At 43.5% G+C, this 284229-nt stretch overlaps 8 protein-coding genes and 1 pseudogene across 25 annotated transcripts; 4 read left to right on the plus strand and 5 right to left on the minus strand.

Moving 5' to 3' along the window:
• The first annotated feature begins 136733 nt into the window (after window positions 1-136733).
• Window positions 136734-136844, plus strand: LOC150062679 (U6atac minor spliceosomal RNA; annotated as a pseudogene).
• Window positions 136845-138260: 1416 nt separating this feature from the next.
• Mrps24 (mitochondrial ribosomal protein S24) lies at window positions 138261-140888 on the minus strand. Its single transcript, XM_090332469.1, has 4 exons — window positions 140828-140888; window positions 140686-140754; window positions 140101-140212; window positions 138261-138691 (listed from the first exon to the last, which is right to left on the minus strand). The coding sequence occupies exons 1-4, from the start codon at window positions 140864-140866 to the stop codon at window positions 138408-138410; spliced, it is 504 nt and encodes a 167-aa protein (XP_090188595.1). The 5' UTR covers window positions 140867-140888; the 3' UTR covers window positions 138261-138407.
• Window positions 140889-145929: 5041 nt separating this feature from the next.
• Window positions 145930-174371, minus strand: Urgcp (upregulator of cell proliferation). Of its 8 annotated transcripts, none has more exons than XM_090332463.1 (6): window positions 174216-174371; window positions 153964-153990; window positions 153351-153421; window positions 151532-151582; window positions 150853-150891; window positions 145930-149191 (listed from the first exon to the last, which is right to left on the minus strand). In XM_090332463.1, the coding sequence occupies exons 4-6, from the start codon at window positions 151563-151565 to the stop codon at window positions 146595-146597; spliced, it is 2670 nt and encodes an 889-aa protein (XP_090188589.1). In that variant the 5' UTR covers window positions 151566-151582; window positions 153351-153421; window positions 153964-153990; window positions 174216-174371; the 3' UTR covers window positions 145930-146594. The 8 variants fall into 8 exon arrangements, with proteins under 8 accessions (XP_090188589.1, XP_090188593.1, XP_090188588.1 ...); XM_090332467.1 differs by lacking the exon at window positions 174216-174371 and adding an exon at window positions 167062-167132; XM_090332462.1 differs by lacking the exon at window positions 174216-174371 and adding an exon at window positions 164968-165041.
• Window positions 174372-174453: 82 nt separating this feature from the next.
• Window positions 174454-195065, plus strand: Ube2d4 (ubiquitin conjugating enzyme E2 D4). Of its 8 annotated transcripts, none has more exons than XM_090332472.1 (9): window positions 178981-179044; window positions 183049-183188; window positions 184214-184245; window positions 184341-184418; window positions 190000-190105; window positions 191957-192073; window positions 192607-192700; window positions 194182-194223; window positions 194672-194782. In XM_090332472.1, the coding sequence occupies exons 2-9, from the start codon at window positions 183053-183055 to the stop codon at window positions 194682-194684; spliced, it is 618 nt and encodes a 205-aa protein (XP_090188598.1). In that variant the 5' UTR covers window positions 178981-179044; window positions 183049-183052; the 3' UTR covers window positions 194685-194782. The 8 variants fall into 8 exon arrangements, with proteins under 8 accessions (XP_090188601.1, XP_090188602.1, XP_090188598.1 ...); XM_090332470.1 differs by having other exon boundaries at window positions 178984-179044; window positions 194627-194782; XM_090332471.1 differs by lacking the exons at window positions 194182-194223; window positions 194672-194782 and adding an exon at window positions 193941-194175.
• Window positions 195066-201029: 5964 nt separating this feature from the next.
• On the plus strand, window positions 201030-216170 carry Dbnl (drebrin like). Of its 3 annotated transcripts, none has more exons than XM_090332478.1 (13): window positions 201030-201201; window positions 205932-205987; window positions 208265-208377; window positions 208999-209073; window positions 210461-210607; window positions 211639-211716; window positions 211924-212075; window positions 212195-212246; window positions 212482-212575; window positions 212902-212997; window positions 213086-213180; window positions 214664-214769; window positions 215300-216170. In XM_090332478.1, exons 1-13 carry the CDS (start codon window positions 201119-201121, stop codon window positions 215437-215439), a joined length of 1287 nt encoding a protein of 428 aa, XP_090188604.1. In that variant the 5' UTR covers window positions 201030-201118; the 3' UTR covers window positions 215440-216170. The 3 variants fall into 3 exon arrangements, with proteins under 3 accessions (XP_090188604.1, XP_090188605.1, XP_090188606.1); XM_090332479.1 differs by having other exon boundaries at window positions 212198-212246; XM_090332480.1 differs by lacking the exon at window positions 201030-201201 and adding an exon at window positions 201502-201547.
• Window positions 216171-216911: 741 nt separating this feature from the next.
• Pgam2 (phosphoglycerate mutase 2) lies at window positions 216912-219327 on the minus strand. The gene is made up of 3 exons (XM_090332481.1): window positions 218792-219327; window positions 218516-218696; window positions 216912-217127 (listed from the first exon to the last, which is right to left on the minus strand). The coding sequence occupies exons 1-3, from the start codon at window positions 219203-219205 to the stop codon at window positions 216961-216963; spliced, it is 762 nt and encodes a 253-aa protein (XP_090188607.1). The 5' UTR covers window positions 219206-219327; the 3' UTR covers window positions 216912-216960.
• A 9554-nt stretch (window positions 219328-228881) lies between these two features.
• Window positions 228882-237153, minus strand: Polm (DNA polymerase mu). Its single transcript, XM_090332482.1, has 12 exons — window positions 236787-237153; window positions 235569-235749; window positions 234697-234795; window positions 234415-234585; window positions 233741-233812; window positions 231028-231148; window positions 230593-230725; window positions 230344-230446; window positions 230002-230247; window positions 229847-229930; window positions 229526-229637; window positions 228882-228964 (listed from the first exon to the last, which is right to left on the minus strand). Exons 1-11 carry the CDS (start codon window positions 236960-236962, stop codon window positions 229551-229553), a joined length of 1473 nt encoding a protein of 490 aa, XP_090188608.1. The 5' UTR covers window positions 236963-237153; the 3' UTR covers window positions 228882-228964; window positions 229526-229550.
• Window positions 237154-256344: 19191 nt separating this feature from the next.
• On the plus strand, window positions 256345-266771 carry Aebp1 (AE binding protein 1). The gene is made up of 21 exons (XM_090332483.1): window positions 256345-256801; window positions 258647-258979; window positions 259281-259352; window positions 259458-259529; window positions 259626-259748; window positions 259823-259891; window positions 260472-260549; window positions 260685-260765; window positions 260852-260905; window positions 261721-261830; window positions 261901-262040; window positions 262988-263072; window positions 263186-263330; window positions 263421-263506; window positions 263952-264075; window positions 264302-264498; window positions 264574-264753; window positions 264931-265282; window positions 265360-265499; window positions 265606-265705; window positions 265931-266771. The coding sequence occupies exons 1-21, from the start codon at window positions 256561-256563 to the stop codon at window positions 266527-266529; spliced, it is 3381 nt and encodes a 1126-aa protein (XP_090188609.1). The 5' UTR covers window positions 256345-256560; the 3' UTR covers window positions 266530-266771.
• A 67-nt stretch (window positions 266772-266838) lies between these two features.
• Window positions 266839-272659, minus strand: Pold2 (DNA polymerase delta 2, accessory subunit). Of its 2 annotated transcripts, none has more exons than XM_090332484.1 (11): window positions 272595-272659; window positions 270729-270968; window positions 269877-269998; window positions 269575-269698; window positions 269199-269313; window positions 268915-269113; window positions 268633-268713; window positions 268333-268490; window positions 268029-268156; window positions 267299-267400; window positions 266839-267064 (listed from the first exon to the last, which is right to left on the minus strand). In XM_090332484.1, exons 2-11 carry the CDS (start codon window positions 270946-270948, stop codon window positions 266904-266906), a joined length of 1410 nt encoding a protein of 469 aa, XP_090188610.1. In that variant the 5' UTR covers window positions 270949-270968; window positions 272595-272659; the 3' UTR covers window positions 266839-266903. The 2 variants fall into 2 exon arrangements, with proteins under 2 accessions (XP_090188610.1, XP_090188611.1); XM_090332485.1 differs by lacking the exon at window positions 272595-272659 and adding an exon at window positions 272170-272545.
• Between the last annotated feature and the right edge of the window lie 11570 nt (window positions 272660-284229).

The following is a 284229-nucleotide window of genomic DNA, read 5'->3' on the forward strand; positions in this document are numbered from 1 at the left end:
TTTTTCAGCCCAAGAAATAAGTGTAGTGTTTTCCTCAGTCAATTTGAATTTCCAAAGAATATGTTGAGAATTATATATGCCTCTACTTTAGAGTTAATTAGTAACTTATTCTTCTCTTACCACTGTAAAACAGAAAAGGTCCAGACTAAAATTTCATATGAGAAACTTCAGTGCTTAAGAGGATAAGAATGAAAAACCCACAGCAGTTATTTTTTAAGACATAAAGAAAATGCAAATGTTTGTGAGCTTAGGAGATATATGAAACCACATAAAGGAGCCATCTGTTAAAATAGTTCAAAAGCAAAAGTGTGGTTAATTATTGACTGGTTTTAATAAGCCTGAATGTTGTTAATTCACTTGCAAAGAATTTCAGTCAAAAGTCAAGTCTTCATTATTTTTCAATAAGCATTTCATGGTCAGTGTTGGATTGCTTGTAGCTTGTGCTCAGCAGCAGGTGGACCAGATGCTGAACGTTAAATTAGCAAAATAACTAGCTAAAATTCTCCTTGCAAGCTTTGATTCCTCCTTGCCTTCCTCCCACACATAAAAATCAGAGATAAGAAAATATATTGGAACAGACAGTTATATAGCCATGGGTTCTTTTTATAAAGTGTATCACCTTGCTTGCTCCATCTATTGACTTCTGTAACGTCCTTGTATATGGCTGGTGGTGGGATCTGTTTCTGTTCCTCCTTCAGAGAATATTTATGTAGATAGATAGCCAGGCAAATACAGTTTATACTCAAATGCTTCAGCTTCTACTTAAATAGAATTTTCTACTTTTTTTTGTTTCCATTATGCCCTCTACCACAGTTCAAAATGGCTGTTGCCCTAGTTACAGAAATGGGGAGGAAAACATTCTTGGTCCTTATGAATGGAAATTAGCTTATATATGCTAATAGTGAGAAATTCAGTATCAGTATTCTTTCATTCCAATTCAGCTTTCCTCTGAGAAATTGATCCTGAAGCTAAATGGTTGGAGCTCAACTACTTTACCATTTTCAATGAGTGTGCTGTCAGAATACCATGAAAAGAGAAAAATATAAGCATCTGATAATTCGCAAAAACTTGTCCTACAGAAAATAAAATTTCTACATGTCCATTGTCACTCAGCTGCACAGGACTGCTGAGTTAGCTAAGTTTGCACTCTAAACAGATTCCACTATATTTCTAGAATAAAAAAATCCATCATCTCAAGGACAGCTATGCATTTATGGACATATTACTTATGATTTATGAAAAATTAAAAATTCATAGTTGCATCTGTGATTGCAGTTCAGTTTCATTGTCATGGCTCTACAAAATAAATAGAAAAAAATTCAACACCTAGAACAATAGTGACACAATTAAATATGTTTTTAGTGTTACATTAAGTGTAAAACAGATTGTTTATGGTGCTTGTTATCAACAATGTGTGTATCATGTTGATTACAATAATAAATTCTAACCGATGCCTGGCCAATTCTGTTTTTATCTTATAATGTAGCACATATTCCTGCAGCAAGTAGCCATCAAAACGGAGAAGACTTAAGCCTGTAGGACATTTGAGAAAAGTACCAGGGTTATTTCTTACATCATTGTTGGCAGCATAACAGATACTCAAGAAGATGAAACTTGAATATGATACAATAAGACAGAGCCATAAAGCATCTAGATCATCTGTAGAATTTTCAAACATCCACAGCTCGAAAGGCATAACCTGAGTACAACTTTACTTGTGATAAGCTATATTGGGCCCAGGGACTCTTCTGGGGTATAGAGCAGTTCCCTTAGTGCCTGAGCAAAGATGATACACATTAACTGTTGACACATATGACAAGAAAAGGGTATAATGGATAGCTTTCTGTTTTGGAAATAAGAATATGAATGTAAGGTACTATGAGACCACTTTCTCAAACAAAATTCTGAAGTCCATATTTGATGAATTTTCTTGAAATCATTGACATCCACAGTGATACTTATAGGAACTACAATAGATAGTTTTCTGTTGCTTTTCCTCTCCATAGCCCACAGGCTAAATGGGGATTGGTGGCCCAGGACATGAGGAAGTACAAGTAAAATCACAGCTCAGATCTAACTGGGAACAATGCAACTCTACCTGGAAAACTGTGAACATAAAAAGCAGCTAGAGACTTGGCTGAAGTGGTAGAGGCTCAGAGTTCAATTCCTAATAGTACGAAAAGAGAAGTCCAGTTGGAATATTAATAGCATTTGAATTTTGGTCACTTCTTTGACCTAACTGGCACTAATTAATATTTTTTTCTCTTGTATTTTTAAATAACTCATTAGTGTTTGCCTTTTCCTTAGTGTAGATGCTAGTTTATCTGATTTTTTGAAATTTTAATGAAAAGCCAGGATATATCTTTAAATTATTAAGTTATTAATACTTACTACTTTTGCTTCTTTTTTTTGTCACTCGTGAGACTTGAATTCTGGGCCTGAGCTCTTCAGCTCAAGGCAAGCACTCTACCACTTGAGCTATAGCATCACTTCCTGTTTTCTGGTGGTTAATTGGAGATAAGAAACTCACAGGCTTTTGTGCTTGGGCTTACTTTGAATCAGGATTCTCAGATTTCAGCCTCTTCAATAGCTGGGATTACAGGCATGAGCCATGGCTCCAGGCTAAAACTTGCTATTGTTTACTGGAAGAAATACCATGTATTTCACTTCTTGTGTTGTTTTGAAGACATGTGTTGCCTTTTTCTTTGAAGTTCAGTTACTAATTTTTGTGACAGAATACTTACATAGGCAATGAATCTTTTGCCTTCATCTTCAATAGCTACTATCTTATTCTAATTAAGGATAAAATTAAAACAATATAAAGGCAGAGATTGTAGTATCTTTTATTCATTTCTGTAGTCCCAGAGCCTGAAATAGTGTCTGATATATATAATAGGCAAATAATACATATATGAATGAAAAAATATGAATCAGAAATATTAAGTAATTTAAAATCTTTTAAATCTTAGAGCTAGTATTTAACATTAACCATTTTATTTTTGTAGAGTTAACTTTTGAAGTTATTCCAGGAACTTCTTATATAAGTCATAAAAGGTTGCCTATAGTTTCTCTTTAATTCACCTACATTGTGTTGTTTGGTGAAGTAGATCAAGGCTCTCTGTGAAGAGTTGTTAGTGATCTCAGTGTTTTTCTGAAGCATTGGTAGATGCATAATGAATAAGAGTTGTGTTCTATGAAATGTTTTTTTAATTGGAGTGTGTCCATAATTTCTTTTTTTATTCTTTAAATATTTTTTATTATATTTTATTGTCTGGATAAGGTACAGAGGGGATACAGTTATATTTGTCAGGTAGTGGGGACATTACTTCTCCAACCTTGATACTCTTTCTCATGTTTTTGCCCCCTTTCCCTTCTCCTACCCCCTCCCAATCATCTTGTTTTCTCCATTCCTTTCCCCGTTTCAAATAAGCAAATAAACATATATACAATACACCAGGTAACCAAGTCAGATACATAATTTCATTTCTGGATCATAAGTTATACTTCAGTGTGTTGATCGGGATGGATTCTGAGCATGTGGGATACATTTTAAATAAGAAGTAATTTTGTTTGCAGTGTAATAGCTAGTACATTGCAAACAGATCCTGTGGACATTGCATTTCCATCCACATACATATTTTAGGTTCAGCAGTTCCAAACAGTAAACATTTGTGTTGATTACCACTTTTGCTGAAGAGGTAAAAAACCGTGACTCCAGTATTCAATATTCTTATTGTTTTCCTCAGATATTCAGTGTTTAAAATTTTGCATTCTTGTAATGTACCTTTTGGTAGACAATTTGGTGACATGCCCCTGAATGAGAGCTAGAGTATAATCAGTCTGCTAATGGGAGCAGAAAGCAACTTCTGAAAATGATCCAGTCCACCTTGTTAATGTCCAGCCTTATTTGAGCTGACTGACTTAATGCAGCTTAATTAATGCCTACGAATGCATGCTTAGTGTATGAAGTGGTTTGCACGTGGAATTTACATCTCTGGAATATCTAGCAGCTTGCTGAAGTCCACAGAGGTGAAATAAAATTCCCACATCTCCCTGGTGGACACCCATGCTTGCATTCTGTAAACTTGTATCCTTCAGAGACTGAAAGGATGTTGAAGATGATGGGAGGTGATGTTACAGGATACCCTTGGAAGGATTTATGTATGAATAAGAGCTCTTTAATTCCATGATACCCCTTTATAATATCTTTTTTCTTCTCTCAGTTTTTATATACCACAATGATCTTTCCCTTCTCTCACTGTACTGTCCCTCTTACTGACCTTTAGGCCTGTGTTTGTTGTGTTTCTTAGCATCCCCTTTCTTCTAGGTAGATACCGTCTGTGAATTACCAGACCAAAAGTTAGTAACCACAACATGTAAAGAACTAATTAGGGCCAGGAGCATGGCCTAGTGATAGAGTGCTTGCTTTGTATGCATGAAGCCTTGGTATGACATACACAGAAAAAGCTGGAAGTAGTGCTGCAGCTCAATTCGTAGAGTGCTAGCCTTGAGAAAGCCCAAGATCAGGGCTCAGGCCCTGAGTTCAAGCTCTAGAACTGGCAAGACAAAAACAAAAACAAAACTTCAATAAACTCAACAAAAATGAAAAATAACGTATAAATGAATAAAATTTAAAACTAGTATTTCAGATGCCATTTTATATCTGTCCTATTCTTTGGACATTTAGTTTGCTGTCTTCCTTTGCTTCTTTATATACACTGAGATACACATCACTCAATCTAACATTATTTTGTTGAAATTTATTACTATTTCTTTTACATTAATTCCTAGGAGAGTGAACCCCTGGAGAAAAGAAAGCATACATTCATATATAATTACTTTTTATTGAGCCCAGGTCCTCCCTGGTAGTTCCTGAGATACTATCCCCAACTTTATCTGAGACAGTTGAATAATTATACATACCCCTAGTGTTCTGCTTCAGTTCTTCCTATATTTCAACCTAAAGTTCATCTCTGTAAAGGTTAACTGAAGTATTTACTCTGTACTCACATTGCATAGTAAGTCTGCTCTTCTTGCCCTTCAGCACCATTCTGCTCTTTATTTGGGAAATTGAGGTAAGTGGCAAGACTCCACTTGTTGGAACTCCTAGAGCTGGGTTTCTGGCCTTGTATATATGTCATTCCAAGTGGAATAAACTTGTCTTGTTGTTTCCTTAGCATTTGTGTTTATAAAATATTTACTATTAAAAGAGGCCCACATTAGGATAGGTCATTTGTCAGCTTGACAAAGGAGGGGAGCAGAAAAGTTTTTGTTCTCATACTTTGCCCGCACGAGTCTTGATTATTATATTAGCTGTCTAATAGTGACAAGTGAGTCCAGCTCCCTGGTCACCTCATTAATTATATTAATGATATCAGACACTTACGGGAAGATAGAGAAATCACTGCCCCATCATTGGGTGTCTTTCTATCAGGGGCCCAAATCAAGAAGTTTTAAAGATATTAACAAGGACAGCAAGCAGGCAGTTGATATTAATTCCCCTGAAAGCAGTAATGAAGCAATCAGCTTCAAAACAAGCCAGCAGTAACCTGGTGGAACCTTAAGACAGTTGGAATCATCTAAAATTAAAGTTACTTTTTCCTCGTATGAAAGTGTGTTTTTGGAGGGTAGTGAAAGCAGGCAGAGGTTAGGCATGAGACAGATTAGGCTTCAATCTGTTATCAGTGTTTAGATTACTTGCAAGAGAAGCTCTTTTCAGGTTGGAAAATGAGCTGTGCAATAGCTGAGTATACCAGACAAATACCAGCTGAGTATAGCAGAACTGGTATTTGTTTGTGTAACAACTAGTGGCACAAGATGGGATTCTTTTTTTTCATATATTTTTTATTGTAATTAATAGAAGGGATACATGATATTTGCCAGATAGATGGTGCATTAATTCCCATACATTGATACCCTTCCACATGCCTTGGTCCCCATTTCCCTCCCCTCACCCCCACCCCTCATCTTGTTTTCCCCCGTTCCCTATCCAATTTCAAATAACCAAATACAAATATATCCGATATATCAGGTAACAAAGTGAGATACTGTAACAATATGAGATAACCAAGGGACAGCAAAAGAGATGAGAGATAACATAGTACCTTAAGAACAACAAACATTCATTATATGGCTTATGTTTCTATATCCTGGAGATCCTTTCATTTAGCGTCCTACTATATGGCCTTTTGTATCAAGGTTTTTTTGCTCTATTGCAAATCTCTGCTAGGGGATTCTTATGTATATTGTTCTACTTAATCAGAGAGGAGAATCACTTACGGAAATAGCAAACAGTTCTATTGTGGAAAAGGATAACAGCTATAGTTGGGTGTTGAACACAGGCTGAGAACATGGTGCAACATAGACTGCCGTCTCAGATACCCCACAAATAATTGGAACTTGAAATCATTGTGCCTTGATGTGTGAATAGCCAAGAGCACTGAATTTCCTTTTTCTTTTGCTGTTGTCTAAAGTACTGCAAAAATTGGTATTGGCAGGATACTCTGAAACATCATCCCTGTATGCAGATTTCAAGTGTTTAAAGCATTTGATAGTATACATAAGTGATTGGCTCTCTCTCTATCTCAGGAAACAGCAGCTGCTTCTAAAATGAAAAGTGCTGCATAATCCCATAGAAATCTCTCTGACTACACTGTATGGAGTCATGAGACCAGTTAATGGAGACTTACATATCCTAACATGACCACCCAAGGCTTTTTAAATCCTCCTCAAGTGTCTATATAGAGAAGGGCAGTAAAGACTTGTACTTCAGTTTCCTCAGTGGCTGAAGACATGAGGACATTGAGTGTTTAAATGTCCAATGATTCCTATGGACCATGGCTGAACAGTGCTTGTGTACAGAGAGGGACTCTGAGGCAATAATGCAGGCGGACCTAAGAGGGGAGAACTCCTGAGATAATTTTTATATAGGAAATAATGCTAGGCTTTATACAAAGACTGGTTTTGCTGGTAAAAGCAAATCTTCTTGCCTAACTTGCATACCTGGACAAATCACCTTAGGCTCTTCACAGGATTTTTAGGTAACTCCTATGTAATTGTATTATGTTTAGCAAACAGAAAAGTCTCCAGTCCACCTCTTTGTCTTCCAAATAGAACACATGCCCTTTAAAGATACGAATTGTGAGATACTGTAACAATATGAGATAACCAAGGGACAGCAAAGGAGATGAGAGACAACATAGTACATTAAGGACAATAATCATTCGTTATATGGCTTTTGCTTCAATATCCTGGAGGTCCTTTCAATTAGCTTCATACTATATGGCCTTATGTATCACGATTTTGAAAAAAATAAAGTAATTTCACTCTTCTATTGGAAAAAAAATATAAAGATACGAATTGTAACTGCAGGCCATTCTATTACTCAGATATCTGAGATGTTATTTCAGGAAAAAAAAACAACCTTAAGAATTAGATCCAAGTAAGTAATGACAATATTCTTTTGCATATCTTTTTCTTGTTCTCTAAAACGAGGAAGTATTACATTTAAAATATAAAAGTGTATTTAAAATCATGTACAGCACTTTCTAGCCATAAGTTGTAAGCTCCTAACTTTTATTTTACTACCTTTCCCAAGGAAAGACTGCACAGGTTCACAGCACCTTCTCCTTTAAAAATGCTTTCTGATATATACAAGTAGCAATTGTTATAAGAATTCCCAGTTCCTTATACACCTAATCCACTGTGACGCATTCCATTTGTTCCTTGTGTGCAAACTGCAGTTTTAGCTATTTCGTGCTATGAGATTGACTTATGTTATTTCATTATTCTGGATTCCTGCCTTTAGATTTGCTTGAAAAAGGAATTTTCCCCCTAGTTTATCATGTTTCTCCTTTCTGAAGTTACTGATCTTCAATGTCTCAGATTACTCTTAGTCTGTTCAATGTCCTCCTTGTCTTTTCCATCGAATCTGACAAACATTTATATTAACAGTGTGTGTGGGTGTATGCTGAGCATTTTTGAAGTATAATAAATTATTTCTACTTTGAGCTCCATCTAATTAGACATCCTGACTGAAATTCTGCCTGTGGTTCACTGTTGCTAAACCATGAAGAGTTTTGGCTTAAACAGTGGTCTTTATTCCATCCATCTAATGAACGTTTGTAACTAAAGGAGTGATTTTTTTTCTGCTCATTTTACTGGTCAAAATTATCACAGCGTTGGAATAACTGGAATTTGAAGGGAATTCAGAGACCATCTGGTCCAATCCTCTCCTTTGTTCAACTACGATAAATGAGCCCCAGAGCTTGAACACGTGGTGTCTGAACTAAAACTGGAATCTAGATCTATGGTCTCCACGTCTGGTACCTCATTGCCTACTATGATTGCTATACTTTTTTCTTAAGTGAAATAGTGTTATTGCCTAATTTTCAAAACAAAGAGATGCAGGGAATGAAATCTTGATTAATCAGGGATCTTTGGTTATCAGCAGCTGAACTTAACTCTGGCCATTTTAGAAAAAAATGTATTTTTCGGAAAGATCATTAGAGGATCACTGTGTTCCTCAACCCAGGTTGGAGTGTAAGGAAGAGAACTCAGGGTTTGGTCAGACCTCAGGAGTCTTCACATTCTAGTAGGCTGTCTGAATATCCTCATGTTTCCTGGGGATGGGAATGCATTACAGTCTCTGCTGTATTCTGTCAGTGTCATGAGCACAGTTGTAGACAAGGGCCACAAAACCTAGCAGGTGAGTTCTGGACCAGTTAAGTCTTCTGTGATTGAGTTCTGCAAGAGTCTTGTGAACACTGTATTGTGTGAATGTTACACCTCTAGTAAAGCCTAAAAGAATCCCACAAACTAATGGTAGTGCTGTAGAAAACAAATGAACATGTCCTTGTAGACAAATTGATTACCAATCCTGGTTTATCAAATAGGTCAATTTATAATAGAAGGTAATTACTAAAAATTCAGAACAGTTGGTTTAAGCCATAAGGACATTTTTGCTGCCATGACCAAGGGATGCCATCAAAAAACCAGACACAGTTCATGCTTGTATATGCCATCCTTGCCTTGTTTGTTTGTCACCCTTAAATTGCTAGCGAATAGCTACAGAATGGCTGCCATGTATTACATTTATATTCTGAAATAGGAAGCAAGACTGTGTCCAAGACATCCAAAGAACTTCTACTTCCCTTTATACCCGAGGCTACATTTTTCAGTCCTGAGGCATCTGGCTTGTTTTCCCATCTATTTTATTGTAGACATGTGGTCGGTGGATGCCAATTAACAAGACAATGGAATTAGAAAAAAATGACAGATTTACTCTCTGATAGTAGATTAAAAAATAACTATTCCCTTTCCCAAGAGGTGATTTTCCACAAGAAAATCACTGGCAGTTTTATACCTAATGAAATACCATCACAATTAGCCAAAAGAGAAAGGTGAGACAAATTTCCTTGCTCATTCGTTAGGGTGGTTTTTTTGTGTGTGAGAGTTGGAGCATGCAGGTCCCATGAAGAACAGATATATAGACTAAAAGACTGGTGAAAATTGACTATACAGGTATCAGAAAAATCCAAGAGAATTAAAAAAAACATTTTTATGTGGTACATATTGAATGAGTGATTGAAATATGTGTTAACAGAAAGTATTCCCAATATATATTAATGCATCGTGTATATATATATGTATATATGCATGTTGACTGTTTCATAAATGACAGTTTAAAAAATATATCCCAGGGAAACATATAGCAATGTATACAAATGTTTACAAGAAATATGTTTATTACTTATAATTATGAAAACTGGCATAATTGCCTGGAAACAAGCAAAGGTTTATGTTTTTGAAGGCAGTATAATGAGTTCAAGAATATTAAATGCTTCTGTGGAATAAATCAGGTTTGCAAATAAACCAGGTTTCCTCAAGAAAAAAATAATTGCATATTACGAACTATTATTTCTGCATTCTGAAATTGCTATATGTTTATACAAAGCTTATAATTCTCTAAAAAATACTCAGATTTTGCCTAGGGTAGACCTTTATTCTAAGACTGATTTCAGATGTAGAATTTTGCAATCAGTCATCACAACCTGTTTAAATTTTGATGTAGAATTTAGATTGAATGTAATGTTATTTGCAACTCATAGTCTTAGAAACTGAGGTCAAATAGGTGCCTTCACCTCTCACTTGGAAAATCATTTACTCAACTACAAAGGTATTCCTGTTCATTCTCCTCTACTTACTATTGGTTTTCTACCCAGCAGTCAGACTGAACTTTTATATGCTCATCCAGATGGTGACACATACACACACACTCAAACTTCCTAGAGCCTTCTATCACACTCAGTGATACCCTCAACCCCCTTTTCAGACTCATCTCTTCCTCTATTGCCTACCTCATCTTCTACAACACGTAATGTGGTCACAGTGGCTTCCTCGTGGGTCTTAGCCTCACCTTGCTTCTATGACTTTTGAGGACCTGTGAATATGTCTCTTCCTCTTCTTGGATAGAGGTATCTAAGATCCTGTCTGAAATCTTCAAATAGCTCATTTGCTAACCTCTCTCAAGTTTGTGTTCTGGTGCGTCTTCCTGGCCAGTAAGCAGAGTTTCATTTCCCTGTATCATTCTTTCTGTGTGGTGTGCCTGTTGTGCTTTGTATTTGGCTGTGAGTTCCACAAATGCGAGGATTTGTCTTCTTCTCTGTCGTATCCATATGAGTCACTGGGTCAGTGTTTAAACCATGTTGAATTTATATATCAATCCATAAGTCCTTTGAATAAGTGGATCACTTACCACTTAGAGCCCATGGTTTCTAACTCCAAATGACAGGCTTTTTTCATTACTGCCCAATAGAACATCTGTAGAGTCATAGATTATATAGATAGACATGTATCAATTAATCTCTGATTAGAACATGCTTATTATGATTCTTCATTATACTGAGAAAATTTTATTTTCTTACATAGCTGTGCATCTGGCAAGCAAGAAATGAAGATTTATTTACCTTAAGCTTATGATAATTCTGTTTTATAAGAATACTTCAAAGGGAAGAACATTTATATTCATTAGAAAGTCTTTTTGACTTGTCCACAAAAATTCATCACAATTTATTTTTGCCTCTTGCTTAAGCATTGTGATGAATTAAAATAGATAATTAGATAAAAAGCTATTTATAATGTATCATAGCTATTGGTAACCTCAAAGTATTCAAAGCATCATTAATAGCAAAGTCCATAAAGATGGAGTAGTTCAGTTTGCCATTTATAGTAAATTATGCAACCCTTTAAAGTAAAGCAAGAACTTGAGTAATGGATGATCCTGAAGATGATGTCAAGGGACTGGTGACAGTCAGTGGCAAGGGAAGCTAGGCTTTGAAAAAAAATAATTCTGTAAAATCTGTGTACCAGTTGCTCTTTTCCATCCTCACAATAACAATGCAGACCTATCCCATCCCTGACCTGTAAATCCCTGCGTGTTACCCCCAGTCTCATGCTTCCATCTTAACCCTCTGCCAACACGGATTCTTTCTAATTACTGTAATCTTATTCCTTAAGCATGCTATAGAAAAGAAATTGTCAGTAATATTTTGGAAAAGGCCTTTTTATCTTTCTTAATTATTTATGAAAACTTGACATCAAGAGATGAGAAAATTCCTGCTAAAAATCATCTAGCCCATAAAAGATGGGTTATGTATATACACATTTCATTATTTCTTTTGCAGTTTTTTTATTGTATTTTATTGTCGGGGCAATGAGGGGTGACATTTACATTCATCAGGTAGTGGGTACATTACTTCTTTTTTTTTTTTGCCAGTCCTGGGCTTGAGCTCAGGGCCTGAGCACTGTCCTTGGACTTTCTCAAGGCTAGAGCTCTACCACTTGAGCCTCAGCACCATTTCTGGCTTTTTTCTATGTATGTGGTACCGAGGAATCGAACCCGGGTCTTCATGCATGCTAGGCAAGCACTCTACCACTAGGCCAAACTCCCGGCCCCGGTACATTACTTCTTGAACATTGATTCCCCTTCTCATCTTTTTGTCCCCTTTCCCTCCTCCCCCAGTTACCTTGTTTTTACCCTTTCCTTTCCTATTTCAAATAAACAGATAAATGTATATACAAATACCAGGTAACAAAGTCAGATATGGTAACTACATGAGATTAACCACGAGGGGGAAAAAAGAAATAACTCACATAGTACATTAAAACAACAATCACTAAGATAAACCTCTTGTATCCATATCCTAGAGTTCGTTAGTCTAATCCTATATGGCCATATATACATAGCTCTTCTTGCAGTTTTTTTTTAAACTGAATTTTTGTACTTGTTGTTCTTTAGGTTGTTTCTATGTCTTGGCTACTGCAAGTAGCACTTTGATTAGTATGAGAATGCTAATCTCTTCAATAATTTATTGCCCCTATTTCATAAAAATACCTAGAAGAGGGATTGTTATACCATATGTTTTTATTTTTTTGAAGCGTCTCCATAGTAATATTCATAGCAACTGCAATATCTTACACTTATCTATTGCTTTCTTAGTGATATATGCCAAGGACATTTGAATATTCTGAAATTAGTTTTTTCTTTCTAGAGCCAAACAGGAGAACTTAGAGAGACCCAGAGGGAAAAGCAAGTCAGGCACAAATGTGATGGTGTTCATACTATCACTGAGAGCACAATTACCAAACATGAGAGGGGAAAATGTCTTTGTTGGGTATTTTAAATCAGATTGCACTCTGTGAGTCAGGGGAGTGAATTTGGCCTACAGGTGTATTTATTTGGTCAGCACAGTGTTCAATAAGCATTTTGGAACCATTTATAAGTATCTAGTTGTATGAAACTTTAACATAAATTCCAAGTTTATTGATTGTTTATTTTTTTTGAAAATCAAATACCTGGCATAACAGTTCTGCCAATGTCATTACTTGACATTGAAGCTGAAACTAGGCCATTATTTTTTTGTGTTGGGTACATGCTTTTCAGTTTATCATTGTCTCCATGTATCTTGACCAATCCATTTATATTACCTGAGAGACATATAGATGAATTTGAGCTGTGGCATCTGATAAAGAGGCTGGTGAGATGTTCTCTTGGGACGGTCTGATGCTACAATTAAAAAATTCTTGAATTTTTACATTTCCATATTCTCTAGACAAGCCTTGTCTATACTCTGCTCTATAGAATAATGTTTTGCTAAGATAATAATACAGTAAGGACTTTGGGATCAAATAGGTTTAGAAGTACTAAGTAGTGTGTTCCAATTTGGAAACTTATTATCATATTCACAAATTAAGGCTCTGAGAAGATAGGCAATTATGTGCCTGTTGAACTCAGATGAAGTCAGTGTTTCCTGTACTTATTTCATGTGCAAGTCTACACTTGTATGTTAGTATGTTGGTAGACAAATACATAGGTATTTAAGTATTACTACATAAAGCATGGTCATGTCCTAGGATAATTATCTTTGTAGAAAAAATTGGGAGAGATACTAATAGAGAAAGCAGAGAAATGTTTATTTTTCAGCCTAGGTAACCAAAGTAATGAGTTTTCTGGAAACAGAAATCCTCACATTTTAATTTTGTTGCTCTGAGATCATGATATCAGTCTCCACTTATGGTGATTTTACTTATATATCAGAATTTAAAACTATATTTTCCTTAAGATATAAAATTAAATGGCTCTGATTTTTGATATTTTTCATGTATAGTTTTAGTTCCAGATGCAGTAAGACTGTCAGTTACTTGTTAACCCCCATGTGGGTATTTCATTAGTGGTAGTCAAATCATCCCTGATAGCTTAAGGCTGATGGACAGATTTACATGTGTACGAGACCTAGGGACCCCAGGTTTTTGTTTTCATCATTTTCTCTTCAGTTCAGTGACTCAGTAAAGTTCAATATTAAGTTCAACATAATACTTCATTTGCTTTAGAATCATGACATTTGGGTGAATCTACTTAATACAAGGGACACTAATTTTAACAGAGGAAATCTCACAGGAAGGTAAAAATGGATGAATGTGGTAAAGTGAAGAGACACACTCTAATCCTGGTCTAAGACACACCATAATCCAAATACCAGACATTATCTTCATTAATTTTTTTTGGATTGGGGGATATCATTTAACTGAGATAGTATTTATCCTCTACCCAATATCACGTGAACCTAAGTCAAGGGAAACAAAGTTTGAAGTAAGAATTTCTCATTTCCATTTATTTTGCTTTTTAGAAACTCTATAAAGAGCATTTAGCCACTGTTTTTTTCCTAGTTGATGTAGTTGCGCAATTCCAGAGATTAAAAACTCATCTGTATATTTATAGTATTGTTAGAGATAAAATATATGCTGTTGTGTTTCTTGTCTTTTTAAAAGGACCCTTAAAAAAGTGGTTTTATTTGCTTTGTGTTATTGACTGATAAGTAAGCAGTTGTTTTGTTTCTACTATTTTATCTACTGGCAACCTTACTGTCTGCTTTCCATTTAATTTTATTTGCTATTATGGCCCACTACATAATTAACTCTGCATTGTAGAAAATTTAAAAGCTAAAGAAAGCCATTTGAGAGCACTGTTGAATAGTTTTCTTATTTATAAAAGCATGATCTACGTCAAGTTTTACCATAGACAATTAAAATGTGAGAACCACTGGTGTGTTTGTGTCTTGATGAAAAGTATTACTGTGAAAAACCCAAAATTGTCTCTTGAGAGTTTGAGAAATCAAGACAGTATAAAACACAAAACAAATAAATAAATAATACCCAAATTGTTGTATTTCTTATTCACTTATATAAAAATATAAAATATATTATGAGGCCTATACACATGAAGAAATGCTCAACATCTTTATGACCAGAGGGTCATAAAAGAAATGCAAATCAAAACAACTCTAAGATTCCACCTCACTCCAGTTAGAATGGCCAGGATCAGGAAAACGAATAATAACAGATGCTGGAGGGGATGTAGCCAGGAGAGATCACTACTACACTGTTGGTGGCAGTGCAAACTCATTCAACCACTATGGAAAGTAATGTGGCAGTGCCTCAAAAGGCTAAACATAGAACTCCCCTATGACCCAGTAATTCCACTACTTGGCATTTACCCAACCATCCAGAAACAAGGACATACTAAATCCACTAGCACAACAATGTTCATTGCAGCAATATTCACCATAGCAAAGATATGGAACCAACCTAGATGTCCCTCAGTGGATGAGTGGATCAACAAGTTGTGGTATTTGTACACAATGGAATTCTATGCCGCTGTCAGAAAGAACGACATCGCCCCATTTGTTAGGAAATGGAAAGACTTAGAAAAAATCCTATTAAGTGAAGTAAGCCAGACTCAAGGGAACTTAGGCTCAATGGTTTCCCTCATTCGTCATAATCAGTAGAAACCTTGGGCTCTACTAGCAGAAATCTGCAATAGAGGAAAATCTTGATACATAAGGCCATATAATGTGAAGCTAATTGAAAAGACCTCCAGGATATTGAAACAAAAGCCGTATAATGAATGATTGTTGCCTTTATGTACTATGTTGTCTCTCATCCCCTTTGCTGTCCCTTGGTTATCTCATATTGTTATAATATCTCACTTTGTTATCTGATATATTGAATTTATTTATATTTGGATATTTGAAATTTGATAGGGAAGGGGGGAAAACCAAGATGGGTGGGGGGTGTGGGGAGGGTGAGGGAAATGGGTACCAAGACATGTGAAAGGGTATCAATGTATGTGAATTAATGCACCTTCTATCTGGCAAATATCATGTAACCCTTTTACTAATTACAATAAGAAATAAAAAATTAATAAAAAATAAAATAATATATATTATGATAAGTTGCATATACATTCCATTCCTAGTAGAGACTGATTTGCAGCTATACATTAGATTTAATTTGTGAACCATTAAGTTCTGCCAGAGTGTCTTCTCATACTAAGTTCTCTTTCCAGGCAATCTCCGGCATGTCCAGCATTTTACTTTCCAAGTCTATGTGAATATTCCCAATTCCTCTCTGCAGACAGTACCCTCCTTGCAGGAATAGACTTACTATTCTGCATGCTTACACATCTTTACCTGGATGTCTCAAACGCATGTCCATAGTGAAAGAATATCCTCTATCTAAGACTCTTTCTAATATTTATCAAAAAAATCCAAATATGTTCTATGATCCTATACTATTACTATGTAGAAATGTAAGTATCTTCATGGAAATCCTCTTTTTTATTTCTAATATATTGCTATATCCTGACAATTTTCTGTGGTGGTGCATGCTTTTGTAATCCCTGTGCTCAGGAGGCTGAGACAGAAATACCTTGGGTTTTAGCAGCCTGGGATACATAGCGTGAACCTGTCACAAACCAACCAACTAACAAGCAAACAACCAAAACACAATTTTATAACAGTTCATCTATGTTTAAATTCTTAAGTGATTATTTAGTATAAACTAGAGTTCTTTGTCCACCTCCCTTATGACTTCTGATGAAGATTTCTTGCTCCTGTATTTCTTTACACCAATCCATGTAAGATGTGTTGTGTATCAGAACACACCACATATTCTTTCTTCTAAATGCCTTCAGGGGTTTTCATTACCCTTCTTTTAAAACTATGGCTTCTAATGTAGCCCCTCAGTGCTGGTGGGGAGGGGGCCAGAAGGGAACATGGAATGTAAATGTTCATTTGTTCTTATGTACATACATACATGTACATAATGTCCCATTATGTATACTAATTATTATATACTTATGGTCCTAATTCTAAAAATAGAAGAAGAAATTTCATTGTCTTATAAACATTAAATCAACTTAAAGAAAAATAAAAACCCTGAGTGTAGAGACCCAGCTTGACCCGGTCATGCTTTCCCCATGGACAAAGCCACGGTGAGCCAAATAGCATTATTACTGCAGAGTAATCCTGACCTGTCTTCCCAGCACAGCTTTCTGGCATACTAGAAACAATCTTATTTGAATGGCACATGAAAGAAGCTGTAGCACTGGACCATGGTGCAATCAGCTCCAGGAATATCCTATCCAACTTGCGACACCCTGGATGCATTCTAGCTTATATAAAGTTAGTTTGTCCTCACTGTTCTAGTAAACCTTCCTTCAGATCCACCTTATGGAAGCCACTGAGTCTGCTCTGTCCATTGACCATGCTTTTATCAACCCAATAATTAGAATGCCTCTCAGTATTGTTGCCAGGTTTCAATTCAACCCTTAATTCTCACAGAGGCAGTTGGAATAGTATTTAATGCTTTAAAAGGTTAACCAACAAGACACAGAATGAAAAGAAAGACCACATGCTAAGCAAGACACTGCATTAAAATTCACGAAGTATTACAAGACAGTCTAGTTGGCTTGTTTCTCTTCTAATGGCAGCAAGCATGATAGGAAATAGATAGAATGGGGTGTGGATAAAGGAGCGGCTTTTCCAAGCAAACAGATCCTGAGTAGATATTAAAATGTGCTTTCAAAAAATAAATAAAATAAAATTCACAAAGTAGTTGATGGTTCCATTAAACAAAGTTACTCTGTATGAAGTCTAGAACCTGACAAGATACTGAGCTGCACATAAAATTTTGGTGCAATTTGTGAGAAACATGATTTTCCCTGTATCACCTTGGTAATAGTCCTTGCCTTGCTTAATGTAAGGGATCAGTCTCTCCCTTTCCAATATTGAGAAAAGGCTTTCAATTACAATCACTCATACATACACACACACACACACACACACACACACACACACACACACACACACACACACACAGAGGGAAACAAAGCTGAAGTGGTATTTGTCCCTAATAGGTGATTATCTACCCTTTTGCCAGAATTTGGTCTTTAATCCATGCTAGGCTCCAAATGACTAACCAAAAGTTCTGCCCGTCATGAGTTTGTGGTTTCCTTTTTAGGGGACCAGAATAATTATAGAAATGTGACTGTTGCTCCTCTCCTCTCCGGGGCAGCAACACGGGAACGGGGAGGGACACACAGGGCCAGCCTGTAGTCCCCCGGGAGCCGAGCGAGATGGTAAGTGTCGAAGACCCAGCCCTCCCCCAATCACCGGGGAAGAAAAAACCACGCTGAGTCAGAAGCAGTGTTAACCATGAAAGCGCATCAGATCTCTCTGCTGATCTCTGCTGATCTCTGATGCTCTCTTGATGCTCTCCTCCTTTATTGCGTCAGACAATTAGTTATATACTGTTAGGGTAGGAGAAGGTGGGCACTGGGAAGCTAGCCAATAGGAAGAGGGCCTCTGTGCTACCACTAAGGGTCTGGGTGGGGCTTTCAGGTAGTGGGCAGGACAGGTGCAGGAAAGCGCGCGAGACTTGAGCTGCTGCGAGACCCGCGAAACTGCGGGGGGTTCAATCGAGTCACGTACACAGAGATGCCTTAGGAGAGGTATGCAAAAGACCGAATGCCTAGACAAAGCCCTTTAATTGCAGCTGAGCCAGAATCAGGCCTCAGAGATGGAGGCTAGGCCCCAACAATGTGACTATACAAACAGAACTTCATGCCCAGCTTCCCATTCTGGAAATATACAGACCATAGATCATTTTTACCTATGTTCTTCCTTTTCCAAATGGAAGACTTCAGTTATAAGACTGTCTTGAACTTTGTTTTTCTTCCCCCCGCCCCCTGAACTAACTGAAAAACTGTTGAGGTACTTGTTGATCAGGATTTCCTGTGACTACAGGAATGGAGATAAACTTTTAAAAAAGTGTACTCAAGGATTGCTTTTTCCTTCTTTCTTTTTCTTTTTGAAAGATAAGAGAGACTCACACAATAAGGGAAACTTGAAATGGTGAAAATAATATTAATTATCAGATGTGATTTAGAGATTGATATTTGTGAAGGCAGATTCTTAAATTGTCATCTTGTAATAGTCTTTAATTTTCTTTCTGTTCAAAAGAGCAAGGAACATTCCAAATTATCCCAAACAAAAATACAGTATGGAATCATTTCCAAAAATATCAGATATGTGTAATGAAACCAACTCATAGAAATAAATTTCAAAGGACATGTCTTGATAGATACATCATTTGAGACATTCTTACACTTAATAGATATTTATATGAAATTTACTTATACTTTATAAATATCTTAACAGATCTTTGAAATTGGGACTAATTTCAGTCCATATAATTTTAAAAGGAGTAGTCAAGTTTGTAAAGAGTTCAAATTAAGCACATGTGAGTAAGCCTTTTCTAGAAATATGTGCAACTTTCCCCTTTGAGGAGTTTAGTAAATGATTATCTCTAAAAATCATGAGATTTCATATCTAAGACTATTACCTTTCAGCTTCTCTTGAAAAGCTGTTGTCCTGACCATGGTATGCATCACACAATGCTAACAACTATAATCAGTATGTACTGATAATTGTTTACTAAGTACTAATAGCATTCTAAGAAATTTACTCTTTGTGTTTTAAGAACATATGCCAAATCCCTAGAAATGCTTCTTTTTATTCACATTTGTCTATGTAGGAAGCTGATCTTCTTAGATTCAGGAAAGTTGCACAGTATCTGATAACTGATGGAATCAAAATAGGAACCCAGATCTTTTCAATACCCGAAGACTGCTCTCTTCGACATATTCAACTATTGGAAGGAGAAAGAATCCAAATTTGCTACAACGATTTCCACTTACTCGTGCAAGATACACCACCTCCGTGTGATTACTTCAAATATTATTTCAATATGTCAGCATTTGTATTCCCTAAAAGAAATCATAAACTTACTCCTAATAAATATTTCCCTTTTCAATAATTGCCATTTAATGTTTGCTGAAATTAATTAGTCAATGATTTACTAATCCAATTTCAATCCAATTTGCTTCAAATTGATGGAATTCATTTATATTTATGCCACTAGAATACCAATTATGATCTTCTCTATGGATACGAAAATACTTCATTAATTTTCTGAAATAGTATTTGTAGATAGATATCGAAAAAACCTGTCAAATAATATGTCCCAGAGCGTTAACTTTGGAAGTAAGGGTCATATAGACATTTTTTCCAGTATGTCTTACCAGAAGTTGTCTTCACTACTTCAGTGGTATTTCTCAGCCCAACAAATGAAAATTGGTAAAGTCTCCAGGATCTCGTATCACCCACTTCCACAGAACTACGCTTCCATTGGTAGACAATCTCTTCCCGTGGGTAGCCATCTACCGTGAGATGGGAAGACTCCCGTTAGAAATGTCTGGAAACCATCCTACATAGCAATCACTCCCCGTGGACAAGGCACTGATGTAAACACACCGGCATCATTATGTGGGGTCACCATCATTAACAGTAGGAGAACAGATGTGATGACATTCTCACCTAGTGCGAAGGTCAAAACTACCCCAAGCACTGCAGGAAAGGTAAACTAAAAATGACTTCCTGTATGCCCCATCCATGCTTCCCATCATCTGAGGGAAGGTATAAAAATTCTCATTGTAAAATAAGCAGTAGACATTTATGGTTTATGGACAAGAATAATCAGCCAGCGAATTGAAGGTTCCTTTCAGAGTTGGCACTTGGAATTGAAAATAGGTGGGGGAAATGTCCTCAACTGTTTGCATTTTTGCATATCTATTTGCATGGAATCCATTTTTCTCATAATGGACATATGTAGATAAATGCGGTAAATAAAATGTTAAGGTGATACCAATGAGCTTCACACCAGGGAAACAGACTTCCCGACAAAGAAAACATATCCAGAAGCAAGACTATGAGCCCAATTTTCCTAGCCATAATACCTTAGGAAAATTTCCTGTAAGTTATCTACCTATGGGGATTAATATAGTACTTATCTCCTAGAATTGCTGCTCAATGTATATTACTTGAGTGGATAAACGTTATCATCAAGCTAACTATGGAATTAACATTATCAAGTAAATTAAAACTAGAAACCAGATCTTGGAATTTAGTTCAGTGGTGGCACAGTTACTTAGCTTGCACAATCCCCTCCAGTATCACAAAAATAAACTTAGCTGTAGCCTCAACCATTTTTCTATTATTAGTTCTATGTAAAGATAGCTCTCAGTGAGGAAATATGATAAAATAAAATTGTGCATATTTCTTCTTTTCTTTTAATTGGTAGTCCAACATTTTATCTATTATATGCTTATTAATGAGAGAAAAGAAATGAAAGATGTTATAGAGAATACCATTGAAGATTGTATCAGGGTTCTTTGAAAACGTAGGGAAATAAAAATAATATTACAGAACTGGGAGTTTGGCCCAGTGGTAAAAGTGCTTGCCAAGCATACATGAAGACCCAAGTTTAATTCCTTGGTATCAAGTACATAGAAAAAGCTGGAAGTGGTGCTGTGGCTCAAGTGATAGAGCTGTAGCCTTAAAAAAGCCCAAGGATAGTGCTCAGGCCCCCTGAGTTCAAACCCGGGACTGGCAAAAAGTTATTACAGAACTTTCTTTAAATAATAGACTGATAATTGACTTCTTTTCTTTTAAATATCAATTAGTTGCAACCTAATGCCCCATACATTACTGTTGTGAGTTTTAGCCAAATCAAGAAAGTAGTCTTACTTGGGAAAGGTTCAAAGACTTCAAGAAGATAGTAGTTCGAAACATCAGAGAAGCATTACGGTTATCATTTGAATGTATTTCTGGATAGGACAACTGTGAAATAAGACATAATGGAAATTTTTCTAAGTATATTTATGTTTTACTTCTGGTTTCCACTTGGGTTGATGCAATGACGAAAAATGACAGCTTTTCTGGGTCCATGATTTCTTATTTAATTCTGTTATTTATGGGATTTGTAGAAGGCAAGTACAATTTTGTAAGTCTCTTCAATGATGTTTAATTAGTTATGGCTGTGATCTGAAGGGTCTCCTGACTCTTTTAGTGGGAAATTATGTTTATAACATATAAACTTAAAACCCATTGTCAGTTATTCTGCCTAATAAAACTGGCAGGCCAAAATGAGGAGTGGCTAACTTACTTAACATGGATGATAAACAGTAAGCAAGCGTTTGGGGAAAGTGAGGCCAGGTTAGTTAGGTTCTGGCATCTGTTACTGGAAGCCCTTCATATTACTAGAGCTCCATTTACATTAGAATTTAATAGTCCCTTAGTATATTCTATTATTTGATAGTGATGAGTTAAAAGTTATGCTTTTATCAAGCATTTATGTCAGGCTTTTTACATATATCAACATAAGAGTATGTCTTTAGGGCAGAGCATTCTCATCAATGAGCTTTAATAGTTTTCTGCAGGTCTGCAGGGATTAGAAAATATAAAATCAGTCTTTTGAGTCCAGTCCTGGCCTGATAAAGGCAATCACTCCAGTTGAATGAATCCTGTTTGTAATATCTGATGAAACACTCCTAGCTCTTTTTCTCTGCTACAAATTAGAATCATGATGAAAGGGACTCAATCTGTAAGGTTAACCGTATAGCCATACACCACTTCCGAATGCTGTTTCTCCCAATTAATTGATTTCAATTATCTGATTTATTGATGCAATAGATCACACATCTGATTGGATAGATAAAATCCAAAAGCTCATAGATGACAGCGACAAAACTGTGGAATATTATTTACAACTGGAGAACTCCAGGGGGCAGGAGTGTTCATCCATTGGGAAGTTGTGTAGCTGCAACTGGCACTCAGCATCAATAGTCAGCCTGATGGGAGAGACATTCAATTTCATATGGAATAATAAAAGACCCCGTATAGCAAAAACACTTCTTAGCAGAAAGACCAGCGCAGAAGGAATTTCAATACCAAACTTTAGACTCTATTACAGAGCAATAATTATCAAAACAGCTTGGTACTGGCACAGGAACAGGCCTGAAGACCAATGGAATAGAACTGAGGACCCAGATATTAAACCACAGACCTATGGCCACCTAATCTTTGACAAGGGAGCCAAAAAAATAGAATGGAAGAAAGACAGCCTCTTCAACAAGTTGTGCTGGCAGAACTGGTTAAGCACCTGCAGAAAAATAAAGTTGGATCCTTCTTTGTCACTCTGCACTAGAATTAACTCCAAATGGATCAAAGACCTGGAGGTAAAAGCTGACACTCTGAAAACTTTACAAGAAGGAATAGGAGATACACTAGGCCTCCTTGGCACAGGTCAAAACTTTCTTAATAAGGACCAAAAATCACAACAAATCAGAGAAAGGCTGGATAAGTGGGACTGCATTAAACTGTGGAGCTTTTGTAATGCAAAGGACATAGCTAGTAAACTAGTTAGGAAGCCTACAGAGTGAGAGAAGATCTTCACCAACCATACAACATACAAAGGCCTCATATCTAAAATATATCAACAACTCAAAAAATTGAATCACTCCAAAGCTAATCTCCAATGTAACAACCATCCCCTTAAAAAATGGGCCAAAGACTTAAAGAGAGACTTCTCTGAAAAAGAAACAAAAATAGAAGAAATGCTCAACATCTCTGGTCATAAAAGAAATGCAAAATAAAACAACTCTGAGATTCCACCTCACTCCAGGTAGAATGTCTAGGATCAGGAAAACGAATAATAACAGATGCTGGAGGGGATGTGGCCAGGAGGGAACACTACTGCACTGTTGGTGGGAGTGCAAACTCATTCAACCACTATGGAAAGCAATATCGCAGTTCCTCAAAAGGCTAAACATAGAACTCCCCTATGACCCAGCAATTCCACTACTTGGCATTTACCCAACCATCCAGAATCAAGGGCATACTAAATCCACTAGCACAACAATGTTCATTGCAGCACTATTCACCATAACAAAGATACAGAACCAACCTAGATGTCCCTCAGTTGATGAGTGGATCAACAAGTTGTGGTATTTGTACACAATGGAATTCTATGCTGCTGTCAGAAAAAAACGACATCGCCCTATTTGTAAGGAAATGGAAAGACTTAGAAAAAATCATATTAAGTGAAGTAAGCCAGACTCAAGGGAACTTAGGCTCAATGGTTTCCCTCATTCGATATAATCAGTAGAAACTTTGGGCTCTACTAGCAGAGATCTGCAATAGAGCAAAACCTTGATACATAATGCCATATAGTATGAAGCTAATTGAAAGACCTCCAGGATATTGAAATAAAAGCCATATAATGAATGATTGTTGTCCTTAATGTACTATCTTATCTCTCATCTCCTTTGCTGTCCCTTGGTTATCTCATATTGTTACACTACCTCACTTTGTTATCTGATATATTGAATTTATTTGTATTTGGTTATTTGAAATTTGATAGGGCAGGGGGGAAAATCAAGACGGGGGGGCCATGGGGGGGAGGGTAATGGGTACCAAGAAATGTGAAAGGGTATCAATGTATGTGAATTAATGCACCTTCTATATGGCAAATATCATATAACCCTTTTATTAATTACAATAAAATATATATATATATATTAAAAGAATGCCTATTGAAAAAAAACAAATCTGTTTTTAGTCCTGAGATTTTACTTCATCTATAATCCAGTCTATATAGTCTAGATTTAATTCAATATTCATCTAATTTTTTAAAAATACTTTATTTTAAAAGTAATGTACAGAGGGGTTATGTTTACATGATTCAGGTAATGATTGTATTTCCTTTTGAACAGTGTCACCCCTGCTCTCATTCTCTCTCTTTTCCCACTCCCAATCCCCTTCCCCCCAAAGCTGTGTAGTTGATTTCCAACACCGGATCTAGTCCTACCATTTCTGTGCTTCCCTTCCTGTCTCCAAATCAAATAAACTTATATAAAAGAGGAAAGATACATGAATCACAAACAATGACAGATGGGAATAAACCAAAGAAAGAAGGAAAGAAGGAGAAGATGGAGGAGGAGGAGGAGGAGGAGGACTGCAAACAGTATAATAAAAACTTTTTGCTTCCATTTTTTGGAGTTCATTTCTATAAGCATCATTTTATATGATCATATGCACAATGGTGTCTTTTATTTTTTGCTAATTCTTTCTCTTTTTGTTAGTTGTGAGGCTTGAATTGAAGGCTTGGACACTGTCCTTGGGCTGTTTTTGCTCAAGGTTAGCACTCTACCACTTTAAGCCACAGTGCAACTTTTAGTTTTTCAGTGGTTAATAGGAGACAAGAGACCAAAAGTAGCATAATGAGATCTGCTAAAATCTGTTTAAAAATCATAGAAATGTAAATCTTCTCAAACTATGCATATATGGAAACATAGCAAGGAAATCTCTCTGTGCAATGATTTACACCGATAATTTTGATTTTTGTTAGTCCTAGGGCTTGAACTCTGGGCCTAGGTGCTATCTCTCAGCTTCTCTCAAGGCTAGTGCTCTGCCACCTGCGCCATGGACCCACATCCAGCTGTCTTGGAGATAAGCGTCTCACAGACTATTTGGGGGGGGGGCTCTGGGCTGGCTTCAAACAGCAATCCTCAGATCTCAGCCTCCTGAGTAGCTAGGTTTACAGGTGTGAGCCACCAGCTCCCAGCTCATGAATTATTTCTAAATAAGTTGCTTTTGTCAATATGAACTGCAGCTCAAGGCTCCTAAGTTTATAGCACTCTTCCCCGTTTTTTATCTCCAGTTTGAAGAGGACTAGGTTGCATAACAAGTTGGAAATAGATCATTTCTTCTGGCTCCCTAAAGACAGAGATCAGGCAAAGATGATCTGTATTGTTCTTATTTCCCCCTTCCCAATTATGGTAGTTGCTGGAAAAGAATTTTTATTTTGCTTTGAAAAGGGAAATAAAAAAAATTCAAAGAAATTCTAAATCTGTCTGGACATTGTAATCAATTATTTGACAAGTTCAACAATCAGAAATTGTTATTGTTCCCATCATGTTATAAATAGTTAAAAAAAATTTTAGCTTATTACCTTTCTGTCTGTGGGCTTACATGTTACATGGATATTGTTATTATTATTAGTGTCATTCTAGGACTTGAACTCAGGGCCTGGTTGCTATCTCTGAGCTATTTTTGCTCAAGGCTAGTCCCCTGCCCTTTTTTTTCTTTTTTGTGTATGGTTAATTAGAAGTAAGGGTCTCATAGACCTTCCTGCTGAGGCTGGCTTCAAACTGCAATCCTCATATCTCAGCCTTCTGAATAGTTAGATTTACAGGTGTGAGCCACCCATACGCCTGGTAGATATTATTATTATTATTTTTGCCAGGTCTGGGCCTTGAGCTCAGGGCCTGAGCACTGTCCTTGGACTTTCTCAAGGCTAGAGCTCTACCACTTGAGCCACAGCACCACTTCTGGCCTTTTTTTCTATGCATGTGGTACCAAGGAATTGAACCCGGGTCTTCGTGCATGCTAGGCAAGCACTCTGCCACTAGGCTAAACTCCCGGCCCCGCTAGATATTATTTTTATATGCAACATTGCACTTTATGAAGAGGTTAAGTCCCCTCTATACAGACATTACAAAAGGTTTGGAGGTCTCCCAGAGCTGGCAAGTGGCAGAATAAGGGTAATAACATAATAGTAGTAATAATAATTATTATCATTTGGATCTGATTTGGTGTTGAATATAAGCGAATGATAGTGCATAGCTATTTTTTTAAATCTATACAAATTCCACTCTTCCTACTCAGCTTGTCTAGATTTGTGATTATTTTTAAATTCTTATTTGGACCTTTTCCCTTCTACCCAAGTGTTCTGAAGGAATTTAACCCTTTTTGTTTTGGTAGGCATAATTATTATCTCCTACAACTCTCTAGATCCCTGGATCCTGTGAATATAAAAATTTTGTACATTGATCATTTTGCATATGCAATTAAGAGATGGTCCTTCTACAGAGAAAACAAGAAGGTCAAAGGAGGGAGATGCATTGATGGAAGAAGAGGATGAAGTTATGAATGGTGCCAGCAGCCGAGGAATGATGCTGCATCCAGAAGCTGGAAGAGCAAGGAACAGAACCTTTAGAAAGAAGCTAGTCCTGCCAAATCCTTGGCTTTGCCCCCTTAAATCTCTATGGCTGATCTCTATAATGTAGGAGAATATATTTGTGCTATTTTAAGCCACTGAAAGCAGTGGGAAATAAATACACTGATTGGAGTTTTATTGAACACACATATTTCCAAGACTGACACAGCTCTGAGTCTACACCCTTATCATCCTATCATCTTCATGCTAAAGGGCTGAAATCATGGAGAGAGTACAATAAACATGGCTACCTCCACTTGGTGCCCAGAGTCGAATAGAGAAGATGGGGGATCCAACCCTTATTCTACTATGGGAAGAAGCTGATGGGCCAAAGAGGACTTCATTTTCCAACCAAGGAGTGGGAGGGGCTTCCTATTTGTGTCTACCATTCTTAGACTTCTTCCAAGTTGGAGCTTACACATCTGTTTTCAAGATGCCCGCCAAATAGAGTCTGTGGAATGATCACCAGGAGATGCTGCCATTTGAGAGATGTGTGCTGACATGCTTTTCATTTTGTTTGCAAGTGATGAATGGTGAGCGTTGCCGACTCTGCTTTTGGATTCTAATATTATGCATTCCTTTAAACTAGCTAATGCATATTCACTTCGGAGCCACTCTGGAATTTGGAGGACAGTGAGTAATGGCGGACTGCGTGAATTTGACAATGACCAACAGATGCCACAGCAGCACTGAGCTTTGCTGGGGAGTGAGCAGACAAAAGCTCTGATGACATCTTTTCAGAATCCATGACTTGAGACCATCTATCAAGGCTACTCCATTCTGTTTCCTCTACAGCTGCTAAGCCACAATCTGACAATGGTAGGCAACCTCAGCAAGTCACCTAGGCACCATTTTAACATCACAATGAAGTGCAAGTTTCTGAGCTTCAAAGGTTCTCTACAACTTGCTGTGCAACCTGGCACCAGGCCCTCATTGAAACAGCTGGGTTTCCCACTTATAATTTAGAGACAATAACAACTTCTTTATATTCATGGAAGTCTCACAGTGTCTGCCATGTAAAGGCAAATCAAAACCTTGTCAACGATTAAGTAGTTGACACACAACTCGAACTATGCTTCATTCATATAATCCCAAATCATAAGATGCCTCTAGATTGGGCATATTCAGATGATTTAATGCCAAAAATGTCATTAGATATTTATTACTAAGGTAGGTGCTTACCTTACAGGGAACCAGGCTAGATATGCATAGCAACCCGGGGAGGAGAAGAACCACTTTTCTCTGAAGAGCACTACCAGGTTCTTTCTTCAAAGAAGGAACACAAAGCAGGTGATCCCAACAGGTACCTTATTTCATTAGGGTCTTTAATCCTGGATATCAGAGACTGTACTTCCACCAACATTGCTCTTTCTGCTAAGATTTGTTCTGTCTAAATGTGGTCATTTATTCTTCCACCAGCACCTTCAATGTATCTCCTTTAACTTACAATTCTAATGGATACCGGATTTTTGCATTGAACTTCCTATGGCATTGTTCTATCTGGTAAGAACTTTTTTTGTCTAAGCATGGTAGTGTATTCTTGTTTTTTATTTTTTTTTTGACTTAAACACATGATATGTTCATTGAAATAGCAATGATATGCATAATTACTGAATTTTAATCTATAAATTGTTAACATTCAAGAAGACAATTACGTTAATCACTTTGGTTTCCTCATGACAATCTATATACATTTACTATATCCTACAGTGTTGTACAATTTAAGTAAGCTATATTAAGTTGTTGAGTGAATAATTCATGTAACAAATTAATGAAGCCAACATTTCATCATAGTCATGACATTTTTGGTGAGAAAATAAAATTAATATTCCATTTGAGATATATATGTCAATGTGCATATATATACATATTAAGAAAGTGTACTATTCAAGTTTATTATTTTTAGGAGTTTAATGTTTTTTCATGTGTTGCACTGCAAAAATATATTATTTAAGCAAGCCAAAATAAACTCTAATAAATTAATTCAGAATTAAATCTGCTTAAGCCAACAAATGCAGTTGGCTAAGTATAGTTAACAAAGTGGAGTTGACTAAGGAAAAAATAAAAGCAAACTTATTTTAAACTTTGTAGTTTAAACGTTTGAAAATAAACAAAAATTTAAAGGAAATAATTCTCTTATAGATTTAGATGTCTATAGATATAAGATTTATTTATGTAAATTCAAACTGTAAAAGATTATAGTGAAAATCACCTAAGTATATGTTACTTCAAAAGAGATTTGAATGATTGTGAGAAAAGACAAGTTTGAAATGGCAGACACATTTGTCCTTTCAGATATGGTTGCAATTATATCTATATTGGTATACTTCCTGTTAGCCAGAGTTATCAATATAGAAAATACAGACTATCTTTTCCAAAAGATTGTTTTTTCCGTAAAGCACAATCTCTATGATCAAAGACATGCCATATCAGTTCGTATGCTTACTTTCCCTGCACTATATTCAGCATATTGCTTACAGAAAAAAACCTTACTATATATAGTTTTGTAAACTCAGTTATAATGAATCCAAACAAATAATGTCAACTCAAACTAGTTTGTATGGCATTTCTAAGTAATTCATCTTTCCAGTTTCAAATAAAACTCTCTAACATGGTAAATATCACTTGCTAGATTTGAACAAAGACCCCGATGGGCCCTATTTCCTCATAACTAAAGGAATCATAAGTGATCTTTGCTGACACTTTATTACTCCGGTCTTCTTCCATCCTAACCACCTGTAAATCTCACTCCATCCAAAGCACCCCCTTCTGAATCCTAGCTGGGGCTCTATCTATTTCTATATTGAATTTATAAAGGATGTGTTGACGTGATCTTAACAAAAACTCTGTTGTAGCAAGGGAGAAACTAGGGGGGAAATGTGTTGCTTTGTTCAAAGCAGAACAAACCAGATGGTTTTATAAGGTACAGTAGCTAAATAATATATCATTGATTCCAACGTGAATAATGAAAGTGTTCAGGGATAGCTTTCCTCATATATGAGGTTTTACTTTCCAATATCTAGCAATCTGGATACTTGCCATGGTAATAATTACTGTATGTAAGCCAGAAAACACTTCAAAGTAAAGAAACAATACAGTGGAAAGTACTTTGAAGAACACATCATGAAACAGAATAAATGGCACATAAATTCCTATCTTATTTTATAACATCAAAGATTATGTTTGTTCTGACCTGTACAATTATAGTAGACTGAGCGGGGTATTGTATTCTTCGTTATGCCACTTCAGTGTATCTGCTATAATTTCATCGTCGTTTTGATACAGTACAACGGAGACTGTACTTCCTCCAACATTGCTCTATCTGCTAAGAATAGTTAAGTGTAAATGAGGTCTAAATTCTTCCACATGCAACTTCAATGTATCTGCTTTTACTTCTAGAGGGTCTTTCATCCAGTATAAGGGAGACTGGAATTTTGCTTTGAACATGCCACTGCAGTGTTCTATCAGCTAAGATTTGTTATTACACATAACAACGTGGGTTTCTTTTTCCACATGCAACTTCATTTTATCAGCTTCTATTTAATCCTGGTCTTTGATCCTGTATAACGCAGACTGCACTTCCACCGACATTACTCTCTCTGCTAAGATTGGTTCTGAGTAAACGTTGTCATTTATTCTTCCACCAGCAACTTCAATGTATCTTCTTCAACTTCTTTAAGGATTTCATCCTGTATAATGGATACTGAACTTTTGTGTTGAACTTCCTTCGGCACTGTTCTATCTGCTAAGAAATTCTTGTCTTAGCGCGGTATTGTATTCTTCCTCATATAACTTCATGGTATATGCTTTTATTTCAGCGCGTTCTTTGATCCTGTATAACGGGGACTGTATTTACACCGACATAGTTCAATCTCCTTAGAATTGTTAAGTGTAAATGAGGTCTAAATTCTTCCACATGCAACTTCAATGTATCTGCTGTTACTTCTTCGTGGTCTTACATCCGGGATAAGGCAGATTGTAATTTTGCTTTGAACATGCCACGGCAGTGCTCTATCTGCTAAGATTTGTTATGTGTAAACGTGGCTTTCTTCTTCCATATGCAACTTCATTTTATTAGCTTTTATTTCATCGAGGTCTTTGATCCTGTATAACGGAGAGTCTACTTCCCCCGACATTGGTGTATCTGCTAAGATTTGTTCTGTGTAAACGTGGTCTTTTATTCTTCCACAAGCAATTTCAATGTATCTACTTTTACTTCTTGGAGGACTTTTCAAGTGTAATAGATACTGGATTTTTGCGATGAACTTCCTACGGCATTCTTTTATCTGGTGAGAACTTTTTTGTCTAAGCGGGGTATTTTATTCTTCCTCATGCCACTTTAGTGTATCTGCTTTTACTTCATCGTGGTTTTTGATCCAGTACAACAGAGACTGTGTTTCCACCGACATTGCTCTATCTGCAAAGATTTCTTCGATCTAAACGTGGTCATTTATTCTTCCACAAGCAACTTCAATGTATCTGCTTTAACATCTTGGAGGATTTCATCCAGTGTAATGGACACTGGCTATTGCATTGAACTTGCTTCGGCATTGTTCTATCTGCTAAGGACTTTTTTATTGTAATTAATGAAATGGTTACATGATATTTGACAGATAGAAGGTGCATTAATTCACATACATTGCTACACTTTCACATGTCTCTGTACCCATTAGCCTCCCCCACACCCCCCCCCCCCCGCTAAGAACTTCTTTGTCTAAGTGAGATATTGTATTCTACCACATGCAACTTCAGTGTATTTGCTTTTATTTCTTCGTGGCCTTTGATACTTACACCAACATTGTTCTGTGTGCTAAGTATTGATAAAAGTGAATGTCTTCATTATTCTTCCTTATGCAACATCAATGCATCTGCTTTTAGTTCTTTGACGTCTTTCATCCAGTGTAATGGATACTGGATTATTGCATTCAACTTCCTTCAGCATTGTTCTATCTGCTAAGAACTTCTTTGTCTAAGCGGGGTATTGTATTCTTCCTCATGCAACTTCAGTGTATTTCCTTTTATTTCACCGTGGTTTCGATCTAGTACAAAGAAGACTGGACTTAAGCGACATTGCTCTATCTGCTAAGAATGAAGTGTAAATGAAGTCTTTATTCTTCCACATGGAACTTCAATGTACCTGCTTTTATTTCTTCGTTGTCCTTCATCTAGTATAAGGGAGACTGAATTTTTGCGTTGAACATCGGTTTGCTAAGATTTGTTATGTGTATTCATGGTTTTCTTCTTACACATGCAACATCATTACATCAGCTTTTATTTCCTCGTGGTCTTTGATCCTGTATAACGGAGAGTGTACTTCCACCGATATTGCTCTATATGTGCTAAGATTTGATCTGTCTAATCATGGTCATTTATTCTTCCACCAGCAATTTCAATGTATCTGCTTCAACTTCTTGAAGGATGTCATGCAGTGTAATGGATACTGGATTTTTGTGTTGAACTTCCTTCAGCACTGTTCTATCTGCTAAGAACTTTTTTGTCTAAGCAGGGTATTGTATACTTCCTCATCCCACTTTAGTATATCTCCTTTTATTTCATCGTGGTCTTTGATCCAGTACAAAGGAGACTGTATTTACACTAGCATTTCTCTCTCTGGTAAGAGATAAGTGTAAATGAGGTCTTTATTCTTCCACATGCAACTTCAATGTATCTCCTTTTACTTCTTGGATGTCTTTCATCTAGTATAAGGGAGACTGGATTTTGCATTGAACATCCCACGGCAGTGTTCTCTCTGCTAAGATTGTTATGTGTAAACATGGTTTTCTTCTTCCACATGCAACTTCATTTTATTAGCTTTTTTTTCATCGTGGTCTTTGATCTTGTATAAGGGAGACTGTACTTCCACCGACATTGCTGTATTTGCCAATATTTGTTCTGTCTAAACGTGGTCATTTATTCTTCCACAAGGAACTTCAATGTATCTGCTTTAAATTATTGGAGGATTTCATCCAATGTAATAGATACTTGATTTTTGCATTGAACTTCCTTCGGAATTGTTACATCTGCTAAGAACTTTTAGTCTAAGCGGGGTATTGTATACTTCCTCATGCACCTTCATGTATCTCCTTTTGTTTCATCGTGTCTTTAATCCTGTATAACAGAGACTGAACTTACATGGACATTGCTCTATCTACTAAGACTTGTTAAGTGTAAATGAGGTCTTCATTCTTCCCCATGCAATTTCAATGTACCTCCTTTTACTTCTTCGTGGTCTATCATCCAGTATAAAGGAGACTGGATTTTTGCTTTGAACGTGCCACGGCAGTGTTCTGTTTGCTAAAATTAGTTGTGTGTAAACGTGATTTTCTTCTTCCACATGCAACTTCATTTTAGTAGCTTTTATTTCATCGTGGTCTTTGATCCTGTATAACGGAGACTGTATTTCCACCGACATTGCTCTCTCTGCTACGATTTGTTCTGTGTAAACGTGGTCATTATTCTTCCACAAGCAACTTCAATGTATCTGCTTTTACTTCTTGGAGGACTTTTCAAGTGTAATGGGTACTGGATTTTTGCGTTGAACTTCCTACGACATTGTTCTTCTATATGGTGAGAACTTCTTTGCCTAGGCGGGGTATTTTATTCATCCTCTTACCACTTCAGTGTATCTGTTTAATTTTGTCGTGGTTTTTGATCCAGTAAAACGGAGACTGTACTTCCACCGACATTGCTCTATCTGCTAAGATTTGTTCTCTCTAAACGTGGTCATTCATTCTTCCACAAGCATCTTCAGTGTATCTGCTTTAACTTCTTGGAGGATTTCATCCAGTGTAATGGACACTGGATTATTCCATTGAACTAACCTCGGCATTGTTCTCTCTGCTAATATCTTTTTGTTTAAGTGGGGTGTTGTATCCTTCCTCATGCAACTTCAGGGTATCTGCTTTTAGTTCATCATAGTCTTTGATCCAGTACAAGGGAGACTGTACTTACACAGACATTGCTCTATCTGCTAAGTATTGATAAATGTGAAGGAGGTCATTATTCTTCCTCATGCAACATCAATGTATCTGCTTTTACTTCTTCGAGATCTTTCTTCCACTTTAAGGAAGATTTTGTGTTGAACTTCCTTCGGCCTTCTTCAACTGCTAAGAACTTTTTGGTCCCAGCGTGGTGTTGTATTCTTCCTTATGCAACTTCAGTGTATCTGCTATTATTTCATCGTGGTTTTTGATCCAGTACAACGGGGACTGAACTTGCTCCGACATTGCTCTATCTGCTAAGAATTGTTAAGTGTAAATTAAGTCTAAATTCTTCCACATGCAACTTCAATTTATCTGCTTTTACTTCTTCGAGGTCTTTCATCCAGTATGAGGGAGACTGGAATTTTGCTTTGAACATGCCACTGCAGTGTTCAATCTGCTAAGATTTGTTATGTGTAAAAGTGGTTTTCTTTTTCCACATGCAACTTCATTTTATTAGCTTTTATATCATCTTGGTCTTTGATCCTGTATAATGGAGACTGGACTTCCACCGACATTGCTCTATCTGCTAAGATATGTTCTGTGTAAACGTGGTCATTTATTCTTCCACAAGCAACTTCAATGTATTTGCTTTTATTCTTGGAGGACTTTTCAGGTGAAATGTATACTGGATCTTTGCTTTGAACTTTTACAGCATTGTTCTCTCTGGTGAGAACTTTTTTGCCTAAGCGGGGTCTTTTATTCTTCCTAATACCACTTCAGTGTATCTGCTTTTATTTCATCGTGGCCTTTGTTCCAGTACATAGGAGACTGTATTTACACTAGCATTTCCCTATTTGCTAAGATTTAAGTGTAAATGAGGTCTTTATTCTTCTACATGCAACTTCAATGTACCTGATTTACTTCTTCATGGTCTTTCATCCAATATAAAGGAGACTGGATTTTTGCAATGAAAAACCCTTGGCATTGTTCTGTATGCTTAGATTTGTTATGTGTAAATGTGGGTTTCTGTTTCCACATGCAATTTCATTTTATCAGCTTTTATTTAATCATGGTGTTTGATCCTTTATAACGAAGACTGTACTTCCACCGACATTACTCTGTCTGCTCAGATTTGTTCTGTCTAAACGTGGTCATTTAGTCTTGCACCAGAAACTTCAATGTATCTTCTTCAACTTCTTGAAGGATTTCATCCAGTGTAATGGATATTGGATTTTTGCGTTCATCTTCCCTCGGCATTGTTCTATCTGCTAAGAACTTTTTGTCTAAGCGGGGTATTGTATTCTACCTCATGCAATGTCATGGTATATGCTTTTATTTCAGCGTGGTCTTTGATCCTGTATAACGGAGACTGTATTTACACCAACAATGCTCTATCTGCTAAGAATTGTTAAGTGTAAATGAGGTCTAAATTCTTCCACATGGAACTTCAATGTATCTGCTTTACTTCTTCGTGGTCTTTCACCCAGTGTATGGAAGACTGGAATTTTGCTTTGAACATGCCATGATAGTGTCCTACCTGCTAAGACATGTTATGTGTAAATGTAGTTTTCTTCTTCCATATGCAACTTCATTTTATTAGCTTTTATTTCATCGTGGTCTTTGATCCTGTGTATCGGAGAGTGTATTCCCCCGACATGGCTGTATTTGCTAAGATTTGTTCTTTGTAAACATGATCATTTATTCTTCTCCAAGCAACTTCAATGTATCTGCTTTTGCTTCTTGGAGGACGTTTCAAGTGTAATGGATACTGGATTTTTGCGTTGAACTTCCTACAGCATTGTTCTATCTGGTGAGAACTTTTTTGTCTAAGGGGGGTATTTTATTCTTCCTCATGACACTTCAGTGTATCTGCTTTTATTTCATCGTGGTTTTTGATCCAGTACAACGGAGACTGTACTTCCATCGACATTGCTCTATCTGCTAAGATTTGTTCTGTCTAAACGTGGTCATTTATTCTTCCTCAAGCAACATTAATTTATCTGCTTTAACTTCTTGGAGGATTTCATCCAGTGTCATGGATACCGGATTTTTGCGTTGAACTTCCCTCGGCATTGCTCTATCTGCTAAGAACTTTTGTGTATAAGCGGGGTACTGTATTCTTCCTCTTGCAACTTCAGTGTATCTGCTTTAATTTCATTGTAGTCTTTAATCTGGTATAACGGAGACTATATTTACACCAGCATTGTTCTGTCTGCTAAGAATTAAGTGTAAATGAGGTCCTTATTCTTCCACATGGAACTTCAATGTACCTGCTTTTACTTCTTCGATGTCTTCCATCTAGTATGAGGGAGACTGGATTTTTGTGTTGACCATTCCATGGCATTGTTCTGTTTGCTAAGATGTGTTATGTGCAATAGTGGTTTTCTTCGTACACATGCAACTTCATTTTATCAGCTTTTATTTCATTGTGGTCTTTGACCCTGTATATCGGAGAGTGTACTTCCACCGATATTGCTCTATATCTGCTCAGATTTGACCTCTCTGAACGTGGTCATTTAGTCTTCCACCAGTAACTTCAATGTAGCTGCTTCAACGTATTGAATGATTTCATACAGTGTAATGGATACTGGATTTTTGCATTGAACTTCATTCAGCATTGTTCTATCTGCTAAGCACTTTTTTGTCTATGCGGGGTATTGTATACATCCTCATGACACTTCAGTGTATCTGCTTTTATTTCATCGTGGTCTTTGATCCAGTACAAAGTAGACCGAATTATGCTAGCATTTCTCTATCTGGTAAGAGATAAGTGTAAATGAGGTCTTTATTCTTCCACATGCAACTTTAATGTACCTGGTTTTACACCTTTGAGGTCTTTCACCCTATATAAAGGATACTGATTTATGGGATGAACATCCCATGGCATTGTTCTGTGTGCTTAGATTTGTTATGCATATATGTGGTTTTCTTCTGCCACATGCAACTTCATTTTATCAGCTTTTATTGCATCGTGGTCTTTGATTCTGTATAATACAACCTGACCTTCCACTGACATTACTCTGTCTGCTAAGATTTGTTCTGTGTAAACGTGGTTATTTATTGTTCCACAAGCAACTTCAACATATCTGCTTTTAATTCTTGGAATACTTTTCAAGTGGAATGGATACTGGATATTTGCTTTGAACTTTCTACGACATTGTTCTATCTTTTGAGAACTTTTTTGCCTAAGCGGGGTATTGTAAAGTTTTCATGCCACTTCACTGTCTGGTTTTATTTCATCGTGGTTTGTGATCTAGTGCAACGGAGACCCTACTTCACCCGACATTGCTCTATCTGCTAAGATTTGTTCTGTCTAAACGTGGTAATTTATTCTTCCACAAGCTACTTCAAAGTATCTGTTTTATCTTCTTGGAGGATTTCATCCAGTGTAATGGATACTGGATTTTTGCGTTGAACTTCCTTCAGCATTGTTCTATCTGATAAGAATTTTTTCCTCCCAACATGTGAAAGGGTATCAATGTACGTGAATTAATGCACCTTCTATCTGGCAATTATCATGTAACCCTTTTACTAATTTCAATTAAAAAAGAACAACAAAAAAGACTTTTTTCCTCCCAGCGGGGTATTGTATTCTTCCTTATTCAACTTCAATGTATCTGCTTTTATTTCATCGTGGTCTTTGATTCAGTACAATGGAGACTGTGCTTCCTCCGACATTGCTCTATCTGCTAAGAATTAAGTGTAAATGAGGTCTAAATTCTTCCACATGCAACTTCAAGTTATCTGCTTTTACTTCTTCCAGGTCTTTCATCCACTATAAGGGAGACTGGAATTTTGCTTTGAACATGCCACGGCAGTGTTCTATCTGCTAAGGTTTGTTATGTGTCAACGTGGTTTTCTTCATCCACATGCAATTTCTTTTTAATAGCTTTTTTTTCAGCGTGGTCTTTGATCCTGTATAATGGAGACTGTACTTCCACCGACACTGCTCTAGCTGCTAAGATTTGTTCTGTGTAAATGGGGTCATTTATTCTTCCACAAGCAACTTCAATGTATTTGCTTTTACTTCTCGAAGGACTTTTCAAGTGTAATGGATACTGGATCTTTGCGTTAAACTTCCTACGGCATTGTTCCATCTGGTGAGAACTTTTTTGCTTAACAGGAGTATTTTATTTTCCTCATGCCACTTTAGTTTATCTGCTTTTATTTCATCTTGCTTTGTGATCCATTGCAACGGAGACTCAACTTCAACAGACGTTACTCTATCTGCTAAGATTTTTCTATCTAAACGTGGTCATTTATTCTTCCACAAGCAACTTCTTTGTATCTGCTTTAACTTCTTGGAAGTTTTCACCTACTGTAATGGATACTGGATTTTTGCGATGAACTTCTTCCGGCATTGCTGTATACACTGAGAACTTTCTTGTCTAATCGGGGTATTGTATTCTTCCTCATGTAACTTCAGTGTATCTCCTTTAATTTCATCGTGGTCTTTGATACAGTACAAAGGAGACTGTACTTACACCAACATTGCTCTATCTGCTAAGAATTGTTAAGTGTAAATGAGTTCTTTATTCTTCCACATGCAACTTCAATATATATGCTTTTACTTCTTTGAGTTCTTTCATCCAGTGTCATGGAGACTGGATTTTTTATTTGAACATGCCACGGCAGTGTTCTACCTCCTAAGATTTGTTATGTGTAAACGCAGTTTTCTTCTTCCACATGCAACTTCATTGTATCAGTTTTTACTTCATTGTGGTCTTTGATCCAGTACAACCGAGACTGTACTTACACCGACATTGATCTATCTGCGAAGATTTGTTCTGTGTAAACGTGGTCATTTATTATTCCACAACCAACTTCAATGTGTCTGGTTTTATTTCTTCGAGTTCTTTCATCCAGTATGAGGGAGACTGGATTTTTGCTTTGAATATCCCATGGCAGTGTTCTATCTCCTAAGATATGTTATGTGTAAACGCGGTTTTCTACTTCCACATACAACTTCATTGAATCAGCTTTTGTTTCATTGTGCTCTTTGATCCAGTACAACGGAGACTGTACTTACAACGGCATTGCTCTGTTACGATATGTTCTGTGTAAATGTGGTCATTCATTGCTCTACAAGCAACTTCAATGTACCTGCTTTTAATTCTTTGAGGACTTCTCAAGTGTAATGGATACTGAATCTTTGCATTGAACTTTCTACAGCATTGTTGTATCTGGTGAGAAATTTTTTGTCTAAGTGGAATATTTTATTCTTCCTCATGCCACTTTAGTGTATCTCCTCTTATTTCCTCGTGGTCTTTGATCCAGTACAAAGGAGACTGTATTTCCACTGACATTGCTGTATCTGCTAAGATTGGTTCTGTGTAAACGTGGTCATTTATTATTCCACATGCAACTTCAATGTATCTGCTTTTACTTCTAAAAGTTCTTTCCTCCAGTATAAAGGAGACTGAATTTTTTTTTGAACATGTCACGGCAGTGTTCTATCTCCTAAGGTTTGTTATGTGTAAATGCGGTTTTCTTCTTCCACATGCAACTTCATTTTATCACCTTTTATTTCATTGTGGTCTTTGATCCAGTACAACGGAGACTGTACTTACAACGACATTGCTCTATCTGCTAAGATTTGTTCGGTGTAAATGTGGTCATTTATTCTTCCACAAGCAACTTCAATGTATCTCCTTTTACTTCTTGGAGGACTTTTCAAGTGTAATGGATACTGGATCTTTGCATTGAACTTTCTACGGCATTGTTCTATGTGGTGACATCTTTTTTGTCTAGGCGGGGTATTTTATCTTCCTCATGCCACTTCAGTGTATCTCCTTTTTTTTTCTTGGAGGACTTTTCAAGTGTAATTGATACTGCATCTGTGCATTGCACCTCCTACAGCACTGTTATATCTGGTGTGAACTTTTTGTCTAAGCGGGGTATTTATTCTTCCTCATGCCACTTCTGTGTATCCGCTTTTATTTCATCGTGGTCTTTGATCCTTTATAACGGAGACTGTACTTCCACCGACATTGCTCTATCTGCCAAGATTTGTTCTGTGTAAACGTGGTCATTTCTTTCACAGGCAACTTCAATGTATCTGCTTTAACTGCTTGGAGGATTTCATCCAGTGTAATGGGGAATGGATTTTTGCCTTGAACATCCCTCGGCATTGTTATATCTGCTAAGAACTTTTTTGTCTAAGCCAGGTATTGTATTCTTCCTCATGTAACTTCAGTGTATCTGCTTTTATTCATCGTGGTCTTTGATCCAGTACTAAGGAGACTGTACTTACACCGTGATTGCTCTGTGTGCTAAGATTTATTCTGTCTAAAAGTGGTCACATTGTTCCACAACAACTTCAATGAATCTGCTTTTACTTCTTGAGGATTTCTTCCATTGTAATGGATACTGGTAGTTTGCGTTGAATTTCCTACGACACTGCTCTATCTGCTAAGAATTTTTTGTCTAAGAGGAGTATTTCATTCTTCCTCATGCCACTTCAAGGTATCTGCTTTTATTTCATCATAGTCTTTGATCAAGTAAAACGAACACTGTACTTCCACAAACATTGTCCTATCTGCTAAGAATTAAGTGTAAATGAGGTCTATATTCCTCCACATACTACTTCAGTGTATCTACTTTTACTTCTTTGTGGTCTTTCATCCAGTATAATGGAGAAAGATTTTTGCATTGAACTTCCTACGACACTGCTCTATCTGCTAAGAATTTTTTGTGTAAGAGGAGTATTGCATTCTTCCTCATGCCACTTCTATGTATCTGCATTTATTTCACCAGGGTCTTTAATCCTGAATATCAGAGACTGTACTTCGACCGACATTGCTCTTTCTGCTAAGATTTGTTCTGTCTAAACGTGGTCATTTTTTCTGCCACCAGCAACTTCAATGTATCTCCTTTAACTTCTTGGAGGACTTCACCAATTCTAATGGATACTGGATTTTTGCATTGAACTTCCTACGGCATTTTTCTATCTGGTAAGAACTTTTTTTGTCTAAGCATGGTAGTGTATTCTTATTTTTTATTTTGTTTTTTATTTTTTTTACTTAAACACATGATGTATTCATTGAAATATCATGTGATATGCATAATTACTGAATTTTAATCTATACATTGTTAACATTCAAGAAGACAATTACGTTAATCACTTTGGTTTCCTCATGACAATCTGTATACATTTACTATACCCTACAGTGTTGTACAATTTAAGTAAGCTATATTAAGTTGTTGAGTGAATAATTCATGTAATAAATTAATGATGCCAACATTTCATCATAGTCATGACATTTTTGGTGAGAAAATAAAATTAATATTCCATTTGAATCATATATGTCAATATGCATATATATACATATTAAGAAAGTGTACTGTTCAAGTTCATTATTTTTAGGAGTTTAATGTTTTTTCATGTGTTGCACTGCAAACATATTATTTAAGCAAGCTAAAATAAACTCTAATAAATTAATTCAGAATTAAATCTGCTTAAGCCAACAAATGCAGTTGGCTAAGTATAGTTAACAAAGTGGAGTTGACTAAGGAAAAAATAAAAGCAAACTTATTTTAAACTTTGTAGTTTAAACATTTGAAAATAAACAAAAATTTAAAGGAAATAATTCTCTTATAGATTTAGATGTCTATAGGTATAAGATTTATTTAAGCAATTTCAAACTGTAAAAGATTATAGTGGAAATCACCTAAGTATATATTTCAAAATACATTTGAATGATTGTGAGAAAAGACAAACTTGAAATGGCAGACACATTCGTCCTTTCACATATGGTTGCAATTATATCTATATTGGTATACTTCCTGTTAGCCAGAGTTATCAATATAGAAAATACAGACTATCTTTTCCAAAAGATTGTTTTTTCCGTAAAGCACAATCTCTATGATCAAAGACATGCCATATCAGTTCGTATGCTTACTTTCCCTGCACTATACTCAGAGTTGTGTTACCAGCATATTGCTTACAGAAGAAAAACCTTACAATATATAGGTTTGTAAACTCAGTTATAATGAATCCAAAGAAATAATATCAACTCAAACCAGTTTGTATTGCATTTCTAAGTAATTCATCTTTCGAGTTTCAAATAAAACTCTCTAACAGGGTAAATATCACTTGCTAGATTTGAACAAAGACCCCGATGGGCCCTATTTCCTCATAACTAAAGGAATCATAAATGATCTTTGCTGACACTTTATTACTCCAGTCTTCTTCCATCCTAACCACCTGTAAATCTCACTCCATCCAAAGCACCCCCTTCTGAATCCTAGCTGGGGCTCTATCTATTTCTACATTGAATTTATAAAGGATGTGTTGATGTGATCTTAACAAAAACTCTGTTGTAGCAAGGGAGAAACTAGGGGAGAAATGAGTTGCTTTGTTCAAACCAGAACAAACCAGATGGTTTTATAAGGTACAGTAGCTAAATAATATGTCATTGATTCCAACGTGAATAATGAAGGTGTTCAGGGATACCTTTCCTCATATATGAGGTTTTACTTTCCAATATCTAGCAATCTGGATACTTGCCATGGTAATAATTACTGTATGTGAGCCACAAAACACTTCAAAGTAAAGAAACAATACAGTGGAAAGTACTTTGAAGAACACATCATGAAACAGAATAAATGGCACATAAATACCTATCTTATTTTATAACGTCAAAGATTATGTTTGTTCTGACCTGTACAATTATAGTAGACTGAGCGGGGTATTGTATTCTTCGTTATGCCACTTCAGTGTATCTGCTATTATTTCATCATCGTTTTTGATACAGTACAACGGAGACTGTACTTCCTCCGACATTGCTCTATCTGCTAAGAATAGTTAAGTGTAAATGAGGTCTAAATTCTTCCACATGCAACTTCAGTGTATTCTAGGAGTTCTTTCATCCAGGATAAGGGGACTGGAATTTTGCTTTGAACATGCCACTGCAGTGTTCTATCTGCTAAGATTTGTTATGTGTAAAAGTGGTTTTCTTTTTCCACATGCAACTTCATTTTAGTAGCTTTTATTTCATTTGGTCTTTGATCCTGTATAATGGAGACTGTACTTCCACCGACATTGCTCTGTCTGCTAAGATTTGTTCCATGTAAACGTGGTCATTTATTCTTCCACAAGCAACTTCAATGTATTTGCTTTTATTCTTGGAGGACTTTTCAGGTGTAATGTATACTGGATCTTTGCGTTGAACTTCCTACAGCATTTTCTATCTGGTGAGAGCTTTTTTGCCTAAGCAGGGTATATTATTCTTCCACATGCCACTTCAGTGTATCAGCTTTTATTTCATCGTGGTCTTTGTTCTAGTACACAGGAGACTGTATTTACACTAGCATTTCCCTATCTGCTACGAATTAAGTGTAAATGAGATCTTTATTCTTCCACATGCAACTTCAATGTACCTGATTTACTTCTTCGAGGTCTTTCATGCAATATAAATGAGACGATTTTTGCGATGAACATCCCATGGCATTGTTCTGTATGCTTAGATTTGTTATGTGTAAACGTGGGTTTCTTTTTCCACATGCAAGTTTATTTTATCTGCTTTTATTTCATCCTGGTCTTTGATACTATATAACGCAGACTGTATTTCCACCGACATTACTCTGTCTGCTAAGATTTGTTCTGAGTAAACGTTGCTATTTATTCTTCCACCAGCAACTTCAATGTATCTTCTTCAACTTCTTTAAGGATTTCATCCCGTATAAGGGATACTGAATTTTTGCGTTGAACTTCCTTCGGCATTGTTCTATCTGCTAAGTACCTTTTGTCTAAGTGGGGTATTGTATTCTTCCTCATGTAAGTTCAGGGTATATGCTTTTATTTCATCGTGTCTTTAATCCTGTATAACGGAGACTGAACTTACACCAACATTGCTCTATCTGCTAAGAATTGTTCAGTGTAAAGGAGGTCTTCATTCTTCCACATGCAATTTCAGTGTACTTCATTTTACTTCTTCGTGGTCTATCATCCAGTATAAAGGAGACTGGATTCTTGCTTTGAACGTGCCACAGCAGTGTTCTGTTTGCTAAGATTAGTTGTGTGTAAACTTGATTTTCTTCTTCCACATGCACTTCATTTTATCACCTATTATTTCATCGCGATTTTTGATCCTGTATAACGGAGATTGTATTTCCACCGACAGTGCTCTCTCTGCTACGATTTGTTCTGTTTAAACGTGATCATTTATTCTTCCACAAGCAACTTCAATGTATCTGCTTTTACTTCTTGGAGGACTTTCAAGTGTAATGGATTGTGGATTTTTGCGTTGAACCTCCTAGGCATTGTTCTATATGGTGAGAACTTCTTTGCCTAGGCGGTGTATTTTATTCATCCTCTTGCCACTTCAGTGTATCTGCTTTATTTCGTCGTGGTTTTTGATCCAGTGCTACGGAGACTGTACTTCCACCGACATTGCTCTATCTGCTAAGATTTTGTTCTCTCTAAACGTGGTCATTTATTCTTCCACAAGCAACTTCTTTGTATCTGCTTTAACTTCTTGGCAGTTTTCACCTACTCTAATGGATACAGGATTTTTGCGATGAACTTCTTCCGGCATTGTTGTATACGCTAAGAACTTTCTTGTCTAATCGGGGTATTGTATTCTTCCTCATGTAACATCAGTGTATCTGCTTTTATTTCATCATGGTCTTTGATACAGTACAAAGGAGACTGTACTTACACCAATATTGCTCTATCTGCTAAGAATTGTTAAGTGTAAATGAGTTCTTTATTCTTCCACATGCAACTTCAATATATATGCTTTTACTTCTTTGAGTTCTTTCATCCAGTGTAATGGTGACTGGATTTTTGATTTGTACATGCCACGGCAGTGTTCTACCTCCTAAGATTTGTTATGTGTAAACACAGTTTTCTTCTTCCACATGCAACTTCATTGTATCAGCTTTTACTTCATTGTGGTTGTTGATCCAGTACAACCGAGACTGTACTTACACCGACATTGATCTATCTGCTAAGATTTGTTCTGTGTAAATGTGGTCATTTATTGTTCTACAAGCAATTTCAATGTACCTGCTTTTAATTCTTTGAGGACTTCTCAAGTGTAATGGATACTGAATCTTTGCATTGAACTTTGTTGGCATTGTTCTATCTGGTGAGAACTTTTTTGTCTAAGTGGAATATTTTATTCTTCCTCATGCCACTTTAGTTTCTCCTTTTATTTCATTGTGGTCTTTGATCCAGTACAAAGGAGACTGTACTTCCACTGACATTGCTCTATCTGCTAACATTTGTTCTGTGTAAACGTGGTCATTTATTATTCCACATGCAACTTCAATGTATGTGCTTCTACTTCTAAAAGTTCTTTCCTCCAGTATAAAGGGGACTGAATTTTTCTTTGAACATGTCACGGCAGTGTTTGTTATGTGTAAATGCGGTTTTCTACTTCCACATGCAACTTCATTTTATCACCTTTTATTTCATTGTGGTCTTTGATCCAGTACAACGGAGACTGTACTTACAATGACATTGCTCTACCTGCTAAGATTTGTTCGGTGTAAATGTGGTCATTTATTCTTCCACAAGCAACTTCAGTGTATCTCCTTTTCTTCTTGGAGGAATTTTCAAGTGTAATGGATACTGGATCTGCTAAGAACTTTTTGTCCTAGCGGGCATTGTATTCTTCCTCATATAACTTGAGGGTATATGGTTTTATTTCAGCGTGGTCTTTGATCCTGTATAACGGGGACTGTATTTACACCGACAGAGTTCAATCTCCTTAGAATTGTTAATGGTAAATGATGTCTAAATTCTTCCACATGCAACTTCAATGTATTTGCTGTAACTTCTTCGTGGTCTTACATCCAGGATAAGGGAGACTGTAATTTTATTTTGAACATGCCACAGCAGTGTTCTGTCTGCTAATATTTATTATGTGTAAACGTGGCTTTCTTCTTCCATACGCAACTTCATTTTATTAGCTTTTACTTCATCGTGGTCTTTGATCCTGTATAATGGAGAGTGTACTTCCCCAGACATTGCTCTCTGTAAACGTGGTCTTTTATTCTTCCATAAGCAATTTCAATGTGTCTCCTTTTACTTCTTGGAGATCTTTTCAAGTGTAATAGATACTGGATTTTTGCGTCGAACTTCCTATGCCATTCTTCTATCTGGTGAGTAATTTTGTCTAAGTGGGGTATTTTATTCTTCCTCATTCCACTTCATTGTATCTGCTTTTATTTCATCGTGGTTTTTTATCCAGTACAAAAGAGACTGTACTTCCTCCGACACTGCTCTATCTGCAAAGATTTCTTCAATCTAAACGTGGTCATTTATTCTTCCACAAGCAACTTCAATGTATTTGCTTTTACTTCTCGAAGGACTTTTCAAGTGTAATGGATACTGGATCTTTGCGTTAAACTTCCTACGGCATTGTTCCATCTGGTGAGAACTTTTTTGTTTAACAGGAGTATTTTATTTTCCTCATGCCACTTTAGTTTATCTGCTTTTATTTCATCTTGCTTTGTGATCCATTGCAACGGAGACTCAACTTCAACAGACGTTACTCTATCTGCTAAGATTTTTCTATCTAAACGTGGTCATTTATTCTTCATGTGTCTATAGGCCATTTTTGTTTCTTCTTCAGAGAAGACTCTCTTGAAGTCTTTGGCCATTTTTAATGGGATGGTTATTACTTTGGAGATTAGTTTTGGAGTGATTTAATTTTTTGAGCTGTTGATTTATTTTAGATATGAGGCCTTTGTCTGTTGTGTGGTTGGTGAAGATGTTCTCCCACTCTGTAGGCTTCCTAACTAATTTGCTATCTATGTCCTTTGCCATAAAAAAGCTCTGCAGTTTGATGCAGTCCCACTTATCCAGCCTTTCTCTGATTTGTTGTGATTCTTGGTCCTTATTAAGAAAGTTTCGACCTGTGCCAAGGAGGACTGGTGCATCTCCTATTCCTTCTTGTAAAATTTTCAGTGTGTCAGCTTTTACCTCCAGGTCTTTGATCCATTTGGAGTTAATTCTAGTGCAGGATGACAAAGAAGGATCCAACTTTAGTTTTCTGCAGGTGCTTAACCAGTTCTGCCAGCACAACTTGCTGAAGAGGGTATCTTGCTTCCATTCTATTTTTTTGGCTCCCTTGTCAAAGATTAGGTGGCCATAGGTCTGTGGTTTAATATCTGGGTCTTCAGTTCTATTCCATTGGTCTTCAGGTCTGTTCTTGTGCCAGTACCAAGCTGTTTTGAGAATTATAGCTCTGTAATAGAGTCTAAAGTTTGGTATTGAAATTCCTCCTGCGCTGGTCTTTCTGATAAGAAGTGTTTTGGCTATACGGGGTCTTTTATTATTCCATATGAAATTTTGGATTGCCTCTTCTATTTCTTTAAAGAATGCCATTGGGATATTGATGGGTATTGGGTTGAATTTGTAGATAGTCCTTGGCAAGGTTGTCATTTTCACGATGTTGATTCTTCTAATCCAGGAGCATGGGAGGTTTTTCCATTTCCTTAGTTCTGCTTTAATTTCCTTTTTCAGGGTTTTAAAGTTTTCATCAAAAAGGACCTTTACATTCTTAGTTGAGCTAATTCCTAGGTACTTTTTTTTCTTTGAGGCTATTGCAAAAGGAGTTGCTTTCCTGATTGTTGCCTCGTTCCTCTCACTGTTGGCATAGAGGAAGGCAGTTGATTTGTGAGGGTTAATTTTACAGCCTGCTACCCTTCCAAAGTTTTGAATCAGCTCAAGGAGCTTAGGAGTACAGTCTATAGAATTCTTTTAAATACAGAATCATGTCATCTGCAGAGGGATAGTTTTACTTCCTCTTTTCCTACTTGGATCCCCTTTATGCTTGCTTATTGCCTTATTGCATTGACTAGGAATTCTAATACTATGTTAAAGAGGAGTGGAGAGAGTGGGCATCCTTGTCTCATTCCTGATTTTAGAGGGAATGGGTGTAGCTTTTCGCCATTAAGTATAATACTAGCTGTGGGTTTGTCATATACAGCCTTTATTATATGGAGGAATGTTCCCTGCATTCCTAGTTTCTCCAGAGCTTTTAACATAAAGGGGTGTTGGATCTTGTCAAATGCCTTTTCCGCATCTATTGAGACAATCATGTGATTTTTGTCCTTGCTCCTGTTGATGTGTTGAATTATATTAATTGATTTGCGTATGTTGAACCAGCTTTGCCTCCCTGTGATGAATCCTGTTTGATCATAGTGTATAATTTTTTGATATGTTGTTGTAGATGGTTGGCCAGTATTTTGTTGAGAAGTTTTGCATCGATGTTCATCAAAGAAATAGGTCTATAGTTCTCTTTCTTTGATGAATCTCTGTCTGGTTTGGGGATGAGGGTTATACTGGCTTCATAGAATGAGTTTGGTAAAGAACCTTCATTTTCAATTTCGTTGAAGAGCTTGAGGAGTATTGGTGTGAGTTCTGCTTTGAAGACCTTATAGAATTCAGCTGTGAATCCATCTGGCCCTGGGCTTTTCTTAGGTGGAAGGTCTCTTATTGCCATTTCTATTTCAGTGCTTGAAATAGGCCTGTTTAGTTGGGTCAGTTCTTCTTTGTTCAGTGTGGGTATGTTAATATTGGCTAGGAATTCATCCATTTCTTCTGGATTCTCAAATTTGTTGGCGTAAAGGTTTGAGAAGTATTCCCTCATGATACTCTGGATCTTGGTAGTTTCTGTCGTGATATTACCATTTTCGTCTGTGCTTTTGTTTATTTCGGTATGCTCTCCTCTTTTTTTGGTAAGGTTTGCTAAGGGATTGTCAATTTTGTTAATTGTTTCAAAAAACCAACTCCTTGTTTTGTTGATTCTTTCTATAGTTTTTTTGGATTCCAAATCATTTAATTCTGCTTTGATTTTAACAGTTTGCTTCCTTCTACTGGGATTAAGGTTGGTTTGTTGCTCTTTTTCCAGGAGCTTAAGGTGACACATTAACTTGTTGGTTTGCGAGTTTTCCAACTTATTGTAGTAGGCACTCAGCGCTATAAATTTTCCTCTGAGTACTGCCTTTGCCGTGTCCCAAAGGAGCTGGTATTTTGTGTGCTCCTTACTGTTAAATTTCATAAACTGTTGGATTTCTGTTCTGATCCCTTCGATGACCCATTGGTGATTCAACAATGTGTTGCTGAGTCTCCATGAGTTACAGGGTTTTCGTTGGTGGAGATGTGTGTTCAGTTCCAATTTGATGCTTTTGTGGTCTGAGAGCGTGCAGGGAATAATTTCAGTGTTTCTGAATCTGTCCAGGTTTGTTTTATGGCCTAAGATGTGGTCTATTTTGGAAAATGTTCCATGTGCTGCTGAGAAAAAAATGTATATTGTGTTGTTGCTGGGTGGAATATTCTGCAGATGTCTGTTAGATCTAGTAGGTCTATATAGTTGTTCAAGTCTAAGGTTTCTCTACTGAGTTTTTGCCTTGTTGACCTGTCCATAGGTGAGAGTGGTGTGTTAAAGTCACCGACAATCACTGTGTTTCGATCTATGTATGGTTTCAGAGAAAGTAAAGTTTGCTTGATGAAGTTTGGAGCTCCAGGATTGGGTGTGTCGATATTTAGGATCGTTATGTCTTCCTGGAGGAAAGATCCCTTTAGTAGTATTAGTAACCTTCTTTGTCTTTTCTTACTAATTTTAGTTTGAAGTCTATTTTATCTGATATGAGGATGGCAACTCCAGCCAGTTTATGGGGGCCGTTAGCTTGATAGAGTTTATTCCCACCTCTCACTTTCAAAAGATGATTGGTTTTTTGGGTAAGATGTGTCTCTTGAAGACAGCAGAATGATGGCTCTTGCTTTCTGATCCAACTAGACAGCCTATGCCATTTAATTGGAGAGTTAAGTCCATTGATATTGAGAGTTAGGATTGAGAGATATTTATTAGTGCCTACCATTTTAAAAGTTTTTATTAGGGCCTTTGTCTGAATACTGGATTTTTGAGTTGAACATCTTTCGACATTGTTCTATCTTGTAAGAATTTTTTGTCTAAGCGGGGTATTTTATTCTTCGTCATGCAACTTCAGTGTATCAGCTTTTATTACATCATGGTGCTTGAATTCTATGAATTCATCCATTTTTCTTTGGAAAATCTTTATTATGGCCTCCTTTATGGCTTCTCCTTTTTCACTTATCACCTTGTTTATGGTTTCCTCTTGTTTAACAATGGCTTGCTCCCTTATCTCTTTCTTTATGATTTCACATTTTTCATTAATGATATTTATCAATTGCATTTGTAAAGCACTTGGAAGACTCTCCTCTAGGTTTGCCAATGACTGTTCCATTGTCTGTTTATATTGGGTGGGGGATGTTATTCCTTGCTTTGACATTTTTCTTGAGTTTCTTGTTGTGCCCCTTTGAAAATGGGAGCACGATTAATACTATACACGATTATAGTTTTTCAGATATAACCAACCTCCACCTCTTTAGCTGGCAGACACTAGATGTTCACAGTTTTTGATTGGTATTATCACTCTTTCTTTTTGTACACTTACAGACCAGTATACTACAACCGCTGGTCACCAAATTATGACCAAAACAATAAGCCTCTCAATCCAATCTCTATTGTATATTAAGCCCCTCTGGACCTAGAGTATTATTGAACATCTAGACATAAAGTATTGCTCAACAGCTATCAAGTGTAGATCCATGCATTATAAGGGTTGAAAGATGAACAGAAGACCAGAGATAGAAAAATAGTATGAGAGAGATCAGGGAAGGTACAAGAGGAATAACGTAGGAGTGTAAGATTATTATAGTAATGAAGAAAAGGTATAGCATAAGGATATCTGACCTAAGTTGATTAGCAGGTAGTGTATTTGATTACAAAGTTTGGAAATTATTAGATAAAACTTATGAAAGTAAGAAGGGTAATAAGAAGAATATATCGAGAAAAGATGGAGGTAGATATAGGAGATTTCAATGATGGAAAAATTTTAAAAAGAAAGAAAAAAGGAGAGTAAGACAACAACAAGCACAAAAAAAAACCCATACAATGCATCTGCTTTTACTTCTTGGAGGACTTCATCCAATGTAATGAATACTGGATTTTTGCGTTGAACTTCTTTCGCATTGTTCTTTTTTTTTGTCTGTCTCACACAGTTTATTTAACAATAGGTAATAAGAAATCAAATTTAACAGTCTATACAGTGATCCAAAGTTCATATTTATAAGTAATCAACTTTAATTCCATGATTTACAACAGTTGAGGGTTTTTGCTTTCTATTTTCAAGTTTTACAGAAAGTGTTTTCTGTGTGTGTGTGTATGTATGTGTGCGGATGTATGTTTGTGTATGTGGGAGGGGAGGGTAAAGAGGAAGAAAGGAAGCAAAGGAGAAACCCTGGGGATATTTTCCATGTTAAAATCATCCCACTGGAATCGTTTCTTACCCTCTTTTTAAATTATTTTTCCTGTTAGATGTAAAAATAACGAAAAAAATTCTTTCAAGAAACAAAAACCACAATATATATAATACATCAATTTGGCAGCTGCCCCTGTATATTCTGAAAAAGTCATTTTTCTTTCTACATGTACAAATTATTTTAATACTTGAAGTTTTACGCTCAGACTGACGAAATAGAAAAATTTCTGGAGCACAAAAGTCGACTTGAGGGGAGGAAAAGGAGTTTTTTTTAATATTTTAAAAAGAATGAACGTCTTTGCACCCAGAGAAAAAAATTGGTATTTTAATATATATTTATATATATTTATTTATATATATATAGAATGTAATTTTAAAGTAACATTAACCCTTTTTTCCTCCCAGCGGGGTATTGTATTCTTCCTTATTCAACTTCAGTGTATCTGCTTTTATTTCATCGTGGTCTTTGATCCAGTACAACGGAGACTGTGCTTCCTCCGACATTGCTCTGTCTGCTAAGAATTAAGTGTAAATGAGGTCTAAATTCTTCCACATGCAACTTCAAGTTATCTGCTTTTACTTCTTCCAGGTCTTTCATCCAGTGTAGGGGAGACTGGAATTTTGCTTTGAACATGCCACGGCAGTGTTCTATCTGCTAAGGTTTGTTATGTGTCAACGTGGTTTTCTTCATCCACATGCAATTTCTTTTTAATAGCTTTTTTTCATTTTGGTCTTTGATCCTGTATAATGGAGACTGTACTTCCACCGACATTGCTCTAGCTGCTAAGATTTGTTCTGTGTAAATGGGGTCATTTATTCTTCCACAAGCAACTTCAATGTATTTGCTTTTACTTCTCGAAGGACTTTTCAAGTGTAATGGATACTGGATCTTTGCGTTAAACTTCCTACGGCATTGTTCCAACTGGTGAGAACTTTTTTGTCTAACAGAAGTATTTTATTTTCCTCATGCCACTTTAGTGTATCTGCTTTTATTTCATCGTGCTTTGTGATCCATTGCAACAGAGACTCTACTTCAACGGATGTTGCTCTATCTGCTAAGATTTTTCTGTCTAAACATGGTCATATATTCTTTCACAAGCAACTTCTTTGTATCTGCTTTAACTTCTTGGAAGTTTTCACCTACTGTAATGGATACTGGATTTTTGCGATGAACTTCTTTTGGCATTGTTGTATACGCTGAGAACTTTCTTGTCTAATCGGGGTATTGTATTCTTCTTCATGTAACTTCAGTGTATCTGCTTTTATTTCATTGTGGTCTTTGATCTAGTACAAAGGAGACTGTACTTACACCAACATTGCTCTATCTCCTAAGAATTGTTCAGTGTAAATGAGTTCTTTATTCTTCCACATGCAACTTCAATGTATATGCTTTTACTTCTTTGAGTTCTTTCATCCAGTGTAATGGAGACTGGATTTTTGATTTGAACATGCCACGGCAGTGTTCTACCTCCTAAGATTTGTTATGTGTAAACGCAGTTTTCTTCTTCCACATGCAACTTCATTTTATCTGCTGTTTTTTCATCATAGTCCTTGAACCAGTCAACGGACACTGTACCTCCACCAACATTGTTTTATCCGCTAAAATTTATTCTATCTTAAAGTGGTCACTTATTCCTCCACAAGCAACTTCAATGAATCTGCTTTTAGTTCTTGAGGATTCCTGCAGTATAATGGATACTGGTATTTTGCATTGAATATCCTACGGCACTGTTCTATGTGCTAAGAGTTTTGTCTATGAGGGGTATTTTATTCTTCGTCATGCCACTTCAGTGTATCTGCTTTTATTTCACCCTAGTCTTTGATCAAGTACAACAGACACTGTACTTCCACGAACATTGTTCCATCTGCTAAGATTTATTCGGTCTAAAAATGGTCACCTATTCTTCAACAAGCAACTTCAATGTATCTGCTTTTACTTCTTGGAGGATTTCATCCTGTGTAATGGATACTATATTTTTGTGTTGAACAACATTATTTTGTCTGCTAAGAACTTTTTTATCTAAGCGTGTATTGTATTGTGCCTCATGCAACTTCATTGTATCTGCTTTTATTTCATCATGGTCTTTGATCTAGTACTAAGGAGACTGTACTTACCTGCACATTACTGTATCTGCTAAGTATTAAGTGTAAATGAAGTCTTTATTCTTCCACATGCAACGTCAATGTATCTGCTTTTACTTCTTGGAGGTTTTCATCCCGTGTAATGGATACTGGATTTTTGCATTAAACATCCCACTGCATTGTTCTATCTGCTAAGAACTTTTTTGTCTAAGCGGGGTTTTTTATTCTTCCTCATGCCACTTCCGTGTATTTGCTTTTATTTCATCCTGGTCATTGATGCAGTACAAAGGAGACTGTACTTACACCGACATTTCTCTCTCTGCTGAGATTTGTTCTGTCTAAAGGTGGTCATTTATTCTTCCACCAGCAACTTCAATGTATCTCCTTTAACTTCTTGGAGGACATCATCAATTCTAATGGATACCGGATTTTTGCGTTGAACTTCCTACAGCATTGTTCTATCTGGTTAGAACTTTATTAGTCTAAGCATGGTAGTTTATTCTTTTTTTATTTGCTTTTTATTTTTTTCACTTAAACACATGATATATTATCATGTGATATGCATAATTACTGAATTTTAGTCTATACATTGTTAACATTCTAGAAGACAATTACGTTAATCACTTTGGTTTCCTCGTGACAACCTATATATATTTACTATATCCTACAGTGTTGTACAATTTAAGTAAGCTATATTAAGCTGTTGAGTGAATAATTCATGTAATAAATTAATGAAGCCAACATTTCATCATAGTCATGACATTTTTGATGAGAAAATAAAATTAATATTCCATTTGAATCATATATGTCAATATGCATATATATATACATATTAAGAAAGTGTACTGTTCAGGTTTATTATTTTTAGGAGTTTAATGTTTTTTCATGTGTTGCACTGCAAAAATATATTATTTAAGCAAGCTAAAATAAACTCTAATAAATTAATTCAGAATTAAATCTGCTTAAGCCAAAAAATACAGTTGGCTAAGTATAGTTAACAAAGTGGAGTTGACTAAGGAAAAAATAAAAGCAAACTTATTTTAAACTTTGTAGTTTAAACATTTGAAAATAAACAAAAATTTAAAGGAAATAATTCTCTTATAGATTTAGATGTCTATAGATATAAGATTTATTTAAGTAAATTCAAACTGTAAAAGATTATAGTGAAAATCACCTAAGTATATATTACTTCAAAATAGATTTGAATGATTGTGAGAAAAGACAAGCTTGAAATGGCAGACACATTCGTCCTTTCAGATATGGTTGCAATTATATCTATACTTCCTGTTAGCCAGAGTTATCAATATAGAAAATACAGACTATCTTTTCCAAAAGATTCTTTTTTCCATAAAGCACAATCTCTATGATCAAAGACATGCCATATCAGTTCATATGCTTACTTTCCCTGCACTATATTCAGAGTTGTGTTACCAGCATATTGCTTACAGAAAAAAAAAACCTTAAAATTTATAGGTTTGTAAACTCAGTTATAATGAATCCAAAGAAATAATGTCAACTCAAACCAGTTTGTACTGCATTTCTAAGTAATTCATCTTTTGAGTTTCAAATAAAACTCTCTAACATGGTAAATATCACTTGCTAGATTTGAACAAAGACCCCGATGGGCCCTATTTCCTCATAACTAAAGGAATCATAAGTGATCTTTGCTGACACTTTATTACCCCGGTCTTCTTCCATCCTAACCACCTATAAATCTCACTCATCCAAAGCACCCCCTTCTGAATCCTAGCTGGGGCTCTATCTGTTTCTATATTGAATTTATAAAGGATGTGTTGACGTGATCTTAACAAAAACTCTGTTATAGCAAGGGAGAAACTAGGGGGGAAATGAGTTGCTTTGTTCAAACCAGAACAAACCAGATGGTTTTATAAGGTACAGTAGCTAAATAATATATCATTGATTCCAACGTGAATAATGAAGGTGTTCGGGGATAGCTTTCCTTATATATGAGGTTTTAGTTTCCAATATCTAGCAATCTGGATACTTGCCATGGTAATAATTACCGTATGTGAGCCACAAAACACTTCAAAGTAAAGAAACAATTCAGTGGAAAGTATTTGAATAACAGTTCATGAAACAGAATAAATGGAACATAAATTCCTATCTTATTTTATAACATCAAAGATTATGTTTGTTCTGAACTGTACAATGACAGTAGACTGAGCACTGCCGTTTTAAACATGTCTATCCAAATTTACAGCAAGAGAAGAATTTTGCATTAGCTTCTATCATAGTCATTTGTGGGGCTATTGTTTGAGTAAGGTTCAAGACTTACATATGAAACACATTTTTGATAGTTTATACAAAAGGCAAATCCTGTTGTTTATTATAGAAAAGTGAAAGCTTTAAAGCATTAATTTAATACATTTCCTTCTGGAAATAATTTCTCACTTTAAAGTATATATTTATTGAAATATTCCAGAGAAAACAATGCATTAATTTTCTTTAAAGATCCCTTTCAATGCCTATTCTGTCAGGAAAACTTAAGCTTTCCTGATATGTAACTAGAATTTAACTAGCTTTCATACATATCCCAGAGTCCATGATGGCAACATAGGTTTCATATCTGAGCAGAGTGGGAAAGCAAGATTCATATGTCCTACCAAAGAAATGTAATTGAAAAATAATAATATCATAAGAATAAATCAGGGTAGGTAAATAGAATGAGTAAAATCAATCAAGGAGCTGAATTGCAGCAAGAGAAGGTCCTTAAATTTGGAGCTCTTATTTATATAAAAAGTGATTTCAAATGTGATAGAGGAGAGAACTGAGTACCTATTCCTTATTCTTTGTATTCTTGAATAGGCTCTAGGCTTTTATTTGCTAATTTTTTGGCCAGTCCTGGGCCTTGAACTCAGGGCCTGATCACTGTCTTTGGGCTTTCTTAAGGCTAGAGCTCTACCACTCGAGCTACAGCACTGTTTCTGCCTTTTTTCTAGGTACGTGGTACCGAGGAATCGAACCCGGGTCTTCGTGTATGCTAGGCAAGCACTCTACCACTAGGCTAAACTCCTGGCCCCACATTTGTTAATGTTTTAATGGAAACATGAGATGCTGTTTATTCCATACATTTCTCAGTGTGGAATATTTCCCTTCCTTCGGGTCTACCTGGAATTTTTCATATTAATGACCATAGTTAGAGATTTGGGAGGATATCTACTGCATAAGCATCAATATTTAAAAAAGTGTTCATGTTCTAATTGTGTCTTGTGTCTTTTCCTCACTTGAAATATGTCAATAAAAGAAAGCATATCAAACTGAATTTAAAGAATGCATTGTAATTATTCTTCTTGGTGTACTATCTCTTGTTCACATGTGTATGCATCATATAAATGGAAGACAGTACTCAATGACTAATTATTTAGCAAAAGGGAAATTATTTGGATAGATATATGTAATTGTGAGATCTACTGCCAAAAAGTGTCCATAACTTGTGACAAAAGAAAAAAATTAGAGTTTTGAAGATGGAGGAAGCAACATGCCAGAGACTGTGATAATAGATTAGACCTCAATTAAATAATAGCCTACCCCTTCCATTTGTTTTCAGCCTAATGAAATCATACATAGAGTCTAGGAGGACTGACCCAGACTATGTTTTTTTGTTGCTTTTTTGTTTTTTTTATTGTAATTAGTAAAAGGGTTACATGATATTTGCCAGATAGAAGGTGCATTAATTCACGTACATTGATACCCTTTCACATGACCTGGTACCCATTTCCCTCCCCCCCACACCCCCCACCCATCATGGTTTTCCCCCCTTCCCTATCAAATTTCAACAGCTCAAAAAAATGAAACACTCCAAAACTGATCTCCAAAGAAACAACCATCGGATTAAAAGATGGGCCAAAGACTTAAAGAGAGTCTTCTCTAAAACTTCCTAAGGCACTGTTCTATCTGCTAAGAATTTTTTGTCTAAGAGGGGTATTTTATTCTTCCTCATGCCACTTCAGTGAACCTGCTTTTATTTCATCGTAGTCTTTGATCGAGTACAATGGACACTTTACTTCCACAAACAGTGTTCTGTCTCCTAAGAGTAATTCTGTCTAAAGTGGTCACTTATTCTTCCACAAGCAACTTCAATGTATCTGCTTTTACTTCTTCGATGTCTTTCATCTAGTATAAGGGAGACTGGATTTTGCATTGAACATCCCACGGTAGTGGTCTATCTGCTAAGATTTGTTATGTGTAAACGTGGTTTTCTTCTTATACATGCAACTTCATTTTATTAGCTTGTTTTTCATCGTGGTTTTGATCTTGTATAACGGAGACTGTACTTCCACCGACATTGCTGTATTTGCCAATATTTGTTCTTGTCTAAACGTGGTTATTTATTCTTCCACAAGGAACTTCAATGTATCTGCTTTAAATTATTGGAGGATTTCATCCGATGTAATAGATACTGGATTTTTGCGTTGAACTTCCTTCGGCATTGTCACATCTGCTAAGAACTTTTAGTCTAAGCGGGGTATTGTATACTTCCTCATGCATTTCCATGTATCTGCTTTTATTTCATCGTGTCTTTAATCCTGTATAACAGAGACTGAACTTACACCGACATTGCTCTATCTGCTAAGAATTGTTAAGTGTAAATGAGGTCTTCATTCTTCTACATGCAACTTCAATGTACCTCCTTTTACTTCTTCGTGGTCTATCATCCAGTATAAAGGAGACTGGATTTTTGCTTTGAACGTGCCACGGCAGTGTTCTGTTTGCTAAAATTAGTTGTGTGTAAACGTGATTTTCTTCTTCTACATGCAACTTCAATTTATCAGCTTTTATTTCATCGTGGTCTTTGATCCTGTATAATGGAGACTGTATTTCCACCGACATTGCTCTCTCTGCTACGATTTGTTCTGTGTAAACGTGGTCATTTATTCTTCTACAAGCAACTTCAATATATCTGCTTTTACTTCTTGGAGGACTTGTCAAGTGTAATGGATACTGGATTTTTGTGTTGAACTTCCTACGGCATTGTTCTATAAGGTGAGAACTTCTTTGTCTAAGCGGGGTATTTTATTCATCCTCTTGCCACTTCAGTGTATCTGCTTTATTTCATCGTGGTTTTTGATCCAGTACAACGGAGACTGTACTTCCACCAACATTGCTCTATCTGCTAAGATTTTTTCTGTCTAAACGTGGTCATTGATTCTTCCTCAAGCAACGTTAATTTATCCGCTTTAACAGCTAGTATAATACTAGCTGTGGGTTTGTCATACATAGCCATTATTATATTGAGGAATGTTCCCTGGATTCCTAGTTTCTCCAGGGCTTTTAACATAAAGGGGTGTTTGATCTTGTCAAATGCCTTTTCCGCATCTATTGAGACAATCATGTGATTTTTGTCCTTGCTCCTGTTTATGTGTTGAATTATATTAATTGACTTGCGTATGTTGAACCAGCTTTGCCTCCCTGTGATGAATCCTGTTTGATCATAGTGTATAATTTTTGATATGTTGTTGTAGACGGTTCGCCAGTATTTTGTTGAGAAGTTTTGCATCGATTTATTATTCCTCATGCCACTTCAGTGAACCTGCTTTTATTTCATTGTAGTCTTCGATCAAGTACAATGGACACTGTACTTCCACAAACAGTGTTCTATCTGCTAAGATTAATTCTATCTAAAGTGGTCACTTATTCTTCCACAAGCAACTTCAATGTATCTGCTTTTCCTTGTTGAAGGATTTCATCCAGTGTAATGGATACCAGATTTTTGTGTTGAACAACATTGTTCTCTCTGCTAAGAACTTTTTTGTAGAAGCGTATATTGTATTTTTCCTCATGCAACTTCAGTGTATCTGCTTTTATTTCATCATGGTCTTTGATCTAGTACAAAGGAGACTGTACTTACACTGACATTTTTCTATCTGCTAAGAATTAAGTGCAAATGAGGTCTTTATTCATCCACATGCAACTTTAAAGTATCTGCTTTTACTTCTTCGAGGTCTTTCATCCAGTAAAAGGGAGACTGGATTTTGGCGTTGAACATCCCACGCCATTGTTCTTTCTGCTAAGAACTTTTAGTCTAAGCGGGGTATTGTATACTTCCTCATGCATCTTCATGCATCTGCTTTTATTTCATCGTGTCTTTAATGCTGTATAACAGAGACTGAACTTACACCGACATTGCTCTATCTGCTAAGAATTGTTAAGTGTAAATGAGGTCTTCATTCTTCCACATGCAATTTCAATGTACTTCCTTTTACTTCTTCATGGTCTATCATCTAGTATAAAGGAGACTGGATTTTTGCTTCGAACATGCCACGGCAGTGTTCTGTTTGCTAAAATTAGTTGTGTGTAAACGTGATTTTCTTCTTCTACATGCAACTTCAGTTTATCAGCTTTTATTTCAGCGCGGTCTTTGATCCTGTATAACGGAGACTGTATTTCCACCGACATTTTTCTCTCTGCTACGATTTGTTCTGTGTAAACGTGGTCATTTATTCTTCCACAAGTAACTTCAATGTATCTGCTTTTACTTCTTGGAGGACTTGTCAAGTGTAATGGATACTGGATTTTTGCGTTGAACTTCCTACGGCATTGTTCTATATGGTGAGAACTTTTTTGTCTAAGCGGGGTATTTTATTCATCCTCTTGCCACTTCAGTGTATCTGCTTTATTTCGTCGTGGTTTTTGATCCAGTACAATGGAGACAGTACTTACAACGACATTGCTCTATCTGCTAAGATTTGTTCTGTCTAAACGTGGTCATTTATTCTTCCACAAGCAACTTCAATGTATCTGCTTTAACTTCTTGGAGGATTTCATCCAGTGGAATGGATACTGGATTTTTGCATTTAACTTCTTCCGGCATTGTTGTATACGCTAAGAACTTTTTGTCTAATTGGGGTCTTGTATTCTTCCTCATGCAACTCAGTGTATCTGCTTTAATTTGATCGTTGTCTTTGATACAGTACAAAGGAGACTGCACTTACACCGACATTGCTCTATCTGCTAAGATTTGTTAAGTTTAAATGAGTTCTTTATTCTTCCACATACAACTTCAATGTATATGCCTTTACTTCTTCGAGTTCTTTCATCCAGTGTAATGGAGACTGGATTTTTGATTTGAACATGCCACGGCAGTGTTCTACCTCCTAAGATTTGTTATGTGTAAACGCAGTTTTCTTCTTCCGCATGCAACTTCATTTTATGAGTTTTTATTTCATTGTGGTCTTTGATCCAGTACAACGGAGACTGTACTTACACCGACATTGCTCTATCTGCTAAGATTTGTTCTGTGTAAACGTGGTCATTTATTATTCCACAAGCAACTTCAATGTGTCTCGTTTTATTTCTTCGAGTTCTTTCATCCAATATAAGGGATACTGGATTTTTGCTTTGACCATGTCACGGCAGTGTTCTATCTCCTAAGGTTTGTTATGTGTAAATGCGGTTTTCTTCTTCCACATGCAACTTCATTTTATCAGCTTTTATTTCATTGTGGTCTTTGATTCAGTACAACGGAGACTGTACTTACACCAACATTGCTCTATCTGCTAAGATTTATTCGGTGTAAACGTGGTCATTTATTCTTCCACAAGCAACTTCAATGTATCTCCTTTTACTTCTTGGAGGACTTTTCAAGTGTAATGGATACTGGATCTTTGCATTGCACTTTCTACGGCATTGTTCTATCTGGTGAGAACTTTTTTGTCTAAGGGGGATATTTTATTCTTCCTCATGCCACTTCAGTGTATCTCCTTTTATTTCATCGTGGTTTATGATCCAGTACAACGGAGACTGTACTTCCACCGACATTGCTCTATCTGCTAAAATTTCTTTTGTCTAAACGTGGTCATTTATTCTTCCACAAGAAACTTCGGTGTATCTGCTTTAACACCTTGGAGGATTTCATCCAGTGGAATGGATACTGGATTTTTGCATTTAAAATCTTACGGCATTGTGTATCTGCTAAGAACCTTTTTTTTTTCTAAGCGGGTATTGTATTCTTTCTCATGCAACTTCAGTGTATCTGCTTTTATTTCATCGTGGTCCTTGATGCAGTACAAAAGAACTGTACTTACACCAACATTGCTCTATCCTCTAAGAATTGTTAAGTGTAAATGTGGTCTTTATTCTTCCACATGCAACTTCAATGTATCTGATTTACTTTTTCGAGTTCTTTCATCCAGTATAAGGGAGACAGGATTTTTGCTTTGAACGTCCCATGGCAGTGTTCTACCTGCTAAGATTTGTTATGTGTAAACGTGGCTTTCTCCTTCCACAAGCAACTTTATTTTATTAGCTTTTATTTCATCATGGTTTTTGATGCTCTATAGCGGAGACTCTACTTCCGCCGACATTGATCTATCTGCAAAGATTTTTTCTGTGTAAACGTGGTCATTTATTTCTCCAGAAGCAACTTCAATGTATCTGCTTTTTCTTCTTGGAGGACTTTTCCACTGTAATTGATACTGGACTTTTGCGTTTCACTTCCTACTGCATTGTTCTATCTGGTTAGAACTTTTTTGTCTAAGCGGGTTATTTCATTCTTCCTCATGCCACTTCAGTGTGTCTGCTTTTATTTCATCGTAGTCTTTGGTCCAGTACAAAGGAGACTGTACTTACACTGACATTGCTCTATCTGTTCAGAATTGTTAAGTGTAAGTGAGGTCTTTATTCTTGCACATGCAACTTCAATATATCTGCTTTTACTTCTTCGAGGTCTTTCATTCAGTATAAGGGAGACGGGATTTGTGCTTTGAACTTGCCACAGCAGTGTTCTATCTTCCTCGTGGCACTTTAGTGTATCTGCTTTTAGTTCATCATGGTTTTTGAGCCAGTACAATGGAGACTCTACTTCCACCGACATTGCTCTATCTGCTTACATTTGTTTTTTCTAAACTTGGTCATTTATTCTTCCCCAAGCAACTTCAATTAATCTGCTTTTACTTCTTGAGGATTTCCTCCAGTGTAATGGATACTTGTATTTTGCGTTGAATTTCCTACGGCACTGTTCTATCTGCTAAGAATTTTTTGTCTAAGAGCTGTGTTTCATTGTTCCTCATGTCACTTCAGTGTATCTGCTTTTATTTCACCATCGACTTTGATCAAGTACATCGGACTTCAACAAACATTGTTCTGTCTCCTAAAAATTAAGTGTAAATGAGGTCTTTATTCATCCACATGCTACTTTAAAATATCTTCTTCAAGGTCTTTCATCCAGTATAAAGGAGACTAGATTTTTGTATTTTATTCTTCCTCATACCACATCAGTGCATCTGCTTTTATTTCATCATGGTCTTTGATCTAGTACAAAGGAGATTGTACTTACACCGACATTGCTCTATCTGGTAAGAATTAAGTGTAAATGAGGTCTTTATTCCTCCACGTGGTGCTTCAGTGTATCTGCTTTTACTTGTTCGAGGTCTTTCATCCAGTCTAAGGGAGACTAGATTTTTGCACTGAATATCCCATGGCATTGTTCTATGTGCTAAGATTTATTCTGTGTAAACATTCTTTTTTTCTTCCACATGCAACTTCATTTTATCAGCTTTTATTTCCTCATTGTCTTTGATCCTGTGTAATGGAGACGCTACTTCCACCGACATTGCTCTATATCCTAAGATTTGTTCTATCTAACGTAGTCAGTTATTCTTCCACAAGCAACTTCAATGTATCTGCTTTAACTTCTTGGAGGTCTTCATCCAGTGTAATGGACACTGGATTTTTGCCTTGAACATCTCACGGGATTGTTCTATCTGCTAAGAATTTTTTCTCTAGCGGGGTATTTTATTCTTCCTCATGCCACTTCAGTGTATCTGCTTTTATTTCATCCTGGTCATTGATGCAGTACAAAGGAGACTGTACTTACACCAACATTGCTCTCTGCTAAGATTTGTTCTGTCTAAACGTGGTCATTTATTCTTTCACTAGCAACTTCAATATATCTCCTTTAAGTTCTTGGAGGACTTCACCAGGTCTAATGGATACCAGATTTTTGCGTTGAACTTCTTATGGCATTGTTTTATCACCTAAGAATTTTTTGTCAATGCGGGAATTGAATTCTTCCTTATGCAACTTCCGTGTATCTGCTTTTATTTCATCATGGTCTTTAATCCTGGATATCAGAGAGTGTACTCCCACCGACATTGCTCTTTCTGCTAAGATTTGTTCCGAATAAACTTGGTCATTTATTCTTCCACAGACAACTTCAATGTATCTCTTTTACCTCTAGGAAGATTTCATCCAGTGTAATGGATAGTGTATTTTTTCATTGAACATCCCACGGCAATAAAACCAGATACATTCAAGTTGCGTGTGGTAGAATAAATGACGACGTTTACACAGAACAAATCTTAGACAAAAAAGATCATGGCAGATAAAACAATACTGTAGGAATTTCAAGGCAAAATCCAGTACCCATTCCACTGCAGGAAATCCTCTAAGAGGTAAAAGCAGATACATTAAAGTTGCGTGTGGAAGAATAAATGACCACGTTAACCAAAGAATTCTTAGCAGATAGAGCAGTGTTGGTGGAAGTAGAGTCTCCATTGTACTTGCTAACATACCACGATGAAATAAAAGCAGGTACACTGAGAAGTAAGCCAGACTCAAAGGAACTTAGGCTCAATGGTTTCCCTCATTCATCATAATCAGTAGAAACCTTGGGCTCTACTAGCAGAGATTTGCAATAGAGCAAAATTGATACATAAGGACATATAATGTGAAGCTAATTAAAAGGACCTCCAGAATAGTGAAACAAAAGCCATATAATGAATGATTGTTGTCCTTAATGTACTATGTTGTCTCTCATCTCCTTTGCTGTCCCTTGTTATCTCATATTGGTATAGTATCTCACTTTGTTATCTAATATATTGAATTTATTTGTATTTGGATATTTGAAATTTGATAGGGAAGGGGGGAAAACTAAGACGGGTGGGGGGTGTGGGGGGGAGGGAAACGGGTACCAAGACATGTGAAAGGGTATCAATGTATGTGAATTAACGCACCTTCTATCTGACAAATATCATGTAACCCTTTTACTAATTACAATAAAAAAGAAAAAAAAGAAAGACAAAAAAAATAAAATAAAAGCAGGTACACTGAATTTGAACGAGGAAGAATAAATTAACCAGCTTAGACAAGAAGGTCCTCAGCAGAAAGAGCAATGTCGTAGGAAGTTGTACGGCAAAATCCAGTATCCATTACACTGCATGAAAAACTCCAAGAGGTAAAACCAGATACGTTTAAGTTGCTTGTGTTAGAATAAATGACCACGTTTACACAGAACAAATCTTAGCAGGTAGAGCAATGTCAGTGGTAGTTCAGTCTCCATTGTACTGGATGAAGCACCACCCTGAAATAAAAGCAGAAACACTGAAGTTGCAGGAGGAAGAATGAAATACCCCGCTTAGACAAAAAAGATCATAGCAGCTAGAACATTGCTGTAGGAATTTCAAGGCAAACTCCAGTACCCATTACTCTGTATGAAATCCTCCAAGAAATAAAAGCAGATGCATTGAAGCTGCTTGTGGAAGAAAAACTGACCACGTTAACAGAACACCTCTTAGCAGATAGAGCAGTGTTGTTGGAAGTACGTTTCCGTTGTACTTGCTCAGAGACCACGACGAAATAAAAGCAGGTACACTGACGTTGAACGAGGAAGAATAAAATACCCCACTTAGCAAGAAGATTCTTAGCAGAAATTGCAATTCCGTAGAAATTTCAATGGCAAAACCCAGTATCCATTACACTGGATGAAATCCTCCAAGAAGTAAAACCAGATACATTGAAGTGGCTTGTGGAAGAATAAATGACCAAATTAACTGAACAAGTCTTAGCAGAGAGAGCAACGTCAGTGGAAGTAGAGTCTCTGTTGTAGTTGCTCAGAGATCAGGACGAAATAAAAGCAGGTACACTGAAGTTGAACGAGGAAGAATAAAATACCCGCTTAGACAAGAAGATCCTCAGCAGAAAGAGAAATGCGGAAGGAAGTTCAATGGCAAAATCCAGTATCCATTACACTCTATGAAAACCTACAAGAAGTAAAACCAGATATTTTGAAGCTGCTTCTGGTAGAAGAAATGACGACGTTTACACAGAACAAATCTTATTAGATAGTGCAATGTCAGTGGTAGTTCAGTCTCCGTTGTACTAGATGAAGCACCACGCTGAAATAAAAGCATGTACACTGAAGTTCCAGGAGGAGGAATAAAATACTCCGCTTGGAGAAAAAAGATCATAACAGATAGAACAATGCTGTAGGAATTTCAGGGCAAAATCCAGTAACCATTAAACTGGATGAAATCCTCCAAAAAGTAAAAGCAGATACATTGAAGTTGCTTGTGGAAACATAAACGACCTCGTTAACCAACCAACTCTTACCAGATACAGCAATGTCGGTGGAAGTAGAGTCTCCATTGTACTTGCTCAGAGACCACAAGGAAATAAAAGCAGGTGCACTGAAGTTGAATGAGGAAGAATAAAATACCCCGCTTAGAAAGAAAGTCTTCAGCAGAAAGAGCAATGCCACAGGAAATTCAACGGCAAATTCCGGTATCCATTACACTGGATGAAATCCACCAAGCAGTAAAACCAGACACATTGAAGTTGCGTGTGTCAGAATAACTGACCACGTTTGCGCAGAACAAATCTTAGTAGATAGAGCAATGTCAGTGGTAGTTCAGTCTCAGTTGTAGTGGATGAAGCACCACCCTATAATAAAAGCAGATACACTGAAGTTGCAGGAGGAAGAATAAAATACCCCTCTTAGACAAAAAAAAAGATCATACCAGACAGAACAATCCTGTAGGAATTTCAAGGCGAAATCCAGTACCAATTACACTGGATGAAATCCTCTAAGAGGTGAAGGCAGACACATTGAAGTTGCTTGTGTAGGAATAAACGACCACGTTAACCGAACAATTCTTAGGAGATAGAGCAATGTCGGCGGAAGTACAGTCTCCGTTTTACTTGCTCAGACACCTCGACGAAATAGAAGCAGGTACGCTGAAGATGAACCCCACTTAGAAAGAAGGTTCTCAGCAGAAAGAGCAATGCCGAGACCAAGCTGCGAAAAGTGGCTTGAGCTGGCACCGGCTCCACGCGGGGAAAGGGGGGGCAGGCACGGGCTCTAATCCACGAAAAGTGGCGGCAGTGGAGGACACCAGACTGGGAACCCAACGGCTGCAGAAACCAGCACAGAACCGGGCCAGCGAACGGCGGAAGCAGCGGAACCCAGACGCGGAACCAGACAGCAAGCAGCGGGACCCAGACGCAGAACACAGGCAGCAGCAGAGACCCGACGGGAGTGAAAGACTCCCCACCACCGTGGAACACCCCCAGACGGACGCAGAGGCGTGAGTAATACAGCGCGTCCCCAAACACATTGGGAAAGCGGAGCGGGTGCCAAGCAATAGAACTTAACTCAGACCCCAACACCCCGCCCCGAGAAAGACTGGCGGGAGCAGGGGGGCAAGGAATTTAGAATCCTGTCCCTCCCCTCAACAGCCCCCTCCCTCAGGCCATTGACTGGAGATTGACAGGCGGGCTACCCGTAAGTCCCAGCACCCCACCAAGGGAGGTGGGGCTGCCCCAACTCCCACCCACCCAACAGGCTCAACCCCCAGCCCTCTGACTGGAGACTGACAAGCGGGCGGACCCTAAGACTCAGCACCCCACCAGGGGATGTGGAGCTGTCCCAGCTCCCACCCGCCCACCAGGCTCCTCACCCAGGCCACTGGATCTGGAGAGTGGAGGGCTTTGAGACCCTGCCTTACAAAAGTGGGTAGGGGGTGCGGGTAAATAGGAGCCAGCATCTGCCCCCCCTCAATTCTCGAGCAGGGCATCCTCCAGCTGGAAACCCTGAGCAAGACACCACCGAGGGCCGCCCCCACAGTCACAGACTCTGACAAAGCAGTGGAAACACAGCAGGGATCTGAAGGGCCGACCAGCAGCCAAGCTCCCCCTCTGAGAACCAAAAAGGCGCGGCTCCGCACTTGGAGCCCATGCCCCCAGCTGGGCCCCGCCCCTGGGAACAGAGGGGCCTCCTGCTGGTCCTGCTGAGAGCTCCTGAAACTCTCAATCCCCAGACCCTTGACTTGGGGCCGCCCCTGGAAGCAGCACAGGAAAATGTCCGCCAACCGCGCTCAGACAGAAGCTCGCAGATCCATCCCATGGTCCACAGTGAGGCCACTGGTTGGGCTAAGAGCTAGTCGCGCAGCAACACATAAGTTTTATTCTAATACTTTCCAAATACTCTACCTACTTACCCCCTGACCTCTCTCATTCTATTTTTCTATCTCTGGACCTCTGCTCCTCTTTCAACCCTTATACTGCATGGATCTACACTTGATGGCTGTTGAGCAACATTGTATATCTAGGTGTTTAATTATCCTCTAGGCTCAGAGGGACTTAAAGACAATAGAGATTGGATTGAGAGGCTTATTGTTTTGAATATAAATTGCTTATCAGTGAAAAATTAGACTAGTCGGTAACTGCACAAAAAGAAAGAGTGATAACACCAATCAAAACTCGTGAACATCTAGAGTCTGCCAGCTACAGAGGTCTAGGTTGGTTATATCTGAAAAACTATAATCGTGTTTAGTATTAATCTTGCTCCCATTTTCAAATGGGCAGAACAAGAAACTCAAGAAAAATGTCAAATCAAGAAACAACACCTCCCACCTCCCCCCCCCCCAATGTAAACAGCCAATGGAACAGTCACTGGCAAGCCTAGAGGAGAGTCTTCCAAGTGCTGTACAAATGCAATTGATAAACATCATTAATGAAAAATGTGAAAATATAAAGAAAGAGATAAGGGAGGAAGCCATAGCTGAACAAGAGGAAACCATAAACAAGGTGATAAGTGAAAAAGAAGGAGCCATAAAGGAAGCCATAATAAAGGCTGTTCAAAGAAAGATGGATGAATTCATAGAATCCACAAATAAAAAGGTGACCGAACTCCAGCAAATGTTCAAAGAAAATAAAGCTACTGAGCTAACCACTCAAATGGAAATCAAGGAGCTAAAGAAATCCATACATGATCTAAAAGAAGAGATGCAAGGCATCAAAAATGAGCAATTAGTAGCAAGGGAGATGAAAAATAAAGTAGATAGCTTTGATAGCAGGTTAGACAATGCAGAGGAGAGAATTTCCGGGGCTGAAGATAATTTAGTTATTATAGAGAAAGAACAGAAAATCAGTCAATCCAAATCTAGGAAAAATGAGAGAGCGCTTCAGGAGGTCCAAGATACAATTAGGAAGCCTAATTTAAGGCTAATTGGTATTGAGGAGGGTCTGGAGAAAGAGGTCAATGGTATTGGAAATATACTTCAGGGAATCATCTCAGAGAATTTCCCAAATATCCAGAAGGGCAGACCCATCCAGATACAAAGAGCTTTTAGAACCCCAAACAGACCTGACCAGAAAAGAACATCTCACTGCCACATCATAATCTGAACTGGATCAGTAGAAACCAAAAAAAGGATCCTAAAGGCAGCCAGGGAAAAGGGTTCAGTAACCTATAAAGGAAAACCAATCAGAATCACCCCAGATTACTCAGCAGAGACCATGCAAGCAAGAAGTGACTGGAAGCATATATGTCATGCCCTTAAGTCAAACAACTACCAACCAAGAATACTGTACCCAGCTAAGCTCTCATTCATAACTGAGGGAACAATAAAAACATTCCATTCCAGGGAAAAGCTGCAACAATATGTCGCAACAAAACCAACACTATAGAGAATTCTGCAAGATGTCCTATACATAGAAAACCAAAATAAAGGCAATATAGGGAAAGAAATGGCACCTAAACAGCATACCACCTAAGGACCACAAGAACTGTCAAGACACCGGCCCAAATAAAAGCTTTTAAAAATGGTAGGACCTAATAAATATCTCTCAATCCTAACTCTCAATATCAATGGACTCAACTCTCCAATTAAACGGCATAGGCTGTCTAGTTGGATCAAAAAGCAAGAGCCATCGTTCTGCTGTCTTCAAGAGACACATCTTACCCAAAAAAACAAGCATCTTTTGAAAGTGAGAGGTTGGAATAAACTCTATCAAGCTAACGGCCCCCACAAACTGGCTGGAGTTGCCATACTCATATCAGATAAAATAGACTTCAAACCAAAATTAGTAAGAAAAGACAAAGAAGGTTACTACATACTACTAAAGGGATCTTTCCTCCAGGAAGACATAACGATCCTAAATATTTACACACCCAATCCCGGAGCTCCAAACTTCATCAAGCAAACTTTACTTACACTGAAACCATACATAGATCGAAATACAGTGATTGTTGGTGACTTTAACACACCACTCTCACCTATGGACAGATCAACAAGGCAAAAACTCAACAGAGAAACCTTAGAACTGAACAGCTATATAGACCAACTAGATCTAACAGACATCTGCAGAATATTCCACCCAGCAACAACACAATATACGTTTTTCTCAGCAGCACATGGAACATTTTCCAAAATAGATCACATCTTAGGCCATAAAACAAACCTGGACAGATTCAGAAACACTGAAATTATTCCATGCACACTCTCAGACCACAAAGGCATCAAACTTGAACTGAACACACACCTCCACCAACGAAAACCCTGTAACTCATGGAGACTGAACAACACATTGTTGAACCACCAATGGGTCATTGAAGAGATCAGAACAGAAATCCAACAGTTTATGAAATTTAACAGTAAGGAGCACACAAAATACCAACTCCTTTGGGACACAGCAAAGGCAGTACTCAGAGGAAAATTTATAGCGCTGAGTGCCTACAACAACAAGTTGGAAAAATTGCAAAACAACAAGTTAATGTCCCACCTTAAGCTCCTGGAAAAAGAGCAACAAACCAACCCTAACCCCAGTAGAAGAAAGCAAATAATTAAAATCAAAGCAGAATTAAATGATTTGGAATCCAAAAAAACTATAGAAAGAATCAACAAAACAAGGAGTTGGTTCTTTGAAAGAATTAACAAACTTGACAAGCCCTTAGCAAATCTTACCAAAAAAAGAAGAGAGCATATCGAAATAAACAAAATCGCAGATGCAAATGGTAATATCACGACAGAAATTACCAAGATCCAGAATATCATGAGGGAATACTTCTCAAACCTTTATGCCAACAAATTTGAGAACCTAGATGAAATGGATGAATTCCTAGCCAATATTAACATACCCACACTGAACCAAGAAGAACTAAGCCAACTCAACAGGCCTATTTCAAGCTCTGAAATAGAAATGGCAATTAGAGAACTTCCACCTAAGAAAAGCCCAGGGCCAGATGGATTCACTGCTGAATTCTATAAGGTCTTCAAAGCAGAGCTCACACCAATACTCCTCAAGCTCTTCAACGAAATTGAAAATGAAGGTTCCTTACCAAACTCATTCTATGAAGCCAGTATAACCCTCATCCCCAAACCAGACAGAGATTCATCAAAGAAAGAGAACTATAGACCTATATCTTTGATGAACATCGATGCAAAACTTCTCAACAAAATACTGGCCAACCGTCTACAACAACTCATCAAAAAAATTATACACTATGATCAAACTGGATTCATCACAGGGAGGCAAAGCTGGTTCAACATACGCAAATCAATTAATATAATTCAACACATCAACAGGAGCAAAGACAAAAATCACATGATTGTCTCAATAGATGCGGAAAAGGCATTTGACAAGATCCAACACCCCTTCATGTTAAAAGCTCTGGAGAAACTAGGAATCCATGGAACATTCCTTAATGTAATAAAGGCTGTGTATGAGAAACCTACTGCTAGTATTACACTTAATGGTGAAAATCTAAAGACATTCCCTCTAAAATCAGGAACGAGACAAGGATGCCCACTCTCTCCACTGCTCTTTAACATAGTACTAGAATTCCTAGCCAGTGCAATAAGGCAAGAAGCAAGCATAAAGGGGATCCAAGTAGGGAAAGAGGAAATAAAACTATCCCTCTTTGCAGATGACATGATTCTGTATTTAAAGAATCCTATAGACTCTACTCCCAAGCTCCTTGAGCTGATCCAAAGCTTTGGAAGAGTAGCAGGCTATAAAATCAACCCTCAAAAATCAACTGCCTTCCTTTATGCCAACAGTGAGAGGAACGAGGCAATAATCAGGAAAGAATCTCCTTTCACAATAGCCTCAAAGAAAATAAAGTACCTAGGAATTAGCTTAACTAAGAATGTAAAGGACCTTTTGACGAAAACTTCAAAACCCTAAAAAAAGGAAATTAAAGCAGAGCTAAGGAAATGGAAAAACCTCCCATGCTCCTGGATTGGAAGAATCAACATTGTGAAAATGACAATCTTGCCAAGCGCTATCTACAAATTCAATGCAATACCCATCAACATACCAATGTCATTCTTTAAAGAAATAGAAGAGGCAATCCAAAATTTCATATGGAATAATAAAAGACCCCGTATAGCAAAAACACTTCTTAGCAGAAAGAACAGCGCTGGAGGAATTTCAATTCCAAACTTTAGACTCTATTACAGAGCTATAATCCTCAAAACAGCTTGGTACTGGCACAAGAACAGGCCTGAAGACCAATGGAATAGAACTGAGGACCCAGATATTAAGCCACAGACCTATGGCCACCTAATCTTTGACAAGGGAGCCAAAAAAATAGAATGAAGCAAGACAGCCTCTTCAACAAGTTGTGCTGGCAGAACTGGTTAAGCACCTGCAGAAAACTAAAGCTGGATCCTTCTTTGTCACCTTGCACTAGAATTAACTCAAAATGGATCAAAGACCTGGAGGTAAAAGCTGACACACTGAAAACTCTACAGGAAGGAATAGGAGATACACTAGGCCTCCTTGGCACAGGTCGAAACTTTCTTAATAAGGACCAAGAATCACAACAAATCAGAGAAAGGCTGGATAAGTGGGACTGCATTAAACTGCAGAGCTTTTGTATGGCAAAGGACATAGCTAGTAAACTAATCAGGAAGCCTACAGAGTGGGAGAAGATCTTCACCAACCAAACAACGGAAAAAGGCCTCATATCTAAAATATATCAACTCAAAAAATTGAATCACTCCAAAACTAACCTCCAAAGTAACAACCATCCCATTAAAAAATGGGCCAAAGACTTAAAGAGAGTCTTCTCTGAAGAAGAAACAAAAATGGCCTGTAGACACATGAAGAAATGCTCCACATCTCTGGTCATAAAAGAAATGCAAATCAAAACAACTCTAAGATTCCACCTACTCCAGCTAGAATGGCCAGGATCAGGACAACAAATGACAACAGATGCTGGAGGGGATGTGGCCAGGAGGGAGCACTACTACACTGCTGGTGGGAGTGCAAACTCGTTCAACCACTATGGAAAGCAGTGTGGCAGTGCCTCAAAAGGCTAAACATAGAACTCCCCTATGACCCAGCAATTCCACTACTTGGCATTTACCCAACCACCCAGAAACAAGGACATACTAAACCCACTAGCACAACCATGTTCATTGCAACACTATTCACCATAGCAAAGATATGGAACCAACCTAGATGTCCCTCAGTTGATGAGTGGATCAACAAGTTGTGGTATTTGTACACAATGGAATTCTATGCTGCTGTCAGAAAGAATGACATCGCCCCATTTGTTAGGAAATGGAAAGACTTAGAAAAAATCATATTAAGTGAAGTAAGCCAGACTCAAAGGAACTTAGGCTCAATGGTTTCCCTCATTCGTCATAATCAGTAGAAACCTTGGGCTCTACTAGTAGAGATTTGCAATAGAGCAAAATCTCGATACATAAGGACATATAATGTGAAGCTGATTAAAGGACCTCCAGGATACTAAAACAAAAGCCATATAATGAATGATTGTTGTCCTTAATGTATTATGTTGTCTCTCATCTCCTTTGCTGTCCCTTGTTATCTCATATTGGTATAGTATCTCACTTTGTTATCTAATATATTGAATTTATTTGTATTTGGATATTTGAAATTTGATAGGGAAGGGGGGAAAACCAAGACGGGTGGGAGGTTTGGGGGGGAGGGAAATGGGTACCAAGACATGTGAAAGGGTATCAATGTATATGAATTAACGCACCTTCTATCTGGCAAATATCATGTACCCTTTTACTAATTACAATAAAAAAAATTAAGCATAAAAAAAATTATACACTATGATCAAACTGGATTCATCACAGTGAGGCAAAGCTGGTTCAACATACGCAAATGAATTAATATAATTCAACACATCAACAGGAGCAAGGACAAAAATCACATGATTGTCTCAATAGATGCGAAAAAGGCATTTGACAAGATCCAACACCCCTTTATGTTAAAAGCTCTGGATAAACTAGGAATGCAGGGAACATTCCTCCATATAATAAAGGCTGTATATGACAAACCCATAGCTAGTATTATACTTAATGGCGAAAATCTAAAGCCATTCCCTCTAAAATCAGGAACGAGACAAGGATGCCCACTCTCTCCACTCCTCTTTAACATAGTACTAGAATTCCTAGCCAGTGCAATAAGGCAAGAAGCAAGCATAAAGGGGATCCAAGTAGGGAAAGAGGAAATAAAACTATCCCTCTTTGCAGATGACATGATTCTGTATTTAAAGAATCCTATAGACTCTACTCCCAAGCTCCTTGAGCTGATCCAAAGCTTTGGAAGAGTAGCAGGCTATAAAATCAACCCTCAAAAATCAACCGCCTTCCTTTATGCCAACAGTGAGAGGAACGAGGCAATAATCAGGAAAGAAACTCCTTTCACAATAGCCTCAAAGAAAATAAAGTACGTAGGTATTAGCTTAACTAAGAATGTAAAGGACCTGTTTGACGAAAACTTTAAAACCCTAAAAAAGGAAATTAAAGCAGAACTAAGGAAATGGAAAAAACTCCCATGCTCCTGGATTGGAAGAATCAACATTGTGAAAATGACAATCTTGCCAAGAGCTATCTACAAATTCAATGCAATACCCATCAACATACCAATGTCATTCTTTAAAGAAATAGAAGAGGCAATCCAAAATTTCATATGGAATAATAAAAGACCCCATATAGCAAAAATACTTCTTAGCAGAAAGAACAGCGCTGGAGGAATTTCAATTCCAAACTTTAGACTCTATTACAGAGCTATAATTCTCAAAACAGATTGGTACTGGCACAAGAACAGGCCTGAAGACCAATGGAATAGAACTGAGGACCCAGATATTAAACCACAGACCTATGGCCACCTAATCTTTGACAAGGGAGGGAAAAAAAATAGAATGGAAGAAAGACAGCCTCTTCAACAATTTGTGCTGGCAGAACTGGTTAAGCACCTGCAGAAAACTAAAGCTGGATCCTTCTTTGTCACCTTGCACTAGAATTAACTCAAAATGGATCAAAGACCTGGAGGTAAAAGCTGACACACTGAAAACTCTACAGGAAGGAATAGGAGATACACTAGGCCTCCTTGGCACAGGTCGAAACTTTCTTAATAAGGACCAAGAATCACAACAAATCAGAGAAAGGCTGGATAAGTGGGACTGCATTAAACTGCAGAGCTTTTGTATGGCAAAGGACATAGCTAGTAAACTAATCAGGAAGCCTACAGAGTGGGAGAAGATCTTCACCAACCAAACAACGGAAAAAGGCCTCATATCTAAAATATATCAACTCAAAAAATTGAATCACTCCAAAACTAACCTCCAAAGTAACAACCATCCCATTAAAAAATGGGCCAAAGACTTAAAGAGAGTCTTCTCTGAAGAAGAAACAAAAATGGCCTGTAGACACATGAAGAAATGCTCCACATCTCTGGTCATAAAAGAAATGCAAATCAAAACAACTCTAAGATTCCACCTACTCCAGCTAGAATGGCCAGGATCAGGACAACAAATGACAACAGATGCTGGAGGGGATGTGGCCAGGAGGGAGCACTACTACACTGCTGGTGGGAGTGCAAACTCGTTCAACCACTATGGAAAGCAGTGTGGCAGTGCCTCAAAAGGCTAAACATAGAACTCCCCTATGACCCAGCAATTCCACTACTTGGCATTTACCCAACCACCCAGAAACAAGGACATACTAAACCCACTAGCACAACCATGTTCATTGCAACACTATTCACCATAGCAAAGATATGGAACCAACCTAGATGTCCCTCAGTTGATGAGTGGATCAACAAGTTGTGGTATTTGTACACAATGGAATTCTATGCTGCTGTCAGAAAGAATGACATCGCCCCATTTGTTAGGAAATGGAAAGACTTAGAAAAAATCATATTAAGTGAAGTAAGCCAGACTCAAAGGAACTTAGGCTCAATGGTTTCCCTCATTCGTCATAATCAGTAGAAACCTTGGGCTCTACTAGTAGAGATTTGCAATAGAGCAAAATCTCGATACATAAGGACATATAATGTGAAGCTGATTAAAGGACCTCCAGGATACTAAAACAAAAGCCATATAATGAATGATTGTTGTCCTTAATGTATTATGTTGTCTCTCATCTCCTTTGCTGTCCCTTGTTATCTCATATTGGTATAGTATCTCACTTTGTTATCTAATATATTGAATTTATTTGTATTTGGATATTTGAAATTTGATAGGGAAGGGGGGAAAACCAAGACGGGTGGGAGGTTTGGGGGGGAGGGAAATGGGTACCAAGACATGTGAAAGGGTATCAATGTATATGAATTAACGCACCTTCTATCTGGCAAATATCATGTACCCTTTTACTAATTACAATAAAAAAAATTAAGCATAAAAAAAATTATACACTATGATCAAACTGGATTCATCACAGTGAGGCAAAGCTGGTTCAACATACGCAAATGAATTAATATAATTCAACACATCAACAGGAGCAAGGACAAAAATCACATGATTGTCTCAATAGATGCGAAAAAGGCATTTGACAAGATCCAACACCCCTTTATGTTAAAAGCTCTGGATAAACTAGGAATGCAGGGAACATTCCTCCATATAATAAAGGCTGTATATGACAAACCCATAGCTAGTATTATACTTAATGGCGAAAATCTAAAGCCATTCCCTCTAAAATCAGGAACGAGACAAGGATGCCCACTCTCTCCACTCCTCTTTAACATAGTACTAGAATTCCTAGCCAGTGCAATAAGGCAAGAAGCAAGCATAAAGGGGATCCAAGTAGGGAAAGAGGAAATAAAACTATCCCTCTTTGCAGATGACATGATTCTGTATTTAAAGAATCCTATAGACTCTACTCCCAAGCTCCTTGAGCTGATCCAAAGCTTTGGAAGAGTAGCAGGCTATAAAATCAACCCTCAAAAATCAACCGCCTTCCTTTATGCCAACAGTGAGAGGAACGAGGCAATAATCAGGAAAGAAACTCCTTTCACAATAGCCTCAAAGAAAATAAAGTACGTAGGTATTAGCTTAACTAAGAATGTAAAGGACCTGTTTGACGAAAACTTTAAAACCCTAAAAAAGGAAATTAAAGCAGAACTAAGGAAATGGAAAAAACTCCCATGCTCCTGGATTGGAAGAATCAACATTGTGAAAATGACAATCTTGCCAAGAGCTATCTACAAATTCAATACAATACCCATCAACATACCAATGTCATTCTTTAAAGAAATAGAAGAGGCAATCCAAAATTTCATATGGAATAATAAAAGACCCCATATAGCAAAAATACTTCTTAGCAGAAAGAACAGCGCTGGAGGAATTTCAATTCCAAACTTTAGACTCTATTACAGAGCTATAATTCTCAAAACAGATTGGTACTGGCACAAGAACAGGCCTGAAGACCAATGGAATAGAACTGAGGACCCAGATATTAAACCACAGACCTATGGCCACCTAATCTTTGACAAGGGAGGGAAAAAAAATAGAATGGAAGAAAGACAGCCTCTTCAACAATTTGTGCTGGCAGAACTGGTTAAGCACCTGCAGAAAACTAAAGCTGGATCCTTCTTTGTCACTTTGGACTAGAATTAACTCAAAATGGATCAAAGACCTGGAGGTAAAAGCTGACACACTGAAAACTCTACAGGAAGGAATAGGAGATACACTAGGCCTCCTTGGCACAGGTCGAAACTTTCTTAATAAGGACCAAGAATCACAACAAATCAGAGAAAGGCTGGATAAGTGGGACTGCATTAAACTGCAGAGCTTTTGTATGGCAAAGGACATAGCTAGTAAACTAATCAGGAAGCCTACAGAGTGGGAGAAGATCTTCACCAACCAAACAACGGAAAAAGGCCTCATATCTAAAATATATCAACTCAAAAAATTGAATCACTCCAAAACTAACCTCCAAAGTAACAACCATCCCATTAAAAAATGGGCCAAAGACTTAAAGAGAGTCTTCTCTGAAGAAGAAACAAAAATGGCCTGTAGACACATGAAGAAATGCTCCACATCTCTGGTCATAAAAGAAATGCAAATCAAAACAACTCTAAGATTCCACCTACTCCAGCTAGAATGGCCAGGATCAGGACAACAAATGACAACAGATGCTGGAGGGGATGTGGCCAGGAGGGAGCACTACTACACTGCTGGTGGGAGTGCAAACTCGTTCAACCACTATGGAAAGCAGTGTGGCAGTGCCTCAAAAGGCTAAACATAGAACTCCCCTATGACCCAGCAATTCCACTACTTGGCATTTACCCAACCACCCAGAAACAAGGACATACTAAACCCACTAGCACAACCATGTTCATTGCAACACTATTCACCATAGCAAAGATATGGAACCAACCTAGATGTCCCTCAGTTGATGAGTGGATCAACAAGTTGTGGTATTTGTACACAATGGAATTCTATGCTGCTGTCAGAAAGAATGACATCGCCCCATTTGTTAGAAAATGGAAAGACTTAGAAAAAATCATATTAAGTGAAGTAAGCCAGACTCAAAGGAACTTAGGCTCAATGGTTTCCCCCATTCGTCATAATCAGTAGAAACCTTGGGCTCTACTAGCAGAGATTTGCAATAGAGCAAAATCTCGATACATAGGGACATATAATGTGAAGCTAATTAAAAGGACCTCCAGGATAGTGAAACAAAAGCCATATAATGAATGATTGTTGTCCTTAATGTATTATGTTGTCTCTCATCTCCTTTGCTGTCCCTTGGTTATCTCATATTGGTATAGTATCTCACTTTGTTATCTGATTTATTGAATTTATTTGTATTTGGATATTTGAAATTTGATAGGGAAGGGGGGAAAACCAAGACGGGTGGGGAGTGTGGGGGGGTAGGGCTACGGGTACGAAGACATGTGAAAGGGTATCAATGTATGTGAATTAATGCACCTTCTATCTGGCAGATATCATATAACCCTTTTACTAATTACAATAAAAAAATTTAAACTTGAAAAAAAAAGAATAAATGACCACGTTTACACAGAACAAATCTTAGCAGATAGAGCAATGTCGGTGGAAGGACAGGCTCCGATGTAATGGATCAAAGACCACGATGAAAGAAAAGCAGGGACACTGAAGTTGCATGAGGAAGTATAAAATACCATGCTTACACAAAAAAAGTTCTTAGCAGATTGAACAAGGCCGAGGGAAGTTCAATGCAGAAATCCAGTATCTATTACACTGGATGAAATCCTCCAAGAAGTAAAACCAGATACACTGAAGTTGCTTGTGGTAGAATAAATGACTACGTTTACACAGAACAAATCTTAGTAGATAGAGCAATGTCAGTTGTTAGTTCAGTCTCTGTTGTGCTGGATGAAGCACCACGCTGAAATAAAAGCAGATACACTTAAGTTGCAGGAGGAAGAATGAAATACCCCGCTTAGATAAAAGAAGATCATAGCAGATAGAACAATACTGTAGGAATTTCAAGGCAAAATCCAGTACCCATTACACTAGATGAAATAATCTAAGACATAAAAGCAGATACATTGAAGTTGCATGTGGAAGAAAATGACCACGTTTAGACAGAACAAATCTCAGCAGTTAGAGCAGTGTCGGAAGTAGTACAGTCTCCGTTGTACTGGATGAGGCACCACAATGAAATAAATATAGATACACTGAAGTTGCAGGAGGAAGAAAAAATACCTCGCTTCGACAAAACCGTTCTTAGCTGTTAGAACAAGGCCGAGGGAAGTTCAAAGCAAAAATTCAGTATCCATTACACTGGATGAAATCCCCCATGAAGTAAAAGGAGATACATTGAAGTTACATGTGGAAGAATAAATGACCACGTTTAGAAAGAACCTATCATAGCTGTTAGAGCAATGTCGGGGGAAGTTCAGTCTCAGTTGCACTGGATAAAGCACCACGATGAAACACAAGCAGGTACACTAAAATACCGCCCTTAGCCAAAAAGGACTTAGCAGATAGAACAAGGCCGAGGGAATTTCAACGCAAAAATCCAGTATCCATTACACTGCATGAAAACCTCCAACAAGTAAAAGCAGATACATTGAGTTGTATGTGGAAGGGTAATTGACCACGTTTAGAAACAACCCATTGTAGCAGTTAGAGTAATGTCAGTGGAAGTACAGTCTTCGTTATACTGTATCAAGGACTATGATGAAAGAAAAGCAGGTACACAAAAATTGTATGATGAAATTTATAATATCCCGATTAGAAAAAAAGATCATAGCAGATAGCACAATGCGGTAGGAATTTCAAAGCAAAATCCAGTACCCATTACACAGGAAGAAATATTGCAAAAAGTAAAAGCAGATACATTGAAGGTGCTTGTCGAAGAATAATTGATCACGTTTGCACAGAACATATCTTAGCAGAGAGCGCAATAAAAGTGGATGGTAAGTCTCTGTTGTACTGGATTAAAGACCACGATGAAAGAAAAGCAGGTACACTAAAGTTGCATGAGGAAAATTTAAATAGATTAAAAGATTTTAGCAGATAGAACAAGGACGAGGGAAGTTCAACGCGAACATCCAGTATCCATTACACTGGATGAAATCCTCCAAGAAGTAAAAACAGATACTTTGAAGTTGCATGTAGAAGAATAAATGACCACGTTTAGAAAATAAAGTACCTAGGAATTAGCTTAACTAAGAATGTAAAGGACCTTTTTGATGAAAACTTTAAAACCCTAAAAAAGGAAATTAAAGCAGATCTAAGGAAATGGAAAAACCTCCCATGCTCCTGGATTGGAAGAATCAACATTGTGAAAATGACAATCTTGCCAAGAGCTATCTACAAATTCAATGCAATACCCATCAATATCCCAATGGCATTCTTTAAAGAAATAGAAGAGGCAATCCAAAATTTCATATGGAATAATAAAAGACCCCGTATAGCAAAAACACTTCTTAGCAAAAAGAACAGTGCTGGAGGAATTTCAATTCCAAACTTTAGACTCTATTACAGAGCTATAATTCTCAAAACAGATTGGTACTGGCACAAGAACAGGCCTGAAGACCAATGGAATAGAACTGAGGACCCAGATATTAAACCACAGACCTATGGCCACCTAATCTTTGACAAGGGAGCCAAAAAAAATAGAATGGAAGAAAGACAGCCTCTTCAACAAGTTGTGTTGGCAGAACTGATTAAGCACCTGCAGAAAACTAAAGTTGGATCCTTCTTTGTCACCTTGCACTAGAATTAACTCCAGGATATTGAAACAAAAGCCATATAACGAATGATTGTTGTCCTTAATGTACTATGTTATCTCTCATCTCCTTTGCTGTCCCTTGGGTATCTCATATTGTTACAGTATCTCACTTTGTTATCTGATATATTGAATTTATTTGTATTTGGTTGTTTGAAATCTGATAGGGAAGGGGGGAAAACCAAGACAGGTGGGGGGGTGGGGGAAGGGTAATGGGTACCAAGACATGTGAAAGGGTATCAGTGTATGGAATTAATGCACCTTCTATCTGGCAATTATCATGTAACCCTTTTATTAATTACAATAAAAAAAGAAAAGCAGGTACCCTAAAGTTGCATGAGGAAATTTAAACTTTCCTCCTCAGACCACAGTGGAGTCAGACTAATTCTGAACAATGCAGTCAAAGTCAAAAAGCATTCAATCACATGGAATCTGAACAACACACTTCTGAATAACCCCTGGGTAACAGATCAGATCAGAAATGAAATAAAAAAAACTTCCTTGAACGTAATGACAATCAAGAAACATCACAAAGGAACTTATGGTACACGGCAAAGGCTGTTCTAAGAGGCAAATTTATCGCACTACGAGCGCATATTAAAAAGACAGAAGAAGAGCATGTACATAACCTTATAAAAAACTGAAACACCTAGAGGAGCAAGAAAAAGTTAATTCTGAAACAGCTAGAAGGACAGAAATAATAAAAAATAAAATCAGAAATTTCAGAGATTGAAATAAGATCTATTATACAAAAAATTGATATATCAATAAGTTGGTTCTTTGAAAGAGTCAACAAAATTGACAGACCCTTGGCAAGATTAATCAAAAAAAGGAAAGGGGAGACTCAAATAAACAAGATTAAAGACCCCACGGGAACAATCACAACTGATTCCAAAGAAATCCAGTCCATAATGAATAGGTACTACCAGGGCCTACATTCAAAGAAACAAGAAAATCTAGTGGAAATGTGCCGGGGCCTACCGGCAGCAAATTGGGGTTCCTGAAATAGGGGGCAGGGACTGGAAAAATTAGAAGAGAGACAAACACATCGGGTCCGGGAGGTCTGCAGCCCAGGGAAAAACTGCAGCGCCTCGTTTATTCTTAACTCAAAGTTTATATCCTTTCTTGAGACCAGGGCACTGCCAGGTGTTACATCCAGATGGTTAATCAGGGAACTGTTGGGGGTTACATTCATATGGTAAGTCTCAGGACTTACAGGAGAAGGCCAAAAAACAATAAGACAATCAAGCAATTATCTGATGCAAATCAAAGTACAGTTTGATTCCACTCTTGCTCCCGACATATCCCCCATCTTTATTTTAAAAGAAACACAAGTGCAATTTCTATTCTTTCCACTACCTCTAATAACTCTAATTATCCTGTCTCACTTTCCAAAAATGACTGGTCCCTTCATCTAAAGGAGATTGATGGGCGGAGATTCAGCTTCTGTGACTTCTTCAAGCTGACTCAGGGGCGTTGTCTCTGTGCTTGACCAGGGACCTTAAGAAGCCTAGCCTGTTTTATCAGGGATTGCAAGGATTAGATATCAGGAATAATAATTTGCTCCAAACTGGAGATCATATTTAACATTTAACAACTGCACAAACCATCTTTGGCTACAATAGTGTAGCTTACATAGCACCCATTTGCAAAGGCCTTTTCTTGATTGTCTGGGGAACTAAATTTCTGCAACCTTAGCAATGCTTCAGTTGTCAGATCTAAACAGATTAATAGAGACGCAAGCCTCAGATCCACAAACTTTTCCTGAATTTGTGGCTGGTGCCAAAAATAAATAAATAAATAAATAAAAATTTCGCTCAATTAGGACTTTAAACTACCCACTATCACAGAAGATTGACAAGTTCCTGCCCAGTTATGAAAGGCACGGGCATTAGTAAGGCATGCTTACAAACTATTCTATGACCTCCCGGCTCTGATTAATTTGATTGGCCAAGCACAAGTGACTAAGATCTGACACCATCTCTGCCATCCAAGCAGAGGCTTTCTGCATCGTGTCCCAGTAGTGTTTCTCCACACAGGGATAAATGTCCCATTGGCATTTCACTTGCTTAGTTGCTGGACTTGAACTCAGGGCCTGGGCACTGTCCCTCAGCTCTCCAGCTCAAGGCTAGCACCCTGCCACTTTTGAGTCCCAAACTCAGGGCCTGAGTGCCGCACCTCAGCTCTGCAGCGCAAGGCTTGCACTCTGCCACTGTGAGTCCTGAGCTTGGTGCTTGAGTGCTGTCCCCCAGCTTGTAGTTCAGAGCTAGCACTCTGCGGCTTCGAGCTCCAAAGCAACTCTGTCCCAGCATTCTGCTGGCAGATTAGACACCACAGTCTCACAGGGACTTTGCTTTGCCCAGGCAGGCTCAAAGCTGCGGCTTTCAGATCAAAGAGTCCTACAAAAGGCCACGTTACTCCAATTAAAGCAACAAGGTGGTCAACACAGAAATAGTCTCTAAGCATGAGCTTACCTAGAACCTGGTAAAAGCCAAAGTTACATCTGAATAAGGATTGCTGTCCTTCTCCATGGGCTAGCTGGAAGTTGCTATAAGGTAACTTACAAGAGCAAGCTGAAATAGCAATAGCAATTAAGCAATTACTTTGGTAGTCCTAATTTTCCTCTTTTCTCTTTCTTTAAACATTTAAGACAACTTCACTTTCAAATATTGTTTAGAAACCCATTTCCAATGTTCTTAATAACTTTTACTGATACTGGCTTAAACAATTAACACCTTAGCCTTTATTTGCAATTGAAAAACCTTTAAGGGCACAAAGAACTCCTTCTGCCCTCAGGCCCCCTAGGGCCCAAGGCACTCCTCTTGCCTTTTAGAAAAAAGGGCTCTTTTGCAGTTTAGATTACTGTCTAGAACTCCAACAACAGTTTAAACTCAAATAACAGTTTTTCCCTAATTCAAGAACTATAGACATCAGTGTACCAAAAGTCTAAGTCTGGACTTAGTTTCCTCTCCTTTTTTAAATACACCCAATAGCATGGAGATAAACCTTTAAACATTCCTTTAAAATACTAATCACATTATCCACATTTTTCCATCAGATTTCTAGTGTCAGTTTGCAAGAAAGGACAGGCAAAGTTTCTGATGTTAATGAACAATTTTACATTTAAATCTCTAATACATGTTTCCAAACTTTAACTTAAAGTAATAAATCCCAAATTCCCTAACACCTCTGTGCTGAACAGGATACAATGTTTACAATGTAAACAGCTGTATGCCCTGCAATAAAATGCAGATTTCAGGATCTAGAAAAATATTTACCAGTTTTTCTTTAAGACAACACAATAATTCTTTGAGACATTGTAAAACATTCAAACCTAATAATTTTTTTTGAAGTTCAGACTTAGATTTACCCAATTCCCTTTGTGTTTCAAATGAGCTCAACCATTGTTTTATACAGCATGCTGACAATTTAACCTTGAACATGTTCACTCACACCCATTCGCACACACATTCATACTCAAAGATCTTAAAGCGCGCAAAATTAATATCGGCCGTTCATTTTCTGGAAAATTTTAGTATCATGAAGGTTTTTTGCTAATCTTATTCTTGTGGGTGACAACCAAGTTTTAAAACAAAGCCCTTTTTAACAAAGCGACTAGCTAAAATTAAAGACTGAAGTTTGTGTCCTGCCACCAACTGTCTCTAGACTGTCACTTCAGCAGGTTGTAGGAAAAAGGAAACTAGACGAAGACTGCAGCTGCTTTGTCTGGCCTCTGCTCACCTCAGCTGCAGCCAATTGGGAGGGGCCATACCAGGCCCGAGTGGAGCGAAAAACTTTTTACTTCCCAGAAATATTCAAAAAGATAACAAGGATGTGCTTGTGTACACGCAGAAAAACCATAAGGATCCATATTTAGAACTGGTACCAATTTTAAAGACAAAACTGGACAAAACAAAACAAAATACCCAAGGAGAACTAACTAACACGAACAAGACAGAGAAGCAGAGACTTTTAAACAGAATCAGACATTGACATATAACAAGAAATTTGGACTCAATCAGATACACTTAACATAAAAAACATGAGCTCAAATGAATGTTTTCACCAAACAGTTATTTTTAGATTTAGACATGTCTTGCTGGTGGGACTCTCAGGTGTGCCTTGTTATCGACAAGAAACTCAGAAGGGGAGGGGGGGTCAGGCGTCCCTTGACCACCCAGGCCTCTGTTTTAGGCCCACAGTGCACCTTTTCAAACAAACAAACAAAAATAAAATAAAATAAAATAAAACACAGACATACAGGGGGTCGGCCGACATCTACTTACCTCTGGAGGCCTTTGCTTTTCACCTGGGCATCTTTTACAAAAAAAGGTTATTAAGAAGAGGGATGGTAAAGACAAAATAATGTCACATATTAAATTGTGTAGAGTCAATGAATATGTTAAAAGGTCCCTACATAATAGTAAAAGGAGGAGAAACATAGCTCATATGAACGTGTGGAACAAGTGGATCAGTAGCAGTCCCAATTGACATGCACAAATAACTCAGGTCCTTCCCACATCGCAGGATGCACCACTGGAGGGTTGGGGGTGTAGGCCCAGTGAGTCGCTGCTTGGATGGCCACTGTCACTCTCCACGATCCGAACGCAGCGTTCAGGCAGCCAGCGGGCATCATTTTCTCCTTGTGAAAAAACACATACATGCCCTCGACCCCAGGTTAGAACAGGATTGGGTCCATGCCAAGCACCAGTTAGGGGATCCTTCCACTTTACTAAGGCAAAAGCACGCTGCTCTCTTTTTTCCCAGAATCGCTGAGCAGCAGATAAATTATTTGAATCCAAATTCAAAAAATTTAACACAAATAAAGCATGATTAAGTATATTCACAGAGGTAGAGGGATACGACTCTCCTTTCTGTATTTTAGCAATTTGATGTTTTAATAATCCATTAGCTCTCTCGACGATGCCTTGACCTTGAGGATTGTAAGGAATGCCTGTAATATGAGTGATATTATAGGAATGGCAGAAGGATTGAACTGCTCGGCCTGCATAGCCAGGGCCATTATCTGTTTTTATTTGCGAGGGAATCCCCATCACAGCAAAGCATCGAATGCAGTGAGAAATACAATGTTTAGTGGCTTCCCCAGCAAGGGGGGTGGCCAAGATAAAATTAGAATAAGTATCTACAGTAACATGAACATATTTTAATCGGCCAAATGATGGAACATGCGTGACATCCATCTGCCAAATGTGATTAAAAAGCAGTCCTCGTGGATTTATACCTAAATGGGGGGCTGGTGAAAAAGGGACACAGTTGGAGCAAGTCTTAACTATTTGTCGTGCTGCTTCTCTACATAATTTAAACTGTCGGCGCAAGGCTCGACTGTTTTGATGGTGGATGGCATGTGACTGCTTAGCAAGTTCAACCTGAGTTAAGTAAACTCTGGAGTCAGTAACCGCATTGCCCTCACTTAAAGGGCCAGGAAGATTAGTGTGAGCTCGAACAAAGCCAAAAAAACAGGGGTGGTTGCGAGAACAAAGCAAAGTTTGTACTTGGCGAAATTGGGTCTGGATATTGGAGTTAGTAGTTCCAATAAAGGGAACAGTTTCTATGACTTGAAGAGCACGAATTACATATTGACTGTCTGAGTATAAGTTAAAGGGCTCGTCTTGTAACAGGACGAGTGCTTGTAAAACAGCCTCCAATTCCACCTCTTGGGCGGAGGAAAAACCTGTAACCCAAGATTGAGTTTTCCCATTAATGGTCAAAGCAGCCGTTCCATTTAAGGATCCATCTGTAAATACCAAAGCGGCAGAAGTTAAAGGCGAGGCCTGTACTATGGAAGGAAATAGAAACGTATGACATGCAGCAAATTGGAGAAGTTTGTTAGACGGGTAGTGATGCAAAATTTTTCCCGTATAATTGGCCCAAGCAATGGCCCAAGGATCGCAATGGGCGAATAGCCAATCTTGTTGTTGTAAATTATATGGGACACAGATAAAATGAGGTTCCTGACCTAAATATTTACGGGAATCCACTCGGCACATATGTATCAGATTAGCTACCAATTCGTAGTAGGGGGTCAGCACTTTGCCGGGTGTTGATGGTAGATAAAGCCATAAAAGTGGGCCATCCTGCCACAATACAGCAGTTGGGGAGTGAGAAGTAGCTAAAATGTAAACTCCCCATGGTTTAGAATAGTCACAATAGTTCACTTGTTGCTGGGAAATTGCCTTTTCTACAATTTGGATGGCCCTCATGGCGTCAGGATTTAATTCGCATAAGGATGTAGGGTTGGTATCTCCTTTTAAGAGATCAAAGAGGGGTTTTAACTCTCCTGTGGAGAGCTTTAGATAAGGCCGAAGCCAATTTATATCTCCTAAGAATTGCTGAAAATCATGAAGAGTTCTGAAGTGTGAAGTTTTTAATTGTATTTTTTGGCTTTTAAAATAGTGTGGGCCTAATATATGGCCTAGATATGTAAAAGGGGGGTGTTCCTGAACCTTTTCAGCTGCTATTATAAGGCCAAACAGGCTCAGATCTTGCTTTAGTTGTCCAAAGGCTTGTCGTACGACGATAGGGTCAGAACAAGCCAACAAGATGTCATACATATAATGAACAATATAAACAGAAGAAAATTTTTCACGAGTGGAAGAAATGGCTCTAGCTACAAAACTTTGACATAAAGTTGGGCTATTTGCCATGCCCTGTGGAAGCACAAGCCAATGATATCGCTTCATGGGTTCTTTAAAATTAACAGAGGGGACGCTGAAGGCAAAGCGCTTACAATCTTGAGGCGCCAGGGGTATAGTATAGAAACAATCCTTCAAATCTATAATAATCTTATAAGTATCCTTTGGGATTGCCATGGGTGAAGGCAAGCCAGGCTGTAGGGCCCCCATCAGTTCCATTGACGCGTTCACTTTTCTCAAATCCTGTAACAGCCTCCATTTACCTGACTTTTTCTTTATAACAAAAATTGGAGAATTCCATGGAGAGTTAGAAGGGGCCACATGTCCCAAGTCCAGCTGTTCCTGTACCAGCTGCTGTACTGCAATGATCTTTTCTAGTGAAAGAGGCCACTGTTCGACCCATACCGGTTCTTCAGAGAGCCAATTTATGGGATCAGCATGAGGGGGAGGACAGACGACAGCTCCTGTTAAGGAATATCCTAATCCTTGTCTCGTAGGGTGAGACTGGGGTTGGAGTGGCTCTAGCTCCCCCTGTGCTGCTCGGCCTAGTCCCCTAAAGGGGAGGAGGCCTTGATCAAGGTAACTGCTTAGTGACCGCAGCACTAGGAATAAACATATACACTCCCATTTTTTCCATGATATCACGACCCCATAAATTAATTGGCAGATGATCCAGGACAAATGGCTGAAAATGACCAGAGTGCCCCTCCTCATCTCTCCAAACAAGGATCGCACTGCTCTGCTGTGGGTCAGTTGCTTGCCCAACCCCCTGTAGGGAAGTCATAGAGGTTGTCAGGGGCCATTGGGCTGGCCAGTGTTTTTTAGATATCACAGACACATCTGCTCCAGTGTCTAATATTCCTTTAAAGGGCTTTTCTTGTATAAATATAGTCATCTCAGGCCTCTCTTGTTTTATGCTTTGTACCCAATAGATATCAGAAGATCTAAATCCTCTGTCCACATGGGGAATTAGCAGTCTCCCCGGGAGGTCAAGGCACAAGTATTAGTTGTGCTAATTTTTGACCGGCTGGGATGGATACCACGTGTTTCGGGGCAGAGGCCATAACTTTGATTTCTCCAGTAAAATCCTGGTCAATTTTGCCAGGTGTAATCTGTATCCCTTTAAGGGCTGAGCTACTTCGCCCTAACAGCAATCCAGCCACTCCCGGGGGAAGGGGGCCGAAGACCCCCGTGGGGAGAGCTTGTGTCCCCATCTCTGGGGTCAATACTGAGCAGGTGGAGGAACAGAGGTCCAATCCTGCACTGCCTGGGGTGGCACGGAGGAGGCTGGAGACTGATCTTGGGGGGTTGTTAGAAGATGCACTTGTGGCCGAGAAGAGGGAGGGACTGCCCCATGGTTTTGCGGGGCCAGGGGCTGGCCCCTTCTCCAGTTTCCCGAAAACGGGCGGCCATTGCGGTTTGTTGCTGACTTGCAATCTTTAGCCCAGTGCTTCCCTTTACCACAGCGTGGACATGTGCCAGGTAATTTTTCTCTCTTTAACCTGGCCTGGCGTGGGCATTGCGTCATCCAATGTCCTATTTGTCCACAAGAAAAGCAACGCCCTGGGGGTCTAGCATCCTGAGAATGCCGCTGACCTCTATATTTTAGAAACTCAGTAGCAGTCTTTCCTTGAGGAGCGGCAGCTAAAGTAAGGCCTTGTACATGGGAGGGTCCAATATCAGCACACAGTGAAATAAAGTCCATGATTCCTCCCTTATTCCTATGGGGTCTGATAGCCGCCTGACAGGCGGCGTTGGCATTTTCATAGGCTATGTGTCTAACTATAATCCTCCTTGCATTCTCATCTTGTACTAGGCGGTCTGCAGTGTCCATTAATCGAGACAAAAATTCTAGATAAGTTTCATTCGGTCCCTGTTTAACTTCTACTAGATTTTTTGTACGATTGGAATTGTGTAACCTTTTCCAAGCCTCTCTCGCTGCAGCATTTATTTGTAAATAGCCCTCCTTTGCATAACCCAATTGATCTTCGGTGTTTTTATAGGTTCCCTCTCCTAACAACTGATCAACAGTGTAAGGCAGGTTCTTAGACCCATTTGTTTCAATTTTAGCCCGACACTGTGCAGTGAACTCTGTCTCCCATAATAAGTACTCTCCTGCACTAAGGCATGCTCTGGCAAGCCGCTTCCAGTCATTTGGGCATGCAATACCAGCACATGCGGCCTCCAATATTACTTGAGTAAAAGGGGCAGTTGGCCCATATTGGGAGCAGGCACTCTTTAAATCCTGTAATAGTTTAACAGGAACAGGTTGATGGTATACTTGTTCATCATGATCAACTAAACCAGGGAAGCATCGAGGCCCTGAAATATCTTCCATCTCTCTAGCAGCCTGAGTCAGGTTTAATTGCGATGCACTGTGCCTGGTTGTGGTGCCTGTTAAAAGGGACTTGTTGCTAGGACCTTTAGGCTTGCCTAAAGGTTGAAAAAGGGATTGAGGCCGTAAGGCTGCAGCCGGTGGCGGTGGGTGTGAGGGGTAAGGTTTAGAATCAGACATCATAGTGGCCTGAGGGTCATCTTTCTTTCCTACTTCTGGGGTGGCTCTCTGCTCCATCCCCATTTTCGATAGAAAATGTAGCATTTCTTCTAACTTCTTCTCTATCGTAGCCACCCAGCCCTCCATTGACTCATCATAACTTTCCTCCTTGATATTCAAACCTGAATTCTGATACTCAATATCTACTGGTTGTTGTTCCCTTTTCAAGATCTCACTTAGACTCTCTTGGGCTGCTGCATATGGCTCAGCCTCAGGTTTTTCAGAAGGGTCCTTTAACTCATAAATTTCCCTTAATTCAAGATTAAGTTCAGCATTCTCATGTTGAGGATCTATGCATTCATTTACTAGATTCCATACATCAGTAGCCTCTACTGGGGTCTTTTCGTGGCCATATACATTATAATATTCTTGAATTCTTTTTCCTATCTGCTGCCAGGTTTTTTGGAATTTCTCCTCTAAAAACCTCGGGCATGCCTCCTCGACAAACTGTAGGAAGCTCTGAAGCACCCCTTTTTCCACCCACGTTCCGTGGGCTTCAAGTAGGTCTGTTAAGGTCGGTACAAATGACCTATGGCTATTAACTTGACCCATAATTTTTACTCCTGACTATACACTCTCTTAAGATCCTCTCTTAATAGTCCTACGATGTGTTACTCAACACAGCGGGGTCCTCCACCGTCGTCCCAGATTTTCAGGGTCCCTGTTCAGGCACCAGATGCCGGGGCCTACCGGCAGCAAATTGGGGTTCCTGAAATAGGGGGCAGGGACTGGAAAAATTAGAAGAGAGACAAACACATCGGGTCCGGGAGGTCTGCAGCCCAGGGAAAAACTGCAGCGCCTCGTTTATTCTTAACTCAAAGTTTATATCCCTTCTTGAGACCAGGGCACTGCCAGGTGTTACATCCAGATGGTTAATCAGGGAACTGTTGGGGGTTACATTCATATGGTAAGTCTCAGATCAATTGAACAGGAGAAGGCCAAAAAACAATAAGACAATCAAGCAATTATCTGATGCAAATCAAAGTACAGTTTGATTCCACTCTTGCTCCCGACAGAAATGGATGATTTCTTAAATAAATATAGGCTACCCACACTGAACAATGATGAGGTAAACAAACTGAACAGACCAATTTCTTACAACGAAATTGTGGAAGCAATCAGGGAAATGCCAACCAAAAAAAGCCCAGGTCCAGATGGTTTCACTGCGGAATTCTACAAGACATTTAAAGATGAAATAACACCTATACCCTTGAAACTCTTCTGAGAAATAGAAACAGAAGGAGCAATACCAAACTCATTTTATGAAGCTAATATTACTCTCATCCCCAAACCAGGGAAAGACCCAACAAAAAAAGAAAACTACAGACCTATCTCTCTAATGAATACAGATGCAAAACTCCTCAATAAAATATTAGCCAACAGAATCCAGAAACAAATTTTAAAAAATCATACACTATGATGAAGTGGGCTTCATCCCACAAATGCAAGGCTGGTTTAACATTCGCAAATCAATCAATGTAATACAGCATACCAATAGAGCTAAGGATAAGAATCATATGATAATTTCTCTGGACGCGAAGAAGGCATTTGACAAAATGCAACATCCATTCATGTTGAAAGCACTAGAAAAAATAGGAATAGTGAAAAATAGTGAAAGCCATACATGAAAAACCTACAGCCAGTTTTATACTAAATGGTGAAAGACTGGAACCATTCACCTTAAAATCAGGAACTAGACAGGGATGCCCACGCTCTCCACTTCTCTTCAATATAGTGCTGGAACCCTTAGCCAGAGCAATAAGGCAAGAAAAGGACATCAAAGGGATCCACATAGGGAAAGAAGAAATTAAACTATCCTTATTTGCAGACGACATGATCCTCTACTTGAGTGACCCAACAAACTCCACTCCCAAACTACTAGAATTAATAAACCATTTTAGCAAAGTGGCAGGATACAAAATCAACCTTCAGAAGTCAGTAGCCTTCTTGTACACCAACAATACACAAACAGAAGGCCAAATCAAGAAAATGATCCCATTCGCAATAGCCCCCCAAAAGAATAAAATACTTAGGAATATACTTAACCAAAGAAGTAAAGGAATTATTCAATGAAAATTATAAAAGCCCAATGAAAGAAATTAAAGAGGACATTAGAAATGGAAAGACATCCCATGCTCATGGCTAGGGAGAATAAACATAGTGAAAATGGCTATACTGCCAAAACTGATATACAAATTCAATGCAATCCCCATTAAAATCCCAAAGACATTCTTTATGGAAATTGAAGATATAATCCAAAGATTCATATGGAACAAGAAAAGACCTAGAATAGCCAAAACAATTCTAGGCAAAAAGAGCAATGCTGGTGGTATTACAATACCAGACTTCAAACTCTACTATAGAGCCATAGTAACAAAAACTGGTTGGTACTGGCACAAAAACAGACCAGAAGATCACTGGAACAGAATAGAAGATCCAGAAATAGAACAATATACCTATAGTCAACTAGTATTTGACAAAAGAGCCAAAGATATACAATGGAACAAACACAGTCTATTCAATTATTGGTGCTGGCAAAACTGGGCAGCCACATGCAGAAAACTAAAAATCGACCCTAGCCTTTCGCCATGCACAAGCATTAACTCAAAGTGAATCAAAGACCTCAACGTCAGACCGGAAACCGTGAAACTGCTACATGACAATGTAGGAGAGACACTGGAACTCATAGGCACAGGCAACAGATTCCTGAACAGAATCCCAGGGTCACAACAGATCGGAGAGAGACTCGATAAATGGGACTACCTAAAAATAAAAAGTTTCTGTACAGATAAAAACATAGTTACAAAAGTAGAGAGATAGCCAACCAACTGGGAAAAGATATTCACCAACAATATATCTGACAAATGCTTGATATCCAGTATCTACAGGGAACTCAAGAAACTAATCTCCCGAAAACCCAACAAACCATTCACTAAATGGGCAAGGGAACTAAAGAGAGACCTATCAGAAGAAGAGATTAAAATGGCAGAAAAGCATATGAGAAAATGTTCATCATCTGTGGTCCTAAAGGAAATGCAAATAAAAACAACCCTAAGATACCACCTTACCCCAACAAGAATGGCCAAGATTTTGAACTCACACAATGACAGTTGCTGGCAGGGTTGTGGAGAAAAAGGAACCCTACTACACTGCTGGTGGGATTGTAAACTAGTTCAGCCACTCTGGAAAGCAGTGTGGAGGTTCCTTAAAGAACTGAAAATAGACCTTCCCTATGATCCCGCCATACCACTTCTGGGCATCTATCTTGAACAGCATGACCCAGGATATTATAAAGACACCTGCTCAGCTATGTTCATCTCTCCACTATTCACAATAGCCAGGCGATGGAAACAATCCAGATGCCTTACTGCAGATGAATGGATACAGAAAATGTGGTATATATGCACAATGAAATTCTAGATAGCCAACAGACAAGATAAAATAATGGCATTCGCAGGGAAGTGGATGAATCTAGAGCAAATCATGCTGAGTGAGACAAGTCAAGACCTAAGGAACAAAAAGTGCATGGTATCCTTAATATGCGGTCATTAAATCCAAAGTGTACAAGAGCAAGGACTCAATAACTGCATACCCAAAGCTATGGACATGGTAATGGAAATATAAACATAATTATATAGACAAAAAACCTAAGATTAGAATCATAATGTTTTATTTCATAAATTGATATGTTTCTATGACATACAAACCATTAGCCTAATTTTGATTAAGTTCTAAATATTAAGTCCCTGAGAATGTAATTAGAGATTCCCTCCTTGAACAATTGTTTGGTAAACTTGTCATTTAAAATATGATGTAAACATAAGCCATATAATTAATGATTGTTGTTCTTAAGGTACTGTGTTATCTCTCATCACTTCTATTGTCCTTTGGTTATCTCATATTGTTACACTATCTCACTTTGTTACCTGATATATCAGATATATTTGTATTTGGTTATCTGAAATTGGATAGGGAACAGGGGAAAACAAGATGAGGGGGGTGGGGGGGGTAAATGGGGACCAAGACATGTGAAAGGGTATCAATGTAGGGGAATTAATGTACCATTTATCTGGCAAATATCATGTAACCTTTCTATTAATTACTATATATATATATATATATATAAAGAAGTAAAAGCAGATACATTGAAGTTGCTTGTGGAAGAATAAACGACCATGTTAACTGAACAAATCTTCCCAGATAGAGCAATGTCGGTGGAAGTACAGTCTCCGTTGTACTTGCTCAGAGACTACGATGAAATAAAAGCAGGTACACTGATGTTGAACGATGAATAAAATACCGCACTTAGACAAAAAGGTTCTTAGCACAAACAGCAATGCCGTAGGAAGTTCAACGGCAAAATCCAGTATCCATTACTCTGGATGAAAACCTCCAAGAAGTAAACCACATACATTGAAATTGCTTGTGGTTGAAGAAATGACCACGTTTACACAGAACAATTCTTAGCAGATAGAGCAATGTCGGTGGAAGTGCAGTCTCCGTTGTACTGTATCAAGGACCACGATGAAAGAAAAGCAGGTACACAAAAGTTGCATGAGGAAATTTATAATACCCCGCTTAGACAAAAAAAGATCATAGCAGATACAACAATGTGGTAGGAATTTCAAAGCAAAATCCAGTACCCAATACACTGGATGAAATATTACAAAAAGTAAAAGCAGATACATTGAATGTGCTTGTGGAAGAATAAATGATCACGTTTACAGAGACCAAATCTTAGCAGAGAGAGCAATGTCAGTTGAAGTACAGTCTCCGTTGTACTGGATCAAAGACCACGATGAAAGAAAAGCAGATAAAGTGAAGTTGTAGGAGGAAGAATAAAATACCCCATTTAGACAAAAAAGATCTCATAAGATAGAACAAAGCTGTAGGAATTTCAAGGCCAAAATCCAGTACCAATTACACTGGATGAAATATTCAAAAAGTAAAAGCAGATACATTGAAGTTGCTTGTGGAAGAATAAATGACCACTTTTATACAGAACAAATCTTAGCAGATAGAGCAATGTCGGTGAAAGGACTGTCTCCGTTGTAATGGATTAAAGACCACGATGAAAGAAAAGCAGGGACACTGAAGTTGCATGAGGAAGTATAAAATACGACGCTTAGACAAAAAAGTTCTTAGCAGATAGAACAAGGCCGAGGGAAGTTTAACGCAGAAATCCAGTATCCATTTCACTGGATGAAATCCTCCAAGAAATAAAAGCAGATACACTGAAGTTGCATGTGGAAGAATAAATGATCACGTTTAGAAAAAAACATATCTTAACAGTTAGAGCAAGTTCGGTGTAAGTACAGTCTGCGTTGTACTGGATCAGGCACCACAATGATATAAAAGGAGATACAGTGATGTTGCAGGAGGAATAAAATACCACGCTTAGACAAAAATGTTCTTAGCAGATAGAACAAGACCGAGGAATGTTCAACAAAAAATCCGGTATCCATTACACAGGAGGAAATCCTCCAAGAAGTAAAAGCAGATACATTGAATTTGCATGTGGAAGAATAAATGACTACGTTTAGACAGAACAAAGCTTAGCAGTTAGAGCAATGTCGGTGGTAGTACAGTCTCCGTTGTACTGGATGAGGCACCACAATGAAATAAAAGCAGATACACTGAAGTTGCAGGAGGAAGAATAAAATACCCCCACTTAGAAAAAACCATTCTTAGCAGATAGAAAAGGCTGAGGGAAGTTCAACACAAAAATCCAGTATCCACTACACTGCTTGAAATCCTCAAAGAAGTAAAATCAGATACATTGAAGTTGCATGTGGAAGAATAAATGACCACGTTTAAACAGAACAAATCTTAGCAGTAAAGGAAAGGTCGGATGAAGTTCATTCTAAGTTGTACTGGATGAAGCACCACGATGAAAGAAAAGCAGGTGCACTAAAATTGAATGAGGAAATTTAAAATACCCCCCCTTAGACAAAAATCTACTTAGCACATAGAACAAGGCCGAGGGAAGTTCAAAGCAAAAATCCAGTATCCATTACACTGGATGAAATACTCCAAGAAGTAAAAGCGGATACATTGAAGTTGCATGTGGAAGAATAATTGACCACATTTACACAGAACAAATCTTCCCAGATAGAGCAATGTCGCTGGAAGTACAGTCTCTGTTGTACTTGCTCAGAGACCACGACGAAATAAAAGCAGGTACACTGAAGTTGAATGAGGAAGAATAAAATACCCCGCTTAGACAAGAAGGTTCTTAGTAGAAAGAGCAATGCCATGGGAAGTTCAATGGCAAAATCCAGTATCCATTACACTGGATGAAAACCTTCAAGAAGTAAAACCAGATATATTGAAGTTGCTTGTGGTAGAAGAAATGACTACGTTTACACAGAAAAAATCTTAGCAGCTAGAGCAATGTCGGTGGAAGTACAGTCTCCGTATTATTGTATCAAGGACCAAGATGGAAAAAAAAGCAGGTACACAAAAGTTGCATGAGGAAATTTATAATACCCCGCTTAGACAAAAAGGATTATAGCAGACAGAACAATTCGGTAGGAATTTCAAAGCAAAATCCAGTACCTATTACAGTGAATGAAATATTACAAAAAGTAAAAGTAGATACATTGAAGGTGCTTGTGGAAGAATAAATGATCAGGGTTGCACAGAACAAATCTTAGCAGAGAGAGCAATGTCAGTGGAAGTACAGTCTCCGTTGTACTGGATCAAAGACCATTATGACAGAAAAGCAGGTACACTAAAGTTGCATGAGGAAATTTAAAATACCCCACTTAGAGAAAAAGTTCTGAGCAGATAGAACAATGCTGTAGGAATTTCAAGGCCAAAATCCAGTACCAATTACACTGGGTGAAATATTCAAAACATAAAAGAAGATACATTGAAGTTGCTTGTGGAAGAATAAATGACCACCTTTACACAGAACAAATCTTAGCAGATAGAGCAATGTTGGTGGAAGTACAGTCTCCATTGTAGAGGATCAAAGACCGTGGTGAAAGCAAAGCAGGTACAGAAAGGTTGCATGAGGAAATTTAAAATTCCCCTATTAGACAAAAAAGATCATAGCAGATAGAACAATGCTATAGGAATTTCAAGGCAAAATCCAGTATCCATTACACTGGATGAAATCCTCCAAGAAGTAAAAGCAGATACACTGAAGTTGCATGTGGAAGAATAAATAACCACGTTTAGACAGAACAAATTTTAGCAGTTAGAGCAATGTCGGTGGAAGTTCAGTCTCCGTTGTACTGCATCAAGCACCAGGATGAAATAAAAGCAGATACACTGAAGTTGCAGGAGGAAGAATAAAATAGCCCGCTTCGACAAAAATGTTCTTAGCAGATAGAACAAGGCCTAGGGAAGTTCAACGCAAAAATCCAGTATCCATTACACTGGATGAAACCCTCCAAGAAGTAAAAGCAGATACACTAAAGTTGCATGTGGAAGAATAAATGACTACATTCAGACATAACAAATCATAGCAGTTAGAGCTATGTAGATGGAAGTACAGTTTTCGTTGTACTGGATCAAAGAGCATGACGAAAGAAAAGCAGGTACACTAAAGTTGCATGAGGAAATTAAAATACGCTGCTTAGACAAAAAAGTTTTTAGCAGATAGAATCAGGACGAGGGAAGTTCAACACAAAAATCCAGAATCCATTAGACTGGATGAAATCCTCCAAGAAGTAAAAGCAGATACATTAAAGTTCCTTGTGGAAGAATAAACGACCAGTTTAACCAAACAAATCTTAGCAGATAGAGCAATGTTGGTGGAAGTACAGTCTCCTTTGTGCTTGCTCAGAGACCACGACAAAATAAAATCACGTACACTGAAGTTGAATGAGGAAGAATAAAATACCCCGCTTAGACAAGAAGGTTTGTAGCAGAAAGAGCAATGCCGTAGGAAGTTCAACATCAACATCCAGTACCCATTACACTGGATGAAACCCTCCAAGAAGTAAAACCACATACATTGAAGTTGCTTGTGGTAGAAGAAATGACCACGTTTACACAGAACAAATCTTGGCAGATAGGTCAATGTCAGTGGAAGTACAGTCTTCGTTGTACTGGATCAAGGACCAGGATGAAAGAAAAGCAGGTACACTGAACCTGCATGAGGAAAAATAAATTACCATGCTTTGACAAAAAGGTTCTTAGCAGATAGAACAAGGCCGAGGGAATTTCAACGCAAAAATCCAGTACCCATTACACTGGATGAAATATTCAAAAAGTAAAAGCAGATACATTAAAGTTGCATGTGGAAGAATAAATTACTACATTCAGACATAAACAAATCTTAGCAGTTAGAGCAATGTCTGTGGAAGTACAGTCTCTGTTGTACTGGATCAAAGACCACGACGAAAGAAAAGCAGGTACACTAAAGATGCATGAGGAAATTTAAAATACCCTCCTTAGACAAAAAAAAATTTTAGCAGATAGAACAAGTACGAGGGAAGTTCAACCCAAAATCCAGTATCCATTATACTGGATTAAATCCTCCAAGAAGTAAAAGCAGATACATTGAAGTTGCTTGAGGAAGAATAAACGACCACTTTTAACAGAACAAATTTTAGCAGGTAGAGCAATGTCGGTGGAAGTACAGTCTCCGTTGTACTTGCTCAGAGACTATGACGAAATAAAAGCAGGTACACTGAAGTTGAATGAGGAAGAATAAAATACCCCGCTTAGACAAGAAGTTTCTTAGCAGAAAGAGCAATGCCGTAGGAAGTTCAGCGGCAAAATCCACTATCCATTACACTGGATGAAAACCTCCAAGAAGTAAAACCAGATACATTGAAGTTGCTTGTGGAAGAATGAACGACCATGTTTAACAGAAAAAATCTTAGCAGCTAGAGCAATGTCGGTGGAAGTACTATCTCCGTTGTACTGGATCAAAGACCAGGACGAAGAAAAGCAGGTACACTAAAGTTGCATGAGGAAATTAAAAGTACCCCACTTAGACAAAAAAGATCATTGTACTGGATCAAAAACAACCATGCCAGTGACTGTTCCATTGTCTGTTTATATTGGGTGGGGGATGTTATTCCTTGATTTGACATTTTTCTTGAGTTTCTTGTTCTGCCCATTTGAAAATGGGAGCACAATTAATACTAAACACGATTATAGTTTTTCAGATATAACCAACCTCAACCTCTTTAGCTGGCAGACACTAGATGTTCAGTTTTTGATTGGTATTATCACTCTTTCTTTTTGTACACTTACAGACCAGTCTAATACAACCACTGGTCACTGATTTATGACCAAAACAATAAGCCTCTCAATCCAATCTCTATTGTATTTAAGTCCCTTTGGACCTAGAGTATCATTGAACACCTAGATATACAGTATTGCTCAACAGCCATCAAGTGTAGATCCATGCATTATAAGGGTTGAAAGATGAACAGAGGACCAGAGCTAGAAAAATAGTATGAGAGAGATCAAGGGAGGTACCAGAGGAATAACGTAGGAGTGTAAGATTATTATAGTAATGAAGAAAAGGTATAGCATAAGGATATCTGACGTAAGTTGATTAGCAGGTAGCGTATTTGAGTACAAAGTTTGGAAAGTATTAGATAAAACTTATGAAAGTAAGAAGGGTAATAAGAAGAATATATCAAGAAAAGAGGGAGGTAGATATTGGAAATTTCAATGATGGAAAATTTTTAAAAAAAGAAAGAAAAAAATAAAGTAAGACAACAGCAAGCACAAAAAAAAACATACAGAACAAAAAATAGAGAAACAAAAAAGAAAAACAAAAAAAGCAAAAAGAACAACAACAAAAAAAAAATCAATAAAAAAAAAAAAGAAAAGAAAAAGAAAATGGTGAGGGGAGGTTCCTCACTATTGTGAGCTCTTACTTAAGAAATACTAGGGTTGAGACCAGGAGATTAAAAAGCAGGTGATTGTATCAATATAGATATCATTTGTATTCAGACTGTACCCAGAGCTGTCACTATGTTTCCAGGAACGAGCACAGTGACAGAGGGATGCGGGAGAGAAAAAAAAAGTGTAGGTAGGATGGTAAAGATAAAATAAGAACACCTATAAATGCAAATGAAAGAAGGAGTGGAAGAAAAAAAAGAAAAAAATCCCAAAAACAGAGAAAAAGAACAAAAAAGAATTTAAAAATTAAAATTAAAAAAAATTTAAAAGAAAGGGTCTTCTTCAGGATTTTTTTTTGGGGGGGGGAGGTCAGGGCAGGATAGGAAACTTGTGTCTCCACTAAATTCGGGATCCAAACAGTTCAGAAAGTCTTTTTCTCTTGTGATCTGGCTATGAGGTTTTTTGGATCCGATTGTTTGGGAAAAGGAAGCTGAAAGATTGGCGGGCGGGTTTTGTTTACCCTCGAGGGGGATGGACTTCAGCAGCTCTGGGGCCGGATTTCCGGCAAAGGGATCTCTGGGAAATCCTTTGCCAGTAAAAAAGACGGCGCCGCCAGCACCACCCCTCAAGTTCCAATTGCTTTGGCCTGGGTCATTGCCAGTAGTCAAGATGGAGCTGTGCTCAGCTTGTGGGGGAGGGGCTCCCTCCCAATGCCGATCTGCGAGTAGAAGTGGAAACTTCTCCTCAGTGGTACTCACAAATTGCTGGATTCTCCGGTTCCATGAAGCTGGCAGGTCCGTGCACAGCCCGGTGTCGGTTCTGGGCTCCCTCCGGCTCTGTGTGGCTCTGTCTGCAGCTGGCGGGTTACAGTGCCAAGAAGCTCTGCTGCTCAGATTTAGAAGAGCCGCTTTGTCTTCATGGCCACTCCGAGCGGCTGGAACCGGTCCCCGCTGTCTTCTTTGTGTCGGATTTCTGCCTTTTTCCTCTGTGACTGAGATCTGTGTGTCGCTAAAGCTTACTGAACTTCCACTGACAAAAAGTAAATGCAGATACATTGAAGTTGCTTGTGGAAGAATAAACGACCACAAAAAAATCTTAGCAGATAGAGCAATGTCGGTGGAAGTACAGTCTCTGTTTTTCTTGCTCAGAGACCACGACAAAATAAAAGCAGATACACTGAAGTTGAATGAGGAAGAATAAAATACTCCGCTTAGAGAAGTTTCTTAGCAGAAAGAGCAATGCCGTAGGAAGTTCAACGGCAAAATCCAGTACCCATTATACCGGATGATATCCTCCAAGAAGTAAAAGCAGATACATTGATGTTGCATGTGGAAGAACAAATGACTGTGCTGTTAGTGTTGTGTTTGACAGGGAAGTTAGGGTTCTTGGGGCTATTAATGTTGTTAGGGTTAGGGTTTGCTTTATTTGATTCAGATTATCTCTCATCTCTTTTGCTGTCCCTTGGTTATCTTATATTGTTACAGTATTTCATCTGGTTATCTGATATACTGTGTATATGCATATTTGGTTATTTGAAGTCGGATAGGGAAGGAAGGAAAACAAGATGAGAGGTGCGGGTGGGGGAAGGGAAATGGGGACCAAGACATGAGAAAGAGTATCAATGTATGTGAAGTAATGCGCCTTCTATCTGGTGAATATAATGTAACCCTTCTATTAATTACAATAAAAATATATGAAAAAATAAAATAAAATAAATACACATAACTTTTAAAAAATAGTGTTTTGTTAATTAACATCACATGTTATTAGAGTTGGGACTGCTAGGGTTCTTAGGGTATGGGTTAGGTTTGTTACAGCAATGAATTCTATTTGTCTTAGTATAATTAAGTTTAGAGTTGTTAGGACTGTAAGGTTGTTTTCCTTATGGTTTGATTTATTAGTGTGAAGTATTTGGGTTTGGGCAGTTGGGGTTGTTAGGATTATTAAGTTTTGAGGGTTTTGGTTGGAGTAATTATGGCTGTTAGAGTTGCTTGGGTTAGGGTTTCCTTTATTAGCTTCAGGTTTGATTAGGGTTAGGATTGTTAGGGCAGTTAGGGCTGTAAGACTTGTTTGTATTGTTTATTTGTCCGGTTAGAGTTGTTAGCGTTAGTTAGCACTTTTGAAATTAGCCTCAGGTGTTATTAGGATTTAAGCAGTTAGGGGTGTTAGGAAGTTGGGGTTTTGATGGTTGGGCCTTTTAGGCATGTTGGGGTTATTATATTCAGGTGTTGCTATGCTTATCGTTGTTAGGTCAATTAGGTCTGTTAGGTTTGTTCACCTTAGGCTTTTTGTTATTATCCATAAGCAGTATTAGTGTTATGGCATTTGGAACTGTTAGAACTGTCATTGCTGTAACAGATTTAGACTTGTTAGGACTTTTAGGGTTGTTAGGTTCAAGGTTTGCTTTATTATTATCAGGTGCTAGTAGGGCTACTGTTATAAGGGAAGATATAAAAATTACAGTTTTCAGGATTAGGGTTTTAGGCCTGTAAGGATTCTTAGGATTAAGGTTTTGGTAATTAGTGTCAGGTGTTAATAGGGTTTGGGCTCTTAGGGACGTAGAGTTGTTAGGGTTAGAGTTAGGTTTGTTACATCACATAGGCTATTAGGGTTGTTAGGAATGGGGATAGAGTTATTAGAACTGTAAGGGTTCATAGGGTTAGGATGCAGTTGTTTTAGTGTTAGGTGTTATTAGGTTTAGGGTAGTTGGGGTAGTTAGAATTGTTAAGATTTGAGGGTTTTGATTGGGGTAGTTATGGTTGTTAAGGTTGTTAGGGTTTTATTAGCCTCTGGTGTTATTAAGGCTAGGATTGTTAGTGCTTTTAGGGCTGTTAGAATTTTTAGGCTTAAGATTGTTAGGCCTGTTAAGATGTTTAGGGGTAGCATTTTTGTAATTAGCATAAGATGTTATTAGAATTAGAGCTGTTAAGACTCTTGTAGTTGTTAGGGTTACTGTTAAATTAGTTACAGCACTTAAGGCTATTGGGATTCTTAGGATTAGCTATGGTTGTTGGAACTTTCAAAGTTGTTAGAATAAGGGTTTGCTTTAGTAGTGTTAGGTGTTATTAGGGTTAGGGCAGTTAAGGCTGTTAGGATTGTAGGGTTAGTGTTTGCTTTATTAGCTTCTTACAGATAAGATTTTTAGTGGAGTTAGGGATTTTAGGGTTGTTGGGATTAGAAATTGTTAGGCCTGTTATGTTTGTTAGAGTTAGGGCTATGGTAATTAGCATCAGGGGTTATTAAGGTTAAGGATGATAGGTCTGTTAGAGTTCTAAGAATTGTTAGGTTTAGGCCAGGAGTCTGGCCTAGTGGTTAAAGTGCTTGCCTAGCGTGCACAAAGACTCTGGTTCGATTCCTTGGTACCACATATATAGAAAAAGCTGGAAGTGGTGCTGAGGCTCAAGTGGTAGAGCTCTAGCCTTGAGAAAGTCCAAGGACAGTGTTCAGGCCCTGAGCTCAAGCCCAGGACTGGCAAAAAAAAAAAAAGAATTGTTAGGTTTAGGGTGAGGATTGTTCTGACAATGAAGGCAATTAGGATTAGTGATAAAGCTGTTAGGTCTGTTAGTCCTTTAAATTAGGGTTTGGATTATTAGTGTCAGGTGTTATTAGGCGTAGGTCATTTACAGCAGTAATGACACTTTGGGTTTTTAGGATTGAGGTGGTTAGGCCTGCTAGGGTTGTTAGGGTTAGGGTTTTGATAATTCACATCAGGTGTTAGTCGGATTAGAACAGTTAGGATTGTGAGGATTAAGGATAGTGTTTTCAGGGCTTTTAGGTTTGTTACAGCCAGGCCTTGCTTTTAGCTTGCATTTTTCTTAAGTTTCGTGTTGTTAGGCAGTTTGGGCTATTAGGATTGTTAGTATTAAACTTGCTAGGTCTGCTATTGTTGATAAGGTTAGAGGTTTGGTAAATAACATCAGTAGTTAATTATTTGTAGGGTTGTTATGGCATTTAGAGATGCTAGGGTTGGTAGGATTAGGGTTGTTATGCTATAATATTTGTTACAGTTAGGGATACGGTAATTAGCATCAGGTGCTCTTAGGGTTTAGGCTGTTAGGGCCATTCAGGCTGTTAGGCTTGTGAGGGTCCAAATAAGGGTTCTTAGTACTGTTAGGGTTGTGAGAGTAAGGGCTAGGTCAATTAAGGAATTGATTAGCTTCAGATATTACTATGTTTAGGATTGTTGTGGCAGATAGAGCTTCTAGGATTGTTAGGATTAAGGCTGGTATTCCTTTTAGTGTTGTTAGGGTTATGGTTATGGTAATTAGCATCAAGTATTATTAGGGCAGTTAGGGCTGTTAGGATTATTAAAGATGTGAGGGTTAGGATTAAGGTTGTTAGTGCATTTAAGGTTAGGGCTTTTAGGATTTTTTCGGGTTGTTAGTGTTTGTAGGGTTGTTACGGATAGGATTGTTGTGAACATTAAGGCTATTAGAGGTGTTAGGATTAGAGGTAGGGTTGTTAGGCCTGTTAGGGTTGTTTGGTTCCGGTTTGGTTTATTATTGTCAGTTGTTGTTAGGATTCGGGAAGTTAGCATTGTTAGGACTCAGGATTGTGAGGATTGGGGTTAAGTTGTTTGTGCGGTTAGGGTTGTTTGGGTCAGGGTTTGCTTTATTAGCTTCAGGTGTTATTACACTTATCCTTAGGTAGTTATAGGGCTCTTATGTTTGTTAAGATTAGGGCTGTTAGGCCTGTTAGGTTTGTTAGGATTAGGGCTTTGGTAATTAGCATCATGTGTCATTAGGGTTATTTATGGCTGTTATGGTTGTTAGTGTTAAGAGTGTTAGACCTGTTACGGTTGTTAGTGTTTGGGTTTTAGTAATTAGCATTAGGCATTTTTAGGATTAGGACAGTAAGGCTTACTAGGGTTACTAGGGATTGTAGGTTTAGGGTTAGGATTGTTATATCCTTTAAGGCTATTTGAGGTGTTAGGATTAGGAGTAAGGTTGTTAGGATTGTTAGGGGTGTTCAGGACAGGGTTTCATTTATTAAGGTCAGGGGCATTTAAGGCTGTTAGGACTCTTATGGTTGTGAGAATTAGCAATAAAATTGTTAGTGCTTGTAGGGTTGTTCGGGTCAGGGTTTGTGTTATTAGCTTCAGGTGTTTTTCTTAGGTAATTTGGACCCTTATGGCTTTCAGGATTAGGACTGTTAGGTCTATTAAGATTGTTAGAGCTAGGGCTTTAGTAATTACCATCAGGGGTTTTAGTGCTGTTATGGTTGTCATGAGGGTTAGGGCTGTCTTGGTTGTCATGAGGGTTAGGGCTCCAGTACTGAGGGGGGCTTTTAGGGCTCATGTTCAGCTGTTGCTTTATTTACTTCAGAGGTTATTAGGGTTAGTGTTGTTAGGGAAGTTAGAGCTGTTGGGTTTGTAAGGACTAGTGTTGTTAGGCTTGTTATAGTGGTTAGGATTAGGATTTTGGTAGTTTCAGGTTTGGTTAGGATTATGGCAGTTAGGGCTGTTACAGTTGTTAAGGTTATGCTTAGGTTTGGTGTGGCAATTAACTCTATTAGGATTGTTAGATTAGGGTTAGGGTTGTTAGGATTTATTAAGGTTTGTTTTATTATTGCCAAATGCTATTAGGGTTAGGGTATTTAGGGCTGTTAGGACTGTTGGGGCTGTAAGGAGTAGGCTTAGGCTTTTTAGGGTTATTAGTGCTTTTAGGGTCAAGGTTTGCATTGTTAGCTTAAAGTGTTATTGGTGTTAGGTTTTCAGGGTGGTTAGGGCTGTTAGGGTTGTTAGAATTAGGGTTGTAAGTCCTGTTAGGGTTTTTAGGGTTTGGGTGTCGGTAACTAACGTCAGGAATGCTGTTATGGCTATTAGGTTTGTTAAAGATAAGGTTATTGTGATGGAAAATAACACAATTTGGAGTGTTGGGATAATGGTTAGAGTTTTGAGCACTGTTAGGGTTGTTAAGGTTAGGCTTACTTTTTCTTAGTGTCAGGTGTTATTAAGTTTATACACTTAGGACTGTTAGGATTGTTAGGATTACGAGGGTTAGGATTAGTGTTGTTAGATTAGCATTCTTAGGGACATGATTTTCTTTGTTAGATTCAGCTTCTATTAGTGTTCAGTTAGGTCTGTTAAGGTTGTTAGGATGAGGGATTGCTTGACTAGCTTCAGATATTATTAGGATGAGAGTTGATATAATTGTTTGAAATAGGGGCTGTTAGAGCTGGTATAGTTGTTTGCTGGGGCTGTTAGGGTTAGGGTTTTAGTTATTAGCATCAGGTGTTATTAAGGATAGGGCTATTAAGGGTGTAAAGGTTTTTAATGTTAGGGTTATGGTTGTTACATCAATTAAGGCTATATTCATGTTGTTAGTTTTAGTGATAAGTTTGTCAGGACTGCTAAACTTGCCCAGGTTGTTAAGGATGTTAGAGTTCTTAGGCTTAGTGTTGTTGTGTCTGTTAAGGGTGTTAAGGATTGGGTTTTGGTAATGAGCATCATGTATAATTTGGTTAAAGCTGTTAGGTCTGTTAGATTTGTGATGGTTAGAGTTAAGTTTATTACTGCAATTAAGGCCTTTAGGGTTGTTAAGATTAGGGTTAGGGTTGTTAGGAGGGTTTATTAAGTTAGGGTTGTTTGTATTATGGATTGGGCTATTAGAGCAGTTAGTGATGTTGTTAGAAGTCGGGTTGTTATGATCATTAAGGCTATTAGGATTGATAGGGGTAGGATTAGGTTTGTCACAGCAATTATGGCTATTAGAGCTTTTAGGATTAGGGTTAGTATTTTTAAAACTACTAGGTTTGTTAAGGTTAGGGTTTGGTTTACTAGTGTCAAGTGTTCAATAGGGTTAGGGCAGTTATGGCTGTTATAACTTTTAGGGTTGTGAAGTTTAGGGTTAGTTTGTTAGGGCTTTTAGGATTGCTAGTGTTAGGGTTTTCTTTATTAACTCCAGGTGTTATTAGTGTTAAAGTGCTATTAGGGCTGTTAATGTTGTTACGATTAGTGTTGTTAGATCTGTTACCTTTGTTAGGGTAGCTTTGATTATGAGCATCAGGTTAGGGCTTTAGGATGTTGTGCTATTAGGGCTTTTAGAGAAGTTAGGGCTAGGGGTGTCAGTTTTATGATTAAGATTATGTTCTTATAAGGAATAGGAATATTTGGGGTTAGTGTTGTTAGTGATTTAGGGTTAGGGTTGTTAGGTCTCCTTGCTTTATTTGCTTTATTAGGCCAACCAGAGGGTTGTTCAGGTTAGGGTTACATTCATTAGAGTTAGGGGTTATTATGTGTAGTATGGATAGAATTTTTAAGGTTAGGGTTGTTAAAGGTGTTAGGATTATGATAACCATTGTTAGGGCTGTTAGGCTTGATAGGATTAGGTTTGTTAGGGCTCATAAGGCTGTTTGTGTTAGGATTTAGGTTATTAGAGACAGTTGTTATCTGGGTTAGGGATAAGAACAGGTTTAGCATTAATAATAGGGTTAGGTAAACTTAACCTGAACTCTAGACCTAACCCTACACCTAACCCTACACCTAACCCTAGACCTGACCCTAACCCTAACCCAAACTCTAATCCTAAACCTAACTCAAGCTCTAACCCTAGCCCGAACCCCAACCAGCACCCTAACACTAACCCTAACTCTAACCATAAACCAAGACTAATCCTAACCCTAACCCTGACCCGAATCCTATCCCTAAACTGAACAATAACCCTAAACATAACCATAGCCCAAGCCTTAAACCTAACCCTCATCCTTGTATAACCCTTAACCAAACCAAACCTAACCCAAACCATAACCTTGACCCTTACTTAAACACTAAGTATAGCATTAATCCTAATCCTAACCCAAACCCAAACCCTAACCCTAACACTAGCCCTAACCCTAACCCTTGCCTTAACGTTAACCCTAATGCTAACCCAGCCCTAACCTAAATGCTAACTTTAACCATTTTCCTAATCCTACCCCTAGCCCAACCTGAACCCTAAATTTAAGCCTAAATTTAGAATTAACCCTAGCCTATACCCTAAACATAACGCTTACCCTCACCCTAACACTAATACTAAGTCTAACCCTAGCCCTAGGCCTATCCCTAAACCTATCACAAAGCCTAACCCTAACCCTAACCCTAACCTAAACACTAAACATAACACTAACCCTAACACTAACCTGAACCATACCCTGAAACATAACCCTAAGGGTAACCGTAACCCTTAACCTAACCCTAGTTGTAATCCTCACCCAAACCTGAACATTAACCCTTACCTGAACCATATCCCTAACCTGAACACTAGCCCTAAACCTAACTCTAGCACTAAACCTAGAATTAATCCTTATGTTCGGGTCCTTCATCCCTGGTCCCTCTCGACTAGTAGGAGGGATGGGGAAAAACACGCCCTGACCAGGATGAGCCACGAGAGGAAAGGGCCCACTGACCTCCCGCACTCAGCCTTCCTTCCCCGGAGCACAAACAGAGATGCCACACAGCTTCATCAAGGCAGGAAAATCTCTCTCCCCCCCAAAAAACCCTCCTGAGCAAGTCCCTCCAGTTAATATACCCTCACTCTAGGTCTCAGCAGAGAGTGGTAAAGCAATTTGTAACCAATGGTAATCAAGTCTTGCGCCCTGCCTCTTGTCTTGTCTTGTCTCAGCAGAAAGTTAATAGACATGGCATTACTCAGCTCCCAGCATCCTTACCCTAACCCTCTCCCTAAACCTAACCCTAGCTGGAACCATAATCCTTACCCTAACCTTATACCGAACCCTAACCCTAAACATAACCATTGCCTTAATCCTAAACCTAACTCTAACCCTAACAATAACCCCAACCCTAAACCTAGAACTCACCCTATACTCAATCCTAAACTTAACCCTAACCCTAATGTTAACACTGAGTCTAATCCTACCCTAGCCATTTCTCATACTCTATCCTGAATCCTAACTCTAACCTGAACACTAGACTTAACCCTAGCCCTGACATTAACCCTAACCCGAAATCAAACTATAACCCTAACCCTAACCCAAACCCTAAACCTAGACCAAATCCTAACGCTAACCTGAACCCGAAACTGAATACTAATCCTAACATGAACCCTATCCCTAACCGAATACCAACCCTAATCCAAACCTAACTCTAATCCTAGCACTAATAGTAGCATTAAACCTTACCTTACCCATAAATCTAGCTGTAAACCTAACCCTAGCACTAACCCTAGCCTTAACTCTACAAATAGCCTTAACTGTAGCAATAGCCCTAAGCCTAACTCTAACACTAAGCCTAACTATAGTCCTGAACCTAACCCTAACCGTAACCCTAACCCTAGACCTGACCCTAAACCCTAACCTGAACTCTAACGCTAACCTTAACCTTACAGCTAATATTAAACCTAGCATTAACCCTAGCCCAAACCCTAACGCGAACCCAAACCCTAGACCTAATCCTAACCCTAGCGCAGATCCGAACATTAACCCTTACCCAAACCCTATATACCTAACCCTAACCCAATCCTAACCCTAACCCTAGAACTAAACCTATAATTAAATGTTACCCTAACCCTAGCCCTAACCCTAGCCCTAACCCTAACCCTAACCCTACCTCTAACCCTACCTCTAACCCTGGTTCTAACTCCAACAATAACACTAAACCTATGCCTAACCCAAACCCTAACCCTAAACCTAACACTAACCCTAATCCAAACATTAATCATAACCCAAACCCTAGCCCAAACCCTAACCCAAACCTAACCCTATCCCTAATCATAACTATAAAACACTAGTCTTAGCCCTAATCATAACCTTAATCCTAACCCTAGCCCTAATGGATAACACTAAGTCTAACCTAAGTCCTAGCCCTAACCCCAATCATAAACGGAACACTAGACCTAACCTTCACCTTAACCCTAGACCTGATCCTAAACCTAACCTGAACCCTAAACCTAACCCTAACCCTAATCCTATCCCTAAAGTGAATGCTAACCCTGACCCTAACCCTGTCCCCAGCCCTAACATTGTCACCATAGCCATAAACCTAACCCTAACATGAACTCATACCCGAAACCTAACCCTGACCCTAAGCCTAGTACAAACATTCCTAAGCCTAACACAACCCTGAACCCAAACCCTCACACTAGTCTAACACTAAACCTAACATTAACGCTGACCCTAACCCTAAACTTAATCATAACCTCAACCCTAACACTAGAACTCACCTTATACTTAATCCTATAACGCTAACCCTAACCCAAACCCTAATGTTAACACTGAGTCTAAACCTAGCCCTAGCCATATCTCATACCCTATCCTGAGTCCTAATGTAACCTGAACACTAGACCTAACCCTAGCCCTGACCATAACCCTAACCCGAAATCTAACTAAAACCCTAACCCAAACACGAACCCTAATCCGAAGCCTAATACTAGACCAATCTTAACGCTAACCCTAAGCCAAAACCCAATTATAATCCAAACTTGAACCCTTTCCCCAACCGAACATCAACCCTAATTCAAACCTAACCCTAATCCTAGCATTAACAGTAGCATTGAACCTTACCCATAACTCTACCTCTAACCCTAACTCTAGTCCTAACCCTAGCCATAACTTTAACCCTCCCTCTAACCCTAGCTCTAACCCTAACCCATACCCGAACCCTGGACCTAACTCCAAAAATAACACTAAACCTAAATCTAACACTAACCCTAATCTGAACACTAACTGTAACCAGAACCCTAACTCTAGCCCAAACCCTAACCTTAGACCTATTCCAAACCCTAACCTCAAACAAACCCTAACCCTAACCCTAATCACAAACATAACTATAAACAAACCCTAGTCTTAAACCTATACATAACCCTAGCCCTAACCATAACACTGTCTAACCTAAGTCCTAGCCCTAACCCTAATCATAAACCAAACACTAGCCCTTATCCTAGCCGAAACATAACCCTAACCCTAACTCTAACCTGAACCCTAGACCTAACCTTAACCCTAACCCTAACCCGAATCCTACCCCTAAAGCAAATGCTAACCCTGGCCGTAACCCTATCCCCAGCCCTAACCCTAACTGTCACCATAGCCATAAATCTAGCCCTAACACAAACCCATACCAGAAACCTAAGCCTAGCACAAACCCTAGCATTAATCCTAACACTAACACAACCCCGAACCCGAACCCTCACACTAGTCTAATGCTAAACCTAGCATTAACAGTGACCCTAAAGCTAAGCTTAACCCCAACCCTAATCATTACACAAATTCTAACCTTAACCTAACCCGAACCCTAATCCTAAACCTAAACCTAACGAGGAAACAAGATGGCATTGAAACAATAGGGACCCAGCCTAGCTCTCTCCCACAAAAAGAGAGAATCAGGGAATGCCATGAGCCAACTATCTTAAGAAACCCACAACTACAAATTCAAGACACAATGGAGAAGTACACAAACTGGAAAAGAAACCCAGATTAAACTTATATCCAATGTTCTGAAAGAATTCGAAACACGAGGACCCTTCCCCCACCCCTCACCACAGGCTCCAAGCCAAGAAAGCTGTGGTGGAGGGCGCCAGGCCTGGGAAGCCCGGAACTCCAGCAAGTCGAGCAAGCAACGGAATCTAGACGCAGGAGTCCCTCATAGACCAGGCACAGGCAGCACAGATGGCAGCGGAGACCAGAGGGGAAGTGAACAACCCTCCAACACCGCAGAGCAGCTCACAGTCAAACCCCAATGAGTAGGTAGTCCAGCGAGTTCCCCCAAACCCATCGGGAAAGCAGAGCTGGTGGCAAGCTACAGAACTTAACCCAGACCCCACCCACCCTATCCAAGAAAGACTGACAAGTACAGGAGGGGGCAAGGAATTCAGAATCCTGTCCCTATCCCCACAACCCTCTCCCCCAGGCCATTGACTGGAGACTGACAGGCAGGCTGGCGCAACCCAACAAAGGGTGTGGAGGTGTCCCTGCTCCCACCTGCCCAACAGCCTCCTCTCCCAGGCCACTGAAACTGGAGACTGAGGGGTGCTAAGACCCTGCCTCCAATAGCGGGTGGGGGGTGTGTGTGAGTCTGTGAGCCAGCACCTGAATGACCAAACCTTAGTGAAGCGCCCTCCTGCTGGGAGCTTCCAGCAAGACAAGACCAAGGGGCCCCCACGGAGTCATAGAAAGACTCTCAGCTAAAGCAGCTGAAACACAGCAGGGAACTGAAGGGCAGACCAGCAGGGGCCAAACTCACACTGGGAGAGCCAGAAAGATGCAGCTCTACTCTCACCCTCGGAGCCCACATCTTTGGCTGGGCTTTGCCCCTGGGAACAGGGCGGCAAGCTACCCGCCGGGCCCCATGGCCGAAACCCCCAATCTGTGGGCCCACAGAGGAGCCACTGGCTGGGCTAGCTGAGAGCTAGCTGTACAGTGGTACACAGCCTTTGGGAACGGGCTGACACCCCTGTAAAAGCTACAATCTCCAACCCAGCCAGCAATGAAACTAATTTGGCTGAGAACCACATATATACAGATTCCCAGAACCACCAGCCCCAAACCAAGTAAAGACCTCCACCTACCGACCACAGAGTGGACAGACAACAACAATCTCCAATGCATCGGAAATCGCAACTCCACCCTATGCCCACTGTAGGGCCACTGGTTGGGCTGAGATCTAGCTGTGCATCGGCACACAGCCTCTGGGAATGGGCCGACACACCTGTAAAAGTTACAAACTCTGACCTAGTCAGCAGTGGAATTAATTTGGCTGAGAATCACATGTATATACAGATTCCCAGAACCACCAGTCCCAAACCAAACAAAGACCGCCACCTACCGACCACAGAGTGAACCTACAACAACAGTCTTAGCTCAAATGCAGCGGAAAACGCAGAGGCAAATTACGAAATATATAAATAATCAAAGTCACACACAAAGCCCAAAAAGAAACAAGAGTGAAGGGACGAGAGAGATGACACCATCCCAAGAATGACACCTGGAGAAACAAAACATGACTATTCAAGGAGATGACCAAGAAATTCAGTCCGTTATGAATAAGTACTACCAGGGCCTATATTCAAAAAAACAAGAAAATCTAGTAGAAATTGATGACTTCTTAAATAAATATAGGCTACCCACACTGAGCAATGATGAGATAAACAATTTGAACAAACCAATTTCATACAATGAAATAGTGGAAGCAATCAGGGAAATGCCAACCGAAATGAGTCCAGGTCCGTAGGGATTCATGTAGAATTCTACAAGACTTTAAAAGATGAAGTAACACCTATACTCTTGAAACTCTTCTGAGAAATAGAAGCAGAAGGAGCAATACCAAACTCATTTTATGAAGCTACTATTACATTCATCCCCAAACCAGGAAAAGACCCAACATAAAAGGAAACTACAGACCTATCTCTATAATGAACACAGACGCAAAACTCCTCAATAAAATATTAGCAAACAGAATCCAGAAACACTGCGATCAAGTAGGCTTCATCCCACAGATACAAGGCTGGTTCAACATTCACAAATCAATCAATGTAATACATCACATCAATAGAGCTAAGGATAAGAATCATATAATTTCTCTGGACTAGGAGAAGGTATTTGACAAAATACAACATCTATTCATGTTGAAAGCACTAGAAAAAAATAGGAATAAGAGGTACATTCCTTAAAATAAAGCCATATATGACAAACCTACAGCCAGTATTATACTAAATGAACAAAGACTGGAAACATTTACCTTAAAATCAGGAAATACAAAGGGATGCCTGTTGGGGACTGACTGTGGGGTCAGTGACCGTGACTGTGGGGTCAGTGACCTTGGACCCGCACAATTGAGTACACAAGGAAGTAAGCTCTTATCATGATTTGGGGCTGTGTCAATAGCTTCTCATTTAACCTGTTTGGGACTTGATAGCTTCTCATTCAACCTATTTCAGACTTGATACTGTTTGTACGAATGTAGCCCCTGGCAGTTCCCTAGTTTAAAGAAGTGTATTTAAGATTGAGAACTGGAAATAAACGGGGCTACGGTCTTGGGCTACAGGCTTCTTAAGCTGTGGCTCCTGATTTGGGCTGTAGCCCTCCTGAACCCCATCTGTTTGTCTCTCTTCTATTTTTTCCTAGTCCTTGCCCCCTATTTCAGGAATCCCAATCTGCGAACCCTGGTTTGCTGCCTGTTGGCCCCGGCATCTGGCGCCCGAACAGGGACCCTGAAAATCTGGGACGAAGGTGAAGGACCCCTCCCTGTGGTGAGTAACACATCGTAGGACTATTAAGAGAGGATCTTAAGAGAGTGTATAGTCAGGAGTAAAAATTATGGGTCAAGTTAATAGCCATAGGTTATTTCTACCGATCTTAACAGGCCTACTTGAAGCCCACGGAACGTGGGTGGAAAAAGGGGTGCTTCAGAGCTTCCTACAGTTTGTCGAGGAGGCATACCCGACGTTTATAGAGGAGGAATTCCAAAAAACCTGGCAGCGGATAGGAAAAAGAATTCAAGAATATTATAATGTATATGGCCCCGAAAAGACCCCAGTAGAGGCTATTGATGTATGGAATTTAGTAAGTGAATGCATAGATCCTCAACATGAGAATGCTGAACTTAATCTTGAATTAAGGGAAATTTATGAATTAAAGGACCCTTCTGAAAACCTTGAGGCTGAGCCATATGCCGCAGCCCAAGAGAGTCTGAGATCTTGAAAAGGGAACAACAACCAGTAGATATTGAGTATCAGAATTCAGGTTTGAATATCAAGGAGGAAAGTTATGATGAGTCAATGGAGGGCCGGATGGCTACGATAGAGAAGAAGTTAGAAGAAATGCTACATTTTCTATCAAAAATGGGGATGGAGCAGAGAGCCCCCCCAGAAGTAGGAAAGAAAGATGACCCTCAGGCCACTATGGTGTCTGATTCTAAACCTTACCCCTCACACCCACCGCCACCGGCTGCAGCCTTATGGCCTCAATCCCTTTTTCAACCTTTAGGCAAGCCTAAAGGCCCTAGCAACAAGTCCCTTTTAACAGGCACTACAACCAGGCACAGTGCATCGCAATTTCTCCCGACCCGCGGGTTCAGCTATTCATGAGGCCCGAGGAGGCACCTCCTAAAAGAAGAAAACCAATGGGGGAAAGAGAGGAAGGAGACCAGGCGCATAAAGAAAGACAGAGACAATCTGAGTCGCGTCAAGGTCTCATTTATTAAAAGTAAAGCAGGGTTTATATACCCTGAGTGTAAGGAAGGGAGTATAGAGGGGGAGGATGGAGAGTTTTTGCGATAACAAGAACGGGAAATCTCAAGGTTAGGGGTGGGTCAGGCTGTTCTTTTGGCCGTTGTGCTAACCCAAGCAACAACCTGCGGTTATTCCGAGAAGTATTTTGTGCAGATGACTCAACCAGATGCGATTTGCTCAAGGCTAGAGGGTCTTTGCTTTGTTCCGTTTAACTCCTTGGTCTCTGACAATTCCCCCTTTCCTTTAAAGAACAAGGTCTCTATAGGTGGAGAGAACACCCTGTCTTAGGCTATATGGAGGGACCCTTACTCCTGGCAACATGCCTTGTTGAGCCGGCCTCGACGGCCTCTGTATGTTGTGCCACCCAGGGTAAGCTCCATAATAATCCCGTCATTGGATGCTCTCTAGCCGCTTGGGGTTTATCAGCCAAGAAGTGTATGAAACTGGAGCCCTCTTTCGGGAGTGCTTGTTTCAGACCCTACAGGGTCATCCTGAGCCTCTAAGTGATGATAATGCACCGAGATTGAGTTTTTGGAAAAGGCAGAATTAATTTGATTTTTTATAAATCGCGTAAGGCGCTGAAAAGCCCAAGGGCCAAAAGAAATTAGGAGGAGAAGTCCCACAAGGGGGCCCAAGAGGGAGGGTAAAAGAGCTGATAGCCAGGGAGATGTGGAGAACCAATTTTGATACCAAGATTCTTGTGTTTCCCTTTCTCTTTTTCGCTTTTCTAGGCTAGTTGTAATTTTTTCTAAGCTATCCTTAACAAGTCCTGTTCTATCTACATATACGCAGCATTTTTCCTTTAAAACCGCGCATAAGCCTCCTTGCTGTAGAAAAAGTAAGTCTAATCCTCGTCGATTTTGGAGGACAACTTCTGCCAGAGAGCATCACCGTCAATAGCATCATGCGGAGTGATGACGGGGAAGGCCTCATCATCATGGTTGTTGACCTGTAAAAGAAAAATATTTTTGTTCTCAGGCGCCACCCTGGAATTAATTATATGGCTTTATTGTTTATTATATGGTTTTATTAATCTTTCAGGCAACCATCTAGCTCCCCCTTCTTTAGAATTATAAATGCAAGCTGATTCTTTTCCCCAGATAATGACTGGGTCAGGGCCATTACATATTCCCATCAGTGGGTCTTTCCATAGGGCCTGGGCGTAGTCTGTTTGTGTGGTGGGATGCCAAAGGCGTTCTGCGGCAGATTTGCCATTAGTGTCAAGGGTTAAAAAGTTTAAAACAAAGAGAGCATGTAATAGCAAAGTCTTATAGTTTCCTTTAAGGGAATATAATGTTTCTTGTGAGGCAAGTTTAATGAGGGTGTTTTTTAGAGTCTGATGAGCCCTTTCCACTATTCCTTGTCCTTGGGGGTTGTAGGGGATTCCAGTAATATGTTTTATGCTCATTTGGGAGCAAAATTGTTTGAACTTATGACTGGTATATCCGGGCCCATTGTCTGTCTTTATAGTTTGGGGTTGTCCCATGACAGAGAAAACATATAGGAGATGGTTTATAACATCTTTTGTGGCCTCCCCTAAATGAGCAGAGGCACAAATAAATCCACTAAAGGTATTAATGGTAACATGTACATATTTTAACCTTCCAAAGGAGGGGACCTGAGTAACATCCATTTGCCAAAGTTGTCCAGGTATGAGCCCTCTGGGGTTTACACCTACATGGGGTTCAGGGAGCAGGGTTAGGCAATTTTTGCAGTTTTTAACAATTTGTCTTGCCTGTTCTCTAGTAATTTTAAATTTTAAGCGCAGGGTATGAGCATTAAGGTGGTGAACAGCATGGGCCTCTTGTGCAAGGGTCACCGGATCAACTGTTTGAGATAAGGTAACTATTTGGGTTGCCAAGTCAGCTAATTCATTACCCCGGGTTAGTGGCCCAGGTATGCCAGAATGAGCACGAATATGTCCTACAAAAAAGGGTACAAACGTTGTCTAATAAGTTTTTGCAATTCAAAAAATAATTGAAAAGTAGGTGTAGTAGGCTGAATAACTGGAACCATTTCTAAAACTTGTAAAGCTCTGACAACATAATGGCTATCCGAAAACAGATTAAAAGGGTGGGTCTTTAATAACCGAAAAACACAGCAGGAAATAATTCTATTAACTGAGCAGATTTAAAGGAAGTATTTACAAAGTGGGAAACATTATTAATAACATATGAAGCTTTTCCATTTTTTGAACCATCAATAAAGATGCTCAAAGTATTGGGGATGGGCTTTATCAAGGTATTTTTTAGAAAAACGAAAGGAGTGATATTAAGGAATTGAATAAGTCTGTCGCTGGGCATGTGAGTATCAAAGCTACCCTGGAACCCAGTGCATAAAACAGTCCAATCATCTTGTCTTTGTTGTAACCAATTAATTTGTTCCTTAGAGTAAGGGGTGATTATGATATCAGGATCCTTGCCAAAATATCTGACAGAAGTCTTGAGCCCCAGAAAAATAAGTTGGGAGACCAAAAAGGGGTAGGAGGGGAGTACCTTGGACTGAGAGGTGGAGGCATGAATCCATAACAGGGGCACGGTTTTTTGCCACAATAAACCGGTGAGTGTAAATTCTGTGGCAAAAATGATTAAATAAAGGGTCAAGGAGGGGTTGAAGTAACCTATATTTTGTTGTGTAATGGCCTCCTCTAACTTTATTAGGGCTTTTTCAGCTTCGGGCGTAAGTTTTCTGGGGGAGGAAGGGTCAGAATCTCCCTGTAGAATATTAAACAGGGGTTTGAGATCTCCTGTTGTTAATTTAAGGTGAGGACGTAGCCAATTAATGTCTCCAAGGAGTTTTTGGAAATCATTTAGACAATTTAGCTTATTCCTTTTGATTTGAATTTTTTGAGCATATATTAAAGAGGGTTCTAATTGAAAACCCAGGAACAAGAAGGGATAGCAAGTTTGAATTTTTTCTGGGGAGATAAAAAGTCCTCTGTCTTGTAAAGCAATAACTATTCTTTGAGTCACTTGATGTGCCTCCAGTTCTAGTTTGGCAGCAATTAATAGGTCATCCATATAATGTATAATATATATATGAGGGTATTGAACACGAATTGGGTCTATGGATTGAGCCACAAATTTTTGACAAAGAGTGGGAGAATTAGCCATACCCTGTGGCAACACTCGCCATTGAAAGCGGGGATTAGGGCCTTTATGGTTTATCATGGGTATGGAAAAGGCAAATCTTTTACAATCTCCAGGATCGAGGGGAATGGAGAAAAAACAGTCTTTTATATCTATTACAATTTTAAAATATTCTTTAGGGATAGCTGTGGGAGAGCCAGGATGTTAGAAACCAGACGATGAACATGTCCCTAGATAACCTGTAAGGCCTGGAAGGACTGGACTGAATCATGGTTAGCACTGTCAGCTAGTTTAGCTTTCCCAAGTTTTCCTTTAAATGACTCCTGGGGCTGCCTCTGCTACCAGAGATAACATATGGCCTGGTGGTGGGGGGGGGGCTAACAATTGCTATCAGACCTGGGCAGAATGCTGGGCAGACCGCATTCTTTGGTTTGGAGGGGCATACAGCATTCCCTCCCAGTTCTGCACCCAAGAAAATCCACACAATTAGAAAATATACATCCAAGTATAGCAACCCCTCACATCAGTGTATCAATTCTGACTCTATTTACATTACTGCAGTTTAACTGCATACCAACTTTACTCAAGATATACTCATACCATTGGCGACATACTCAAACCTTTTACGACTTACATGAACATTCCATGATTATTTTCCCTTTTGAGCAAACATTTAAGAGAATTCCTTTCAGATCCTTTTTTTATTCAGATAAACCATTTTAAAGGAGAGTCCTTGCAGTGAGCTTGAAGCTCGGCCTATAATAAGAAAAAACATTCCTGGCGGGGGAGGCCCGAACCTTCCAGAGTTTATAACAACTGTTCCTTCCTCTGGAGTTATAATTCTGGTGGTGGAGGAACAGAGGTCCAGTCCTGCGCTGCCTGCAGTGGCTCGGAACAAGTCTGAGTCAGCGATGTTTGCATCAGAGGCAGATTTTGGGCGGGAGGGGTCATTGGTTGTCGTGGTGGGTAGGTAGGGCCCCCTACTGGGGCCCATAGCCCGTTTCCCGAGACCGCAGATAAAGGCTGGCCATTTATATCGGTTTTGGACTGGCACTCTCTAGCCCAGTGACAGCCTCTTCTGCATTTAGGACAAAGGCCAGGGGGAAGGGGGAGGGGAATCGTCCCAGGAACGTTGGGTTGTTTAATAGTTCCAGGGCATTCTCTAGCAAAATGTCCAATTTGTCCACATTTAAAACAGTTTTTAGGGCTAGATATTTGTCCTAGTTTTCCTGAAGGTGGAGTCTGGTTTTGTAGTATGGCTCCAATGGCCAAATTAATAGATTTAGACATTTTATGTTCAAAGGAATCCACATCATTGCAAATTTTAATCATACCATTTAAATCTAGGGTCTTTGTTTTGCCTCTTAAAGCAGCTTTACAGGCTGCATTAGCATTTTCTATGGCCAACTGTCTAACTATAATATCATCTGTATCTACCTCACCTAATATTCTTTCAGCTGCTTCTAACAGTCTGGCAACGAATTGAGAATATGGTTCATTATTGCCTTGTACTACCCTGGAAAGAGAGGTAGTAACCGCTCCTGCAGCAGGCACGGCTCTCCAGGCAGCCAGGGCAGCCTGAGCAGTCTGGGTTAATATTCCTGCAGGGAGTTTTTGTTGTTTTTCCTCCGAGGCAAATTTGCCCCTCCCTGAAATTTTATCAGAAGACCATGAAGCCATTTGTGTATGTTTTTTATTGGTAATAGCTTGATTTTCTGCCCTATCTATAAATTCAGCTTTCCAGGTTAGATATTGACTCCTGGTTAAAACAGACTGCACAATCTTGTGCCACTCAAGAGGCAATAAATATCCCTCACCCCCGAGGCCCTCCAGTACTGTTAAAGTAAAAGGAGTGTTAATTCCATAATTCTTAACAGCCGAATGTAGTTCTTTAATTTGTTTAAACGTCAATCTCCTATATGTAATTTGAGAATGTCTCCTTGCCTCCTCCTGATCACCCCCTTCCTCCTCGGAGGCAGAGGAATCTAGGTTTTGTCCCTCCTCCTGCCTTCTGGTGGTGTCCGCCTCCTCCTCTCCCACTTCTCCTCCCTCCCCCTCTTGTTCCCGAGGTTGAGTGTTAGAGCGAGTAATTACGGGGAAGGAGAGGGAAACAGTTTGCGCCCCGGATCTGAGTCTACTATTGCGACTCTCTGAGGCCGAGGGTGTTTTAGGGGGCTTGTTACCCGAGGCATGGGGGTAGTCATGGCTTCCCCAACAAGATCCATTTGTAAATCATGAATTTGCAAAGTGAGGTCCCTTAACTCTCTTTTTAAATGAAGCACGTTTTTTAATTCTGTCACTTGTTTCAAGAGAGAGTCTTTGGATTTAAGGAGACCTTGCACCTCCGGAGGAACAGAAAATGATCTCAACATTTCCTGTGGTGGGGCTGACGGGAGAGGGGTGTCTGGATAGGGGGGAGGGGTGGGCCAGTGAAGGGCCCTTATCTCTGGAGTCTGTGTAGCTGCAGAAACTTGGGGAAGAGGAAAAGGGCCATATCTTTCTTCCTCATAATGCGCTGCCTCCTCCTCTAGCTCCACCTCAGAGGGGGGGTTGAGCCTGCCATTATCAGGAGAAGTCTTAGGAATAATAGGATAAATATTTTTATAAGGTTTTAGTGACATATTTTTCTTTCAACAAAACAAAAGAATTTTACCAAATCTTTCTTTTTAACTCTTATTCCTCTCTCCCTAAGTGATCCTTTCATTTCTTTTATAAATAAAACCTCTTTTGATAACGCTTTGCCCATGGTTGATGGGACGGCAGAACTTACCTCAAGACTCTCCCACGGTGCACGAGCGATGCGGTGTGGGCGTCTCTACCTTAATATAATCGGGGTCCCCTGTTCTCCACGCCATCCGGTAGGTCACCGTGCTTCGAGCCCCACGTTGGGCGCCACTTCTCCCGACCCGCGGGTTCAGCTATTCATGAGGCCCGAGGAGGCACCTCCTAAAAGAAGAAAACCAATGGGGGAAAGAGAGGAAGGAGACCAGGCGCATAAAGAAAGACAGAGACAATCTGAGTTGCGTCAAGGTCTCATTTATTAAAAGTAAAGCAGGGTTTATATACCCTGAGTGTAAGGAAGGGAGTATAGAGGGGGAGGATGGAGAGTTTTTGCGATAACAAGAACGGGAAATCTCAAGGTTAGGGGTGGGTCAGGCTGTTCTTTTGGCCGTTGTGCTAACCCAAGCAACAACCTGCGGTTATTCCGAGAAGTATTTTGTGCAGATGACTCAACCAGATGCGATTTGCTCAAGGCTAGAGGGTCTTTGCTTTGTTCCGTTTAACTCCTTGGTCTCTGACAGCAATTAAACCTGACTCAGGCTGCTAGAGAGAGGGAAGATATTTCAGGGCCTCGATGCTTCCCTAGTTTAGTTGATCATGATGAACAAGTATACCATCAACCTGTTCCTGTTAAACTGTTACAGGATTTAAAGAGTGCCTGCTCCCAATATGGGCCAACTGCCCCTTTTACTCAAGTAATATTGGAGGCCGCATGTGCTGGTATTGCATGCCCAAATGACTGGAAGCGGCTTGCCAGAGCATGCCTTAGTGCAGGAGAGTACTTATTATGGGAGACAGAGTTCACTGCACAGTGTCGGGCTAAAATTGAAACAAATAGGCCTAAGAACCTGCCTTACACTGTTGATCAGTTGTTAGGAGAGGGAACCTATAAAAACACCGAAGATCAATTGGGTTATGCAAAGGAGGCCTATTTGCAAATAAATGCTGCGGCGAGAGAGGCTTGGAAAAGGTTACGCAATTCCAATCGTACAAAAAATCTAGTAGAAGTTAAACAGGGACCGAATGAACCTTATCTAGAATTTTTGTCTCGATTAATGGAGACTGCAGACCGCCTAGTACAAGATGAGAATGCAAGGAAGATTATAGTTAGACACATAGCCTATGAAAATGCCAACGCCGCCTGTCAGGCGGCTATCAGACCCCATGGGAATAAGGGAGGAATCACGGACTTTATTTCACTGTGTGCTGATATTGGACCCTCCCATGTACAAGGCCTTACCTTAGCCGCCGCTCCTCAAAGAAAGACTGTTACTGAGTTTCTAAAATATAGAGGTCAGCGGCATTCTCGGGATGCTAGACCCCCAGGGCATTGCTTTTCTTGTGGACAAATAGGACATTGGATGATGCAATGCCCATGCCAGGCCAGGCAAAAGAGAGAAAAAACACCTGGCACATGTCCACGCTGTGGTAAAGGGAAGCACTGGGCTAAAGATTGCAAGTCAGCAACAAATCGCAATGGCTGCCCGTTTTTGGGAAACTGGAGAAGGGGCCAGCCCCTGGCCCCGCAAAACCATGGGGCAGTCCCTCCCTCTTCTCGGCCACAAGTCCATCTTCTAACAACCCCCCAAGATCAGTCTCCAGCCTCCTGCATGCCACCCCAGGCAGTGCAGGATTGGACCTCTGTTCCTCCACCTGCTCAGTATTGACCCCAGAGATGGGGACACAAGCTCTCCCCACGGGGGTCTTCGGCCCCCTTCCCCCGGGAGTGGCTGGATTGCTGTTAGGGCAAAGTAGCTCAGCCCTTAAAGGGATACAGATTACACCTGGCAAAATTGACCAGGATTTTACTGGAGAAATCAAAGTTATGGCCTCTGCCCCGAAACACGTGGTATCCATCCCAGCCGGTCAAAAATTAGCACAACTAATACTTGTGCCTTTACCTCCCGGGGAGACTGCTAATTCCCCATGTGGACAGAGAGGATTTAGATCTTCTGATATCTATTGGGTACAAAGCATAAAACAAGAGAGGCCTGAGATGACTATATTTATACAAGAAAAGCCCTTTAAAGGAATATTAGACACTGGAGCAGATGTGTCTGTGATATCTAAAAAACATTGGCCAGCCCAATGGCCCCTGACAACCTCTATGACTTCCCTACAGGGGGTTGGGCAAGCAACTGACCCACAGCAGAGCAGTGCGATCCTTGTTTGGAGAGATGAGGAAGGGCACTCTGGTCATTTTCAGCCATTTGTCCTGGATCATCTGCCAATTAATTTATGGGGTCGTGATATCATGGAAAAAATGGGAGTGTATATGTTTAGTCCTAGTGCTGCGGTCACTAAGCAGTTACTTGATCAAGGCCTCCTCCCCTTTAGGGGACTAGGACGAGCAGCACAGGGGGAGCTAGAGCCACTCCAACCCCAGTCTCACCCTATGAGACAAGGATTAGGGTATTCTTTAACGGGGGCTGTAGTTTGTCCTGCCCCTCATGCTGATCCCATAAATTGGCTCTCTGAAGAACCGGTATGGGTCGAACAGTGGCCTCTTTCACTAGAAAAGATCATTGCAGTACAGCAGCTGGTACAGGAACAGCTGGACTTGGGACATGTGGCCCCTTCTAACTCTCCATGGAACTCTCCAATTTTTGTTATAAAGAAAAAGTCAGGTAAATGGAGGCTGTTACAGGATTTGAGGAAAGGGAACGCGTCAATGGAACTGATGGGGGCCCTACAGCCTGGCTTGCCTTCACCCATGGCAATCCCAAAGGATACTTATAAGATTATTATAGATTTGAAGGATTGTTTCTATACTATACCCTTGGCGCCTCAAGACTGTAAGCACTTTGCCTTCAGCGTCCCCTCTGTTAATTTTAAAGAACCCATGAAGCGATATCACTGGCTTGTGCTTCCACAGGGCATGGCAAATAGCCCAACTTTATGTCAAAGTTTTGTAGCTAGAGCCATTTCTTCCACTCGTGAAAAATTTTCTTCTGTTTATATTGTTCATTATATGGATGACATCTTGTTGGCTTGTTCTGACCCTATCGTCGTACGACAAGCCTTTGGACAACTAAAGCAAGATCTGAGCCTGTTTGGCCTTATAATAGCAGCTGAAAAGGTTCAGGAACACCCCCCTTTTACATATCTAGGCCATATATTAGGCCCACACTATTTTAAAAGCCAAAAAATACAATTAAAAACTTCACACTTCAGAACTCTTCATGATTTTCAGCAATTCTTAGGAGATATAAATTGGCTTCGGCCTTATCTAAAGCTCTCCACAAGAGAGTTAAAACCCCTCTTTGATCTCTTAAAAGGAGATACCAACCCTACATCCTTGCGCGAATTAAATCCTGACGCCAGGAGGGCCATCCAAATTGTGGAAAAGGCAATTTCCCAGCAACAAGTGAACTATTGTGACTATTCTAAACCCTGGGGAGTTTACATTTTAGCTACTTCTCACTCCCCAACTGCTGTATTGTGGCAGGATGGCCCACTTTTATGGCTTTATCTACCATCAACACCCGGCAAAGTGCTGACCCCCTACTACGAATTGGTAGCTAATCTGATACATATGTGCCGAGTGGATTCCCGTAAATATTTAGGTCAGGAACCTCATTTTATCTGTGTCCCATATAATCTACAACAACAAGATTGGCTATTCGTCCATTGCGATCCTTGGGCCATTGCTTGGGCCAATTATACGGGAAAAATTTTGCATCACTACCCGTCTAACAAACTTCTCCAATTTGCTGCGTGTCATACGTTTCTATTTCCTTCCATAGTACAGGCCTCGCCTTTATCTTCTGCCGCTTTGGTATTTTACAGATGGATCCTCTAATGGAACGGCTGCTTTGACCATTAATGGGAAAACTCAATCTTGGGTTACGGGTTTTTCCTCCACCCAAGAGGTGGAATTAGAGGCTGTTTTACAAGCACTCGTCCTGTTACAAGACGAGCCCTTTAACTTATACTCAGACAGTCAATATGTAATTCGTGCTCTTCAAGTCATAGAAACTGTTCCCTTTATTGGAACTACTAACTCCAATATTCAGACCCAATTTCGCCAAGTACAAACTTTGCTTTGTTCTCGCAACCACCCTTGTTTTTTTGGCTTTGTTCGAGCTCACACTAATCTTCCTGGCCCTTTAAGTGAGGGCAATGCAGTTACTGACTCCTCCACCAGAGTTTATTTAACTCAGGTTGAACTTGCTAAGCAGTCACATGCCATCCACCATCAAAACAGTCGAGCCTTGCGCCGACAGTTTAAATTATGTAGAGAAGCAGCACGACAAATAGTTAAGACTTGCTCCAACTGTGTCCCTTTTTCACCAGCCCCCCATTTAGGTATAAATCCACGAGGACTGCTTTCTAATCACATTTGGCAGATGGATGTCACGCATGTTCCATCATTTGGCCGATTAAAATATGTTCATGTTACTGTAGATACTTATTCTAATTTTATCTTGGCCACCCCACTTGCTGGGGAAGCCACTAAACATTGTATTTCTCACTACATTCGATGCTTTGCTATGATGGGGATTCCCTCCCAAATAAAAACAGATAATGGCCCTGGATATGCAGGCTGAGCATTTCAATCCTTCTGCCATTCCTATAATATCACTCATATTACAGGCATTCCTTACAATCCTCAAGGTCAAGGCATCGTCGAGAGAGCTAATGGATTATTAAAACATCAAATTGCTAAAATACAGAAAGGAGAGTCGTATCCCGCTACCCCTGTGAATATACTTAATCATGCTTTATTTGTTTTAAATTTTTTGAATTTGGATTCAAATAATTTATCTGCTGCTCAGCGATTCTGGGAAAAAAGAGAGCAGCGTGCTTTTGCCTTAGTAAAGTGGAAGGATCCCCTAACTGGTGCTTGGCATGGACCCAATCCTGTTCTAACCTGGGGTCGAGGGCATGTATGTGTTTTTTCACAAGGAGAAAATGACGCCCGCTGGCTGCCTGAATGCTGCGTTCGGATCGTGGAGAGTGACAGTGGCCATCCAAGCAGCGACTCACTGGGCCTACACCCCCAACCCTCCAGTGGTGCATCCTGCGACGTGGGAAGGACCTGAGTTATTTGTGCATGTCAGTTGGGACTGCTACTGATCCACTTGTTCCACACATTCATATGAGCTGTGTTTCTCCTCCTTTTACTATTATGTAGGGACCTTTTAACATATTCATTGACTCTACACAATTTAATATGTGACATTATTTTGTCTTTACCATCCCTCTTCTTAATAACCTTTTTTGTAAAAGATGCCCAGGTGAAAAGCAAAGGCCTCCAGAGGTAAGTAGAAGTCGGCCGACCCCCCTGTATGTCTGCGTTTTATTTTATTTTATTTTTGTTTGTTTGTTTGAAAAGGTGCACTGTGGGCCTAAAACAGAGGCCTGGGTGGTCAAGGGACGCCTGACCCCCCCTCCCCTTCTGAGTTTCTTGTCAATAACAAGGCATACCTGAGAGTCCCACCAGCAAGACATGTCTAAATCTAAAAATAACTGTTTGGTGAAAACATTCATTTGAGCTCATGTTTTTTTTGTGTTAAGTGTATCTGATTGAGTCCAATTTTCTTGTTATATGTCAATGTCTGATTATTTAAAAGTCTCCGTTTCTCTGTCTTGCTCGTGTTACATATTTTTCCTTGTCCAGTTTTGTCTTTAAATTGGTACCATTTCTAAGTATGGATCCGTATGGTTTTTCTGTGCGTACTCAAGCACACATCCTTGTTATTTTTTTGAATATTTCTGGGCCTAGCATGGCCGCTCCCCCATGTCTGCAGTTGTAACAAGCCCTGGAAAAATAAATTCCAGCTAAGTTGCCTTGCAAAAAGTTTTGTTTTGAACCTGGTTCTCACCTGTAAGAGTAAAATTGGCAAAACTCTCTTGACACAAACTTCCGGAAATTGAACGGCCGATATTAATTTTGTGCGCTTTATGATCTTTGAGTATGTATGTGTGTGAATGAGTGAGTGAACATGTTCAAGGTTAAATTGTCACCATGCTGTATAAAACAATGGATAAATTTATACTTAAACACAAAGACAATTGGGTAAATCTAAGCTTAAAACTTCAACAAAAATATTAGGTTTGAATGTTTTACAATGTCTCAAAGAATTATTGTGTTGTCTTAAAGAAAAACTGGTAAATATTTTTCTAGATCCTGAAATCTGCATTTTATTGCAGGGCATACAGCTATTTACATCGTAAACATTGTATCCTGTTTAGCACAGAGGTATTAGGGAATTTGGGATTTATTACCTTAAGTTAAAGTTTGGAGACATGTATTAGAGATTTAAATGTAAAATTGTTCATTAACGTCAGAAACTTTGTCTGTCTTTTCTTGCAAACTGACACTAGAAATCTAATGGTAAAATGTGGATAATGTGATTAGTATTTTAAAGGAATGTTTAAAGGTTTATCTCTGTATGATTTGGTTTCATGTTACTGGATTGCAATTGGATGTATCTTAGAAAAAGGAGGAAACTAAGTTCAGACTTAGATTTTTGGTGCACTGATGATGTTTGTAGTTCTTGCATTAAGGAAAAACATATTTGGGTTTAAACTGTGGGAGTTCTAGGCAGCAATCTTAACTGAAGTAAAAGAAAAAAAAAGCCTCTTCTAAAAGGAGGCCTGAAGGCAAAGGGCGTTCCTTCAGCCCAAGGAGACCTGGAGAAAAGGGAGTGCCTTGAGCCCTTAAAGGTTTTTCAAATGCAAATGAAGACTAAAATGTTAAGTGTTTAAGTTAAAAAGTGTAAACGTTTTAAAGAACATTAGAAATGGGTTTCTGAATAATATTTGAAAGTGAAGTTGTCTTAAATGTTTTAAGAAAGAGAAAAAAGGAAAATCAGGACTACCAAAGTAACTTCCAGCTAGCCCATGGAGAAGAACAGCAATCCTTATTCAGATGTAACTTTGGCTTTTACCAGGTTCTAGGTAAGCTCATGCTTAGAGACTATTTCTGTGTTGACCACCTTGTTGCTTTAATTGGAGTAACGTGGCCTTTTGTAGGACTCACTGATCTGAAAACTGCAGTTCTGAGCCAACCCCAGGCAAAGCAAAGTCCCTGTGAGACTGTGGTGTCTAATCTGGCAGCAGAGTGCTAATTGAGGCAGAGTTGCTTTGGAGCTCAAAGTGGCAGAGTGCTAGCCTTGAGCTGGAGAGCTGAGGGACAGTACCCAGACCCCGAGTTCAAGTCCAGCAACCAAGCAAGTGAAATGCCAATGGGATGTTTATCCCTGTGTGGAGAGACACTACTGGGACAATGAAGTATCCAGATGCAGAAAGCCTCTGCGTGGATGGCAGAGATGGTGTCAGATCCTAGAGTCACTCGTGCTTGGCCATTCAATATTAATCAGAGCCGGGAGGTCATAGAATAGTTTGTAAGCATGCCTTACTAATGCCCGTGCCTTTCATAACTGGGCAGGAACTTGTCTATCTTCTGTGATAGTGGGTAGTTTAAAGTCCTAATTGAGCGAAATTTTTATTTTTTATTTTTGACACCAGCCACAAATTCAGGAAAAGTTTGTGGATCTGAGGCTTGTGTCTCTATTAATCTGTTTAGATCTGACAACTGAAGCATTGTTAAGGTTGCAGAAATTTAGTTCCCCAGACAATCAAGAAAAAGCCTTTGCAAATGGGTGCTATGTAAGCTACACTATTGTAGCCAAAGATGGTTTGTGCAGTTGTTAAATGTTAAATATGATCTCTAGTTTGGAGTAAATTATTGTTCCTAATATCTAATCCTTGCAACCCCTTGATAAAACAGGCTAGGCTTCTTAAGGTCCCTGGTCAAGCACAGAGACAACACCCCTGAGTCAGCTTGAAGAAGTCACAGAAGTTGAATCTCCGCCCATCAATCCCTGTTAGACCAAGGGACCAAAGTCATTTTTGGAAAATGTGACAGGATAAATTAGGGGTATAGAAAAGAGTAAAAAATTGCACTTGTGTTTCTTTTAAAATAAAGACGGGGGAGATGTGGGGGACTGACTGTGGGGTCAGTGACCTTGGACCTGCACAATTGAGTACACAAGGAAGTAAGCTCTTATCATGATTTTGGGCTGTGTCAATAGCTTCTCATTTAACCTGTTTGGGACTTGATAGCTTCTCATTCAACCTATTTCAGACTTGATACTGTTTGTACGAATGTAGCCCCTGGCAGTTCCCTAGTTTAAAGAAGTGTATTTAAGATTGAGAACTGGAAATAAACGGGGCTACGGTCTTGGGCTACAGGCTTCTTAAGCTGTGGCTCCTGATTTGGGCTGTAGCCCTCCTGAACCCCATCTGTTTGTCTCTCTTCTATTTTTTCCTAGTCCTTGCCCCCTATTTCAGGAATCCCAATCTGCGAATCCTGGTTTGCTGCCGGTTGGCCCCGGCAGATGCCCACTCTCTCCACTTCTCTTCAATATAGTGCTGGAACCGTTAGCCAGAGCAATAAGGCAAGAAAAGGACATTAAAGAGATCCACATAGGAAAAGAAGATGACATGATCCTCTACCTGAGTGACCCAATAAGCTCCACTCCCAAACTCCTAGAATTAATAAACCACTTTAGCAAAGTTTCAGGATATAAAATTAACCTGCAAAAGTCAATAGCCTTCTTGTATGCCAAAGAAGGCCAAATCAAGAAAAATGATCCCATTTGGAATAGCCCCCAAAAGAATAAAATACTTAAGAATTAACCAAAGATGTCAATGAATTATTTAATGAAAACTATGAAAGCCTAATGAAAGAAATTAAAGAGGACACCAGGAAATGGAAAGACCCATGCTTATGGGTAGGGAGAACCAACATAGTGAAAATGGCCATACTGCCAACACTGATATATAAATTCAATGCAATCCCCATCAAAATCCCAAAGACATTCTTTACTGAAATAGAAGATACAATCCAAGGGTTCATATGGAACAAGAAAAGACCTTAGAATAGCCAAAACAATTCTAGGCAAAAAGAGCAATGCTGGTGGTATTACAATACCAGACATCAAACTCTACTCTAGAGCCAAAATAACAAAAACAGCATGGTATAGGCACAAAAATAGACCAGAAGATTTATGGAACAGAATAGAAGATCCAGAAATAGAACCAAATACCTGTAGTCAACTTGTATTTCACAAAGGAGCCAAAGATATACAGTGGAACAAACACAGCCTATTCAATTATTGGTGCTGGCAAAACTGGGCAGCCACATGCAGAAAACTAAAAATTGACCCTAGCCTTTCCCCATGCACAAGCATTAACTCAAAATGGATTAAAGAACTCAATGTCAGACTGGAAACCTTGAAACTGCTACACGATAGAGTTGGAGAGACACTGGAACTCATAGGCACAGGAATCCCAGGGTCACAACAGATTGGAGAGAGACTCAATAAATGGGACTACCTAAAAATAAAAAGTTTCTGTACAGATAAAAGCATAGCCACTAAAGTAGAAAGACAGCCAACCAACTGGGAAAAGATATTTACCAATAATACATCAGGCAAATGCTTAATATACAGTATCTACAGGGAACTCAAGAAACTAATCGCCCCAAACCCATCAAACCAATCACTAAATGGGCAAGGGAACTAAAGAGAGACTTATCAAAAGAAAAGATTAAAATGGCTAGAAAAGCATATGAGAAAATGCTCATCATCCATGGTCATAAAGGAAATGCAAATAAAAACAACCCTAAGATACCACCTTATCCCAACAAGAATGGTCAAGACTTTGAACTCAGACAGTGACAGGTGCTGGTGGGGTTGTGGAGAAAAAGGAACCCTACTGCACTGCTGGTGGAATTGTAAGCTAGTTCAGCCACTCTGGAAAGCAGTGTGGAGTTTCTTAAAGAACTGAAAATTGACCTTCCCTACAATCCCACCATACCACTCCTAGGCATCTATCCTGAACATCATATCCCAAGATATGATAAGGACACCTGCTCAGCTACATTCATCTCTGCACTATTCACAATAGCCAGGCGATGGAAACAATCCAGATGCCCTACTGCAGATGAATGGATACAGAAAATGTGATATATATAGATATATAGTTATTTATGCACAATGCAATTCTACACAGCCAACAGACAAGATAAAATAATGGCATTTGCAGGGAAGTGGATGAATCTAGAGCAAATGATGTTGAGTGAGACAAGTCAAGTATCCTTAATATGTGGCTATTAGATCCAAACAGCACAAGAGCGAGAACTCAATAGTTGCATACCCAATGCTATGGACATGGTACTGAAAATATAAACACAACTACATAGACATAAAAACTTATGACTTTATAGACATAATGTTTTATTACATAGATTAATATGTATCTATAACATACAAACCCTCAGCCTAATTTTAATTATGTCCTAAAATCTAAGTGCCAGTGATTGTATATAGAGATTCCTTTCTTGAATACTTGTTAAACACATCATTTGAAGTATGATATAAAAATCAATGTTAATAAATTCTTTAAATTAAAAAAACTCCTCAAAGAAACAACCATCCCACTAAAAGGTGGGCTAAAGACCTAAAGCGAGACTTCTCTGAAGAGGAAATAAGAATGGCCTATAGACACATGAAAAAATGCTCAACATCTCTGGCCATAAAAGAAATGCAAATCAAAACAACTTTAAGGTTCCACCTCACTCCAGTTAGAATGGCCATTGTCAAGAAATCTAATAATAGGGGCCGAGAGTTTGGCCTAGTGGTAGAGTGCTTGCCTAGTATGCACGAAGGCCCAGGTTCAATTCCTCGATACCACATACATAGAAAAAAGCTGGAAGTGGTGCTGAAGCTCAAGTGGTAGAGCTCTAGCCTTGAGAAAGTCCAAGGACAGTGCTCAGGCCCTGAGCTCAAGCCCAGGACTGGCAAAAAAAAAAAGAAGAAGAAGAAATCTAATAATAGTTGCTGGTGGGGACATAGCCAGGAGGGATCACTTCTACACTGTTGGTGGGAGAGTAAACTCATTCAACCACTCTGGAAAGAGTAGTTCCTCAAAAGACTGAACATAAAGCTCCCCTATGACCCAGAAATCCCATTCATTGTCATTTACCCAAATGTCCAGAAACAAGGGCATACAAAACTTACTAGCACAACGATGTTCATTGCAGCATTATTTACCATAGCTAAGATATGGAACCAACCCAGATGCCCTTATACACAATGGAATTCTATGCTGCCATCAGAAAGAATGACATTGCCCCATATGTAAGGAGATGGAAAGACTTGGGGGAAAAAAATCATATTAAGTGAAGTAAGGCAGAGCCAAAGGAATATAGGCTCAATGGTTTCCCTCATTTGTAATAATTAGTAGACATCTAGGACTCTCCTAGCAGAATATTGCAATAGCTCAAAAGCTATGCACATAAGGTCATACAGAGGGCTGGGAGTTTGGTCTAGTGGTAGAGTGCTTTCCTATCATGCATAAGGACCTGGGTTCTAGTCCTTGGTACCACATACATAGAAAAAGCCAGAAGTGGGACTGTGGCTCAAGTGGGTGAGCACTTGCCTTGAGAATGCCCAAGGACAATGCTCAGGCCCTGAATTCAAACCCCAGGACTGGCAAAAAAAAAAAAAGATTAAAAAAAAAATAAGAACAGGGGAAAACAAGATGAGGGGTGGGAAAGGGGGGAAGGGAAATGGGGACTATGACGTGTGAAAGGGTTTCAATGTGTTGGAATTAAGGCACCATTTATCTGGCAAATATCATGTAACCCTTCTATTAATTACAATAAAAAATATATTAAAAAATATTAAAAAAATAAGGTCATATAAAAGAACTGTACTCTAGGATATGGAAACAAGAGATTTATCTTTATGATTGATGCTCTTATGTTATTTCTTTTCTTTTTTTCCCCTTATGGTGGTTAATCTTACATGGTTACTGTATCTGACTATGTTACCTGGTAATATTGTATATTTGTTTATTTGAAATAAAGAAGGAAAGGGAGGAAAACAAGATGATTTGGAGGGGGTGGGAGGAAGGAAACAGCGACAAAAACATGAGGAGAATCAATGTGCGAGAAGTAATGTACTCAATACCTGACAAATGTAACTGTAACACCTCCATACATCACCCTGACAAGAAAATAAAATAAAATAATAATAATAAAAAAAATTTTAAAAGGGGGACTAGTGAGAAAACTAAGGTGGGTTTGGTGATGGGAACGTTGCTGTCCATGCTTCCCCTCATGATGTGGGCCTGCCTTTAGCAAGATATGATGCTGCCCACCATTGCTTCCACTGCCACTGCTGCCATTCACCATAGAGCAAGACTTAGGAATGTACAATATACAGGCTCCATCACCACTGGCTTCTCTGTGTAGATGGTTCAGTGTGATGCCAAAGCCATGCGGAAGCAGCTGAGAGTCTGATCCATTTCATAGACACGCTGACTTCCTAGTCACTCTCTGTAAAGTTGGCATATTCACCCAGAATTGGAAAACCTATAAGCTTACATAAATACAAAAATACAGGTAAGTAGTTTGCATTGTTAGTTTGAATGTATACCATCTAATCCACCATTTCCTGATTTAAATGTCACATTAAGCGTTCATTTAGGATATATTTTTAAGGTATTGTATGCCTCTGACAAACCTTCAAGGATATGTTTCCGAAGATTTACATTAGAATTTAAAGTACTGGTGCTACTGACATTAGTGAAAAAGTACTTGTGCATCTGTCACTTTTTCTTGCATATATACCTAAGCATACAATAAAAAGGTCACATAATGAATATAACCTTAACTCTATGGTAAACTAGTAAGCTGTTTATCCTAAAGATCTGTACATTGCACATCTCACCAACAGTGAGTGAAAGTGCCAAGTTCACTATAGCCTTTCCAACATTTGTTATTGTCTCTTTGTTTGACTAAAGCCATACTAATGAGTGTGAAGTGTTATCTTCTGGCTTCGATTCTTATTTACTTCATGATAATGTTTTAACATACATGGATTTGATAATATTTTGGTAAAGATTTTTGTATCTATTTTATAAGGACTATTTTACTGTATCATTCTTTCCTTGCATTATATTTTCTGACTTTGCTATAAGTGATGCTGGCCTCATAAAGTAACTTGGGAAATACTTCATACTGTACTTCTCTGGAAAATTACATTTGTATGATTTATTTAACATTTGTATGAATTCATACCATAAAACTATTTAAGTTTTGGACTTTATATTTTTGATGGTCTTAAACTATGAATTAAAATGTTAAAATGCTTTAAAAAAAAAAACTCTAGGGGCTGGGAGTTTGGCCTAGTGGTTAAAGTGCTTGCCTATCATGCATGAAGACCCGAGTTCGATTCCTCGGTACCACATACATAGAAAAAAAGCCAGAAGTGGTGCTGAGGCTCAAGTGGTAGAGCTCTAGCCTTGAGAAAGTCCAAGGACAGTGCTCAGGCCCTGAGCTCAAGCCCAGGACTGGCACAAAAAAAAAAAAAAAAAACCTCAAAAGTAAGAAAGGAAAAAAAAAAAAAGAAAGGGCAAGGAGTTTGGCCTAGGGCTAGAGTGCCTGCCTAGCATGCACCAAGACACAGGTTCGGTTCCTCAGTACCACATACACAAAAAAAGGTGGAAATGGTGCTGTGGCTCAAGTGGTAGCCTTCAGAAAGCCTAAGGAGAGTGCTCAGGTCCTGAGTTCAAGCCCCAAGACTGGCCAAAAAAAAAAAAAAGTAAGAGAAACTTAGCTCATTGAAGTAGATGAGTAAAAATACCCAGTAAAATACCCATTAACACAGAACCAGAAATAAGGAAAATTTAAATATATCATTTAACATAAAAAAATGGAGTGGGGTATATTATGAATTATATGTTAGTAAAGTCGCTTGCTGTGTATAGACTTCATAGGAAAAAGAGATAGAACTATTAGCGTAATTATGGTTAAGAGTTGAGATGGATTAGGGAAGAGGACAGGATATAGAAACAGTATTCCATGTCCCCATACTACAGTTTGTACACTGCAGTCTAACATACCTTGTGTGAAATTTTTATACCACTGTGGAAATTCCTATGCTAGTGCTTGCTATTGATACAAAATTTGGGGAAAGGGTACCATTTCCATCATTGATGTCCTTACTGTTCCAAGGAACAAAACTGAAGAGATAAGTTTCAGTACTATGGAATAAAAAGAGAAAAAGAAAACTAAGCACAGAGATGTTGGGAAAGTTGAAAAGCAAACAAGAGCCATTGGTTTGGTTTCAGGGAGCAGGTAACAATGTTGACAAGTATGTACTTATTATCTTATTTATGTGACTGTAACCCCTCTGTACATCATCTTAATAAAATTAAGACTTTTTTTTTTGCCAGTACTGGGCATGAACCCAGGGCCTGAACACTGTCCCTGGATTTTCTCAACGATAGGGCTCTACCACTTGAGCCACAGCACCACTTCTGGCTTTTTGCCATATATGTGGTACCAAGGAACCAAACCCGGGTCTTCGTGCATGCTAGGCAAGCACTCTATCACTAGGCCAAACTCCCGGCCCCAGCATTAATTATTTTTAAAAAATGGAGTAGGGTCAGTAGGGTCCAGAGTATGGCCTAATGGTAGAGTGTTTGCCTAGCATGTACAAAGGCCTAGGTTCTATTTTTTGGAACCATATACACAGAAAAAGCTGGACATGGTGTTGTGGCTCAAGTAATAGAGCTCTATCCTTGAGAAAGTTCAAGAACAGTGTCCAGGCTCTCAGTTCAAGCCCTTAGTTCATAGAATGGCAAACAAGAAATGGAATTCAGAGCACTGGTGGCATACACCTGCAATCCTAGCCACTCAGGAGTCTGAGATCATGGGTAGAAAAATCCCCATGAGAATTTTATTTCTAATTAACCACTCAAATACTTAAGAGTGGCACTGAAGCTCAAGTGGTAGAACACTAGCCTTGAGTACAAATGAGGCTCAGGGACACCAGGGCCTGAGTGCAAGGCCCCCACAACCAACAGCAAAAACAACAAAAAAATGGGCTGGGTACTAGTAGCTCCACCCCATAATCCTACCTACTAAGGAGGCTGAGACCTGAGGATCAAAGTTCAAAGCCAACCTGGGCATAAAAGGACCTGAGACTCTTATTCCCAATTAACCACCAGAAAACTGGAAGTGGCGCTGTGGCTCAACGTGGTAGAGTGCTAGCCTTGAGCTGAAAAGTTCACAGACTTTAGTGCCTGGGCTAGTTTTGAACTGAGATCCTCAGATCTCAGCTTCCTGAGTAGCTAGGATCACAGGCATGAGCCACCAGATCCAGCTGTAAATGTTTTTTTTTTTTTTTTTTGCCAGTCCCAGGGTGTGAACTCAGGGCCTGAGCACTGTCCTTGGGCTTTCTCAAGGCTAGAGCTCTACCACTTGAGCCTCAGCATCACTTCTGGCTTTTTTCTATGTATGTGGTACTAAGGAATCAAACCCAGGTCTTAGTGCATGCTAGGCAAGCACTCTTACCCCTAGGCCAAATTCCTGGCCTCTGTAAATGTTTTTTTAAAAAAAGATATTTTATGTACCATTGTAATATACTGCCAGCAGATGTATGGTGCTAGATATTACTTAAGAGAAAAGCAAATTGAAACAATGAGTCTGCAATATATATCTCAAAACAATTATTCTTGCAGTGGTGAGTATAAAATCCAGCCTTTTGCCTACTGTCAGTGGGTCACTCCAGCAATTGCAGTTTAATGTCAGCCTGGGCAGGAAAATCTGTGAGACTTTTTTTAACCAGTCCTGGAACTTGAACTCAGGGGCTGAGCACTATCCTTGAGCTTTCTCAAGGCTAGTGTACTATCATTTGAGCCACAGCACCACTTCCAGCTTTTTCTGTGTACGTGGTAGCAATGAATTGAACCCAGGGCTTCATGTATACTAGGCAAGCACTCTAGCACTACGTCCTCTGTGAGACTCATATCTTCAATTAATGACCAAAAAGCAGGAACTAGAGCTGTAGCAAAAAAGAAAAAGGGCTCAGGGCCAGTGCCCAAGCAGTGAGTTCATGCTCAAAGACAAAAATAAAAGCCCTCAACCATACTCTAAACTCTTCTGGTATCAGGTGGCTCATGCCTGTTATCCTAAGACAGAAATCCTAAAACGGGCAGATCACAACCCAGGCACACATCCAAGTAGGAAGATGCTACCAAAACTAACCAGCCAGAGAAGGTTAGCCCTCCCCTTAACAAGGATGGAAGAGGCCCTCGGACCTGACAACATGCATCTGGTTAAGGCATTGCCACCTACTTTGTGGCATCTAACCACCATTTTTATATGAATTACTGAGTTGCTGACCCAGTTAGCTGTATGTATCCCCCCAATCTTCAAAGGAAAGTTAATCTTTTGAAACTTGCAATAGAGGTCTGCAACTTTGGGTGTTCTGGACCAATGCCATTGACTCTAAGAGTATGCATAGCTCAGTGTGAGAAGCAAGCTATAGAGAAACACTGCTTCCTTGAATATTATACTTAAATTGAAAGAATGCACAACCAGAATCCATATGAAAATTCCTATTCTATGATGCCACGTAAGCTGGTCTCATATAAAAGTCACATGTGCCATGAAAGGCTGTCCTTTGCCCCAAAGAAACCTACCCTTTAAAAAATTATCTACTAGGGGCAGGGAGTTTGGCCTAGTGGTAGAGTGCTTGCCTAGCATGCACGAAGACCCGAGTTCAATTCCTTGGTACCACATACGTAGAAAAAAGCCGGAAGGGGTGCTGAGGCTCAAGTGGTAGAGCTCTAGCCTTGAGAAAGTCCAAGGACAGTGCTCACACCCTGAGCTCAAGCCCAGGACTGGCAAAAAAAAAAAAAAAAAAATCTGCTGCCTCAGATGATTGTGTGAAAATAAGATATTATTAGGAGAAGTATTGTTTTTTTTTTTTTGCCAGTCCTGGGGCTTGAACTCAGGGCCTAAGCACTGTCTTTGGGCTTTTTCCGCGAGGCCAGCACTCTGGCACTTGAACCACATCACCATTTCTGACTTCTTCTATGTCTGTGGTACTAAGGAATCGAACCCAGGTCTTCATGCATGATAGGCAAGAACTCTAATACTAGGCCAAACTCCCAAGGAAAAGTATTATTTTTAAAACATTAGATTACATATTTCTGCGTTTCAGTATTTTCTTACATTTATGTCTATATGTTTCCTCCAAATCAATTTTATTGGATTATCTTGGACAAATAACTCATTTTAAAAAATAAATTTAAAAAAACCAGCCTTGGCCAGAAGTGTGGCATAGTGGTAGTGTGTTTGCCTAATATGCACAAAGCCTTGGGTTCTATTCCTCGGTAAACAGAAGTGTTGCTGTGGCTTATGTAGTAGAGTGCTAGCCTTGAGGACGCGCCCAGGCTCCGAGTTCAAGCTCCAGAACTAGCAAAATAATAACAACCAGCATAAAAAACAGCTGGATGTTGTGGCTAAAAAACAGTTGGAAGTTGTGGCTAAGTTTTAAAGTACAAGGTCCTGAGTCCACATCCCAGTACAACAAAAAATATATAATTTTTAATCAACATTAATTACTACCTCCCAAAATGAATTAATTCATTTTAAGAGAAAACAGCTTCATGTCCCTATATGGTAGAATAACTACCTGAGATCCTCACTGAACTGTAATCCTAAGATAACTTCTGACAACCTCACAACCAGCCTACCAGCCCAGAAGCATCAAGGGACTCACCTCAAAAGAGTAAAGACAGACAAAACACATGAGCATCTTTATTCAACAGCAACTCCATCTTGAAGACATAGATTTCCTCTTGCTCTACTTCATTCATTTCCCACACACTTCTGGCCTTTGTAAGAAGCTACAGCCTGGTACAAGAAAGGGCATCTTTCTAGATGTACTTATACACCAGCTTTGAGGACACAGTTTGGAGGTGGAGTCGCACAGGACACTTGTAAAAATGAGAGAGCAGAGTCTCACTGTAGCCTAGAAGGAAGTAGAACTTGTGCGCTGACAGCTGTCTGAGGACCAGAGCACAGATCTCCACTTGATTGGCCCGGCGCTTCAGGACTATCTGGTCAGCCAGGCACCCTGGAAAGGTACCCAACATGAACTTACGAAGAAAAACATCTTCCACTGTTCGCTCTGCAGCATGGTCCTCCCCATCCAGGTTACCTGAAGAGATGGGACCCACACAGTGTCAATTCTTGCTGTAGATCAATTCTTGCTGTAGATCAATTCTTGCTGCCAAGATCTCCAGGAGGACTGGGGCACTCAATCTAGCCATTGTTCCAAGCATCTTCCCTTTTCTATTACTAATGAAATAACACTTTAAAGTACAATGTCTCATTAATTCTTAAGCCCATCTTGCTAGCAACAAAAACAACAAAAAAAGTGGCATAACATGTAGGTCTTTTCAGTCTTAGTTGGCTTATAAAAGCCCATGTCATTCGCTGAGTCAGGTAAGACAAGAAGCTACCTTTAAAAATAGGGACATTAGGGCTGGGAGTTTGGCCTAGTGGTAGAGTGCTTGCCTAGCATGAACAAAGACCCAGGTTAAATTCCTTAGTACCACATACATAGAAAAAAAGCCAGAAGTGGTGTTGAGGCTCAAGTGGTAGAGCTCTAGCCTTGAGAAAGTCCAAGGACCATGCTCAGGCCCTGAGCTCAAGCCTAGGACTGGCAAAAATAAAATAAAAATAGAAGCATTAGCAGTGGATTATGCTGTTTAGTGGATTACACTATTTAGGAGGCTGAGATCTGAGGACCAAAGCCAGCCCAGGCACAAAAGGACCTGAGACTCTTATCTCCAATTAACCTCAAGAAAACGGGAAGTGGGGCTTGGTTCAAGGGTAGGGTGGTAGCCTTGAGCTGAAGAGCTCAGAGACAGTGCCCAGGCAGAGCTCAAGCCCCATGATCCACAAAAAAAAAAAAAAAAAAACCTGCAAGTGAAGCCGTTGCTTAAGTGGCAGTTCACTAGCTTTGATCAAAAAAGGTCAAGATGCTTATTTGAAATAAGGGAAAAATGAGGGGAAGGGTTGGGAGAGGGAAATGGGGATAAAAACATGAGAAGTAACGCACCTTTTATCTGGTGAATATAACTGTAACCCTTCTATACATTAAACTAAAATAAAGGTCACAAGAGCACCAAACCCCAGGACCAACCAACACACACATGCACATATCCTACTCACACCCAACAAATATGGAATCAAAGAATGAAAACATATATACTCATGGAAATGAATGCTTCGGTGGAATTGTGCCTTATTCACAATGCCTTGCCTTAGTTAGGGCACACCTTTCCATGTTCTAGGGTTTTATGGGAGATTCACTACCCTCATCATTTCTGAGCTATTTTACATTCTGGTAGGTTACAGGTGACCAACAGCAATGCAAAATTCTGTCTGCAGACAGATGAATGCTGCCGGGTTTGCAGTCATCTAAAAGTCAACGTTCTGACATATGCATGCTTGCTTCACTATTTCTTTGAACTGGCTTAACAGATTCCCCACTCTACCCTACAGCCCACGACTTGAGTTTTATCTGGTGTGCCCGAAAGTCCTTTCCTAGCGGGGCCTCACCTGTGTGCAGAGACAGCCAGCCCTTGCGGTGGGCGATGTAGTGCGGTGCGTGTGCCTCCTCGTAGCTAACCGGCTTGTCCCCTTTGCCCACGCGGACGCGCGCTGCCCGGTTCTGAGAGCAGTGAGTCGGTCACTGGGCACAGGTCACCCGACGCGCCGCGGCCCTCGCCCCACCACGCGTGCTCCCCCGCCCCGGCCCGCACCCCCGCCACGCATGCTCTCATCGCCCCCGCCCGCAACCCCCCAGCCCCCACCACGCAAGCTGCCCCCGCCCCGGCCCGCACCCCCGCCCCCACCACGCGTGCTCCCCCGCCCCGGCCCGCACCCCCGCCACGCATGCTCTCATCGACCCCGCCCGCACCCTCGCCCCCACCACGCATGCTCCCCCTCCCCCGCGCCGTCCCCCCCTCCTCACCACGCTTGCTCTCTCCGCCCCCGCCCCCACACGCATGCTGCCCCCGCCCCGGCCCGCACCCCCGCCCCCACCACGCGTGCTCCCCACGCCCCGCACCCCCGCCCTACCACGCCTGCTCCCTCCGCCCCCGCCCCCACCACGCATGCTGCCTCCGCCCCAGCCCGCCTCACCTTGGCGCAGACTGCGGAGGTGTGCAAGGCGCTCCAGGAAGAAGGCAGCTCCCGGCTCCGGAGCAGCACCTGTGGGAGAGGGTCGTGAGGTGGACACCCAGAACCCAGGCTGACCCCGCAGGCCAACGTGCGACCTACTCACCCGCCGCCCCGCAAATTGCAGGAAAGCGGTCGCCGCCATCTTGGCCCAGTGGGGGGCGGGAAGTACCACTGCACAGCGCGGAGAGGTGGGGGCGGGGCCACGCGGGGGCGGGGCCACGCGGGGGCGGGGCCGAGCTCTGACATGCGGTCCTGCCATGGTTCCTCCCATTGATTACTGACCAAGATGCTGAAGTGGGTTCTCTACTCCCAGAGCTCCTGCAAGAACTGAGGTACAGTCCTGAAAAGCAGGGGAAATACGTGCCGATCCCCGTGCCAGCCCTGACCTCATAGGAGCTTTGAGGCTCCTGAGTAGGAAACTGGGTTTTTTGATTTTAGGATTTTGTGTTGTTTTGCTTCCCCCGCTATCCCCCTCTTCCCCCCTCTCCCCCTCGCAGATATCACAAATTAGGTTGGTACATGGAGGCAGGTGGGCGGGCAAAAGAACGAATACCGGGCATGGTGGCTCTTGTCTGTAATCCTAGCTACTCTGGAGGCTGAGATCTGAGGATCAAGGTTCACAATCAGTCTGGGCACAAAAGGACCTGAGACTCTTATCTCCAGTTAACCTCTAGAAAACAAGAAGTGGGACTTGGCTCAAGGGTAGGGTGGTAACCTTGAGCTGAAGAGTCAGGTCAGGAACAAAGCCCAGGCCCAGAGTTCAAGTCCCATGACCAACTAAACAACAACAACAAAAAGTGTTTTCTAGCCAGGCATTGTGGCTCACACCTGTAATCCTATTCAGGAGGCTGAGATCAAAGGATTGCTGCTCAAAGCAAGCCGGGACACTACAAAGCCGGAGAGGCTCTTATCTCCAATTAATTAGCAGAAAGCAGGAAGTGGTGCTGTGGCTCCAGGGGTAGAGCTTAGGGACAACGCCCAGGCCCAGAGTTCAAGTTTGGGCTTCTTTTTTTTTGGGGGGGGGGGGTAGATTATTGGATTTTTCTTCCTTCATTTTTGCTGATCCTAGGGCTTGAATTCAGGGCCTAATTGCTATCCCTGAGCCTCTTTGTGCTCAAGGCTAGATAATTACCACTTGAGACACAGCACCACTTCTGGCTCAGTTTATTGGATAAGGAGTCTCACAGCGACTTTTCTGTCCAAGCTGGCTTTGAACTACAACTCACAGATCTCAGCCTTCTGAGTAGCTAGGACTACAGGCAGGAGCTCTACTTTGGAACAAATTTAATGGGGATATTTTTGTCTATATGTTAAGCTTATTGGTGCTTTGATGCATTCTGCTTCTTCCATCCATCCTGAGGAGGCCAGTATTTCCCAGAGTTACAAATCAGACAGAGGCTTCAGACTCAATGTAACTAGCTATTAAAAGCAGACCTTTTTGTTCCAGAGCAAGTGCTCTTTCCAGATCTGGGGTTCCACTACACCAGTTTGTGAGATGAGAGTTCAGAGCCATGTTGGGGTGGGGGAAGGTGACCTGGGTCCTTGTGGCTTGGTGTAGACTTCAACCCACCCTCAGGAAATACCTAGGTATGGAGAGGCCACACCCAGGAATGAGTCACCCCATATGAATCCCAGAGGCTATTTCCAGAGGCCAACCACTGAAACCTTCCAAGTTAAGGGAGGAAGGTGTCTCACACCACAGCCTGTGCATCTTGTGAGCTACCATGCCATCCTCTTACCTTGTTCTCATTCATCTTCTCTCTCCCACCCCACCACTGTCTAGAGACAGTAGGCTAAGTATGTGTGTTAGAATCAAACTACAATTACCGACTCTAGGTTTAGGGCCCTGAGAACATCAGAGTAGAGAGCAATTAGAAGAGTCAAGTACCACGCTATGACCCTGTGCTAAATTAGCCTGCCTTAAGAAAGACAGGATTGGGCTAAGGATGTAGCAAAGGCCTAACGTGCACAGACAACCTACATTTGGTTGTTAGAACCATAAAATAACTAGGGGTGGGGAGTTGGTTGGGGGAATGGGGACAAAAATAGGTTTTGTGTACTGTACTGACAGTAGAAACCACACCCTGGTTCTTGAAGCTGTGCTAATTCTTGACATAAAGGAAGCTGGGGTGGAAGAAAAAAACATAGTAAGGCCTGGGCTGGGAATATGGCTTAAGGTAGAGCGCTTACCTAGCATGTATGAAGCCCTGGGTTAATTTCTCAGTACCACATAAACAGAAACAGAAGTGGTGCTGTGGCTCAAGTGGTACAATGCTAGCCTTGAGCAAAAGCAGTTCAGGGACAGTGCCCAGGCCCTGAGTTCAAGCCTCAGGACTGGCAAAAAATAAAGTAAACATAGTAAGGACCTAGAGGGATTCAGAAAGGCTCTGACTCCCTCGAGGGAGGTCCCTGCTGTACAAAGCCAGATCCAGCCAGGAGGGAAAAGGCAGGCCAATGCTTTGCTCACTCCTGTAATCCAGCTACCACACAGGCTGAGATCTAAGGATTGAGATTTGAAGCCAGCCTAAGCAAGAAATTCCATCAAACTCCTATCTCCAATTAACCTGCAGAAATCCTGAAGTGGAGCGGTAATTCAAGTGCCAGACCGCCTTCACTGAAAAGCTACGGGATAATTCCCAAACTGAGTTCATTCCCCAGTACCAACACAGGCATGCACATGCACGCATGTGCACACACACACACACACACACACACACACACACACACACACACACACGGGTTCCAGACCTGAAAACAATGAGTGTCCTAGAGCTGAGGCACCTGAGCTGAGGCTGATGAAAAGACCGGGACTTGAGTAGGCACCCTCACTACCTCCTAGGGAGAAGGGCTTGGTTTTCCATAAGTCCAGAAACAGGAAGAGATGAGTGGATCCAAAAAATGTGGTACCTATATACAGTGGAATTTTACACAACCATAAGAATGTCATTAAGCTGGGCACCATGGCTCACACCTGTAATCCTAGCTATTCAGGAGGCTGAGATCTGAGGATCGCAGCCTGAGCACTAAAAAGTCTGTGAGACTTTTATCTCCAGTTAACCACCAGAAAACTGGAAGTGGTTCTGTGGCTCAAGGGGTAAGACAGTAGAGCTCAGGGACAGAGCCCAGTCCTAGAATTCAAGCCCCACAACTGACAAAAAAAAAGTCATTTGCAGGGAAATGGGTGGAATTATTATTTTATTTCATAAATTAGTATGTTTCTATGACATACAAACCCTTAGCCTAATTTTGATTAAGTTCTAAATACTAAGTCCCAGTGATTATAGAGATTCCCTCCTTGAACACTTGTTTGTCAAACTTGTCATTTAAAATATGATGTAAAAATCAACATTAGTAAATTCTTTTCAAAAAAAAAGTTAAGTAATGTAAACCAAGCTCAGAGAGACAAATGGCACATGATTTTTCTCATATGAAAAGTTAGATGTAAAACACACTGGGACATGATAAATTACACATGACTCTAGGCATTAACCCACATTGAGACTCTTAGTCTCCTCTTAGAAGAGGAACCCAAAAGTGCAATATCTATGTGCATTTGATCATGTAAAGTAATATATACTGAAATAAAAAAACTGAGCCAGAAGTTTGGCCTAGTGGTAAGAGTGCTTGCCTGGCATGCACAAAGACCCAGGTTTGATTCCTGGGTACCACATACATAAAAAAGCCAGAAGTGGTACTGTGGTACAAGTGTTAGAGCGCTAGCCTTGAGGAAAGCCCAAGGACAGCGCTCAGGCCCCAAGTTCAAGCCCCAGGACCAACCAAAAGAAAAAAACAAAAAAACTACATATGGAACGCGTCTCCAAGGCTTAAGTGCCAAAGTTCAGAGGATCAAGCCAAAATTCCTGGTAGGTAGGATGGAGCTTCAAGGCTTCATAAATTGGGACACTGGCCCTTGTGGATGACCAGCACAGCAAGGATTCCAGCTGAAAGACCAAAAGGGAAGAAGCCTAAGGTCCTTGCCCAAGCATTTTGTTCAAATGGTGACCAGTGGGCTGGGAAGGACATCTGGAGAAGCCAGCACTGTCTTGGTGGCTCAGAAAGGTTAGAGGCTATAGAGATTAAGACAAAAGTACAAACCCAAGCACTATTTACAATAGCCACAATATGGAAACAACCCAGATACCCCACAATAGATGAATGGATCCAAAAACTGGTGCCTATATACAATGGAATTTTATACCACCATTAGAAAAGATAAAATAATGTCATCCACAGGGAAATAGATGGAACTACAACAAATCATAATGAATGAGGTAAGCCAAGATCAAGACAAACAGCATATGTTCTCATATGCAGAAATTAGATTTAAAACACAACAGGATATGATAAATTATAGAGGACACTTGCAGAGACCAAAAGATAATAGTCCTAGAAAAATCACCAAGTTGTAATGTCCAACTGCCACCTCTTCGTATGTATATAAAATATACATACTGAAATGAACTCCAAAGATAAGGAAACCAAAGACCTTAATTTGTCTTTCCATTTTCTGTTTTTGTTTCTGTTTTAAGCCAATCCTAGGGCTTGAACTCAGGTCCTGGGCATTGTCCCTTAGCTTTTTTTTTATTATTTTGCCAGTCCAAGGGCTTGAACTCAGGGCCTGAGCACTGTCCTTGCGCATCTCTCAAGGCTAGAGCTCTACCATTTGAGCCACAGCACCACTTCTGGCTTTTTCTATGTATGTGCTACCAAGGAATCAAACCCGGGTCTTTGTGCATCCTAGGCAAGTACTCTCCCATTAGGACAAATTCCCACCCTCGTACTCTTAACACTTGAACCACAGCACCATTTCCAGCTTTTTCTGTTTATGCAGTACTGAGGAATCAAACCCAAGGCTCCAAGCATGCTGCATAAGCATACTACTAAGCCACATTCCCAGCCAGTCTTTTCATTTTCTGATGACTGTATTCTTTACCTTATACAGTACATACACGTGCACATCTGAGGGAAGGTGGAGGAGGGCACAGAACCAGTGGAAAATGGGTGAAAAGTGCAGCAGTGGAGCCTACTGGCTGCATTAGACATTGATGAAAGTGAACCATGCCACCATTTGACCACGCCATGTTGTTTGTGCATGTCTCCAGATCCCTCCCAAGGCAGCTGCTGTTGTCATGAGCACACAGAGCAATGAAAGCTCAGAGACACTGAACCTGAACACTACTGTCATGTAAGTATTCATACACTTCATTCATTGAACAAACATTTATTAAGCGCCTATATGTGCCAAGTCCTGGGGACACAGAGCTGGATGATGTTCAGTTCCTGCTCTCAAGGAGCTCACAGTCTGGGGCAGACAATAAACACACAAGTGATAATGTGCCATGAAGTTTTGAGGCAGAGGTTTGACAAAGTGCTAGGACATAACAGGATAACTGGTAAATGCTTTCTGAGCAAGGGTCAGGGAGGGCTTCACAGACCAGTCCCAAAACACAGTGCCATGGCACAACCAAAACCTTGACTAATTCACCAAGAGCCCTGGAGCTGGGTATCCCCTTTCTCAGAACAAACCCTAATGTGTACTAGGTATGTACCTGTCACCCAGGTCCTGCAGTAACCAAAGAAGATATTTCCCACTCCAGAAGCCAATGACAGAGCAGCTTCCCAGAGAGCCAATCTGCTCAGCCCTGATAGGGCCTGCCTGTGTCACCCCATCCAGGACTTTTGGTACTCCTGATGATGTTCTGAGCTGGTCTATGAGGTTACTTCTTTTCTTAATACTATAAGAAGACGCCTAACCCATCTTTCACTGCTCTTCCTTCTCACATGCAGCAAATACCAACCACCTCTCTGGTGCCTGGCACAGCTCTGTTGGCCTTGTCAGACTGGGTTCCTGCCACAGTTCCCATACCCACTCACGGCCGCCGTACCAGCTCAATGAGCTGTTGAATGTTTTTGTTTTGGTTGGACAGGCCATTCCTGATGTTTTCTAGCAGGCATCTCTTCAATTCAAAAATGGCTTCACTGTACCCTAGGCTCACAGCTGCCATGGGTGGCGCTCCATGCCACAGGGCTGGGACGTGCCACACATGTTGTCTCTCAGGGTTGCAGAAGGCCATGCCTGCCAATGTCCGGAAGCTACCACCCTGCTTCTCCATCTGGGCAGCAGCTCTGCTCAGTTCGCTAGGTGGATCCAGGAGCTGCCTCCTGTCTCTAGGCTTGGGGCTGGGGACAGACATGTCATGAAGATTCTGGTATACAAACTGATAATTAGGCATGTGCCCTGTTTTTTCCAGCCTCAGAAATGCATGCAGAATAGCTGGTGGAATGTCCTTTGTTTCAGCTAAACTGACCACAGTGACATTGCTTAGCCCCATAAGCAACATGGCCAAGGAAGCCTCTAGCTCAAACCTATCCCCAGCAGAGGCTGAGGCCCCACCAATCAGCCCTCCAGAGTCTATCACCAGGATATGGTCACAACCAAGGTCCTGGCTGAAGCCCTCTGTCACCATGATGAGCTGCATGAAAGCGCCCCGGGGACTATAGCTCCTTCCTGTGGCAAAGCGTAGGCCAAACATGGTGTTGAGCAGTGTGGATTTCCCTGTGCCTGGAACCCCCAGGGAGGACAGAACTACCAGCCGGGACCTCCTGTCCAGGCGGACATGCAACTCCTTGAGAAGCCCAGTGACCCAGCGGACAGGGATACTCAGAGTGCCCCCATCGACCAGCTCCAGGGGTTGCCCTGTCAACAGCAGCTCCACAGCCAAGTCTGGGAAGTGTGCAAAACGCCTCTGATTAGCCGGCAGCTTCCCTGCCTCTACAAGGCAGCCCTCGGCCTCATAGAACTGTCCCATCTCCCGAAGGAAGTGCTCCACACCCAGGGGCTCCGGCCAGAGCTGCTCACTCAAGTCAGAGGTCCCACCAAGCTGCGGTCTCAGGGCAAGGAATGTCTCTGGGGGCTGCCTTGGCCGGGGCTGGCCCACTCGTGCCAAGCCCCACTCCATCCACCTCAGGAAGTACTGCCTCTCGCTGGGGGAGGAGCTGCTGATCCCCGCGATGAACTCCTGCACCCCAGAGGCAGGATCCTGGCCATTCTGCTGCATTCTGAGCTCCAGAAACCTCCGCCTCAGCTCAGCTCGGTGCTTCTCAGGAGGGTCTGCAGCCCACTGGAGCTGGCACAACTCTCTCTCCACTTGGGCTGCCTTCCTCCCAGGGTCCCCTTGCAGCCTCAGTTCATCCCTCCTATAGAGATCCACATCCTTGATCTTTCTAGTGATTCTCTCCATCCGATCCTTTGCCTTCTGACACTCCTCACAGTCCTCATCCACTCTGAGGCCCAATTTGCGGGCAGCATGGGCCATGTCCTCCACAGACAGCCTCCTACAGGGCAACTGAGCTACACTGCCCATGATAGTACGGATCCTCCTCACGAAGCTCTCGCTGTCCGTACTGCTGACCTTCACCAGAACATGTGAGTGGTCTATCTTCAGCACTGGGATCAACTTGTTCAGGAAGCGCAGGTTTGTGTTCCGCTTCCCTCGGTACGGACTCAGGATGAAGTAGTACTTTGTGCTTGACTCCTTCATGGAGTATAGCAGTTTGTATTCCTTCCTACTGATGTTGTCAGTCAGAATAAACACAGCTGAGGAGACTTCACTCAAGAACTTAAACTGCAGCCAGTGAGACCCAATGTCACCTCTCAAGTTCAGAAAGGCCATGGGTTCTGGGAAAACATCCAGGTCCTCCCTGCCGCTGGGGAAAAACCAGGAAATTTCTACCAACCCGTCTGCAATCTCACGGGGATTCGTACCCAAGTTGAGGTCCCGATGCCAGAAGCAGTCCCATTGCCGGAAACCTGGGCTAAGGACGGCATTGAGCAGCTGGGACTTGGAGTTGCTGCTGACATCCATGCGCACAAAAGCAAAGGTGGGCAGCCTGGATAGGACCACACTGTCCTCCCGGAAGCTGCCCAGTCCCCGTGGGGGCTGGAACCACCACGTCCGTACAACAGCCCGCAGGGCCCACAGCAGAAAGGTGTGGTAGTGGTTTTCTGAGTCAGGTAACACGAGTGGGAGTGCAAACTGGCAGAGGGACATCTTCAACACAACCTCTTGCTGTAGAAAGCTGTCTGAGGATAGTAGGAGGGCACAGAGGAGGTCCAGGGGGTTCACAGGTGTGTCAGGTGTTGGAAGCTCAGAGAAGGAATAGATGTCATCTGCAGTGATGTCCTCAGCTGGGTCCCAGTAGATCATCTCTTCCTCCATCTGGCTCTCTTTCTCTGCAGGCCGTGTGTCCAGAGGCATGTCCAGTACCATGGTGGTGTTTCTAGCTTCAGCATTGAGGGCCTGTAGCTTTCTGAGAAAATGCCAAGGAAGGTCCTTGGGAACCTGAGGGGCCCAGTTCTTCATGCTGTCAAAACTGATCTGTAGTGAGTCCTGAAGACTAAGTTTCTGCTCCTGATATGTCTCCAGTCCCAACAGGGACAGCATTTCCTGAAGCCTGCTTCTCTCCACTGTGGAAAAACAGATGTGAGTGCTTAGCCTGAATTTCCAAGTCAAGGCCAAAGTAGAGCTGGAGAGGGAAAAAGGAAGAGCCTAGCAGGGAGGGGTTGTAAGGTTCCCCTCAGAGTGGGATACAGGCACAGGAGGCTTGGGAATGTCAGGCTGACAACAGTCAAAGCAGAGGGCAGAAACCTCCATCAAAGAGAATACTATCTACCTGACCCAGGTGTGTATGGCAAAACACACACACACAGAGTGAGGAGCCATGTTTGGGATTTAGACAAGTTCATGTTTAGACACTAATTTCTAGTGTCTTCAGAAATCTTCAGGATCTGGCACTAGCTCACAATTGACTGGAGTGTGTAACAGATGCCTCCTAACTGCAGAATTCAAGCCCTCCCTGCTCACAACCAGTGCCACAAGGTTATCTCAGTGCTCCTGGTGTGTCACTTTAACCCAACACAAGAGTTCTCTCAGTGTCCCTAAGGACACAATCACTGTTTATTCTGGTTTCTGAGATTATTTTTCTCCTTTTTTCTTTTTGGACAGCGGTGGAGCTTGCACTCTTTTTTCTTAAGTTTTCTTTTAAGATGGGGGTGGGTGATATCTCCCTGCATTGCCCAGTCTGGTCTCCAACTTGTGGGTGGACAGAATCCAATTTGCAGCTAATATATAAACACATACTATCACAGTTAGCTCATAGCTGGACATAGAGCTCAGGGTCATATAGCATAAGTGGGATCGCCCCCAAAGGTACAAAGGGGCTGCAAACTTGTTGCAAAAACAGAAATATATAAGAACAATTGCACTGTGGAAGAAATATGTATTGATCAGCTTCTCATAAAGAAAACCAGGGGCAATAACTTTTCTTGCCTAGACATGAAACAACTCTTCGTATGAACAGCACAGTAGTAAAAAGTGATTGAGAAAAGCCAGAGAAAGTAACTGGGAAAAGACAGCAAACAAATCCATTCCTCTCCATGTCTGTGCCCTGTATGGGGCCCTTGGTAAATTTTTAAGCAATTTTGAGCCAGTCTGCTGATCTGTAGAAGAAGCCTTTGGACTAGATGAATCATTTCCAAAACTATTTGTGTTTTAAAATCACTTCAGGGCCAGGTAGTGGTTGCTCATACCTACAATCTACTCAGGAGGCTGAGATCTGAGGATCATGGTTCCAAGCCACTCTGGACAAGAAAGTCTATGAGACTTATTTCCAATTAACTACCAGAAAACTGAAAATGGTGTTGTGGCTCAAAGTGGTAGAGCACTAGCCTTGGGCAAAAGAGCTCAGGGACAGCACGCAGGCCCTGAGTTTAAGCCCCATGAGGGTCCCCCCCAAAAAAAATAAATAAATAAAATCACTTCAGGATCTTGTTAGAAGGTGCATGGGCTTTATTCCCTAACAATATTAACTCGGTATAACTATAATAGTGCCAATACACTGAGTAGATTTCTGGTTACTTTATATAGTTAGTAAGCTCCATGGGGAGTTCAATTTGGTTTGTGTGTGCTTTCTGCCATACAATAAATAGGTGAGAAAGGATAATTGGACTATGGCAACTTAGATTTGAGCACCTTGCCTTCCCAGATGACTTGATTCAGTCAGGTATGGGAACTACCCAGCTCCATACATGATGTCCCCTCCAATAGAATAGGTAACTAGAATATATACCTGTTGGGAAATCATTATCCTGAGCCTCGTTTGTACCATCTATAAGAAAAGCAAAGGAAAATGAAGTGTTAAAAAAATGCATCTTTGTTCAGCATAAAGTAAATAAGATGAAACTCAGAACACTCCTTTTTTCTTAGCAAAGCAGCAATTTATCTCCATAATTAAAAATACAAAATCCCAGCTGCACAGTGGCTCACACCTATAATCCTAGCTACTCAGGAGGCTGAGATCTGAGGATCAAGGTTCAAAGCCAGCTTGGACACAAAAGGACTTGAGACTTTTATCTCTAGTTAACCTCTAGAAAATGGGAAGTGGGGTGTGGCTGAAGGGGTAGGCTGAGTTTAAGCCCCATGCCCCACAAAAAAAAAAGAAAGAAAGAAAGAAAATTTCAGATATTTTAGCTTTCCTGTTCCCTCTAGCCTTCCCCCAACTCAATCAAGATTTTCTGTTTGCTTTGTTGCTTTTGTCTTTGCCAGTCCTGGGGCTTGAACCCAGGGCCTGGGCACTGCCCTTGGGCTTTCTTAAAGCTAGGACTCTACTACTTGGGCCACAGTACCACTAACGCCTTTTTCTGTATATGTGGTACTAAGGAATCAAACCCAGGGCTTTGTGCATGCTAGGCTACCATTAGGCCACACTCCCAGACCCTCAATCAAGGTTTAAGTTCCATAGTTTCTACCTCCATAATGAAACCCGCAGTCATCTCCTTCCATTTCTCTCCATTCCAAATCTAGAAAGAAAAATAAATAAAACAAGCATTTAATTCTTCAGCAAGCTAGAGTCTTTCCTTGAAGTTCTTATATGAACATGATGACTGTTGATTATTGTACTATAGGCTATTTCATATCTGAAATGCTTTTTTTTTTTTTTTTTGTCAGTTGTGGGGCTTGAACTCTGGGCCTAGGCACTGTCCCTGAGCTCTTCAGCTCAAGGCTACCACCCTACCCTGGGCCTGGGCATTGTCCCTGAGCTCTTCAGATCAAGGGTACCACCCTGCCCCTTGAGCCACAGCAGCACAGCAGCTCTAGTTTTCTAGAGGTTAATTGGAGATAAGTCTCAGGGACTTTAGTGTGCAAGCTGGCTTTGAACCTTGATCCTCAGATCTCAGCCTCCTGAGTAGCTATGATTACAGGCATGAGCCACCGCACCCAGCTCCATTTCCTATTCTTGAATGTAACTCAAATCTAAACAAAATTTTGGATTACAAAAAAAGATCTCATATAACTTAGGCTGGCATCAATCTCAAGATCCTCTCTGTCTTCATCTGCTGAATGCTGAGATTATAGTCATGTATCACCATACCCAGAAAAACACACTTCAAATGTTTTGTATATTCACTCAAGAAATTTAATACAATTTTTTTCTCTTTTTTTCTTTAATCAACCCTGGGGCTTGAATTCAGCCTGGGTGTTATTCCAAAGCTCTTCGCTAGTGCTCTACCACTTTAAGCCACAGCACCACTTCCTACATTTTTTTTTTTCTCTTGCCAGTCTGGGGGCTTAACCTGAGCTTTCTCAAGGCTAGAGCTCTATCACTTGAGCCACAGTACCACTTCCAGCTTTTTCTATGTATGTGGTACCAAGGAATCTAACCCAGGTTCTTTGTGCATGGTAGGTAAGCACTCTACCATTAGAACAAACTTCCAGCCCCTCTTATGATTATTTTTTTGTTTACTTATTTATGTATTTATTGTTGTCAGTCATGAGGCTTGAACTCAGAGCCTGGGTAATGTCTCTGAGCTTTTTGCTCAAGGCTAGTAGTGCTCTAACACTTTGATAGGCAGCACTAATTCCAGTTTTCTTGGAGATAATAGTCTCACAGACTTTCTTGCCTGGGCTGGCTTTGAACCACAACCCTCAGAGCTCAGCCTCCTGAGTAGCAAGGATTATAGGTATCAGCCACCAGCACCAGGTTGTACCTATATCTTTTACATGAAGTCAGGTATGGAATTTTCCACAGTGGCATCACGTTAGTACTCAAAAAGTTTCAGATTTTGGAGCATTTCAGATTTTTTATTTTCAGATCAGTGATGTTTATCCAACCTGTAGTGTAGTTTCATTTTTTGTTTTTGGGTTTTTTTTTTTCTTTGCCAGTCCTGGGGACTTAGAACCTGAGCACTGTCCTTGGATTTTCCTCAAGGCTAGCGCTCTACCACTTGAGCCACACCACCACTTCCAGCTTTTTTCTATGTACATGGTACCAAAGAATCGAACCCAGGTCTTCATGCATACTAAGCAAGCATTCTACCACTAGGCCAAACTCCCGGCCCTATGTTTTGCCTGCATAATTTTTGAGTGTTTTTCAATACAAAAGTCACAAAAGTATTTGTAAGAGTTACAAACAAGATAGAGATTTGCTCTGTGTTATATACCTTGTAGAATTTACTGTTTTGTAAAAATAAACCTCATATGTATTTTTCAGTAGTTGTACAAAGGGATTCAGTTCAGCAGATTAATATACGAGTACAATGCATCTTGATCAATGTCACCCAACTTTACCTGCAATTGCCACAGCAGTTTGTCTCTCTGATGCTTTTATTTCTGAGGTCACTTCTCCCAAATCTGAGTGTCTAAAACAATTTCAAAATAAAATTATAAGTAAAATAATAAACTACCACTTTGGCTGCATATAAAAATCTCTTAAGCCAGTTACTGATGGCTCATGCCTGCAATTCTAGCTGCTCAGCAGGCTGAAATCTGAGGGCTGTGGTTCAAAGCCTGAGCAGGCAGGAAAGTCTGTAAGACTCCAATTAATCACAGAAAAAGTTGGAAGTAGAGCTGTGGCTCCAGTGACAGAATGACAGCCTTGAGCAAAAAGGAGCTCAGGGATAGTACCCATGCCCAGAGTTCAAGTCCCAGACTGGCAAAAAAAAAAAAAAAAAAAATAGGGACGCTTTGAAAAACTAAGAATTCTAGGTTATATTCAAGATCCATGAAGCCAGAACCTCTGCAAGCTGGTTCTGGGCATCTTTGTTCTAAAATTGTACTCTATGACTCCCATGTACAGCCCAGTGGGGAAATTCTAGGAAAATACCAGCAATACCAGCACTTGCAAAACCTGCTTGCCAGAGCATAAATATAGTCATTCAGAAATACACAAAAATATACATACCGTTTGACCAGTAATTCCACTTCTATCCTAAGGAAGTAATTAAGATATAGTTATAAAGTTGTTGATGCCAGCTTTATGTAGCAAAACATTGGATGCCTTTTAAAATCAAATTCCAGCTGAATGCTGGTGTAGCTTATGCCTGTAATCCTACCTACTCCAGAAGCTAAGATTTGAGGACCACAGTGCAAAACAGCCCAGGCAGGAAAGGCTGTGAGACTCTTACCACCCAAACTGAAAAGTGGTGCTGTGGCTCAAAGTGGTAGAATGCTAGCCTTGAGCAAAAGAGCTCAGGGACAGCACCTAGGCCCTGAGTTCAAGCACGACAAGTAATAAAAAAATTAATTAACATCAAAGTTCACAAACAGAATCATGTTCTTACTTGGCAGACATTACAAAATATAGATCTCTTTATGAACAAAATAGGTTTAAATAAAGCATTATGGAGATACATTAGTGATATACTAATCAGTGAAGGAAAATTACAAAACAACACATATATTATAATTTCGATATTATAAAACTGTGTGTATTAATCTACAGGCCTATATAGAGCAATCTAGAATGAAGTCATCAAAAGTTAGTACGGAACTAGCTGTGGTAGCACACACTTATAATCCTAATGCTCAAGAGGCTAAGGGAGCAGGATCATAATGTCTAGACCAGTAAGAGACTTAACTACACAGCAAGACCCTATCCCAAAACACAACAAAACCTGGGCACTAGTTGCTCATGCTTCTAATCCTAGCTGTTTGTAATCCTAGCTTCTTATAAGGAGACTGAGATATGAGGATCATGGTTCAAAGCCTTCCCAGACAGGAAAGTCCATGAGACACTATTTATTTACTTCTTTATTGCCAGTCCTGGAGCTTGATTGAACTCAGAGCCTGGGTACTGTCCCTGGGTTGTTGTTTTTTGTTTTTTGTTTTTTTTTGCTTAAAGCTACCACCTGAGCCACAGTGCCACTTCAGACTTTCTGTTTATGTGGTACTGAGGAACAAATCCCAGGACTTCATGTATGCTAGGCTAGCACTCTACCACTAGGCCACATTCCCAGCTGCTATGAAATTCTTATCTCCAATTAACTACAAGAAACCAGAAGTGGCACAGAGGGTCAAAGTAGTAGAATGCTAGCCTTGAGCAAAATTGTTTAGGGATAGCACCCAGGCTGAGTTCAAGCTCCATGAGCAACAACAACAACAATAAGAAAGTTAATAGTGTAGGCAACAAGCATAATCCTGCGTGTGTGTGTTACTGAGGATGAAGCTTAGGGTCTCACACATGCTAAGTTAATGCCCTTACCACTGAGGTATATTCTTTGACGTACATTTGAGAAAGTTTAACTACAAATAAACCGTATGGTGGTCCACATCAGTCTAACATCTACCATAATCAACCTAGGCAGGAGAATCTGGAATTCCAGGCCAGCCTGGACAACACAGCAAGTCCTTTTCCCAAAACAAAACAAAAACAAAACCACAAAATGGTATTTGATGTATTGCAGAAATGGGTAAATATGTTGATCTTTCAGAAAACAGGGATCTCACTGTGGAAGTATGGGCATATACGTATGGGATAGAGCCATGGGCCAGTGGCTCATGCCTGTAATCCTAGCTACTCAGGAGCCTGAAATCTGAGGATCATAGTTAAAAGCCAGCCAGAAGTCCCTGAAACTCTTATCTCCAGTTAACCACCAGAAAACCGAAATTGGTACTGTGGCTTCAAGTGGTAGAGTGCTAGCATTCAGCTGAAGAGCTCAGGGACAGAGCCCAGGCTCAGAGTTCAAGCCCCATAACCAACAAAATAAAATAAAATAATAAATATGGGGCAGAACTGGTATGAACTGGCATGTCTACATATGTGCTTGAGTAGAACACACGTATGTGTGCCTAGTTCTAGGTATAAATGTCAATATGCACTTCCATTTCCTAACTTTCTTCACCAAGGACAACAAGCAAAGACACAGCAATAGCAACATATACACCTTGTACCAGTAAGGTCAGTAAGGATTCATCGGAGATGTTGGCTGATGTGGGCTGATGTGTTGGCTGAGGTGGGGTAAGGAAAGAACAAGAAAGCTTTACCATCTTAGTTCACAAAGTTAAGAATTGCTCTGAGAGGACCTGGAGCATGCTACAGGATTCAGGGGGCTCAAGGGGCCAAATCTAGGACACTTTGAACATGAATATATTACAGTAATTAAGACCATGGAAAAATAAAATAGTCTACAGAGATAATAAGTAGGCAAACAAATGCAGAAAGACACTTGCTTAGAAAAGAATGTTAATAGGTAGGCACTGTAATCCTATCTACTCAGGAGGCAGAGATCTGAGGATCCCAGTTCAAAGTCACCCCTAGGTGAGAAAGCCTGTGATACTCTTATCTCTAATAAACTACTCAAAAAACCCCAAACAAACAAACAAACAAAAAAAACAGAAGTAGTATTGTACTCAAGTGCCAGAGAACTAGCCTTGAGTAAAAGAAGCTCAGAGACAGCACTTGGGCCCTGAGTTCAAGCTACAGTGTTTTTCAACTACCATAACCAAGACTGTCTCAAACATGAGCAAATGTTAACAAATGCTAACTCCTAAACGAAAATGTAGACAAAAAGCAAACTGCTTACTCATTTTTTTTTTTTTGGCCAGTCCTGGGGCTTGAACTCAGGGACTGTCTGTCCTTGGATATTTGTTGCATTCTGCCACTTGAGCCACAGCACCACTTCTTGTTTTTTTCTGAGTATGTAGGACCAAGGAATTGAATCCAGGGCTTCGTGCATGCTAAGCAAGCACTCTACCACTAGGCTATACTCCCAGTCCTTAATTTTTGCTGTTTTATTGCCTCCTGGTCAATGGCATTATGTTATAGTTCTAAGACTAAAACAGTTAGGAACAATTATGTTTATATGTGTCTGTATACATACATGCATACACTAAAGGGCAAAAGCACACAGAGGATAATAAAGAAGAGTGATGAAGGAGCTAAAAAGCTAACAATTCTAGCCAGGTGCCAGTGGCTCATGCCTATAATCATAGCTACTCAAGAGGCTGAGAGTTGACGATCACTGTTCAAAGCCAGCTGGGGCATGAAAGTCGGTGAGACTCATTTATTTATTTATTTTTGCCAGTTGTGGGGCTTGAACTCAGGGTCTGTCCTTGGACTTTTCTAAAGGCTAGACCTCTACCACTTGAGCCACAGCACCACTTCCAGCTTTTTCCTATGTATGTGGTACTGAGGAATCATGCATGTTACGGAAGCACTCTACCACTAGGCCAAACTCCCGGCCCCATCGGTGAGACTCTTATCTCCAATAAACTACTGAAAAATGGAAGTGGTGCTGTGGCTCAAGTGATAGAGCGCTAGCCTTGAACTGAAGAGTTCAGGGATAGGGCCTAGGCCCAGAGCAATTCTGATAGAATTCATAACAGAATATACAGGATCTTTTATATTTTCATAATTTATCCCTATGGAAATTATTTCAAAATTAAAACTTTAAGTAAGTTATAGTGGTTAGTTATCTGTCAGTAATAATGTATCATCAGTTTACCTGGTCTTATTTGAATTTTCAAATGAAGCAGGTACCAGTTTAATTGCAGAACTATAAATGATGCTGTGAGCTAGTGTCAGAATAGATGAGACAGTCCTCAAACAGTATCTTCCAAGAGTGAAATCTAAGTGTGAGCTGCAACCCAGGGCTGCAAGTCCTAAAAAGTCCCTTCAGGGCTGAAAAAACAAACAAACAAAAAAATCATGAAGCTGTTCTTTAACCTACACTCCTCAGCAGGAAAGGTTCATGTTAATCAAATCTGCCTTCCCAGAAGGAACTTTAGCTATTATCCCAGCATGTTCCCTGGGGTCTCCTCCTCTGTCCTGGGACTTCTGCCACCATCTGAGGCCAATTCCTGTAACAAGTGTTTCTGTGCTCACGACACCAAGGAGACTAAGCAACTTTCTGGCTCCCTCTGACCCTAATGCTAATAAAAACAGTTTTTCATTGCCTCCTCTCCACTTTTCTGCAAAGAACATATTACATTGAAATAAAAAATAAAATAAAATAAAAACACTGGGCCCCAGTGGCTCCATGCCTGTAATCCTAGCTACTCAGAGGCTGAGATCTGAAGATCTAGGACTGAAGCCTGCTGGGGCAGGAAACACTATTGGGACTCTTTATCGCCAATTAATCACCAAAAAACTAGAAGTGGAGCTGTGGCTCAAAGTGGTAGGGCACACTAGCCTTGAGCTGAAGAATTTGGGGATAGCACCCAGGCCCAAAGTTCAAGTCCCACAACAAAAAGAAGGAAGGAAGGAAGGAAGGAAGGAAGGAAGGAAGGAAGGAAGGAAGGGAGGGAGGGAGGGAGGGAGGGAGGGAGGGAGGGAGGGAGGGAGGGAGGGAGGGAGGGAGGGAGGGAGGAAGGAAGGAAGGAAAACTTTAAACAGTATGGGCCCAGTGGCTCACACCTGTAATCCTAGCCAGTCAGGAGACTGAGATCTGAGGATCAAAGTTCTAAGCCTGCTGGGGGGGGGGGGGGGAGCAGGAGATTTATCTCCAATTAACCACCCGAAAACCAGAAGTGACACTGTGGCTCAAGGGGTAGGGTGGTAGCCTTGTGCTGAAAAGCTCAGGGACAAAGCCCAGGCCCAGGGGTAGGGTGGTAGCCTTGAGCTGAAGTGCTCAGGGACAGTGCACAGGCCCACAGTTCAACCCCACAACAAATAAATAAATAAATCGTTCCCTAACCAACGACTGGCGGCTCATGTCTGTATTCCCATTTACAGACTGGGATAATAGCTAAGATCTGAGGATCACGGTTCAAAGCCAGCTAGAGCAAGAAAGTCTGTGTGACTTTTTTTTTTTTTTAATAAATTTTTCCTCCTTATTTATTTTGGCCAGTCTTGAGGCTTGAACTCAGGGTGTGGACACTGTCCCTGAGCCTCTCTGTGCTCAAGGCTAGCACTCTAGCACTTCAGCCACAGCACTATTTCTAGCATTTTCTATGTATGTGGTACTGAGGAATCAAACTCAGGGCTTCAAATGTGGTAGGCAAGCACTCTACAACTAAGCCACCTTCCCAGCCCTCCAATTAACTACCAGAAAACTGGAAGTGAAGCCATGGTTCAAGTGACATTGCACAAAGCTTGAGTACAAAGTTCAGGGACAGCACCCAAGCCCTGAGTTCAAGCTCTAGGACTGGCACAAAAGGGGAAGAAAAAAAAAGTTCCCTAGAGAAGCCACAGGCCTCAGGGGTCCAGAGGCCAATGACAGAAAATCCCAGACAGGGAGAGCTCAGTGGACAGGATTTTACAGCCCCGGAACTCTGCTCACAGGTATGTTTCCTGGCTAGACACACTTCAGGTAATTCCCTAGGCAGGAATTTAACTTCATCTCTTTCTATCCCACCTAAGAAAACAGCAAACAGATGACACTGGTCATCTATAAAAGTGACATGCATGCTGTCAAATTGTTCTCTTTATTCTTTCACCAACTGCTTGTAGCCAATCACAACTGAGTGATCTAAGTTGGCAGGTCAAAAGCACTTTGACACTTCTCACACTCAAGGCAGAGACAAGCTTGTGTCTAATACTCTTTTTTTTTTTTTTTGGTCAGTTCTGGGGCTTGAACTCAGGAGCTGGGCACTGTCCCTGAGCTTCTCTTACTCAAGGCTTACTCTATCACTTAAGCCACAGCACCACTTCTGGCTTTGAATTGAACCCAGGGCTTTATGCATGGTAGGCAATTACTCTACCACTAAGCCACCTTCCCAGCCCTCTAATGCTTGTTAATTTACAAGTTTATTACATACAGGATATCCTCTAATACCCGTAAAGGACAAAATTCTGTTCCTCCATCATGTTTTGGAAAACAAAGATAATACAATCCTTAGATCATCTTCCCTAAATTAACATATAAACAAACAAGTTCAAAACAAATTTTATACAGAAGTATCTGAAGAACAATAATTGGGAAAATTCTGAAAAACAACAGCAGTACCCAGGTTTGGTGGCACAAACCTGTAGTACCTCCCATCCCATCACTCCAGGCTGAAGCAGGGAGACTTTAACTCCCATTTTCTGTTCTGCATGCAGGAAATGTCCCTTTTTCTCAAGTTTCTTTTGTTATACTAAACTAAATGATTGCTAAAATTTTAAGAGAAAAAGAAGCTGAGGCAGGAGTTTAAAGCTAGCCTAGGCTACATACTGAGACCCTGCCTCAAGAACAAAACAAAATAAAACACTAATGCCAGATGAGAATGCTTAATTTAACAAATATTACAATAACCTAAGGCTACACAAGATCAAGAATGGGAGATTTCAGAGACAGGCCTAACTACAATAGAAAATTTCATCTTTGATACAAGGGCCTTTAAGTTATCTGGAGAGTCTCACTTATAACAACTTGCAAAAATAAAGGTAAATCCCTACAATTCCTTTCACCAAAACCAATACCAACTGTATGTAAAAACCAAAACATGCACTAAAATTTTTTTTGAAGGTTTCAGAGTAGGGAAAGCTTCATAAAATCAAAAGGCAAAATGACCAAATGAGCAAAAATGCCCAACACAAATGCCAGGGTTTCATTTTCTTTTAAAAATCAACAGATCACCAGGCACAGTAGCTCATGATTATAATCCTAGCTACTCAGGATGCTGAGATCTGAGGATCAAGGGTCAAAGCTAGCCCGGGCACAAAAGGACCTGAAACTTTTTTTTTTTAAGATTTCTTTTTTTTTTATTATTGTAATTAGTAAAAGGGTTACATGATATTTGCCAGATAGAAGGTGCATTAATTCACATACATTGATACCCTTTCACATGTCTTGGTACCCGTTTCCCTCCCCCCCCCACACCCCCCACCCGTCTTGGTTTTCCCCCCTTCCCTATCAAATTTCAAATATCCAAATACAAATAAATTCAATATATCAGATAACAAAGTGAGATACTATACCAATATGAGATAACCAAGGGACAGCAAAGGAGATGAGAGACAACATAGTACATTAAGGACAACAATCATTCATTATATGGCTTTTGTTTCACTATCCTGGAGGTCCTTTCAATTAGCTTCACATTATATGTCAAAAGGACCTGAAACTCTTATCTCCAATCAACCTCTAGAAAACGGAAGTGGCTCAAGGGTAGGGAGGGTAGGGCGGTAGCCTTGAGCTTAAGAGCTCAAGGACAACACTCAGGCCAAGGGGTAAGGCAGTAGCCTTGAGCTCTTGCTCAGGGATAGCACCCAGGCAAAGAGTTCAAGCCCCATGACCGACAAAATTAATAATAATAATAAAGTACATATGTCCAGGCACAGTGGCTCACACCTGTAATCCTATCTAATCAGGAGGCTGAGATCTGAGGATTGAAGTTCAAAGCCAGCCTGGGCACTAAAAAATCTGTGAGACTCATCTCCAATTAACACCAGAAAACTGGAGTGGCTCAAGTCTCAGTGATAATACCCAGGCCCAGAGTTCAAGTCCCATAACCGACAAAAATATATATAGATATACATATGGGCTTAAAGGAAAACAAAGTAATTAGTAAGTTTTCTTCATTCTCTGTATGTTTCTCTTTTTTGATCCTGAGCCTAGAACTTAGTGCCTGGGTGCTGTCTCTGAACTTTTTCATTAAAGCCCAAGAGTAACACTCCACCACTTGAGCAAAAATCTGGCTTCCAACATTTAGTATCAGGATATAGAGGCTGTAATTCTACCTACTCAGGAAGCTGAGATCTGAGGACTGCAATTCAAAGCCAGCCTGGGAAAGGAAAGTCCATGAGACTTTTACCTCTAACCACCAAAAAAGCCAGAAGTGGAGCTGTGGCTCAAGTAATAGAGTACTAGCCTTAAGCAGAAAAGCTCAGGGACAGTGCCCAGACCTTGAGTTTAAGCCCCAGTATGTCTACACATGCATGCATACACACATACATACAATACATACACACACACACATTTTAGCCACAATTTCACACATTTGTTGGAAACAAATCTCTGAAAGTAAGGGATTACTGACACCAGTAATTTAAGAGTGGTAATTTAGAGGAACCTGGATTAAATTTATTTTGTTATATACTCTTTGTTATTTATATTATCTGCTATTATAAGCAAAAAAGTATACATTTTGCAGCAAAAACCCAGGTTTCTAAAAGAAACTTAAGGAATTGTACCTAGTTCACAGTTGGAAATAAAAATAGACATTTAAATGGATGGCAATAGCACCTTTAGAATCTGAGGAACCCAGGAGTGGTTACAGTGCAAGGTTTGAACTCTGGGTGTGGGTGCCGTCTCTGAGTTCTTCAGCTCAAGGCTACTGCCCTACCCCTGGAGCCACAGCACCTTCTGTTTCCTAGTGGTTAATTGGAGATAAGAGCTCAGGTTCTTTAGTGCCGGGGCAGGCTTTGAACTGTAATCCTCAGAGCTCAGGCTCCTCAGTAGCTACGATTACAGGCATGAGCCACCACACCCAGCTTGCAGGCCTTTATCTTAGGTTTGGGAAAATTAGGTAGGAGAATTTATCTTCCTCAAACACCACACCCCACCAAAAACTAAGGACTGATTCTAGGAAAATACAAGCTACCTCCAACAGGGTATACCCAGGGAACACAAGGACAATCAGAAGCACACCAATGAATCATAGACCAACAGTTATAAAGCCACAAATATGGACGTGACAATGCACCAAATGTTTTGTAATTAACAGAGATGGACTACAGAACCTAAGGAAATCACAACACTGAAAGAACAGAGAGGACACTGACAGGCAGGACACACTGCCATGATGCAGTGTGGAAAGCCAGGCAAGAGCAAAAACAAGATGATGGGAGTGGGGGCTGTTCAGGAGACAGCAGATGGTGGCAGGTGGGTGAGCTCTGTCTCCTGTCCCTCTACCTCCTCCACACTGCTGTCACAAGGATTCTCCCAGAGCTCTAACACAATGGTATTCACTGGAAACATCCCCAGAAAGTGGTAAGCAGTGAGTCCAGCCTTCTCAATTCTTGAGTCCACAGTGGACTGTGGGTCATTTCTCAAACATCTTTTAGCACAATGTACAGCACACTCATAAGTTCCTTCAAAATGGTCAAGATATCCAGGGCACTCGTGGCTCACACCTTTAATCCTAGCAATCCAGAAGGCTGAGATCTGAGGATCATGGTTCAAAGCCAGCCCAGGCAGTGAAGTCCATGAGACTCTTATCTCCAATTAACCACCAGAAAGTCAGAAGTAGCACTGTGGCTCAAAGTTATAGAGTGCCAGCTTTGTGCAAAAAAGCTTAAGGGCAACACCCAGGCCTTGAGTTCAAGCCCCATGACCAAAAAAACAAAAAACAAAAAAAAACTTCTCTCCTATCTCATGAAGGTTGTCACTTAGTGAAGAATTTCAGATTTGGAGACTCTATGAATAGTACAGAATCACTACTCCACTCAATAGCAGAATTTGTTCCTGCAAATCACCTAAGGGACAGGACTCACATCTCTCTCCTTGGCTAGACTCTCCAGTCCCAGAGAAACCTGTAAGAGGGGACACCTGGGAAGTAGGTCTGGAGATATGTACAGTTGAGATTTGTGCAAACCATAATAAGCTTAGTGTGAGTTTCCCCATAAAGTAAAATGAAGTATACAAAAGGTTTTATTACCTCAGATTTGCAATAAATAGTGCTTAGAAAATTATTACCACAGACTGCAGCTTTGCAGTCTCTGACAACTAGAGCCTGAAGTGTCAAATGCCACTACTTCTGGCTGGCTTAGGAATTACCAACCCAAATTAAGTTCTCTGATCTATATCTACAAAGCAATGTGCTTAAGACACCACATGTACCATGACTTCTAATATGTCTCCTGGAAGCACTGCACATGTTGCTGCCGCGATTCCCTGACTTATACTTTCCTGACAAATGGGGCAGGAATACAGAGAGGACCTTGGACCCCGTAGGTCAACTGACTTACGAAATCAAAGTCCTGGGCACTCAGCTGGAAATGAAAAGGCCTGACCCAGGAAGTGACCTGGCTGCAGTCCACAAGTCTAGGCTCAAATTCAGCCTGCTTCACTCAGGCCCCTGTATTGAGCCAAATCACAGCACTACCCAATTCAGGTCTCTCTTGATGAGAGACACAACTTCCACATCTGCACCCCCTATACCTTGTAAAGCCCGGGTGAACTGTAAAGATGTACAGCCTGGATTGCTACCAACTGGGTGTAAAGCCCTCTGAATGGCGGGCAACAGACCAAAAAAAAAAAAAATTACCAACTAAAATGGTCTTGTGACTAATTTTCCACCTCTGTAAAAATGAAGATGTGGGATTAATGCTGTCATTTTTCGGTTTTCATGCCTAGTAAAAGGTTCAAATAAAAAGAAAATGTGTGGGGTTGGATTTCCGCAAGTAGGAAAAATTTTACAGTAAAGTATGTGTCACTATTATTCCCTAAAGAATATTTTAAATCAAAAAATATAGAAAGGAGGTAATGTCAGGCACTTACAGAAGGCCCACGGGCAAGGGCAGGGCCGAGCCGAGCCCAGGTGCGGAAGGGCTCCGGTCGGCCCGGGCGGCGGGGCCTGACGTTCTGGGGCTCCAACGACCGACCGTGAGACCCAGCATCAACTTGCAACGCAATCACGTTCAAACGCCAGAAACCGACGCCAGGCCCGGCGAACCTTCCGTAGGCCGCGGCCAGGCCTCGAGTTCTGATTTCCACCTCGACCCGATCGCCAATCCCTTTTTCCGAGCCCCGGCCAGGTGCGGCTCGGCGAACCCTCGCCTGGGTCTCCCGGACCCCCGCCCCGCCCTGCCCCGCCCCGCCTTCCAGGCCCGGCCCGCGCGCCGGCCCGCCCCGCCGCCCCGCGCCCATCCCAGTCCGCCAGCCCCCCGCAGCGTCCTCCCAAGGTCGGGGAGGCCGTGGCCGAGGGGCCGGGCGGGGTGGCCACGGGTCGCAGCCAGGTCTGGGGCGGGCGGACAGGGGCGGGGGGAGGGGGCGGCGCGGCGGGCGATCCGGTGCGGTGGCAGAGCAGCCCGGCGCGGACTCACCCCGGCGACGCCATGAGCGCGGCGGACTCGGCGCTCCCGCCTCCTCCGCTGCTGGCGCACCACGGCACGGCGCCGGGGAGGGGCCTCGCCGCCCCGCCGCCCCGCCGCCCCGCCGCCCCGCCGCCCCTCGACCCTGCCCAGCTTCAGGCGAGGCGCGTCCGGCAGTCGAGTCCCTGCGGGGCGGAGGCCGGAGCCCCGCCGGAGCCGCGAGCAGAGCGCCCACCCCCGTTCCCTCCGGGAAGGCAGTGTCTCCGTGGCGGGCCTGGGAAAGGACTGCCCGTCACGTCTCCCTCTGGACGCGGCACGGCGGACGACCGTGTTGCCCGCACCCGTAAACAAGCCCCAGCCCGGGGGCGGGACGCGCCGGCCGCCCGCAGGCCGGGCATTTCCGTGAGCCTCACTTTTGAGAAACAAACCATCTCTTCTGGTGGAAAATGCCTCCTCAGACCTCTGGCCGTGTAAACTGGAGCATTTTTGCGTTGTCATCTGGAGTAATATGAATAATGTTGGAGTCTTTAACTCATCTCCTGCAGGGAGTGGGGAGCAAGAAGTTTCTTTTTTTTTCTATTCCTACTTTATCCCTGTTATATTAAAAATCCTTGCTAAACTTTAAAAATGTTTTCACTGAGAACAAAACCACAAAGCAGCGATTGAAAGCGTTAGTCTGCAACCAGAGCTATCTGAGTTGGAATCTAGGTTCCACCAATTAACCAGATATAGGAGCTCAGGTAAAACAGAAGCTCTTCGGGCCACAGTTCCTCTTTCGGAAAATGAGGCTAACAAGTCCAGTCCCTACAAGGATTACAATGAGCTAGTATTTGTAAAGGGACCAACGCAGTTCTCCGGTACACTGCCCCTTTCCATCTAGAAAGAACCCATTCAACGCGGTTTCCTTGTCCTCTTAATAAAGAGGAAGTTATCAATTCCTGTCTAATTGCAGAAGACACTGCTCCACAAACTGTACATTGAAAATTTTTTGTACAATCACTTAAAGATAATTTTTAATTAATTTTTTTTAAAGTTGATAAAGGGGGCCAGGAGTTTGGCCTAGTGGTAGAGTGCTTGCCTAGCATGCACGAAGACCCAGGTTCAATTCCTTGGTACCACATACATAGAAAAAAAGCCAGAAAGGGTGCTGAGGCTTCAAGTGGTAGAGCTCTACTCTAGTCTTGAAAAAGTCCAAGGACAGTGCTCAGGCCCTGAGCTCAAGCCCAGGACTGGCCAAAAAAAAAAAAAAAAAAAAAAAAGTTGATAAAGGAGCCGGGCATGGTGGCTAACGCCTGTAATCCTAGCTACTCAGGAAAACGGGAAAGGGGGCTTGGCTCAAGGGTAGCCAAGCCTCATGACCCACAAAAAAAATAAATAAAAGCTGATAAAGGGATAGGAACTTTAGTAGGGCTCCAACTAAGTACAAGTCCAAATCCAAGAGAGTTCAGAGAGTGGGCAATCAAACCGTTGATTCAAAGCAACAGTGATTACCGATGTATTTTCCCCGTGTCTGGGCGGGGGAAGGAAGTAAGGAGTTTCACTATTGTAACTCAAACTCAAAATCCAGCCATGGGGAAGGGGTTAGAGAGAGTTGGAGAATCACACTCAGGGCTCTGTTTGTTGCCTGCTGAGCAAGCACTGTCTCAATGAACAACATTCCCTGCTTGGCTCAGATTTCACTTTCTATTTACTACTACTAGGGCTTGAACTCAGGACCAAATGCTGTTGCTCATGGCTGACCACTTGAGCCACACCTCTGTATCCCATATTTTGCAGATTAATTGGAGATAAGAGGTTCTCAGATTTGCCTGTGCAGGCTGGCCTCAAGTCAAGACCCTCAAATCTCAGACTCCAGAGTATATTGAGCCACCAGCACCAGTTTATTTATACATAAATAAACTTTCATAGGGAAGTAACTGAGTGGTCTATTATGTACAAAACTCTGGTTCAATCTACACTGAAAAAAAAATTACCACTAATTAAATAAAAAGCTTACCAGTTATAAAAAAAAAAATAGGCAATTGTGGAGCACCAGAGTGGCCTACTTGATAGTATGCTTGCCTACCATGCATGAAGCTCTGGGTTCAATTCGTCTGTATCACATACCCACAAAAATGTCGAAGTGGTGCTGTGGCTTGAGTGGTAGAACAGTAGCCTTGAGAAAGTGCAAGGACTGTGCTCAGGTCCCGAGTTTATGCCCCAGGACTGGAAAAAGGGAAAAAGAAAAAAAATTAGGCAATTCAAGTTGACTGAAATTTTATCTCCTTCAACACAGATTTTAGCATTCCACTGCATGGTAAAATGCATCTGTGCCTATTCTTAGGCACATACTTTGCAGACAGTTATTTCATTATAATAATAATTTTTAAAATGGGCAATAAGGATCTAGTTAACCAAAATGCCTTATACTTATACATAATTTCCTCAAAGTTTCTAGGATTTGAATTTATTTTCATTAGCATACATTGTTGCACAAGAGGGAGTTCACTGTAGCATTTCCATAAAGTTCATACAATGTATCTCAACCCCCCCTTTTATTTTTTTAGCAGCATACTAATTAGTTATACAGGGAGGGATTTCATTGTGACATTTTCCACTCAGTATACAATGTATTCCATTCAATCTCACCTCTATCCTTCCTAAAACAATGCCAATTGATTTCAGTTATGCAATTTCCATATATACAAATCATCTACCTCACCTTGCAACCAGTACACACTCATCAGAGCCTGTTTGTCTTCCCCTGCCCTCAGCCATATTGATGTGCAGCTTTCAATGAACCTCATACTCTATAATTCTTCCCCATTGCATTCCCCACTTCTTTAACAATTTCAGCAGGTTTCATTCTTTCATACATGCAAATAAGCTACATGACCATATTCAATCTCTCATCTCATCCTTTCCCCTCAACAGAGTTTCATGAAATGAGTTGAGAAATTTCTCCTAGTCCTAGGAGACATTTCTGTACGTGTGTGCAAGTCTTGGGTGCTGAGTCTGAGCTTTTTTCCCCTCAAGGCAAGCACTTTATCACTTGAGGCACACCCCTACTTCTAGCTTTTTAGCTTTTTAATTGGAGATGAATCTCTTGGAGTTTCTTACACGGGCTAGCTCAAAGTACTATCCTCAGAGGTGCATGGCTTAGAATTGATTCTGATTTTTTTTGCCAGTCCTGGGGCTTGAACTGAGGGACTGGGCACTCCTTGAGCTTTTGCTAGCACTCAGGGTCACTTCTGTTTATGTGGTACTGAGGAATCCAACCCAGGGCTTCATGCATGCTAGGCAAGCACTCTACCACTAAGCCCAGAAATGATTCTGTGACGTTAGGCAAAGGGCTGGATTTGTAGCTCTGAGGTAAGTCATTTGCCTAGCATATGCAAAAACCCTGGGTCCAATCCCTAGTATTGGGGAGGGTGAGAGGAGTAGTTAGGTAAAACTCCTCACTGAAAACATTTAGATCCTTTGTATAAGGTTTTGTTGTTGTTTTTGCCAATCCTGGGGCTTTGAAGTCAGGGCCTGAGCACTGCCATGAGCACTTTTGCTCAAGGCTAGTGCTCTGCCACTCAAGCCACAGCACCACTTCCAGCTTTTTCTGAGTATGTGGTACCAAGGAATTGAACCTAGGGCTTCATGCATGCTAGGCAAGCACTCTACCACTGGACACACTCTTGGCCCTGTATACATTTTTTAAATTAAAATTCCAATTTAATACTGTAGGGGTCAGACACAGTGGTACATGTTCGTATTCCCCTACCAGAAGGCTGAAGCAAGAGGATCACAAATTTGAGGCCAGTCTGGGCTATTATGAGATCATGTCTTAAATCATTAAAAAAAAAAAAAAGTTGGGCCAGGAGCATGGCCTAGCGATAGAGTCCTTGCCTAGCAAGCATGAAGCCCTGAGTTGGATTCCTCAGTACCACATATACAGAAAACGGCAGAAGTGTTGCTATGGCTCAAGTGGTAGAGCACTAGCCTTGAGAAAAGCCCAAGGACAGTGTTGTGGCTCTGAGTTAAGCTCCAGGACTGGCAAAAAAAAAAAAAAAAAAAAAAAGTTACAGGACCGAACCCATTTCACTTATCACATTTTTGTGGGTGGAATTATTTGTTTATCCTATATATTTTTTGTGTATGTGGGTCAGTGCTGGGGCTTGCACTCAATGCTTTGTACTCTCCCTTAGCTTTGCCATTTAAGGCTGGCACTCTAACACTTGAGCCATACCTCCACGTCCACCTTTTTGGTGGTAAACTAGAGAAAAAATTCTTGATTCCTTGAACTTTCCTGCCCAGCCTGGCTTCAAACCACAATCCTCAGATCTTAGCCTGCTAAGTAGCTAGGATTATAGGCATTGAACCTCAAGTCCAGCCCATTTCATTTTTATGATGACAATTTTTGTTGTCCATCTTTTCATTAACAAAATTTCGTTTCCTAGTTTCTTCTCTAATCACTTTTTATTCCTTTTTTTTTTTTTTTTTTTTGGTTGGTCGTGGGACTTGAACACTGGGCCTCAGAGTTGTCCCTGAGCTCTTTTTTTTTTTTTTTGCCAGTCCTGGGCTTGAGCTCAGGGCCTGAGCACTGTCCTTGGACTTTCTCAAGGCTAGAGCTCTACCACTTGAGCCTCAGCACCACTTCCAGCTCTTTTCTATGTATGTGGTACCAAGGAATCGAACCCGGGCCTTCGTGCATGCTAGGCAAGCACTTTAACCACTAGGCCAAACTCTCGGCCCTGTCCCTGAGCTCTTTAACTCAAGGCTACCACCTTACCCCTTGAGCCACAGCACCACTTCCAGTTCTCTGGTGGTTAATTGGACATAAGAGCCTCATGGACTTTAGTGCCCAGGATGGTTTTGAACTGCCATCCTCAGATCTCAGCCTCCTGAGTTGCTAGGATCACAAGTATGAGACACCAAGCCAAGATTGTCTATTCACTTTTATTTTTCTTTCATTTTTACCTCCCAGCATGGGGCTTGAACCCAGAGCCTTGTGTACTCTTGCCCAGCTTTTTCACTAACAGGTAGTGAGTGCTCTATCTCTTCTGCCATGCTTCCACTTCCAGCTTGTTGCTGGAAAGAAACATCTCTCAGATTTCTCTGCCCAGGCTACCTCTAAACTGTGATTCTCAGAGGTCAGCCTCCTGAGAAAGTAAGACTATAGATTCAAGACAATGGCACTGGGTTTCTTACTTTTTTGCATCATAAGGTGTGTGTGTATCTCATTATATAGTCCCAAACTGTCCCTGAACGCAACAATCCTACTTGCTATAAACATGAAGTACTATGCCTGGCCAACTCAACCACTAGGACACATTCCTGGTCCTGTATAAGATTTTTTAAATTAAAATTTCAATTTAATATTATAAGGGTCAGACACAGTGATACATGTTCATATTCCTCTACCAGAAGGCAAGAGGATCACAAATTTCTTTTCATGTTCTTTTTATATTTTTTGAGGGGGGGTGGAAATGTTGAATAAAGTCTTACAAATTAGTTTAGCATATTAATTTCTGAATTAAATCATTGGATTAAATGCTAACAGTAGGGCAACTGGGTTATCGGTATATTATTAGAATATAAAGTTTTTGTTTTTGCCAGTCCTGGCTTAAACTCAGGGTCTGAGCACTGATCTTGGGCTTTCTCAAGGCTAGAGCTCTTATCACTTGAGCCACAGCACCACTTCCAGCTTTTTCTAGGTATACAGTACTGAGGAACTGAACCTGGGTCTTTGTGTATGCTGGGCAGGCACTCTACCACTAGGCCGAACTCCTGGCCTAGATTTTAAAGTTTTACATCCATAATTTGCCCATCAACAATAACTCTCCATTGTTTTTCCGCTTCCTTGGCCCCAGACAATTATTAAGTTACCTTCTGTCTGCAGTTCTGCCTATTCCGGATGTTAAATACAGTATTGGCCTCTAGTGATGGGCTTCCTTCACTTAATATGAAATATATCTTTGTCCTTTGTCCTTATCCCTGTTCATTAACCAGCCCATTCCACCAAACCTAATAAGGTGATTCTTGGTGGAACCACAGGACAGTTTTCAGATCTGGATGCTAAAGGGTCTACCCAGTGAAATGAAGTTTGAAATTTTCAGACTCATCCATTTCCTCCAAAGTACAGAAATGAGCTGGGGATGCCAATGGCCAATGATTAATTGAATATACCTATGACTCAGAGTTAAGAAGTACAAATGGTAACCTGAGATTTGTTTCTAGTATCTAAAGGACATACTTCTGGGACTGAATCTTAATCTATGGATTCTACCTGTGTTATTAGTATAGTTAGTCCTTGAACTGAATTATAGCACTACCAGGTAGTATCATGAACTTAAAGAATCAAGGAAAGAAAATTTCCTATTTGATGTAAGAATAATATATCAGACTTAATGTAAGGTTCTCTAGGTTCATTCACTGCTGTGTTGAATTTTGTCCCTCAAAAGGATGAAACAGTACTAACTCTTAGTATCAATAGATTTAATCTCACTTGGAAAACAAGTCTTTAGAGATGATCAAGTTAACTGTCTATTAGGGTAAGGCCTAATCTAATTTTCTTTTTAATCAGTGCTGGGGATCTAAACTGAGGTACTACATACGCTAGGCAAGCACTTTACTACTGAGCTATATCCTCATCTCAAGTTGTAAGAGGCCTTTGACATTCTGGATCACTGACCTAATATCATACATAGGATTTACAGTATTTTTTCCCATTTCACAGGTTGACATCTTGTACTCTGGTATTATTTAAAGCACCAAAGTTTTAAGTTTTATGGAACAAAATTGTTATTATTTTTTTTGCCAGTCCTGGGCTTGAGCGCAGGGCCTGAGCACTGTCCTTGGACTTTCTCAAGGCTAGAGCTCTACCACTTGAGCCTCAGCACCACTTCCAGCTTTTTTCTATGTATGTGGTACCGAGGAATCGAACTCGGGTCTTCATGCATGCTAGGCAAGCACTTTAACCACTAGGCCAAACTCCCGGCCCCAAAATTGTTATTTTCATATCACATTTTGGGAGGGGACTGAAAAATTCAGGGCCCTTTATTATTTATGCAATATTTTTTCATAAAGTTATTTCAAAGTTTAAAAAATTGAACAATTACATATAAGCATAATGAAAAGTTAAAAAAAAGTACATGGAGGGCTTGGAGTGTGGACTGCTGGTAAAGTGCTTACCTAGCATTCAGGAAGCCCTGGGTTCGATTCCTTGGTACCATATACACAGAAAAGCTAGAATTGGTGCTCAAGTAGTAGAATGCTAGCCTTGAAAAAGCACACGGACAGTGTCCAGGCCCTAAGTTCAAGCCCAGGCAATACATACATATATATATATAATATATATGTGTACATATATATGTATATGTATATATATATGGACTAGAGGGATTCCAGGAGCTCACACCTGTAAACCTAGCTAGTCAGGAGCTGAGATCTGAGGCCAGGTAGGAAAGTCTATGAGACCTTTATTTACAACTAATCATAAAATCCAGAAGTGAGGGCTGGCAAATGTGGCTTAGTGCTTGAGTGCTTTGGATTTCTCAATACCAAACAGAAAAAGCCAGAAGTGGTGTTGTGGCTCAAGTAGTAAAGTGCTAGCCTTGAGTAAAAGAAGTTCAAGGATAGTGCCTGGGCCCTGAATTCAAGTCCCAGGACTGGCAAAAAAAAAAAAAAGCCAGAATTAAAGCTGTAGCTCCAGTGGTAGAGCACTAGCACTGAGAGTGAAAAAACTAATGACAGCACCCAGGCCCTGAGTTCAAGCCCCAAGACTGGCAAAAGAAAAATGACAACAAAATCCTATGGACAATAAATGGAATCCAGGGACAAGAAATGGAATTTTTCCTATCCTATTCTATAGGGTTTTTTTTCTGGATTATTCAAATGATGCAAATTCTCTGCTGAAAAATCTCAGAAATTAGTATCATTAGTAAACTTATTCTCCAAAGTAGTTTGTGAAGTTGTATGTATTAACTATCACATGAAGTTTATATTATTACATAAACATAAAAACATAAAAAAATTAAAGAGGTAGAGTCACATAAACAACATGGGAATGAATGTTCCACAGACTTAACAACGCTTCTTTGGTTTACTCATTTATTCATTCATTCATTCGAATGAGGTCTTGCTATGCTGACTTGGCTAGCATCCAGTGTACTATCCTCCTGCCTTAGTTTTCTCATTAGCTCAGACAGCCATGACCGGTAGCTGGAAATTTGTACTGTAACAATATGATACCAATGGAAGGTTGTTTTACCTGGGCCATTCAGAGGGTAATGCTTGAGCTGGCTGTGGAAGATTCTTTTTGTTTTGTTTTGTTTTTTGTTTGTTTTTTGCCAGTCCTCGGCTTGAGCTCAGGGCCTGAGCACTGTCATTGGACTTTCTCAAGGCTAGAGCTCTACCACTTGAACCACAGCACCACTTCTGGCTTTTTTTCCACCTATGTGGTACCCAGGAATTGAACTTGGGTCTTTGTGCATGCTAGGCACTCTACCACTAGGCCAAACTTCTGGCCCTGTGGAAGGTTTAAGAGAAAAAAGAAGAGGGTATACAAGAGTAGAATGAATGTAGATGGTGGAGTAATAAAAATCCTTGTCAACTAGACTGGAGGTTAGGCCAGAGGGAAAGCTTTGGGACTGTGGAAGTTTTGGAAAGGAATATAACTTGATAAGATCTACATTTTAGAGCATTGTTCATCATGTACATATTGGGAGGAATGGGAGACTGGGGAACCACAAAAACACCTGCAATTTACTGCATACCCTATCACACATGTAGATGACCACATTCTCTGGCTAGCAATCCCAGATTAAACCTCTGATTCTAGAGTAACTGCGTTAACATCTCACTTTCACGTCCCTAAGTGTCTGTCTGAGAGACAAAAGCACTACAATCATCCACAAACATAAACAGAACACCCGCAATGCTTACCCTTACTGTGAGATAGCACTAATATTGTATACTTTATTGTATCATTTTTTTAAAATGTTGGCTGCAACCGATTAAATTTTTCTTAACATACTAATTAGTTCATAGTCCCTTGCTGAAAAAAACTTCAATTCTAGATACCCCTGGGGTCTTGGGCAAAAGGGGAAAGAGAATAACTTTGGGATATGCAGATTTTAGGCTGTGGTTCTTAATCTTGGCACTGTATCAAAAACACCTGAAGTATTACCAAAAATTCAGCTGTCCAGCCCCTGCGCGTACTTTTAGGCATGCTTATCCATACGTTCATCCATACGGAAACAGAAAACGTACAGAAACCTATGGATACTTACTGGGTTGAGAACCACTACCATTCAGGTGGGCACAGGGAGCCAGTGGTGTGACACCTTGCGGGTGTCTAGTAATGTCACTATACCCAGGCCCCTGCAGAGCTGAGGCCACGGCCACAAAGACAGGCCTAGGAAGCCAGACACTGAACTGAACCGGCCCTTAACTGCGCAGGGACCTGCCGCGCGCAGCGACCTTCCCACAGTGCCTCGCGGCGCGCACGCGCACACCGCCGCTCCCGGCGTGCAACGCTGCGGCCGAGCCGGCAGCGGGCCGCCTCAGGCAGCCCCGCCGGACCTACGGGTCCGTAGCTGCGGGGATCATGGCGCTGAAGCGGATTCAGAAGGTAAGGGACCCTCCCAGCCATCAGGTCTTTGGTGTGAGTGGGTTCCGCAGCTCCAAGTGGCGGGTGGAGTGGCTAGGGACGACGGCCACACTTGCCCGGGAGGGAGGCGGAACCGCCGCCAGCGCTGCCTTAAAAGGGACTGGCGCGAGCCTTAGGCGGCCGGTCTCGCTGATGCGGCGTCACGTGCCGAGTCACGTGCGTGCGCCGTGGGGCGGGGGTTGCGCGGGTGCTGCTCGGAAGGGTGCGCGCTGGAGGGGTATTATCCTGGGTGTTATCCTCCGCAGCCAGCGGGAAGTTGGGAAATGCACCGCAGCGGAAGCGCTCTGTCTCTAGGGTATCCACTGCCAGTCCTTTCCCCGGCGTTAAAAAAGGGCTGGAAGCGTGGCCTGGTGGTAGAGTGCGTGTCTAGCAAGCACGAAGATGCAGGTTCGAGTCCTTCGTCCTGCATACACAGTAAAAGCAAGAAGTGGTGCTGTGACTCAAGTGGTAGAGCGCTATCCTCGAGAAAGCTCCCGTACTGGCCAAAAAAAAAAAAAAAGAATTATGCTGTATTTTGTGGCCAGTGTGTTCTTCACCTAGCAAGTTACATTACAAAGTAGTATTTATGACCCCATTTAAAAAATATATTTCTATTACTATGAAGTCGTTAGTTGTACGGGCAGGGGTTTTATTGTGACATTTCCACGCTTATATACAATGTAGCCTAATCAACTTCACTTCCTCCCCACTTAAAACAATTTAACAAATTTCATTATTCTCTTTTCCTGCATGCAAATAAACTACTTTGATCACATTCACTCTTCATCTACACCTCCCACCCTCCTGCTGATACCTGTTTTACACTAAAAGTTATTTCAACAAAGATGATGTTAAAATAAAAGTGTAGATGTAAGGAAAGTAATTAGAATTAGTGTTAATGACAAAATACTTCCTTTCTTTGTTGTGCACAAAATGAAATTATGTTTTATCAATAGATGACATTTTTTTATTTTTGGTGAATTGTGGGGTTTTTGTTTGTTTGTTTTGGTGGGTCATGGGGCTTCAACTAGGCCTGGACCCTGTTCCTGAGCTCTTCAGCTCAGTGCTACCACCCTACCCCTGGGTGTTGTCCCTGAGCTCTTCAGCTCAAAACTACCCTTGAGCCAAGCCCCCCTTCCCATTTTCCAGAGGTTAATTGGAGATTACAGTCTCAGGTCCTCTTGTGCCCAGCTAGTTTTGAACCTTGATCCTCAGATCTCAGCCTCCTGAGTAGCAAGGATTACAGTAGCACGGCACCCAGCTAAATTGTGTTTTTATCCGAGTCTTCTTACCTCTTTTCATCTAGTAATACTTGTCCTTTAATCTTAGTTCCCTTTCTGTGAATTTACACTTTTATCGTCATTAATAATGATAGTTATTCAGCCCTAACCTGCCTAGCTCTGTACAAGTAGTACAGGATTTGTATGTTTAGGTAATAAATTCCCATGATTTGATATTCTAAAGAATGTTGGGGGTAAAGTCCTTCCACACACAGCCATCCAATTCCTCTCCCTGGTGGGACTCAGTATTAATTTGTTTTTACATATTCTTCTAGAAATATATTCAATTTTTTCCGTAATATATACTTTTTCCCCCTCTTGGCTTATCAACACATGTTTGTAAACCCAGTATTTGCAAGACTGGAGCAGTAGGATCAAGAGCTCAAGGCCAGCCAGAGCCAGCCAGAACTAGGTGAGGGCAGGCTATCTCAAACTATGTATCTTTTTTTCCCTGTTCATTCTTGTACCCTATTTATATCACTAATGGTATCATCTTCTGTGTAGCAGTGTATTGGAGGTATACATTTACTGGGTGCTCCATAGCCACATAGTTGTGCTGGCAAGTGTACTTACAACTGAACAGAACTGGAGGTCCAAAGAGGTGATGGGGGCTCAGGCCAAGTCTTCCAGTACTCTTAGGTGAACTCAGAAATGTAATCTGTGAGTTTCTTCTGAGTCATTCACACTGTTCCCCCTTTACTCCTCAAGAATTGTCCATAGGGACCACTTCTGGCCTTCCATAAATCAGTTTATCCTATTAAGTGTTCATCAATCCCTAAAAAGAGGGACATGGATTCTGAAGCAGGCAGAGTGTGGAAATGAGGGAAACCTCATGAAACCCCATGAGCTGGTTGAAGAATTGCCTTTTCCTGCTCCTGTTTATGTATATAGTCTTTCCAGGATTTGACTTAATAGTCCTGTGAAAGTGCTTGATCATGCATGCAGATATAAACCCTTCCTCTGCAAAGTGCTAATGGAGGGCACAGCACAGAGAAGCAGAAAGTGACTGTTCGCAGAGCTTTATGGGGCTCTTGCATCTCAGTTTTTCCCCAGATTCTCTTTTACTCAACAACTAATAATGCTGCTTATTGATTGCTTACTAAAGTACAATGGATTGTACATTTTTTTTTCACTGCTGGGGATGGAATCCAGGACCTTGTTTACATTAGATAAATACCACTGAATTATGTCCTCAGCCCTCCGTTTTCCTTCCTTTTTTTTTTTTTTTTTTTTGTCCAGTCCTGGGGCTTAACTCAGGGCCTGGGCACTTTACCTGACCTTCTTTTACCCAAGGCAGGCACTCTACCACTTGAACCACAGCACCACTTCCCACTTTTTCTGTGTATATGATACCAAGGATATGATACCATGGCTTCATGAATGCTAGGCATGCACTGTACAACTAAGCCACATTCCCAGCCCCTTAGCCCTCCATTTTACACAAGAGGAAATAGGTTAGCTGTTAGTGGAAAACTGACCAATGAGGGTACTGGTAAAATCGAATTTTGGAGAGAAATGGTCCTGACAGATAGCATTTTGCCAGCCACTATGGAATTAGTACACTCATAGGCCATTAAATTTAAGGGGAAGTAGGATAAGTATAGCATGGCCAGAGAGTAGGGGGTTATAGGAATGGTCAACAGGCAGAAGGCCCATTGTGGATGAAACTTAGGTTTAGTTCAGCCAAGGGTGGACTCTGTGCATCCACCAGACCCTGAATTTGTCACACCCTGAGGAATTTCTCTGGCACAATATTTGTGCCACCTTCTCTGCTTTTAGAACATCTATGCAAATCCTAGACATTTACAGCATTGGGAACCTGGGAAGAATAAAGAGTGTTAGGAAGCATCTTCTTACAGGCAAACTGAAGTCTGAAAGTTCCTGCCTACAACCTTGGGGCATTTAGACGAGCATCCCCTTCAGAATGTTTCTCATCAGGATATGATTTGGACTACAGATATTCTCCTGGGCATTTCATAGTACCCTGGAAAATATTTTTTTTTAAATGTCCAGATAGGATCTGTCAGCCATTAATTCATTGTGAATACAACTATAATACAGATATAAAATTCACATTTGCAATCCATCCCAGCCATTGGAACATAAATTCATAAATTCCTGGAGAGCCTAGTCTGTGGTCTAGTTTGTTCACTCTTCTGTCCTCAGATCCTGGCACATCCCAGTGATGATAGTGAATAAAGGAAAGATGTTATTTGTTTTTGCGGGGGTTTTTTTGTTTGTTTTCAGAATGTTTGTGTTAAATGTGATAGAAACCTAACTTGAATACATGTAAGAAAAGGAGAGAAAAAAAAAGAAAGAATGCTCATGACTGGAGTAAGCAGTCCATAAAGAAATCTATATCCATGGTCTCCACTTTCAGAGTACTGTGACTTGTCAAGTGCCCATTACCAGGAGTAAGAGAAAAGAAAGCCTATGTTTATAATTCAGTACTTCCTGTGTGCCAAATGCTTTTGTGCACTAATCTATTAGCCTAGAACTAGTGCCTGGCCCTTGTTCTTCCAGAAGCTTTCTGGGGAGTCTTATCCTAAGTTCATGAAAGAATATCTTCCAAGAGTAGGCTTGGAGGATAAGAGGAGAGAGTCAGGGGCCGGGAGTTTGGCCTAGTGGTTAAAGTGCTTGCCTAGCATGCACGAAGACCTGGGTTCGATTCCTCGGTACCACATACATAGCAAAAAGCCGGAAGTGGTGCTGAGGCTCAAGTGGTAGAGCTCTAGCCTTGAGAAAGTCCAAGGACAGTGCTCAGGCCCTGAGCTCAAGCCCAGGACTAGCCAAAAAAAAAAAAAAAAAAAAAGAGGAGAGAGTCAGGGTAATTGACTCCTTGCCTTGCCCTAGTCTAGCTCTTAGCATTGGTAAGAGCTGGACTAGGGCAAGGCAAGATGAGTAACCTTACTATTTTTACATTTTTATTTCCTAATATATATACAAAGTAGAAACGATAAATGTATAATTTTGTGGGTCTTCCCACTGCCAGTAAACTCTACTGGTCTTGTTTCCAACCACTTCTGAAGTCTCCCACTTAGAAGAACATGCTGTGGGCAGGAAAACTGTTTGTGTAAAGGCAATGGTCAAGCATACACTAGTTTAACCTACTGCCTTGTGTTCTAGGAACTGACTGACTTGCAGAGGGATCCTCCTGCCCAGTGTTCCGCAGGACCTGTGGGTGATGATTGTAAGTATTTTTCTGCATTCAGTTTGTAGGAGCTTTGTGACTAAAATCTCCAAATGCATCCATTTAGCAGACCTCCAAACATACATTAGCTTCAATTTTTGTCTTTTTGTTGTTGGTGGTGGTATTGCAGTTTAAACTGAGTCATACCTCCAGTCTTTAAGCTGTTGGGTGTGTGTGTATGTGTGTTTTATTGATGTTCTTTTAGTTAGTTTTTTGTTTTGGTACCAGTCCTGGGGCTTGAACTCGGGGCCTGAGATATTTTTTTGCTACAGGCTGTGCTCTTAACATTTGAGCCATACATCCATTTCTAGCTTTTTTTTTTTTTTTTTTTTTTTTTTAACCAGCCTTGGGACTTGAACTCAAGGCCTGAGCACTGTCCTTGGGCTTTTTCCTCAAGATTAGCACTCTGCCACAGCACCATTTCTGGCTTTTTCTATGTATGTGGTACCAAGGAATCGAACCTAGGTCTTCATGCATGCTAAGCAAGCATTCTACCACTAGGCCAAACTCCTGGCCCCCCTGCTTTTTTTTTTTTTTTAAATTGGCTTTGAACCAAGATCCTCAGAACTTAGCCTCCTGAGTAGCTTGGATTCCAGGCATTAGCTACTTGCTGCTAGCTTAAGCTGCTTTTAAAAAGAAAACTAGTGAATTGTTTTCCTTTCATATGTTCATGAACTTTTATTTAGTTATTGTTTTTGTTTGGTCACAGGGCTTGAACTAGGGGCTTGGTTGTCCCTGAGCTCTTTCATTCAAGACTAGAGCTCTACCACTTTAAGTCATACCAGCACTTCCAATTTTCTGGTGGTTAAGTGGAAATAAGAGTCTCATAGACTTGGAGCTGGGAGTTTAGCCTAGTGGTAGGGTGTTTGCCTAACATGCACAAAGATTGGGGTTTGATTTCTAGGTACCACATACATAGAAAAAAGCTGGAAGTGGTGCTGAGGCTCAAGTGGTAGGGTTCTAGCCTTGAGAAAGTCTAAAGACAGTGCTCAGGCCCTGAGCTCAAGCCCAGGACTGGCAAAAAAAAAAAAAAAAAGAGTCTCGTGGACATTCTTGCGTGGGCTGGCTTTGAACTGCAATCTCAGATCTCAGCCTTCTGAGTAGCTAGGATTACAGGCATGAGCCACGGTGCCCAGCTAGAGCTGGAACTTTCTTTCTTTCTATTTTTTTGTGGGTCATGGGGCTTGAACTCAGCCTGGGCGTTGTCCCTGAGCTCTTCAGCTCAAGGCTGTCACCCTATCCTTGAGCCAAGCCCCAAATCCCGTTTTCTAGAGGTTAGAGGTAAGAGTATGAGGTCCTTTTGTGCCCAGACTGGCTTTGAACCTTGATCCTCAGATCTCAGCCTCCTGAGTAGCTAGGATTACAGGCATGAGCCACCAGAACTGGCTAGCTGAATTATTTTTTTAAGACAGAGTCTTGCTCTATAGCCCAGACTAGCCTGGAACTCACAGTTCTGTTGCAGCTTCCTGAATGCTGAAACTGTGCCACCATGCTCACCATAAATTGCTTTATTGAACATCTAGAGCTGACAATGTGGCTGATTAGCTTGTACTCAGAATGGAATGTATACATCCATCCACTGAGTTATAAAAAAGTCAACTTGGCTCCCATTCTGACTTATTTATCAAAAACATTTTTATCCAGGTGCAGTGGCTCATGCCTAAACTCCCAACTACTTGGGAGGTAGAGATTGGAAGGATCACAATTTGAGACTAGCCCAGGAAAAAGAATCAGTGGGATTTTCTATGAATAAGCTGGGCATGGTGACTTACACCCATTGTCCCAGCTATATAGGAGAGCATAATTAGGGAGATTGTACTTGAAGCTGACTCCAAACAAAAACATGAAACCCTGCCTAAGAACAACTAGTTCTAAAAGGCTTTAGAACCAATCCCAAATAGGGTACCTGCCTAGCAAATGTGAAGCCTTGAGTTTTAACCTCAATATTGTCATAAAATGATTTATTTTAAACCTGCTGTTAAAACTTTCAAATAAGCCGGTGTAGTGGCTCACGCCTGTAATCCTAGCTACTCAGGAGGCTGAGATCTGAGGATCACAGTTCAAAGCCAACCTAGGCACTAAAGACTGTGAGACTTTTTTTTTTCCCACTCCTGGGCTTAGGCTCAGGGCTTGAGCACTGTCTTTGGACTTTCTCAAGGCTAGCACTCTACCACTTGAGCCTCAGCAACACTTCCGGCTTTTTGCTATGTATGTGGGGTACCGAGGACTCGAACCCCTGTCTTCGTGCATGCTAGGCAAACAGTCTGCCACTAGGCCAAACTCTTGGCCCCCTGTGAGACTCTTATCTCCAATTAACCACTAGAAAACAAAGTGGTGCTGTTGCTCAAGGGGTATGGCAGTAACCTTGAGCTGAAGTGCTGAGGGAGAGTGCCCAGGCCCAGAGTTCAAGCCCTACAACCGACCAAAACAAAACAAAACTTTCAAATAGCCAGGTGCTGGTGGCTCACACCTGTAATCCTAGCTACTCAGGAGGCTGAGATTTTAGGATTGCAGTTCAAAGCCAGCCCAGGCAGAAAAGTCCATAAAACTCTTTCAGTTACCCAACAAAAAAACAGGAGTGATGCTGTTGTTAAAGCAGTACCACACTAACCTTGAGCAAAAGAATTCAGTGACAACTCCCAGGCCCTGAGTTCAAGCCCCATGACCTACAAAAAACAAAACAAAAAAAATTTCCAAGACCAATAGTTAACACAGGACATTACCATAGTTTTATCTTTGAACTGCCTTTTCTTTTGGTAAAATTTGCTGCTGATGCTATGAAATTGCTTAAAATGATAATTTCTTCCTGTTAGTATTCTTTCTACATTAGTAGCATAACTCAACATATTATTAAGTTGTTAAGTACTTAATAAATCAACTCCCAACTTAAAGTTAAATTAAACTTAAATCTAAAACAAGCATTTTTGTAAGTCAGTAAGTCAGTAAAGTCTACCAAAAAACAGGGCTTGATCTCCAGGCTTTTTTTTTTTTCCTCTCACAGCTGATACTCTATCACTTGAGCCACAGCTCGAGTCCATCATTTTGCTGGTTACTTGGAGATGGTATTTTGTGGACTTTTTTTTAATTGAACTGGCTTTGAACCTCAGTTCTCTAGATCTCAACCTCCTGTGTAGCTAGGATTACAGGCCTGAGCCACTGTTTCATAATTAACTGACTGTTAATTAGGAGTGTAGCTCTGTAATAGAGCATTTGGGGCATGCATAAAGCCCTGAGTTTTATCTTCACAAATAACAGCAACAATACCCAAATAATTAGCATGTCAATTTAAAACAGTCAAAAGCAAAGGAAGGATATAGAGATTCCCTTCTTGAACGCTTGTTTGTTAAACATGTCATTTGAAATATGATGTAAAGATCAGTATTAATAAATTCTTTAATTAAAAAAATCACCAAAATTAACCCCCCCCCAAAAATACATGATGTATTATGTTTACAAGCTGACTTGTTGATGGAAACACCTTTTGTGCAATTACTTAAAGATAATAAAATTGTAATAGAAAAAAAACAAGCAAAGGAAGGGGCCAGGAGTTTGGCCTAGTGGTAGGAGTGCTTGCCTAGAATGCATGAAGAAGAACCAGGTTCTTTCTGTGTATATGGTACCGAGGAACATAGAAAAGGCCAGAAGTGGTGCTGTGGATCAAGTATTAGAGCTCTAGCCTTGAGAAAGCCCAAGGACAGTGCTCGGGTCCTAAGTTCAAGCCCCAGGACTGGCAAAAGAAAAAAAAAGGAAGTGCTGTTTTTGTCAATTCAGGAAATTTTTGCCAAAAACATCAACAACATTTCATTGAACTATTGAGAAAGGCTCATGGGCTACCTTAACTATCTTTGAACTCCTTAGAGGTTTAGAAAACTTCTCTTTAGCCTTCCTACTCATGTATGGATGCATTCCCCATCCTGCTAGCATGAGTAGAACCTGTGGAGTACTTGAACAGGTAACATGAAATTGAAGGCAGGACCAGACCTGAAACCTTGGGCTAATTCCAAATGCATGATGAGTCCATCTGAGATATATCATCTTGAGAATAACAGACCCTTCAGGTGGTATCAATTCAGCAAGTGGTTGCGAAGGAGTTTTCCACCAAGTCTCTGGAATCATTGCCTTGAGACACTCAGGAGCCTTAAAGGTGAGTATCTGGTCCACTCAAGGCTGCCTTCCTTGTTGAGCACAGAGAGTTTCTGCTCCAAAAATAGGCAAAGCTGTAAAAGTAACCCAAGACCCTAAAGAGGGCACAAGATATACAGCAGCATGACTGCTAAAGGTAGGGACCTGGAAGGGATAAACAAAAGGACTTACCTTGATTGTCACTAGGTTTCCAGAGCACTGGGCACTGCCTGCATTCATCCACAAGAGATGCTAATGAGGCCCTACAGCTATTGTATTCTTCAGCAAGAACTTCAATATAAATCTAAGGGAAGTACCAGGGAATAGAAGGACTTACCAGGAGCAATGGAAGGGAGTTCAAACCACTGAATTCTAGTCATTGCACCTGTGTAGTAAACCAACTGATCTTGCCCCTGAAATGTCTGGGCTTTCTCTTCAGCCTCTGACGGCTGCTCTCTAAGCAGCTATGGGTATCATTTGCCTGGAGACTATGACCCACATCATGTGATTTAGAGTAAGCACTGGCTCTCTGTGCCAAACAGACCATATGTGTAAGATGTGGGGCTTGGTCATGTTTAGAAAGGCTGGAAACTAGGGACTAAGATCAGACCTATGAGCATTTAGCTAATCAATCATGTATTTATGGTGGAATCCCAGTAAATATTCTGAGCTGGACTAGGGATAAGGCTCAAATGGTAGAGTGCTTATTAGCAAGTGCAGGGGCCTGAGTGTTCAGTCCCCAGTACTGCTTGGTATCCCTGATTGCAGCATCAATAAGTATGTCATTACTGATACCTCTTAGCCTCAGGAAGTTAATAGAAGATCTGCCTTTGGATCCCTCATAAAGTTAATCTATACCATCACACTGTAGAGAACTTTGCAAGTCCTAGTGAATTATTTGACTTGAGAGTATTTTGGGTTAGTGTCAGATATGAGGCAGTCTTGTATGGATAGTGTGCTTTAAACTTACCAGCACCTTTTCAGTTCAACAGACATTTTGGGGAGGGGAGGGTTCTCTTACATTCCTGTTTCTCTTTTGTCTTATAGTGTTCCACTGGCAGGCCACCATCATGGGCCCGGTAGGTAGTACTGTTGAGGGTGCAGCTCAAATTTTGCTTCTTGGGCTTTATGCTTAGCACAAGCACTGATTTCTTCTTCTGTCTCATCCTTCCAGAATGAAAGTCCTTACCAAGGAGGTGTTTTCTTCCTGACCATCCACTTTCCTACAGATTACCCTTTCAAGCCCCCAAAGGTGAGGCCCCCCCACAAATTTCTTGATGTTTGACTATAGGACAGCTTGTAATAAAAGAGCCTCTTTAAAGAGAGCTGAGTGTGGTCCTTCCCTGAGGCCCTGTCACTCTCATTCATAGCCTCCTAGGACTTTAAACTTGGGACTTTCAGAAATAATTTTTTTTTTGCTAGTCCTGAGACTTGAACTCAGGACCTGGGCTCTGTCCCTTCTACTCAAGGCTAGCACTCTACCACTTGAGCCACAGCACCACTACCAGCCTTTTCTAAGTAGTTTATTGGAGATACGACTCGTACAGATTTTTATGGCTGGCTTGGAACTGTGATCCTCAGATCTCAGTCTCCTGAGTAACTATGATTATAGGTGTGAGCCACTAGTACCCAGCTCAGAATTATCTTATTATGGGCAAAGGCTGGGATAGTAAACAGGTTTTTTACTAAATGAAGCCGTAGACTGTTTTTTTGGTTTGTTTTTCTGAAGACAAGGTTTCACTATGTAGCCCAGAATGTATAGTACTTCACAGACAGAAAAATCTGTGAGACTTTTCTCTCCAGTTAACTGCCAAAAATTCAGAAGTTGGGCTATAGCAGAAGTGGTAGGGTGAAATGCTGAGGGACAGTGCCCAGCCTCACCACCACAAAAAGGAACATTTGCAAGATTCCAGCTCAACCAATGGCTGGACACAGTGACATGTACCTGCTGTCCAGCTACCAAGAAATCACAATGGCTAGGTTTAGTGATGGGGGCTTGTCAACTCCAATAACATGGGGAAGCACAAGAAGTAGGATCACAGTCCAGAAAGCAAGACTCTACTTTGAAAATAACCAATACCAAAGAAGGTTGAAGTATGGCTCAAATGGTAAAGCACTAAGCATGAATCTCTGAGTTCGATCCCCAGTGCTGCAACATAAATAAATAAATAAATAACCACTTAAGTGAAGGGACCAGTATCTGCAGAAGGAGACAGAAGGAAAGATCCAGAATTACCCAGAACACAGTCTTCATTGTGGACTCCAGAGAGAAGCATGGTCAGGGAGGATAGGAAGACTTATGGATTGGATCTCTGTGACTTGGGAGAAGGCATATATAATGGTCAGGACAAAAATGGCTTTCACCCAAGCTGGTACTAACATCAAATACCATAGGCAGATTTCTGCCACTGATGCCAAGATCCAGTACCTCACATACCAATTCAATAGATTTTTTTAAAATTTACATTGTTTTATCTTACACTTTGTTGGGAAACTTCTTGGGAGAAACAGACTGAAGTTTCTCAGGGAAATCATACCAGCTACCACTCAAGATGGCAGCAGATCACTCTTAAGTCCCTACGGTGCTCAGATTCCAGTTTGCTTCATTGTAGTCCTACTTAGCACCAAGCACAGGGATTCTCATCTGGAGTGACTTTGCCCTTCCCAGAGACATTTGGCCATCATCCTCAGACATTCTGTCCTGTCACCACTGGGGAGGGGGTTGCTACTAGTATCTAGTGAATGAAGGCTAAGGATGCTTTGCAATACCCTCAGTGCCATCAACTGGTCTCCTCCCACAAATGGGTTAGGCAAAGACATTTAGCATTTGTTGATGCTGAAAACACAAGCAGTGGCTGGCAGCTAGAGCCTGATAGCCAGGGAGATTACCCTGATGAAGGGTACTGTATAAGCAGGGAGAAGACCACAGGGAACTGCCCCAAGCGAGGGATCCCTGAGGAGAGTAGATGCCATCATCCTCTCTGTGGACAAATACTGGGACCAGGTGCTGGCAGAAATGATTCAAGGGGGCCTAAAGGCTGACAGGATCAGAGTTATTTTTAAATTAGAGAGCTAATGCAGATTGAAACTAATTTGCTATATAGAGAGAACCACAGCTAACAGTCTGGTCTACATTCTCCTAGGGTTTTGATATATTTTTCCACATATACCAACATGTATTTTATTCTCATTTTTAAAGATACTAGCCAGGCACCAGTGGCTCACCCTGTAATCCTAACTACTCAGGAGGCAGAGATCTGAGGATTATGGTTCAAAGCCAGCCCAGGCAGCAAAGTCTATGAGACTCTTTATCTCTAATAAACTACTCAAAAAAAAAAAAAAAATAGCTGGAAGTAGGGGCCAGGAGTTTGGTCTAGCAGTAAGGTGCTTGCCTCGCATGCATAAAGACCCGGGTTTGATTCTTCAGTACCACATACATAGAAAAGAGCCGGAAGTGGTTCTGTGGCTCAAGTGGTAGAGCTCTAGCCTTGAGAAAGCCCAAGGACAGTGCTCAGACCCTGAGTTCAAGGCCCAGGACTGGCCAAAAAAAAAAAAAAAAGCTGGAAGTGGCACTGTGGCTCAAGTGTAGAGTGTTAGCCTTGAACACAGATAGGCTCAGGGACAGAGCCCAGGCCCCAAATTCAAGCCCCAGGACTGGCAATAAATAAATAAACCGGGCCAGGAGTTTGGCCTAGTGGTTAAAGTGCTTGCCTAGCATGCACGAAGACCCGGGTTCGATTCCTTGGTACCACATACATAGAAAAAAGCCGGAAGTGGTGCTGAGGCTCAAGTGGTAGAGCTCTAGCCTTGAGAAAGTCCAAGGACAGTGCTCAGGCCCTGAGCTCAAGCCCAGGACTGGCCAAAAATAAATAAATAAATAAACAAACCAACCAACCAACAGTTCTGTTGTGTGCCTGTACACACATTTTGGCAAGACTTGGTCCTTTGGCTGGTCAGGTATCACAGTCCCCAGATATGAGTCTGTGTTGGCCTTCAGGAGAGATCCTTCACTATTGTTTTATGCTTCACCTGTCCAACCAAGTGTGAAGAGGCCCTTTTGGACCCTTTCTGTCCCCCAGATCTGGGGGGTATTGTTAACAGATATAAAGCACCTGAATAAAGTGAAGGTTTAAATGTGTTCAATATTTTGAAGACCTTTCCAGCTTTTATCAAAGGAAGGAGTTCTTCAGGCAGGAAAGTAATAGATGCTGATAGAGCTTTATGGACTTGGAATCTTAACTGTGGTTCAAGAACGCTTGGCTGAGAGAATGTTAGGTACTTCATGGTTCTCCCCTTTCCTAGAGAAATTATATTTAAACCAGCAGTTTCCCAGTGTATCCCCTAACATTCTTTAGTGTTTATGCAGCTGATCATCTTTCTTAAACAGATCTTGAGATCATCCTGAAGAAGTCCTATATGTCTGCTATGCATGTTTAAGATCCTTAATTGCCTTTAATCCTTAATTGAACAAAACAAAGCAGTAACTATTATTAAAAGATTGAATAATTCTTTTGTATAATTTGGGATTATTTTAATGAGGAAAGATGTGATCTGAAAGGTGAGAGTAATATTTTCCCAAAAAGTACTACTGTTTCTTGAAAAAAATCTTCCATTAGATGTTTTGCATGAATTTTATGACCCTAGGAGAAATCTGGCAAGATTGCATGATCTTTATGATGACATCAAGGCAGATATATACTACAGAAGATTCTTCTGAAGTTTGATCCTTCTTGAGAAAAATATGTGATAAATGATGTTCAGTCTTACACACTAATATCTCTCTTCAGTTTGTATTCTACAGTATGTTTCTTCTTTTTTTTGGTTTTTTGTCGGTTATGGGGCTTGAACTCTGGGCCTGGGCATTGTCCCTGAGCTCTTCAACTCAAGGCTATCACTCTACCCCTTGAGCAACAGCACCACTTCCAGTTTTCTGGCCGTTAATTGGAGATAAGAGGTCTCACGCACTTTAGTACCCAGGCTGGCTTTGAACCATGATTCTCGGATCTCAGCCTCCTGAGTAGCTAGGATTACAGGTATGAGCCACCACGCACCACCTTCCTTTCTTTTTTTCATGGGGCTTGAACTCAGGCCCTGGGTGCTGTTCCTGAGCTTTTCTGCCTAAGGTAGTGCTCTGCCATTTGAGCCACAGCTTCATTTCCAGCTTTATGGTGGTTAACTAGAGATAAGAATCTCACAAAGGCGAGAGCATAGCCTAGTGATAGAGTGCTTGCCTAACATGCACAGAGCCCCAGGTTTGAGTCCTCAGTACCACAGACACAGAAAAAATAGAAGTGGTGCTGTGGCTCAAGTGGTAGCCCGAAGACAGTGCCCAGGTCCTGAGTTCAAGCCCCAGGACTGGCAAAAAAAAAAAAGACTTTTACAGAATTTCCTGCTTTGGCTAGCTTCAAACCATAATCCTTAGATCTCAGGCTTCTGAGTACTGGGTTATAGCACGAACCTCTGGCACTCAGCTAGTATGTTTATATATATATTTAGGGAGTGGGTTTGTAGTTCAGTGATAGAATACATATAAATCCTTAAGTCCAATCCCCAGTGTTTAAAAACAAAATAAACTAATGTCAGTATTCAAGATGCTGAGAAAAAAAGATCATGAGTTTTAAAGTCAGTATAGAGTACGTAGTGAGGCCTTGGTTTATGTAACAATAGGAAGGATACCATGCACACAGCCATCCAGGCAGAAAATTTATAATGGGCCCCCAGAGCCCAGGAGAACGGGACAGAGTGACAGTTACTGTGTTGCTGGCAATTGGGTGTGAGTGGAACTGAAAAAAGATCTAAAGTCTCATCCTGCTCCTTTTGCAGTGAAAGCTGCACATAACTAAGCACCTTGCTCATGTCAAAATGGGCTGATTGCACAGGCCTTGCATCAGCTCTGAGAGGAGCTTTGTCACTGAGTCCAAGGAGGTAATTTCAAAAAATGGTTTGTGACTGTAATTCAATAATATTAGGATAGTGCACAGTGAACATAGAACCTTCTTCATTCCAGAGGTGCCAAGTTCAACTACTTATTTAGCCAGAACCAGAGTTTGAACCCAGCCTTATTCTTGCTCAGCTAGCATTCTATCACTTAAGTCACCCCCCCCCAACTGGCCTGATTATAATGATGTGTGTGTGTGTGTGTGTGTATGTGCGCGCGCGCGCGCGCGGGCGCGTGCATTGTTCGTTTATGTGCACTGAACATTGCCTAGACATTTTCCCTAAGCTTTTTTGCTCACTAGCACTCAACAACTTGAGCTATAACCCCATTTGTGGCTTTTTGGTAATCTGCCAGACCGGCTTCGAACTGTGATCCTCAGATCTCAGCCTCCTGAGTAGAATTACAAGCATTAGCCACCGGCCTGATAGTACATCTTAATTCAACAAAATATACCTTGTGTTCATCCAAGGCCAATGATGGCTGACAAGTTTTGTCCAAGCTAGCTAGACTAAGTTGTTAAGCGAAGGATGAGGAGTGAATTTCATGTGGATATTTCTTGTGGTAGCCCTGTTTCTTCATTTTGTACATAGTTCGCATCTGTGGGGGTTTTTTTGCATAGACCTTTGGTCTTCCAAATTTTGTCTACACCTCTATTACTTTTCAGAGCCAACTCCTTTTGGGAAAGTAGGTATCGGTTCTTTGGGGTTGAGAGTGAGAATCCAGCAAGACATGGGTAACAGACTTCTGGGGTTCCTTCTCCTGTGTCCCTTTAGGTCTCACCCAGGACTCTGACACACACACTGGTACTGTCTAGCAATGCTGGTAATGGTGCTCTTGCTTTTGTTTTCCAGGCATCCCTGAGGCTTATCTGACTTGAGATCTCTTATCTCTGCAGGTTGCTTTCACCACCAAAATATATCACCCCAATATCAACAGCAATGGCAGCATATGCCTAGACATCCTGCGATCACAGTGGTCTCCAGCACTGACTGTGTCCAAAGGTAGAAACACTGAAATGTGCTCCACATGGCCTGTCTCATGTGCATTTATCCCCTCACTAACCAGTGAGAATGGAGGCTCAGAAAGAGCAGGCAGCTTCCCTGGCACCAACAGTCTCACCCAGCTCCATGCCCATATCTACATCATGTCCCCGTACCACAAGCAGACAAATAACTGGAACCCCTTTGGCACCTTAGTGGTTTCTAGCAGTCACTATGTGATGCTCAAGACCGTTAATTAGGGCTGGTACTAGTGACTCACACCTGTAATCTCAGGAGACTGAGATCTGAGGATTGAGGCTTGCAGCCTAAGACATTCTTATTTTCAATTTAACCAGCAAAGTGCCAGATTGGAGGGGAGGTTTAAGGGATAGAGTATGCCAACATGTGGAGAAATCCAACTGAGAATGCAAGTCCCTGAATTCAAGCCCTAGTACTGGCACTGGGAAAAAAAAAAAAAAAAAAACTGTCAAATGGGCACAAGGAAAAAAAAAATATTGATTCTGTTTAAACTTTTTACCTAAAAAACTGCCAAATCTACTGCCTAATTTTCTTGTTCCAGTGAGGACAATGACAGGGCCCTGAGGAGGAGGCCTTCCCTTGTGGGCCCCAGAGTCAGTAGAGAAATCTTTCCTTTTCAAAATAAGTGCACACACATAGGTGGATGAGATGGAAAAATCCAGTCTAGCAGCATATGATGATGTATACCTCTGTAATTACAGCATTTGAGAGGTTGAGGCAGAATGATCATAAGGCCACCTTGGGGTATATAATATGTATAATATATTATATCATTTATATATTAAATATGTATATAATAAGATTTGTCTCAGAAAAAGAAAAAAAGTCTTGGGCTGGGAGTTTTGCCTAGTGGTAGAGTGCTTGCCTAGCATACACAAAGACCCGGGTTCAATTCCTGCATACCACATACACAGAAAAGCCAGAAGTGGTGCTGTGGCTCAAGTGATAAGAGTTCTAGCCTTGAGGAAAAACCAAGGACAGTGCTCAGACCCTGAGTTCAAGCCCTAGGACTGACCAAAAAAAAAGTACTCATTCTAAACCCAGAATGGAGAAGTGCAGGAACTCTTTCAGTACCTGTACTCAGATACTTAGGGGCTGAGCAGGGGCTGGTGTGTGCATGTGAGTCCTGACTAGACAATACAGTGACCTGGGTAGATGGATGGTTGGGGAAGAAAAAAAAAAAGTCAAGCCTCAAACAATCAGAGTAGAACATCAGACAATGCAGGTGGTAGATCTTTAGCAGCAAAAGAGACCACAAGGTGCATCAGGCTAGGAAAGGCCACAGTAAGTCCAGGAAGGCTGAGACACCACCTATGTACTGTGGTGCACCTCTGTACTAAAGGGTCAGAGTAGGTGCCACTGGGCTGATATCCAGAGAACAGCATAGCACCCAAGATCCATTCTGAAATGAACCTCTAGCAGGAGCAGGAAACTTTACTGTAAGGGCCATTTGGATATTTATAACATCCTTCATGGATCATACAAATGCTGACAAATGCCATTAACCAAATTATCCCATACCAATTGGTTTCAAGGATCTTGTAAGACCTGAGAGCCAGATGTTCCCCACCCCTGCCAGTGGAGTCTTATTCTAATGCCCAGGGCCCAGGAGAAGTACGTGCAGGGAGGGGTACTGGTCTACCAGCTCCAGGGCCTGGCTGAGGCTGTCAGCAGACTCATGGCCATTGCACACTTAGAGAAAAGGGGGGGGGCAGGAAGGGCTCTTGAGGAAGGAAGGAAATGTATGCTTGAGTGGTACCATGCTAGCTTGTAGCCTCAGGATAGAAAAGGACTGGTTATCTGAAGAAGGAGATTTGTGCCTCCTACCTGTAGCTCTTTGTGGAGGAACTGTGGTCAGGACTTCGGTGGACTTATTGGAGCCAGTTTGGAGTCACAGTCGGTTGAGAGCAGACCACAGTTGTCACAGTTCCTGTTTCTCACCGTACCCTGGTGAGTGGTTCACTTTGTCTAAGGCCTCTGGAAGACACACTAAGGGCACATCCCAGAAAATTATGAGAAAGGGAGCACTAATTTTGCAGTCAGACTTAGTTCAAAATCTCATTCTAATTGGCTTGCTGGGTGTTCCAGGTCTGTGACATTGGACAGTTACCTAAATGTTCTGAAATTCTGTGTCTCACTAGTAAACAGAGCCTTGGAACAAAACACCAAAAATAGGTAGTGTGGGGCACAAACTGAAAGGGTGTCAGAGAGAAAGGCCACAGGTGCTTCTATGGAGGAGGGAAGTGTCGTGCAACAGTGTGATCAGAATGCCCTATGAACTTCATGATGCAGACTGAAAACTCCTAGCTAGTATGTGGGCAAAGTAAATATTGTCATGAGTTGAACAGCATCATTAGATTGGGGTGAAGAAGGGAGGATAACTGCTCCATTAATATAAAGTACAAGTTGGAAAGGTTCACTGGACCCACAGGTGATCTGCAGCCTTGAGGCCACAGCTGACTGACCCTTTCTTTTCTTCCTAGTTCTCTTGTCCATCTGCTCTCTGCTCTGCGACCCCAACCCTGATGACCCTCTGGTACCAGAAATAGCCCACACCTACAAGGCCGACCGAGAGAAGTATGAGTCCTCTTTGGGTTGCCCTTGTCCTGTGGCTGCCATATATCTCATGGACATCTTCCAGCCCTAGTTGAGCCCATGTGTGTGCCCTGGACCTGGCTTCCTGGCTCTCACTCACATGTCCTTTGGCCTTGAGGAGGGAGAAGCAGATAAGAGCATTTACCCATCAGCTACCACTGCTGGGCCCTAAAATACTGTTGCCAAGCCCTCCCCTGAGGCCAACAAAATCAGTGGTCAGCCAACAGTGGACTTAGAAGAATCTGATAAGAAAGTTCTGGATTAAACCCATAGAGTTTTGACATAGACAAACGAGGATTGTCTGCTTAGAAACCTGTGAAGATGGGCTGCACTGCTATTGTCAAGGTTCGAAATCAGTAGTGTTACTGCATCACCAGCAGACCTGCACTGCCCACTTTGCTTAACCACTCATTTCCAGACTCAGCATTGTAGACATTTGACCCCTTTAGCCAGGTACAAGCTCTTGCACCAAAGTATGGCCATGTGTGTAGCTGATGATATGGGTGCAGGAGACATGAGCATGTACTCATCTCTTGAGTGTTGAACACAGCGAGTGGTAGCCAGGTGTGTCAGATCCCAGGCAATAAGATTATCCAGTGCTGAGTCTCAGTGTGTTTAGGATAGATAATACGATTTTGTGTGTGTGTGTGTGTGAGTAGCAGTACTAGGGATTGAACCCACGGCCTTATGCTTGCTAAGCAGGCACTCTACCACATGAACTCAACTCCCTGCTTTGTCTTAACATTTATTATGAGCTATGTTAGATACAACAGAAGTGATTTTTTTCTTTTTAGTGTCTTAACTACAAATCTCTAATTTTCCATCTCATGGCGTCAGAACTCATTACCATAATGAAGATAAGATGTACATACTTCCATAGCCTCCACTGGGTGCCAGGCCTCCTCCATATGCTTTATATACAGACTTGTCTGGTTCACCCCCTAATCACACAAGGCAGATGGTGTCTCCATGGTTAACATTCAGAAGGTGGTCTGGATATTCCATGTCAGACAGCCTGGAATGATTCTAAGCTCAACCTTGATACCTATCTCTTCCTTACCCTGCTTCCATACTGAAGGATAGGCAAGAGGCTGGAGGTTTGTTACATTATCCCTATCTTCCACTACAGATCATGATGGAGAATCAACAGGGGTTAAAACCATAACTGAAGCATTTCTGATCTGAGAAAAGTTTTCTTTCTGTTTCTTGTTTTTTGAGACAGGCTCATATTGCCCAGGTTGTCCTTGAACTCTAAATCCTTCTTTTCTGCCTCCAAGTGCGAGGACTACCAAGTGCATGCATCACCTCACCTGACCTAAGGAGAGTTTTTAGTTCCCTCATCCATCAGTCCTGGATGTCTGACAAGCAACAGCATTTTCCCACTCATCATTGTTCTCAGCTCCACATTGAAAGGACATGACTATTTCAAGTGAGGGTATCTTTCCCTCTGTTTTTTCTTCCAGGTACAACAGACTAGCAAGAGAGTGGACACAGAAATATGCTATGTAAGTGCCTTGAAGGATGCATGGGAGACTTTGTCCAAGAGTAGCTCACCAGGCACAACAGTCTTCCTGTGAAGTGCGGAGGTGTTGGCTGGGCCGCTCACAGCATCATCTATTCTTCCCACGCGTGTTGGCCACCCACTTTCTGGCTGCAATGCATTGGTGCCACTCGCAGCCATTGTGGCTTTGACAGTATCATGTCTTTAATGCCAAATCGACAGCCATCATTATTATTTCCTGTAGCCTCCTGGTTACACTGGAATTGGTCTTTTTACCCCAGCTCTGCTCATCTCTAAAGGACCAGGCCCTGGGCACCTCCCCTGTCTGGCTCAAGTAGTATGGCTGCTCACTGTGGCACCACACAGGGGCCCAGCCTGGCCCCTCACCATGTACCCTTTGCCTTTAGAACTCAGTGCTGTCCTGGGCTTTCCTCATATCCTGTCTGCCACAGAACCAGGTCCTGAGGAATCTGAATACATCCTGGAGGCTCCTGAAAGTTGGAACACCCCTGGAAAGCAGAGTCCTCATTCTACACTCCTGCTGTCTTCCATCCTCTGCAGCACTGCACACTGCACTTCTCTCACCAACAAACAGCCATTGGCAAATGTCAGGATATAATGCACAGAACATCTCAGGAGAGATGATTTCTTTTTCAGAAGCAAGAGCAAATTATGAAGCCTGGAAAGATTTGGGTTCTGCTTTTCTATATGAGGTTTCTCTCAATCCCACCTCCTCCTACCAGGAGCCTACTTGAAATATAAGTAGAAGCCATTCAGAGACCAGAACGCAAGGGACTAAATGTAAATAAAAATGCGATCTCCCCATAACTCTAAATGATAACATAAGTCTCCTGTTTCCTTTCAGACTGAGTAGAAATACAAATTTCATAACCTGTTAAAATGCCTAGCTTCCTCGTGGCTTTGTTTGTTGGGAGAAGGGGGGCTGGTGCCCGTCTTAAGGCTTGAATTTAGGGCTTAGGGACTGTCCCTGAGCTTTTCTGCTCAAGGTTAGCACTACCACTTGAGCCACACCTCAACTTCAGGATTTTGATAGTTAATTGGAGAGATGAGTCTGGACTTGCCTGCCCAGTCTGGCTTCAAACCATGATCCTCAGGTCTCAGCCTCCTGAGTAGCTAGGAATCTAGTGTGAGCTACTGGTGCCGAGCTCATTTGGCTTTCTAAAGGGAGGGTTTGCTCTTAGAATTGAGAGCTTTAAGATTAGGATATCTAGGAAAAGGGATTTCTAGTAAAGCTCCCAAAGGAAGGAAGGGAGGGAAATTGAGGTGCTTCAAATTCTAATGCTGAATTTTTCTTTTTTGGAGACACTGCCTTTCTGTGTGCTTGAGACTGGCCTCCAACTTGGCTAGGAGACTGCCTCAATCTCCCAGTGCTATGATTACAGCTGCATACCACCATGCTTAGCCCTAACCTACTCTTTTCTAAGTTGGGTATGAAGATCTTCCACTCCCAAGGATTAATACTTGGTGAGTCAGATCAAATTCTAGCAAATGAAGAATTCTGCCAGCATAATGCTAGATGAGGCTTTTTGGTTAGAGTGCCTACCTAAGCAAGTATGAGACCTCCAGTTCAAACCCCAGTACTGCCAAGGGCAGGTAAGATCTTTGGGTGCAGTTGGAAAGAGATCTACAGATCTAGTACCTGAGAGTCAAGGGTGACAGTGGGAGATTGCTTTGGTCTAGAAGTCTCCAAGTTATAGGTACAGCCTTACTGCCACATGCTTTGCCAGTCTGCTTGCTGAAGCAGACAGTCTGATCTGCATGTGCCTTGTGGGGGTCCCCATTTAGAATACTGTTGTTACTATAAATCTTTTGGGGCCCTCTGTGGTCCTCCATGGACCATAGTAAACATACATGATCTTAAGCAACCCATGTACAGTGAATGAATGTACATTAAAGACTCAAGCTGGGCACAGTGGCTCACATCTGTAATCCTAGCTACTAAGGCTGATGAGACCTGAGGATCATGCTTCAGAGCCGGCCCAGGCGCTAAAAAGTCCATGAGACTTATCTCCAATTGATCACCAGAAAACCAGAAGTGGTACTGTGGTTCAAGGGGTAGGATGGTGGCCTTGAGCTGAAGAGCTCAGGGACAACACCCAGGACCAGAGTTTAAGTCTCACGACCACCACCAGCAACAACAAAAAGACTCTTCTCATGAAGCTTTTGGACTTACTAAATGGAGCTGAGTTACTGGGGCTTACACCCCAGGTCTTGAGCTCTCAGCTTTTTCACTCATGGCTGTTACACTCTACTAGTTGGGCCTCCCGTTCTAGCTTTTTTTTTTTTTTTTTTTTTTTCATGCCAGTCCTGGGGTCTTGAACTCAGGGCTTGAGCACATTCCCTGGGTTTTTTCTCAAGGCTAGAATTGTACCACTTGAGCCACAGCACCACTTCTGGCTTTTTCTGTGTATGTGGTATTGAGGAATTAAACCCAGGTCTTCACACATGCTAGGCAAACTCCCAGCCCCCAGTTCTAGCTTTTTGCTAGTTAATTGGAGACAGTCTCTTTGATTTTCCTAGTTGGCTTCAAACTTTGGTATTCCTATCTCAGTGTCCTGAGTTACCTCTGTAGCTATATATAGCCTTTAGAATTTGGCTCTTTATCTCTTTTTGGTGGTAGTGGGGTACTAGAGTTTGAACTCAAGCCTCATGATTGCTAAGCAGGTGTTCTACACTCCCCCAAATCTTTCTACTTTAGTTATTTTTTTCCAGTTGGATCTTTTTATCCAGGCCATGATTATCCAGTTTGTGCTTTTATTTTTAGTTGTGGGGCTTGAACTCGGGGCCTGGGTGCTGTCCCTGAGCACTTCTGCTCAAGGCTAGTGCTCTACCACTTTGAGGCACAGCACCACTTCTGGTTTTCTGGTGGTTAATTAGTGACTGAAAGTCTCATGGACTTTTCTGCCCCAGCTCGCCTTGTACTGTGATCTTCAGATCTCAGCTTCCTGAGTAGCTAGGATTATAGGTGTGAGCCACTAGCAGCCATCTGTGTTTTGCTTTTTAACACAGCTGAAATGGTACAGGTGCCACAATACCATGTTTGCCTTTTTTATTGAGAAGGGGGTCTTTCTAATTCTCCAGTCTGGCTTTGAACTTTGATCCTCTTAAACTGAGCCTCTGGAGTAGAGGTGTGAGTCAGTCACCACACCCAGAGTGGAGCTGAGATTTTGGTCTTTGCTCCAGAAAGACCTGGGAGTTCCAAGAACATAGCATAGGATCAGAATCTCAGCAAAGGATTAAAAATGCCAGAATGCAAATGTCCATTAAGACTACTAGTTCATAATAGAATAATATCCTAACACTGCAATTGCTTAAGGTCTCTGAAGTTCAGGAGAAAAATCTCCCTAAGTCTAAGAGGAGGTACTTACCTTCAATCTGCAAAATTGCTGTTCCGAAGTTTGTCCTTCATACCCAAAGAGGCAAAAAGGATCATTAAGATACACATGAAGCCCTGTCTCTCCTTCCCTCTCATGGCTGCCTCCTCTGACTGACAACCTCTTACTTGTGCCGAATAAGGTCTGAACCTCAAAAAAGGAGGCTGGTACCTGCCAGCACTACAAAGGCAGCAATGTCACATGGGTAGGAGCAACAAGTCCATCTGGGGCAGCATTCCTTCAAGAAAACTCCTTTACCTCCTGTCCATCTCAATCCTTGAAACCAGTTTTTTGGCTTTGCTGACCCTGTCACCTAGTCTTTCTGCTGACAGATTTTATTTAAAACAAAAAGCCCAACAGAACCTTAAAAAAGAAAATTAGATCAGGCAATGGCTTCTTTGATTTTCTAAATGAAAATCTTCCCCTCCCCACTTTTCCCAGACCCTCACCTTCCAGACAGATAATATCAATAATACCCTGCTGCATGGAACAGGGCACTCCTTGAGGATGGGGCCTGGCCAGGTGCCATGTTGGAAGGCAAAAGCAAAGCTGCCCACCTGTGCCTGTCTCTCACCCTCCTGTCCTCTATGCTAGCCACAGTGGCTTCAGTGGCTAATCATGCATGGAGGACTGTCACTGCTAGCTGCTCATTGTAGTTGTTTCATTTCATTGAATGGTTTCTGCTAGGTCCATCTAGAAGAAATGGCCCTTTCCCTTGACTCTCACCCCTATACCCTGAAAATCCCTGCTCAGCACCAGTAACCCCGGCAACTGGCATGCCTGGGGGCAGTGGGTGGTCCCCCAGACAGGTTATTTCCCTGTCTTCGGAGGACACCCCCACTTCCACTATGGCCACAACCCCTCCCCTATATGATCTCTCTCCTCTCACCATAGGGTCTCCTGTTCCACTCTACTCCATCTTGGGCTGCTGGAGGTGTGTTCTTTCCCTCACACAATAAACCCTCTTGAACTGCGCATGGATTTTCCTTTTGGCAGATCTTACAGTTTCCATCTCATATCCTTAACATATGCCTGGGACATTTCTTTCCGGATTTTACTGTAATGTGCCCCATCCTAACCCTCAGTCTTTGCTTCAGAATTTCTCGTAATTTCATAAACTGTCCTGCTCAAACCCATTTCAGCTAGGATTACAGGTGTGGGCACCACACCCAGCTATTATTATTATTTGCCAGTCCTGGGCTTGTGCTCAGGGCCTGAGCACTGTCCTTGGACTTTCTCAAGGCTAGAGCTCTACCACTTGAGCCTCAGCACCACTTCTGGCTTTTTTCTATGTATGTGATATTGAGGAATCGAACCCAGGTCTTTGTGCATGGTAGGCAAGCACTCTACCACTAGGCCAAACTCCCAGCCCTCAAACCCATTTCAAAGGCCTGAATTAAAAAAAAAAAAAAAAAGGCTCGGATTTGAAAACAGAGAGACAGAGGGGAAGAAGAGAAGGAGGAGGAGGAGGAGAGTGCTGTAATGCCCACTCCTCAAGGGGAGGGGATTTCACGCTCCACCAGAGTCCACCACACAGAGACAGTCTCATATAAAAAGGTGAATGTATTGAGGAAGTAGATGGTGAACTGACAGGCCAGGGACACAGTGCAGACTTGGGAGCCTACACTGTGACCCTGAACAGTTCTCACCCTGGGTTTTTAAGGGCAAAACCCATGCAGTCAAACCTGGCCACACAGAGGTGGCCAATGGGATTGTTACATACAAAAAGGGACCATTTAGCCAGCTCCAGCACACACAGGTAGCCAATAGGGTTACAGCCTATTGTTTGAATTAACCTATCACTTTAGTTGGAATTGGTAGTGAATTTGGCTGATCTCCATACAAAGCAGCCCCCCCCCAAACCCAGAGAATATCCTGTCTCATGGGGGCTGGGGATAAGGTTGCCCCTCCCTAGAAGGGCAAAGATGGCTGGGCTGTTTTACCACTGTTGGCCTTCCACAATGGGGCGGGGAGTTCTTAGTGCATTCGAGATGGTGCCAGTCTTTGCTCCCCTTAACAATAGGATAAGCTTATATGGAAATCATGTTTTTATCTGAAAAGAAAATACAAATGGTGTCCATAAGGTAAATATTGTCATTGGTTTCCAGCTTCTGTGTCCTTTACAGAAAGCCCTTGCCCAGTATAGGAATTCCTGCCCATTGGCTCACTGTACCCTTTGTGTCCCATAAAAGCCACGTGGCATATCTGTACACTCTGAAGGTTAAGATTTGAGATAGAAAAGTCTCTACTTTCCTCAGGGCCAATCCTGAATAAAGCTATTTCCTTTCGCTAACAATTCTGTCTTCTAGCAATAAACAGTATAAACCTTAGGTTTAGGAAGCTCAGTTTTGTTTTGTTTTGTTTTCCCCTACCCTGCTTTTTCTTAGCAGCCTGGGTGAACCTTGTCACCATTCTGAGATATAGATCCCTTCCTTTTTAGCCTGTACAACTTGATCTCAGATAAGGTTAGGTCCTCCCTAGGCTGAGAACTGCAAAGCAAGTGAGTTAATTCTTCATGGTAGGAAAGCTAACTATAAGATGCTTTCTTTTTTGGCCTGTTTCACTCCAGGAAGTGAGTTCAGCCAGTGCGCACATTTGTGAGTAGAAAGAGGTACTTCATATGAGGAAATGGATTTAAGGCAAGCTGGGCCTCTTCCTCCAGATTGGGCAAACATCCCCATGTGGTGGTGAAGCACTAGGCCATTTCTCTTCATTTCTCCACCACTCCAGCCTCAGCCTATTAAACTCTGTCCTTATTTTTTGTTTTTATTACCACAAAGAATTGTTCAAAGGGGTTTCATTGTGACATTTACATACATGCACATATGTAATTTGAGCAGATTTCACCCCGGGTGTTTTGATTACGACACATTATATGCATGTATGTAAATGTCAAAAAGAAACTCCCTCTCCTTTCATCTCCTTTTTGAGACTTTCTCCGTGGGGTTCATCATGCTGTTTGCATATATATATACATACATACACAAATATATTCTATATTATCCATCCACTCCTACCCCATCAGCTTCACACACGCACACTCCAGCAATCCAGGCTGGCTTCAGACTCGCGATCCTGCCTCAGCCCTCCCAAGTGCAGGAATTACGGCGTGACCACCACGTCGGGCATCACAGGAAGCTTCTGATGGGGGTCCACGTATTGGTTCCAAACCGGTAGGTCTGTGGGGAGATTTGTCCATCTACGATCTCTCTGTAACTGGAACAAGCTTTGTTAACAGCATGTACCAGGTCCTCCGGAAGCAGCTGCGAAGGAGCTGGGCTGGGACCCGTCCCGGACGACCAAGCCCTCACCAACCCTCTAGTGCTGGGGGCCACAGAGGAGAGGCCAGACCACCGCAGGACCCAGATGCGCGCCCAGCCCCGCCTCAACTTCCGCTTCCGGAACTTGGGGCGGGGCTTCCGTCGTCAGAGCGGAGGCCGAAGCCGTCGGTGGAACCCTGGCTGAAAGCTGCGGCTGCCGGGGTGCAAGACCGCGGGGCGTGCCATGGCGGCGAACCTGAGCCGGAACGGGCCGGCGCTGCAGGAGGCCTACGTGCGGGTAGTCAATGAGAAGTCCCCGACCGACTGGTGAGCACGAGGCGGGCGGGGGAGGAGAAGGGCGCCGGCGGCCCTTTTCAGGGGTGCAAGGGCCCGTCTGTCTGCCTGCCCCAAACCCTGTCTGCCCACCTCACCACCCCGCCTTCGCCTTCAGCGGACTGCTGGGTCCTGGTCTGGGGCAGCCCGCGAGCCCGCTGCCCTTCCCCGTCTCACGCTCTCTGCTCAGCGGGCCTCTGCGAGGGTTCTAACCCGCCCGGCCGCGCGCCGGCCTCACCGGGTTCTTCTCCCCATCCTGGACTTCCTAGAGACAGGGAGTCCTGTGGAGGCTCCATCTTTCAAAGGGGTGGAGGTCATATCGCGTTTCCCTAATGCCGAGGTCAGCGATGGGCCTTTGAGAGTGGTCTGACAGCATGGCTGGGAACCTGAGCCTTCCCTGGAGACTCAGATTAGATCAGGGGTGGGTCTCTAGTTCTCAGGATTTCAGGACCTGTTTCTCTTTCCTGTGCCTGAGTCAGGGGAGAAGAATGAAAGGATGGGGAAAGGTCTTTGTCTTCCCTCCACTATTCCAGGACATCCTCTGCTAGGCTGTCATTGTGTAGGTCTTATGCAGTTAAGCCAGGTTTGGTCCGTTCAAACTACACTGGAGGCTGAGTGAGATCTGAGGGTTGTAGTTCAAGGCCAGCAGGAAAGTCTGAAACTCTTATCTCCAATTAACCACCAAAAAGCCGGAAATGGGGCTGTGGCTTTCAAGTGGCAGAACACTAGCCTTGAGCGGAAAAAGCTAAAGAATAGCACACTGGCCCTGGGTTCAAACCCCATGTGAAGGGAGGGGAGGGGAAGACTGGTCGGAGAGAAACAAAGCCTTACAATATTGGGAGACTGGATCTGAAGTTTCTGGCATAAACTTGTACAGCTTTCTGCATGCCACCTTAGTCAGCTCTTTGCAGTATGAATAGCTGATACTGCAATGTTGGGTTGTTGTTTTTTTTTTTCACTTTTTCTATCCTCTCTCTCCCTCCTTCCTCCTCCCTCCCTCTCTCCCTCCCTCTCTCCCCACCCTCTCTCCCTACCCTCTTTCTCCCTCACTCCCTCTCTCCCTCCTTGGTGGTTAGGGCTTGAACTTTGGGCTTGGGTGCTGTCCTGAAAGGCTACTGCTCTACCACTTTGAGCTGTTTTCTGGTGGTTAATTGGAGATAAGAGTCTCACCTAAGATCTTAGCCTCCTGAGTAGCTAGGATTACAGGCATGAGCCACCAGGGCCTTGCTTTCCTATTCTCTTAAATATTTTTATTGACCAGTTCTTAGCACTTGCATTTATGAGAACTCTGGTGGATTAAAGTGATCAACCTTGGGAAATAGAAACTGGACATCAGAGGTAGAGTCTTGGCCAGCCTCTTTTCCCCACCCACTCCCCCACCCCTTCACCCCTTCCACAGAAGCCTTAATAGTCCTGCTGAGTCTGCCTTCTGTTGTGCTGGGCCCTGTGGAGACTTTTCCTATTGTTCTAGAATGGGCTTTGTTGCTATGACCCATCACATCACATCCTCTTATCTAAATGCTTTCTGGTTTCCTGTGCCCTTCTCTAGTGCTGCAGTCGTCTTGGGGACTATCACTGTTTGGGGAGTTATGGCCCACAGCCCAAATGACTGTGCAGACCTCTCATGTTCCTAGTCTTTCCTTGGGGTCTTAACAACACTGCTGCCACTTTGATCTGGCACTGGCTTACCCCACCTACTTTTTGTCCCTTCTGAGGCTTCTGGGCCTACTCTTTCACCATCTCCTCTGCCCAAATAGGTATATTTCTGTCCTCTCACCTCCAAGCTTCTGTAGCATTTCAGGTTGTTCTTTTCACTGAATGAGTCTCTGGCCTCCACCCATGGAGTCACAGTCATTTAGTAGTTAGTTACTCAATAAGACTAAGGGCAGGTCCTCACTCGTAAGCTGAAAAATACATATGTGAACCATCTTACTTCCCTCTTCAAAACTCCTGTTGCACTCTGAGTAAAGCCCAAACTCCTGCCCTGCATGACCGCCTTCCTGCTTCCCCTCCTGCTCATGACACTGGCCACACCTGTTCACCACAACTTTGTGTGCAGTCTTTCTTTTCCTCAAACATCTAAATTGGTTCCTCTTACTGCTTCCTCTGCCTGGAGCATACTTCTTCCGCATCATTTCAAGTGGCTCTCAGCCTTCATGTCTGCTCTGAGGTTGTGTTCTCAGAGTCCTTTCCAGACTCAGCCTCCCAACTGCAGTCTCTTCAGTGATTTCCTTAAGATACATAACAGACATGCTTGAAACTTGTGGGCTTGTTTGTAGTTGTTGTTTTGTCATTTTCATCTCTTCACTAGAAGGGGTGAATGAGTCATTTGTCTCGGGTGCCCAGTTTTGTATAGTTGATGCTCAGATGATGGATGAATAAGCTATACAGAAAGGGCAGTAGAGAATATTAAAGAAGCTGGTCACCGGTGGCTCGCTCCTGTAATCCTAGCTACTCAAGAAGCTGAGCTCTAAGGATTGTAGTTCAAAGCTAGCCCAGGCAGAAAAGTCCCTGTGAGACTCTTATCTCCAATAAACTACTCAAAAAAGCCAAAAGTGATGCTGTGGCTCATGTGGTAGAACACTAGCCTTGAACAAAAGAGGCTTAGGAACACCGTCCAGGCCCTGAGCCCAAGCCCAGTTCTGGCGAGAGAGAAAGAGAGAGAGAGAGAGAGAGAGAGAGAGAGAGAGAGAGAGAGAGAGAGAGAGAGAGAGGGGGGGGGGGTGAGAGGGAGAGGAAGAGAGAGAGAGAGAGAGAGAGAGAGAGAGAGAGAATATGAATATCAAAGAAAGGAGATGACTTCAGTTTAGTAGATCATAGAAGGCTTCACACAGAGCAGGTACTATTGTACCAGGCCTTCAGACTAGATCCAGAGCCTTAGCTCTCAGTCTTGAGTATGTCCCCAACCTCTTGTCCACAGATCTTGAAGTGAGTTGTTCTCATCCAGCTTATGTGTCACCTTCTGTGCCTACTGCACTCCCTGGCCATACATAACATTAGATGTGTTCTTTTGTATTTGTTAACATGGGCAGAACCTTTTAGGGATAATTCATAGCCCTATTTCCATCACTAAACAGGTTCTTAGGACATATTTGGAAAGAATGATTGAATGATAAGGTACTTCCTGTATATAGGTCAGCTCACGATGGTTTTCATGCTGATTTGAAAGAAGGGTGGTCCTCCACTGACTGGGAATATCCCTCTGAACTAGGCATATACTTGAAATGATTTAGAGTGGAACCTAGAAGAGATAGAGGGATAAAGAGAGAAGGGATAGAGTCCAAGAAGTAGGTGGCAGGCATGAAGTTTGGTATTGTTAGCTGGCAGAACCCTTTCTGTCCTCCACTGCTGTCTTCCTCACACCCTGGCTGTATCCAGGTGCTTGGGACCATCAGCAGGAATGGTCTTCTTTTAAGATGGTTCCTCCAACTCCCAAGTCTTTCTCCTGTTTTTCTCTGGTCTTTTCTCTTGAGTGTTTCTCTCCTCTCTATTCTGTTTCCTCTTCCAATAAGCAACAGCTCTTAGTAGCCTGTCTCTTCCTTGCTAGGAAGAGGGCCAGAGTCCATATCTAAATTCTCCATCTTTCTCAGGCAAACACATCTTTCCACTGGCAGTGGTAAGTTTCTGTTCAAACTGCCTCTCTTAGGCTGGGGAGGTGACAGACACAGGGCAGGGTGTCCCCACTTTTCCCATGCAGTATTGCTGTCGTGGGTTCCATGTGCACTATGAAGACCTCGTGCCCAACTTGCCTCTAGGAGACCAACCTCTTCCAGATTGTTCTCCTTAAGGAACCTTTGTTTTGGTCGAGAGACCTAATGGCTCAGATTTAAATTTACTATACTTCTTTACCACTTAAATAGCACCAGTTTATACACCAAAAGCCTTTCCAGACTCCTGTGAAGAGTCTTCTCTGTACAAGAGAAGAAAGACTCAACAGTGGAGTCTTAAGTACTAGATAGAGAGTTGGGCCAGTACTATGACATAGTGGTAGAGTGCTTACCTAGCATGCACAAAGCCCTGGGTTCAATTCCTTGGTACCACAGAAAAAGCTAGAAGTGGTGCTGTGGCTCAAGTGGTGGAGTGCTAGCCCTGAAGAAGCTCAAGGATAGTGCTGAGGCCTTGAGTTCAAGCCCCAGAATTGAGCCCCCAAAGAATTAGAGAGTTGTCCATGGCATCTGTCTATGAAGGAGTGGCAGGTTGGTGATCTTGACTGGGACTTAATGTTGTGTCACTGCTTCTGGTTTCTGATGCTCTCCACATGCCTGTTAAAGCTTGTGTTTGCGGGAATCTCAACACCCAGGCTGGACCTGGTATACCACCCTTCAGGCTTTACAGAAGGCAAATAAGCCCAGGGGTGTTGAGCAGCTTCCCAAGGTGTCTGGGAACTCTTCTTCTTCTCTCCAGCTTCTCCTTTAGGTGCTTTGTATTCAGAAATATGTTGTGAGTATCTTTTGTCTTTTCAGATTCATGGGTCTAGTAATCAGGTGTATATGAGCCATGTGCATATAGAGAGATAGTGTAAACCTCCACAGCCTATGTTTTCCTCTAAGAGGATCTGTGCTCTTCATTTCCATGTCTTTGTGTTAACAGCAAGCCTTACCTGCTAAGCACCTGCCTGGTGAGTCAGCAGGACAGAGTAGAGCTAGTGCCTGCTGTGCTAGGTGCACTGAAGACACACAGAGCCTATAGTTCTGGCCACTGAGCCCACTCATGTTTTATTTCAGGGCTCTGTTTACCTATGAAGGCAACAGCAATGACATCCGTGTGGCTGGCACAGGGGGTGAGTATGACCCAAATGGGCTTTCAGTACCAGCAAATGGAAGGGTGACTGCTACTGGTCCATTTTGCTGACATTTCAGCCATCAAAGTAAGAAGAAAGAAATTCAGGCACACAGGCAACCTGTGCCCAGAGTCCTCCACTAGAAGGTGCTATTCTTAGAGCTAGGGCAGGTGGAAAAGATCCACAGACATCTGTCTGCTCTACCAGATACACACAGGGACAGGGACCTTGTGTTCGCTGGGAGAGGCAGTGTTGTTGCAGGTGGTCAAGGAGGCCTCTGTGCAGGGAGGACCAGCTCTCTTCCCTGATCTGCCTAACCTTCCCCCAAGCCCTGCCCCTCTCCCCCACAGTACATGGTTTTAAAGTTCAAGGATGCCTGAAATATATTCTTGCACCATTAAACATGACTTTAGTGACTCATTGATAGAAAGTTCCTTCCTGCCATGAGTTGTTCTGTCTGATGCATCTTGTTTGTAGACTTGCCTCTGCACGGTCATTGCACATGGCTGGTAGGTGCTCAGCAGGTCCACCTACCTGAGTTTTCTAGTGCAGCCTCCAGTGGTACAAAGCAGGACTGTGCAGGTGCAGTATCTGATGCCCAGGTTCTGTGAACACTAGCTGAAATACTCGCTCCAGTTCCCTTATTTCATGCCCAGAAGTTCAGGAGTTGCAGCTCATTCAGAAGAATGATGAAAGTTAGCCTATACTGACTCCCACCTACCCCCCAATCAGAGACTCTCAGGGAGGAGCCAGTTGTTTAGCTGCAGGGTATTCCAGAAGGTCCAACCCCTTGGATAGCCTTGGAATCAAAGTGGTCTTGCCTAACTATCTGGAGCCCTTTTGGAATCCAGACAACAAGTAATAAAACTAACATATTGACCCTCCATTTGGAAGTGTAGGCTGGTCTACAGTGAATTATTTTTGTGTGTACCAATCTTGGGGCCTGATCTCAGGACATGGGTACTGTCCCTGAGCTTTTTTGCCCTAGACTAGCACTCTACCACTTGAGCCTCAGTGCCACTTCTTGCTTTTTCTGTCTGTGTAGTACTGAGGAATTGAACCCAGGGCTCCATGCATGCTATGCAAGCACTCTACCACTAGGCCAGACTCACAGCCCATATTTTTTATTTTTATTTATTTTTTGCCAGTCCTGGGGCTTGAATTCAGGGCTTGGGCACTGTCCTTGAGCTCTCCCAAAGCTAGCACTCCTACCACTTGAGCCACAACACCACTTCCAGTTTTTTCTGTGTATGTGGTACCAAAGAATTGAACCCAGGGCTTTGTGCATGCTAGGCAAACACTGGACAACTCAAGCTACTCTCCAGGCCCTGATATTTTTTTCTTTCACATATTTTTTATTGTAATTAATTACATTATATTCACCAGATAGAAGGTGCATTACTTCACAAACATTGATACCCTTTCTCTTGTCTTGGTCCCCATTTCCCTCCCCCTCCCCTGGCTGGGCCCTGATTTTTTATTTCTTCAGTTACCTTTATGTTTAGAGGAGTGTTTTGTTTTTTAAAATGTAGATAAAAAAGTCACACAAGGCACTTATCAGAAGTACATTCTCTTGAGTCCCACCTGGCTTTAAGAAATTAGCCTAGTAGGGGCAAGACCCAGGAATCTATTATTATTATTATTATTATTATTAATTTTATTATTATTTTGTAGTGCTGGTAATCTAAGACCTTCTGTTATAGAAGAGTTCTACTACTGAGCTATATCTTCACTCTCAGGAATTTGGTTGGTTTATTTATTTAATGATTTAATGCTTCTGGGGCTAAAATCTAGGAACCTGTGCTTGCATGTCAGGCAAGCACTATACCACTGAACTACAGCCCATCTAGGAATTTGATTTTTTTTCCCCATTTTCCTTTTGGGGAGGGTTGGGGGGTGGTATATAGGTTTGAACTCAGGGCCTTGTGTTTACTCAACTTGCTTCCTTATTTAGCTGGTACGCTACCATTTGAACCATGTCCACAGCCCTGTTTTATGCTAGTTAATTTTGGAGAAGGTAACTAGCAGACTTTTCTGCCTTGGCTGGCCTTGTGGCACTATCCTTTGAATCTTAGACTCCTGAGTAGCTAAGATTATATGAGCAAGCCACTAGCACCTAGCAGGAATTTGATTTTAAACATAGTTTCCAGTATGATTGAGAATTAGATGGCGTGAGAAGCCCTGGGATGGAAGTGACTTGGGCACCTGTATACCAAGAGCAGGTACCTGGGCAGTCAAGGGTACGAACTGCCTCTGATTTTCCTTATGATTCTGCAGAGGGTGGCCTGGAAGAGTTGGTGGAGGAGCTCAACAGCGGGAAGGTGATGTATGCCTTCTGTAGGGTGAAAGATCCCAACTCTGGCCTACCCAAGTTTGTCCTCATCAACTGGGTACGTGGTCTTATTTCAACTAGTGTGATTAATGAAAATCCCATGTCTTCTTTTCTGCTTTGACTTGACTTCAGGAGCAGAATATTTTGCTGGCCTCACTCAGTAGATAAGCACAACAGCTCAGAGCTGGCAAATGAGCAGAATAGTCAATTAAGTCAATGTGGTCCAAAGAATAACTGACCTTGCTGCATGAAATTCATCTTCAAGCCACAGTTATTCCTGCAAAATGGACTAAGAGCAATCACAAGAAGTTACTGCTCCCCTTCCAAGTAGTCTTTCCCTTGAGCAGAGCCTAAGGGGGAGCTCAGGAGCCTGGGAATGCAGAGTGAGGGCCTCCAGCAGAGCAGAACCCCTTTGGTGGTGACAGGAAGGCTTGGGAAATGCCCCATAATGGGAGCTAGCAGAAGTCCTGTGCAGAGCATATCCCTGAGCCTCTTGGAGGTTTGAGGACTAATCTTATCTGTGTCAGTTAATTGGGAGAAAGATTTCTATTTTGGAGCATGAAAGAGGGACTGTTTGTTCTGGGGGGAGGTAGGAAAGCTAATGGGTTCCTGGGAACTTGTGGGTAGAGAAGTAGCTTTAGAAGAGGCCTGAGTAATGCTGGATGTGCTTATATTGCAGACAGGTGAGGGTGTGAATGATGTCCGAAAGGGAGCATGTGCCAATCACGTCAGCACCATGGCCAACTTCCTGAAGGTGAGGGTTAAGCCTGTCTTTCTGCCCGGTAAAGATACTTGCACGATCAGGGGCCGGGAGTTTGGCTTAGTGGAAGAGCCTAGCATGCCTGAAGACCCGGGTTCAATTCTACCGTACCACATACATAGAAAAAAAAAGCCAGAAGTGGTGCTGAGGCTCAAGTGGTAGAGCTCTAGCCTTGAGAAAGTCCAAGGACAGTGCTCAGGCCCTGAGCTCAAGCCCAGGACTGGCAAAAAAAAAGATACTTGCAGGATCAAACATCCCATGTTCATGAATGGAAAAGAGTCAGATTAGCTGCTGGAGTCGGGACTTGCCTACTAGTGGCCCTCAGGTCCATAGACAGAGGCTGCTAGGAAGCTCCAGGTCCCTGTAGGCTATCCTCCACAGGGCAGAATGAGGACTCTGCCTCTGCTGGAACTAATCTAATGGGCAAGGCAGAACCCAGGTTTCTACTTTGTTTGTGATCACTCTGAGCAGTTTAGTAGATTTTCCAAGATTTAGATAAAGGAACAGGTTGTTTATAAGCCCCCCACTCTAGCCTGTACCCTTTCTGGGCCATTTCTAAAGTATTCATGGTACTTGTCTTACAATTGTACTCCCCCCCCCCCACCAATTTTAAAAGCATTTTTATTGGGGCTGGACTTATGTCTCAAATGATAAGGTGCCTACCTTGCAAAGTGCAAGGTCCCGAGTTCAAACCCCACTACCACCACTTTCTATCAAAGTAATCTGTCCTTTACTTGTTGAGTGTCCTTTTTCCATTTCCTTGGTTATTGTCAAGGAGTCTTGAGACTCCAGTTTCCAGTTTCTTCCCATACATCTTGAAGTAGACCTTGGTTTTTCCAGCTAGTACCTGAGAGCTTTTTAGCTGATGCATGCTGCTACTTCTTACTCACTCATGCATGCATGCAGGCAAACATTTTCAGTCCTGAAGATTGAAACCTGGGGCCTCCCACATGCTAGGCAAAGGCACCTTAACACTTGAGCTAGGCAGGGCCCCTACTACTGAGCTCCATCCCATTGAGGCTGCCAAGTGTGTTACTGGGTGTATAGTAACCATGAATGAGGTCACAAGTTTTGGGAATAAGTCAGTGGCTCATTCTTTGGAGAAAATATGCCTGTTTCAGAGTGGATTTTTAAGTTAACTTGCTTAGAAGGGAGGCTTTTTGTACAATTCATGCCTAGGCATCAGCCGAGATGTAAGCAGGGACTATGCAGCACCCAGTCAGGGTCAAAGCTGGGCCTTGGTTCCCAGCAGACAAGTGTCTTTCCCTGCCTAACACTACTGAGTGCAGTGGTGGCCTTTGTTATTTGGACACATGGGAAGGTTGGTCAGTCCTTTTCTGGGTTGCAAAGCTTATACTTTTAAGTGCTGCTCCTGCCACAGGGGGCCCATGTGACCATCAACGCACGAGCCGAGGAGGATGTGGAGCCAGAGTGCATCATGCAGAAGGTTGCCAAAGCCTCTGGGGCCAACTACAGCTTCCACAGAGAGAGCAGCAGCTTTCAGGATGCAGGGCCCCAGGCTCCAGTGGTGAGTGCCACCTGCCCACCACTGATCCTTCATTGCATCTAGGTGGCTGAATCCTCCTGCCCAGCTTCCATAGATGGTAACCCTAAGCCCTGGTAGGCACCAACTCTACCACTGGGCCAAACTCCTCGCCCTCATTCTGGAATCTTTGTCTGGAGCCAGCTCTGTGTATTGGGAGTAGAGGCTCTTCAGGAGTGTACAGCTATGACAGTCCAGCCACCTCCGGATGCCAGCAAGACCTGGGACAGCTCTTGGCAGGAGCCACTGCATAGGAACTTCAGGTGACATCAAAGCAGAGCCTGGAACCAAATAAACTTCTGGCCTAGCACCAGAGAACTGACAGCCAGGAACTGTGTCATCAGAAATAAGAATTGGTTCCATTCCTCAGTACCACATACATAGGTTAAAGCTAGAAGTGGTGTATGGCTCAAGTGGTAGAGCTCTAGTTTTGAGAAAACCCAAGGACAGTGCTCAGGCCCCGAGTTTAAGCCCTGGGGCTGGCAAAAAAAAAAAAAAAAAAAAAAAAAAAAAGTGTGGGGGGGAGGATGGAGAAAGAAAGAAAAAGAAGGAAGGAAAGAGTGTCTGTAGTGATTCCCATGGATTACTACCATGCTACCGTGTCTAAGGAGCAGCCTGGCAGGGGGCATGCAGACAGGGCTTTTCTTGCCCCTGCCCATAAAGGCCAGGTACCATCAGAGAATGCTGTCAGGGTTTTCCATCCCTGCTGGAGCCTTTTTCCTTTTGTGATTTGTTTTGTTTGTTTGGTTTTGTGGTTTTGTTTATGACAGGATCTGGTCTCAGCCTCCCGAATGCTGGGATTACAGGCGTGTACCACCACAGCCAAGTCCTGGACCTCTGCACATCTTGATGTCTGTCTCCTTGAGGGAGACAGCAGGCAGTGTTCCACTGTGCCCACTGGGTATAGTTTACCTAGCAGTTTACCTGCTCCCTTGAGAGCCCTGACAATCCTCCTCTGTACTCAGGGCCTGAGCTTCCCTGTGGGGCCAGGTCTCTAGTGTGCTCTGTCGCCACAGGGATCTGTGTATCAGAAGACCAATGCTGCATCTGAGATCAAGAGAGTTGGCAAAGATAGCTTCTGGGCCAAAGCTGAGGTAAGTGTGGGGTGTGTGTGTGCATGCCAGTGAACATCTTGCCCATTTAATTATATATCCTAGGATTAAAGTAAAGCCCTAAGTGGGTTCAGACACAGCACAAGTGAGCAGTGTCCTTCCTGACCACATGTGCCTATATGACCTGGCCCTGGGCAGGGGGTGAGGCCAGGGAGCCAGCGTGGGCTGAGTAGGCAGTTCCCCTTTCAGAAGGAGGAGGAGAACCGTCGGCTGGAGGAAAAGCGAAGGGCTGAAGAAGAGCACCAGAGGCTGGAACTGGAGCGCCGGGAGCGGGAGCTGCAGGAGGCTGCCCGCCGGGAACAGCGCTACCAGGAGCAGCAAAGCAAGACCAGCTACCAAAGGTGAGCCCACATTGGGCTGAATCAAGGTATCTGCCCTGTGTTGGAGGCCATCCTGGAAGATAGCCTCAGAGGCAGCCAACAAGCCTCAGCTTCCTCCTCCCCACCCCCCTCCTTCCCAGCAGGATGTATGAGCAACAGCAAGAAGCAGGTACAAGGGACAGAGAAGAGCAGGTGAGTCTTGGGCCCAAATCTGTACAGTAAACCTGAGGTGCATCTAGGCACATCTGAAGGACCAGTGGGGAGGAAAGACATGGCAGAGCTTCTAGCTCAGTCCTAGGAGAGGCCCTGTCAGTTTCCCACCTTCTAGCCATAGCTGGAAGGCCTGCCTTTGGGATAGGGACAGTGAGGTAAAATGAAAAGGTGCTGGGTTCCAGCTCACTGCTGAGGTCAATGCATACTCCTTCAGGAATCTGCTGGTCAACGGGCCACACACCCAAGGGAGATTTTCAAGCAGAAGGAGAGGGCCATGTCTACCACCTCTATCTCCAGCCCTCAGCCAGGTAGAACTTCTCTTTGGCCCTAGCCACAAGGCTGGGTGGGCTGAGGGGAAGCCTAGAGCACTTGCTTGTGAGTGGGAAGGGTAGCCTAGGGCCCAGTATCTGCCCCTACCTTTGCCTTCCTCTGTGACCCTGCAGATCATTACTCAGGCCCCTAATGAACAAAAGATCGCGCTGCCTACTAGCTCACTACACAGTCCATCCCCTGGGCTCCTTGCACCTGCACTAGCAGAGGGCAGCCCCCATGGGCCTCTTTAAAGCACACCAGGGCTGGCACGTGGACCTCAGTGGTGTTTCTGAAGTGGCACTGTGTTGGTTGGGGTTTACAGGCAAGCTGAGGAGCCCCTTCCTGCAGAAGCAGCTCACCCAACCAGAGACCTCCTTTGGCAGAGAGCCAGCTCCTGCTGTTTCAAGCCCCAGAGCAGGCAAGACACTGGGGGTCTGGAGGGGCACAATGGAGAGGGAAATGCTATGGGAGGGAGAGGTCAAAACCTGCTCTGTCTTCCGGTGCAGATGTCTGTGAGGAGCCAGTACCTAGCACTCCATATATGGTACAGACAGAAGAGGAGACCCCGGAGCAGGAGACCCTTTACGAGGAGCCCCCACTGGTGGGTTCCCTGCCGTGGGGTAGGGTTGTAAAGGAATGAGTCACAGGTCTGGGTTTTCACAGTGTGGGGGCGGGTTGGGGTTTGGGGGGTTTTGTTTGAGATAGGGTTATATAACCCAGCCCAGGATCACGTAGAACTTGAGATCCTCTTGCCTCTGTCGTCAGCAGGTTTGGGGGGTTTTTTTGGTTATTTATTTTTTGGGGGGGGGTTGGTCTTTTTTCTTTATGTGTGTGGTTTTTGTTGTTTTGTTAGTCGTGGGGCTTGAACTCAGGGCTTGGACACTGTCTCTGAGCTCTTTTGGAAGGCTAGTGTTCTACCACTTGAGCCACAGCATCACTTCTGGCTTTTTTTGTGTATGTGGTACTGAGGAATTGAACCCAGGGCTTTGTGCATGCTCAGTAAGCACTCTACCACTAACCCACACTCCCAGCCTCTCCTTTGACCTTTTTACTTTGGGGTTGGAGGTGGTAGAGTGAGAAATTGAACTCAGGGTCTCATATTTTTTTTTTTTTCTTTTGCCAGTCCTGGGCTTGGGCACAGGGCCTGAGCACTGTCCTTGGACTTTCTCAAGGCTAGCGCTCTACCACTTGAGCCTCAGCACCACTTCCAGCTTTTTGCTATGTATGTGGGGTACCAAGGAATCGAACCCGGGTCTTGGTGCATGCTAGGCAAGCACTCTACCACTAGCCCAAACTCCCTGCCCCAGGGTCTCATATTTTTAAGGTAATTTTACCACTTGAGCCATGCCTCCAGTCCCTTTTTGCTGTGATTATTTTCTTCTTCTTTTTTTTTTTTTTTTGGCCAGTCCTGGGCTTGAGCTCAGGGCCTGAGCACTGACCTTGGGCTTTCCTCAAGGCTAGTGTTCTACCCTGAGCCACCGCACCATTTCTGGCTTTTTCTATGTATTGGTACTGAGGAATTGAACCCGGGTCTTCGTGAATGCTAGGCAGGCACTCTACCACTAGGCCAAACTCCCAGCCCCTATTTTCTTATTTCTTACTTTCGTCCAAGCTGGCCTGGGCTGCATTCTTCCTGACTATGCTTTTCCACGGTACTAGGAATGATAAGCATGCACCTCTATCCCCACCACTGGTTGAGAGGAAGTCTCACAAATTTTTGTGCCCACACTAGCCTTGAATCTTCCATCTCTGCCTCTCAGGTAGCTAAATTTAATCACAGGCTTAAGCCACCATGTTTGGTTTTCATTTGACTCCTCATGCAGCCTGTGCTGCGAGGACTAGTACCCCTCTGTACTTAGTACTGGACAAGAAGAGCACTTCACAGTCCATGGCTGGAGGGATTGCTTCCTGCCTTCTCTGTACTTGACCTTAGTCACCGTTGTGTCAGAGCAGCAGCAGCCTCTTGCCCCCTGGAACTGCACATCATCTATGTGTTATGTCCCCTCTACCCCCCACCCCTGCCCTCCAGGTTGGCCTGAGCCACCTATGTGTGGAGGGTAATATTGTCTCTTTCCTCCCCATAGGTGCAGCAGCAAGGTGCCGGCGCTGAGCTCATGGACCACTACGCTCAAGGCCAGGGCCTCAGTGGTCAAGGGTTGTGTGCCCGAGCTTTGTACGACTATCAGGCAGGTGAGGTGCTCCACTTGGCTGCCCTGCGCCACAGATCCTGAGGTTAGGGACACAAGCAAACGTGTGGGCTCTGGAGGGTGGCCCCAGGGGTGTTGGAAGAGAGTATCCAGGAATGGGAAGCATGTTTGGGGACAGAAGACACTTTGGAGGGGTGATGAGTGGTGCTAGAGTTTCTGTCTGGAACATCCTGAACATTGTCACATGGTAGCTCACCAGGTAACCGCTCACCATCGCGCAGCAGTGGCTGTTTTTAGAGAACACCCATATCCAGCCCATGAGCTAAGCTAGTTCTGGGCACTGGCGTTAGGTGTCCCAGCTTCGGTGGAGGTCTTGGGGAGGTGCTGAGCTTTTTCAGCCTCCCACAGCACTCTGGAGGAAGGTTGCCCTGTGGTGTGGCTGCTTGCAGGCTGGATAGCAGAGGGATGCATCGACAGGAGAAAGCAGAGGCCAGGGGGTGGGGGGAGAATGAAAGGTGGGGAGCTACAGGCAGGACCTGATACAGCACCCACCCCATCTTGCCTTTCTTGTAGCTGATGACACAGAGATCTCCTTTGACCCTGAGAACCTCATTACGGGCATTGAGGTGATTGATGAAGGCTGGTGGCGTGGCTATGGGCCCGATGGCCACTTTGGCATGTTCCCTGCCAACTACGTGGAGCTCATTGAGTGATGCTGAGACCCATCACCTTTACTCACCCAGATGTGGCTTTCTCATGGCTGGAAGAGGAAGCCCACAAGTCAGTGTTTGGTACTCTTCCAGGAATAACTCCATCTAAGACAAAGCCTCGGGGCTCCTGACCCAGGTGGCTCATCCCAAATGCAGCAATAACCTGGTGATTCCCAAACATGCCTCCTGCAGCCTCTCAGGCTCGTGGTCAGCTCCTGGGTGAACTGCCCAAAGACAGTGACCACACAAATGGCTCAGCAGAGCATCTGGAAGCTGCCTTCTTTCTGTATTTGCCTTTTCTAATTCCTCTTCCCATCTTCTAAGGGGTGGTGGCTACAGCTATTTGGAATGGGACCTGGAAACTTAAGAGAGTTCTTTTAGGGGAGTCTTTATGACCAAAGTCATTATGGACCGTAACAGTGTTGACAGTAGGGGAACTGACATACAGAGCCTTCCCTGCCCACTCCAGTTCTCTGTTCCTGGGAAATGGGGATGGGATGACCAAGTGCCCATCTCTGGGTATGTGAAAAAGCCAAGTCCTCTTGTGCCCTTCTATGTGCTTCACCTTGTGTCTGCTGCCCTAGAGTACACTTCAACTGATTTTTACTTCAGGCGAAGGAACACAGTGATGAATTCCTGCTGTCTCCCCATTTTCTGTCCCAGCTCATCTATGTCTCTAAAGAACAAATTGAAGAAGTACATTTGAGTCCATAGGCTCAGCTATGGTGTCTGCACTGCTGTGGTCTGAATGTGAAACACAAACACACCTGCATCTGAATCATGTCCAGGGTGTAAACATGTGTGCATGAACATTTGTTGCCCATTAGCCACATATAAGAGAAACAGGATGTCACTGAAACTGGCATCTTTCATTTCTGCTCTAGGAGAGACCAATGCTAGCTGGAATGGTCACTGGGAACTCTCAAGGAGTCTTTCCCATGTGAGCCAGTGTGAACAAAAGTGGCCGCACTGGTCATCTGGGAAAACAGCTCCCTCTTCAGCCTGGTTGGTACCAGGAGGGCTTAATTCCCAACTTTAGGTCAAGCTGGCAAGTTGCTGACTCCGGGCTGTGGCCCAACCTAGTTCCTCCCATAGTCTGCTTATCCCTTAGGTTTCTCCCATTCCCTGTGAAGACTGGAAGCTTTATGGAGTCTACCTTGTGAGCCTGAGGCTTCATGCACTTGTCCCTACCAGGAGGTTGGGCATGGGGTAAGAGAAGCCCCTGTTCTTTGAACACAACGGGTTGGGACTTGCTGCAATAACTGCCCAATCTGTGCCTCCTGTGAGGTGGGCTAATAGGTCTCTTCCTAAAGTATCCTGGTGTGAGAGCATGGCACAGGGTTAAATAGCCCAGCTGTCCTGCCTCTGCTCACCAGCAATTGACACTGGGCTCCTGCTTCTGGTGACAGGGCTTGGGAGCAGCTGCAGTCCTAGTCCCAGAAGTCCCCAAAGCCATAGGATAAGCAGGACACATGTTCGACTGAAGGCAGCATGCAGAGGTGCTTTTATTGCCTATGTCCTCCCTTACTTAGCCTTGCCCTGGGCAGCCACTGCTTCCATAGCCTTCCGCACCGTCTCCTCATCACCCAGGAACCTCATGGGCTTGGTGGGCTTCAGTGCCTGGTCCAGCTCATACACAATGGGGATTCCGGTGGGCAGGTTCAGATCCATGATGGCTTGGTCTGACATCCCTGGACCGAAGGAACAGCATCCTTAACCCCTCTGTTCCCAGCCCATCCGTACAGCAGATTCTAGGCCACAGAACTGGGAACTAGACCTTTTGGCAGTAATTTAGCCTTGGGAGGCCACAGAAAAGTACTTAAGGGTCTAGGCCCTAGTAGTATAGTGCTTGCCTAGTATGCTTGAAGCCCTGGGTTCGATTCCTTGGTACCACATGCACAGAAAAAGCTGGAAGTGGCACTGTGGCTTAAAGGGTAGAGCAGAAAGCCCCAGGACTGAAGGGGAAAAAAAATATCTAGGCAGAACCCAGTTTCGATGGAGCAGCCTATATAGCTCAGTGGCAAATTTCATTCTCCCTTATGTAACTGTGGTCTGTGGTGGTGCCACAGTAAACTGGCCAAACCAGAGTTGAGGATAAGGAAGAATATTAGCTGCTGTATGGTTTCTAGCAGTTAATTGCAGAGCAGATGAGACAAGCTAGAAACATGACCCTGCTTGCTCCAGCAGCCCCCGCCGGGAATAGCAGCTCAACCTTTGGTATTGCCATCACCCCACCCCCATGAGGGACAACTGGAGAATGTTCTCTGGGGATTCAGACACCCTGCGTTCCCTCTGGGCTCTTGTCATACTTATATGCCTCTTCTAGAGCAGGTTGTGGGGCATGAAGGGCTCAGAAGGGAGGGACAGAGGTGACGCTCCTCTGACTGGGTCCAGTGTCCGCAAGTGCTGGAGATCTCAGGTGTACCCCACTCCTTTATTACTGTGACCCCAGCCAGCCCCAAGGTCATCCAGAGATTAATCTTAGGGCCCAGTGAAAAGACAGTTGAGGGGCCTGCGCAGCCCATTTGTCAGCCATTGCTCTTTAGTGGGAGCCCAGAGTCTTAATGAGCTTCATAACTCCATACCCATTTTTGGCTATTCTTAGCCTTTGCCTAGAGAAGTAAGTGGGGAGCAGGGAAGATGGTACCCACTAGGGGATGAACCCCAAATTAAAAGTCAGGCACAGGAGGCAAGGTGGCACCTGATTCTAGCACTGCAGGCTGAGTCTGGGGGACATAGTGGCTACAAGGCTGACACTGAGGAATGTCATGAGCTCCCTAGGGATTCATGGTTTGCCCAGGCTCCTGCAGCAAGCTAAGAGTTGGAGGTAAGTGCCCTGAGTCCCAGCTCTGCCTTTTCCTAGCTGGGCCACATGCCATCATTAAGTCTATTCTGTTGAGTCAGCCCCTGACTACCCTTCCTGGGCAGCCAGGCTTTCCTTTGCTGACCCAGCATGTGCAGCAATAGGAAAGTATCATAGAGACGTTTCTCAACCCTTTCCACTCAAATCCACTTACGAATCCCACAAGAAGCCAGGGCTGTCACCCCTCCCCAGCTGCCTCCTGAGCATGGACTTTACCTTCCAGGTGCTTGACAATGCCTCGCAGGCTATTCCCATGGGCTGCAATGAGCACTCGCTTGCCAGCCTTGATCTGGGGTGCAATCTCCTCATTCCAGAAGGGCAGGGCCCGGGCAATGGTGTCCTTCAGGCTCTCACAGGTGGGCAGCTCTCCGGGCTTCAGGCCTGCATAGCGGCGATCCTGGGGATGAGGCACAGAGACATTACCGTTCCTTCCCAGGGCAATCGGGCCCCCACCCAAGGCTCCCAACCTGGAGGCTCTTCCCAGTGGCACACCTTGCTGATGGCGGTGTAGTAAGGGTGCTTATCATCCATTGGGGGTGGTGGGATGTCGAAGGAGCGCCTCCAGATCTTCACTTGCTCCTCCCCATGCTTGGCTGCTGTCTCAGCCTTGTTGAGGCCAGTGAGGCCCCCATAGTGCCGCTCATTAAGGCGCCAGGTGCGCACCACAGGTAGCCACATTTGGTCCGTGCCATCCAGGATGGTCCAGAGTGTACGGATGGCCCGTTTCAGCACCGATGTGTAGCAGATGTCAAACTCCATCTTGGCATCCTTGATGGCCTGGGCTCCCCGCTTGGCCTCCTCTGCCCCCTTCTCACTCAGCTCTGCATCGAACCAGCCACAAAATCGGTTCTCTTGGTTCCATGTGCTCTCACCGTGGCGGACCATTACCAGGCAGTGTGTGGCCATGGCGGAAGGGGACACGAGGGCACTCGATGGGAATGGCTGCCTCCCTAGCACTCCAGCTTTATAACAGTCTTCCCAGCCCCCATTCCACCCAACTGCCAGTCAGCATTCCAGGAGGGACAAGCAGTGGCAGGTGGCCAGTAGCAGAGCTGCTGGGGGTGGGGAGGTAGGCCAGGAGACTGAACTTAAAAATAGCCTCACAGTTATCACCTCTGTCTGGGCTCAGGTGTCAGGGCCATAACCAGCTGGTGCCAGAGCCGGGCTGAGTGGAGCTACTGAGGCAGGGCCAAGGTGAAGGGCAGGAGTCAAGCTTGGTAGAGGTCAGGGCTGCCAGAATGAAAAGGTCTCCAGAAGAACACTTCCTAGAGGTTCATTAGTCTCTTTGGTACTCTACCAGCTCTGTGCTGCTCAGTCAAAAGCATAAACAAGTCCCAGCCCCAGCCAGGGCACTGGTGGCTCACATCTGTTAGGACTGCAGTTGAAAGCTAGCCCAAGCAGGAAAGTCCAAAATTCTAACAACTGGAAAATCAGAAGTGCCATCATGGCTCAAAGTGCTAGATTTGAGCAGAAGAGCTCAGGGATAGCACTGAGGCCCCGAGTTTAACTCCCATGACCAAACATCTTCTAAAACAAAAAATCTCAGTGAGGTCAGAAGATGGCGCCGAGACAATAGGGACCCAGCCTAGCTTTCTCCCACAAACAGAGAATCAGGGAATCTCACGAGCCAACTATCTTAAGAAACCCACAATTACAAATTAAAGAAGCAATGGAGCACACAAACCAGAAAAGAAATCCAGATGAAGCTTATATCCAACATTCTCAAAGAATCCGAAACGTAAGGACCCCTCCCCCACCCCTCACCACTGGCTCCAAGCTGCAAAAGCCCTGGTAGAGGGTGTTGGGGCCCGGGAAGCCCTGAACTACAGTAACTCCAGCAAGTGGTGGAATCTAGACGCAGGAGTCCCTCAGACCAGGCATGGGCAGCACAGACGGCGGCAGAGACCAGAGGGGAAGCGAAGGACCCTCCCAACTCCACAGAGCAGCTCACAGCCAAACCCCTACACGTAAGTAGTTCAGTGGGTTGCCCCAAACCCATCGGGAAAGCAGAGCTGGTGGCAAGCTACAGAACTTAACCCAGACCCCTCCACCCCGCCCAAGAAACACTGACAAGTGTGGGGGGTGGGGGGGAAAGAATTGAGAATCCTGTCCCTTCCTCCCTTCCCCCAACAGCTCCCTCCCCCAGGCCATTTACTGGAGACTGACAGGTGGGCGGGTGCTAAGACCCAGAGCCCCACCAAAAGGGGCGGAGGTGTCCCTGCTCCTACCTGCCCAACAGCCTCCTCTCCCAGCCCACTGAATCTGGAGACTGAGGGGTGCTAAGACCCTGCCTTCCAACAGCAGGTGGGGGTGTATGTGAGTCTGCATGCCAGCATCTGACTGACCTAAACCTAAGTAAGGTGCCTTCCTGCTGGGAGTCTCCAGCCAAACAACTCCAAGGGGCTCTCAGCCAATGTGGCTGAAACACAGCAGGGAACTGAAGGGCAGACCAGCACGGGCCGAGCTAGCCCTCTGAGAGCCAGAGCAGCAGAAACCCCTTGGTTTAGCTGAGAGCTCCCAGAAACTCCCAAACCACAGGCCCTCAGATGGGCCCCACCCCTGGGAACAGAGTAGGAAAACTAGCCATCCGCCAGGCTACCTGAGACCAAAGTGCACAACTCCATCCTACGGCCCACTGTGGGGCCACTGGTTGGGCTGAGAGCTAGCTGTTCAGCAGCACATAGCCTCTGGGTACGGGCCGAACACCTGTAAAGAGCCGCAAACACTGACCTAGTCAGCAGCGGAACTAATTTAGCTGAGAACCACAAGTATACACAGATTCCCAGAACCACCAGTCCCAAACCATGTCGTCATGTACCGACCACAGAGCAAACCTACAACAATCTTAGATGCCTCGGAAAGCACAACGACAAATTACGACATACATAATCAAAGTACCACACAAAGCACAAAAGGAAACAAGAGTGAAGGGACGAGAGAGATGTCACCATCCCAAGAAATGACATCTGAAGAAACACGAAACATAGCTCTATTCAAGGAGATGATTGTGGACATGACTAAAGAGATTAAAGCAGAGTTCCAATAACAATTCCAGGAACACAAACAGGAAATTACTAAGGAGCTCCTCGAATTCAAAAGAGAAATGAAAGAAAAGATGAATACCCTCTCAGCAGACATGATCAGCTCAGTGTTCACAATTCCAGCAAAAATGGATGCATTAAGCAACAGATTGACTGAGATGGAGAATAGGACATCAGGAACGGAAGATAAAACACAAGAGCTGGAACAGAGAATCATTAGTCTGGAGAAAATCAGTCAGAATTCACCAAAGAGAACTCCAGGACACAGCCAAGAAATCTAATCGTCATATAATAGGGATCGATAAAGGGGCGGAGTTTATCAATAAAGGGATGCAACCCTTATTCACCAAAATCATAGCAGAGAACTTCCCCAACCTTGAAAGGGAAAATATGTTACTGAAGGCTTCAGAACTCCAGGCAGGCAAGATCGAGATTGTAAACTAGTTCAGCCACTCCGGAAAGCAGTGTGGAGTTTTCTTAAAGAACTGAAAATTGTCCCTCTCTACGATCCCACCATACCACTTCTGGGCATCTATCCTGAACACCATAACCCAAGATATGATAAGGACACCTGCTCAGCTATGTTCATCTCTGCCAGGCGATGGAAACAATTCAGATGCACTACTGCAGATGAATGGATACAGAAAATATACAATGGAATTCTACATAGCCAACAGACAAGATAAAATAATGGCATTTGCAGGGAAGTGGATGAATCTAGAGTGAATCATGTAGAGTGAGACAAGTCAAGACCAAAGGAACAAAAGGCGCATGGTATCCTTAATATGTGGCTATTAGATCCAAACAGTACAAGAGCGAGAACTCAATAGTGGCATACCCAATGCTATGGACATGGTACTGGAAACACAACTACACAGACATAAAAACTTCTGACTCTATAAACATGTTTTATTACATAGATTAATATGTATCTATGACACACAAACCCTCAGCCTAATTTTGATTATGTTCTAAAAACTAAGTGCCAGTGATTGTATATATAGATTCCCTTCTTGAATAGTTGTTTGCTAAACACGTCATTTGAAATACAATGTAAAATCAATATTAATAAATGCTTTAATAAAAAAATCTCATCCCTTGGTCACTTTTTGTTATTTTTGAGTGTCTCACTTATGATCTTCATGCCTGCATTTGCAGAATGCTGAGATTATAGGCAGGTACCACCATACCTGGCCTCTTGGTCACTCTCAACCAATGAGTAAAGAAACTATTGTGGAGGGAAGTCAAGGAATGAAAAAGAGATTCATGCACATAGCTCTACGAGTCTGTGTTTAAGGGTGCATAAATATGTGTCTGCATTAAGTCTACAGCACATGTGTGCATGTGAATACCGTCTGTAGTGCCTGTATGCATGCTTAATGTTGTTGCCAGGCAGATCTGGGGACTTTGTTCTGCCAAATCTGGCAGACAGTTGCACATGATGGGGACCATGCTCATGCATCCATATCTTTTCTTGGGCTTCTACTCCCTCCCTCTGTACTAGGATCTTGCAGGGATGGCAGTAACTGAGAGCAAGGCCTGAAAAGCTCCTCAATGGGCAAATAAAGGTCACTATGATAGAGCTAGAGGGCAGACCTAGAGCCATTATTTTGGGAAAAAAGATCTGCCCTGTAGGAAATAATACGAAAGCAATAGCAGGGGCTGAGGCACACACCATGTTTAGCTTCCAGAACAAACCACAGGCAGTATGGGTCCCTTGTCTTATATCTGAGTCCTGCCAAGCTGGGCTTACCTCTTCCAGCTAAAACTGCCTTGGAAAAGACAATGAAATGCATGCCTCTGATGAGCCTCTACCTCTAGGGCTAGGATGGAGTCCTGGGGAAAGTCATGTGCATATTAAACTTAGCAGGAACACCCAGAAATGGACCAACGTACAGGATAGGCAGCAAGGAGCTGAGCCTAGGACTTCCACATTTGGGTTCAGCACACACAGCCCCCTGCTATGCCTTAGGTGACAGCAAAAGGAGATTGGGAGGTATGGCCTGGATGTACAAGAAGCCCTCTGTACATACACACACACCTTCTATCCTTTGCAGACCAAGAATTCTCACAGATTTGAGAGAACTTTTTGCAGGCCAGAGAAACCACTGAGGCTGGCAGGTAGAATCTATCCCTCCCAGCAGCCACATGTAGGCCTTGCCTTCTCTATCCATCCTGGCTGGTGCTGTGTTCCTGATGTCATGGGCAGTGTACCTTTTGTCTCGTGACTGCATTAGTAATGGAGGCATTGGTCCACTTAAAAATGCTCTGGCAGTTCTGACACACCAGTTCTAGAGCACTAGATGAAGAGATGCCCAGGCAGTGATATCTCAGAACATAGTTTATTAAATAATGAAGTCCAATAGACATTGGACTATTCAGCCAATTGACACTGTTAAGCTTAAGTTCTCTCCTGCAATCTCTATGTTCAAATTAGCCCCAGGTAAACTTAGGGGAATTACAAGAAAGAAGAAGGGCACATGAATGGGTAGGAAAAAAAAAAAAAAAGCAGAAAGCAGGGTACTTGTAATCCTAGCTACTCAGGAAGGAATTTCTGTGGACTGTGGTTTAAAGCTAGCCCAGGCAAGTAAGCCCATAAGACTTTTTTTTTTTTTTTTTTTTTTTGCCAGTCCTGGGCTTGAGCTCAGGGCCTGAGCACTGTCCTTGGACTTTCTCAAGGCTGGAGCTCTACCACTTGAGCCTCAGCACCATTTCCGGGTTTTTTCTATGTATGTGGTACCAAGGAATTGAACCCCGGTCTTCATGCATGCTAGGCAAGCACTTTAACCACTAGGCCAAACTCCCGGCCCACCCATGAGACTCTTAACTCCAATTAACACAAAAGGCTGGAAGTGTTGCTGTGGCTTAAGTGATAGAGAGCTAGCCGTGATCACAAAATCTCGGGGACAGTTCCTAGGCCTCAGACTGGGAAGGAAAAAAGACATAAGCAGTTTCAATAAGAGATCCAGGAAATTCCTAGTATGTAATACATACAAAGACTCTTGTCTTTTGATAAGAAAGAATGTAAACACTCATCTTGTGTCTTTAGACAGGATAAAAATCCATTCAACCAGGGTTTTCCACTGGTATCATTCGTACTCTGGGCCACTGTCACATCTTCAGCCAGTCACAGTCCTCATAGGACTGAGGCCCCAGAAGGGGTGATGCCAAAAGCTAGATAGCCCACTGCAGACCTCACCAGAAAAAGCTGATAGGACTGGAGAGGTGGGAGAGGAAGCACTTTGGAGTGACACAAGGAAGGGGAAGGCCTTGAGATAACATTTGGGTGAAAGCAGCAGAACCCAAATGACTGAGCCATGAGCCCCAAGGGGAGGGGCGGAGCAGTGAAGACCACAGACCTGCAAATAGATGGGAACATCCCAAGGTGTGTGTGGCAGGGGTGGCACTATATCCCAACACGATGAAGCATGCAAATATCTTAAGCCACTTGAAGCTGGATGGAGGCAGAAGTAGAAGCCAGATACTGGTGGGGGCAATCACTGGGGGTCAGGAGAAACAAAACTTCTTCACCTGGACTGGACTGACTGCAGGTCTTGCTGCCCCCTGGTGGCTATACAGGGAACAGGCAGCTCAGAGAGCAGAGAAGAGACCCAGCCTTTGAGCCTTAGCCCGAACCATTAACATCATGATCCATCTGACAGATGTTTGCTGATGAAGTCATGGGAATAGGCCTTGAGCACAGAAGTCAGGACACACACAGACATAGACACAGACACACAGACACACACATCCCAGTATAGTATCAGCATAAGATGAAATAGAGACCAATGAAAAATTAAGAGTACAAGAAAAATAACCTACCAGTATGGTAAATTATGATAATTTTGCTGTACTGGGGTTTGAACTCAGAGAGTTGTACATGCTAGGTAAGGGCTCCATTTGTGGTGGCTCAATTAATTTTGTGAAATGAATCTAACAGGAAAAGAGCATCTTTAATAAATTGTGGGAAATGGTGTTGTGGCTCAAAGGGTAGGGCAGTAGAGTTGAACTGAAGGGCTTGGGGACAATGCCCAAGCCCAGAGTTCAAGTCCCACAACCAACAAAAAATAAATAAAATAGTGTGGGGACAACTAAATAATGATTCCTTACCTCACATCTATTAAAAAAAAAAAATTACCTCAAGGGGACCAGGAATTTGGCCTAGTGGTAGAGTGCTTGCCTAGCATGCACGAAGACCCAGGTTCAATTCCTCAGTATCACATACATGCCAGGTAGCTCACTCTTGTAATCCCAAGTACTCAAGAGGCTGAGATTTGAGAATCATAGTTCAAAGCCAGCTCAGGCTGGAAAGCCCATGAGACTTTTGTCTCTAATTAACTACTAAAAAGCCAGTGGTAGAGTATTAAACTTGAGCACAAAAGTTCAAGGACATGTACAGGCCCTGAGTTCAAGCCCTAGATGTGGCACATACACCCACATCCAAAATTATTTCAATAGCTGGGTGTCAGTGGCTTACAACTGTAGTCCTACTTAGGGTGCTGAGATCTGATGATCTTGGTTCAAAGCCAGCCTGGTTGGACAAATATGAGAAATTCTTATTTCCAACTATCCAGTAAAAAGAGAGAACTGGAGGTGAGATTCAAGTAACAGAATACCAGCTGAGGGTGCAAGATCACAAAACAAAAACTGAAAATGGACAATAAGCTAAAAGTGAGAGTAAAAGCACTCCAGATGACTCTTCTTTATAAACTTAAACACATTCTTAGCTCATGACCCAATAATCACATGCCTTCTTATTTACCCAGAAGAAATTAAAATGTTTCTCTGCTCTTAGATGAATGCTTACAATTAAATTTTCATGACCACAGGAATGACTTTTTTTGCCAGTCCTGGCTTTGAACTCAGGGCCTGAGCACTGTCCTTGGGCTTTCTCAAGGAGGCTAGAGCCCTACCACTTGAGCCACAGCACCACTTCCAGTGTTTTCTGTATATGTGGTACCAAGGAATTGAACCCTGGTCTTTGTGCACTCTACCAAACTCCCAGCCACAGGAATGGCTTTTTGAACATACCAATTAAAAACACAAAAGGGGGAAAAACCTCAGATAAATTAGACTTTATCAAATTTAGGAAACAGCTGAGTATGGCACATGCATGCCTACAAATCCTAGCTACTTGAAGGCAAAGGAGGATCAAAAATTCAAGACTAGCCTCAGAAATTAGGAGAATCTATCTCAAAAATGAAATGCAGCCAGACACAGGTGACTCATGCCTATAATCCTAGTTACTCAGGAGGCTACGATATGATCGCAGTTCAAAGCCAGGCCAAACAGGAAAGTCCATGAGACATTTAGTCCATGAAGCCCTGAGTTCAAGCCCAAATACACACACACACACTTAAAAATCCAAAAGGAAAATGGGAGAGGAAACAGGACTGAGATGTTGCTTACATTGTATTGCACTCAATTAACATGCACAAGATTCTAGTAGTTCATTTTCCTTTTTTTTTTTTTTAGGTTAGTTGTGGGGCTTGAACTCTGTGCCTGGGCTCTATCACTTGACCCACAGTACCACTTCCGATTTGTTTGGTGTTCCAATGGACTTCTGTGCCCAGGCTGGCTTTGAACTGCGATCCTCAGATCTCAGCCTCCTGAGTAGCTAGGATTACAGGCCAGAGCCACCAGTGCCCAGCCAGTGGTTCATTTTCTAGTAAAGAGGGGAGAGAAGGCTGGATCTTCACATAAATCAGATAGCAGATAGCTAGATAGCAGCCAAAATGGACTGATGACAACCCAAAGAGAATCCTAAGATTCTTGATCAATGCATGCTTTTGAAAAGTATGAAATGAATGCTCATGTAAAATTGGTTATATCTAGGCACAAAGAAAGTCCAAAGTAGTATTTATGTTTTGGCAGAAAACATGGAATACACCTGGTGGTCACATCAATAATCTCAACACTTCAGAGGTTGACACAGAGGTCTGGGCTACACAGAGATGGAAACCAGCCCTAGTCTGGTATGGTCCTCTCATAGCAAGAACTTATTTAAAAAAAAAAAAAAAAAACACTAACAAAGGAAGGGGCAAGGGTTATCCACTCCTCTATCTTACCATACCAGATCGGGAGACAGTCCAGAAAAGAGCAGCTGGTAATAGCTGGAGGCTGGTTCTCATATTCTCCATTTTCTACTGAAAGACTGTTTACTGAAAACCTCTTTAACAAAAGTATGTAAAAAATAAAAAGACTTAGCCAGGCACCAGTGGCTCACACCCGTAATCCTAGCTATTCAGGAAGCTGAGATCTGAGGAACACAGTTCAAAACTAGCCCAGGCAGGTACGTCTGCGAGACTCTTATTTCTAATTAACCACACACACAAAAAAAGCCAAGAGTAGACTTGTGGCTCAAGTAGTAGAATGCCAGCCATGAACAAAAAGTTCAAAAAAAGTACCTAGGCCCTGAGTTTAAACCTCAGAAGTTGCACAAAATAAATGAAGAATGAAAGACACCTCCATCCACCAAAACAAAAAACAAAAACCAAACCAAACCAATAAGACACCACAGAAGGGGAGGATGCATGAAGAGAAGGGAGGAAGTCTGGATGAACACAATGTGTTAAGTCTCCAGCTGCTATGACAAAACACCTGACCTAACAACTTAAAGGAGGAAAGATTCATTTTGGCTCATGACTTCAGAGGTTTCAGTCTGTGGTCACTTGGCTCCATTGCTTCCAGGCCTGAGGCACAACAACATGGCCTTGTGCCATGTTGGGGTAGACAGAAATGCAGCTCAACCCCACATTTATGACATAACCAAATGGTTACTGGGACAATGTAAAGTGATGTTCTGGGGGACAGGACTATTGCTTCCTGGTTGATAACAAAGGTGACAAGTTTCTACATTCAATGTGTTAAGATCTGTAAAGCTACACATCCACAATCCACTTTATTACATGTTTATTATTTAAAAAAAAATAGTTGGCTGGGTGCTGTGGCTCACACCTGTAATCATAGCTACTCAGGAGGCTGAGATCTGAGGATCAAGGTTCAAAGCCAGCCTGGGCACAAAAGGACCTGAGACTTATCTCCAATTAACCTCTAGAAAACAGGAAGTGGGGTTTGGCTCAAGGGGTAAGGTGGTAGCCTAGAGCTGAAGGGCTCAGGGACAGTACCCAGGCCAAGTTCAAGCCCCCTGACTTACCCACCACCCGGATGGTTAATTGGAGATAAGCCTCACAGCCTTAAGTGCCCAAGCTGGCTTCAAACCAAGATCCTCAGATCTTAACCTCCTGACTAGCTAGGATTACAGGTGTGAGTCACTAGCACCCAGCCTGTTTAAAATATGGAGAAGGGTCATAGAATCCCTCACTTGACAAGGTGACTAAGTCCCAAAGGAGACCAGAATGGACTCCCGGTAGACAAAGCAAAGGCCAAACTGTGCCTAGGCAGGAGGAACACACAGGATGGTCCTCTCCAGTGCTTCCTCCACCTCAGGAGACGAGACAGCCATGTCCAATCTGGAGCCCATCAGCAGGACATAGTGAGACAGGAAGTGGCTTGGGTCAGGGGCTCAGGAAGGTGTGTATTGAGGTTGGCCGGGTGGCAGGAATGGTAGAGGCCTGTGGCCATGCTTGGAATTGCATGGTGTGTGTTTGGAACTGCTGCAGAGCTAGGGAGGAGACACAAGGCAGGATTTGTCCTTAAAAACCAAAAGAACACTTCAGGGTTGGCTTTGAATAAACCTTATTCCACCAGAAAAAAAAAAAAAAGCGAAAGAACAGAGCCTGGCTGGAGACAGTGGTGCTGGCGTGGCCTGCAGAAGGTCAGCAGATGCTTTTGCACCCCTTCAGCACCCCCATGGAGATGTCCCAAGGCCAGAATGACATTTTTTTACCTCACAGCGCCAGCACAGGGCTGGAATGCCCTCCCATGTATGTATAGTGGGCTGCAGTGCAGAAGATTCCAACGCATCTCAAGGGAAGAAATGCTCACACCAGGACCTCAGGATCTGCCTCAGCTTCTGACACAGGTGCTGCTCAGAGCCTCTGCCAGTCTGGGACTCTGAGGCATGGGGAGACTGAAGCTGATTCAAAGCCATACTGCTAAGCAGGACCCTACAGGTAGGCTGGCTACGCAGCTTCACCAAAGCCCCAGCAGTGACAAGCCATCCACTGGCGGTGGTGAGGACATTGGGCATCAGCTGAGTGTCCAGCAACCCCTCTTTTCTTACCAGTGGGGGTGGTGACACCACAGAATCAGGCGTTTCTCTGCTCAGGGGGAAGGTAGTCAAGGCCCAGATGTCGGAAGATGTCTTCCTCAGAAGCCACATGAAAAAGTATCTTCTGCAACAGGAGCGGGAGACTACTGGGATGCCCAGTGGCCTCTCCCCGCCACCCCCAACCACAGCAGGGGCCCACACTATGACAGCAAGCCTCGGTGGTTTTAACATTTTGCGGGAGTTCAGATTCTGACCTGGGCTCTGTGGGTTCTAAGATGGAGGAATCTGGGCCATTTCTGGGGCCAGGAAGCAAGCTAGTTCTTGTCAACATACCTTCTCTGGGTCAAACAGCCCATGGCTATTCAGACACAGTCCTTTCTCCTTCCGGCTAAAGCGGCGTAGCTCCCGCTCAAAAAGCTAGGAAGAAAGGGCTGCTGAGTCGAGCTGGCCCACCATGGCCCTGAACAGCCCCAGCAGCCCAGACCCACCTGAGAGCCAGTCCAGCCAAGGAGAGCAAAAGGGAACTGGTGCCTGGGAGCCACCACCAGATCGACCCTCACAGCTTTCCAGCCAGGCTGGAACCCCAGGGCTTCCCCCTCAGCAGCCCCCGGGGGTTTTGGCAGGCGGAAAATGCAGAAACTCCTCTCAAAGGCATCCATGGTGCGCTTCTGCTGGGCCAGGCGTGCGAGGTCATCCAAGTGACTGGAATGGTACTGATGATACAGGACAAGGCCCTGCAGAGAGAGGCAGGTGTGGGCAGGCATCACCACAGTGCTGGGAGGAAAGGTCAGTCCGTGGCCACCCTGGGCAGGAGAGCCAGAGGCCCTCACCTGGCTCTGCAGGTGGTGCAGCATTCTGGGCAGCAGCCCCACCTCCTGGCCTTGCTCCGGGTGGGTGATAAGGAAGTCCACATCGTGGCCCTGCGTTTTCCCCCTGAAGGGAGATAGTTTGGGTCTCTCACTTCTGCCTTGGGCTATGTTTCCTTCAGGTAGTGGGAAGGTCACCTGTGTTCAAGGCTCAGGTTCTTGCCCTGGGGAGGGACCTGAGGTTGAGGAAGAAGGTGTGTTGGGCTCCCTTACCTCCGGAAGCCACCAGTGAGTGTGACAGTAGCCCCGGGCAGGATCTGTTCCACTGTTGCCTCCACCAGCTTCTGCACGGCCTCAGCATCAGATCGCCCAACTGGGGTGCTCAGGTCCTGGTGGTGCTGCAGTCCTGTGGGCAGCACAGCTCTCCTGACCGGCTCAGCCTGCTCTCCCCACTGGCCCCACACCCAGGCAGGCTGTCCCTCAGCTGAGCCCCAGATGCTACAGCAGTACTGATAAAAGAATCACAGTGCATCCTGACTGCAGCAAGAAGACATCAGGAAACCCACCTGCCTTTGACTAAGGCCCTCCTATACTTCCTGCCACTCAGGCACTCTGCAGATCCATGCAGTGCAAAGGGCTTCAATGCAGGGAAACTTTTAGCCCAGGTGGCTCTAGGAAAGCTCAGGGGCAGTCCTCCCTTGAGCTCACCTGCTTTCTGCTGCTGGGTCAGTCTCTGGGGCTGTTCTCGAAGCTCATCTAATGTTCGAAGCCCTTCTAGGTACCACCGGTTGGCAGTCTTCACTCCCACCCCAAAGATCTGGGTGAAGCGCTGTATAGAGGAAAAAACTGCTAGTTCAGGAGCACATTTCCCAGGGGAGATGCACCTTGTAGCTCTTGTGCCCAAGGCCATGGGGCAAGGGCTCAGGCCCAGAGTCTACCCTGTGAATTCACACACTTGAACAGCTCAAGCAGGGGAAGGAGCTCTCTTATCCACCTGCCAAAATACTTCAGTGAGCTACCTTCTCATTGTGCCTTCTCCACTCTCATACAGGTCAAGCCTGTGCTTTTAACAAAACCAACAGTCTCCTAATTCATCAAGTCTTAGGCTCTTATGCTGCCAGAAAAAGTATACCTCTTACACCAATAGCAGCTGGAACTTACTGCTGTAGTTTTCTTACAGACAGTAAAATCAAGGTGTCCATCAACAAAAGGATGGTTTCTATAGAAATGTTCACAAGGCTGGGTGGGCCTACTAGAGGCCCCAACATGGCAGATATGGGGTGATGAGTCTTCCATACATAATAAGTGGGAGAGTGCCACTGGTCCTGGGGGATCTGGGACCAAGTATGTGGCTTGCCCTGGCTGTGGGCCTGAGACTCTCCACAGAACTTTGGAATGAGACTCAGGCCAGCCCACAGTGGTAGAGGCTGCACCATGGTCTAAACCCTCTGGGATTGGCTCTCCTAGCAGTGGAGAGCACTGATGTGGATGGAGCTGGTGTGCAGAGAGGCAGAGGGGATAAAGAGCGACAGCTCTTCTCTTTCTAGACATTTTTTCCTAGATTCTCTGGACCTAGAGCACAAGGCAGGCCACTGACATGGTAAACAACAGATCCTGAGTTTTAACATACACTGGTGACTCACACTTATAATCCTAGATTAATCAGGAAGTTGAGATCCAGAGAACTGAGATTAAGGCCAGCCTAGGCAGAAAAGTTCACTAGACTCTATCTCCAAAATAACTAACAAAAAACAGGACTGGAAGTATGACTTCAGTGGTACAATGCCAACCTAGCAAGCATGAGTCCCTGAGTTCATCCAGTAATGCAACAATAACAATTGATAACAATAATAAACCAGGAAAAACCAGGACTGGAGACATGGCTCAAGAGGTAGTATCATCCTAGCAAGCACTAGGCCCTGAATTTAATCCCCAATAAGATGAATGTCAAGGGGTCGGAAGTATGGCCTAGTGGTAGAGTCCTTGACTAGCATGCACAAAGCCCTGGGTTTGATTCCCCAGAACCACATAAACAGAAAAAGCCAGTAGTGCTGTGGTACAAGTGCTAGCTTTGAGAAAGCTCAAGGACAGTGTCCAGGCCCTGAGTTCAAGCCCCAGGACTGGCAAAAAAAAAAAAAAAAGAATGCCAAGATTATGGTGTATACCTGTAATTCTAATATGCAGCTGAGGTATGAAGATCATGTAAGAGCCTAGCTTAAGCTACCAAGTAAATTGTCTTAAAAACTAAGAAAATGCTCAGATTAATAATTACATTGTTTATAAAACAACTTTCTTGATTACTAATGTAAATATCTGCTAGCTTGAATACATCTGGTGGCTCTGGAGTGCCCAGGAGGAGACAGGATAGAGGACAGAGATACCAGGGCTCCAGCATCTCTCAGTTCTTCTCCTTCTTCTGCCCATAGACCCTCATTGGGGCTGGAGCTGAGAGCTGAGAGCAAAACCACTCATCTACCTACCTCAACTTCAAGATCACTTCATCTCAACACCTATGTTCCTTGACCCAGCAGCCAGCCAGCCCCAGGCCCCTTGCCCAAAAACACTTCACACATGGCTTGTGGCATGCTCTTCTAAGACTTCCTTGTCAAGGGAAGTCTTGCCCTGACAAGGTTCTGGGCAATCTTCCACAGTACCCAGGGCCTTGCCCTCCAAAGAAGTCACACTTTACCAACACATGTCTGACAGGGCCACTGATCTAACACTTCTACCTACAAACCAGATGGAAAAAGAGTGTTAGAGTAGACAAAACCAAGGTATTCAGAGGGCTGGGAAGGGGCCTTCATACAAGGTTAGCAGGAGTACAAACAGGAAAAAGATACCATAGAGACAAGGCAAGCCCACAGCACCAGGGTGACAGCCTGTATACACACACACACACACACACACACACAGTCACACTGTTCCCTCCAAAAAGCTATATTTGGCTTAATGTGCTTGTTTAGCACACATGACAATGGCCCCTCAAAAAGTTACCTCAAAAACAGAAGCTGGGTGCCAGTGGCTCATGCCTGTAATCCTAGCTACTCAAGAGGCTGAGATCTGAGGATCACAGTTTCCAGCACAGGGAGAAAAGTCTCTGAGACTCTGATCTCTACCTAATATTCAAAACGTTGAAAGTAGAGCTATGGTTCAATAGTACAGCACCAGACTTGAGCAAAATAGCTCCAGGTTTCAAAGTCTCATTGTCTCCCCCTACACCCCCTGCCCCCCTCTCCACACACACAGTGCTGGATGAGCCAGAAAATTTCCTGTGCTCAAAAGAGGCTTTTGTCTGCCTGTCTCCACTTGGCAGCTTAGCTGCCATTTCCTCAGAGAGACCTTCTCTGATGCCAAGGCTGGCCCAGCTGACCCTGTTGCCTTCCCCAAACATTCCAGCCAGGGTACTGGACCACCTGCGCACCTTCATGGCCTGGTACCTCTCTGAACATCGAACTCGCTCCACCTCCTCACATGCCCCATGCTCCAGCAGCTCCTGAGGAAAAGCACAAAGCAAAATCCTGAGCCCAAAGGAATTAAAGAACAAGCAGTCATGTTTAGGGCTGGGATCTGAGGATGAGAGAGTCCTCCCTGCACTCTGCAGAAAAGGGCTCCGTGCTGCCAGAATCCAGTGGGATGTGGTGAAGAAGCCAATGTTTTAGGGAGGTGAACAGGAGCTGGTGCCACAGCAGGAGTGAAAGCTCCTCAGGGTTAGAGTTACAGAATCTGAGGACTTGATCACATAAGTCAACTCTCAGACGACTAACATATGTCAGGATACATAGCGTTTGCTTTTCCAAATATGTATGACTTTATCTAAAAAGGTAACTGAACATGTTGGAGCATCAAAAAGACATATACTCCAGATACTTTCTCCCACTATTGTAGGCAATATGGTGAGAATACTAATGCCTAACAAGGCCCTGCACAGGCTCTCAGCCACTCTGAGGTAGCAAACCAACTCAGACACGAAGAATCTGTGTAATGGCTTGCATGTCCAAACTGTCATGCCATATGTCTCCTGCTGCCCCTCATGGGCCAGACCTCCTCATACCCCATCCACTCACCCCACTCTCAGCATGGCAAGCACCCACCTACCTGGATCACTCTTAAAGAATGTTCTCCAAAGTGGGGCAGTCCCTGCAGCTGTCCCAGGGATGTGACAGGGCAAGGCAGGGCCCTGACCATGGCAGATGCTCTTTGGAAGGAGAGGCAGCGACCCTCACTGCCTTCAAAGCCTGCTGCCTCTGCCAGGGTATCCAGGGCCTCCTGAGGGGAGAAGCTTGGTTTAAGAGACAAGGTGATCAGGGCACTGATTAGCAGCCACCCAGCCCTACCCACAGTCACAGCTGCTGGGACCTCCTGAAAGACTCAGCTTACCGAGAGGGTAGTGTTGTGATGTGTGAGAGGTGTGGGACGCTGACAGGCATAGGATGGCATCCACTCTGGAATCAGGGGTACATTCCTGGGCTCAGCAACCTGAGGAAGGGCAATGTAGAGCTCATCACAGGCTGCAGACAGGAGAGCTAGGTGACACATAGAGGCTTGCCTCCTCTGAACTCTGAGGATGCAGGTAGTATCCAGGCCCCGAGTTCAAACCTCAGGACTGGCAAAAAAAAAATTTTTTTAAAAGTAAGTGTGCCACCAGATGCCAGTGGCTCACGCCTATAATCCTAGCTACTCAGAAGGAAGGCTGAGACCTGCTTGTGGTTTGAAGCCAGCTGGAGCAGTAAAAGTCTGCAAGACTTTACTTTCAATTAACCACTGTTGAGTGGTTAACTGAAAGTAGAGCTTTGGCTCAAAGTGGTTGAGTGCTAGCCTTGTACAAAAGAAAAGATCAGAGACGGGGCTCTGAGTTCAAGCCTCATGATGACTGGGTGCAGTGACAAAAGGAAGCACAAATAGAATTGCAGCCCAGACTGGCCTGGGGATAAAACAAGACCCAACCTAGAAAATAATCAAGGCAAAAAAAAAGGGGGGCTTGGAGGTGTGGCTTAAGTGGTAGAGCACCTGCCAAGCAAGCATGATGTCCTGAGTTCAAGCATACACACACACACACACACACACACACACACACACTAGTGGACCCTAAGTGGTGAGGACAGGAATTGGGATAGCCCTGGCTGGAACCCCTCTATTTGCTCTTCAGGGACCCAGAAGTTTGGGGGAGTTCTCACTCCCCATCTCCCCTGAATGACAGTGAAACAAACCTTCCCAACACACCTCCCCTGAGTTAGGCAGCACAAGCTCACCTCTAAGCGGTGCCGGACCTCCACAGGGACAGGCTGCGCAGCCGCCATGCTCTCAGTGAACCAGGTGATATCTAGCAGAGCAGGGTGGGGGCCACCTGGAAAAGTAGTAGCTATGCGTTCCTGCCAGCAGATGGCCTCCTCAGCCGAGGTCTGCTCCATCACCACATGGGTCACCTCAGGGCTGTGGGGAAGAAAAGAAACCCAGGTGAAACCCAGGCCCCATCCTGTTCTGCTTCATACATCCAATCCTTTGCTACTGTTATGCCCTCCTCAGGGTAGTATTTTCTAAATGTCACCTCTTCCAGAAAGTCTTCCAGGCATCTCCGCCAAAGGCCAACTCTCAGAATTGTAGTTCTAGGCCCCAGATACTCACAAGTCACCTGTTAACTGGTTGCCCTCTCCCCTTCACAGAACGGTATTCCTTAGAGGCCGGGAAAAGGTGATCCTCATCTTGGTCTTGGGGATTAAGCACCGATTCCCACGCCTTCCTGCATTATTCCGAATCCTGAACACCTTGGGCAAGCCCAGTTTATACTTCTTCTGACTTTATAAAGTTAGATAATTAGCTATCTTGTAAGGCTGTTATAAAAATGCCATCTGGCACCAGTGGCTCACAGCTGTAATCTTAGCTATTCGGGAGGCTGAGATCTGAGGATCTTGATTTGAAGCCAGCTTAGCAGGCAGAAAAGTCTGAGACTCTTACAGGAGATACAGTTAACCAGCTTCAAAAGCCAAACGTGCTGAAGCACCATTGAGTGGAAAAGCTCAGACGCAGAGCTCAAGCTGAGTTCAAGCCTCAGGACCCTCACCAAAAAAAGAGGAAAGAGTAAGCTAACCCTACGTCCCTGTGCTCTCCCCAATCTTGGCACTTCTGCCTCACCCTGGATGCTGTTTTTCTGGGTTCTCTCCTAGAGGAAAGACAGCTACGTCTGCCTGCCGCTGCGGGGATCCGGAGGTCTGTCTGGCTCCAGCGGCCGGAGGACCACCCGCAAACACCACTGCTCACTCGTTACCCGAGCCTACTTGGCTTTTATTAAAAGCTCAGTCTGCAGAGGGAACCGGGAGCCGGAGAAGGTCACCTGACTGCGAAGGCGCCAGAGGCCACTCCGGCCCCACAGCCCAGGGCGCTGCTGCTCCGCAGCGGTGCGCCACTTCCGCCCGGGGTCAAACACAGCACCCACTAGCTCGGGGCACTCGCCCCGCGCGGGGTCCGCACACCTGTAGGCGTCGAGGACGCGGAAGCCTTTGGACAGGGCCAAGCGGGTGAGGAAGGCCCGGCGGCTGCGGCCCATTCTCCGCTCGGCCAGGAAGATGGCGACGCCGGGGAAGCGCCCCGAGGACGGCGCGGAGGAGGCGGCTGCGCCGGCCCGCACGCGCCGGCGTTTCGGGAGCATCTGGCCAGACTCTGGCAGGGCGAGGACACAAGGGGAAGGAAGGCGGACGGAAAATTCCGGGAAGGAGGAAGGAAAACAGGAAGCCAGGGTCCGGAAGCCAGCGGGAAGAGGAAGGGGCGCCCAGCCAGTCGGAGGCACTTCCCTACGCAAACGAGCTCCAAAGCCCAAACTCGAAGTCTCGGCCGGCGCGCGCTCCGTGGAGACGGGAGGCGGGACGCGGGCGGGCGGGCGGGCGGGCGGGACGCGGGCGGGCGGGCGGGACGCGGCGGGCGGGCGGGCGGGGCGGGGCTTCTTCCCAGCCGGGAGCTCGGGTGGGAGAGAGCGCGGAGGGCGGGGCCTCACCTGCATCTGGGCGGAGCTCCGCCGAGGCTGGGCGGGAGAGGGAGCGAAGGGGCGGGGCCTCCGTGGGCGGGGCGCGCGAGGAGAGAAGAGGCGGGGCTTCTCCCACTTGGAGCTCGGGGTGTGCGAAGGGAGAGGAAGGGCCGGGCCTTATCGGCTTGTGGGCGGAGCTCGGCACAGGGGCGAGGAGGAGGGGCTTCTCCGCATCTGGGAGCTTGGACTCGGTCGGGAGGGTGGGGGTGCGGGGCGAGGAGGGCTGGGGCCCTATCTGCATCCGGGCGGAGCTGGACCTGGGCTGGGCGCAGCGAGCAAGAAGAGAGCGGACGGGGCTTCCCGCCTCCCGGACCGCAGCAGCTGGACGTCAGCCGACTTGGTCCTAGCCAGGCTCCCTGTCGTGAGACCCCTGGACCTGCCCGGGGTCCTCCGAGTCCAGGAGCTCCGGGTGAGCTCGTGCTGCTGCTGCTGCTGCTTCAAACACAAAACGGCTTTTGTTAGTTGTTGTTAGGTGAATGGCATTGGGACAGACTGGCCAACCATTTGGAAAAATAGAAATTGGCTCCCTCCATTACTGCTTAACACTAAATAAATTCCAGATGGATCAAACTTCTAAATCTGAAAAAGGAGGCTGAAAACCTACTGGTAGAAAGTTGATGAATATTTTTTATGACCTAAGTACCACAATAAATTTGAAAATACTAAATGGAAAGTGATAAACTGGACCACATGCAAATTTAAAATGTGACAGAGTTGTGACACACCTGTAGTCTTTGCACTGGGAGAAGGAGGCAGAGAGATGGCCACTTCCAGTACAGTTTAGGCTTGCGATATACCTTACATTATAGCCTATCTCCCTTTTTTTTAAGTATTTAAACATTAAAATCAGGGTTGGGAATGTGGCTTAGTGGTACGGTGCTTGCCTAGCATGCACAAAGCCCTGGATTCAACATACACAATAAAAAAAATGCCAGAAGTGGTGCTGTGACTCAAATGGTAGAGTGCTAGACTTGAGCAAAAGCAGCTCAGGAACATTATCCAGGCCCTGAATTCAAGCCTCAGGACTAGGCAAAAATAAAATAAAAATTAAAGTCAAAGTTGAGAGGATGTGTAGTGCTTGAGGATGGTGAATTCAAGGATAACTTGGCCTATATAGGGAGAACCTGTTTCAAAATGGGTCAAAAGATAAGATTGGAAGAAGTGTGATATATTTTGAAATGGAGTAACTTTTGTAATTATAAAATGGAAAACATAGGCCAGAGGTAAACACCAACCTTCAGAGAAAAAAAAAAAAAAAGCTCAGAGAAAGCACCCAGGCCCTGAACTTAATCCCCTCAACCGAAAATAAAATTGGAACAAATATTTTAAAAGAATAAAACCTAGGAAAGAGAAAAGGCAATAAAAAGAATTCCATAGATAAATAAGTAAAAGGCAATGAAGAACTGACAACAAAAGAGTTTCTGTAATGACTATGTTGGTTAGAGAAGTGCAGATTTGAGAATATCTTCACCTGTAGGGTTATGAAACACAACAATTGCTCATATATTTTGCAGGTATGAGGAAATCGGCAGTTTTAGGAGGGTCTAGAAATTCAGCAACCATATCTAACTAAAGGAGAACAAGTCACACACTTGTTCCATCAATTCCTTTCCCAAGATTGGGGCTATGAGGTAAGCGGATAAGGCTGGGCAGAAGTACTGCATCTGGACAGACACCTACGTTATTCAGATGTGCTACATTTGGAATCTGTTACGGAAGTGTAGCTCTCCTCAAACCAGCTAATGAAAAGACAGGGTTGGGGGTGAAACCAGCTTTCCCATGCTTCTCGCTGACTTTTCCCTCTCAGTCCTGATCTGCAGAGCCACAACGTGGCTCTGCACCATGGCCTTGTACTGTTTTTCTTTCTTTCTTTCTTTCTTTCCTTTTTTTTGGTGGGTCATAGGGCCTGAACTCGGCCTGTATTGGGGGCCAAGTAACGCCATGTCTAATAACTTTCTGCTGAGGCTTATAGTAGGGATAAAACACGGGGACCTCTTTGTCCTGACCATCTTGTATCCTGATAGGTTCCCTCACCCAATGTAAGAAGGAGGGATTTAGGGAATAGAAAGAGAGAGATCTTCCTGCCTTGATGTAGCTGCGTGGCGTCTCTGTTCTTCTGTTCGTGCTCTGGGGTAAGAAGGCTGGGTGCGGGAGGACAGTGGGCCCCTTCCTCTCGCGGCTTGGCCTGGTCGGGGGGTGTTTTTCCCCATCCCCCTACTAGTGGAGGGGGACCAGGGACGAAGGACCCCGACAGGCCTGGGCGCTGTCCCTGAGCTCTTCAGCTCAAGACAACCTCCCTACCCTAGAGCCAAACCACACTTCCCATTTTCTAGAGGTTAATTGGAAATAAGAGCCTCAAGGTTCTTTTGTGCCTGGGCAGGCTTTGAACCTTAATCCTCAGATCTCAGACTCCTGAGTAGCTAGGATTACAGGTGTGAACCACCATACCCAGCTTTCCCAAGCCTTTCTTTTATCTCCCAAGGGCTGTCTCTGTCCTCACACCGGCTAAGAGTCCAGCTGTGAAAGGAAGAGACAAATGGTTCATGTTAGATCCCCTGGGAAGAAATGGTCCCTTCCTTTGGCTTTCTCTGCCTGCACCATGGCGGTGCACTTCTCTTGAAGTGGGTGGAGTTTCCTTTTGGCATACCTTACAGTTCAAACCAGTATCCTCTTGGCTTCTGCTCCTTCTCCCAGCCTGCTGACCACCCACCTTGAGATTCCCAGACCTCAGGACACTTCTGATCACAGCCAGGAGATCATGGGTGTAGCCTTCTCCTCCTTGCTTCCCTCTGTGGGGAACTCTGGAGCCAACCTGGGAGACCTGGAAAGGGTTAAGAGATTGGAAAGCCATCTTAACAGCAACGGGAAGGCTAAGAGCTGGACCCCTGTAAGATCAGTCTAGGCAAAACAGAGGTTCAAGTTTCTATCCTAAGTGCTTGAACTACACCAAAAGTTTAAGACCTTGGAGATAAGATAAACGCCTTTGTTACTGTTTATTAATGTTAGTGTTTGTTTCCCTCTGCTTCCTAAGACAAGGGAGTCAATTATCACTTGTATACAACCTTATGTCTCATGTTGATTGTAATTTCAAAAATAGATTGATACCCTAATCTATGCATGTACCTGTAGTGGCCTCCCCTGTATGGAACTAAATAAATAAGCTTGTAAATGGGAACTCGGGATTCTGAAGCTGGTCAGTGATGGACCCCTGGTCCCCCGTCCCTATCCTCTCTCTCCTTTCTGGCTGTGCTTAGCCACATCCCTCCATGGTGTGAGCAGGGTCAGAGCCTGTGGTCCTCATCTGTGGGAACAGCTCCTTTCCTCATCAGGGTATAACTTTGCTCAGATGTCCCCTGAATGGGCTCCTTCAGCTGTATGTGCCCTCTAAAACTGGCCCCTTCCTCTTAATGTCTTCTGTCTCAGCCAAGCCACTTGGGCTCCCCTTGGGGGGATCTTTATCTCCTATGGAGACAGAGACAGTGCTTATTTATTTATAAATAATGAATTCAAGTACTGTGGTATAAATTCAAAATCTCTCTCATCTTCTCTTTGTCTCATGTTTTTTCACTCATTCATTTCCAGCTTTTTGGTGGTTAATTGGTATTTACAGTCTCACCAATTGTCTGTCCATACTGAATTTTAACTGTTATCCTCAGATCTCAGCCTCTTGAGTAGGCAGAATTACAGGCATGAGCAACCAGTGCTTGGTTCTTTCTAAAATTTCTACTAAGGGCATACATGTATGACTTGGAAAGAAGAGTGAGAGAAAAGGATTGAACACAGTACCATGACATTTCATGGGTGACAAGAATCTGCTTTGTTCTCATGATTCCTTGCTGTTCCCAGGGCCCACTGACCATACTACCCTGGAGGACCGCTTTGGTTCTCAGGAAAACTTCACCCTTGACCTTATCTGAAAATGCAGGACTGCCAGATCAGGATGATATCCTTACCACAAAACCCCAAATGGGACAGTTTGCACCATAAATCCCAAACAGGATGGTTCAGACAATAAATCCCCAATAGGAGAGGGACCGGGAATTTGGCCTAGTGGTAGGGTGCTTGCCTAGCATGCAAGAAGACCAGGGTTCAATTCCTCAGTACCACATACATAGAAAAAACTGGAAATGGTACTGTGGCTTAAGTGGTAGAGTGCTATCCTTGAGAAAGCCCAAGGACAGTGCTCAGGCCCTGAGTTCAAGCCCCAGAACTGGCAAAAAAAAAAAAATTCTAAAGAGAGAAGAGCCCTGGAATGGATAAAAACATACAACCCCCAGCACTCCCCCACTCTGTCTCCCTGACCCTGCTCAGTGTAGCATGGAGTCCTGCTCCAGCCATGGTTAAAGCCTGTCTGGTCTGCTGAGGTTTCTGCCTTCTTTCTTTCCTTTTAGCCACTTGATCTTTCCTAACACTTGTGACTCAGTTTACTAACAGTGGGTGAGGAGACTTCTGGCCTGAAGCCAAAGTATGTTCCCTCTCTCCTTCCCTCCCTCCCTCCCTCCCTCTCTCCCTCCCTCCCTCCCTCTCTCTCTCCCTCCCTCTCTCCTTCCCTCCCTGCCTCCCTCTCTCCCTCCCTCCCTCCTTCCCTCCCTCTCTCCTTCCCCTTCTCCCTCTCCCCCCTCTTTTTCTTGTTTTGTTTTACTCCAAAACCCGGACTTAAACTTGCTCTCTGACACTAGCTTTCCCTCATTGGCTGGTGCTGTACCACTTGAGCCATTCCTCCAACACCCTCTCTCTCCTATTGTGCTAGGGTCTTACGTGGGCTATGTAACACTCAATCACTGAGCTACCCACCAGGCCAGTGGTTCTCTCAGGCTACCAGAGACGCTCCTTCTACCTATATACCTAACCCCCAGGTACATAGCCACAGGGCAGTTCTGTGAAAGAGAGGTGGACTGGGAAGGTAGGCAGCAGACAGGGCTGGGGCATAGATGGGTAAGCAATCTCCTCAGTCTCCTCCTTTCCCTGAATCTGTAGATCACTACAAGGATTCCTGGGAAGTACAAGACTTTGGCTGGTTTGGGTGTACTGTTCCAATAAACCTGGCTCAGGTACCCCTGCCCCCATCAGTCCCATCTTCTTCCCTCTCTGAGACCCTCCCACACACAGTCTGAAAGCTTATGCATTACCCTCCCGGCTTGGCCCTTTCTGCATCCCTGAGGCTCAAAGTCCCCTCCCCTGCTCCCTAACCTTGGCTATTCCTCCTCAGCTCCTATTCATGATTTGGATTATTTTTTCCCAGATGTATGAGCTTCTGGCTATTTCCTGTTCTAACTTCCTGCTCAAGAGCATCCTACCAGAGACTCCTCTGTACTCATAGCCCTTGTAAAGCCTCCCTGGGGAATCTTTGATATCAGTTCTTTTTGGAGTCATCTACACTTACACTCAACCTGAGCTGACTAGCGGCTGTAGGGGCTAGCTTCAGGACCTGGCTTGCTTTAGGACCTGCCCCTTCCACCTTGGCCACGCCCCTCTACAGGCTGCCTGCCAACAGCACTTGCAAAGTGTATAGCCCATTTGATGCCACCATGACAAGGCATCATGGAGTGGGGCTGGGAAGGAAGGGAGCCAGCTTTAAGAGCAGCAGTAAACTTTGCCATCTCCCTTGTGTACATCCATGTGCATTCATACCATTTGACTACTAGGCCTCCATTTTTTCATTGGATATTTATTGTGCCAGTATTAGGACTTAAACTCAGGATGGACCAAGGCACTGTCCCTTAGCTTTTTTTTTTTTTTTTTTTTTTTTGGCCCCTTTCTCTTTCTGGCCCCGCTCGCTCCGGCCCAGGTCGCTCCCGCACGCTCCTGGCCCCGCTCGCTCCCGCCCGGCCCTGCTCCTGGCTTGCTCCTGGCTCTGCTCGCTCCGGCCCCTTCTCGCTCTGGCCCCGCTCGCTCCCGCCTCGCTGGCTCTGGCTCAGCTCGCTCCCCGCACGCTCAGGTCCTGCTCGCTCCGGCCCCACTCGGTTGGGCTCTGTTCACTTCAGCTCAGCTCGCTTCTTTCGCTCTCTGTCGCCGTCGCAGTCTCGTCTCTGCCACTTTTCCGGTTTGGTTGTGTCTCGTCTCTGCCACTTCGGGCTTGGTTGTGTATGTGGGATACCGAGGAATCGAACCCGGGTCTTTGTGCATGCTAGGCAAGCACTTTAACCGCTAGGCCAAACTCCCGGGCCCTGTCCCTTAGCTTTTATTGCTCAAGATTGGTGCTCTACCACTTGTGCCACACCTCCACTTCTGGCTTTTTGCTGGTAAATTGGAGATAAGAGTCTCTTGGCCTTGTCTGTCTGAGCTGACTTTGGACAGCTATCCTCAAATTTCAGCCTCCTGAGTAGCTAGAATTATGGCATAAGCCACCAGCAGCCGGCTACCAGGCCTCTTTGAGATGAAAGGAACTGACATTAGAATAGCCTGTGTATCTCAAGTGTCTTGTGCTAAGTGGGAAAAGCAACCAAGAGTAGTCTCTGATTCTGTTAAGACAATTTAGAAAAGGCAAAACTATGGGAGTTTCTGATTGTGGTTGGCCCCAGAAGTGCTGGTCTGGCCTTCACTGAGCTGTTTAACATATCATAGTATAGTATATGACACCAGTTAAGCTGATGTTGTGTTCAGGTCACATGTACCTTTATCAAGTTATCACATTGGGAAGCTTGAAACAACAGGAATTTACTCTCTCAGTTCCTGAGGCCAGAAATTTTTTTAAAAATTCAGGTGTCAGCAAGGCCATATCCCCTGAGTTATCCAAAAGAGGATATTACCTACCTTGTCTACGTCATTCCTGGGTTTGTGGGAATTTGCTATATAGTTCCTGCTGGTGCTTTCAATGGCTCCTTTTCTTTGGGCTTCTTTGTATGTCCTCTCTTCTTTTTCTTTCTTATTTTTTTATTTTTTTGGTGCTTGTACTGGAGCTTGAACTCAAACTCAAGGCCTGGCAATATTCCTTAGCTTTATTATTCAGGCTGGAACTTTGAGCTACAATTTCACTTACAGCTCTGCGCACTCGCGCATGCATGTGTGTGTGTTGTTAATTGGAGGTAAGAATCTCACAAACTTTCCTACCTGAGCAGTCTTTGAACTGTGATCCTCAGTTTTCAGCCTCCTGAGTAGCTAGGATTTGGGATATCAGTTTTCAACCTGTTATCCTGGGCTTTCCTTGACCTGTACAAACTATTTAGAGCCTTGGAATTTGTACCCTATGGTGGTTGGTTTTGGTTGATTGGTTGGTTTGTGGGCGTTTGTTTTGATTTGTGACAGGCTTAGCCTTGAAATGATTATCCTACTTCAGCAGGAGTGCTGGAATTACAGGCGTGCTTCACCTTACCTGATGTGGATTTGGGTTTTGAACAATAGAGACTCCAATATTGGACTGTGGCTTGCTCAAGGCCTGGTTGGTTATGTAATAAATGTAGCAGATCTATTTTTGAGAAGTGACTATTCCTTTTAAGGAAGGTGTGCATCTCTCTGCTTCTGGGAAGGCTTCAAGTAAGAACAGGGTAGAGAGCTGGAGGCCTGGGACAGGATCCAGTAGATGTGGGTGGGGAGTTCAAAGAAATACTCTGACCCCTTTCCACCCAGAGCTTTGGCTGGAGAATCGTAGAGAAGGAATGTATTCTTAAAATGAAGGTTCTTGGGTTCACTTGAGTAACCAACCCCGACTCAGCCAACAGCCAACAGTGGTTGGTAACAGGGAGGCCAGAAGGCTTAGGAGAGGAGGGGGGCTTGCTGATCACCGTTTTGTTGTACAAATGTCTGCTACTTCTACTTCAGATTATTTCATTCCCTTTAGCTCTGGATATAACATTATTATATTCTTTAATAAAAAGACCCAAAGTGGTTTATTTTCCCATTTACCCAAGAGGTAAATCAGTGGCTTATTCCTGTAATCCTAGCTATATCAGGAGGCTGAGATCCAGAGGATCAAGGTTCTCAAAGCCAGCCCAACTAGATAAGTCTGCCAAGATCCATCTCCAAATAACCAGCAAACTACTGGACTAATACTATGGCTCAAGAGCAAGCAAGTTGAGAAAGTAAGGCCCTGAATTCAAGCCATGGTATCAGCACAACAATTAAAAAAAAAACAAAAACAAAAATGGGTACAAACAAGGAGCCAAGGATTCTAATTGTGGACACTGGGGTAGAGAGTCTTACCAGTTTCCCAGCATTCTGATTCATGGCTGGAAATCGAGTGAGGTTAGATAGGGGCAGGCAGTGGGTTGCCTGTACAACACTGGCTATTTCAACAATCCTGATCAAATAGCTGGTTAATGGCTGTGATTTACTGTTGCTGGACACAAAATACCTTACCACATAGCAATAGCTTGGGGAAAAACTTAAAATCCAAAATATTTTTTTTTACTGAGCACATGTCATTTTATACCAAAATAAAGTCAGGCAGATGATCATAAGCCAAGTACACTTTTTAAAATTTGTTTCTTTGAGATAGGGTCTTGCTGTACAGGTCAAGCTGGTCTTGACTAGTCTCCTCACTCGGGCTCCTCAGCGCTCTAATTACAGTTCACATGCAGCTTGAAAAGTCATCCCACCTCTCTGCTACATCTTTTTTTTTTTTTTGCCAGTCCTGGGCTTGAGCTCAGGGCCTGAGCGCTGTTCTTGGACTTTCTCTTGAGCTCAGGGCCTGAGCGCTGTCCTTGGACTTTCTCAAGGGTAGAGCTCTACCACTTGAGCCTCAGCACCACTTCCGGCTTTTTTCTATGTATGTGGTACCAAGGAATCGAACCCGGGTCTTCATGCATGCTAGGCAAACACTTTAACCACTAGGCCAAACTCCCGGCCCCTCTCCGCTACATCTTACAGAGAGAAATAGATTTAGCTTGTTTTCAAGGTTATAAGAGATAGGAATATGATTTAAGTGCTGTTTCTTTTGGGCTGAGGGTGTGGTCTAGCAATAGAGCACTCATCTTGAGGAACTGGGTTTGGTGGCTCATGCTTATAATCCTTGCTACTCAGGAGGCTGAGATCTGAGGCAGAAAAATCTATAAGACTTTTTTTTTTTTTTTTTTTTTTGCCAATCCTGGGGTTTGATCTCAGGGCCTGGGCACTGTCCTTGAGCTTCTCAAAGCTAGGTAGTGCTCTACCACTTAAGCCACAACACCACTTCTGCCTTTTTCTATGCATGTGGTAACCAAGGAATCAAACCCAGGGCTTCACATATGCTAGGCAAGCACTCTACCACTAGGTCAAACTCTTGGCCCCTCTGTGAGACTCTTACTTCCAGTTAACCACTAAAAAGCCAGAAGTGGAGTTGTGCCTCCAAGTTCTGACCTTAAGCAAAGAGGCTCAGGGACAGGGCCCTCAGTTCAAATCCCAGAACCAGCACACATGTACACACATACACACGCACACACACACACACACACACGCACACACACACACACACACACACAGCATCTGATTTCACAGCCATTCTCCCATCAATTCACTCAACAAACTACAGTGTGCCAGGCTGTTTTGAGCATGGGAAAAATAGAATATATGATGCATAGAATCCTCTACCTGCATGACATTTTTATGGGGCAAGAAAAATGGACAACACTTTGACAGAGATCATGTGCTAGCGAAGAGGGTGTAATCAATGATAGCAGATGCCCCACAAATCCTGCCTACTACCCTTTTGCAGTGGTGTTTCCCCCACAAGAGGGGCCATTCTACATTGACCAGAGTGCCCAGGGTATGGGACAGCTCATCTAGCCAATGAAGTCTGAGCTATGACCCTACAGAGCTGAGAGGCCCTCTCTCAGAAGGGGAGGAACAAGCTGAGCCTGTGCTCTGCATATTCAAGGAAGAAGGAGCTGTGTGGCCAGAGCGGAGTGGACAGGGAGGATGGGGAGAAATTGATCGGATCCTGCGTAGAGGTCAGATCTAGTCAAAGTTACTGCAAGAATTTTGAGTTTTTCAGAGTGAGAAAGAAGGTTTGGGCAGAGGCTCGAAGTGTCATGTGACCCCCTGTCAGCTCTATTATGAAAGTGTGGATCAAGTTAAAAAAAAATAATAAGCACTGCAAAAGTGGGGGGTGCTGGGCAGTAAGCAGAAGTGTGATGCTTTGAGTTCAAACCCTGAGAAAAGAAGAGAGGGATGAAGGGAGATAGGGAGGGAAGGAGGGAGGGACGGACGGACGGAGGGAGGAAGGCCTAGTCATGCCTTTCTTGGTGAAATCACATGGGGCTGTAGGATGGAGGAGGGAGTGCAGCACACAGATGGATCAAGTGGCTATGAGTTCATCTGAAGAAGCAAGTGTGGGCTTAGTATATCATCCCCTGCTTTGGCAGATGACTGAAGTTTTCTAAAATAGAATGGTTCTAAGCCTGTGTACACAGGCATGGTGAGATAAAGCCTTGCTCAGGGCTCTCTACTGTTTCAAGCCCTTTAACTCTAAGCCCTGGAACTCTTGCCTGAGAAGTTGTGTGACAACCAGTGTCCCCACCTTGCTGGGAAGGAGTTGGAGACAGAGGACAAGCCACTTGGCTTAGCTCACACAGCTGGAACAGCAGCAGCAGGGTGTGAACCCAGCTGTCTGTCTCCCTGAGGCATCTCCTGGTTTAAACACTTCCAAAAAGATTGCAGATTATAGTTCTACTCTCTGGGAGATGGGATGGTCTGGAATTTAAGCCAACTTTTCATAACAGTTTTGTTATTTGGCCTGTTTTCTAATTTTTCTCCAGTGAGCACACAGTACTTGCATAATACAGGACTGCCAAGAGAAAGTTCTTCGCAGAGCAGTGCCAGAATCGGGGTACCCAGCATGGGTACAAAGAGGTTTGTGACAGTGCTGAGTCCAGGCTCCCACCAGCTTGGGAAAGCAGCAGTGGATGCCGCTGGCCAAGACAGGGAAGGGCTACCTGGATCCTGCAGTTCAGGGTAGAGAGAAAGCTTTGATTCCTCTGAGGGTCTCTGTCCCTGGCCCCAGGTACCCAGGGCATACAGAATATGTCCACCTATGGCCCTACAACCCGCCCCCTTCTCCCCAGAGCCCATCTGGGATGTGGCATCTCAAGGAGGACAATGTGGCCATGCTAGCCACCTCTTCCATCGCATCTGGTCTAGGTGGGGTGGGCTCATTGTCCCGCCTACTCCAGGCATACTGCCAAGAACTAGCCTCACACTTATCAGGGTTTGGGGAGGTATGGGTGCTGTCATTCAGAGGCCTGGCAGGATCTTCCTCTCCTCTGCAGTCCCTCGTAGCTCCCAATTGTGTGGTCTCTGTTCTAGTTTCCATCAAGTCTCTGGTGTGGTCTTCCACTCTACCCCAGCACCAACCCCTACATGGAAGGGGTTTGCAGATACAACTGAGCAGTTCAAAGCCAGTTCAGGAGAAAAAGCTGGAAATGGATCTGTGACTCAAGTAGTAGAGTGCTAGCCTTGAACCAGAGAAGCTCAGGGATAGCCCCAGGCCCTGAGTTTAAGCCCCAGGACACACACACACACACACACACACACACACACACACACACACACACACACACACACACACACCACAGCCCAGAAATAAGAAATTGAACCCTAACTGTAACCCTGTTAAAGAGTGCTAGGTACCACCAGTGGCCTGGGTTGTCTGGGTGATTGATGCTTCTAAGCCAAATAGCACATGTCCACTGGCTGCATGGGGCTGAGGTAGTGCACATCAAGTGCACTACCTTTGAGAAGACTGGCTGGGAGAGATGGAGACCAGGGACAGCTGTAGTTCTAACCCTGGAAACTCCTGGCTCCCCAGTGGCTAGGTGGACATTCTGTCCCCTTCTCTAACAGCAGGAGCTGTGGAGCTGGAGTACTGCCTGAGGGATCCTCTCCCCACCTGCCTCTGGTTGGCTGTGTCTTGCTTTCCTTGGCAGGGCTTCTGGCTGAGTGTGCTGACAGGCAAGAGTCAGAGAGCCTCACCCACAGCTGATTACAAAGTGGTTCTACAAAGCCTCTCCCCTCTCCCCTCTGCTGTCTCCCCTCTCCTCTCCCTTCTCCTCTTTTGGTGTTGGTACTAGGGGTTGAACTTGTATCTCATGCTTTTAATTTGGCTTTTTTTTTTTTTGCCAGTCCTGGAGCTTGAACTCGGGGCCTGGGCACTGTCCTTGAGCTTTCTCAAGGCTAGCCCCCTACCTGTAAAGCCACAGCATTATTTATGTGGTATCAAAGAATCCAACCCAGGGCTTCATGTATTCGAGGCAAGCACTCTATCAGTAGGCCACACTCTCAGCCCTGGCTGCTGCTGCTGCTGCTGCTGCCACTTCCTCTTTCTTTCTTTCTTTCTTTCTTTCTTTCTTTCTTTCTTTCTTTCTTTCTTTCTTTCTTTCTCTGAAGGTTGCTATCATTACAGCCAGGATTATAAGCCTTACAAGTCATGCTAGGTGTTTTATTTTTTCCATTCAAAGCTGGTACTCTACCACTTAAGACATGCTTCCAGTACAGCTGCTTTTTTTTTTCCCCGCCAGTCCTGGCCTTGAGCGCTGTCCTTGGACTTTCTCAAGGTTAGCACTCTACCACTTGAGCCTCAGCACCACTTCTGGCTTTTTTGCTATGTATGTGGGGTACTGAGAAATCGAACCCGGGTCTTTGTGCATGCTAGACAAGCACTCTACCACTAGGCCAAACTCCCGGATTTTCCCTTTAAAAAATAAGCAGGGTGGAGGAGGGGAGGAGGAAAGTGGAAGAAAAACATGGGAAAAGGTATCAGCATTCAAGAAGTAATGTACCCACTACCTGATGAATGTAACCCCTCTACACATCACCCCAACAATTAAAAAGAAAAGCAGGGATGGGATGACATTGATCAAGATGCATTGTTCATATGACTACTTAAAAATAAAATTACAGCCAGGCACCTGTGGTTCACACCTGTAATCCTAGTTACTCAGGAGGTTGAGATTGTAGGACTGCAGTTCAAAGACAGCCTGGGCACAAAGAGTCCTGTGAGACTCTTATCTCCAATTAATCCACCAGAAAACCCTGAAGTGGCGCTGTGGCTTGAGTGGTAGAGCACTAGTCTTGAGCTGAAGAGCTCAGGGACAGAGCTCAGGCCTAGAGTTCAAGCCCCATGACCAACAATAAATAAATAAAATATTGCCAGGCTTGTGGTTGCTCATGCATGTAATCCTAGCTATTCAGGAGACTGAGATCTGAGGATCAAGGTTCAAAGCCAGCCCAGGCATAAAAGAACCTGAGAGTCTTATCTCCAATTAACCCCTAGAAAAGGGAAAGTGGGGCTTAGCTCAAGGTTAGGGTGGTAGCCTTGAGCTGAAGAGCTCAGGTACAGTGCCCAAGTCGAGTTCAAGCCCCATGACCCACAAAAATAAATAATAAATAAAATTATAAATAAATTTTTAAAAGTGGGCTAAGCTGGACACCTATACCTGGCACTAAAATAAAGTTTAATAATAATGACATCAAAATTAGAAACATTTGCCATAGGAAATGTCTATATAGCCAGTTATACTGAAGTCTTACCACCACGCCCCCCCCCCCCAGTGGTTACTGAGATTTAAATCTTACTTGTAAAGCTTGAACTTTTGATAAGTTTTACAGAGCAGAGAGGCCAGAGAATTTCTTTTGGTTTGTAAGGCAAGAGGTGACTTCTCTCTAATAGACATATAATTTTACCAACATGAAAAAAACCACACTCCCATGGTTTTCATCCTGAAATGTAGTGTCTTCTAATTTCCACTAATTTGTAAACATTTGGGCTGAAGTACTTCTCTGCATGAACATCTTTCATGTTAACAGTAAGTGTGGGTTTTCTCAAATTTCTCAGATTGGTTATTTGAGTTCTTTTAAAGAACTGTGATCATTATAATGCTTAGGAAGAAATCATTTGCAAACATGTAATGAGGATACACTGTTTAGCTTTCAAATTAGTTTTTTCATTATAATTTGACATCATATACTTTGTATTCTTTTGAACTAAAACGTAGGTCAGATTTTTGTAAGTATTGGGCCCAAAGATGGTAGTTGTTATTTGAATTGTGTCTTCTGTAACAGGTTTCAACACAGTTGGAACATTTACTATTAAAGAAAAAAAACATAAATCCACAATTCTAACTAGGCATTGATGGTACACACCTATAATTCTAGCTACCTAGGCAGTTTTAATTTTGTTGGCCATGGGGTTTGAACTTATGCCCTGAGCTCTTTTGCTCAAGGGTACAGTTCTACCACTTTTAGCTATAACTCCACTTCTGGTTTCCTGGTGGTTAATTGGACATAAGAGTCCCATGGACTTTCCTGGATGGGCTGGCTTTGAACCATAATCCTTAGATCTCAGCCCCTAAGTAGCTAGGATTAAAGATCTGAGTTACCAGTATCTAATTTATGTTCATGATCTCTTTCTTAATGTTGACCTTAATCTTAAGGAAAGCATAAGGAAAATATGAAACATTATTTTGCCATTGGATCCCATTTTTAATGATGCCTCCTGCTCTCTGACCTAACACTGGGTTGATTGTTAGACTAAGTTGTCACATGTCTTCTTCCTAGCTCTATGGGCTGCAGAATTACTCATCAGTCCTGGAAGCCTGCCCCCACCTCGTGGTGGTGACCCCCTTCCCAGCCAGTCTCCCCACAGCTGGGCCTGCTGTCTGCCCTGCGGTGAGTGGAAGGAATTCAGCATGAACTCTGCTCACTCAGCAGCCAGGCCTGAGAAGCATGGGCTATGGAAAATCACATGTGGTTTTCAAGTTGTGGAAAACCAAGGAAATTCTTCTGCCACTTGTGAGGATGGCTAGACACTGTCTGGAAGACCCCACATCCCCACAACTTTGGGGAACCATCCCTCCTAGTGGGTGAAGCAGAAAACCTTTTTGATGATGTCCAGGTACCCCCCCAGGGGGCGGCTACAGAAAAGGGGGTATCTCCAAGGACCCCCCCAGGAAAGGGATAAATCCTGGCCCCTTCTCCTTTGGTGCCTGGACAGATGTAGTCTCCAAAGTGGGACAGTGCCTGAGATCCTGGGACAGGATCTCAGCCAAGGCCAGGCTTTCTATTTAGTTTCCTACTCCTCCTAGCAGTGATCTGTAGAGGATGGTCACAAAAACAAGACCCACTGAGCTGTTGATACATATGGCTTAACTTCTTCCAAGGCCCAACCTTTTATGTCTGTTGCCACAGAGACCCCAAAGATCTTACTCTCAGGTTGGAAAAGCCTGCCTCTTCCAGGACTCCCAGGCCCTGGGAGCCTCCTATCCCTGGGTTCTGAGATCCTATAATCCCTGGCCCCCAATCTAGACCTTAGACCTGCAGGGGACTGCTGGTAGGTGAGTTTTAGGCTCTGGTCCTCAGGTCAGGCAGACGATGCGGCTTGCCTCAGTAATTAACCTGGCCTTCCCACTGCCTCTGCAATGGCCCTGTTGCTTGATGGCCAGAGATGGTAGAGTCAGTGTAGAATGAGAGGTTGGCTTAGCCTCAGAGGGCTAAGCTGGGGCCTTTTCTGTCACTTTGGTGCTGTAACCCTAATATATAAACCCTCCCTGACCATCTAATTTCTCAAGCCAGCAATAGGAAAGCTCACTGGGGCAGGGGTGGCTCATACCTTAATCCTAGCTACTCAGGAGGCTGAGATCTGACACAGTTTGAGGCCAGCCCAGGCAGAAAAGTCCATGGGAGTCTTATCTCCAAATAACCACCAAAAAGCCAGAAATGGAGGTGTGGCTCAAGTGGTAGAGTTCCAGCCTTGAGTGTAAAAAACTAAGAGAAAGCACCCAGGGCTTGAGTTCAAGCAAAACCAAAGCCAAACCTCTTACTTTGTTGCACCAGGACTGGAGATGCCTCAAGGGACGAGGACAGTTTGTCTACCCAGCTCCCTCTTGGCTTCCTACCTGTGCTTATCTACCTGGGGTTTTGCTTGCTGACTCCTGTTCCCCTTCAGCCTCGGCTCTCCAGAAGATGACTGAACACCTGTGGAGCTGGGACCCCTGGGCCACGCTCCAGCAGACACCCGCTGAAACCTCTGTAGATAGCTGAGTGAACTCCATACAGGCGCACACATACATCCACATACACATGTACACACACTGGGCTTATGCCAAGAGGGCTCAGGTTGGGTCTAGATGATTGAGAGATGGTGTTCTGCCTGTGAGCCCCAGAGGCCAGGGCATGGAGCCTTTCTCTTGTCTGTCCTCCTAGCCTCAGACCTCCACCCTCAGTGGACCTCTGCTCTTCCCCAGAACTCTTTCTGCTCCACATCATCCAGGAGTCACCTCTGGAAGACTCTGAAACAGACCCTTTCAAATACACACGAGACATTGAGGGAAGATGGGCTCACTTGGGAGAGGATTGGCTATGGATTCAGATGCCCCATCCAGCAGCTGACCATGTGTGTTTTATATTGATTTATCTTTGTTTGATCTTGAACTTCTGAGAAATCTTGCATCCAGAGCTTATGAGCCTCCCACTTCCCTGACTAGCTTTGGCTGTGTCCTTGGGGAGTTTGACTCAGAGGATATGCTCCTCAGTAAAGATGGGGTCCCCTCACGGGTTCTATCATTGCCTCCAGGACAAAATGATTTCCTGGAATCACATCTTTAAGCTGAGCAGAGATGGAAAGGAGTACCATCCTGGCAGTTAATCCTCTCCACCTACCTAATTAGGAGGTAAAGGCCCGCTAACTCCTGGTCCTCCTGGGGCCAATTCCCCACAGGGGCTTCTGTTCCTGCTGGTGACTCACTGCTGCTTTCTAGCCGCGGCCATCACTGCCACCGCCGCCTCCTCCTCCTCCTCCTCCTCCTCCTCCTCCTCCTCCTCCTCCTCCTCCTCCTCCTCCTCCTCCTCCTCTTACTAAATGGCTTCAATTTTCACTGGCAGAGGCTGCCAGGCCCAAATCCAATCCATGTGTGAATTGTTTCCAGGGAAGGAAGGGAAGTGAGGTCCTACAGATCCTCAGCCAGTCTCCGGCCTCTAGCATGACACGATGCACTAGACCAGGAGTGGCAGAGCAAATTCCCAGAACCAGTTTTGAGCCCGATGACTCAGAGGTTCCTAGGGGATGGTGTGGGGTGAGACTTGCTTCATCCTTGTGGTGACTGTGACAAGGCTAAAGTCACTGTGCAGGCGGAGTTCTGGCTGTAGGGCTAATCTGGAGTGTCAATATGCATAATTGAAGTTGGTTTCTAGGGGAAATTATGAGAGCCAAGAGCCAATTGGGGTGTGTGAGGGCTGAACGTGTGTGCTAAGCCCAGAACACCCATGATCCCACTTAAGTACTGGTGGGCACTTAGGGTCATTTGCTGAGGTCAGATGGCCAGGAAGCATAGAGCCAAGACTGGCCCCAGGGACCAACCCTTTCTTCTTTCTTCTTCTTCTCCTCCTCCTTCTTCTTTCTTTTCTTCTGCCAGTCCTGGGGACTGAACTCAGGGCATGAGTACTGACCTTGGGCTTTCCCCAAGGCTAGTGCTTGAGCCACAGCACCACTTTCAGCTTTTTCTGTGTATGTGGTACTGAGGAATCAAATCTGGGTTTTTGTGCATGCTAGGCAAGCACTCTACCACTACACCAAACTCCCAGCCCTTCCAGGGCATTCTTAAGGAAAACCAGTGGGAAAGCAAAGGCAAGGCCTTGGAGGGGCCTCCCATCCACAAGGAGCAATTCTGGACCTTCTTGGCTGCCACCTGCTCTATCTGGCTTAGCATAGGTTGGGCTCAGGGTCCAAGGGCTTTTTCTTTTCTTTTTTTGTCAGTCATTGGAGCTTGAACTCAGAACCTGCATGCTCTTCCTGAGATTTTTTTTGCTCACAGCTAGTGCTCTATAATTTTGAGCTACAGCTCCGTTTCTGGTTTTTAGGTGATTAACTGGAGATAAGAGTCTTATGGATTTTTGTGCCAGGGCTGGCTTTGAACCGAAATTCTCAGATTTCAACCTCCTGAGTAGTCAGGATTATAGGTGTAAGTTACCAACACCCCACTTGGTGCTTTCGGACTTGCTTTCCCTTTTTGTTTTCCAGATGAGGTCCATATTCTACATGGACAATCATTTCAGAGCTCCTATTCTGCTCTATTATGGCACCAAATGACCACTGGCAATTTTGGTTTAGGGCTGGCTGCAGCTGACCTTACAGCAAAAGCACAAGTGTGGTGTCCAGGAGTTTGGCCTATGGTAAGAGTGCTTGTCTAGCATGGACAAAGACCGGAGTTCAATTCCTCAGTATCACATACAAAGAAAAAAAACCAGAAGTAGTGCTGTGGCTCAAGTGGTAGAGCTCTAGCGTTGAGAAAAAAGCCCAAGGACAGTGCTCAGGCCCTGAGTTCAAGTCCCGGGACTGGCGCACACACACACGGGGTGTGGGTGCTTTATCTTGCTTTCTTATTCCTTCATGGATGAGATTCTGGGAGCCCAGGCCTAAGCCAGGATAACCATTTGGGGTTAGTATTTGACCTTTTGTCTGGCACCATGACCGCCCTACTGTGGCTCTGCCATGCTCCACGCCCGGTCTCGCGCCCTCTGGAGGTGTGCGGTGGGTGGTGCTGCTAAGATGTTTTTCTTTTCTTTGTAACGTGTCCCGGTAGGAGCAGGGAGAAAAATGGCTGTGTCCAGGCCGTGTACTGGGGTGATGCCTGCCTTCATGTGGGGGATCACAGGCGGGCTGCCTGGAGGACGACTTCGGAGCTCTTCCTCAGAAGCGCTGTCATGAGGAGCGCAGGGGCTGGCCGCGCGCAGGCACCGGGCTCCGGAGCACTGCAAGGAGGCAGCAGCCAGCACCGCCTCGGGACCCTGAACGCTCATCATCCCTGGCCCGCTCAGGAGGCTTGGGGAGTGTGGAGGGCACCGCGGGGAGAGGCAGAGCCGCCCCGAGACCCGCCCCGAGGCCCGCTCCCAGTCGCCAAGGCCCTCACCCCTCCACCCACAGGGCGCACGCGCTCCCGCTCAGAGTTCCGAGCTGGGCTGCCCCGCCCACTCGCTCCCGCAGCCTCTAGGTTCAAGTCCAGCTCCTCCCCGCCGCCCCCGCGCCTCCCCCCGCCGGGGCGGGCGTGGGGAGGGAGGGAGCCGGCTCCGGAAGCCCGGCGCCCCCGCCCCGGCTGCACTCTGGAGGGCCGGCCGCGCAGGGGCGAGCCACGCGGGGCTGGAGAGCGGGCTACGGCCAGCGCCCTCGGATCCCCGTTCTCCCGGGACCCCTTGTCCTGCCCCTTCCCACACCCCACCCCGCACGCCTCTGCCCGGAGCCCCCACCACGTCCACCTTCCAGATCTCCTCCCCGCGCCTGCCCGAGCCCCCAGTGCCCCCCGCGTCCCCATCCCTGGTGCCCGGCCATGGCGGCCCTGAGCACTGCACCCCTGCTCGGCTGCCTCCTGGCTCTGCTGGCTCTGTGCCCTGGGGGGGACCCACAGACGGTGCTGACCGACGACGAGATCGAGGAGTTCCTCGAAGGCTTCCTGTCAGAGCCGGAGCCGGAGCCCCGGGAGGACGACGTGGAGGCTCTGCCGCCTCCCGAGCCCACCCAGCGTGCCCGCAGAGCCCAGGAGAGGGGCAAGCCAGGGGCAGCTGCAGAAGGTGAGAGCCGGGGTCGAGATGGCTGCGGAGGGCCGACAGCCCGGCGCAGGCCTCCCAGGGGCTGAGGAACGGGCGCTCTCGCCATCTCCTAGCGGCACACGGTGCCAGGCATGGAGCCAGGGGCGTAAAGGAATGTCCGCTGCAGGGTGGCATGCTGTTCTGGGGGACCTGTGGAATTAGTTGCTTATCCCCGACACCGCCAAACTAAACAAACATAGGCCTGGGCCATAGGGGAACTATGCCATAGCACCCTGCCGTCCCAACAGGCTTTCAGTCTCTCTGTGGTCTTTAGGGTTCCTGCCCTTGGCCTCTGGTCCTCGGAGCAAACAGGTAGGGGCCGTAGCTGCAGATCTCTGCCCTCCAAACTTGCAGGTGAAAGTGGGCAGTGGAGAGTTCCATTGAGGCCTGTCGCCCTGTGCCTCTTAGGTAATCAGTGCCAATAACTCTTGGCTGTTTATTGTAGCTCTTTGGAGGATGGCAGAGGATCTTGTGATCTCTCTCTCAGGAGATTGTCAGGCACCATTCCTCACTCCTGAGGGCAGCAGTCTCCCCTCCGCCCCTGCGGTCCCAGCTGTAGGTCTTTCCTGGCTCTTGAATGGTGAAGCAGTTCTGCTTCTCCTGCTTGTTTTATAACTTCCTGGGTTTCAGCCAAAGTGCCCTTGTGTCTTTTATCCCCCATGAAATTCTCAGCAGCATTTACAGTTCCTGCTTAGTCCCACCTAGGGTCCATGCTTCTAAACTCCTCAACATGCCACAGTAGTGACAAAGCTCCTTGCTTGTCCCTCTGTCTTCCCAGTGGCCTCCAGGATTCCCTATTATTGGTCCTTCTTTCACTACCCTTCCTAGACCTTTAATGTCTTCCTCCTTTTGGGGCTTTACAACCTACAGAAAGCCAGTGGCTCATGCCTATAATCCTAGATGTACAGGAGGCAGAGATCTGAGATTCTCAATTCAAAGCCAGCCCAGGTGGGAAAGTCTGTAGACGTTTATTTACAGTTAGCCAACAAAAAGCCATAAATGGAGTTGTGACTCGAGTGATAGAGTTCCTGCCTTGAGCAAAAAAGCCTTGAGCTCAGGTCCTGAGTTCAAGTCCCAGTGTTGGCATAAACAAACAACCCACAAAACCTACAGAAAGACTCTATAGGGAGACTCAGAGAAGGTCAAGTTCCATGTCCTTTACTTTGTGGGGCAGTTTATAGGGAGGACAGCTGTTCCTAAATTTAGGCCTAGATGGCTTGGTCACCTGTGTGTCTTCCATGCACAGCATAGAACAGAGCTCCATGATTGGCAAGTGGACACGAGAAGGAGTAGGCTATGAGGGTCCCCAGTTGAGATCTTGGCAGGGGATGGATGCCTCTCCCTGGAAACTTGATTGTCACATGTTGTCTTTAGAGAGGCTGACATGTGAAGTTGGCAGCCCTAGACTCTTAGGAAGTTCCAGCTCTAAAGCCTGGCATGGTGGCTCATGTCTGTAATCCTAGCTACTCAGGAGGCTGAGATCTGAGGATCTCCGTTCAAAGCCAGCCCAGGAACTAAAGACACTGACTCTTATCTCTAGTTAACCACTGAAAAACCAGAAGTGGCACTGTGGCTCAAGGGGTAGGGCAGTAGCCTTGAGCTGAAGAGTTTAAGGACAGCACCCAGGCCATGAGTTCAAGCCCCACGACCCGAAAAAGAAAAAGAAAGTTCCATCTCTACCACTTGGAAAAGTGCTTAGCCCATTTCCTGTCTATACTGGCAAGATCCTCCATGCCCAGTCTGTGGGCATCCTGAGGGACCACATGGGAACACAGTAGGCCTTATCCATTTGTCTTATCTACTTGCCTTATCATCTGTCATGGACAGGGTCTCCAGAAAAGGTCAAAGGGAAGAAAGGGAAGAAGGACAAAGGCCCCAAGGCAACCAAACAGCCCTTGGAGGCTTCCAAACCACCCAAAAAGGGAAAGGAGAAGCCACCCAAGGCCACCAAGAAACCCAAGGAAAAGCCACCCAAAGCCACCAAGAAACCAAAGGAGAAGCCACCCAAGGCCACCAAGAAACCCAAGGAGAAGCCACCCAAAGCCACCAAGAAACCCCCAACAGGGAAGAAGCTCACCACTCAAACCCCCATAGAAATCCCAGAGTGGCCACTGCCCATTTCCCCCAGTCCTGGCCCTGAAGAGTCACCCCAGGAGAGAGGTTTGTGCTAAGCTACCTGGGGCCTGTGTGTTCTGGGGAAAGGAGGGTGAGAGTGGAGTCCTGGGACCACTGCTTTCTACACACACGGTATGGTATAAAGCCTCAGGGTTATCAGGGACTTGGCGAGGGTCAGTGCATGCCCTCAGGTCTTCAGCATCTCCTGTGCAGAAAGAGCACCGAGTAGCCGGGTCTCTGTCTACCTTGCTCAGTGGCAGAAGTTTTGGCACAGGATATGAAAGCATTGTCCCCAGGGTCTGGGGAGGTGGTCATGTTCACTTGTATCTGGGCTTCTGTGTTGCAGAGGAGGCCTCCCCAGACACATGGCAGGGTCACGGAGAGGAAACCTTAACGGTAGCCAGGGAACTTCAGCCTGGTGAGTGGCTAACCTCTTGGCCTCAGGCCAAGGACCCTCAGGCCTGGAGCACCCAGAATGGGCCTGAGTAGAGCAGTCAGGCAGCCCCTGGCATCTTCCCCTCAGAGCCAGAGGAGGAGACGGAGGTGCCTACACTGGACTACAATGACCAGATAGAGAAGGAAGACTATGAGGACTGTGAGTAGCACCTCTGCTCTGGTGTGGATCAGACCCTGGCCTGGGCATGGATGCTTCCTACGTGAGGCCATGTCTCAGAGCTTACCTCCCTCTCAGTTGAGTATATCCGGCGCCAGAAGCAGCCCAGGCCACCGCCCAGCAGGAGGAGGTTCTGGCCAGAGCACCCTGAGGAGGAAGTTGAGGAGCCGAAAGAAAAGGACAACAAAGAAAAGGACAACCGTAAGACAGGGTGCAGATGGAGAGAGGGGCACAGGGAGGTGCTCTGGCCCACTCCCACCTCCTTATCTCCATAGAACCAACTTTGGAGCCTCTGTTGCCCCCAGATTATGGGGATGGCTACATTATCCCCAACTACGATGACAGTGAGTATTGAGTGCCTCAAGACCCCAGGGGCTGGGAGGGTGATCAGGCTTCTATGCCTTCCTAGCCTACTTTCCTGGTTCCTAACTTTGCTCTTGTCCTTATCTGAGGTTCCTTTGGCCTTCTCCTCAGCCCCATCATCCAATGTGGACCCATCCCTCCCTGTCCTGTGGTCTCCACTCCCTTCTACCAGCTCATTGCCAACTGCCAAGCAGTTGCCAGCTCATTGCCAAGCATCTTCCTGCACCTCACCCCTTCGGGGGCCCCTTGCCCCGCCTCCCAGGAACCTTCAGAGTCACGTTTTCCTAGGAACAGCCCCCTTCATTGCTCTAACCATCGGTCCCAGGTCTCAAGGCCGAAGACATCCGCTGTCACTCAGATTCTTGCCCTGGTGCCAATCTCTGCCCAGCCTGGATTCTTCCTTTCCTTTCAGGGGGCACAGGCTGGTGATCTCAGCAGGGCTTTATGCCTCCCATCTGACTTCCCAAGTTCTTTGCCTCTCTCCCCTTGGTCCCATCCGGTTTTGTCCTGGAGGTTTTAGCACAGGCGCAGGGCCACCTATACTCAATTTTCTTCTTGCAGTGGATTATTACTTCCCACATCCCCCACCACAGAAGCCCGACCCTGGACAGGAGACAGATGAAGAGAAGGAAGAGCTGAGTGAGTGGGACCACGTCACCCTTAAGACCAATTCTGCCTCCCACACCTCTCCACTTCTGTGTACTCCAGCTCAGTCTGACCACCCTACAAGCCCAGGGCCAGGTTGACCAGCCTCCTCTTCCTTGCACCTTCCAGAGAAACCCAAAAAGGAGGGCAGTGGCCCCAAGGAGGAGACAGAGGATAAATGGACTGTGGCAAAGGGCAAGGACCACAAAGGTATCTAACACACAGATCCTGTGGGGAGCATCTAGATGCCTATTGTCCTGGGCCCTTGGCTCCACCTCTCCCTTTCTTGTTGTCAGAGACCCAGAAGGGCGATGAGCTGGAGGAGGAGTGGTCTCCAGTGGAGAAAATCAGTGAGTGGGACTGGGGGTGTGTTGGTGGGCAATAGGGTGAAGGTATCAGGACAACAATTTGATCCTGGTCACACATGAGAGCATAGATATCTTGAGGGGGACTTAGGGCCCCAGAGGACTTTCCTTCTTAGATTTTGTGTGTGTGTGTGTGTGCATGCACACTCATACATGCTCATATTGGTGTTTGAACTGAGGGCCTCATACTTGCTTAACCTTTTCCACTTAAGGCTAACCTTCTACTGCTTGAGCCATACCTCCACTCCTAGCTTTTTTGCTGGTTAATTAGAAATAAAATGCTCTAGAATTTGTCTGCCTGGGCTAGTTTCAAACCACAGTCCTCAAATCTCAACTCCCTGAGTAGCTAGGGTTATAGGTGTGAGGCATCAGTACTCAGCTGCTCTTAGATTCTTGCAACACAGAAGGGGGAGATCCAGGAGGTGAGGGTATCCTTGCTTGGCTTCATCTGTGCTCTGGCCTACAGATGGCTTGCTGCAGAGGGGCAGAGTTTGGTTCTTAACAGCTGGGATGAGGATGCAGAAAAGGATAGTCTAGGACCTTTGGCAGAAAGTGAGGCGCTCCAGCTGCCTTCACAGGCAGGAAAAGCAGGCAGTGCACAGAGAAGTTTCTGGCCTGGGTCTGAGTCCCCTCCAGGAGAGTGAAGTCTGAAGTATTGAGAACCAATGGCTACAGTTCTGCCCTTTGATTGGCCTCTCCAATGTGAGGTTGAATTCTTGTAGAGGGGCTGTTGGCTCCTTAGCGCTGGATTGGTGGAGGGTCTTGCTCACAAGCCATCCTCCTGGGGTACATGTGCTCAGAGTGCCCACCCATTGGAATGGAGTCACACCGCATTGAGGACAACCAAATCCGTGCCTCCTCCATGCTGCGTCACGGCCTGGGAGCACAGCGTGGCCGGCTCAATATTCAGGTGGGTGAATAAACAGCCTACTCCTGGCAGGCAGGGGCTCCCCTTCCATGCTCAGCCTCTTCTTCAACAGGCTGGCACAAATGAAGATGACTACTATGATGGGGCCTGGTGTGCCGAGGATGACTCACAGACCCAGTGGATCGAGGTGGACACCAGAAGGACGACCCGGTTCACAGGCGTGATCACCCAGGGCCGCGACTCCAGCATCCAGTATGTGGTTGGGTGCTTGAGCTGTAGAGAAGGGCTCTAGTACAGCTCTTGGTCCCATTGGGGACATTACAGTTGGCCCTTGAGCTGGCCCATCAAGACTAGAACAATCCGTGGTGTGAGTGTTTTGCACATTTGCAATTCACAGCTATTCAGAAGGCAGAGAAAGAACTGAAGTTGGAGGCCAGGCTGTGCAAAAGTTCCTGAGACCCAGTCTCAAAAACAAGCCACAGGTGTTGGTGTACAACTGAGTTCCCAGCTACTTCAGCAATAAAGGAACACAGTTCCTGACTGGTTCAGGAAATGCTAGCCCCAAAATACCATATTTGGGGGAAAATAAGGCCCTAGAAATACACGTATCTCAAGTAGTAGATGTAGATTGCTTGTCTAGCAAGTGTGAGACCCTGAGTTGAACCAGAACTACAAAATAATAACAATAATAGTAACAACAGCAAAACATGCAGGAACAACTCTGTACCTCCTCAGCCATGGCTAGCAGCCTCAATGTTCAGATGATCAGACAAGATCAGTAACAGGCCAGGTGCTGGTGGCTCACGCCTATCACCCTAGCTACTGAGGGCTGAGATCTGAGGATCACAGTTCAAAGCCAGACTGGGCATAAAAGTCCATGAGACTTTATCTCCAGTTAACCACCAGAAAACCAAAAGTAGAGCTGTGGCTCAACACAATAGAGTGCTAGCCTTGAGCTGAAGAGCTCAGAGACAGCGCCCAAGCCCAGAGTTCAAGCCCCGTGACTGACAAAAACCAAAAACCAAAAGAGATCAGTAACAAGACTGCTCATGGACATAGATAGGCCCAAGACCTGACTCTTGATACCCAGACACGCAGGCACTATCCTACAGTTCTTTTGGCTCAGAAAGGGAGGCCGGGAAGGGGAGAGGGGCAAAGACTCAAGAGCAGCCTTGCCCCTAACTATACCTGTTCCACAGTGATGACTTTGTGACCAGCTTCTTTGTGGGCTTCAGCAATGACAGCCAGACGTGGGTGATGTACACGAACGGCTATGAGGAAATGGTGGGTACCAAAACCCTTCACTCTGCTCCTGTCACCTGGCTTGGCTCCCCTTGGGGGGAGGGTGTGGATACTGTGGGTAAAGGGCAGCTACACTGAAACCTGTCCCTCTTCAGACCTTCCATGGGAATGTGGATAAGGACACACCCGTGCTGAGTGAGCTCCCAGAGCCAGTGGTGGCCCGCTTCATTCGCATTTACCCACTCACCTGGAATGGCAGCCTGTGCATGCGGCTGGAGGTGCTGGGCTGCCCAGTGACCCGTGAGTATAGAGGGGCAGGCTGGGTGACCTGCAGGTAGGTCCACAGGCAACTAGTTCGTAGCCCTTCCTGCCTGTTTCTACCCCCTGCAGCTGTCCACAGCTACTATGCACAGAATGAAGTGGTGGCCACTGATGACCTGGACTTCCGGCATCACAGCTACAAGGACATGCGCCAGGTTGGTTGCTGGTGTCCCAGACAGTCGTGCTGGGGAAAGAAGAGAGGCCCAGTGCCCTGGGTTCTAAGGGAACATTGGCTGTTCTTTGCCCCGAGGATGAGGCTAAAGGTTGGACGCTTATGCCTATAATCCTAGCTACTAAAGAAGCTGACATCTAAGGATCACGATCTGAAGCCAGATCAGGGAAGGAAGTGTAAGATTCTTATCTCTAACTGCTACCAAAAAGTCAGAATGGAGATACAGCTCAAATGATAGAGCACCAGCCTTGAGAGGGAAAAAACTAAGGGACAGAATCAGGCCCTGAGAACAAGCCCCAGAATCGGGGCAGCAGGGGAGGAGGAGAAGCAAGGAGACTAGATCTTGGTGCACATGAGACTGGGGTTACGGGTCCTTCCCCACAGAACAGTGGGAGGGACGCTTCGTGATAGTGCCCTCTTTCTGCCAGCTGATGAAGGTGGTGAACGAGGAGTGTCCCACCATTACCCGCACATACAGCCTTGGCAAGAGCTCACGAGGCCTTAAAATCTACGCCATGGAGATCTCAGACAACCCTGGGGAGCACGAACTGGGTGAGGGCTTGAGGATAACCTTTTGCAAATACCTTGGATGTCCCGGGCTTTGTGCTGCATAGGAGGCTGAGAATTACAGGCTTCATACTGCATTCTTAGCCTGTATGGTTGATATGGGAGCTCCTGTAGGAATTTAGGTCTGTCTTGCTGGACACTGGAAGCCTCCTTTCTCAGACACCCCAGACCTCACCAAAGCGAGTGCTTGCTATGGCTCCTGCCCTTTCAGGGGAACCCGAGTTCCGCTACACAGCTGGGATCCATGGGAACGAGGTTCTGGGCCGAGAGTTACTGCTACTGCTCATGCAGTACCTGTGCCGCGAGTACCGTGATGGAAACCCTCGTGTGCGAAGTCTGGTGCAGGACACGCGTATCCACCTGGTGCCCTCGCTGAACCCTGATGGCTATGAAGTGGCAGCTCAGATGGTGGGTATGGGGCTAGTCAGGGGGAGCTAGGGGCAGGGGCCATGGACAGCCAAGATGACTGCCTGCTCTCCCTAGGGCTCAGAGTTTGGGAACTGGGCCCTGGGGCTGTGGACCGAGGAAGGCTTTGACATCTTTGAGGACTTTCCGGATCTCAACTCAGTGCTGTGGGGAGCTGAGGAAAGGAAATGGGTCCCCTACCGGGTTCCCAACAATAACCTGCCCATCCCTGAACGCTACCTGTCTCCAGATGCCACGGTGAGGAGCAGTTTTAGATGTGGAGGGAGCTGGTAGGTGTGGCTGAGCTGCAGGTACTGAAACTTAGGCTGGGAAGGAGTCAGAAGGACAAGGACAGGAGGACAAAGGAGCAGTACTTGTGGCCAGGGGCTCCTACATTTTACTGACGGAACATTGGTCTGTGGTGGCCACCTGCAGGTGTCCACAGAGGTACGGGCCATCATCGCGTGGATGGAGAAAAACCCCTTTGTGCTGGGAGCAAATCTGAATGGGGGTGAGCGGCTCGTGTCCTATCCCTACGACATGGCCCGCACCCCCAGCCAGGAGCAGCTGCTGGCTGCAGCCATGGCAGCTGCCCGTGGGGAGGATGATGAAGAAGCATCTGAGGCCCAGGAGACCCCAGACCATGCCATCTTCCGCTGGCTGGCCATCTCTTTTGCATCTGCCCATCTCACTATGACTGAGCCCTACCGAGGAGGATGCCAGGCCCAAGACTACACCAGTGGCATGGGCATTGTCAATGGAGCCAAGTGGAATCCCCGGTCTGGGAGTAAGTCAGCCTGGAGGTGCTGGGAGGGGAGGGATGGACCCCAAGGAGAGGGTGACTGCGGGGTTTCCTCTGCACAGCTATCAATGACTTCAGCTATCTGCACACCAACTGCCTGGAACTATCTATCTACCTGGGCTGTGACAAATTCCCACATGAGAGTGAGCTACCAAGAGAATGGGAGAACAATAAGGAGGCCCTGCTCACCTTTATGGAGCAGGTAGGGCAGCAGGGGTTGAGCCTGGGAGGAGGATGAAGCCTAGGGCAGAGTGGGATCCTGGACATGGGGTCTCCATTTGGTCCCTTCTGCCACTTCCCTCCCACAGGTGCACCGAGGTATCAAGGGTGTGGTGACAGATGAGCAAGGAATCCCCATTGCCAATGCTACCATCTCAGTGAATGGCATCAACCATGGTGTGAAGACAGGTACCTGTGTGCACACCTTTACCTGCCTTTCTCAGGTGGGCCCACCTCGTTCATCCCAAGTAGTATTAGCAAAAGGGACCAAATCTGTGTGGCTACCCAGCAGGGTCCCTGCTTCTCTGAACTCTGCCTAGAGAGGGTGGACCCTGGGAGAATCAGAGAGGAGGGTGGAGCTGGGGGAGGGGGAGCAGTGGCTCTGGGACAGCCATGTTTGTCTTCTCTGGGCAGCAAGTGCTGGTGATTACTGGCGCATCTTGAACCCGGGTGAGTACCGGGTTACAGCCCATGCAGAGGGCTACACCTCAAGTTCTAAGACCTGCAACGTGGACTATGACATCGGGGCCACCCAGTGCAACTTCATTTTGGCCCGCTCCAATTGGAAGCGCATCCGGGAGATTCTGGCCATGAATGGGAACCGGCCCATTCCACGCATCGACCCCTCACGCCCTATGACGCCCCAGCAGAGGCGCATGCAGCAGCGCCGCCTGCAGCAGAGACTCCAGCTAAGGGAGCGACAACGGCAGAGGCGCCTCAATGCCACTGTAGGCCCTGCCTCCAGCCCCACCCCTGCCCTCACTACCTTCCCCTTGCCTGCCCCCACCCCTGGTACCACCCAGGGCACCTGGGACCCTGCTCCCACACAGGCTGGATACTGGGAAGAGTCAGAGACCGAGACCTACACAGAGGTGGTGACAGAGTTTGGGACAGAATTTGGGATTGAGCTAGAGCCTGAGGAGGAAGAGGAAGAGGAGGAAGAGATAGCCACTGGCCTCACAGACCCCTTCTCAACAGTGGAGACTTACACAGTGAACTTTGGGGACCTCTGAGACCAGGGTCCTGCCGACACCCTGGCCTAGTTCAAGCTACAGCAGCACTTGTAAGCCTACACCTGCAGACAGCAGCCACCAGCACGTGGAAGGTCCCCTGAGAGGGACCCCTAGGGGACTAGAAGGCCATCAGACCCAAGAGCCCAAGTCTGTACAATGGCTCCTATTCTGCCTGCCAGCCTTTGGGGAGGGGCAGGCAGGGAAGCCAAGGCCACACCAATAAAACAAGCTCATGGCACTGACCTCTGCTGTTCTGTCCAGTTCGCTAGGGATTCTCCACACAGCCTTTCTCCAAGGCTCAGCCTAGCAAACACTTCATGCTTTATTTACAAGGCTCATATTTGAAATGCAGATTCCTCTTCTAGCTGCCCAAGTTAGGGGTCCAACCCCAGGCCGCCCAGATCATCATCCTCTGCTCCAAAACCTGCAAAGCTGATGGGTTGGCAGTCCAGGCTGCGCAGGTTCACCAGGCAGGCAGTTTGTGTGGTGCTGAAGTCAGGAACAGTCACTAGCAGCACCATCTGGTCCTCAGGGCCTGCAAAGCAGCCATGTGGGTCCCACTTACATTCTGGGTGAGGCCTGCTCGCCTAGAAGCCCTCAGACATAAGCAGGAGCCACAGTGGAGGGGTGTCCACAGAGGCACACTGCTCAGATCCCACCCAGCTGCCACTGGGCAGACCCCAGGCTGTCCAAAGGAGACCAGTCTCCAGATGAGAACAAATTGCTTCTGACAGGCTCAGGCTTGGGCCCCTGATAAGGCAAAACTTACCCTGGACGATTTTGGAGTCAAATCTGGGACTGTTGCCACAGAAGTAGACGTGAGGGCATTCAGCAAAGATGAAGGGGTCAGTTTTGTAGAAAGGGTAGCAGCCTGGGGAAGGACCTGGTGCTGAGCAGGGCTTCTCAGCCTCTGTACAGGGCACTCCCGCCATGGGGTTTGCTCTGCACACATCATGCAGCAACATTTTAACCCCCTCCTACTAAATGCGAGTACCACTGCCCCCCCTCCCCGCCCACCGTGCCTCCCCCATGACAGTGCCGTTTTCACATGGTTCAAGAAGCAAGTTGGACCCCTGCCTTAATGAGGGGTAGGAGGTAAAGGGGGGTTGTGCTCAAGTTTCTAGCGTATCTTCATGGTCTCCAGCCCTGAGAAAGCCTTGGCCATAGATACAATTGACAATCTAGAGTGAAGCTGGGTTCCTCTAATCCTAGTTACTCAGGAGACTGAGATCTAAGGATGGTGATTAGAAACCAGCTTGGAGGCTGGAAAAGTAGCTTAGTGGTACAGTGCTTGCCTGGCATGCATGAGGCCCTAGGTTCAATTCATCTGTACCACAGAAGCAGAGAAAACCAGAAGTGGTGCTGTGGCTCAAGTGGGAGAATGCTAGCCTTGAGTAAAAGAAGCTCTGGGACAGTGCCCAGGCCCTGAGTTCAAGCCTGGGTGGGAACCAGGTCTGGCTCCCTTGTCCACCAATGTGATTCACAGTGTGACCCATTACCAAGGGTGTCGGGCGCTGTGGGGCTGATGTGTCGGACCCTCAAGGTCCACTCTAGGATCTCCAGATGGTCCTCCATGCTGCTGTACCGGAAAATGTCACTCACATTCTGTCCTGATGTCCCCAGGAACCTGTAAAACAATGCTCTGCTGACCTCTGTCTGGGAGCCCCCAGAGCCATGCTGAAGACCACCTGGTGGACTCATCAGTGTCACAGGACAACCTTGCAGGGAAGGCAGACACCAGGAAAGCCCTCCACAGCCCTGCCCAGGCCCAGGCTCACTGTACCCCCACATCACATGGACTACCTGACTCCATCGATGGTGGCCTGGTAGGGGTTGGTGACCAGCTGGAGGGTGGAGTAGGCAGTGGCCAGTGGGAGCATGCAAGGGTGCAGGGGCTGCTGGGGGAGTGTGTAGTTGGTCGGATCAAATTCCCCTGGCATCACATCCACGGGCACCGAGGCCTGGAGGGCACAAGGCAGGGAGAGTTCATAAGCCCCAAGGAATCTCCTCATCTCTCCTCTGGCCAACCCATTTCCCCTTCACCCGCCTCATGGAAGCTTCCACCCCACCCCCCACCCTTTCGGACAGGTTCTAGTCACTCACACTCAGCTGCAGGAGGATCTCATCTAGCATTTTGACTGCCTCCACGCTGGCTGCCTGGGTTTTCTTGGTGAGGTACTTGGCCTGGGAGTAGAAGCCCAGGGGATTATTAAGTGGGACTCAGGTCAGAGTGACAGCTGGCACTCCCTTTGGTCCTCAACACTGAGGAGAAGGGAGCAAAGTCCCCAGAGGGCAGAGATGGAGGTGCCCACAGACCCTGAGCTTCCCACAGGCTCTGCACCTCAGGGAAGCAGGCAGGCTGAGGGCAGCCAGGAGGTTCTATACCTTGTTGATGGAATCTCTGCTCTGGGTGCTGTGGCTGAGGAGGTTGCCAGCGAGAATGACCCTGGAGACATGGGCGGCACTGCACTGCTCCCCTTCATCCCCCAGCTGCCCTGTCACCACATCGACCATCAACTGGGTTCCCAGCAGGCTCTCGCCACCACCTCCGCCGAGCCCCAGCCCGGACACCAGCAGCACAAACCTGCAGAGAGATTGGGGACCTGTCAGGTGCCAAGGAAGTAAACAGCCTCTCTGCAAATAGTGGGGCTCCAAAGGGGGATCCTCACCTGTCTGTGTCAAGAGGGGGTGTGGGCGACTGCGGAGCAAGATCAGCAAAGCAATGGTCCTCCACCTCAAACCTGCCATCATCTCTCACGCGGCCCAACACGGCCAAGACTATGCCTGCGGAGTGGTAGAATCAGGCCTTGAGAGGGCTGTGCCATTGAACTCTTTTTGGATTCTGAGGCTAACGCCTACTTCCTAGGTCACACAGCCCCTGGGTGGAGGCAGGGAGAGCCATCATGAGAGCCTCCTCTGGCCAGAACCCACACCTACTTCTCCACGTACTCTAGGGCTCAGGCTGACCTCACTCCTACCACCTTGTTCGCCCCCTGCTGGATCTCTCCAGCATCTCCGATTCCGCACCCACTGCTGGGCTCCTACCTGTGACCACCTTTGACACATCGATGGTGCCTTTCAGTTTGATACGCTGTAGTTCATCCTCCAAGACCAGCTCATCATCTGGGTGGATATATTTGCTCCGTGGAGGCTGGGGTAGCAGGTTGTGCTGGAAGGCAGAGATGAGACGTAGCCTCAAGGCCAAAGCCAGCCTGGTGTCTGTGTTTTAAGATGGCACTGCAGTGCTCACCTTTCTCAATCTGCTCCCTTGTCCCCACAAGCAGAGGCCCAGCCCTGATACCCTTGGAGGAAAGTGGCACGTCAGTGCCTCCTGGGGCAGGTCTCACCTCCTCACTTATCTCCCTCAGGATGGAGGGCTGGAGCGGCATGGCTTTGAACAGAGTACCCACCACACAGCACTTCTCTCCAGGCTGCAGCTCACACAGCTTCTTCACTCCAACTCCACTGCCTAGGCAGAGGGACAAGGGGCTCTGAATGTAGCTGGACCCTGGATACCCAATGTTTTCATGAAAGAAGGCAGGGAAGCTCTGTCAGATGGGACAGACACACAGCCTGGGAGTCACCAGGAGCTAGAAGAGGCATGAAGAACCCTTCTGTCGAACCTCCAGAGGGAACCAGCCCTACCAGCACCATGACTTCCAGAACTGTTCCATAAAAGAAAAAAATACTTGTGGCTTGAGGCACCCAGAAAAGTACTTGTAGTACTTTATCCCTACAGTCATGAAGGAAGAAGGAAATGGGGGGAAGTGAAAAGGGTTGTATTGCCCAGGCTTTTACTAAGAGAGGGAAGAGGAGAGACAGCATAAGAACTTCCAAGAAACAGAGGACTCATGGCCACCAATACAGGTCAGTGACAACACTGGGGTCCCGTGAGACAGTGCCAGGCCTGTCATGCTGAGGGGCTCTGTAGCTATGGTGTGGTTGAGTAATTTGCACAGAAGACAGGAAAACCACTTCCCTCTATGGATAAAATACTCACTGTCAATGCCAGAACTAAGCTCTTACTTGGGACCAGTCTTGAAGCCTAACTTTCAATTCACAGGTAACTTCACTAAACCCTTGTGAAAAGAAATGGTTCATTTCTTAAGGTAACTGGGAAGTAAAGTTAGAAAAATTTGATATTCTATGTTCTAATTCTATGTTTTGGACTGGTAGAAGTATACCCCAAATTCACTCACCCCAGTGCTGCTGGGCCCGGCTCACTAGGAATGGTCTCATCTGGATAAGGCGGGTGGCATAAATGTGGGCATACTGTCGGCTAAAACTTCGTTCTCCAAGCCGAAAGGGTTGTGAAGAGTTGGTGTAAGTTGCTACAGGCACCCGGGCAAAGGTGGCATTGTTCACTGAGGGTGGGGAGAGCAGAGTATGGGCCCTCTGGGCTGCCTGCTCAGAAAACATGGCTACACTTCTTGCTTGCTCTGTTCAAATAGACAACAGTGTTCAGGTCAAGGAGGATCACTGCACGGACACAAAAAGACATTCCTGACACTACTATCTGAATCCAAGGCAGCAGTTCTCTTGGCATCTCATCTAAGCTATTACACTGTACCCAATGGGCATCAGGAACCAGGGGAACAGATGTGGTGTTCCCCTGGTACTATTGCTGTCTGGATACAGATATCACACTGTAAACCTAATACAAGTTGGTCATTGGTGACTCACTCCTGTAATTTACCTAGCTACCCAGAAGGCTGAGACCTGAGGACCCAGGTTGTAAGCCAGACTGGGCAAGAATGTTTGTGAGACTTTTATCTCCACCAAACTACCAAAAAAGATGGAGGTGGAGTTGTGGCTCAGCTGGTAAAGCATTAGCCTTGAGCAAAAAGACGCTCACGGACAACACTTAGAATCATAGTTTAAGCCTAAGCGTAGCTATTTTCCCCACCACACACACCAAATCAAACCTAATCTAGACAGAGAGAAAAGGAAAGCTGGGACTGTTTCTCCCAAACTCCAAGTTCAGGCATTCCGTGATTGTTCTACATATCTGCCTGGAAACCTGGAATCTCAAATCACACCCCAAATGGAACTTCTGATCTGCACCTACCTGGCTCCCTGACACCACCTCAAACTTTGGGATTGAAGCCATACTTCTTACTAAACAATCCAATAGTAATAACTAATAACAAAACAGCAAATTAATAAAAACGAAATGAATGAAAACCAAACAAAATACATATTGCTCTGCTCAAAACTCTCCAAAGATTCCCTAATTTCATCAAATAAAGTCTTGTGTCCTTACAGTAGCCTATAAGAGCTGCTCCACTGTCTTGGTTGCTCCTCCCCTCAGGGTGCTGCGCACTCCCCTTGGGACTCCTGGGTTCCTTCCTAGCACAACAGGGCCCCAGCCAAGGCCTCTCTAGTTCGGTCCACACAGCTGTAGAGCTCACCGGCTCACTGCTTCCAAGTCTTTACTCAAAACTTGCCTTATTTCTGCTAATTTACAATTGCAACCCTCCCCTAGTACATGACAGCATTTGCCTCCCAACCAATCCTATACTTAAAGTTTGCTTTCCTCCTCCAGCTACACTCCGAGCTCCAGGAGGAGTTGTTTTGTCTGGAGGTAGTACCAGCATCTAGAGCTGCACTGTTTGCATACGGAGAAAAGCTGGCATGTACCTGCAGCATGGACACTAGATTTCGAAGAATGTGTCAATATACTCTTCAGGAGCTGTTGAAGTACTAGGATAAACTAGCTCGGACGTGGTACCACAGCTTTCTCGGGTTTTTTTTACGGATTTTTTAATACGGGTCAACGTTCCATATCTTGTCTTCCACCTCTCCTGGCCGCCTCTGGCCAATGCCCTGGTTCCGGTGTTAGCCCAATGGGAGAATCAGATTAACTTTACTTCACGCATCGTGTGGCTGCGGCCCTTCCGCCGTCCCCGCAACAGGGGGCCAATATCGGCCCCGCTGGGCCGCCTCCCCGCTCAGCCCACGCAACTGGGCGGAATGCCCTCGGAGATACGACCCCGCAGTCCCAGGAGCACCCCCAGGCTGGACCCAAACCCCAAGCTGAGACCGCTAGGTAGAACCACACTCACCGCGCCGCGCGCCGCCTCCCGCCAATCCCCGCGCGCCCGGCCACGCCTATCCCCCCGCATTCCGCCAATCGACACGCATCTCACCAATCATCGCCCGCTCTGCTCCGTCCATTCCCTACGCGCCGCAACCCGCCAATCCCCGCCAGCCCAGCCCCGGATGCAAAGCCAGTGTGGAGCCACGCCCCTGGTTTCCTGGGCAACGCGGGGCGGGACCGGCGCACGGGCCCCTCCTCTGTGCGCGTGCGTGCGCATGCCGAGCAACTTCGGTGCCACGCGAGCGAGCTGCGGTGCGTTTGTGGGGCTATCAGGACGTGTGGACGTGGGCGGGGACAGGCCCCCCCCCCCCGTGATCTTGCCCCGGGAGTACCCTTGCCGTACTCCAGCCAGAGCACAAGGAATATGTCTAACCCAGCGGAAAGGGCTTGTTGCAGCTTTGCTCCCAGTCCACCCCGCACTGTTCCTGTCACTCTCGCGTCTCTCTGTGCGCCTGTTCTCTAGGTCTGGGTTTGTGGATGTTACAGTTCTTGCAGTGGCATTGCCACTCCTCTAAATACCTGTTTTATTTTTGCTTGTTGATACTGGGATTTGAACCCCGGGCCTGGGTACCGTCCTGTTCCTTCTCCGCCCAAGGCTGGCATGACACTGCCCGGCACCACTCCCGGTTTCCCGGTGGCTGGTTGGAGGTGAGAGTCTCAGGCGTTTCTGCCCGGGGCTTTCCCTCCCCCCTCCACCCCCGCGGTGCTTAAACTCAGTGCCTGGGCGCTGCCCCGAGGCCAGTGCTCCACCGCTTGAAACCCCAGCCACACTTAGGGTCTTCTGCTAGTTAATTGGAGATAAGAATCTCAAACTTTCCTGCCTGGGCTGGCTTTGAATCTTAACCCTCCTCCTGAGTAGTTAAGGTTTTAGGCGTGAACCATGGCCCCAGGCTGGCTTATTGTTTGTTTTGTTTTGTTTTATTTTTTTGCCAGTCCTGGGCTTCAGCTCAGGGCCTGAGCACTGTCCTTGGACTTTCTCAAGGCTAGAGCTCTACCACTTGAGCCTCAGCACCACTTCCGGCTTTCTTCTGTGTAGGTGGTACCGTGGAATCGAACCCGGGTCTTCGTGCATGCTAGGCAAGCACTCCACCACTTGGAGTCACAGCACCACTTCCGGCCTTTTCTATGTATGTGGTACCAAGAAATTGAACTCGGGTTTTGGTGCATGCTAGGCAAGCGCTCTGCCACTAGGCCAAACAGCCGGCCCTAGGTTGGCTTTTAACTGGTTTGTTTTCCTCATATCTGAGCTTCCTAAATAGCTAGGATTATAGATGTGATTCTCCAGTGCCCAGCCTTTTCTATATTCTTGACACATGAATCAATGGAATTCTCAAATAAGCCCTTGGAGCATTAATAATTTTTACAGATGAAGAGACTGAGGCAGAGAGATACCCAGCTAGTGAGCAAAATGTAGGGATTCTCACAACAGTGGCCTTGACTGCTTGTTAACATTGTACTGTGCTGAGCCTAAACTACAGCTTTCTTTATGTAGTGGGCAAACATAATAATACCTCTTCCATGCTGAAAACCTCTTATTTATTTTTCTGTCCAATTACTCTGCCTGGAACCTCTGATGTGATGCTGAATGGAAGTAGTGATTGCGGTCACCTTAGTCATGTTCCTTATTCAAAGAAAGGAAGGAAGGAAGGAAGGAAAGAAAGAAAATAGAAGAGAAAGAAAAAGAAAGAAAAAAATAGAGTTGGGAGCATGGCTTAGTGGTATAGTGCTTGCCTAGCATGCATGAAGCCCTGGGTTCGATTCCTTGGTACCACCTGCACAGAAAAAGCTGGAAGTGGTTTTGTGGCTCAAGTGGTAGGGCTCTATCCTTGAGAAAGCCCAAGGACAGTGCTCAGAGCACTGTCTTTCATCAAGCACAATAGTTGTAGTCTCTTCATTTATAGACATGATTATTTGAGTTGGTTTCCTTCTAGTATGCTGAGGTTTTTCTGTTTTGTTTTGTTTTGTTTTTTAACCCTGGGGTGCTTACAAGTTTTGGCATCATTTTTTTTTTTTTTGTCAGATATGGGGTTTGAACTCTGGGCACTGTGCTTGACCTCTTCAGCTCAAAACTACCACCCTACCCTTTGAGCCACAGTGCCACTTTTGTTTTTTTAGTAGTTAATTAGAGATAAGAGTGGCACAGACTTTAGTGGCTTTGAACTGAGATCCTCAGATCTCAGCCTCCTAAGTAGCTAAGATTACAGGCGTGAGCCACTGTGCCTGGCTTGGCAACACTTTTAGTGTGTGTGTGTGTGTGTGTGTGTGTGTGTGTGTGTGTGTGTGTTCGTTTGTTTTAGGAGACAGGGTTTTCATCACTGTATGGCACAGGCTGACCTCACATTTGTAATTCTGCCTCCTACCCAACCTCCATGAGCCACCACTCCTAGCAAGCTTTGATAATTATGTACCAAGCTACTACTGTTGTAAGGTGAGAATTTATAGAATATACAGAAGCCGTTCTTTGCCAGTTCAAATCTTGGAGTCTTTATTAAAAGGCCAGTGTCTGCATGGTGGATTCACATCTTAAAGGCCAGCAACTAGAAACCACACTCGGTGCAGTCAGTAAACAGGCTAGAGATGACAGAACAACAGATACAATACCAATAAGCCAATTCAGCTCCAATGGAGAGCTGAATTGGGACACCATGGTGTCCCAGAACACCCAGGAGACTGGACACAGGACTGGTCCTGGTGCCTAAGCTGATTCAGACTTCAGTGGACTCAGGGCAGAGGCAGGGTCACAGGAAGCTCCCAGTCCGAGTACTGGACTGACAGTAGCCTAGTAACTGACCAGCCAAGTGCCCATTCCTGTCTCCAGGGATGCAGGCACCACCCATCACCTGGGGGAGGGGGACTTTAATCTTCCCCCACCAGGAGGACTAGAGCCAGATCCCAAAGCTCTGTTTGTAGGGCTTTGAAGCCTTTGAAGCTCACCTGGAGGCTAGGCATCTGCATTTAATGAATAGCCTCTTCTCACCACTGAGTAGGCACTGGGTAGGGAATTCCCCCCCTCCAGCCAGAGGTGCTAGGATGGCTGAGAAGCCCCTAGCCCCCAGCACCTGGATAGGTGCTATAACTCGGTTTCCTTACATAGGCTCAGCCACCTTATTTCACTACAAGCAAACAACAAAACTCCCTGGAAGCCTAGTCTTAGGAAGACCTCTCATTTTCATGAAGGAAAGCCCTTCACTTTCATTATGTTTGACAGTAAAGAAAAGACAGAATAAAAACAACCTTCCATGTTACCAACAAAGAACTGTATTTCAAAATTTCCATTTGGGAACACACCAGAGTGTTCTGTTCCACACAAGACCTGCACATAGTGGAAAGTTCTATGGGAGTGGAATGGGTTGGGGGGAGGGTGGGGAATGTATCCAGCTCTAGCCACTTCACACCTTCCTGTCTCTTCCCAGGGAAGAGGGAAGGAGCCAGAGAAGTGCAAGCAAAGGCCACATTCCTCAGGCATAACCCTAGAGCATTTCAAAACACAAAGCAATGAAATATTCCCTTCCCCACACCCACACCAAGTCTTCTGGGAAAGTTTGGCAATGCTTAGTGGCAAAACTATCTGCACTTGTGATTATTTCTTTGGTTTGATCTCTCCAGGCATTCCTTTCTTTTCCTTCTTCCCTCTCTCCCTCCTCCCTCTCTCTTCCCTCCTTCCTTTCTTTCTTTTTTGCCACTACAGCTTTTTTAGTACTACAGCTTGAATTAGAGCCTAGGCACTGTCCCTGAGCTTCTCTTGCTCAAGGATGACACTTTACCATTTAAACCACAATTCCACTTCCAGCTTTTTGGTGGTTAATGTTATATAAGAGTCTCATGTACTTCTCTGTCCAGGCTGGCTTTGAATTGTGATTCTCAGGCCTCTGCCTCCTGAGTGGACAGTGTTACAGGCATGAGCCACAGGTGGTGGTTTGGGCATCTCTTTTTTTCTGGAGGCAGCAAAGCCAGATTCCTAATCTTTCCATAAGCTCACAAGCAACAGCAGGCTCTGGCACAGATGTTTTGATTAAAAAGTCTGTTTAACTCTGACTCTTCCTCCGGCCTCATGACATTCATCTCATGTCTCCAGAATGTGGAAGGGATGGATGTATAGAAGAAGTTGGGAGTTCTGGGGATCTCAGGAGAAGAGAGGGTAGAGGGGCTAGTGACAGCCCAGGGCATGAGGAGGAGAGATAAGGTTCTATTTTGGAGCTGTGTGTCTTCACACATCTGCAGTATGTCCCAGGAGATAATCTGTAGATAGGAGGCACAGAAATAAAGTTCTAAGGTCAGAGTCCGCTTCAAATGCCAGGAACAGTAGGGGCAATGTCCTGGAAGAAAGAGCAAGGAGAGAGTGTGGGTACAGGGTATATGGTCAGTAAAAGAGAGGCCAGGATGGGAGATCTATCTATTGCACACATGTGTATGCACATATATTCACACATACTATTAGGAAAATGGGGGAGAAAGGAAAGAAAAGCCAGACTCCATCTTCCACAGGCAAGGAATATTTATTGAGATAGAGCAGCAGGGAGGGACACAGGCTTCCTGAGGTCTTGGAGACTGTGTGTCAGAGTTGGGACAGGAGCTGGGTTTTATGGGGCCTGAGCAAGGAGGTGGAGGTTAATGCAAAAGCCACTAGGTCATGGGAGGTGGGGGCCTCTCTGTTGGGCCCAGAGTAGAATGTTTACAGCTGGGGGTCGGGAGTTGGGCCTCGTGGTAAAGTGCTTGCCTAGCGTGCACAAAGACCTGGATTCCATTCCTCAGTACCACATACATAGAAAAAGCTGGAAATGGTGTTGTGACACAAGTGGTAGAGCTCTAACCCTGAGAAAGCCCAAGGACAGCACTCAGGCCCAGAATTCAATCCTGGGACTGGCAAAAAAGAAAAAAAGAGATGTTTACAGCTGAACTTAGATATATTGCCCTGCTGGAGTTAGGCAATCTGCACTTACTGCCTGCGGGGTATCAGTATGTACCTAGGAAAATGGGGGGGGGGTGTCAATCCTTCACACACAAAGACTTACATACTTGCAAAGAGAGGCTCCCCCATGGCAAGACCTCTCTGAACCATTTATGGATTGAAGGACCTGCCTCTCTACTCAGCCCATTATTTGTATGTATCCACCTCCCCCACACCATCTCCTGTTTTCCTAGGTGCATACAGATACCAGGCAGGCAGTAAGTGCAGACTGCCTGACTCCAGCAGGGTAATATATCTAAGTCCAGCTGTAAACATTCCACCGTGGGCCCAACAGAGAAGCTCCCACCTCCCTTGACCTAGCGGCTTTTGCATTAACCTCTGCCTCTTGCTCAGACCCCATAAAACCCAGCTTTTTTTTTTTTTTTTTTCTGTTTTTTCTTTTCTTTTTTTGGTGGCTCATGGGGCTTGAACTTGGCCTAGATGCTGTCCCTGAGCTCTTCAGCTCAAGGCTACTGCCCTACCCTTGAGCCAAGCCCCACTTCCTGTTTTCTAGAGGTTAATTGGAGATAAGAGTCTCAGGTCCTTTTGTGCCTGCATGGCTCTGAACTTTGATCCTCAGATCTCAGCCTCCTAAGTAGCTAGGATTACAGGTGTGAGCCAAAAACACAGCTCTTGTTCCAGCTCAGACACACAGCCTCCAAGCCCATGGAAGGACTGGATCCCTCAGTAAATAGTCCTCACCTGTAGAAGATCAAGTCTGGCCTGTTTCCTTCCCTTCTCCTTCATTTTCCTAACAAGGATGGCAGGACAAATATCATGTCAGCGACCTTTGGAAGGGAATATATTTTGTTATCCAGAGAGGAGGGGCACACACTGCCACAGGTGGCAAAATGGATGTACCCCACTTATTTTTTGTTGTTGTTGTTTTGGTTTTTTTGCCTGTCATGGGGCTTGAACTCTGGGCCTGTGCACTGTCCCTGTTTTTTTGTTTTGTTTTTTGCTCTGCAATAATGCTCTTCCTCTTGAACCACAGTGCCACTTTCAGCTTTCTTGATGTGTGTGGTACTGAGGAATCGAACCCAGGGCTTCATGCACGCTAGGCAAACATTCTACACAGTATCAGCCAAAACAAAACAAAGCAGTAGCTCCACAATAGGTGAGTAGCTGAGCTGATGTGTGACCATGTCCACATGGTCGGCATGGGAAAGAGGAGAGTGCCCCCGGCCCCGTGGGACTGACCCACCCTGTCCACCTGCTTACTTTATCAAGTGCAGCCTGCTCTCATTGTGTGCCTGTGTCCAGTGATTCTGAACTCAAATCAGCTTGCACAGGGTTGAGTTCAGCAGAGGTGGTGGAGAGAGTTGAGTCCGTGTTGTCAAGAGGTAGTTATTTGTACCCTCACTTGGCATTTTTTCACTCAAGGCCAGCACCCTATCTCTATTTCTCGCTTTTTGCTGGTTATTGGAGATCAGAACTGGACTTTTCTACCTGCGCTGTTAGCCTTGTGAGTAACTAGGATTACAGGTGTAAGCTACCAGTGCACAACATGTCAAGAGATCTTATTTCAGATATGTTCATTTGAAGCTCCTGGATGACGTTGACTTGCCATGGGCTGTGTATGGCTGGCTGACTTGTTTGCCTAGAGAAGGGGATTCAAACCTATTACCTGGCTCCTTGTGCTCAGCCCTGAATTCCCTGTCCATTACAACTATTGCCAATTCAAATCTGGGTCTGCCACCTCTAGACTGTATTTGATATCACCCAGATTGCTTAGCTACATGGTGCCTCAGTTTCCCCAGTGACAACAGAGGAATCAGGATTAAGTTCTGCTGTACATAGAAAGACTGCAAACAGCAGCAGCTTCTAACAGATACAGCTTATTCATTTTGTGTAAATTCGAGGTCATGGTGGTGTGTGAAGCCCCCATGTTGCCTGCCTGTCACTTAGCTCACAGTCCCCATCCTGTGGCCTTGTCTGTGCCTTCACAGCCCAAGCAGTGTATGTGTCATGTGCCAGTAGGGTGGAAGAAGACACACACACATCTGCTTCTTAGGTGGGAAATTGCCACCACACACTGCGCTGGTTTACAGAGCTGAGATGGGTTCTTTTCTCTGGAATCAGTCTCAAACTCAGTTATTGTGGAGACAGGGAGGGCAGCAGTGGGGGTGCACAGAGTATATGTCCTCGGATTGCCAGCAGTGATAAGCACCCAGAGCCAGGAGGTACTATCCACCCAGCTTCCTCTGGCTTTTTGATAGTTAATTGGAGATAAGAGTCTCCTGGACTGGGGCCGGGAGTTTGGCCTAGTGGTAGAGTGCTTGCCTAGCATGCACGAAGACCCGGGTTCAATTCCTCGGTACCATATACATAGAAAAAAGCCAGAAATGGTGCTGAGGCTCAGGTGGTAGAGCTCTAGCCTTGAGAAAGTCCAAGGACAGTGCTCAGGCCCTGAGCTCAAGCCCAGGACTGACAAAAAAAAAAAAAAAAAAAAGAGTCTCCTGGACTTTTCTTCATTAAGGGGGGTGGGCTGCCTTCAAGCCATAATCATCCAATCTTAGCTTCCGGAGTAGCTAGAATTACAGGTGTGAGTCACTGGTGTCTAGCAATTCAACCTCCCAGACAAAGGATGACACAGGAGTATCTGGTGTGGTGGGATGAAGGAGTACCACGTCTGCTGTAAACTCCACCCCACTCCCTCGTCTCACTCCCAGATATAAGTCAGAAGACTCCCGAAGGTTTGCTGCAAAGAAATAGGCATGATATGAACCAATACCCCTGGACTCTGCACTCTGGTGCCGTGAAATCAGAGAGTGCTGGGGTGAGGCCTCAGCCTGTGGGGAGTGTTAGGTGCCCTCGAGTTGGGAACATGCACTGTGAGACTGCAGGAAGACACCAGGCTGAGATTCACTGAGGCTATGTGTGGGCCACGCCTGCTGGAGAAGGACACATCAGGGCAGAAGTAGAAGAGCCTATCTTTAGCCTTATCAGTGGTTTTAATTTGACTAAAGAAAGAATGTGCAGGGGTGGGGGGAGAGGTCAGAGTGAGTGTAGCAGGACTAGGGCCCAGGGCTGGGAAGAAGCTAAAGGGATGACCTGGTGAGGATCAGAGGATATAACTGACACAGGGGCCTAACCAATCCTCACCCCAGCCTTTAGGGAACAGTTTGTACTGTGTGCTCCAGCCAGCCGGGCTAGCACTGGCTATGACTCCCTCCATCCTGCAGAGGCTCTGCAGGGATGAAAACTTCCGGCCACATTGGCAAGATAAGGAACAAACAAATTCTCCTGCCAACCCAGAAAATCTTCTCACCAAAATAGATGGAGAAGAAAACAATTTAATTCTTGAATAAGAATTCAAGAATATAATTATCATTCCTAGCAATCCTGTAAGAGACCTTACAGACAGACATCTTGTCCCTGTACAGAGCCAGGTGCAGTCCGTTCCCATCCATGTTCTCAAGGGACATAGGAATTGGTACTCAAAGACCACTGGTCACAACAGTGCTCCATGAGTCCTGCAGGTAACTAAGACATCTGGATTTCCCAAATGCCTTTATTTGGAGGGGGAAAAAAATAAACCCTTATCTTTTAGGTCTGGGGAGTATTTGCAACTGCAGCTAGGCTCCCACTGTTCCAGGGAAACAAGAAGATAAGGACCCTGTCTTCCAGGCTGACATCTCAAATGGGCCTTCCAGTTCCTTAGGGAACCTTTCCAGGGTTCTAAAACAGGACAGAGGTTTAAGTAGCTTTCAAAGAAACTTGCATAATTGAGATAAGAAAGAACCCACAATGATAAGTTTTCTAAAGAAAAGACTCTGAGAAAGGAAAGGGGTGGAAAGTATTTTTGTGTGTGTGTGTAGAATTAACTGTGTGTGTGTGTGTGTGTGTGTGTGTGTGTGTGTGTGTGTATACTGGGATTTACTCAGAGCCTCATGTTTTCCCTTGGCTTTTTTCCCCTAAAGACTGGTGTCCTTCTTGAGCCACACTTCTGGATTTTTGCTGTTAGTTGGAGACAAGTGTCCTGCAGGATTGGCTTTAAAATGTGATCTTTAGTATTGTATCCCAGGCACTTGTAGTAACCTGGTATGCTTAGCTGTTTTTGTTTTTGTAAAAGTGCTTAACTTGCTCAACCAACTGTATATGGTGTTTTCCTTGTTGTGTCACCTGTGTGTGATGGTTTCCTTTTTTTTTTTTTTTTTTTGCCAGTCTTGGGGACTGAACTCAGGGCCTGAGCACTGTCCTTAGGCTTTCCTCAAGGTTAGTGTTCTACCACGTGAGCCACAGAACCAGTTCTGGCCTTTTCTATGTATGTGGTACCGAAGAATCAAACCCGGTTCTTCGTGAATGCTAGGCAAGCACTCTACCACTAGGTCAAACTCCTGGCCCTGTGATGCTTTCCTTTAAAAGCTCAGCCCCACTGAAACTCTGAGCTGCTCTCAGTCCAAAGGTAGAGAGTAGCTGCTGTGCTGCTATTCAATGGACTCCTAGCTCAGTTCACTGAGTGCTAATGACTCTATTGCTGGGGAGTTCAGGGTCCCCCCCATAAGGCTGTGATATTACTTTCTTCTGGCTTTTTGAGATAGGAATCTCATCTCATTTTCAATCTTTTTTTTTTTTTTAGCCTGTTCTGTGGCTTGAACGCAAGGCCTGTGCACTGTCCTTGGGCTTTCTTAAGCTAACCTCTCTACTACTTGAGCCACAGCACCATTTCCGCCTTTTTCTGTGTATGTGGTACGAAGGTATCGACCTTGGTGCGTCTAGGCAAGCACTTTACCACTAGGCCAAACTCCCAGTGCAGGTCATCTCATTTTCTTCTCTCTCTCTCTCTTTTTTTTTTTTTCCCAGTCCTGGAGCTTGAACTCAGGGCCTAGGCACTGTCCTTGGACACTTTTTGCACAAGGCTAGTGCTTTGCCACTTGAGCCATAGTGCCACTTCCAGCTTTTTCTGTGCATGTGATTCTGGGCAATTGAACCCAGGGCTTCGAGCATGCTAGGCAAGCAGGCTACCACTAGGCCACACTCCTGGCCTGGTCATCTCATTTTCTATAGGTCACATGACTGTGCCATGACACATTGGAAGTTCTTTATCATGTTAACTGTGACTTAGCTCCCACATGCCAACCAACCTTCGTGCAACCTTGCAACCTACTCTTTATTGGCTGAGCCACAGGCCTGCTGAGGTAATATGCAAGAAATAAAAACAAGGAAGAGGAGGAATGAGCTATACTTCTGCTATTCAAGAGGAGGAAAGGCAGAGCCTGGAGTTTAGCCTAGTGGTAGAGTGCTTGCCTAGCATGCACGAAGACCCAGGTTCGATTCCTCGGTACCACATACGGAGAGAAAAGCTGGAAGTGGTGCTGTGACTCAGGTGGGAGAGCTTCAGCCTTGAGAAAAGTCCAAGGACAGTGCTCAGGCCCTGAGTTCAAGGCCCACAACTGGAAAAAAAAAAAGAGGAGGAAGGGCAGAAACTGACTAGAGGTCCTCCAAAGAGATGGCATGGCTGCTGCCAGTGAGGACCAGAGGCTTGAGGCTTCCCCATGCAGAACTCCATGGGGACACTCCACGATCAAGAGCTGAGGGGTGGGCTTCTGGACTCAGTGTGGTGGATTAGAGTGGGGGAGGGGGTTGTTCATATTGTATCTCATACACTTAGGTGGGACTTGAACCTGCAGCATTAACGTCACCAGCACTCAAGGAATCATTTTAATATCTGCTGGGTGACTGCTCTTCACCTGCAGGCTGCTAGAGAGCAGCCCCGAGCTTCAGGAGGACTGAGTTTTTAAAGGTAAACACCACACATGATTGGTAATCACACGCGGGTTCTTGTCACTGTGTGATGCCCTAAATCAATAATCACTAGGAAGAAACCACAGGCAGGTGGTTGTGGGACTTGAACTCTGGACCTGTGCATTGTCCTTGAGCTCTTTAGCTAAAGGCTACTGCCCTATCCCTTGAGTCACAGTGCCACTTCTGGTTTTCTGGTGGTTAATTGAAGATAAGAATCTCAAGAACATTAGTGCCTGGACTGGCTTTGAACTGTGATCCTCAGATCTCAGCCTCCTGAGTAGCTAGGATGACAGGTGTGAGCCACTGTACCGGGCTTCTTCCATTCTTCTCCCTCCCTCCCTCTCCATCTCCCTCTCCGCTTCTCCCTCCCTCCCTCCCTCCCTCCCTCCCTCTCTCTCTCTCTCTCTCTCTCTCTCTCTCTCTCTCTCTCTCTCTCTCTCTGTGTCTGTCTCTGTCTCCCCCACCTATCTTTGTGTGTGTCTGTCTGTCTGTCTGTCTCTCTCTCTCTCTCTCTCTCTCTCTCTCTCTCTCTCTCTCTCTCTCTCTCTCTCTCTCTCTCTCTCTTTCTTTCTTTTCTTTCTTGCCAGTCCTGGGGCTTAAACTCAGGGCCTGGGAGCTCTTCCTGAACTTCTTTGGCTCAAGGCTAGCAATCTACCACTTGAGCCATAGTGCCAGTTTCAATTTTTCTGGTGGTTAATTGGAGATGAGTCTCACAGGCTTTCCCGCCCAGGCTGGCTTCCAACTGTGATCCTCAGATTTCAGCCTTCTGAGTATCTAGGATACCAGAAGCATAAGTCACCAGTATCCACCTTGCTTTGAGCTTTTTTGGATGCAAAAATCTGGTCCTGAAAAGAATTCCTAACATCTCTGCTGTCCTTTCTGCCTGAGGAGTCAGAAGCAACTC

The sequence above is a fragment of the Megascapheus bottae genome, chromosome 5, assembly GCF_031878675.1.
Source record: "Megascapheus bottae isolate mThoBot1 chromosome 5, mThoBot2.hap1, whole genome shotgun sequence".
Classification (NCBI taxonomy): Eukaryota; Metazoa; Chordata; class Mammalia; order Rodentia; family Geomyidae; genus Megascapheus; species Megascapheus bottae.

Coding starts and splice junctions, on each gene's coding strand:
- Mrps24 (XM_090332469.1), bottom strand. CDS start 140,866: ATGGCGGCGACCGCTTTCCTGCAATTTGCGGGGCGGCGG. Junction 140,755..140,827: donor TGCAATTTGCGGGGCGGCGG/GTGAGTAGGTCG, acceptor CCTCTCCCACAG/GTGCTGCTCCGGAGCCGGGA. Junction 140,213..140,685: donor CCTCCGCAGTCTGCGCCAAG/GTGAGGCGGGCT, acceptor CACTGCTCTCAG/AACCGGGCAGCGCGCGTCCG.
- Urgcp (XM_090332461.1), bottom strand. CDS start 164,541: ATGCTGGGTCTCACGGTCGGTCGTTGGAGCCCCAGAACGTCAGGCCCC. Junction 153,422..153,963: donor GTGGAATTACTGGTCAAACG/GTATGTATATTT, acceptor AAATTGTTTTAG/ACACTCAGATTTGGGAGAAG. Junction 151,583..153,350: donor AACTGCTGTGGCAATTGCAG/GTAAAGTTGGGT, acceptor TTTTCTTTCTAG/ATTTGGAATGGAGAGAAATG.
- Ube2d4 (XM_090332470.1), top strand. CDS start 183,053: ATGATGAGTCCATCTGAGATATATCATCTTGAGAATAACAGACCCTTC. Junction 184,246..184,340: donor AGGCCACCATCATGGGCCCG/GTAGGTAGTACT, acceptor TCATCCTTCCAG/AATGAAAGTCCTTACCAAGG. Junction 194,224..194,626: donor TGGACACAGAAATATGCTAT/GTAAGTGCCTTG, acceptor CTTTGCCTTTAG/AACTCAGTGCTGTCCTGGGC.
- Dbnl (XM_090332478.1), top strand. CDS start 201,119: ATGGCGGCGAACCTGAGCCGGAACGGGCCGGCGCTGCAGGAGGCCTAC. Junction 208,378..208,998: donor AGTTTGTCCTCATCAACTGG/GTACGTGGTCTT, acceptor CTTATATTGCAG/ACAGGTGAGGGTGTGAATGA. Junction 212,076..212,194: donor AGCAAGACCAGCTACCAAAG/GTGAGCCCACAT, acceptor CCTCCTTCCCAG/CAGGATGTATGAGCAACAGC.
- Pgam2 (XM_090332481.1), bottom strand. CDS start 219,205: ATGGCCACACACTGCCTGGTAATGGTCCGCCACGGTGAGAGCACATGG. Junction 218,697..218,791: donor ACTACACCGCCATCAGCAAG/GTGTGCCACTGG, acceptor CCTCATCCCCAG/GATCGCCGCTATGCAGGCCT. Junction 217,128..218,515: donor CATTGTCAAGCACCTGGAAG/GTAAAGTCCATG, acceptor CCTTCGGTCCAG/GGATGTCAGACCAAGCCATC.
- Polm (XM_090332482.1), bottom strand. CDS start 236,962: ATGCTCCCGAAACGCCGGCGCGTGCGGGCCGGCGCAGCCGCCTCCTCC. Junction 231,149..233,740: donor AGAGGTACCAGGCCATGAAG/GTGCGCAGGTGG, acceptor TCCTCTATACAG/CGCTTCACCCAGATCTTTGG. Junction 229,931..230,001: donor TTGGCTGGACTGGCTCTCAG/GTGGGTCTGGGC, acceptor CTTTCTTCCTAG/CTTTTTGAGCGGGAGCTACG.
- Aebp1 (XM_090332483.1), top strand. CDS start 256,561: ATGGCGGCCCTGAGCACTGCACCCCTGCTCGGCTGCCTCCTGGCTCTG. Junction 259,749..259,822: donor CAACAAAGAAAAGGACAACC/GTAAGACAGGGT, acceptor TTATCTCCATAG/AACCAACTTTGGAGCCTCTG. Junction 262,041..262,987: donor GGCCGCGACTCCAGCATCCA/GTATGTGGTTGG, acceptor CCTGTTCCACAG/TGATGACTTTGTGACCAGCT.
- Pold2 (XM_090332484.1), bottom strand. CDS start 270,948: ATGTTTTCTGAGCAGGCAGCCCAGAGGGCCCATACTCTGCTCTCCCCA. Junction 268,491..268,632: donor AGATCCTCCTGCAGCTGAGT/GTGAGTGACTAG, acceptor TGTGCCCTCCAG/GCCTCGGTGCCCGTGGATGT. Junction 267,401..268,028: donor CACAGCGCCCGACACCCTTG/GTAATGGGTCAC, acceptor GTCCTTCCCCAG/GCTGCTACCCTTTCTACAAA.